The sequence below is a fragment of the Tursiops truncatus genome, chromosome 21, assembly GCF_011762595.2.
Source record: "Tursiops truncatus isolate mTurTru1 chromosome 21, mTurTru1.mat.Y, whole genome shotgun sequence".
In the NCBI taxonomy this organism is placed as follows: Eukaryota; Metazoa; Chordata; class Mammalia; order Artiodactyla; family Delphinidae; genus Tursiops; species Tursiops truncatus.
This window is the reverse complement of record NC_047054.1, coordinates 32,405,329-32,693,686: the sequence shown is the minus strand read 5'-3', so window position 1 is coordinate 32,693,686 and position 288,358 is coordinate 32,405,329. Positions and strand designations below refer to the sequence as shown.

The window sequence follows — 288,358 nt, the reverse complement described above, 5'->3', positions numbered from 1 at the left end:
AAAGTCCTGGGGATGTATGTTGGTGCTGGTTGCACAACAATGTGCACGTACTTGCTACCACTGAACTGTGCCCTTCAAAATGGTCAAGAACGTAAATTTTATATTATGTGTACTTTACTGCAATTTAAATTTAAGTTCACAATAGTTCTCCTCCGATGTAGGAGGAGAGCTACACTTTGCTGCTCAGAAGTGTGCCTCAGAGACCATCAGTTTCTTAAAAGTTCAGATTCCTGGGCTTCACGCCCAACCTATGGAACCAGACTCTAGGAAGAGAAGCCCAGGAACCTGCCTTTGGATGAGTTCAGACGGTTCCTAAGCCCACCAGTTTGAGAACCATTTCCCTACAACCAAGTGGCCAACTGAGGAAACATAGCAACTTTCCAAAACACCCCTCAGCCCAGGAAAAGCGACGGCTCGGACTTTGAAAACAGAATGACACGCAAAATCACCTTGCTTTTGCCGCAGGGCTGTGGTCTGTGAGCAGCCAGCTGCCCGCCTGCACTGGCTCCCTGGAGGCTCAGGACTCGGCCTTACAGCCGGGGCCTCGTCCACAGCTGACCTGTGTCACTCCTGGTTCTGATGTAACCGGTAAAGTGGGGGATGATCACTGCCTCACCAGGTTGGTGTGAGGGTGAAATGAGAAATGCCTACAAACTCTGCTTTGAAGTAGTATGTAAATATAAATTATTACTATCTTGCAATTCTGAGAATAAACCATCTTGGCCACAACATGCTCTCAGATCAGCATCTCGAATGCAGCAAAAGACCTTCCTCAATATGGTATAGAATAGAGCACAGGGGCAGAACTGATGCGTGGTCCAGCCTGGTACAATTTAGGAGGTAGTTCCCATCATGTTTCCTGGCTTCCAATCCCTGGACCAATTACAAGAGCAGCCTCGTGTCGCTGGATAATCCATTGATAGCTGACAACTTAACATATGAAATTAATTATGAATTACTTCTCAAATCATTGCTATACCAACACAGGAGTACGGTAAAGAAGATTAAAGGAAGCAAAAGGAAATCGGCACACTTAAATCAGGCCTGTTTGCTGCAAACATCACCTGGACCATCGCATGCATTAGAGGCACTGCCTGTCCCATCACATGTCTGGCAGCCACACACTGGGATGGCCAAGGACACAGTCCCCCTTATTTTTTGGTTATTTTTTATTTTTCCATTATGCAGGCCTCTCACTGTTGTGGCCTCTCCCGTTGCGGAGCACAGGCTCCAGACGCGCAGGCTCAGCGGCCATGGCTCACGGGCCCAGCCGCTCCACGGCATGTAGGATCCTCCCGGACCGGGGCACAAACCCGTGTCCCCTGCATCAGCAGGCGGACTCTCAACCACTGCACCACCAGGGAAGCCTCCCTTATTCTTTAAATAGGAAAGAGAATGGACTCTGTTTTACTAGCTTCTTCCTTCAGTCAGGGATCAAACTAGAAAACTGTGAAGGTTTAATTAATCCATTCACATAAAATTACCACACGGACATGACACACACATCGGCCTGGATTTCCACATTTTGGTTGGGAGACCCCAAAGCATTACAAATGCCCAAATAAAATAATTAATACATTTAAAGAAAAGTGTTCATACATCATCAGTGGAACCAAAACATGATTACTAGAAGTAGTCACCTCCCAAATAATAGGAAACCTGTTTTGGAGTTTATATAGACTAGAGGGTGTCCAGCCCTGAAGTCATATCAGTATCCCCCTCGCGGAGTCACTGCTAATAAAGCCAGAAGCCCTCAGCGACCAATGTCCTGCATCATCGGAGTTCAGCCGAGTTTCTATCCGTAGTCTAATTTTTCGAGTATAAACAAAGTTTGAGACAACATGCAGGTCAAAAAGCTCAAATATTATGTGTCCAACTACAGATACTCTTAAAATGATTAACCAAAGGACCAGGACTGTTGATCCTTATTTTAATGCTCTGAACACCAGTCCACCACCGAGCTCGCCTGCAGTTACAAACTTGGGGTTCCTGCCAGGACTGTCCGCCTCCCTGAAACTCAGTCCTGGTATCTGACTCAGCCTGGAACCCTGGGGCCTCGTGCAGGGCTCTGAGGCAGCAGTAGCAATTTCATCTGAAGTGATGCCATCAATCATGCTAATTAATAGTCGTTGTTATTATTATTAATCCTGACCACATCTCAGGGGGGTGGTGAGACAGAAAACCCCGGAGATGTGTGGGGCTTGGAGGACACAGAAGCCCCATGCGCACATCCAGAGAGACCTGCCCATGGGCAGCAAGCCTGGTGTCATAGCAGTCGCGTGGAAACGGTGACTAGGCATGTCCAGTCCCCCATGTCCCACAGCCCTCCTGGACAGCACTAGGAGTGACTGGGAGAGGGTCCAAAGGCCAGCTGGAGCCTCTTGGCAGGAATGGGGGGATGGCATTCGCAGATGTGGCACGGGCTTTCTGTGCTAGAGGCTATGGAAGGATTGTGGGCAGTGGCAAACGCTGCAGAGAGTCAGTACAGTGACCAATGACCAGGCAAAATGGGTTGACATCTGTGGAGGGTGGCAGGAAACAGCCTGGATCAGGGTGCTCCCCTACCTGCTACAGAACTCAGCCGGAGTTCACTGACCAGCCACCAGTATGGAGTTTTCCTTATACCTTTATTATTTCTCACAGGGGTCCTTTATACGTCCCCTCAACGACATCTACCCTGATCTCTCTGATTCTTCTAGTCTCTTCACTGCCCGGTGCTGCTTTAAGATGAGGCTTGCTAATAACAGCATCTAACATCTGCAATATTGATTCTACTCAAAATCTTGGCTGTTTATCAATGCTAGAACATTTTACCCCAAGCACAGGGCTGAGGCTCTAAACCATCCCTAATGTAAACGGATGCTCTTGTTTTGTCATATTAATGGGCCTGTCTACTGCGATGTAAGTACATCGGGGATCTGACCTGAGCTCAAATCCCACACTCACCCAAATGCCACCCGTGCTCTCTCTTCTCCTCCACTGTTAACAGCAGGGCTTTTACCACCATCGCTTATAAGCACGCGCGCTTAGGTTTCCATATTAACTGTCTATTTCTTTTTCATTTGTTTTGAGTGTGTTGTAATCGCTCACTGAAGCACTTTTATGACAGCACTCTCAGGTCTTAGTCAGATATTCTGACACCTCTGTCAACTCCGTCTTGGCATCTACGGATGGTCTTTTTTTACTCAATCTACTGATTGTTTGAGACCTTCCTGGTTCTTGGCGTGATGAGTGATTTTTGTTTGAAACCTGGACATTTGGGGTATTATGTTATCAGGCTCTGGATCATCTTCAAACCTTGTGTCTTAGCATGCTGCCTCTGACACGACACTGGCAGGGCAGTTGGCTGGTGATGGGGGGAGGTGCCACCTCATTACAGCCAGGAGGGGTAGGAGTCCAGGTTCCCCCACGGCCAGTGATGATCGCTGAGGGGGGCATCACTACTGCTAGAGGGGGAGTTCCTGCTCCCCACGTGCTTTCCATGACACTCAGTGTGGGGTGACCTTGTTACCACTGGGCGGTGGAGAAAGTTCTGGCTCTTTCCTCTGCTCCTCTGACAGTCCCCAGGAGGGAGACAGGGGCACGTGGTTCCAGCCAGGGGAGGGTGGAGGCCCAGGACCCACCTCGGCCTTGGCTGGTGTGGGAGGCTTGTAGGTCCAGGGCTTTCCTTCGATGTTTGGCTAGGGTAGAGGTGTTGTCTACAGGCTTCCTGTCTTGCTAGGCTGACGCTTCCCTGTTCCTTTGGTAGAGGGAGCAGCCTTTTCTCGACGGTTTTGTTTTGTTTGTTTTTTGCACCTATTGGCGTTTCCAGGGGGCTCACTTCTCCACCTCCAAGTCTGGGAAATAGACGAGGCAAAAAAGAAAACCCAGAGAACTCACCACCCTTCACCACCTGGGACTTGTGACCCGTAGCCAGTCTGCCTTCTCTCCACCTTCCAGACTCTTCTTAAGTTTGTTTTATGTGTAATGTCCAGGGTTTCCAGTGGTATTTAGCAGGAGGAATACAGAAAATCTGTTTATTCCATCATCCCAGAGCAGAAGAACCTATCCGTTAAAAATTAAAATACTGCCTTTTGGGGATACACACACACACACACACACACACACACGTGTGTGTGTATATATATTGTGTGTGTATATATATATATATATATATATATATTTTTAAATTTTTTTATTTGATTGCACCGGGTCTTAGTTGCGGCACACGGGATCTTTTGTTGTGGCGCACAGGCTCTTCATTGCGGCACTCGGGCTTCTCTCTACCTGTGGCAAGCAGGTTTTCTCTCTCTAGTTGTGGTGCGCAGGCTTAGTTGCCCCGCGGCATGTGGGATCCTAGTTCCCCGGCCAGGGATCGAACCTGCGTCCCCTGCACTAGAAGGCGGGTTCTTTACCACTGGACCAGAAGGGAAGTCCCGGGGATATATTTTTTAAAAGACTTAAAAAAATCACAAATGGCTTCTGCATCAGCAACAGTAACAGCAGCACTAATTCAAGCATATGAATGTTTATAGGGGCAAAACCTCTTATGATCGCTCATGATTTAACATCTATATTACTTAACTGGTAATTCAAATTATAAGGAAATTTATAGTAGTGCTATTTATTTGTGTGAGGATTATAAACATTATTGTCAGCTGACTTAACAAGCCTAGCTTTTCCCCGCCTATTAATCTAATTGGGACAAACTTGTAACTAATGATTCTTTCTTTTAATTGAACATTACTGTTTTACAGGTAGGTCTAAATTTAGTAATGACAGCTCGTTCTAATTATAGTCTTTATAATAGAAAGTAGCATATGTATTTATCATTTTAATTGCACTAAACCATCTTTTGTATATAGACATGCTCACATAAATTTATATGTAATCTCTCTTCTACTCCTATAACTTAATCCTAAAATTATTCATGGGTTCAGTACTGTAAATACAATTTAAATTAAACCTTGGATCGTGATTCTATGAAGAGAAGCTCATTACTTCTCATTTACTAAGAAAAATTTTAAGAATTTTGAATTCCTGTTACTTTATGTAACAGTGGATTTTTAAAGATTTTAGATAATAATTTTTAGTTTGTTCGTTTGCTCAGTAGCCAAAAACTTGGTGACGCTTCAAATTTAAAAATATTAATATACTAATACTTTAACAGTAATAAACCTGATGGTCACTTTTCCTACGTTATCCACACATTTGCACGAGTCATATCAATATTCAAATAGCTCTTCCACATGACTTTTTTTTTTTTTTGCGGTACGCAGGCCTCTCACTGTTGTGGCCTCTCCCGTTGCAGAGCACAGGCTCCGGACGCGCAGGCTCAGCGGCCATGGCTCACGGGCCCAGCCGCTCCGCGGCATGTGGGATCCTCCCAGACCGGGGCACGAACCCATGTCCCCTGCATCGGCAGGCGGACTCTCAACCACTGCGCCACCAGGGAAGCCCCCACACGACTTTTTAACCTGTCTTCTTCTTGGTCTTACATTTACTAATGCAGGTCAGATGACTACCATTTCAAACCCACATTGACCAACTATGCAAATATTTAGGCTCTTCATAAATGTTAAATTTGATTATATTTCGGTAATCTTTACTCCCCCTGCCTTTTAAGAACATGTTCAATTCTGAAATTTTTAAAAATGGGTACATATTTACTCAAATATTAATCAATTACTCAAAACCTTTACCCTGATTTATGATCACTGTAACTCTGGTGCCTAACGATATTTTCAAACTTTCTGTTGAGTAGGAAGGCACAGTAGTCATGTCATGTTATTAACTCGTTAATAATACGGTCACACAGTTGCAAACACAGCACTCCTCCAAGCAGTTCTCTGCAACTGTGTTGAATTGTCAGCTTTGAACCAGGTTTTGAAAAATTTATAGTTATCTCTACTTCATAAGCTTATAACTAATTTTTATAATCAACCCTACTTGGCTTCCCACTTTGGGCTTCCTTGAAAGACCTGAGAAGTCACCCCAATTTGGGCCTGGCCATGACTGCCTCATACAGTAGAAATCCTCCACCCTAACAGCCCTACCTCATTACAGGCCAAGAGTGGAACAGGACTTGTTTACACTAATCTGAGTCTAATATCACCTAGAGAAAACAAAACGAAACAGAACACTCTGTTTATGAGCCCAGATAGCAATATAATTTTCATGAAAACATTAGATTTTTAAATTGTTACTTTTCAACCTTTGACCTACTAAGAGCACTAATAACACCGAGACAGGCTGGGACCTGAGACCTGGGAGCCCTTGCTGCAGGGCTTGCATCTCCTCTAGCAGCAAAACACAAAGAAACCATAAGGGACTAAAACTCACTGCGTATATGGGCAGTTGGGGCAAATTATGGACAACAAGACACAAAAAGACCAAAACCCAACTGCCGCTTCTGAAGAGCCGGGAGCAAAAGCAGGGTACTGTGCACGCCCTCTGCTCTCAACCCCACCTAAGGGGTGGGCAGACCACCTAAGCCACGCCTCCAGCCCGATCCCGGGACACACCCCTACCCTCACCCCATATAAGGAACTAGCTCACACCACCCCCCTCCCTTCCCACCCTGCTCGGGGTGCGAGTAAGGGAACCTGTTACTTGTTTTTGCTCCCCACTGCTGCAGCAGGGGCCCCAGTAAAGCCTTGCCTGAATTTCTTTTTTTTTTTTTTAACATCTTTATTGGAGTATAGTTGCTTTACAATGGTGTGTTAGTTTCTGCTTTATAACAAAGTGAATCAGCTATACATATACATATATCCCCATATCTCCTCCCTCTTGCGTCCCCCTCCCACCCTTCCTATCCCACCCCTCTAGGTGGTCACAAAGCACGAGCTGATCTCCCTGTGCTATGCTGCTGCTTCCCACTAGCTATCTATTTTACATTTGGTAGTGTATATATGTCCATGCCACTCTCTCACTTTGCCCCAGCTTACCCTTCCCCCTCCCCGTGTCCTCAAGTCCATTCTCTACATCTGCGTCTTTATTCCTGTCCTGCCCCTAGGTTCTTCAGAACCATTTTTTATTTTTTTTTAAGATTCCATATATATGTGTTAACATGTGGTATTTGTTTTTCTCTTTCTGACTTACTTCACTCTGTATGACAGACTATAGGTCCATCCACCTCAGTACAAATAACTCAATTTCGTTTCTTTTTATGGCTGAGTAATATTCCATTGTATATATGTGCCACATCTTCTTTATACATTCATCTGTCGATGGACACTTAGGTTGCTTCCATGTCCTGGCTATTGTAAATAGAGCTTCAATGAACATTGTGGTACATGGCTCTATTTGAATTATGGTTTTCTCAGGGTATATGCCCAGTAGTGAGATTGCTGGGTCATATGGTAGTTCTATTTTTGTTTTTTTAAGGAACTTCCATACTGTTCTCCATAGTGGCTGTATCAATGTTGTTTACATTCCCACCAACAGTGCAAGAGGGTTCCCTTTTCTCCATACCCTCTCCAGCATTTATTGTTTGTAGATTTTTTGATGATGGCCATTCTGACTTCTCCAAAGAAGATATACAGATTGCCTGAATTTCTTGTCTGGCCTCTAATCAATTTCTACTGATTAAGGAAGCCAAGAACCTTGGTCAGTAACAATACCAATTGAAAGTAATCAAACCCACTTAAAAAGAAGACATACAGATGGCAAACACGCATATGAAAAGATGCTCCACATTACATGTCATTAAAGAATTACAATGAGATACCACTACATGCCTGTTAGAATGGCCCCAATCCAGAACACTGACAACACCAAACGCAGGTGAGGATATGGAGCAACAGGAAATCTTCCCGTCATTGCTGGAAGGAATGGAACATGGTGCAGCCCCTTGAGAAGGCAGTTTGGCAGCTTCCTACAAAACTAAACGTACTCCTTTTATATGCAGTTGTAATTTAGAAAGCTCTATTTTGTCACATCCAAAAATTATTATATATTCACAGAATGATATCTTGAAGATACTTGATAAGATTGGTAACTACTCATGATGTAGTAAGTGAAAAAAAATCTCAAAATTTACAATTCCTATACTTATGAACACAAAGATTGAAATAAATTGCATTACATTTTTAACAGTTCAAATTCTTGAGCATGGAATCGTGAATAATTTCATTGCCATCTTTTTTTCTATATCAAAATATATTATGTTCATATATATATATTAAGTGGTGTTAAAAATAGATACAGAAGTAGGGCTTCCCTGGTGGCGCAGTGGTTGAGAGTCCGCCTGCCGATGCAGGGGACACGGGTTCGTGCCCCGGTGCGGGAGGATCCCACATGCCGCGGAGCGGCTGGGCCCGTGAGCCATGGCCGCTGAGCCTGCGCGTCCGGAGCCTGTGCTCTGCAACGGGAGAGGCCACAACAGTGAGAGGCCCACGTATCGCAAAAAACCCCGACACCACCACCAACAAAAAACCTGTACATGGACGTTTATAGCAGCTTTATTCAGAATTGCCGAAATTTGGAAGCAACGAAGATGTCCTTCAGTGGGTGAATGGGTAAGTAAACAGTGGTATACCTAAACATGGAAATTTATTCAGCACTAAAAAGAAATGAGCTATGAAGTCATGAAAAGACATGGAGAAACCTAAAGTATGTATTCCTAAGTAAAAGAAGCCAATCTAAAAAGGCCACATACTATATGATTCCAACTATATGACATACTGGAAACGGCAAAACTATGGAGATGGTAAATAGATCAGTGGTTGGCAGGGCTGGAGGGAGGGAAGAGTGAATAGGTAGAGCACAGAGGTTTTTTAGGGCAGTGGCCTACTGAGTATGATATTATAATGGTGGATATATTTGTCCAAATCCATAGAATGTACACCACCAAGTGTGAACCCCAATGTAGACAACAGACTTTGGGCAATAATGATGGGTCCACGCAAGTTCATTCATTGTAACAAATGTACCATCTGGTGGGGGATGTTGATGGTAGAGGGGAGCAGGGTGTACACGGGAACTTTCCACACCTTCTGCTCAATTTTGCTGTGAACCTAAAACTGCTCTAAAAATAAAGACTTTTTAAACATTTAAAAAATTGTTGCTTTTTCAGCTTTCTGCCAATTAGGAGTCATAATATACCAACTGGAATGAAGCCAATGTACTTAAAACTCCTTTGCAATAAGCACATACTTTTTTTAAAGCAGTTTTATTCGTGGCTCTATTAATCACAGCTTTACGGATGAACAGATGTTGGTGAGACAGGAAACCTAGTCTCATCCTTCCTTTTTACTGTGTCATCTTTAGCAACTGATAGCCTCACTTAATTTTTTTCCTTTTTTTCCCATTCTTTTGTTTTTCTTTTTTTTCTTTTTTTTAAGCCTCACTTTAGTCGAATGCTTTTTCTAGTATATTTTTAAATTATAAATTGTGAAATATTTCAACTTCAGGAAAATAGAGAAATAATATAACAGACAACCACACATCCACCATTAATTTCAAAAATGGATATTAGCCCTTTGCCATACCTGCTTCATTAACATCTTTACAAGACAAGGTGCATTCCACTTTCCACATCACATACTATTTGTAACTTTATCACCATGCATGTCATCTCTACATTTTTTCCTTGATCAGCAAACTCATGAGAACCCAGCAACCCTGTTGGAGAAGATCCTTCTTGGCCTGGCCTGCTGTTCAAAGTAATTTCTAAGCTGAACTATGGCTGGTCCTTCCTTCAAGATCATGCAATCTAAAACTGACCTTAATTCCTCTTAAATGAGACATCATGACAATGAACTCATGACTAATTGGTCCATAGTCACACATAACTGTCGTTTCTTCAGTTGGGTATCTTTTGTTTTATTTTGTTTTAATGTAACCTTAACATACATACAGAAAAGTACATAAACTGTAAGGCTGCAGCTTGACATCAGTCAGATCACATGGTATCTTATTAAGTGAGGGAGATGCTATAATCCAGATATAACGTAAAAACCTAAATACAGTCTAAGAGCTTATAGTGTGTGATCTATGAATGCTATCTTCTTAATGTTTGAGCCATAAAATAAATCTTTATTTTATCAAAAGCAATGTGTAATAAAGATCTGTACATGAGCACAAATGTACATGAGGTAGTTAAGCATAAACTAGAAATAAATACAAAATTAAGTTAATTAGTTTACCTCCTGAATTACCTAGCCCTATTACCTTTAATATGTTGTTAGACCTCTAAAGTAAGATTACTATATACAACAGCAATAGCTACTATCCTGTATTAAAAGACTAATTTTTAGGTATAAATAATGTTAAAATTACTAACGTAGGGCTTCCCTGGTGGCGCAGTGGTTGAGAGTCCGCTTGCCGACGCAGGGGATGCGGGTTCGTGCCCCGGTCCGGGAAGATCCCACATGCCGCGGAGCGGCTGCGCCCGTGAGCCATGGCCGCTGAGCCTGCGTGTCCGGAGCCTGTGCTCCGCAACGGGAGAGGCCACAACAGTGAGAGGCCCGCTTACCGCAAAAAAGAAAAAAAGAAAAATTACTAATGTAGCCTACAGAATTTTTACCTTGGTTTTGCATTTATATAAATTACCTGATTTTATGCTTCAGTACGGACACAGCACACAAATGCTTCCTGAGCTGATCTTGCTTATATTAAAGCTGGGCAACGGAAACACCCAGGTGGGCTTTTACTGGCCCATAAACCTAAAGGCGGGGCCTGGCTTTATCGATGGCGGTCAGCAGAATTGCACGTGCCAGCATTGGCACACCAAAGGGAAGGGGCTCTGGTCCACGAAAACTGAAAGGCTGCAGCGCCGAGAATACCATAAGGCAGCTCATCACATCTTGTTTGACCAAGTCCCCACGGAATCAAATTGTCAATAAATAATTTTAAATTATCGAACAATAAATGGCGGTTTGACTAAGCTGTCCTGAGAACAGTAAATTTCATCCTAGCAGTTGAGTGCATATAGTTGATCCAAACCAGCATTCCCCCGTGTAAAGCATGTCTAAGAATTGAAAAGTGAAGTTCAAATTCAACTGCATTGTGGATAATTCCAGCTGAAATAAAAATGAAGGTACTTAATTTTTTCCCTTTTTTTCGGTTGGGGTGGAGTGGGTTTCAAACATACAGAAAAGTTGAAGAAATGATACAATGAAAACCCTTATAACTTCCACGCAGATTAAACGTTTTGCCATATGTGTACCCTCTCTCTCTTTCTCTCCCAAACTCTCTCTGCTTCTGTCTCTCTAGGTAGGTAGATTGATCAATAGATAGATGTACTGTTATATAATTTATGTTTATGTTTGGTCATGTCATTTGAAAGTAAAGTTGCAGACATTATGATAGGAGGACAGGTCATCCTACATATTCCGGCATGAGTCTTCTGAGAATAAGGACAATCTCCTATGTAACCACAGTCCTATTATCACACTTGAAAAAGCTAACAGTCATTCCTGAATGGCGTTTATATACACTCCATATTCAAATTTCCTAAACTGTGTCCAGAATGTTTTTATACCTTTTATTGCCATGGAATTGCTCGTTACATGTTCTTCAGTCTACCCACTCTTTTTTTTCCTCAGTGACCTTAACTTTTTAATTTTTTTTAATTAATTAATTAATTTATGGCTGTGTTGGGTCTTCGTTTCTGCGCGAGGGCTTTCTCTAGTTGCGGCGAGCGGGGGCCACTCGTCATCGTGGTGCGCGGGCCTCTCACTATCGCGGACTCTCTTCTTGCGGAGCACAGGCTCCAGACGCGCAGGCTCAGTAATGGTGGCTCACGGGCCCAGTTGCTCCGCGGCATGTGGGATCTTCCCAGACCAGGGCTCGAACCCGTGTCCCCTGCATTGGCAGGCAGATTCTCAACTACTGTGCCACCAGGGAAGCCCGACCTTGACTTTTTGATGAGTCCAGGACTGTTATCCTGTGGAATGCTCCACAGCCTGGATTTGCCTAGATTTGTCTAACCAGCCTCTGATGTCACTTAACTTTTTCTCCCTCCCCTGTACTTCCTGTGGACTGGAGGTTAGGTTTACAGCTTTGGTAGATGCAAGTGAGACATTCTGGACAGTCCTTCATGAGGGATGTTGGGTGCTTTCTGCATCCCAGTGGGAGGCACATACACTCAGGTTGTCCCACTATTTGTGAGGCTAATGTTGATCACCTGATTAAAGGGGTGGTTATCAGATGGCTCCATTATAAAGGTGTGTCTTCTCTTTGCAAATCACAATGAATCTGTGGATGGTACTTTGGTGCCATGAACATATGCTGTTCACTAACGATCTTTCACCTAATCGTTTCAGCATCTGTTGATGATCATTGGCTGGATGAATATGTGGGACTGCAAACTGGTGATTTTAAGAAAACGATTTTTGGAGACTATATAAGTCAAGACCCTGACAAGAATTAGATACTTTCCCTTGCTTCATCCTAAACTAACACAGACAAAGCATTTTTTTTTTTTTTTGCCAGAGGACTGCTGGTAATGGCTTAAAAACCAAATAATATGTGGTGGTTGTATCCCTCTGGGAGTCTGTTCTGTAACTGATACTCTCCTGTAAACCTCAGCTTCCTTACCCTTGAGGTCAGCAGAGCCTTGGCATTGTAGAAGAGAAGGCACAGGATGGTCATAAAACTGTCACAAAAGGTGCAGCGTCTGGGTTAAGAACAAAGGAGCTGCATCCTCTAGTTTATAGAGTATGTGGCTTGTGAATGTTTCCATGGTTAAATAGTCCAAAAGAGGATTTAATAATTAATAATAAAAAACCCATCTATGAAGCACTCATATCCAACTTCAATGAAAGATCTGTAATTCATAATATGATGTATTTTATTGGAACCCACAGAGCAGATGGGTCAGAACATGGTGAGCTGACTGACAGGTACACTTGGATGAATCAGCTGTGGCTCAATCCAAGCAAATTGGGGGTGGTTTGGGGGACACCTGATTACACTGAACCCACCCTAATCCTTTCCTAAGTCGAATTAAACTCTGCTCCACATTTCTTTTTTTTTTTTTTTTTTTTGCAGTACGCGGGCCTCTCACTGTTGTGGCCTCTCCCATCGCGGAGCACAGGCTCCGGACGCACAGACTCAGCGGCCATGGCTCACGGGCCCAGCCGCTCCGCAGCATGTGGGATCCTCCTGGACCGGGGCACGAGCCCGTGTCCCCCGCATTGGCGGGCGGACTCTCAACCACTGCGCCACCAGGGAAGCCCTCCACATTTCTTAAAACATTCATGTTCACTTAAAGAAGGGAAAAAACACTGGGGATTTTAAGCAAGTGCTGTAAGAAAATGATAAACAATCAAAGTTAGCCAAGATCAAAACTTACGTCTTCGGCATGAAAAATTAACCAGAACTAGATGCACAAAATCTTATGGGTTTCAAATCCTAAATGTAACTAAATGAACAATTAACAGAATGAAGTCATCTATGTTGCAATATTAGGAAAAGATTTATTAGGAAATGGGAGAGGCCAACTCCACCCAGATAGTCAGTTATGGAAAATGGAACTTAGGTTAAACTTTAAATATGCTTTTAGCGGTAATAACCTCAAGCTTATTTTAACAGAAAAAGAAGGTACAGGTCTTTTGAAATTGAAAATATTTTTTGTTGATCAATGAAAATACCAAAAATTCATTGTAGGCATGAGAAGGTATCAGTTGAAGTGGCTTAATTCCCATAATCAACCAGTAGTCCTGACAAACTATTGAACTAATCTGTATATTTTAGAAGAAATAATACTTATTATTAGAAATAATAGTAGTTAGAAATATGAAAATCAGATTTCTTGGCATACGTCCATTTAAATCTTGGCATACGTCCGCGGCATGTGGGATCCTCCTGGATCGGGGCACGAACCGGTGTCCCCTGCATCGGCAGGCGGACTCTCAACCACTGCGCCACCAGGGAAGCCCAGAGAGCGTGTATCTTGCCCAAGGCCACGCTGCTGGCAAATTGTGGAACTAAGATTCAAAACAAGTGTGTTGACTCTGAAGCTGGTTGCTTTCCTCTGCCCCAGGTGGTGACTGTGGAGAAAGCACGGGCCCGGCCAGCAATGCAGAGACCTGTCTTCTGTGCAAAGGAGAGTGCGGGCTGCGTGCGTCCAGGGCCCGGGGCCGGGGGCCGGGGGGTTTCTGCCCTATTTCCAGGGTTAGTGCTGCCACCAGGGGATTCTTCTCCACGTGCTCCATTGCAAAAGTCGCCTTGCCCTCACTCTAACCCTCTGAAGGCTGGGCAAAGGAATGAAGAAGTAGGACACAAGATAGACGTAAGATGGGAATTCAGGACTGAGGTATTTGCCTCTGACTCTCAAATGTGTCACTTTACAGTTTTTCTACTCTCACTTCCTTCTTACCTATCCAACCGCCATCGCTGTTGGAAATGTACCTAGTCGACCACCAGTGCCACTAGAAGCAGGGATGGGGCAGGCGTACACGAGGGACAGAAATGGGAAGAGGAAGAAACCTGGGCAGGGGGCAGTTGATCATGTTTTCTGGACTCAGAATACAGCTGGATTCAGAATATATAAAGAATATCTCTTTAGAGGTATTTAAGGATTGAAATGGGATTAGTGACCATTTCTGGGTACAGGTGCATAACCACATTCCTGGCGTTTCTCAAACTTAAATGTACATATGAATCACCTGGGATCTTATTAGAATCAATATTCTGATTTAGCAGGTCCAGAGAGGGGCTTGGGGCTCCAGTCCAAGTTCATACCTGGGTAAACAGGAGCCAGATTTCTGTAAAAGACAAACCTCTGTAAAGTGGCCACAGAGGTCTTGGTGTGAAGCCAATGTGAAGAACCAAATAAAAGTTATTTGGATAAATGATACACTTTGATGTTAATTATTTAATTCACCCAGTGCCCGCTGAGGTACCCACCAAACACCTGGCAGATATAGAAGACAAAATTCCTGAGAATTACTCTCAATTTCAGAGCCTGGACTCAAAAAAGAGCCCAAGTGTCCAGCAGCTAAGCAACCGCGTAAACAGGGCCCAGGAAGGAGCTGTGTGGGAATCTCTGGAATTCTTGCTCTATGGCCTCGGGCACCACAGCCTGCTGCCAGGACTGGGCTCCAGGTGGGCCCCGGCCAGGGTGATGCCACAGAGCAGGAGACCCTCAGCCACAGAGGCATGCCCTCCCCCCAGGGCACTGGATTCCCCTGGCTCCCTGCCAGCCACCTGGGATGCTCCAGCCTGACCAATGGGGTGACCGGCCAGCGCCCCTTCTTAAGATCCCCTCCCTGCACTACCCACGGTTTAAATTTCTTCCAACTCTGAGAAATCTTGGCATCCTTTCCCCGCTGGCAGGGGAGGCCACAGGGGCGGGACAAGGGAAGTGGGTCCTCAGGGCTGGGACCCACGAGGGGCAGCATGGAGAGAGCCAGGGGTCTGGCACCAAACACGTCTGCCGCTCAGGGGAGGCAGTGACTTTTGGGCAAGGGTTCCCATCACAGAACGGGCTTAATAATGCCGACCTTACTGTGTTTTGCGAGAATGAACCTGAGATTGTTTATGTAAACTCTCTGGAAGTGTGCCGAGCACAGACGCCTCGGGCCTGCTTGTCCTCTCCCCCACGGCCCTGAGGACGGAGCCCCCCTGAGCTGCCTGCGGCTTCTCCGGCCTCCTATCTGGCTCCCGTTCCCTCCAGTCTAATCACATTCCTGGGTTGTGGCGGCCTGACATCCTGTGCAGTGCTGACCGCAGGGCCTTTGCTCTGCCACATGCCTCCCTTTTCCAGCCAAGCTGCCCCCAGCCCAGCCCACATGGTAGCTTCAACTCTTCGGTCAGCTCAACCCTGCAAGATCTCCTTCACAAGGCCCGCTCGGTCCTGATGTCTCCTCAGTAAAAGTGCCGACTCCCCTCTGAGCCTCCCCACACTGGGTGGTCACGTCTAGCTGGTGCGCCACCTTCTGGGGCAGGATTGGCAAACCGCAGCCCACGGGCCAAATCCAGCTCGCCACCCGGCTTGGTCCATAAAGTTGTATCGGAACCCAGCCACACTCCTGTGTGGACCACGTGGCTGCTTTCATGCTGCCATGACAGTGTTGCATAGTCACCGTGGAGACCCTATGGCCCTGGACCATTTGGCACGTTGCAGAGAAATCTGCCAGCATCTTCTCTAGTACATCCTTGTCTCCTCTCTCTAGACTGTCAGCTACCTGAGGGCAGGGCGAGTGTCACCTGCCTTTGTATCCCCAGCACGTCGCACCCTGCCTGGCACGTAGCAAGATTCTAGCCAATGTCTGAGAGATGGAAGAGTGAGCACATAAGTACTGGAATTGAGAGTCTCTGTCTTCCTTATCCCCCCGTGGAGTGGGGACCCATCGTGTGGCTTGAAAGTAGAGGCAGAGGATTTTTTGTTATTTATTTATTTATTTATTTTGGGCTGCATTGGGTCTTCCTTGCTGCGCGCGGGCTTTCTCTAGTTGCGGCGAGTGGAGGCTACTCTTCGTTGTGGTGCGTGGGCTTCTCATTGTGGTGGCTTCTCTTGTCGTGGAGCACAGGCTCTAGGCACGCGGGCTCAGTAGTTGTGGCACACGGGCTCAGTAGCCGTGGCTCATGGGCTCTAGAGCGCAAGCTCTGTAGCTGTGTCGCACAGGCTTAGTTGTTCCGCGGCATGTGGGATCTTCCGGGACCAGGGCTCAAACCCATGTCCCCTGCATTGGCAGGCGGATTCTTAACCACTGCACCACCAGGGAAGCCCGAGGCAAAGGATTTTTGTGCTTGAGATGAAGTCTCCTGGACCCCAGCGAGCATATCCGAATGAAATGGTGACATAAAGTAGCTTATCTGGATGACAAAAACTCCATCTCTGCCTGTGCTTCTGAGGATGCTCCCAGGATGCCCTGGGACTGCAAAACAGAGTCCCTGGACAGGAGGACAGCAGGGAAGCTGGGCGGGAGTGCGTGCATCTGCAATTGTGTTTAACTTTTTGTCCAACCCCAGCCAGATAGGACCACTTCAGATGCATTTTTGTTTATTGCTTTACCTTGAGTCACTTACAGGAATTCGGCAGTTGGGCACAATTTCCTGTTTAGGACACGCAAAGTGCTTAAGGGAAATGGTGTGGATTAGCCATTCCAGCCCTCCGTCCCCTGTGCCATCTACCCCCTGCACAGCTGGATGACCCCAGGGTGGCCTGAGAAAGATCCAGGAGCTGGGTAGCCAGGTGGGGTGTGCAGAGGTAGCTGCACTGCCCTCTGCGCCTGCCCTGCCCCCACCTTCCTTTCTGACCTGTACCCTTTATGAAGGTATTTCATAGGGAGTCATAACTGAACTTATTTTTGCATAGCAAGGTCTCACCAATGATATTGGTGGGTGGATTTCATTCCCATTTTACAGATGAGGAAACTGGTCCAAGAGCTTAAGTGGCACCTGGTGAATGGCCTGGGGCCTAGTTTGATCTCTGGACCGTGTCTGCTAATAGAGGCAGTCAGAGACCCTCTGGGCAAGTGTGTCCCAGGTGTGAGCCTGTCCGTCCCACCTGCCTCCTGCTGCTTCTCTCAGGGAGAAAGTGCCAGGCGGGGCTGCCCCACCCCCCCAGGTGGAACACATCCTGGCTGGCAGAGCACGGTTGGAGGACCCATCACTACCACCGTCACCACCACCACCAAAGCGGGACTCCCAGCCCAGCGGGAGGTCAGGCTATGGGGCCAAGTTTAATGACTCTGGCAAGGGCACGTCTTTGGCATCTCTGGGGATGGAGAAAGAGTGACCCGTCCCAGGCCTGGCAGGGTGGAGGCAGGTGGGCAAGGCAAAGTCGTGTGGCAGCCTCAGCTTTTTGGCGTCCATGTCCTCTTCCTGACCGGGAGGCTGGGGCCACTTCAGACCCAGGGGATTCCTGGGAGCCAAGAGGCCCGGGAGGAGACATGGGCAGTCACAGGATGCGGGGAAGCGGTCTTCTGTTCCCATCCGTGTGGGATAGGAGGAAACACAACACACAGTCTCAGGAACGTTCCATGGCGACAAGAGCCAGCTGAGCGGCTCTGCCTTGAGGGCGTGGAAAGCGCCAGGTAGCATTGGTTCCAGGGAGCCACTTGGCGGGCACACCTACCACAAGAGCATCCCTCTAGCCAGCACGTCGGCTTCTGATGTGGTGTGGGTTCTGCTGGGGGCACGACAGACAAAAACATCAGCAACCTTAATCCTCGCTTGAGTTGCCACCTATAGGCGGCTGCTGTGGACTCTCTGCCTGCCCACTGGCAGGTGGCCGGAGCCCTCTGCTGTGTACTGTCCTGGCTGAGCCCAGATTCTATTTCGGTTGACCTCGCTGGGCTTCCTCCGGTACCAGTGAACAATTCTGTGGCCACAGGCAAGTCCTCTCTGGGCCTCTGTCTGCTGCTCTGCAAATTGGATCTAACACCATCTCTGTCTTGCTGCTAGGCGATCACATATGTTAACAGAAGTGATCACGTACCTGAAAGAGCTTTGTAAGAGACAAGGCACTGTATAAAATTAGTTATTATCACAATCCCGTGTTGTCTGCAAAGCTGGCTCACCCTGGAAGCATTTGGCATCTCCCTGTTTGAGCCTCCTTCCTCCCTCTGTCTCTTCTCCAAACACTCAGCATCCCCTGGGTACCTCAGCCAGGAGCGGTGAGGTGGGGGACCACACTGCTGACACCACCCTGCAGGAGTAGCTTCTCCTTTCCTTCAGGGCTCAGATTACCTTTCATTTGCCAGCAAGGTTAGGGTTAGGGAAGGTGTCTTCCCTCCCAGCTTCATGCTGCCCCATAGCCGTCCCCATTCCCCACCTCACAGTCCCCAAGTCTCCTCTCCTCTTCAGCTCCACCTATCCCAACCCCTGACTCCTTTGCCCTCTACCAGCCTGGACCCAACAGCCCATTAACACGGTGCCCACGAATGTGCTAGAAACTCTTACGCTCTTATTCTAACTCCAAGCTTGGACCTGACCATCTCAACACTCCCTCGGAGGGGCTCACTTACTCCCTTGGTTTCAAATATTATTTCTTCAGCTACAACCTCTCCTCTCCTGTGAACCCTTTGGCGGGGGGGTGTTTTTTTAAAGTTGGCATCAGAATGCTTGGTAACCTGATTATTTCTCTTTTTAAAAGTTTTTAATTTTTAAAAATTCTTTATTTTTTTTGTTGACGTGTAGTTGATTTACGATGCTGTGTTAATTTCTGCTGTACAGCAAAAGGATTCAGTTATACATATATATACATTCTTTTTCGTATTCTTTTCCATTACGGTTTATCACAGGATATTGAATATAGTTCCCTGTGCTATACAGTAAGACCTTGTTGTGTATCCATTCTCTATATAATAGTTTGCATCTGCTAATCCCAAACTCCCAATCCATCCTTCTGCCACACCCGCCTCCCCCTTGGCATCCACAAGTCTGTTCTCTATGTCTGTGAGTCTGTTTCTGTTTCATAGATAAGTTCATTTGTGTCATATTTTAGATTCCACATATAAGTGACATCAGTGTCTGACTTACTTCACTTATTATGAGAATCTCTAGGTCCATCCGTGTTGCTGCAAATGGCATTATTTCATTCTTTTGTTGGCTGAGTAACATTCCATCGTATATGTGTGCCACATCTTCGTTACCCATTCCTCTGTTGATGGACATTTATAACCTGATTATTTCTTCACTTTCCAAAGTAATTTCCCTATTAGCCCAAACACATCAGCTAGTACCTTGAGAATGGGTGGGTCTCTGCCCTTGACCAGTTGCAGTTGTGATGTGATGACAGGTAGGTGGATCGGTGCTCACAAAGGTCTTTCTTTCGAATTGGAGGATAGGTCAGATTATTCCAATCAACAAGTGCGTGTTCAGTGTTCGGTGTTCTGGCAGCTTCCCTCAATTTCTAATAAAAGCTGTGGACTGAGCCATGCCTGAACCACACAGTGAATAGGACAAGCGACATTTGGGATGTGATTAAAGCCATCAATCTAAAATCAAACAGGAAACCCTGTACCCCACTGATAAAGGGGAGCTGGGGAAAAAATCTGATGTCAGGTTTGTTGGGATTGGTGCAAACGCCTCACAGGGGAAAGAAATGTACAGTCAGTCAGGATGAGTTAAAAGAGCATCTCCTAGAAAACACATCACTTCCCTGGGGTGGAAGAGACGGGCACTGGAGGCCCCACCAGAGCTGAATTCACCAGGCAAAAATGCTCGACTCAGGAAGAGGCCGTGGGCAGGGAATCCTATGACGCTGCAGCGGGAGGGGTCCAGCGGAAACAGAGTGTTCCTGTCACCCTGGACACATGCAGTTCCCCCACGATGATCAGATCTGACGTGGACTGCCTCGCCCATGTAACTGTGTCGTGTGAGTGCGTGGGAGGTGAGGAGGGCATCGGCCCCCTCTGCGGGCCTGTCCCAGAATCACAAGGACCCAACACTGTGGGGTCAGCTCGTGGGCAGATCCATATCCACTTAGTTTGGTTATAGCTGCTGTAGTTATTTCCAAACAAAAAGGAAATGACCAGAAAGGCTGAAAGGAAACAAATCAAATGTAGGCTTCCAAGGAGGCCTCAGGCTTGGGTGGCGCTGGATATAGTAGGACAAGTCACCGCCGAGCATCACCTACCTACACAGCGCCTCCAACGGTCACTTCTGAGTGTCCTCAGGTTTAAAGTTAAGCTCCTTCAGGTAAACTTAATGGACCACAGACACCCTTACAATCCTAAGAGGCTGATAGAATCCTTACAGATATGGATTAGATAGAATCCTTACAGATATGGATTATAGTGCATATAAGTAGAAGGCAGTGGATGGTTTCCCAGACCAGTTAATCTCTGCCAAAAAACCATAAAAACTGGATTCTTAGTGTCATTTGAGGAAAATATTCAAATGTTAGAGATTACTACAGGTCAACTGAAATCAACTGATAAAACATAGGCTTTATATCCATCTCTTTCAGATGTAATCTTGCCGTATTTAAAATCAATTTAAAAAGTAATCTTAGAGGGCTTCCCTGGTGGCGCAGTGGTTGAGAGTCCGCCTGCCGATGCAGGGGACACGGGTTCGTGCCCCGGTCCGGGAAGATCCCACATGATGCGGAGCGGCTGGGCCCGTGAGCCATGGCCACTGAGCCTGCGCGTCTGGAGCCTGTGCTCCGCAACGGGAGAGGCCACAACAGTGAGAGGCCCGTGTACAGCAAAAAAATAAAAAAATAAAAAAATAAATAAAAAAGTAATCTTAGAGCTAAAATTTCTTGTTTACAATTTGTCAAATGTGTATACATGCATATAATATTATTATATAATTTTATATCAGAGATGGCCATCTTTTGCAGTTTCAAGTAAATATTTCTAAAATTAATAAACATTTTTAGAGAAGTTTTATTTACAGAAAAATGAAGCAGAAAATAGTTTTCCCATATACTCTTCTCTTCCTGCATTATTATCTTACATTTAGTGCGGTACTATTGTTTTTAAAAGAAAAACATCATTAGCATTGATTTTTTTCATAAGTGTGACACTCCTACTGCTTCAAAGACAGTTTGAGAAAATTTGAGGTAGAAAAAAGAGGGAGAGGTTTTCCCCTACAAAGGGTTTTCCATTTGAGGAAAGATATAAGAGGGACGAAGCTGCAAAAACAAATTTATGAAATGGCTTATGAAATCACCCATAGCATGTCATCGGCCTGAGAGCTTATTTCCCGTGCTGCCTTACTTGAGTCAAATAACAGCCCTGTGAATTTACAGCTCTCATCTGAAACAGAAAGAAGCTAAAGCTCAGGCAAACTGGCCACAGTGGTGCAACTGATTTCAGAGGAAAAAGGGTGAAATTTCTGATTTACACCCACAGGTTCTCACCACAGAGGCACAGCTCACATGCTATAGGGAGGACAGCTCACAGGGGCACAGTGGACACATGCTTATTTAAAGACTCCTGAGGGCTTCCCTGGTGGCGCAGTGGTTGAGACTCCACCTGCCGATGCAGGGGACACGGGTTCGTGCCCCGGTCCGGGAAGATCCCACATGCCGCGGAGAGGCTGGGCCCGTGAGCCATGGCCGCTGAGCCTGCGCGTCCGAAGCCTGTGCTCCGCAGCGGAAGAGGCCACAACAGTGAGAGGCCCGCGTACCGCAAAAAGGAAAAAAAAAAAAAAAAAAAGACTCCTGAAAGGCCGAAACTAGGGGTTATGTTTCAAACTCAATTTTTTAGGGGTGGAAAGGTCTTTTTTTTTTTTTCCAGTATGTGGGCCTCTCACTGTTGTGACCTCTCCCGTTGTGGAGCACAGGCTCCGGGCGCGCAGGCTCAGCGGCCATGGCTCACGGGCCCAGCCGCTCCGCGGCATGTGGGATCTTCCCAGACCAGGGCACAAACCCGTGTCCCCTGCATCGGCAGGTGGACTCTCAACCACTGCGCCACCAGGGAAACCCCCCTCTTTTTTTTAAATTAAAGTAGGGTTGATGTACAGTGGTGGGTTAGTTTCTGCTGTACATCAAAGTGACTCAATTATACATATACATACATTCTTTTGTGTATTCTTTTCCAGTATGGCTTATCACAGGATACTGAATATAGTTCCCTGTGCTCTACAGTAGGACCTTGTTGTTTAACCATTCTCTATATAATAGTTTGCATCTGCTAATCCCAAACTCCCAGTCCATCCCCCCCACCTGCCTCCCCCTTGGCAACCACAAGTCTGTCCTCTATGTCTGTGACTCTGTTTCTGTTTCATAGGTAAGTTCATTTGTGTCATATTTTAGATTCCACGTATAAGTGATATCATGGTATTTTCTTTCTCTTTCTGATGGGACAGAAAGTTCTGTTTTAGAGAATCAAGAGGCTAACCTGAGCAAGTCGATTCCCTCCAGGAAGGAACTGATTAAACAAGAGATGTATTCTAGGAGTGTTTGAACACATTCATGGGTAACTCCATAACCTTCCATAACAGATTAAGGAAAATTCCTAACCCTCCGGCACACAAGCCTGCCTCCTCTTGACCAGGCCCGCCCTTCCATTGCCTGAGTCAGAGAGAAACGGCTGGTCGCACTCAGACTAGCCTGGATCCAGTGCAAAGTCTGTAAGTCTCTTTTTATTAAAACAATTTCAAAGTATTAAAAAAAATGCATCAAAAATTACAGCACTCCAGGGACTTCCCTGGTGGCGCAGTGGTTAAGAATCCGCCTGCCAATGCAGGGGACATGGGTTCAATCCCTCGTCCGGGAAGATCCCACATGCTGCGGAGCAACTAAGCCCGTGCGCCACAACTACTGAGCCTGCGCTGTAAAGCCCGCGAGCCACAACTGCTGAGCCCATGTGCCACAACTACTGAAGACCGCGTGCCTAGAGGCCATGCTCCACAACAAGAGAAGCCACGGCAATGGGAAGCCTGCACACCACAATGAGGAGTGACCCCTACTCGCCGCAACCAGAGAAAAGCTCGTGCTCAGCAAGGCAGACCCAGCACAGCCAAAAATAAAATAAATAAAGATTAAAAAAAAAAAAAGAATCCGCCTGCCAATGCAGGGGCACAGGTTTGAGCCCTGGTCCAGAAAGATCCCACATGCTTCAGAGCAACTAAGCCCGTGTGCCACAACTACTGAGCCTGTATTCTACAGCCCACAAGCCACAACTACTGAGCCCATGTGCCACAACTACTGAAGCCCGCACTCCTAGAGCCTGTGCTCCACAACAAGAGAAGCCGCCGCAATGAGAAGCCAGTGCACCGCAACAATGAGTAGCCCCTGCTCACCGCAAGAGAAAGCCTGCACATAATGAAGACCCAACACAGCCAAAAATAAATAAATTAATAATAATAACAACAGCACTCCATAATGAGAACCTGCTGTATAGCACAGGGAACTCCACTTCGCTGTACAGCAGAAACGAACACAGCATTGTAAAACAAATATACCTCAATTAAAAAAAAATTAAAAAATTAAAAATAATAATAATGCATCAATTTTGGCTCATTCATTGTGACAAATGTACCATACTAATTTAATATGCTAATAGGAACAGTAGGTGCAGGGAATATTATACATTCTCATTTTTTCTGTAAATTTAACACTGTTCTAAAAATAAAGTTTATTTTTTAAAATGTAAAAAGAAAGAAATAACAGCACTCCACTTTTGATCTTTTCCCAATCTTTATTACACTCATATGTGGTGCTTACATAGTTTATATCATAGTTCATATACAAATTTGTTTTCTACTTTTTCGGGTAAGGTAATTTATGATTGATTTTGATATTCTATACAATTACACTATAGTCATGATAATGGCTACACAGTGTTGCATTATACTGACATATTATATAGGACTCTTCCCCTATTTTTGGACATATATCATTTTCAGTGTTTAGATAGTCAGGATAATATCTTGTACATATTGTTTTCTTGTATGGGAATTTAAATTTTTTATTTCATTGGGCTAAATATTCAGAAGTAGAATTAGTACTCCAAGAGAATAACTCAGTTTTTACCTATTTATTTTGAAGTAATTTCAAACTTACAGAAAAGTTGCAAGAGTAGGTCAAAGAACTTGCAACCTGGTGAATGATTCTTAACAAGAGCAACCATTTTTAAGGGCACTTTCCAGGCATTGGGCCTGTCCTATTCAGCAGGTCACCAGGACAGCTGACCAATGTGAGAGCCTGGTCTGGATGACGGCATAGAAAGGACACATCCAATGATACCGTGTCAAATCCATTGTGATTTTTACCCCATCCCTGAAAAACCAGATGGCTACCCAAATTAAACCTTCTTAGGGATAGCCTCATCCACCAGAGGGCAGACAGCAGAAGCAAGAAGAACTACAATCCTGCAGACTGTGAAACAAAAACCACATTCACAGAAAGATAGACAAAATGAAAAGGCAGAGGACTATGTACCAGATGAAGGAACAAGATAAACCCCAGAAAAACAACTAAATAAAGTGGAGATAGGCAAGCTTCCTGAAAAAGAATTAAAAATAATGACGGTGAAGATGATCCAGGACCTCGGAAAAAGAATGGAGGCAAAGATCGAGATGATGCAAGAAATGTTTAACAAAGACCTAGAAGAATTAAAGAACAAACAAACAGAGATGAATAATACAATAACTGAAATGAAAACTACACTAGAGGGAATCAATAGCAGAATAAGTGAGGCAGAGAATGGATAAGTGACCTGGAAGACAGAATGGTGGAATTCACTGCCGCAGAACAGGATAAAGAAAAAAGAATGAAAAGAAATGAAGACTGCCTAAGAGACCTCTGGGACAACATTAAACACACCAACATTTGCGTTATAGGGGTACCAGAAGGAGAAGAGTGAGAGAAAGGACCTGAGAAAATATTTGAAGAGATTATAGTCAAAAACTTCCCTAACATGGGAAAGGAAATAGCCACCCAAGTCCAGGAAGCACAGAGAGTCCCAGGCAGGATAAACCCAAGGAGAAACATGCCTAGACACATGGTAATCAAAATGACAAAAATTAAAGACAAATTATTAAAAGCAAAAAGGGAAAAGCGACAAATAACATACAAGGGAACTCCCATAAGGTTAACAGCTGATTTCTCAGCAGAAACTCTACAAGCCAGAAGGGAGTGGCACGGTATATTTAAAGTGGTGAAAGGGAAGAACCTACAGCCAAGATTACTCTACCCGGGAGGATCTCATTCAGATTCGATAGAGAAATCAAAAGCTTTACAGACAAGCAAAATCTAAGAGAATTCAGCACCACCAAACCAGCTCTACAACAAATGCTAAAGGAACTGCTCTAAGTGGGAAATACAAGAGAAGAAAAGGACCTACAAAAATAAACCCCAAACAATTAAGAAAATGGTAATAGGAACATACATATCGATAATTAACTTAAGTGTGAATGGATTAAATGCTCCAACCAAAAGACACAGACTTGTTGAATGGATACAAAAACAAGACCAATCTATATGCTGTCTACAAGACACCCACTTCAGACCTAAGGACACATACAGACTGAGAGAGAGGGGATGGAAAAAGATATTCCATGCAGATGGAAATCAAAAGAAAGCTGGAGAAGCAATACTCGTATCAGATAAAATAGACTTTAAAATAAAGAATGTTACAAGAGACAAGGAAGGACACTAAATAATGATCAAGGGATCAATCCAAGAAGAAGATAGAAAAATTATAAATATATATGCACCCAATATAGGAGCACCTCAATACATAAGTCAAATGCTCACAGCTATAAAAGAGGAAATCGACAGTGACACAATAATAGTGGGGGATTTTAACACCTCACTTACACCAATGGACAGATCATCCAGACAGAAAATTAATAAGGAAACACAAGCTTTAAATGACACAACAGACCAGATAGATTTAACTGATATCTATAGGATATTCCATCAAAAAACAGCAGATTACACTTTCTTCTCAAGTGCACACGGAACATTCTCCAGGATATCTTGAGTCACAAATCAAGCCTTGGTAAATTTAAGAAAATTGAAATCATATCGAGCATCTTTTCTGACCAAAACACTATGAGATTAGAAATCAATTACAGGGGAAAAAATGTAAAAAACACAAGCACGTGGAGGCTAAGCAATATGCTACTAAATAACCAAGAGAGGGCTTCCCTGGTGGCACAGTGGTTAAGAATCCGCCTGCCAAGTCAGGGGACACGGGTTTGAGCCCTGGGCCAGGAAGATCCCACATGCTGCAGAGCAATGAAGCCCGTGCGCCACAACTACTGAGCCTGCACTCAAGAGCCCGCGAGCCACAACTACTGAGCCCATGTGCCACAACTACTGAAGCCCGTGTGCCTAGAGCCCGTTCTCTGCAACAAGAAGCCACCGCATGAGTAGCCCTGGCTTGCCGTGACCAGAGGAATGCCCGCACACAGCAACAAATACCCAAAACAGCCAAAAATAAAATAAATAAAAATTTAAAAAAATAACCAAGAGACCACTGAAGAAATCAAAGAAGAAATCAAAAAATACCTAGAAACAAATGACAATGAAAACATGACAACCCAAAGCCTATGGGATGCAGCAAAAGCAGTTCTAAGAGGGAAGTTTATAGCAATACAATCCTACCTCAAGAAACAAGAAAAATCTCAAATAAACAGCCTAACTTTACACCTAAAGGAACAAGAGGAAGAAGAACAATCAAAACCCAAAGTTAGTAGAAGGAAAGAAATCATAAAGATCAGAGCAGAAATAAATGAAATAGAAACAAAAAAAAGTAGCAAAGATCAATAAAACTAAAAGTTGGTTCTTTGAGAAGATAAACAAAATTGATAAACCCTTAGCCAGACTCATCAAGAAAAAGAAGGAGAGGACTCAAATCAATAAAATTAGAAATGAAAAAGAAGTTACAACAGATACCACAGAAATACAGAGCATCATAAGAGACTACTACAAGCAACTCTATGCCCATAAAATGGACAACCTAGAAGAAATGGAAAATTCTTAGAAAGGTATAACCTTCCAAGACTGAACCAGGAAGATAGAAGATATGAACAGACCAATCACAAGTAATGAAATTGAAACTATGATTAAAAATCTGCTAAGAAACAACAGTCCAAGACCAGATGGCTTCACAGGGGAATTCTATCAAACATTTAGAGAAGAGCTAACACCCATCCTTCTCAAACTCTTCCAAAAAATTGCAGAGGAAGGAACCCCCCCAAATTCATTCTACGAGGTCACCATCACCTTGATACCAAAAGCAGACAAAGATACTACAAAAAAAGAAAATTGCACACCATGCAAAAATCCTCAACAAAATACTTGCAAACAGAATCCAACAACACATTAAAAGGATCATATGCCATGATCAAGTGGGACTTATCCCAGAGATGCAAGGATTCTTCAATATATGCAAATCAATCAATATGATACACTATATTAACAATTGAAGAATAAAAACCATATTTTTTATGCTTCTGATCATCTCAATAGATGCAGAAAAAGGTTTTGACAAAATTCAACACCGATTTATGATAAAAACTCTCCAGAAAGTAGGCATAGAGGGAACCTACCTCAACATAATAAAGGCCATATATGACAAACCCATAGCAAACACCATTCGCAATGGTGAAAAACTGAAAGCATTTCCTCTAAGATCAGGAACAAGACAAGAATGTGCACTCTCACCACTATTATTCAACATAGTTTTGGAAGTCCTAGCCACCGCAATCAGAGAAGAAAAAGAAATAAAAGGAATGCAAATTGGAAAAGAAGAAGTAAAACTGTCACTGTTTGCAGATGACATGATACTATACATAGAGAATCCTAAAGATGCTACCAGAAAACTACTGGAGCTAGTCAATGAATTTGGTAAAGTTGCAGGATACAAAATTAATGCACAGAAATCTCTTGCATTTCTATACACTAATGATGAAAAATCTGAAAGCAAAATTAAGGAAACACTCCCATTTACCATCGCAACAAAAAGAATAAAATACCTAGGAATAAACCTACTTAGGGAGACAAAAGACCTGTATGCAGAAAACTATAAGACACTGATAAAAGAAATGAAAGATGACACAAACAGATGGAGAGATATACCATGTTCTTGGACTGGATGAATCAACATTGTGAAAATGACTATACTACCCAAAGCAATCTACAGATTCACTGCAATCCCTATCAAATGACCAATGGCATTTTTTACAGAAACAGAACAAAAAATCTTCAAATTTGTATGGAGACACAAAAGACCCCGAATAGCCAAAGCAATCTTGAGGGAAAAAAATGGAGCTGGAGGAATCAGACTCCTTAACTTCAGACTATACCACAAAGCTACAGTAATCAAGACAATATGGTACTGGCACAAAGACAGAAATATAGATCAATGGAACAGGATAGAAAGCCCAGAGGTAAACCCACGCACCCATGGTCAACTAATCTATGACAAAAGAGGCAAGAATATACAGTAGACAAAAGACAGTCTCTTTAATAAGTGGTGCTGGGAAAACTGGACAGCTACGTGTAAAAGAATGAAATTAGAACACTTCCTAACACCATACACAAAAATAAACTCAAAATGGATTAAAGACCTAAATTTAATACCGGACACTATAAAAATCTTAGTGGAAAACATAGGAAGAACACTCTTTGACATAAATCACAGCAAGATCTTTTTTGACCCATCTCCTAGAGTAATGTAAATAAAAAGAAAAATAAACAAATGGAACCTAATGAAACTTAAAAGCTTTATACAGCAAAGGAAACTATAAACAAGAGGAAAGGACAACTCTCAGAATGGGAGAAAATATTTACAAGCGAATCAACGGACAAAGCCTTAATCTCCAAAATATATAAACAGCTCATGCAGCTCAATATTAAAAGAACAAACAACCCAATCAAAAAACAGGTAGAAGACCTAAATAGACATTTCTCCAAAGAAGACATACAGATGGCCAAGAGGCACATGATAAGCTGCTCAACATCACTAATTATTAGAGAAATGCAAATCAAAACTACAATGAGGTATCACCTCACACCGGTTAGAATGGCATCATCAGAAAATCTACAAACAACAAATGCTGGAGAGGGTGTGAGGAAAGGGAACCCTCTTGCACTGTTGGTGGCAATGTAAATTGTTAGTGTCACTATGGAGAACAGTATGGAGTTTCCTCAAAAAACTAAAAATAGAATTACCATATGACCCAGCAATCCCGCTACTGGGGATATACCCAGAGAAAACCATAATTCAAAAAGACACTTGCACCCCAATGTCCATTGCAGCACTATTTACAATACCCAGGTCATGGAAGCAACCTAAATGCCTATTGACAGACGAAGGGATAAAGAAGAAGTGGTACATATATATAATGGAATATTACTCAGCCATAAAAAGGAACAAAACTGGGTCATTTGTAGTGACGCGGATGGACCTAGAGACTGTCATACAGAGTGAAGTAAGTCAGAAAGAGAAAAACAAATATCATATATTAACGCATATATGTGGAATCTAGAAAAAATGGTACAGATGAACCAGTTTGCAAGGCAGAAATAGAGACACAGATGGAGAGAACAAATGTATGGACACCATGGGGGAAGTGGGGTGGTGGTGGTGGTGGTATGAATTGGGAGATTGGGACTGACATGTATACACTAATATGTATAAAATAGATTAATAAGAACCTGCTGTATTAAAAAAAAAAACTTCTTAGATTGTACACAACATCTCTGTCTTCTGGTGCCAGACCACCTTGTCATAAGCCTCTTGTCTGTCTCTCTTTTCTTTGAGTTTCCAGACATCACATCATTTCTTACTCAGCTGATTGGGGTCTCAGTGAGGTCCTTGTTTTTGTGCCCATCCCTGGATCCACTTGGGTGGTAAGGGGTTGGGGGCTGGTGTCTCATGATGCTGCAGAGGAGGGGGCCACAGCAGAAACAGCATCTGCTGGGAAAGCCCTGGAGGAATTCTGTAGGAATACTTCCTTCCAGTTTCCCTGTGCCCAGTTGGTCTCCGTGTTATCTGGGCCTGGGCTTCATCTCTCTTCCTTGAAAGCAAAGGCCTTTGATACAATTTTCTCAGGATGTGATTTCACCAAAATTTATTTTCATTTCTTCATTTTTTTTTCCACAGGAATCTTGTGACTAAAATCAATGCTCCCATTGTCATCATAGCAGCCTCCCTACTCCCACTTTCCCCAGAATCCAGGAAAGAGAAAAACACTCTCATGCTAATAGAAACACAAAGGCCCGTTCCTAGGACCAGGATATTAACTGGTCTGAGTCATTTGGTTGTGTTTCAAAAAAGCTCCGGGGGGCACCTGCTAGTGACCAGAAAACTCTCTCCTTTCAATCCACAGCTCTTGGTCCACCTCAAGACCCCATACGTACTATTCCATTGTATATATGTACTAAGGGATCATGTTACTAAAGGTGAAATTGCAGGCACCCTGGCAGGGGTGGGGGCAGAATGGGGGGGAGGACTCTCCCTACCCCCTCTTTAATCACATCCTGCCCCTCATCCCCTCCCCAGTAGGGTCTCTGCCCTGGCTTTCTGAGCCCTTACCCAGACTGCTGTCTCTATGTGATCTAAGCATTTAAATGGAATCATTCATCCTCTACAGGAGCCCAAATTAAAGTCCTATTACCACCTCCCTTCCACCCTGCTGAATAGAAATGGAAAAAAAAAAAAAAAAAAACCCTCCAGGCATCATCATGGCAAAGCATGTAACAGGAAAGTAGACCGTCTCGAGGCACAGCCCCTTCCCACCGCTGCAGCTTATCCGATGCTTGTCTGCAGATAATGCTTATGCGCAGCCAGTGTACCTGACTCGGTCCCCCATCTCCCCTTTCCTGTAACAGCCATTGGCGGACCTATTCCGTACTTTTATACGGACCTATTCCGTACTTTTATCAGCCATTGGCGGATAAAAGTACGGAAAAACAGTTCAACATTGTCCACGACTGACTTATTGTCCCACCGTTCAAGCGGCTTTCATCACTTGACGAATATGAGCATAGTTAGGACCGGAATACAGGACAGCCGGCCAGTCACCCCACGCTTTCCTCATCCAGCCTCCTGCGCCCTCTCTGGCATCCTTTCTCTTACTTCTCTCTCACCATAATGGTGCCTGGTGCTGGCTAGACATCGACATGACACATGCCACCGACTGCACCCTGGGATGTGCCAGGGATCTCGTGTGCAGTGTCTCTCTCTAATCCATATATGACCTCAGATGCGAAAGTTCAGCGTAATTGAAAAACTTGACTGAGGTCACATCTCTCATTCCTGATAGAGCTGATTCAAGCATCGCACTTTCCCCTACACGGTGCCCTCTTATTTATGAGTCCTCTGCAAGGGGTTACCGAGCCCAACGGGGGCATTTACATTTAAGAACAAACTCCAGAACACTGAAAAGCTTCCCCGCTGTCGGGGGTGGGGGGGGGAGGGGTGGAATTTCCGGCGTGCGCAGCCACGTTTAGGCAGAGCGTCGGCTCAGCGCCCCAACCTGTATCCACAGCCCAGCTGGAGAGCTCGGGAGCCGAAAAGACCTCAGCGACCACGGATTCACTTTACAGAATGATTTCCCCCAAGATGACAGACCTGGGGAGTGGCTGATTCCAGGCTGCGGCACTTTCCACTGCAGGTGAGGAGGTGTAACCCACCCACCTGTTACCTGTGTCCCCTCCTGTGTCCCCACCCGCCAGGTGCTCCAGCTCTGGCATTTCCTCTGCCCGGAGGGCGGCCGGTCCACCAGTCTAGCCGTTCCGACCTCTTGTGTCCGGAGCGGCAGAGTTACTGCTGGAGATTCCAGAAGAACCCTGTCCCCTCCGCGTGTGTTTGTTTAGAATTGTAAACGCCTGTTTTCCCAGTGGGGGTCTTAGAGCTAGCAGATCCTCAGGGTCCCTTTAGGAGTTCGAGACTCGGATTCTTCAGGTCCCGTCCAACTCCCAAATTGCTATGATTCAAAGATCAGAACCGTGAATAATCAGCCTGGCCTCAAGCCAGGATGGGCAGTGCTGCTTTCATGGAACTTCCTCCCCCTCTTTATATAAACAGGCCCGCCCCGGTTTGGCTCCTGTGGCGTTGTCCGCTAGGCATCCTCCCGCCACAGAGAAGCCCGCCCACCCGGAGCCACTGACCCCACCCCCTGCCTTGAAATTTAAAGGAGGCGGGAGCTGTGCAGGGGCAGCAGAGCCGAGGTCCTGCAGAGCCTGGGGCTGAAGAGGACGCTCTCGGAGGAGGGGAGAAGGCTCGCGGCGGTGGTAGGTTGGATTCTGTGCTTCTCTGTACCCCAACTTCTGTTCTCTCTCTTAAAAGTCTTTCTGAGCCGATGAAGGAATGTCTACACCGAAGGGCTGACTTTGTAATTCAGGCCAAAAGGGGATTAGCTAGAATCCTCGTCCAGGGGCAGATTTCTTTTTGAATGTGCATCTCGTTGGGATGGGCTGAAGTGTTTGCAGGGGCCAGGTCGTCAGGGGAAGAGAGAGGATAGAACGGTTGTGTTTCCTGGAGAGGAAATCTCTGCTTGCAAAGGGGAAAGAGAAAAGAATGATACAGAAATGCTCTGAATAGTCAATGGGCACACCTTATGACTCACGGGCAAGAAATGTGACATGGGCTGATGGGGTCAGAGCTGGGAGGGTCCCTGGGGGACGGGGTCTGAGCCCATGGGGAAACTGAGGCTGGGCTGGGCAGTGAGTGAGTTGCCCACAGAGGATTCACCGGGAGGGAAGTGCTGGGTGGGAGGGAAGTGCTGGGCGGGAGAAGTGGATGACAGTCCCAGGGAGGCCTCTGATCTCCCCCCTCGTCCCCCACCTCCAAGGCAGGTTTTTTGCCTGGAGTGCAAGGGGTGGGGCTGTTGGAGGACTTTTCGATTACAGGGGAAAATAACAGCAGTGTCTTCTATTCCCAGAGCACTCTGCAGGGACCGTAGGAGGCTCTCTAGGCTTTCAGTGCTATTATCTTTATTTTCTTAACCTCCCAAGGAGGGAGGGTAGGAGGGCAAAGGGAAAGGAAGGAACTCTCAGGTAACTGAGGACAAACTCAAGCCCAAAGCCGTGTGGTAGTGATGACTGATGTGGATAGCAATGGTGGTCTCCTGCAGCAGCTGGTGGATGACAGAAAAAAATTACGTGTGTGTGTGTGTGTGTGTGTGTATATGTGTGCAATCCCATGAAGAAATTCTGAAACACAACCGTTAAGTGGAATTCCCTCAAAAGGACTTCCTAGCAATTCTTGCCAGTGGACAGGAGACTCATCCTGGGATCTAGACACTGACTGGTCCAGAATCAATAGATGACGGTCAGACTGCGCTGCCGGGTAAGTGCTTCCTGTGAGAGCAAAGCCAGATGGGGCACACAGGAGAGACGCCGTGAATATTGAAATAGAAATAGCTCCATCCTACCCATCAACTGATTCCACCTAAAACATTCTCAGAGACACCAGCCTTGAATCGCTCTTGTCACGAGCAGGTGACAGGCTGCTCTCTGCCTGAATGGCGCAGTCTCTGTGCAGACTCTCCAGGACCGTCTCAGTTTATTTTGTGGATCCCCATATGAGAGTCTCCCAGTGATGCTGCTGCTCTCAGGTGCTTCTGCACCAGCCTGGAAAAGTTCCTGCTTCGAGGGGAAGATAAATGATCCCGTTACTAGTTTTTGCTCACGGAGGCGGAACTCTTGCACCTGGGGACCTAGCATGTTGGTGAGCAGAGCTGGTGATCAGTATATTTCAAATGATTGTAACAAGCAACCCAGCCACACCCCTGGTGGTGTGACTTGAAGCCACCATCACCATGTAAGGCTTTTGTAAATGGGTAGCCAGCACCACAGAGCATCTGGGGAAGGTACAGCCCAGGTGGGGTCTGTCACTAATCCACCCACAGGAGTTCCTCTGGTCCTGGAGTTTTACAGCAGTGTAAGGGGCCCTTTGGCTAGATGATCATTTGGGAGGAGCAGCGCTGGCTTTAGATCTTCCGAAGCTTCCAGAGCTTGGGCAGGTTATTTGGATCAGAGGTTGAGGTGGCAGCATGATTCATGGCATTAATAGTGGGCTTAGTTCTGGTCAAAATTCAAAATCCACGTGCTTCTCTGAATACCGAGTATCTGGCGGGGAGGGAACATTTGGGTTTTGAGCTAAAGTGTTCAGTTTTGATGACTCTTTGGCATCTGCAGTCTCAGAGTAAAATTCCTATTTTCTATGAGTGATTTTCCGCTCTGTTCTGATAAGATGGCCATCAATGAGTGACCAGAATATTCTGTCCATTCCTTCTCTGGGCCATTTGCTTTGCACAGAGAAAAATTCTGTCGCTAGTTTCAGGTGGTAAACCTCACCCCAGTCAACCAGCTCACAAAACCAAGTGGTGAGTCTCCAGTGAAGCCAGATAAAAAGCGAGGATGCTTTAGACTCACGGAAAGTTCCAGCTAGAAAGAATCCTCCAGACCGTCTGCCCTGGCGCAACCCCAAGTCCAGCTGCGTGGTCTCCTGCTATTGGCTTAGGTGTCTACTTACATATAAGGACAGCACATTCTCTTAGTGAGATTTTGTGCATTTTACATTCCACTTTCCTTCCTGGGAAAAAGACTTCTGTAGAAGGGTGTAGAGGGAAAGATAAGCCTTTTGATCGCCTGAAAGTTAAGACCTCTGAGGAAGGGAAAAGGAACCAGGTGCCGAGTCCATAGCAGGCATTTCATAAACAGTTTTTGAAGGCACGACTCAGGCAAGCTCTGGTTCTGATCGTGATTCCCCAGGAAGTGCTAGCGGCTGTTCTTCCTGTGGAACTGATACAGTCAAGGGTCCTTAGCAGCTGCCCACACCGTCCACACCAATGGCCATGATCTGGAAGGTGAGTCTTGGCCGTGGGCTCAGCTGAGTTGCACAGGAGGGCTACGTGACGCTCCTGATACATGCACAGTGGCTTGGAGAGGTTTGGCCTGATTCCACCTGGAGCCTCTGACAGACCACTTCAAGGTCAGGCTGAACCCAGATACTAGGAGATCTTTGTATTAAGAGCCTTTTTTGTTTCTTATAGAGTCACAAGGATTCCTTTAACTTACAATTAGACATTAGGGAATCCAAGTTGAACTCCTCCCCCAAGGCCCCTACATCCCTAGGACTCTCGGGCTTTCCAAACCACACTTCCTCCTAGGGACACCCTCCAAGGGAGAGCCTGGGGTGTGTGACTCAGACTCCTTTGCCCAAAGAAAGGTGTCCGTGCTGGAGATTAAGAGGCTCTGGCTGCCTGCTGCCACTACCCGGGGCCCCAAACATTGGGCCCGTCTTGGGCCAGCGACACCTCTCCAGTGCCTGGCTCACTCCTGCCTTTGTTCGACAAACAGCTTATGTAGTGTCCATTCCAGAAAGCCCACTTCGACCAGCGCCCACCTCAACAAGGGTGACCTGCATCCCCTCCTTCACATCCCAGCAGGACCCCTTCTTCCTCTGTGTGCCCACCTTCCACCCACCCGACCCCTGCATGTCACAGCGCCGATCTGTGGGGTGTGCCTGTCTAGTTACTCGTCTGTCCCCTTCCTAGACTATGAGGTTTTGTGGATGGAGCGCGTGTGTCTTTATACCGCAGAGCCCGTGCCTGGTGCATGGTTGGTGCTCAGGTTACACAGAGTAAATCACCTGTGAATTCAGGAAGAGAGGAAACCAGAATGAGCCAGGGCTCGGGTCAAGGTGGATGGGATGGGGGATCGGATGGCACCCAGGAGGCTCCCAGGCCCCTTGGTTAGAGGCCTCTAACGGGGGGAGGCGGGGAGGGGCTCGGCAGGACGCTAAACCCGGTATCCTACTATGAATAATGTAGAACAGAAAGCCCACCAATGACTGGTCTCTGCTGGTTATTCACATGTGGTCACAAAAGAGGAATTTGTTTTATTTTGCAGCAAGAGCCAGTGTCTGCCACCTGGGCTGCAGAGGGAAAGGGGAGATCTGGTTTTGTTTTGTTTTGTTTTCTGAGAAGCTCCAGTTTCCTTATTTTTCTTGCCTAGTGTCTCTGGTTTTCAAACATTTGCATGGTCTGCATCAGACAGCCCTTATCAGTACTGAGGGCCTGACCTTCCAGCTGCCTCACCGCGAACTCCACCTTCCTCTCAGAGGCCAGAGTGGCCCTGGCGTGTGTGGTGTAAGTAGGCCTGGGAAAGGTGAACAAAAAAACAGATTGAAAATCGGATAAAAGACATCACCCCATGATCCAGGAAATAAGGGCTCCAGTTAATACTGATCTGTGCACATAGCTGAAGGGCATGAAACTTGACTTCAGTCGTAAAGAATCCAGTTACAGGTTATCGCAAGATCTCCAGATAATGTAGGAGACAGGACTCGGTATTAACACTTGAACTTGATGATGACCCCATAGAACTTGGCTTCCCTTCTAGTCAACGTTCCAAGCAGAAGCTGTGAACTTTGGCGCTCCCCCGTCCAAAGGGCGCTCCTGGCAGTAAGTATTGTACAGTTAATTGCTGTGCGCAGGCCAGCAACTGGGGGCTTTACCTGCTTCTTCGCTAATTGTCATCACAGTGGGGCAGGGTGGAAAGGACTAGCCCATTAGAAAACCAGGAACCACATACAGCCTGTAAGCGGTGGTTAGAGTTTGAACTAAGGCCCCAGAGGCTATGCTCCCAGCATTCCAGCCAGCGGCTCCTCTCCACAGCAACTCTGAGCACATTAACAACACGACAGTCCAGCATCAGGACCCAGTAAGAGTCGTGGAAAGAGCGACTGTTGGGTTTTCGGTAGAACCAGGTGTCTTGAGACCCTACTCCTCCCTTTACAAGACGTGTCACGTCAGAGCAAGTTCCTTATACTTTTTTGAAGTTCAATTCTCTCATCCACAAACATGAGATAACAATATTGACTTAAATGATTCAATGGATGCCTGGCAGGGGGTCACAGCTCCCGTACCAGATGAGTAAGTGGCGTTCATCCACACGCATTTCTCAAAAATGTGCTATCACAGTCACTTTCATGTGAGCCTCATAAAATGTGGACGGAGTTCCGCATGTGGCAATACAAGGAAAGCCCCTGCTAATTTTCTCCTGATTTACCTGTGTTGAAATCTGGAAGGAGACTGAAGGAGTATCAAATGATTGCGTATTTCATTCCTTGTAGTGATGCTTGCTTTAGGGAGAGGAAGGAACAGGCAAAACGAGCTCATTGCTGAACAAGATTCTCCCTTAGATTATCGTTCGATTGCAGGTTTGTTGAGATTCAGACTTGGGGATGACATGTCCTTGCACTGACTCGCGAAGTTAGCTTTGCCAGCTGAACCTTCTGTTTTCTTTGCAAGGGTCTAAGTTTATAAGGAAAGGATTTCTTTTGTTTTTACTGTACAGGAGGCAAGATGGACTTCTATTTTCCTAGACCCACAGCTGCACTCCCTGAGTTCCTCCAGATAAGCAGGGTTACCCGGCAGACGGTGGAGAGGGGCGGCAGTGGCAATGCTCAGGACAGATTGTTCTGAGTATGTTGATGTCGTATAAAACTTGGACACAGGTCATGTGCCTATATTTTGAAGATGCTTTGCAGGGAATTCTGCCCTGAGTAACAGTGGAGATGGGAGTGGATGGGAGGTGCCAGGAGAGGATTTTTATCCTACTTACCTCACTGGAATCAATCCAATTAGATAAGAAACAGACTCCTCTCTTTTTCCTTAGCTATAAAGAGTTCTGTTCCGGAAGAGATTACTTTTTTTAAAAAAATTACTTTTTAAAAAAAATTTTATTGGAGTCTAGTTGATTTACGGTGTTGTGCTAGTTTCGGGTGTCCAGCACAGTGATTCAGTTTATATATATATATATATATATATATATATATACACACATTCTTTTTCAGATTCTTTTCCCATATAGGTTATTATAGAATATTGAATAGAGTTCCCTGTGCTATACAGTAGGTCCTTATTAGTTATCTATTGATATTTTATATATAGTAGTGTGTGTATGCTGATCCCAAGCTCCTAATTTTTCCCTCCCCCCTCCACGTTTCCCCTTTGGTAACCTTAAATTTGTTTTCAAAATCTGTGAGTATGTTTCTGTTTCGTAAATACGTTCATTTATCTCATTATTTAAAATTAGATTCCACATATAAGTGATACCATATGGTATCTGTCTTTCGCTGTCTGACTTACTTCACTCAGTATGATCACCTCTAGGGAAAAGCTAAGAGTTGCTTCTGTGCTGGCAGTTTTGGGAAATGGTTTTTACTCTGAGAGCATGAGCTCTATAAAAAGCAAGACCTGTATAGGTGGGACCAGAGCTACCAAGCTAACGGCTCCGGCCCCGGGCTCTGACGCTGGTCCAGACACAGGTGTGCTTTTGTGGGAGCTCAACCCCCTTTCCAAAGCCGGCTTCTTCCTCCCATCTCACTTCATCTCTTGCCCTGACGTAGCGACATGCCTTTGCTGTTCCAAGGCGTTCTGACCTACCGTTTCTTTTCTGATTTGTTGGCATCCCTCCTGGCATGCTGGTTGCCCGGGGCGGGAGGAGGGGAGGGCAGGGCGGGGAAGCTGTTGTTTGTCTTAAGGTCCTGAGTCATTTTGGAGTATTGGTGTCCTTGGAGACTGACTTTCTCTTACTCAGATTTCCAGAGAGAAGCTTTGCAAAGCAATAACATCCCAAGAATCCTCTTTACCAAAGATTAAGGTAGCAAACCTTGCACACTGGTGCAAAATTTGATAACAGTTTCAGTTTACCTTCATCTTTCCCTTGCAATTTCCACGGGCCTCCAGCTTGCTCACGTTTCTGCCTTTTTCTTGCTGCCAAAAGTAGACACTGCAAGTCCTCAAGTTCTTTAACTTCCGGGCAATTGCACTGTTCGTACCTAGAATCACAGAACTCGATTGATTGACTGCATTGGTCCAGACCTTTATTGCAGGTCACGTTATGGGACGTGGTTGAGTGTTTCCATGAAAGTACTTATCCGCACGTATAAATGTTTCACAGGTCACACGGCGTCTGTTCTCACAATAGAAACCACAGAATGTCAGCCCTGGAGGAAGCCTTGAGAGTCTAGCCCTCTTGGTTTTGCATCCCTGGGAGCAGATTTGATGTCTCAAAATATAGATGCTTTTTGGAAGGGCAGCACATTAATTTTTATGCAGTCACACCATTTGCGAATGAGCGTATCTGTTCTTTTCCTAAGAGCAGAAATTTCTAGGGGCAGGTGGACAGAACGGGTCATTGCAAAGGACAGTGAAAGACCCTGAGGACAAGCCTCCACGGCATTTCCCCAGACCCTTCCTCTGGCTGTCCTGCTGCCATTCCCATGGCCTCGCCCCACCCAGACTCTAGCCGTTACAAACTGCTGCCCATCAATCAGCATTCCCCGTGTCACCACTGCAGAAAGGAACCCTGTGCTCCTGGCTGGCGTGATTAGTTTCCCAGCCACAGTGGCACCCTCAGCTCCTGGAGACTAACCCTCCTCCCTGGTTACCACACCATTGTTCTTCCCTGGAGCAGTCATCATTCACAGTTGTTCAGAGGTCAGAGAACAGAGTCACTTTGTCTCTGCAGCCAAGCAGGATCCAGCACCGCTTCTAGGCAGGTCGGGGGTCGCCCTGGAGGCAGAGGTTGCAGGCTGGTCCCACACAAGGATGCCCGCCAGCTCAGCCCGCGAATCCAGGCCACGCTTTAGTTGCCACGTGTCCTGATGTTTCTAATTTGCACAGATTCTTTGTCAACTTGCCAAGCTCTGCATCTACTGAACTCCATCCCCTGAGAGGGTGCCTCTTGCAAATCTACAAAACTCGACTTTATGTGCCCGGGGGAGCTGCCAGGGCTGGGGCTTTGGGAGCGTGGAGACCACGGGCCTTAGAATCATTCCATACTCCCCGCCATACAGTGATGCTTCCAGTGACTCAGGGATTCTAGTCCCAAAAAAGTCTGTCATTCTCATGGTCTTCTTTTTACTTGTCTTTCCTCCATTCTTCCCTCCCTCCCTCCCTCCCTCCCTCCCTCCTTCCCTCCTTCCCTCCTTCCTTCCTTCCTTCTTTCCTTCCTTTCTCCTCTTACTTCCTTACTTTTTTAGTTCTTTGATTCTGGGAAACTATTAAATACAGCAAAAGGAAAGGAGCACAGAAAAAATTACAAGTCTTGTATTTATAAAATGAACCTCCAAAGGACTTCTTATGCTTATTCCTCAAATCCCCCACTCCTACTGGCCTCACATGGGCAACCGACGCCTCTCCCTTTGGTGGGAGCTTGCGGTCCAGGGCTGAGGTCCGCCCTGGCATGGACCCCAGGGTCCTGGGTCCGGTCTGCTTTGCTGGGGTCACTTGTTCTTTGTCCAGGCACTGCCCCCAGACCTCCACACCCCCTGCCATCTCTACAAGGCAAAACCAGGACACAGTTTTCCTCCTTCCCTCTCACTCCCTTGTCTTGGGAAGGCACTGCTTGTCTGCAGGCGGGATGACTCATTTCTTTGTCATCCTCTCACCCCACTTGGCCCGTCCAGCTGCTTCCATCCCCTTTGTGCAGTGAGGATAGAGACATCATGTGATTTGTGTGAGGCTCTTAGGCACTAGATCAGCTCCAGGCCCAGCAAGGCCAAACGAAGCAGAGGACTGATAAGGACTGATAGAAGAGAGACAGGCTCCAACTGTCCCAGAGCAGAAGAAAAAATACACTCCTTCTGCTGATTCTTTAGCTGCAAAGGGGTCTGAGGCCATGCAGCTGTTGGAGCCTTTACACTCAGCCCTCAGTGCATCCCTCCCCCCAGCTGGCTCCCCTTCCCCCATTTGTCCAGGGAATGCAAATGTCTTAATGCTCCACTTGGCACTTTGCCATTTTCCAGCATCTAGGCTTGTGCTCCACTTAGGATGACCTTGAGTTCTTGAAATTACATGGTAACTTGACGGGCATCCACCGCGTATGAGGGGAATGAACTTGCTGGAAGCCCTGGCTGGTTGGCAGGCGAGATGAAGAATCAAGTTCCCTGTTCGCGGGCTCGTTCATTGTTTGATTCAGAATTTGCTCGTCAAGTCCTGAGAGGGCAGAGCTCTCCCATCGCCAAGGCTTGGCTGAGATAATGCAGCTGGGACAACCTATAAACGTGAAAAATGATTAACGGCAGGAAGAGAGAGGGGGAATGTGTTTAAGAAGACCTATTTTAAAAGGTTGTAAGTACTGGGTTAAAATTAAGAAGGGAAATTGAAGAGGAATTTGGGGAAATTTTGACAAAGGGGAAATTCGAGGAACACTGAGCAAGAAATTCTGGAATGATCGCCTGTGATCAGAAGACTCCCCCGTGGGCTCCTGTTCGGATGCCCTTGACCCCCTAGTTCTTCCTTCTGAAACTGCCTGGAACCAGTGTGTCGCAGCAAGCTTCCTGCAATGAGGGAGAAATGGGCCCCCAAGAAGCGCACACCACCCTGCCCTGCCCGGGACGGGGCCCTGGGCAGCCGGATTGGAACAAAGACCCAGATCCTGGCTTCCTTCTGTTTCCTTCGCAGTAGGGGAGGGGTGTGCTGGCTGGCAGGACGCCCTCTGAGCCTGAGGAAACTCTCTGCCCAGACTGTCCGGCCCCCTCCCCGCCCCCCCACAGCTCCGTGCCCTCCTCTGCCTGTCGCCAGCGTCCTGGAAGGTCACTGGGGCACAGAGCATCTCCCACCATCTCCCTCTATGTTTTCATCCTCGCTCTGAAGGGAGCTTGTGGTTGAGGGAACAGCACCTCCGACAGGAAGGGAGCCCGAGCCAGCGCCAGGGTCAAAGTCCCGGACGTCTCTGAATCCGAGGGACCCTTCAGATGCTTGGGATGAGGGGGAGGGATGGGACCCAGAGTTGTTGTGACTGAGGGGAAGTGAGTCAAGGGAAGAAAAGCCCTGATTTAATTCTTGCGGACGAGGGAGTGAGTGGAGCTGCCAGACCACAAAATAACACCCCAAGCGACCAACCCACTTCGGGCTGCTGAGGGTGAGGGCCCCGGGGCAAGGCACACGGAACCAAGGATGTGGGTCCAGGAAGATCTGAGTCTGATGACCAAACCAGATGTCTCCCCTCCTTTCTGCAAATCTGCACTTCACGGGCCCCGTCTATCAAAGAGAGGCTGGTTTCCCGATGGAGCCGGGGGGCTGGGGGGCAGTTGGGGGCGGGAGACTTTCCTTTGTTGGACAAGGAGGCGTGGACGCTCTAAGTGGAAGAGCTCAGGCCGTCTGAGGCAGGCTGGCTCTGAGCTGTGCCAGCCACACAATTCCTACGGTTTCCTCTAAAAATGTCAGAGCTGAGACATCAGTCAACCCCAGGGCAGCAGCTGGGCCCATCTAGTCAACCCCAGGGCAGCAGCTCACTTCAAGGGAAACCAGACCAGCACCCCGAGGCCCCAGGCTGCCAAGAAGTGCCAGAGGTGGTCTCAGCCTTCAGCCCACAGAAATGTCTGGGCAAGATCACCTTCCAGCAAGCCATGCCCATCATCAGATGGATGGATAAACAAGATGTGGTCCATGCAGATGGTGGCATATTATCCAGCCTTAAAAAGGAAGGAAATTCTGACCCATGCTACGATACGGATGGCCCTTGAGAGCATTATGCCCAGTGAAATAAGTCAGACCCAAAAGGACAAACACTATATAAGCCCATTTATATGAGGTACCTGGAATGGTCATAGTGAGTAGGATGGTGGTTGCCAGGGGAACGGGGAATTCGGGTTTCCCCGGTACAGAGCTTCAGTTTGGGAAGATGACAGTTTGGAGGTGGACGGTGGTGACGGCTGCACAACAATGTGAAGGAACTTAATGCCGCTGAACTTACACTCAGAAACGGTTAAAATGGTAAATTTTGTTATGTGTATTTTACCACAATAAAAAAGGTATACGGTAAGAAGACACCATCCTTCAGACACTTGCCGTGGCCTCTCCTGCCGTGGGCGCCGACGCTGGGGGGGACCGGCAGACTCCTGCACTTCGCTCTCCTCTTGGTCCTGTCACATCACACGGTTAAGGTTTCTTCCCCTCTTCTTCCAGAATTTAAGGGACACTGAGGAAACGATGAACGCAGTGAAGAGAGAGATCTTGTGTGTGCTGCTGCTCTGTGGAGCTGTCTTCAGTTCACCCAGCCAGGTGGGTGTGCCCTCCTGTCTGTGCCAGCACACACCTGGACACACACCTGGACACACACCTGGACACACTCCCCTTGGTGGACGGTGCTCGGGATCCAGGCTTCCAGCGGAACCCTAGGCACTCGTTCTGACTTGAGTAAACACTGCCTCTCGATGCCTTCTTTGGGGCTGTTTTTTTGTTTGTTTTTTTGCAGTACGCGGGCCTCTCACTGTTGTGGCCTCTCCCGTGGCGGAGCACAGGCTCCGGACGCGCAGGCTCAGCGGCCATGGCTCACGGGCCCAGCCGCTCCGCGGCATGTGGGATCCTCCCGGACCGGGGCACGAACCCGTGTTCCCTGCATCGGCAGGCAGACTCTCAACCACTGCGCCACCAGGGAAGCCCTTTGGGGCTGTTTTTAAAGGATGTGTCTGAATGAATCCATAAAGTATTTATAAAAGACAGTACAGGCGCTGTGAGCCGTGGAAGCAGGCGAGCTGCCCGTGCACTGTGTACTATCTACTTGGGATGGAAACTACACAACACACGTGCTCTCTGCAGATGCCTGGCAGCTCAGGGCATCATTCAGGCCACGTGAGCGATGCCCGCACAGCAGGATTTTAGAGAAGGGAGAGTTGGGGCAGCTATTTGGAGGAGATGGGATTGCAGGGGCCGGGGTGGTGCATGCAACCCCACTAACCCACATGTGCCTATTTTAATTTAAAATTAATTAAAGTTAAATAAAATTTAAAATTCACTTCAGTCACACCACCACATTTGAAGTGCTCAGTCGTCACATGTGACCAGTGGCTACTGCATCGCACGGCCTGGATGTTAAACATTTCCATCATTCAGAAAGTCCTTTTGCACAGGACTAGTCTAGAAGGGGGGAAAGAATTAGACAGGAAGGCAGGTGATGGACATTCCACCTGGGCCCATTATCTGAGGGGGATACTCTGGGCAGGTGGCCTCTGATTGGTGGGTTGATGGTGGTCTTCTGGTTTGACCACCCTTATTCCTAAGACACCCAGCATGTGCTGACTCGTCCTCTGCCCCTGGTTTCTTTGCAGGAAATCCACAGGCGACTCAGGAGAGGAGCCAGATCGCACAGAGGTGGAGGTGAGATGTCACTGGGGTGGAGGCAAGTCAGGCTCAAGGTCAGGGTCAGGGTCAGGGTGCTTTAGGCTCCAGGGGGGATTTTTTTCCACGTGACCTGCTTACTCAAAATCCGTGAAGGTGAGACTCTGCTAAGATGCTTTTGTCCTGTCTCGCCATTCACACAGGCTCTGAGGGGACAGGAACAGGTGCTCAAGGGGTCAGGAACAGGTCCTCAAGGGGTCAGGATGCCTGGGAGTCGCTCGCTGCTGGGAGCCTGCAAGCCCAGTGGCACAAAGGAAAACGGATTAGAATATTACACAGATGAGAACAGAGCCCAGAGAGATGGAATGACTTGCCCAGGGTCACACAGCCGCCGGGCCGCACGGTCCTGGTTGTCCAGGGCCTTTCCCTGGGCTGTGATCCCCACCGCCTCCCACTCCATTCAGCATCTTTGTTAACTAGCTTCTCTGTGTCTCTGTTTCTTCGGTTGGTAACTCAGGGATGACTAACCTGGGTTGCTTCACGAAGTGTTGTGGGAAGACCATCTCTGTGAGGCCGTGTCTAGAGTTGAGACTAGAAACCCAAGGAACGTTCCCACTAGGATCCCAAGAATTAAACATGCTCACAGCCCAATTGTCTTGACGCTGATCTAAAGAGCTGCAGGCCCCGCTGCAGGTCCCAGATGGTCCCTCCTCCCTCATGACCTACCTCTCTGGGGGCTGGAAGGCTCTGCAACACCCATTTAAGGTGGAAGTTTCCCCAGAGTGAGTCACAGCTTAACTCTCACTGCTTCCGCGGTCGGATAGCACAGTGCTTCCTGCAAACGTACCCTGGCCTTAACGGCCCTCTAAAGGAACAGCAGTATTGTTGACAGTGAACGTGTGTCACCGCTTCAATTCATTAAAAGTTAAAGATGTTTTAAGTTTGCATTCTGGGTTGCAAACGGAGAGAGAGAAAAAGGGAAAGTGTATTAATGGGAGTACTTCAACTATTTTCATTATACCAAAGTACTAATGGAAGTAGCAACTTTTCTGCACAGACTAAAATGTCAATTTTCTTTGTTTGGGACCAGAAATGCATCATCTCAGTGTGGTAATGCTAATGTGGATCAAAAATTCTGGTAGGCAATTGCGTACACGTGCATATTTTTGATGAATTAAAATGAAAAATTAGAGTATTACCTAATAAATGTGTTTTGATAGACAAACTCTTTCAAAACAAGGGCCCATCAGAGGAAAAACAATAAAAGGGGTCTTTTTTATTGTTTTTCATAAGTGTATTTCATATTTCATTGAAACTAAAATAAGGAAATAGTAGAAATACACCATTATATTCTATTATATATTTCAAGAAAATAACTGATTTTCATAGGAAATTGAATGTAAAAATCACACAGTCATATGGAATGGAAAGTAATATTGGCACTGCCCCTAATAAACTGAATCTGAAATTGTTTTTGAAAACTGAAAGGGGTCTTTGGTGACCAAATATCGGGTATTTGTTGTCTTCTGGCTGAGAGCAAGGAAGGAATAAAGGGCAGATTGTCCCAAAAGTGAGCAGGATTGCCGGGGGTGGGGGTTGGGGTGGGGGTGGCGTCAGTTTGGGGTGAGTCGGGCCCTAAAGAGGCCGGCCTGTCTGTCGTTACAGTGACCTGCAGAGACGAGAAAACACAGATGACGTACCTGCAACATGAGTCCTGGCTGCGGCCCCTGCTCAGGGGCAACAGGGTGGAGCACTGCTGGTGCAACGGTGGCCGGGCCCAGTGCCACTCGGTGCCCGTCAACAGTACGTGTCCACCCAAGCCAGGCTGTGAGCCTCGAGTCCAGTCTCACGGCCCCAGCCCTGTCCGTCACGGTCCCGGGCCTGTCTACCCTTCAAATGGGGCTGCAGGCACGCTCTGCCCTAGGCCAAGGTGAAGGTGCCGAGCTGAAAGCATGAGGCCGTGAGCCTCAGTTTGCTCATCTGCAAAATGGGAGAACAGTCGTTCAGACTTCGTGGTCGGCTGTGAGGAGTCAACGAGTTCGTTTTTGTGGAGTGCTCAGAATCGTGTGTGCATGTAGACAGCACGCTTCAACTTTGACTCATATCTTCTTGGGCTGCTTGGAAAGTAATTAGGGGTTCCCTTGCTTCCACTTGACAGGTTGCAGCACACCTCGGTGCTTCAACAGGGGGACATGTTGGCAGGCCCTCTATTCCTCAGAGTTTGTCTGCCAGTGCCCTGAAGGGTTCATTGGGAAACGCTGCGAAATAGGTGAGTGATAGGTGGGTGGCTGTGAGACAGGGACCCACCAGGGTGAAATCCCACCTGCAAACCTACCCAGAAAGGAAAGCAAGTGTGCAGTGACGGGGGAAGGATCGGGGTGGGATGGGATGGGTCATCCGAGGGTGGTTAGGGCCTCGGGCACAAATCTGGAGGCTGGCGTGGTCCCCGTCAGCGGGGTGACCCAGTCACCCAAGCAGCTCAGCAGCTACTGCCTCAGTGGTTTGAGGTGAGACCCCCTTTGGAAACTAAAGGAAAGGAGGATTCACATGGGAGGTGTTGTGTGTCCTGTTTCCCCTCAGATGCCAGTGCCACATGCTACCAGGACCAGGGCATCACCTACAGGGGCACGTGGAGCACAGCGGAGAGCGGGGCCGAGTGCGTCAACTGGAACAGCAGCAGCCTGGCCATGAAGCCCTACAGTGGGCGCAGGCCTGATGCCCTCAGGCTGGGCCTCGGGAATCACAACTACTGCAGGTGAGAGGGCCGCCTTCCCCGCCCTGGAGGGTCTTCTCTGCTGAGAAGCTGCCACAGTCGGGGAAAGACCTGCGTCAACTCTGTCAGGGTTTCCAGAGAGGTTACAGGAGATGTGTATACATAAAGAGATTTATTTTAAGGAGTTGGCTCACGTGTTTGTGGGAGCTGGTAGGTCTGGAATCTGTAGGCGGGCTCCCCAAGCTGGAAGCTCAGACACGAGTCGATACTGCAGTCCTGAGACAGAACTTCTTCTCAGCTTTTGCTCTTAGTGCCTTCAACTGCTTAGATGCAGCCCACCCACACTATGGAGGAGAATCTCCTTTACTTAAAGTCTGCTGACTGCAGATGTGAACCACATTGACCCAGCCCTTCCCAGCACCACCTAGGTTGGCGTTTGATCAAACAACGGGGCGCAGTAGCCAAGTTAGCCCATAAAGCTCACCATCACGGTGCCCCCCTTGTCAGCGTGGCAGCCACGTGCACCTCTGTAAACCACGCTTAATTTCCAAATAAAGACGATTACAAGGTCATACCTCCTCCCAACACGATCTGACTCTCCTGTGTACAACAAACACGTGTAACTCTATCCCCGGAGGAGGTGCAGAGCCCTTGGCCCGAGAGGCGGGCCTCACTCTTCACCTCCCCTGGCCTTCCTGGCTGATTTTCAGAAACCCAGACCAAGACTTAAAGCCCTGGTGCTACATCTTCAAGGCAGGGAAGTACGTCTCCGAGTTCTGCAGCACGCCAGCCTGCGGCAAGGGTAAGTGCCGCTTCCCCATGGCCTCTGTAGCCTCACGGGGTGCGGGAAGGGTCTGGGGACAGCGCTGACGGTCCTTCTGCGAACGAGGAAACAAAGGACTGGGCTGGTAGCTAATCATTTCGGTGTCAGAGGGAAGGAAGTCAAGAGGCTTAGGTCCTCGCCCAAGCTTGGCATCTAACTAGCTGTTTGACCTTGAGCTGATCTCTGCACAGCTCTGACCCTCTGTTTCCTCATCAACAGAGAAGATGGGGCTGTATCGGTGATTTCCAGTCCCTTTGAGAAGGCATGGAGGTTCTCTCTTTTTTGATTAATGGACCTGTTTCTCAAGATTTCTCTCTGTCTCTGTAAAGACTTTTAATGTGAGAAAATTTCCCAGATTGAAAAAACAGTTACAAAAAGGTACTGTGAATTCAGTGGTGCTTTCACAGATGATGATGTTATTTATCACAATAGTAGAGAAAATGTGTTTTAAAGTTCTAAATATACATTTACAAAAATTGTGTACATTCAGGCTACAGGTGACGCTGATGTTCCTGCGAATTTAAGAACTCTTTAGAGTAACTCTAAAGCCTCCTCCCCACCCTCCAGCTCGGGTATGAATTGGGAGTCACTGGTCCCGATGACCTTGAAGGTCCCTTGTCACTGTGCCCTCTGTGCCTGGTAGTATACTTTGTCAGTTTCATGTGGGGAGAAAAGAGGGTAAAATGGGACAAATATGCAGCATTTGAAGGTTCATACTCTCCCTTCCTTCCCAAGTCCAACAAATCCTTCAGGTCCCTAGCGGACAATATCTGAGAAAACTGGGTCTGCCCACGTGTCCCCCCATTGAAGCACCCAGGTTCCCAGCAGCCTGTCAAGTATACACAAGGAAGCCCCTAATTGCTTTCCAAGCAGCTCCAGGAATAATCCCCGCTAGCTGAACTCAGCACCCTTTCCTGCCGAACCTGAATATCCCTCAGGGTCTCTCTTAACACAGCCATCAAGGAAGCCACAGCCCATGATGGAGGCTGGCACCGGATGGAAGCCACTTACCACCCGTGTGAAAGGGCTTGAAGGACAGAAGAAGGGTGGTGGGCTGCCGGCCGTGGGCGTCCCAGGCCGGCAGCTCTGCTTTAGGCCCTGCTGCAAACCCCACTTGCCTGCTTTAGCATTTAAGTGGCTTTGTTTCAGTTTGAGATTTCCTGTGTTCCAGAAAAAGATGGGGACTGCTACCAGGGGAAAGGGCTGGCTTACCGCGGCACCCGCAGCCTCACCACGTCTGGGGCCTCCTGCCTCCCGTGGAGTTCCATGATCCTGATGGGCAAGATTAACACCGCCTGGAAGAGCAACGCGCAGGCCCTGGGCCTGGGCAAGCACAATCACTGCCGGTGCGCAGCTCAGGGTCCGGGGCGTCTGCGCAGAGGGCGGGGTTGGACCGGGATGGGAGGGGTCTGATGCTGAAAGTTACATGAAAGACCCAGCGGGTGGGAGGGAACCATGGATGTGACCCAGCCCAACCTATTCATTTGCACGTGTCGTGAAAAGGAACGTCCTCCAGTTTCTTGACCCAAATCCCATGTTAGAGGGTCTGTCCTCATCTGTGCTGTCCTCACGTGGCCCCTTTGTTCCATCCTAAGAGTCTTCTAGCACAGCTGGGAGATGAAGACGTAATGTTAATGACAGAAGAAAAAAGTTACAGTCATTTCCCTCTGGTGGGGCCTGCGGCTGAGCCCAGCACGGGGCTCAGGGTCCTCCTTCCCAGCTGGGCAGCCTTCCCCTCTTCCCTGGCTTGTGATGTGATTGGAAACCTTCCCTCCTTATGACTAGGAACCCAGATGGGGACGCCCAGCCTTGGTGCCACGTGCTGAAGGATGGCCAGCTGACGTGGGAGTATTGCGACGTGCCCCAGTGTGGTAAGGCCAGCTGTGGCCACCTCCCCGTGCCCAGCCTCATTCCTGACCGTGTCCTCTGCCGCTTCCCGTGTCTTCCAGGCTGCTCTCCCACCTTCTCCCAGAGCCCAGTTAACAGAGGGTGGACGGGGTTACCCAGAGTGGGTGGAGACCTAGAGAAATGCAAGTTGGCACGCTTTGCTAAAAAATGAAACTTTAGAAATCATCTGAGAACCGATTGTTATTACTCGGTCCCTGTGAACACGCAGATCAGCCAGACTGTTCCTCAGGGCACATAGAGTTTAACTGGGCAGGTAAGACATAAACTACCAGCGAACTCACGACCAAGGTCACGCACGGCGCATCCTCAGCGGGCAGTACCAGTGGGCTGGCAGTATTAGGAAAACTTCGTGAGGGGGCAGGCTGTCCCGTGGGCCTGGAAGGATAGGTACGGCTGAGTCGATGGGAGAGCAATGGGGTAGACATTCCCCAGGAAGAAGCTGCAATGCCTCATTATTTCTTAAGCCAGGAAGTGGCTGCAGGAAAAAAGTAGAGGTAACAAAGCATCGCAGAAAGACCCCTGGCTACGGAGTCAGGTCGGGGTTCTAATCCAGGTGCCGTTGTGACCTCGGCGAAAAGGTCCCAGCCTCTCTGAGGCTGGGTGCTGTGAGGGTTAAGGATAGTGTCTGTACAGTGCTTAGCTCGTCCTGGATACTCAGCACACGCAGGCTGTGGATTGATTGCCGTGGAGATGGCTCCAACCCTCTGTACAGCCTGCAGAAGTGCATCGGGGGTAGAAACCCGGGTTCCCAGTCAAGACACCAGGATGGGGCTCAGGGACCTCGCCCAGGCCCACAGGTCTGACCCCGGCTCTGCCCTTCCCTCCCCAGTCACCTGTGGCCTGAGACAGTACAAGCAGCCCCAGCTCCGCATCAAAGGAGGCCTCTTCGCGGACATCACCTCCCACCCGTGGCAGGCCGCCATCTTCGTCAGGAACAGGAGGTCCCCAGGAGAGCGGTTTCTGTGTGGGGGGGTCCTGATCAGCTCCTGCTGGGTGCTGTCGGCCGCCCACTGCTTCCAGGAGAGGTAGGAATGAGAACCCGGCGCCCCCGCCTCCTCTCTAAGGCCTTAGACCAGGCCCATTAGAGAAGAGCATCCTCGAGCTGTCTCTCCATCAGGTATCCTCCCAACCATCTCAAGGTGGTCCTGGGCAGGACGTACCGGCTGGTCCCTGGAAAGGAAGAGCAGACGTTTGAAGTAGAAAAATACATCGTCCATAAGGAATTCGATGATGACACTTACAACAATGACATAGGTAAGATGTCTGGCTCTCCCTGGTGCCGCGGGAACTCCAGACCCACACGCATGCAATCCCACCTCCTCCCCCCAGACCCCCGCCCCCTCCCTCCTCTCCCCTGAAATCCTCGCTCTCTTCCTCGCCCCGCCTCCCAGCGCTGCTGCAGCTGAAATCGGACTCACTGACCTGCGCCCTGGAGAGCAACGCCGTCCGCACCGTCTGCCTCCCAGACGCCGGCCTGCAGCTGCCAGACTGGACAGAGTGCGAGCTGTCTGGCTACGGGAAGCACGAGGCCTGTGAGTGGGAGGACATCTCGGCCCCATTCTGCCCATCTGGGGGTGGACCGGAGCACATGTGCTGACCAGAGAGAGGAAAAAGTAGCCCCATGAGTTTCCACCCTCGGGACAGGCACCGCCGCCGTGACTGTGACCGTGAGGGCAAGTTCCTGCCTAGCGAGGCCCCAGCGTCTGCCCTCCCAGCCTCACAGGGTGGCCGTGCAGGTCAAGAGGGGTCTGAGCAGCACAAGGGTTTTAAGAGCCTAAGATTTCAAGGAGGTTCTGATAAGAAGTGGAGTGAGCTTAGTTAAGGGTGGGGTGCCTGGACTCTGCCGTCGGGTAGCCCTGAGTTCAAATCCTTGCCCTGCACCTTGCAAGCAGTGTGATCCAGACATGGATTTTTATTTCATGATGCTCCAAGCCTCTGTTTACTCAGTGGCAAGAAAAGGATAGATTATGGGGTTTAAATGAGATATTAGGTTAAGCCAGTGGTTCTCAACTGGGGTGATCTTGCCCCTCAGGAAACACTTGGCGATGTCAGTTATTGTGACAACTCAGGATGGAGGTTTATACCAGCCTTTAGTGAGTAGAAGCCAAGGATACTGCCGACCATCTACAATGCACGGGACAGCCCCCTGCAAAAACATTCTCTGGCCCCAATGTCCCTCGTGCCGCTGTCGAGAAACCCTGGGTGAAACTCTATGAAACTGCTGTTTCTGTAGGTCAAAAGAAGAAAATATTGGCCATTTCATAGGATTCAACTTAATACGTGTAAAAGGTTGATAAATGTTAGCTCTTATTGGAAAGTTCGGCTTTCTCTTTCCAAAAGGTTTATAAATAACTTTCCCTAAAACCACAAGACGCCTTCCTCCTCTGTTTCAGCTTCTCCATTCTATTCCGAGCGCCTGAAGGAGGCCCATGTCAGGCTGTACCCATCCAGCCGCTGCACTTCCCAGTATTTGTTTAACAGGGCTGTCACCAACAACATGCTGTGTGCCGGAGACACACGAAGCGGTGGGGACCAAGCAAACCTGCATGACGCCTGCCAGGTAAACACGAGCCTCTCTCCTCCCCTGAGCCTCCCCCTCCAAGGGCAGAAATGCTCCTTGGCCGACAGGTTCTTAACCAAGAAAAAAAGTGATAGCCAGAAAGCAGTGATTCATCTCAGTGAGGTGCTGGGGATCTAGACGAGGACCTCAGAGAATAAAGCAACTGGAGCAAGATCAAAGTCACCCAAACTCAGGGCTTCCCTGGTGGCGCAGTGGTTGAGAGTCCGCCTGCCGATGCAGGGGACACGGGTTCGTGCCCCGGTCCGGGAAGATCCCACATGCCGCGGAGCAGCTGGGCCCGTGAGCCACGGCCACTGAGCCTGCGCGTCTGGAGCCTGTGCTCCGCAACGGGAGGGGCCACAACAATGAGAGGCCCGCGTACCGCAAAAAAAAAAAAAAAAAGTCACCCAAACTCAAGAAATCTAAGCTGCAGAAAATTTCCCCAGTGTCTGCACCAGAACCACCACCTGGTACAGGATTTCCTCTAAGCCCAGGCAATTAAATACTATCAAAGTGATGGATAAAGCAACACAAATTAAGACATCTTTGTCTTCTGTGGGTGCTGGGGAACTGGAGTCCATTGTGTAGAGGGGGAAGTCGGAATGGCACCTTCCCGGGAAGTAGGACACAGATGATTTATGAGATAAGTTTTAGGAACTCAAGTTCAGCCCTCAGATGAGGGTTTTCCCCTGGGAAAGCACACTCTTTGGGGGTCTCTGTGTTAGCATCCCTATCAGAGGTAGTATGTACTTGTATTTCATGATAACTGGGTGTAAGACACAGACCAACCTGTGTACTTAGGACCTAAATAGAGCCAAGGAGCCGTCCATGCTGGGCTGTTTTCGTGCCCACAGTGTGCCGGGCTCCCCACTGAGGCTGGGGAGGAGGGGATAGAGACAGCAGGGCCGGGCTCTTGCACTGAGGACTGTAGGCTTAGTTCTCATGTGGAGACCACACCAGCATCCCCCCTGCTTGGCTCCTTGACAGCCTCTGGTCCCTCTCTGAAAGGTTTTTTCAGACACCTCCACCACCTAGCTCGACAGTCACAAAAGGTTCTCTGCAAGAGGAAACCGTGATCTATCAGCTAGTGTTACCCACAGGGTGCGTGGCCTCCTTAATCAATGGAAATTGATCAGAGGCCTGACAAGAAATTCAGGCAAGGCTTTACTGGGGACCCTGCAGCTGCAGGGGGAACCGAGAACAAACAACAGGTTCCCTTGCTTGCGTGCTCACTGAGGGGGGGAGAGCTGGTCCCTTATAGGAGGAGAGGGTAGGGTCGGGTCCAGGGGTTGGGCAGGAGGGGGTGCTTAGGTGGTCTGCCCACCCCTTAGGTGGTGTTTTGTGCAGGGGGCATGTGTAGTACCCCGCTTTTGCTCCCGGCTCTTCATAAGTGGCAACTGAGTTTTTTGGTCTTTTGTATCTTTTGTCTATAATTTGCCCCAGCTAATATGCACACAGCTATTTTTAGTCCCATACAGTTTCTTTGTATTTTGTTGCTCCAGCAGAGGTGTATCCAGCTGCAAGCATTGCAGCAAAGGGTCCCAGGTCCCAGCCTGTCTCACTAGCAGCAAGTTAAAAGCGAAACCAGAAATCATTTCGATTCAATATGACAACAGCTAACAATTACCAGGAGTTTTACTAAATGCCACACATTGTTCTCAGAGCTTTTCAAACTTTCTCTCAATTAATTCCCATAACCTTACAAGGGAGGCAGTATGATTTCTATTTTAGATTATTATTATTCAGTATCATTCAGGTAAGAATACTGAAGCCCAGTTAGACTGAGGCTGCACAGCTAGTAAGTGGTGGAGTTACAGCCTGGTGGGGACCTGAAATGTACAAGAAATGATCTCAATTCCGCTTTACCAGGTAGCTACAACCTGATTCTGTAAAGGCCCAAGGTCACGGAGATAAAATTTCCCTCCCCGAACTGAGCACTTTGAAGAATACATAGGAAGGGCTTCCCTGGTGGCGCAGTGGTTAAGAATCCGCTTGCCAATGCAGGGGACACAGGTTCAAGCCCTGGTCCGGGATGATCCCACATGCCGCAGAGCAACTAAGCCCATGCGCCACAACTACTGAACCTGTGCTCTAGAGCCCATGAGCCACATCTACTGAGCCCATGTGCCACAACTATTGAAGCCTGCATGCCTAGAGCCCATGCTCCGCAACACGAGAAGCTACTGCAGTGAGAGGCCCGCGCCCCGCAACGAAGAGTAGCCCCCGCTTGCTGCAGCTAGAGAGCCCATGCGCAGCAACAAAGACCCAACGCAGCCAAAATAAATAAAAGTAAAATAAATAAATTTATTTTAAAAAAAAAAGAGTACATAGGAACACTACAAGCATTCACCCTAACCTCCCCCCAAAGAGTCTGCATTTTTGCAAAGAGCTGACCTGTTCTCCCTTCTGCAGGGTGACTCGGGCGGCCCCCTGGTGTGTATGAAGGATGACCACATGATCCTGGTCGGCATCATCAGCTGGGGCCTCGGCTGTGGCCAGAAGGGCGTTCCGGGCGTGTACACCAAGGTTACTAATTACCTGGACTGGGTTCGGGACAACACACGACCATGACCAGGGGCACCGGTTCCCTGCATCACGGAGACCCTGTTTCTTTCACCTCCGAGGATGCACTGCAGCGGGGGCTTCTTCACGCAGCACAAGTCGGGGAGGATGGATTTCCATAGGTACTTTCCGTTTTGGAAGTTTTCGGGGCTTCAGGTCTGAAACATACTCTGTCAGATGGGAAGAGGGGTAAACGGCAGCCCCTCCTGGAATCCCAGTCCCCGAGGCAGAAGCCCACCTCCTCCGTCCACGTGAGCAGCTTTAGAAACGGGACCACAAAGGTGAAAGCGTGTCTCAGTAGGCAAAGATAACTGGATCCTTCAGGAAAGAAGGGTTAGAAATATTCTATTAGGAATAGAATGTCTATTTCTAGTCACAGGGAAGGCCAGCAGGAGCCTCCTCATAAGGGACGGGCTGGCTGGCCAGGTTACGTGCCTCAAATCCAGCCTTCAAATCAAGTGTCAGGGTTTCCCTTTCTCCGGCTATACCTCTTGGAAGGAATCCTGTTGTGTAGAGTGTACTTCTTTTTTCTTTATAAATTTCATCATAGGACAGGAGACATGTATCATTTTAATAACTAATAAACTAGGCTCTAGCATATTTATATCAGTTCATTTTTGTTTATACTGTTGGCACACCTGTATGATACTGTACTGGAATAATAAATTGATATATTTTTCACATATTTTCTACAAATCAGAGTGGAATCGTTCTGTTACATGCAGTATCCGACAGCTTTTATTCATGTTACTTGTGTCCACGTTCTTTGACTCGCTGGAAATATTTCCTTTCATTCATTCAGAATAGTTGCGGCATACAAGGCCCTGTGCCGGGTGATGTAAATGGTACAGAGGGGGAAGAAAGGAGCTCTTGGTTTGACAGGAAGATAGGGATTTAGGGAAATAAGAAGGCTGAATGGAGATGGACCACGAAATAGCAGACAGAAAGTTTTACTGAAATTCAGCTGCAGGAAAGACTCAAGAATCTTTGAATTCTTGAGACGCAAGAGGGAGGAGATTATATGTATATGTACAGCTGATTCACTTTTTGTTATAAAATAAAAAAAGAGGCTTCCTTGGTGGCGTAGTGGTTGAGAGTCCGCCTGCCGATGCAGGGGACATGGGTTCGTACCCCGGTCCGGGAGGATCCCACATGCCGCGGAGCGGCTGGGCCCGTGAGCCACGGCCGCTGAGCCTGTGCATCCGGAGCCTGTGCTCCGCAATGGGAGAGGCCACAACACTGAGAGGCCCGTGTACTGCAAAAAATAAAAATAAAAGAAAAATTGAAAAAAGGAATCTTAAGGAAAAAATAGAATTAGGTAGGCTTTTCAAAAACTGGGCAAGATTTGGGCTGGTGGAGAGGGGTGGGAAAGGCATTCATTTTAAAAATTTTTTTGAAATTCTGTTTTATTGAAGTACAGTTGATTTACAATGTTGTTAATTTCTACTGCACAGCAAAGGGATTCAGTTATACATACATACATGTTCTTTTTCATATTATTTTCCATTGTGGTTTGTCATAGGATATTGAATATAGTTCCTGAGGCAAGGAATATCACTGCATGAAAATCTAAAGATCTGGAGGGCAAAAAAGGCAGGGGGAGTCTGGGGAGGAACTGAGCTAGTTTGTCCAAAGTGAAGTTCATGAAGAAGAATGTAGGTTGGAATTTAATTACGGCGCTTTGAATGCCAAACCGAGCTTTGGACTTACTTCTGTTGGCAACAGGGAACCACAGAGGCTTGGGCTAGGGGAATGATGGACCGAGCGAGGCTTGGGGAAGTTAGCCCTGCGAGCAGACTAGGTAGGGAGACTCCCTAGGTTGGACCCAAGTATAAAGGAGGAACGAGGGATAAGAAGATGCTAAGCATGACCTTGCTGACACAGTGACATCCCAATTGTTAGTTCAGACTAGGAGCTAGTATTAGGGTCAGTCCATTTTGCTTTTCTGCTCATTAGAAAGAATTCACTCCCAGACCAGTCCACACAAGTATGTTACTTAAGTAATGCTGCTTTCTGCCTCTCTTAGACTTTCTTAACTACTCTTGAGCTGCAACCCATACTCCTGGCTGCTGCCTGACAGTGTTTGTTATCACTGACACCCCAGATACAAGCACAAATATGATGCCATTCTTGCTGTTGCGTAAGTGCCGACTGTTCCTTGGAGCAAACGAGGTCATAGTTGTCTCTCTCTCGAGGCTGTCAGAACTGCTCAGCTTAGAGGTTCTTAGAAGAAAAGTAGTTTCAACTCACAAAGGAAAGAGACTCTCTAAAGCCCAAGAGCTTGGTTCAGGGGGGAAAACACCAATTTCCCTGAAATGCTCAAGTCCCTGGACCAGTTCAATAAACGTGGGTCACAGGAATGTAAGTCACAGATTTCCTGACCTTAGCCTGCTGGCTTACAAGTTCCCCTGTGAATGTGGCAGGTTTTGTCCTACACAGATGTGCATCTTAGCCATTTCGGAAAAACACTGCTGGAGGACAGCAGTAAGGAAGACCCTGAGCATCTCTGGCCAGAGTTGAGCTGGTTTCACCCCCTCCCCCCTTGCAGGACAAGCTTTTCTTTGGGTAGTTGGGTTAATGAAATGAACTGAAGCAGTGAGGGCTCCTTTGATGAAAATGCAAAGTTAAAAGGCCCCAACATTCCTCTGAGTGAAGTCCTGGAAACCAAAGGCTGCATGAAGACAGGTGCTCAGTAGAGGCCAGTGACTGAGCTCCAGGCAGAGCCCCAGCCCTGCAGGACTGATTCATGTGGATGAGGCTAAAACACACTCAAAGAACAACACATCATTACCCGGTGTGGGTGAGAAAAGTCAGGGTAAACTGTCTGGGACTTGTCGGGGGAACGAAATGGGTATAAGGGTAAATTAAGTAGTATTTCTTTACTATCCCCTGCTGGTTAATATTGATAAAACAGATAGATGCTAATAGACCCAAAGAACAAAAATGATTCTCAGATAATTGTGCAAATTGTTTTAATGGGTAAAGGCCTAGAGGAACTCAAATGATTGAAACTCCGACCCCCCTGGAGCCCCAATCTTAAGTCAGGCTGTCAAAAGAGTGTCATAAACTTTGGTTCCACATTTAACTCTGAAAGCCAAAGACCCACAAAGTCCCCAGTACTTGGGATCTTGGGGGAAAGTTTAAGCTTTCCAAATTCAATTCCCTTTTAAAAATTCTAACAATTACAAAAATTAATGTCATTGCTGGCACTGAGTCACCACCTACTGGCCATAGAGGAAAGTACAAATGTTATAAAATGTACCCGGTCACACCACAAGGTTAGGGAAACAGCCCGACCAAAGGAAGAGACGTGAACGACTGAAACAGATAGGATGGGGTAGTAATAAACACTCAACAACACTTGTGGTTAGAAAACAGAAAGAAGTCTTAGTCTCCCCCAGGCCACGAGAGGACCTAGAGAAGGAAATCAGGACAGACGTAGGAGAAGGACCCTTGTCTACACTTCACAGGAGACTCCGGGAAATCTCCACTACAATTAGGATGCCTGGGACCTCGGAGCCCCGTTTCACGCCCTAACTAATCAACCCAGGAAGATCGAGAGGAAGAGGAAAGCACTAGAATAGACGCCAGCAGTTTGCATGGTTTTGTCTTTCACACACTAGGCGGGACATAATTCGATGGCTCTGGACCTTTGTTCTCACAACCTTCAAAATGACATATGGCTTCAGGTCTGCTGGTTGGAAAGTGCAGAAGCAGTGAGATCCCCATGAACTGGTTTCTTTCTTCCTGCTTCCACTGGGGTGTGTGTGCACGGCATCACCGCTAGTCCTAGTAACATGACCCTCAGGACATTAAGAACTGTTAACACTCAACTTTATTAACATTTAAACACAGCAGATGCTTCTGCACGTTAAACATGTATGGAACCGAGCGGTTCGGCAGAGGCGCCCGGCCCCGCTATGCTAACACACCACCGGCTGAAGGGGGTAGCCAGGGGTCTGCAGCCCAGAGGTGCCTCCCATGCAAAGGCCTGTGGGTTCCACAGCCCCGGTGCTTTATTTCTCCTTAAGTTCTTCCCTTGAAATTAGGACGAGCTGCCCTGGAGGGACAGCTGGACTTATAAACCTAAGAATATTCAGGGACCAATATTGGTTGTTTCCTATGACCGAGGAAACCCTGAAATCCTCCAGAGCCCTCGGGAGAAGCAGCTCCGGTATTCTGGAATCCACAGGCAGAGGCGTCTCCCTTCCATGGCAGGTGTGTATGGGACCTGGGAATCCAGGACAAATTCTGGAGTGATGGAGTATGAGACACATGTGCTGGCTGTCCCCAGCACAATTGACCCCAGAGGAAAACCACAAAGCAACAGTATTCTGCAGCAAAAACAAGTCCAGGAAGTAGGAAGAGAAAACTAGAACAAAAAAATCGCTGAAGTATTTGGAAACAGGGTTTTAGAGAAAAAACATAGGGTTTGGAGAGTACAAGGTCTTCATTTTTCTCCTGCACGAAGCAGGGTGCAGTATCGCTCCTAAAGGTATAATTTTAAAAACATGTCTTTTCCATAAATATTTCAGTGGGTAATGGGCGTATTAAACTAGAGTAAAAATTCCCTGCTGGGAACACCTGAGGTCTGCCTTCAGTTGCCCGTGTTTCTTAAACCAGGCTACACAGGATCAACATGGCCCATCTTCCTACAACATCAGTTTTATTCAACGATTCAGGAGATTTTTTTGTCTTAAAACAAAAACCGACTGGTCGATATACATTGTTAATGAATATATTATATAGTGGAGACTCCGAGGAAATAACTTTACTGGGCAGCTCCCAGGACTGGCCGTGCCCTCGGTGGTCAGCATCCTTCTCACTTAGGGTCACAACTGGAAAAGCTGCAGACGGGAAGGTCGGACTGCAGCACCAGGGCAGCACTGACAGACATGAACAAGGAACCAATGGGTCACAGAGGTGGCACGAGGGGGCCATCTACACTCCGATACTATGACACACAACCTGCTGCCCTAGGGGTGATGGGATTGGCTTCTCTGAAGCGCTCCTCGCGGAACAGGAATTCTGTAGAGTGAAGTGAGTGGAGCCGTTGGGGGGTTAGGGAAAGAGGCATTTCAGGCAACACCCCCTGGAAGAGGGCAGCTCATCCTCGCTGAAGATGCCAGGCCACGTGCTGGAGGCATGCAGCGGTCAGTATTGGAAAACCGGTCAGAGAGCATCGTAGTCTTTAAGGGAAAATCTGATTCTACTGGGGTTTCCATGTCAACAGTGCACTCGAATTTAAGAAGTTTCCAGTGCATTTCCAGAAGTACAAATTTTTATGTTTGTATGAAAGCGGAAGGGTCAAAAAGAAACTCACTCAACTCTGTTCCTCCCAGCCGCCCTGCAGGTGGAGCTGGACAGCTCCTCCCACCTTCCTCATTTCAGTGTGCGGTGCACACATGTGCTTCACGCTGCCCCGAGAACAGAGCCTTCTCCGGCCCCTCCTTGGCTAACGGTCCTTCTCTTCCAAGCTTGCTCTCTCTAATCTTTCTTCCCAGCTTGAAATACAAAAACAGGACTTCCCTGGTGACACGGTGGTTAAGAATCCACCTGCCAATGCAGGGGACATGGGTTCAAGTGCTGGTGCGGGAAGATCCCACATGCCGCAGAGCAACTAAGCCCGTGCGCCACAACTACTGAGCCTGCACTCTAGAGCCCGCGAGCCACAACTACAGAGCCCACGTGCCACAACTACTGAAGCCCGCGTGTGCCTAGAGCTCGTGCACCACAACAAGAGAAGCCAGTGCAGTGAGAATCCCCTGCATTGTAATGAAGAGTAGCCCCCGCTCGCCGCAACTAGAGAAAGCCCGTGCGCAGCAACAAAGACCCAACGCAGCCAAAAATAACTAAAAATAAAATAAATAAATTAAAAAAAAACCAAAAACTAAAGACGTCTTTCCTTAGCTTCAGATAATTAAAGCCAAGCGAGTAACAAACGCTGGTCTTTTCCTGTGGTAACCATGTCACAAGTAGTTACATACGGCATCAAGTACCTCCCCCTGCATCGCACGCCTCTGCTTTGAGAACTGACTTGGTGCTGCTGGTGTGTGGGTTCTGCGCAGGCCTCCCTGGCGGCCCAGCCTCCCTTCGTTAGCTCCGGGGCACTGTAGCTATGGGAAAACACTAGCAGGTGGTCCAGAGTGGGCAGTGACCTAGGAGAGGGCTGACAGTTTTTACTTTTAGACAAGTAAGCAATGAAAAAGTGTTCACGACTGTTCCCTTTGCAGAACTCTCCCTTCAGGTTCGAACTTGGAACTTGCCAGCTTTGGTCATGTATTTTATGCCCTTAAAGGGTTTGTACTTCTCTCCATACATATCCAGACGATTCACTTTGAGTCCTGGAAGGAAGGAAGAACAAGACATAAGCATTACTCAAAAGAAGCAGGTAGCAGAACTGTTTAGGTTCGTTTCAACTCAAAGAGATCCGTGGGCTAGAAAAATCTGCAACAGTGAACTGGAAAATACCTGCCCTTACTTATATCACTTAAACGCAGCCGACAGATACTTCACTCTTGGTATAACAGGCTGAAAATAAAACCCTGCCCCAATGAAAAGCTAGCCTATTCGGAGACATATTCCTGAAGTGGAAAGGGCAGAAAGTTATACGCAGGCTGAAATGAGGGTAAGAGAAAATTAAGACCGCTCCAGATTTTTCTCAAGTTATGGGGTTGAACATATGAATTAATAATAATAACAGAATTAACAAATTCATAATCAAATAAAGGTATAACTAAATGAATAAATTAACGATGAAAAGTGATGAATTAATACATGAGTGCTTCCTATTCTCACTATACTAAGAAATGAACATTTTGTACTGTGCAGAGCTTTAAAGTTTATTAAGTATTTTAAGATGAAAGAGCTTATTTAAGTGAATTCTAATCACTTAAACTAGACAAGATCCGTTGGTAAAAAGGAACAGGAACTTCATATAAAGCTGAAGTCATCTCCTATCCATCTGAAAGGGTCGTTCTAAGGACTGAATAAGAAAATAGATGAAGAGAGCTTAAACCAGTGCCTGGCGCGTAGTAAACTACCTGCGGGGCATAGACTACAGTCAATGACTCGGATTGGCCCGAGGGTTCCCAATGATAACAGCACCTGCGAAATCTTCTGAAACTGGGGGAAAGGAGGGAAGGGGAACTGTTATTTCAGTCACCAGCTGAGAATGCGGACACATCCCCCTACTGAAAACCCTGGGACCCCAATCAGCAGGCCCAGGGTGACTCAGCCTCGGCCTGGGAACACTTCTGTCTCCGATACTGTTTCCTTCTCACATGTGTCTCAGACACTTTTATTCATGTCACTTAAGCCAACTTTGAGGTGAGGATTACGGACTTTCTCCAGAAATGTGCTAGGAAAGATCTGACTGAAGATCACGTATCCGGTAACGAAACACAACTCTGCAGACAGGGAGCCGCCGGGAGGCTTTGCGATGTTGCTCACTGCCTTGGCCGCTTGCCCGCCCCACAACCTTGGGCTGGGTGTCACTCACCAGAAATGGCCAGCTGCTGGATCTTAAACTGCAGGTTAATCGTGGGGTTCTCATCGGGTTTGGAAGCTCCAGCCTGAAGACTCATGGTCCCCTTCAAACTGGGGAGCTTTTGGGGATTTATTTTTCCTACATCCCAAGACAGCATCTCCAAAGAAACAGGAAAGAAGTTACAGTGGAACCTTCATCTGAGGTGCCGGCCTCCAGGGTGTTTCCCAGCAGAGAATACTATTTGTTACCATCAATTATCTCAGTGTCCTAAACAATGTCCCTTTGCTCCATCTCCCCTTTCCACAAGATATAAGGGCTCCTGCAGAGTTCCTCTATTTATAACAACGGCAGCTCACCCTCCCGCTTATTCTCCTACCTTGGTGACCGGGTCAAACGTGTGCGTGCCCTGAGACGGCGTGAGGTTCATGCTCAGGACGCCTCTGGGCATCTGGCTGCTGACCGTCACCCCCTCGATGCTCTTCCCCATAGTCTGCTTAGGGCCCACCGTTATTTCAAAGCGGCCAAGAGAACTACTGTCCCGGAAGCTGATGTTATGTTTGACATAAACTGGAATCGCCACCAGGCTGGAAAAGAGAGAGACAAAAAGCCCATGTCATTAATGTACCGGAAAAAGGGCCACACTTCCCTTTTTTTGCCCCGCTGGCAGCCTTTCCTCCCTCACCTGCTTCCTTATCTTACAAAGTAAGCACAGAAAAACCCTCTAGACATCTTTAATTATTTTCTTTTTGTAAAGCTAAGATGCTGACTAGTAAGTAAACTAATTCTTCTAATGACTCTTTGAATGATATCAACAAAACCAAAGAGCAGACCTGGCAGACTATGAGAAAAAGGCGTGGCAAACAAAAACCACGTTTCCGTGTTTTACTTTGTGACATGTGACCAATAATTATTTGTACTTGGGAGGGTAATATTCATACGTCACGGAGCTTTTCCAATTTCTAGAGAGTGCTTTGACCTGACTTTGATCCTTAAAAAACCCTAAGGAGTAGGGTTGTCATCTGACAGAAGAGGAAACACAGAAGCTACGGGATGATACTAAAGTTGTAACTATCCTTAGCATCTGTGGAGCACTTCCTGTGGCCAGCGCCACTCTAAAGCTTTTCTCTCAATTAGCTCATTTAATCCTCCCTGTAAGTAGGAAGTAGGCACTGCCTCTGTCCTGATGTCATGAATACTGACATCCTCATACGTAACTGAGGTTAACTAACTTGCCATGGTCATATATCATAAGTACTACGGGTGGGGCTTAAGTGTGGGCAGTCTGATTCCAGAGCCTCTGCCCTCAGGCGCTCAGACATTTCCCTACATTATTTATTCCGAATCCCACAGGAAGGCTTCAGTGGCTGTGAGGTCCCACAGCTCTTTTCAGTCTGCATATCTTCTACTATACACCTTCCCCTAAAACCCTCAGACTCCATAGTAAACAGAATGTGCAAGACCAAAACAATCACTGAATTTTATGTTTTTTCATAGCACCATTCATGGCTTTTTTGAGTGGAGGGGATTGAATACAGGTGTTCTCAGATTCCAATCTGAGAAAAGAAAAAGTTCCCGTTTAGGCATATAATAACGACAATAAAACTTACAGCAGTAAACCTAACGAGCACTTACTTTGTGTGAAGCACTGTTTAGAGTCCCTTATTTAACCCACATAACAAGGTACTTTTATTATTTTCAACTTACTTATTACTTTTATTACTTCAACTTTCTCAGGTAAGAAAACAGACACGGAAAGGATAAGCAACTCACCTGAGGTTACCCAATTAGTTACCTGGAGCCCAGGTAACTCCAGAGCCTGAGTTCTTCATCACCATGGATACTGTTTCCAAACACACATACACATGCACGCACACGCACGCACACGCACACTCCACCCTTTGGTTCGATGGCTGCTTACTTCTGTGCACTGACATGGTACGAGAGCAGGCGGAAGTTGCCGTCAGGAGGGATGAAGGAGAGGATGCGCTCGGACTCCCAGCGCTTGAAGCGGACGCAGGGGTGGAAGCTGACATCATCCAGCAGCCTGGGATTCTGGGTGACAGGCAAGGGAAAGGGAAAGCAACAAGCAGGAATTAAACACTGTGCTTCTTTCAGGAAAGTAACTCAGATGCTGTTCTCACTGAAACACACACACACAGACTCTGTCGTTACTTTTAGAAAATTCAAGCCCAACATGAGCTTTGTGGTTGTCCTTGATCACTTCTTCTGGTTCCATCCCCTTCCCCCCACTCTGTCATTCCAGAAGCATCTAATTTCCCAAAAACTAAATCTCTGGCCCAGGATTTTACCATGAAGGAAAGCGTAAGGTCGGGCATTCCGGTCAGCTTGACGCAGGCATCAATAACGCCCTGGATCTCAGCAGTGACTGTGGACCCTGAGACAGAACAAGATGGAAAGAAGGTAAAACCCTCTCTGTCCCTCCCAACTAACATCCCTCCTCCCTCCCTCCTTTAACCTTCTCTTTTTTCTCCCGTCCTATTTCCTTCCTTCCTTCTTCCTCCCCTCCCCCGTTCTTTCTTCCTTCCTTCTGTCCAACCATCCATCCATCCATCCATCCATCCATCCATCCATCCATCCATCCATCCAGCTCATCTACCCAGTCCATCTGTCCTCCTTCTAAACCTTTATCGACTGCATAACAAGCGCAAGACACTAATGAAGCAGTGGGCAAAAAAGATTGGCGAGACAGTTACTAGCCTAAAGGAATTTTCAATCTAGTGGCAGAACCCAACAGAGCACCGCTATCTTAACCAATGGCTCAGAACACTGAATTCATATCAGAAACTGCTCTCCCTAAGGGCACCAAGGAGCTCTGCCACCAGATGGAATGGATACTTTTGGTCTTCACCCTGCAGGCTCTCCCTGCTGCAGGGCCCTGTGCCCACTTCCTTCTTTCAAGTGTTCCCTTCTCCTAACCGCTCCGATTTCCTGTTTTTCTAGCTCTTCTCTCTCGTGCCTTCTGCAGGTTGCTCCTTCTCTGGACATCCTTTACATGTCGACATCTTATCACAGTTCTGAACTTCTCTTTTCTTGAACCTGACACGGTCTCCTTGGGTTACTTTACCTCCTTCCTAAGGCTTCGATTTCCACTGATGGCCAATTATTTCCTAATCCTTTTTCCAGTTCAGCCTCACTCCTGCCAACGGGACTGCCCCACTTGGACGTGACTGAAGCACTTCAAACTCCACGTGTCAAAAAGTGAGTCCCTTATCTTCATTCCTGGATCTGCAATTTCTCTTTTCCTTAGCTTCATGATAAAACCATCTATCCTGTTGCCTAAGCCAGAAACACGGATGCGTCCTTGATGACTTCCGCCCCCTTGGCATCCATATCCCACCAGCGCTCCAGCCCCTCTTCCCGTGACTCCTCCGCTCCTCTCCATCCTCACTACCATCACGGAACCTGTACCTTGGCCTGGACTCCACCACAGCCTCCCGCCTCCCTGCCCCGAGACTCCCCCCAACTCCGTGCCACGCTGCACGCAGCAGCCCGTTGGACGGTTCTCAACAACAAACCTTGTCAAATTATTCCCAGCTTAAAACTCTTCAATTGCTCCAAAGGGTCCTCCTTAAAATGGCATACAAGATTCTTCACCGTCTGGCTACCTAGAGCTTTTTGGGTTTGTTTTTTTACTTTTTCATTGAGATCAAACTTGGAGTAAAACGCAAACATCTTAAATGTCCAGCCCAATGAATTTTTAAATATGTTCACACCTACGCAGATACCACCCGCGTCAAGATGCGGACCCTCACCGGCAACTCAGCACACTCCTGTTGTCCATCCCAGTTCACCTGAGTCCCTAAAATTCTGACCTTTATCACCTTAGATTAAGTTGCACATGTTTTCAAACGTCATATAAATGTATGTGATCTTAGGCATCTGACTCTGCTGCTCAATACCGTGAGGTTCATTCATGCTGTCAGGTGTACCTGCAGTTCTTTTTCTTCACTGTAGAGTATCCCATGGTGTGATCATATCGAAATGTCTTTATCCTTTGTATTACTGATGGACATTTGGGTCCTTTCCAGTTTGGGGCTAATATGAAAAGCTGCTGTGCCTACTTCGTTTTAAAGCCTCATCGCTTACTTTTCTTTTTTTTTTAACACCTCTCAATCCAATCACACTGAGCTACTTTATTTCCCAACAATATTTTACTCATCTTATAGTGTTTGCACTGCTTTGCTCCCAAATCCACGTAGGTCTTACTAACTCCTACTCATTCCCCTGACAAAGCGTTAGTTAGCTTTATAATTTGCCCTGGGTGGGAGGGGACCTCTCTTATGCTCCATCTTTTTCCCTTTCTCTCTCCCTTGCTAGACTTTCAGGAAGCTTCCTGCAGCCATAGACCCTGTCTTAGTCACCATCACATGCCCATGATCTGGCACTCAGGTACAGCACCACTGGTTCTCCGTAAACACTTTCTGGATGACTGAGTTCACTCATGTGAAGAGAACTTTCTCTAAATTTCTAAGCTCCAAGGACTTGTAGTCACATTAACCTATCCCAATGGATAGAAAAGAAGGTTCTCTGAATTTTAGTGATTACAATGTTAGTTCTGCCATGAGAACTGAGAGTCAAATACTTCCAAAAGGAAATCTGATCAGCAGGAGATCAGGTTGTTACCTTTCTTTTTCACTCGAGAGGATAAAACCAGTGAAAGTGTAAGCTCAGCACTGGTCTGCATCATGTTTTTCTTATTGCTTTTCTTTCAGCTTTGTTGAGGTATAATCAACAAATAAAAAGTGTATCTACTTAAGGTGTACGACTTGATGTTTTGATACACATATACCCTGTGAAGTGATCACCACAGTGAAGCTCATTAACATATCTATCAACTCACACAGTTGGGTTTTCTTGGTGGTGAGGGCCCTTAAGCCCTGCACTCTTAGCAAATTTCAAGTAGAGGATACACATGTGAGGTGATGAGGGAAATCCTTTCAGTGTATATGTATATCAAATCACCATAATATACATGCTAAGTATCTTACAGTTTTGTCAATTACACCTCAATAACACCGGGAAAAAAAAAAAAAGTACACAACTGTAGTCACTGTGCCATATATTAAATCCCCAGAACTTCTTCATCTTGTGTAAGTGAAGCTTTGCACCCTTTCACCCACATCTCCCCACTTCCCTCTCCCCCAGGTCCTTGGTAACCACCCTTCTACTCTCTGCTTCCATGAGGTTGACTATTGCAGATTCCACATATAAGTGAGATCACGCGATATTTGCCTTTCTGTGTCTGGCTTATTTCACTTAGCATCATGTCCTCCAGGTTCATCCATGTTGTCACAAATGGCAGGATTTCCTTCATTTTATGGCTGAATAATATTCCTGCGTGTGAGTCTATCTCACATCTTTATCCATTCATCCATCAACGGACACTTAGCTTGTTTCCATATCTTGCCTATTGTGAATAACGCTGCAATGAACAAGGGGGTGTAGATTATCTCTTTGAGACACTAATTTCACTTCCTTTGGATCTATACCCAGAAGTGGGATTGCTGGATCATAAGGGAGTTTTAATTTTTTGAGGCACCTCCATACTGTTTCCATAGTGGCTGCACCAACTTACATGCCCCCCCAGCAGTGTACAGGGTTCCCTTTTCTCCACATCATTGTCAACACGTGTCATCTTTTGTCTTTTCGATGTGAGGTGTGAGGTGGTATCTCACTGTGGTTTTGACTTGCTTTTCCCTGATGGCTGGTGACACTGAACACCTTTCCATATGCCTGTTGGTCATTTGTATGTCTTTTTTTGAAATATGTCTCTTCAGATCCTTTGCGCCCACTTTTTTGTCAGATTATCTGGGTTTTTTTGCTATGAAATTGTATGAGTTCCTCGTGTATTCTGGATATTAACCCCTTATCAGATACATGGTTTTCAGATATTTTCTCTCATTTGTAGGTTGTCTTTTCCACTCTGTTGATTGGCTCCTTTGTTGTACAGAAGCATTTTAGCTTGATGCAATCCCATCTATTTTTCCTTTTGTTGCCTTTGCTTTTAGTGTCATATCCAAAAAATCACTGCCCAGACCAGTGTGAAGAAGCTTCTTCCCTATGTTTTCTGCTAGTAGTTTTATGGTTCCAGATCTTATGTTTAGGTCTTGTATCCATTTTGTATGTGGTGTGAGATAAGGGTAATTTTATTCTTCTACATGTGAATATCCAGTTTTCCCAACACCACTTACTGCAGAGACTAGCCTTTCCCCATTGCATGTTCTTGGCACTCTTGTTGAAGTCCAGCTGGCTGTAAACACATGGATTTATTGCTGAGCTTTCTATGCTGTTTCACTGGGATACGTGTCTGTTTTTACGACACTACCATACATTTTGATTTCTGTAGTTTTGTAATATATTTTGAAATATAGAATTGTGAAGCTCCCAGCTTTGTTCTTGCTCAAGACTGCTTTGGCTATTTGAGGTCTTTCGTGGCTCCATATGAATTTTAGGATTGTTTTTTCTATTTCTATAAAGAATGCCATTGAGATATTTATGTGAATAGCATTTGGGATTTTGATGGGGATAGACTGCTTTGGGTATTACGAACATTTTAACAATATTAATTCTTCCAATCCATGAACAAAGCATGCCTTTCCATCTATCTGCTCTTCTTCAATTTCCTTGATCAGTGCTTTGTAATTTTCAGTGTATAAGTCTCTTCGGTTAAGTTTATTCCTAAGTATTTTATTCTTTTTGTTGTTATTGTAAGTGGGATTGTTTCCTTAGTTCCCTTTTTGGATAGTTCATTGTTTGTGTATAGAAACACCACTGATTTTTGCAGGTTGATATCGTATCCTGCAACTTTACTGAATTTATTAGTTCTAAAAGTGTTTGGTTGGAGTCTTTAGAAGTTTCTACATGTATGATCATGTCATCTACATCATAACACTTCAGTCCAGTCCTAATACACAATGCTTGACACAAAGTAGCCACTAAGTTAAAATGAATGACCTTGAATAGGGGGTAATTCTGGTACTAGCTAGCACTATCTAAAAGGGGCCTCTTTCTATTTTCATAGTTCTGTGAACAGGCTGAAAGCACTTACCTGATTTATCAATGATGGCATCAATCTCTTCAATCACATCAAAATAGGCCTCATTGTTGGTGTATTTCACCCCAGTCCGTCGCCAAGGCACCACGGACAGCTGCCCAGTGGGAAGCTGGTCACCCACATTGGTGCTTCCTGAGACAATGAATATTTGATAATTAGATGTAACCAATTATCCAACAACCAGAGAACACTTCCCCAAAAGTTTCTATACATCTGCTATCCATGCACTTAATTGAAGAATTTTTCCAAGAAAAAGATTATAGCTTTCCCAACTTCTATCTTGGTAACCTAATCTATTTTAAAAACTTGTCACCCGCTGATCTGCCTCCTCAAGCAGAATAAAGGTTAACAAGTTACCTGAGAAACAGATATCATATTTTGGTTTTGAAAGTAACGTGAACTTGGTCTCTCAAATTGCACAATACTTGCAGCTTAAATAATGCATTGGCTTTCGGTAGGGATGGTAATCTACATACTGATATAAAATTTTCATGGGTAAAAACAGTATTCTAGTTTGAAGCAGGTTTTTAGATACATTTATGCCAGGTATTAAAATGTATACATAAACATAATCTCTCTTATACCAATACTGGAACTCAGGAAAAGAATATAAATCAGATCGTTCCCTGTCTGTAAGAATTGTAAGTTGATTCCTTGATTTGTTTTTTTCCCCACAGGTATCAATTTTTTTTTTTAATTCAAAGGTTCTATACTGAAATTCTGAAATAGAACTAATTTAAAATCTATTTTCTTTTAATGTAACCTGGATCTTTTTTAATATAAAGAAGGAAACATTAAACACACATATAGTCAGCAGCTTTACAAAACATTTCAACTAAGATAGCTGGTTTTCAGATATCTTTTCTAGATTTAAGTGAGATTCAGGAAAATGACTTCATAGTATTTATAAGTGATTCAGTCACTAACAAAGCTTTTAAAGTTTTAAATGAGCCCAGAATATTGAAAAACCTGACAATTTGTTTTCTTAAAAAGAGGCACTATGTATTAAAACATATCAACAAGCTATAATAATTAAAGCAGTATGGTTATAAGGCAGGAAAGCCTAAAAACAGACCAAAAATCCAATAATGACTTAGTGCAAGATAAAAATATCATTTTAAAACGAGGAGGGCTTCCCTGGTGGCACACTGGTTAAGAATCCACCTGCCAATGCAGGGGACACGGGTTCCAGCCCTGGTCCAGGAATATCCCACATGCCACGGAGCAACTAAGCCTGTGAACCACAACTACTGAGTCTGCTCTCTAGAGCCCTCAAGCCACAACTACTGAGCCCACACGCCACAGCTACTGAAGCACGCACGCCTAGAGCCTGTGCTCCGGAACAAGAGAAGCCACCACAGTGAGAAGCTCATGCACCGCAACGAAGAGCAGCCCCTGCTCGCCACGGCTAGAGAAAGCCTGCGCGCAGCAACAAAGACCCAACACAGCCAGAAGTAAATAAATAAAATAAAAATAAATAAATAAAATGGATGCATGCATACTTAAAAAAAAAATGAGGAAAAGGGGTAAAGTATTCAATAAATAGTGCTAGGGAAACTGACAGTTTTGGAGAAAAAACCACAGAGCCTTACTTTACTGAGACAATTTCCAAATGGATTAAAGAATTAAATCTAAAAATAAAACCATAAAAGAACAAGAAGAAAATTGTATTTTTTTAAAAGAAAGACTTTCCCTTCTTTGAGATCAAGAAGACATTTGCCAATATTTCCTTCTAACAATTATAAAGTTTCTTTGTGTTTAACTCTTGATCCAGCTAAAATTTATTTTGTGTATACAGTGAGTAGGGGAACTTCATTTCTTTTCTGTATCAAAGCTGACTGCCCCGATACAATATATTTAACAACTGGCCCGCAGTCCATGGATTTGATATATGAGCACATTTATCTATACCAAATTCCTATAAAAGGATCTGTTTCTGGACTTTCTATTTTATCCCAATTGTCTATTTGTCTATTAATGGGCTAATACTATATTTTAAAAATTACCAAAACTTCATAATATATCTTGATTCTGATAGGACACATTTTTTCTCTTGCTCTTTTTAAAAAAATATTTTTCCCCCAAACTCTCTTGGCTCTTAAAGTATATCTATTCTATGAGCTTTGTCTAATGTACCAAGTGAACTTAAATATGTCTTGATATTTGACAGGGCAAATTCTTCCAACCCCTCTGTAATTACTTTTTTAAATGTATTTTTCATTCAGTTTGTCAAATTCCATGAAAACTCTTGTTTATATATTAAGCAAGACCCAAAATGTAAAACCTTAATGAAGCAGAATGATTATTTTGACTACATCAAAAAACTTTAAAGGTGGCTAAACAAACACCACCTTGAACAATGTTAAATGACCAGGGGCAGGATGTGAGAAAACATCTACAACAGAGCATTCAAAATACACACAGACTCCTGCAAACTAGCGTGTGTATTTAGAGTATATATGATAGTTTAATATCCTTAAATGAAAGGAATACTTTTCAATTAGTAGGAAAAAAGAAAAACATTTCAACAATAACCAAAAAAAAAACAGGCAAAGGACATAAAAAAGTAAATCACAATAGAGGAAAAACAGTCAGTGAACACTTGAACAGGTTTTAACTTCCTTAGTAATAAAAAACAAGTTTGGAAGTAACAAGATATCACTAAACTATCCAATTGCCGAAGTTGTAAAATAATTAATAACGATAATAATAGAGTTGGCCAGGTTGCATAATTGCTACTGAAAGTATAAACTGACGTAACTTCTCTGGGGGGCTATGTGGCACAATGCATTAAAGTCCTTAAGACACGCACACCTTCTTTTTTCTTTTTTCTTTTTTTTTTTTTTTTGCGGTACGCTGGCCTCTCACTGTTGTGGCATCTCCCGTTGTGGAGCACAGGCTCCGGACGCGCAGGCTCAGTGGCCATGGCTCACGGGCCCAGCCACGCCGCAGCAGGTGGGATCTTCCTGGACCGGGGCACGAACCTGTGTCCCCTGCATCGGCAGGCGGACTCTCAACCACTGCGCCACCAGGGAAGCCCTGTTGTATATTTTTAAACTTAACTTTTCGTCATTGTTTTGTGAACATGTTCCCATTATGATAAATATTAATCTACATCATTTTTGGTGACTTTACAATTTTCTATATAACAAAAATATATTTCATGTTATATTCAAAGACTATAAAGAATAAAATTAAAGCACCTGGACGTTTGCGATGCCCAAAGACAAGCACTCAAAACAATGCACAACAGCAGGCTAAGCCACACCCAGGAGGGTGGCAGCCTTCCCTGGGCCCCCCTCGTACCTGTGATGGTGTTGACAACGGTTCGAAGGATAGTGGGCGGCTTTATCAGTTCTTTGAGGATGTTCGACTCGGTAGCCAATGGAAACCCGTTGTCAAGCATCTCTTCCAATACCTCATAAACCACAACCACATTGTCTTTTATCACGGGCTCTGAACAGACTCCAAAATAATCCTGATGAAAATACAATACGTGTATACATTTGTCTCTCAGAGACTGTGATGAGTGAAGGAATGTTCCCAGAGAGCAAGGACCGAGTCCTGTCCACACGTGTTTACTCTGTGTTTCTGGGATCTTCTAAAATAAGTGAATGAAGCATAACCATGGTTCTCTTAGGCAGGCCCAGTTTGGTGGAAAGAACACCAGACTGCATTGTACTACAAGTGTCATTAATAACTTCTTTCATAAACTAGAGTAAGTCATTTAATCTCTTTGGGTTAGTTTCTTCAACTAATAAAATATGAAGAATACAAAACTGAATCTAGACTATTACATGTGTTTATGAATTTGAAAGAACTATGCAAAGTGATAATACCTAATATGACATACATTGGACCTGAAAATCTTTTTAACCCTTACTGTTGTGCTATTCCTTAACATTCATGCAGCAAATAAGAATTGGGAGAGAAACGAAATGAAATGAGGGGGTGAGCTAGCGCACCTGAAGATCTCTTTGGATCCCCTTACTCTAAGATGCTAGGATTCTAGTAACACTTTGTCCTTTTATTAACAAAGGTTAAACTTAGATACTAAATTGTCTGGGTTGTGGAAAAAGCACTGGATTCCAAATCAGAAGGCCTGGGTAATAATCTTAATTGTCACCTACTAGATTAAGTCCTGCTGACTAATTTGGGTCTTGATTTCTCTCATAGTATAGTCAGGATAATACCATGGGCTGCACAGGGTTGTAAAAACTCAGCCTGATGGATGAACTGAGAACATGTATGAACATGCTTTGTAAACTACAAAGCACCATGTAATCCGTGGTGCACGGCAATGAAATGATGCAGAGAGACATGCTGTAGCCTCTTGGCGGGCCCCTCCTGGCAACGCCAGCACATCTGCTGCTGGGCCTCTCAGACAGCCCTCTAGGGATTCATCCACTGAGGGAAATTCAGCCCTTTTGAGAAAGCCCATTTTATTCACGGGCAGCACTGACTGTTAGAAAGTTCCTTCTTTTGCTAAACTGAAATTTGCTTCCTAGGTCTGCCTTACAGAACAGCCCCACGGTGATCTAGTGATCTGAAGACCAGGACAAGCTTTGACTTGCATTTTTCTTCACAGGGCCAAACTCCCCGTTTGGTCCTCCCACTGTTCGTGCTACAGTAAGGTTTCTAGATTCTTTCACTGTCTTGCCATTTCTTTTGAATTTGCTCTAGTTTTCCAACAGTCTCCTCAAATTATGACATCCAAAACGGAACACAGACTCCAGATATGACCTAAATTACATCAGATGACATCAACTATCAGAGACATTCCAATATCCAAGACCACTTAGGAGTCAGGAATGTGTTTCTAAAACAAAAAGATTTCTTCTTTAAAAAAATGAGGATTGAAGGGGGGGAAAAGTTATACATTTCCTTCTCAAGAATGATTTTATTTTGAAAAATAAATAGAACACCTCACTCAAGAAAAGGGAACCCTCCTACATTGTCAGTAGGAATGTAAACTGCTGCAGCCACTATGGAACAGTATGGAGGGGCCTTAAAAAACTAAAAATAGAGTTACCATATGGTCCAGCAATCCCCTCCTGGGCATATGTCCAGACAAAACTATAATTCAAAAAGGTAAATGCACTCCTATGTTCATAGCAGCACTATTCACAACAGCCAAGACATGCAACAACCTAAGTGTCCATTGATGTATAAATGGATAAAGAAGATGTGGTATATATACATACAATGGAATACTACTCGGCCATAAAAAAGAATGAAATAATGCCATTTGGAGCAACACGGATGGACCTAGAGATCATTGTACTAAGTGATGTAAGTCAGACTGAGAAAGACAAATACCATATGATATCACTTACATGTGGAATCTAAAATATGACACAAAGGAACTTACCTATGAAACAGAAACAGACTCACAGACATAGAGAACGGACTTGTGCTTGACAAGGGGGAGGGAAAGTGGGGGAGGGATGGACTGGGAGTTTGGGGTTAGCAGATGCAAACTCTTATATAGAGAATAGATGGACCACAAGGTCCTACTGTATAACACAGGTAACTATATTCACTATCCTGTGATAAAACATAATGGACAAGAATAAGAAAAAATGTGTATATATATATATATGTATGACCAAATCACTTTGCAGTACAGCAGAAATTACAACATTGTAAAACAACTATACTTCAATAAAATAAACTTTAAAAAACACCTCCCTCGATTTTCTAGTCAGGCAGAATGTGATTTTCTCAATCATCAGCTGGAAGCAGACTGGTGAGCACGGCACAGCGCCACAGCAAAGTGCGTCACTTGCATAGCGGGAGCTCCTTCCGCTATGAGAGGAAGAGCGCAGCCAGAGAACACACATCAGATAAGACATTAAAATCAGGATGCAGCCATTTACTTTTAACAAATGCTTCCAAAATGGCAAGCTCTGAAGTCCCAGCCTTCCAAAGTAGCCACTTTGAGGTTTTCCCCAATTCCTCTGTGGTTTCAACTAGATTAAACAACATTTCTCACTTCCTGCCTTGTAATAAGTTACATCGTATCACTACGGAGATAGGGAGCAGACTGTTAACGGCGTAAAGCATCCCTGTGGAAATCCTAACAAGGCCCAGCTCCAGCGGCTGAAGATCAATACTGCTGGGCTATTCTAGTTCTTCCACATACTGGGGTTTATCATTCTCAGGATTTCACTGTGTGATGGAACAAGTATGCCACTGGGATCCCAGAACAGAACTACCAGAAAAGAATTTGGGGAAAAAATATAAATATACGTATATTCTTTGGGGAATGAAACTGTTCTAAACATGTGATCTATATCTGAGGGTAAATGAAAGGACTCTTTGACTTGCTTTTTAATTTTTATCGTAATGTCTGGGTCCTTGTTCTCTTCTTCTCCAATCCCACAATTTCTATATTCATATGACCAGTTCCAGGCCTCACATGACACAGAAGTTAACGCAAAGGGCCCTTGATTCTCATGGATCGTTGAGTTATGCAAACAACCACAACCGTTAGAAGTTGAGCAATCCTTTTAGGGAGAAAATGTCTGAATCCAGAGTCTGGGCAGCCTAGAATCCCGTGCCATAAAGGGTGTTGACATCCTGGTATGACATACCTTCCCACGCCCCAAGATCTCCAAATCTATTCCTGAAGGAAAAACTCGAAATGAAAACTGTCTCTTGGAAAATGTGTCACTTAAGTTTTTACAGGTACAGAAGATTTTCCAATGTTAAGTTTGCAAAAAACAGCCCGTCACTGGTACTCATATGCTGTGGACGAGCACCCCAAATTCAAGCTGAAGGATGGGTTCCCAAGTTACCCCTGCCAGGGTGAGTGAATCACTTTTTGATGCAACTCAAAGCAATGTCGTTAACGATGGTTAACATCAAGTCTACCATAAATAAAAAATCGAACCTCATCAGCTTTGTGAACAAAATGTAGGATAATTCCATTCTCTAGAAATGAAATGACTGTATACCATCATACCAAGTAGGGTGGCTTTCCCAGGCAACGGGTTCAAAAGTATACAACCTGTCATTCTAGGTGCAGCCCGTTCAATAAATAGAAAAAAGCATCTTACCAGATGGGAGAGGAAGTGAGCAAAGTCAGAGTTTTAATTTCTTTTTTAAGTTCCTTCACTGAGGCTGAAAACAATGGAAACAGAACTATAAAGACACTTTGTAAGGTACATGGATGAACTTCCTCACATTCACGCACCTGAAATGTGTCCACTACTCGGTGAAGGAACTCAATGACAAACAGAGGTGGCACCTCCGTCTGGATCACAGCCACAAAAAAGATCTTGTGACGGTAAACACTTAGGAGATAGTGGTGAGGGGTGGAGATAACTGGAGGAACATTTTCAGCCTCAGTTGCTCGCTCTTGTGCCTCGAAAAAGTAATCGCAAACAGAACGGCTGACCACACTCTTCCAGTGTTTCTCCAGGAAAATATCTCCAGAGGAGTTGATCAAGAAAAGGCTGTGAATCATGGTGGAGACTGTCAGTGAGAGAGGAAAGTCTTTTTCCGTCCGACAGCCTCTGCAAACGCTCAACTCTAAAAACAAGAGAAGCTCTGATCAGTTGCAGTCAACCAAAACCCCCTCCCCATCCGTGCAGCAGCCCAAGCCTTCTTACCCACCTTCCAAGACGAGACTCAAGTCTTCCGCTATTGCAGGAGCCCGAAGTATCACTCCCTAGAATTCCTAAGGGTAATTATCAGCCATCTCATTTGTCAGCTAATCATATACTGTCATCTTTACTACTGCCTGAATCATATTCACTTAAAATTCCACTTAATTTTTGAGTGTCTATTTTCTCAACTGGACTGGCAGCTCCTTGAGAAGAAAAGCCCCTGCCTCATGTTTTTTGTTGCCTCCTTGTAACAAGAGGGCTTCAAAGAACACTGATGAGTTTCATGTATTTGGCAACAATACACACCTATAAGAAATGGTTATGTTTGTGTAGTCTCATACAGTAGCCATCGGACAAATGGGGCCACTGAGTACTTCAGATGTGGCTGGTCCAAACTGAGATGTGCTGTGAATGTAAGACTCGCACCAGATTTTGAAGGCTTTTTATGGAAAAAAAAAAAAAGAATTTAAGATAGCTTACCAATAATTTAATATCAATTAATTAAGTCAATTAATAATATTAACTTAATACGGATTATACTTAATATTGATATTTTGGATATATTGGGTAAATAAAAGATATAAAAATTAATTCAACTGGTTTATTTTTTAAATGTGCTTACTAAAACATGTAAAATTACACAGTATGTGGATCGCTGCCTATTTCTACTGGATAGCGATGGTCCACGGAATAGAGCTGTCGTGATCTTGATTTATCCAGTCAGACCCCATTTTCTAACTACATGTTATGCCAAGGCTCTACATTGGATGCCTTTAAAAAAAAAAATCCCTCTGGGGGGATCCCCCAGGTCCCTCAGGCGGCGGCATCTCTACGGTGCCAGTCCCCAGAAACGAGGCGGCCGCGCGGGACCCCAGCTGTGGCCACTCCGCTAACTGGTCCAGGTGGCCAAATCGCGAAGGCCTGTTGTACCAAGTGCCTCAGGGTGAGCTTAATCCCTCTGCCGGCGACGAGGCTGCGGGAGGGAGAGGGGCCGGGGAGCCACGCTGTGGCGGCGCAGAGTCGGCTGCCAACGAGGGTTATTTCTGCGCTGGTCGCAGGGAGGATGGAGGCAGCTTGGGGCGAGGTAGACGCGGGCGGATTAAGGTGTGCGCACGATCCGGGGCTGAAAAGGGTCGCACGTCTGCGCACCTGCGTCGCCATGACAACAGTGTCCCCTCCTCCCCCAGTCCTCCGGCCGGAGCAGGCCACCTCCCTAGACCGGGACTCAGCCGCTCACCTCTCCCTGCTGCATCACGCAGCTCGGAGGGTCGGTCAGGCGGCACCCCGTGGCCCCGCCCCTGCCCCGCGCGCCCCCGCTCAGACCCCCGCGCGCCCCAGCCCAGACCCCCGCGCGCCCAGCCCCACCCGGGACCCGGGTCATCAGCCCTCCTTACCCCACTTGCTCTTCGCAGCGCCCACAGTTCGGCCGCACGGGCAGGCCCCGCCCCCAGGGGCCCCCCCGCGCCCGCCGGCCGCCGCTCGCCCGCTGATTGGCCGGCCAGCGGGACTCTCGCCAGCACCGCCCGCGACGGAGGTCTGAAGGCCGCTCATTGGGCATCGGCGATCCATTGCTCCCCTCTGATTGATCGCGATCCGCCTCTCACCCTGTTCTGGAGCCCCCAATTGGCCCTTGTTCAGGCTCCGGTAATCTCTGATTGGTGCAGCTCTGGGACTCTGAGCCCTGATTGGCTGTCATGAACAGTTGGCGGACCGCCCGGCCCCTAGCCACCCAGTCACAAAGGGCCCGGGTGTCTTCCCTGCCACCTGCGTAACCGCGGAGTGCGCCTCGAAAGGAATGCAAAAAGTGTGACTTACAGGGCACGATTTATCGAAGAGCATATCATGGATAATAAATCCTGAGCAGTAATAACTACTCTCCATTAAATAAGTGCATTTAAAAAGGGACGTGATGCCTTTTCATTTACGTGCATTGAGTAAAGGTGATTGGCTGTAACGGCGTCCTGTCAAGAGCTCTGAACCAGGATTCAGGCGGCCTCTTTCAGCCCCAGCTGGACCACCACCTGCTCGACCTTGGGCAAGGCACTTAACCTTTCAGAGTCTCAGTTCCCAGATCTGAAAATGAGGGGGTTGGGCAGGTCTCTCTCCAAATTGCAGTGGAGCTCTGATGACTATTTTGAGTCAAGCCACTGTGACCCAGAAAAGCATGCAGTAGAAGTCAAAAGACAAGGTTAAACCTAGTTGTTAAGTGGGATGGGGTGTGGAAGGGGTTTGCCGCGGTGCCTGGACATTGAATATGTTCAATAAAATGGTAAGCTGTGGTGATGATGGTAACAATGCCCCCGACAAGGAGCGCGTCTCCCTGCCTGTGCTGTGGTTTTCACTTGGAGCGGCAGCTCCTCCTGACACAGGACCATGATAGGCGTTTACTGAAAGTGGCATGGATTGTTCCTTGCCATACTTGCTAAGGGCAGATAGTTGGCTAATTTTGAACGAAGTCCGAGAGACAACCCCAAATCAGAATGGCTGAGTCATGAGGCATCCTCCTGTAGGGTTAGGGGCTCTGGTGCCAGACCCCCGGGTTTGAATCCTGCTCCAACACTTTACCAGCTGTGTCATTGAGAGAGTATCTTAACTTCCCTAAACGTCAAGTTCCTTACTTTCAAATAAGGACACTAATAGTACCTACTTCAGTACCTACTTCGGAAAGTTGTTGTGAGGACTGAGTTAGAAAAGTGTCAGCGATTGTTACTGCCTAAGAAACAGCACAAGATACAATTACACACGGTTACTAAGCAATGTGTGTCTAAGGTGCAGAGATGCTATCACTGCTGCGGGCATTTCTCACTCATTCACTGAATTAACCTTTGCTGAGAGCTTCCTGTGTATGAAGCCCTGTGCTGGGCATGCTGCAATGACCAACATCACAGGCCGAGTCTCTTGTCAGAGAGCCTGGCTGAGAAGACAAATGAGAAGCAATTACAAAACGGTGTGATGAGCAAGGAGCACATGGGGGGGGCGGGGCGTTGCTGGTGGAAGGGGCAGACTTAGAGTCAGGGAAGTCCATCTAAACTGAAACCTGAAAGAGGAATACAGATTCCACTGGGGGAAGGACAGAGAAGAGTACATGTGGAAAGCTCTAGAGACGAGAGAGGAAACTATAGCTGAGCTAGAACAGGAGAAAGAATGAAGACTTTCTTCTTTTTTTTTTTCCTAAAATGAGATTGGGGAGGGGGTAAGTAGGAGCCAGGTGGTCGTGAGCTTTGTAATAATTGTTGTTTTTTAAAATTTATTTTATTGAAGTATAGTTGATTTACAATGCTGTGTTAATTTCCACTGTACTGCAAAGTGATTCAGTTATACACATGTAGGCATTCTTTTTCATATTCTTTTCCATTACGGTTTATCACAGAATATTGAATATAGTTCCCTGTGCTGTACAGTAGGAACTTATTGTTTACCCATTCTGTATACAATAGTTTGCATGTAATAATTGTTAATTGTTATAAAACACTGCACCTCTAGTAGCCATCCAAGTGGAGATGTTGGGAAGGCAGCCAGATATATGAGCCTAGGGTCTGGGAGAGAGGTCCGAACTAGAGAGACATAAATTTGGAGTTATCAGTGTATATAGATATTTAGTCAGGGGACTAGTTGAGATGACTAAGAGAGTGAGCACAGAGAGGAGAGGCCCAGAGTCGGGGGACTCCAAAGTTGAGGTTCATAGAAGAGGGGAAGACCCAGGTTCATTTCATCCCCCCAACTACCCTAAAATGAATCATTGCTATGACCCCCTTTTTACAGATGAGAAAACTGCAGGGAGTGCTTAAGTAACTTACTGAAGGTCAAGCAAGCAGGTGAGTGGCAGAGATGGAATTCAAGCACACAGGGAGGTCTAAGCAGTGCTCCTCGAAATGCCACCTCCTGCCTCTCTCAGAAGCCCGAAAGCCCACTAAAAGATGTTAAGCGGGAGAGTGAAATGCCTCCAGACTGACATTTCAGAAAGACCATGTGTATGGGATGGATTAGGGAAGGCCGAGCTTGGGGGCAGGGAGAGCATTTAGACTACTGCAGTAATCCACATGAGAGATGCTTGTGACTGCAGCCAGGATGGGGGACTGGAAAGAAGTGGACACATTCCAATGATAGGTAGAAGGATAGAGATCAGGGACTAATTGAAAGTGAGTGGTGAGAGAGACTAGGAATCAAAGTTGATTCATAGGTTTCTGATTTGGGCAACCATGTGGATGGAAGTGTCATATGTTGAGAAGGGGATCCCAGGAAAAGAGGCATGTTGAGGGCAAGGAGAGGTGGCATGAATTCATCATAGCAATGCCCAGGGTCACTAACAAGTCGACACGCAAATATTTGTTGAGTTGAACCAAACAACATAGAACTTGGGAGCTCAAATAGTACATTCCCATGGTTTTAAGAGACACCACAGGAAATCATGGACAAACGGTGAGTCTATTTCAGGCATGAAAATCTCCAGGGGGAAATTCCCTGGTGGTTCAGTGGTTGGGACTCTGTGCTTTCAGTGCCGAGGGTTTCGGTTTGGTCCCTAGTCGGGGAGTTAGGATCCTGTAAGCCACCGTGTGGTATGACCAAAAAAAAAAAAGGAAGGAAGGAAAGGAGGGAGGGAGGGAGGAAGGAACGAAGGAAGGAAAGAAAAAGAAAGAAAGAAAGAAAGGAGGAAAGAAAGAAAGGAAGAAAGGCAAAGAAAGAAAGAAAATCTCCAGGAAAAGATTTTCTAAAGCTGCCACTGATAAACATCCTAATATTTAACAGCTCTCGCTGCTGCGAAGTTTTCTACCATAAAAAGCCAATCCCAACCCTCCTACACTGTTGGTGGGAATGTAATTTGTACAACCATTATGGTGAATAGTACAGAGGTTCCTTAAAAAACTAAATACAGTGCTTCCCTGGTGGCGCAGTGGTTGAGAATCTGCCTGCCAATGCGGGGGACACAGGTTCGAGCCCTGGTCCGGGAATATCCCACATGCCGTGGAGCAACTAAGCCTGTGCACCACAACTACTAAGCCTGCGCTCTACAGCCCGCGAGCCACAGCTACTGAAGCCTGCGCGCCTAGAGCCCGTGCTCCGCAGCAAGAGAAGCCACCACAATGAGAAGGCCACGCACCACAATGAAGAGTAGCCTCTGCACACGGCAACTAGAGAAAGCCCGTGCACAGCAACAAAGACCCAACACAGACAAAAATAAATAAATAAAATAAATTTAAAAAACAAAGAAACTAAATATAGAACTACCATATAATCCAGCAATTCCACTCCTGGGCATATACCCAGAGAAAACCATAATTCAAAAAGCCACGTGCACCCCAGTGTTCATTGCAGCACTATTTACAATAGCCAGGACATGGAAACAACCTAAATGTCCATCGACAGAGGAATGGATAAAGAAGATGTGCTGCATATACAATGGAATATTACTCAGCCATAAAAAAGAATGAAATAATGCCATCTGCAGCAACATGAATGGACCTGGAGATTATCATATTAAGTGAAGTCAGACAGAGAAAGACAAATACTGTATGATATCACTTATATGTGGAATCTAACAAAAAATGATACAAATGAACTTATTTACAAAACAGAAACACACTTGCAGATCTCAAAATCAAACTTATGGTTACCAAAAGGGAAATGTGAAGTGGAGTGATAAATTAGGAGATTGGGATTAACACATACACATTACTATATATAAAATAGTTAACTAACAGGGACCTATTGATTAGCACAAGGAACTCTACTCAATATTATGTAATAACCTATATGGGAAAAGAACCTGAAAAATTATATATATATATATATATATATATTCGGTTTGGTATATATGTGTATATATATATATATATATATATATATATATATAGCTGTATCACTTTTCTGTACACCTGAAACTAACACAACATTGTAAATCAGTTATACTCCAATAAAAAATTTTTTTTAACAAAGTTAAAAAAGAAGCCAGTGCCAGCTCTCAGGGGTTCCTGGTAAAGATTAATTAATTAATTTGGGGATCTGAGATGAGAGAAGCTTTGCTCACTGAGAAAGACATTTGCAAGGGCTTCTCAGTGGGACCCCAGCACTCATCCCTGGCTTGACATTTCCACCTCCTGTCCACACACGCTACCCTTGCCCTGGTCACCCCCTGAAGAAATGGGATGCCTCCCCTCCATGTCTTTCTTCCCACTGATCCTCTGCTTGGCATGTCTCTCTCATCCTTTTTGTGGAAATTCTCTCCAGCCCTCGAGCCCAGCCATATGTTCTCTCCTCCACGAAGTCTGTCCCCAGCTTGATGCCCCTACACTGGAAGTAGTTCCTCTGTGATCAAATAGCATTTCACAGCTCTGTCAGGTGACCTAGAGCGCTCTTGCCTCTCTGCCATATGTCGTGTACAAATCTGGTCCCCATCACTGAACTGTGAACTCTTTGAGGATCACAGGGTACATAGCTCAATGCTTTATATACATTCATTCACCTATGAAACTAACAGTTATGGAGGGCCTGCTACCACCTGGACACCGAGGGGGCAAAGACAATTGAAGTGTGGTTTCATGGACCTTACAATCAAATGTGGGGGAAAAAACTCTAAAGAAAAGACCAGATTCCGCTAAAAAAAAATCAAAACAGGTTTCTTTAAGCCTGGCTGTAGAATGAGCCTGTTCCTGTGGAGAGGAGAGCTTGAACTTGACACCCCTGCTCTGGAACAAGAGACCCATTTCTGTCTTAGGGACCTCCCACTGCTGGCTGCTGCTCCCGCCATGCTGAGCTTGGGAGGCTCCGTGTCCCCAACTCTTCAACACCAGGGTAGACACACTAGTTTTTGATTAATTTCCCATAGCAGAGCTGAGACTAGAGGGACACAGACAAAGCAAGTCTAAAGATTTGGGGATAATAACAGGGAATGAGCAGAAAGAGTAACATGCAACCAATAATGCAGCTCACAAGATGTGACATCATTGGGGTATCTCGGGATGCACACCTGCTTCCAGGGGGCAGAGGTTCTCTGTCACTCCTCGTACTTGGGAGCCCCAGCAAAGCCCTCCTGAGTTACTGAGACCCAAACAATGCGTGACAAGAAGACAAGCATCCCTCTCCCCGCAGCCCCAGGAGCCCACTGATTTGCATCTCCTGGGGGAAGGAATCATCGCACCAAATGGCCGCTTCCCTACATAAGTAATCCCAGGAACACCCAACTGTGACGCCCCACTCGCACCTCTGGGGTCCGGGCCTTCTTCTACGGCTTCTTACGAGACCCTCCTCCATTCTCTGCCTACCTGTCTAGATGACCTCATGAGTGTAAGTCCACTTTGAATGATGTACTCATTTTTTTTAAAAATAAATTTATTTATTTTTGGCTGTGTTGGGTCTTCATTGCTGTGCACGGGCTTTCTCTAGTTGCGGCGAGCGGGGGCTACTCTTCGTTGCAGTGTACGGGCTTCTCATTGCGGTGGCTTCTCGTTGCGGAGCACGGGCTCTAGGCGTGCGGGCTCCAATAGTTGCAGCTCACAGGCTCAGTAGTTGTGGCGCACGGGCTTATTTGCTCTGCTGCATGTGGGATCTTCCAGACCAGGGCTCGAACCCATGTCTCCTGCATTGCCAGGCAGATTCTTTTTTTTCACATCTTTATTGGAGTATAATTGTTTTACAATGGTGTGTTAGTTTCCGCTTTATAACAAAGTGAATCAGCTACACATATACATATATCCCCATATCTCCTCCTCTCTTGTGTCTCCCTCCCACCCTCCCGGCAGGCAGATTCTTAACCACTGAGCCACCAGGGAAGTTCCTGAATGATGTACTCTTGATTTTATGCATCCAATCTCAAACTTTTGACAGAGCTCCAGATGCACATATCCAATTGCCCACTTGACTTCTCCACTTAGGGGCCTGCCTTACAGACATCTTAATAGGGCAAAAAGGAACTCTCGAGTTTCCCTCCCAAATCTGTTCCTTCCTCCAGCCCTACTCCAGCTCCAATTTTCCCCATCTTAGTAAATGACAGCACTATCCATTTAACTACTCAAACCGATACACTAAGTCCCCTACATACGAATGAGTTCTGTTCCGAGAGCGTGTTTGCAAGTCCAATTTGTTCGTAAGTCCAACGAAGTTAGCTTAGGTACCCAACTAACACAATCGGCTATATAATGCTGTACTGTAATAGGTTTATAATCGTTTTTGCGCAAATAATACATAAAAAACAAATAAACACAAAAAATAAAGAAAACATTTTTAATCTTACAGTACAGTACCTTGAAAAGTACAGTAGTACCAGCTACATCACTGCTGCTTTTTTGCTTGCTTCCAGACATATTGGGCTTGAAATAAAGATACTGTACTACTGTACTCTAGACAGTGCTGTACAGTAAAGTAAGCAAAAGCACAACCACTTGTAGAGGATGCACGCATGTGACAAGGTACGCCAGACACGTGAACTAACTTAAGTGACTGGACATGCGAACACAAGTTTGCATCTTTGAAAGTTCACAACTTGAAGGTTCAGTTGAAGGGGACCTACTGTACCCTTGATCATCCTTAACTCCTCCATTACCCTCATGCCCCAACAGATCCAGAAGCAGGCCATGTGGATTCTATCTCTAAAGTATATCAGGAATCTTTCTTCTCTCAACTCCACCCTAGTCCAGGCCACCATGGCCTGAACGACTCTAAACCACCTGCAGACTGGTCTCCCAGTTCCACACTCACCCCTTGAATCCTTTTTTTTTTGTTTTACAGCAGCAAAAGTGAGCTCTTCAAGCTCTAAATAGTTACCTGCAGCTCAGATGCCTTCAATGCCTTCCCGCGGCTTTCAATCCAAATGCATTTACCACCTCGCTATAGGCTAAAGGTTTGCGTCCCCTCAAAACCTGTGTGTGAAATCCAGATGCCCAATGAGACAGTGGGAGGCAGGGCCTTTAGGAGGGGGTTAGGACGTGAGTGTGCAGCCCTCATGAGTGGATCGCTTAGAAAAGAGACCCCAGAGACCAACCTGGCCCCTTCTGCCACGTGAGGACACAGAGAAAAGACAGCCGTCTTCTGAAACAGGAAGCAGGTCCTCACTAGACACCAGATCTGCTGGCACCTTGATCTTGAACTTCCCAGGCTGCAGAGTGGTGGGAAGTAAATGTCTGTTGTTTAAGTGGCTGAGCCGGTGGTATTTTTGTTACAGCAGCAGAAATTGACTAAGGCACATCTCTGTTATCTTATCTCCTCCTGGGTCTCCAGCTGAATCTCTTGCCATTCCTCATCCCCGACACACCCTGCTTTCTAGGCCCTAGACTATGTTGTTTCCTCTGCTTGAAAAGCTCTTCCCCTGGTCTTCTGTAGCTAGCTCCTTTTCTTCCTTGAGGTCTTCCTAGATCGCCTTCTCAGAGTCTTCCATTATCGCCTTATGTAAATCCACCCCCATCTCCCTCTTCCTCTGCTACCCTAGGCTATGCTCTGTCTATTCTACATAACACCTATCGCAGCCCGTGATGACTGCATTCATTTCTCTGTTGCCTTTTTCTTTGTCAGTCTTCCTCACTAGAGTATGTGTCTTGCTGTATCCGTCTTGTTTACCCTTATAGCCCTAGTCTAGCACAGTTCCTGGCACCCAAGAAGTCTCGATAAATGTTTGTTGAAGAAATGGAGTGTTCTGAGCACCTCCTATTCACCCTGCCCTTAATAGTATGAGATGGTCAAGCACTGGGCAGATGACCCTGACAGCAGTTTATGAGCGACAAAGGCTCACAGCCTGGAGAAAGGGGACATCGCACAGCACGCGGGGCCACATGGGGGCCGCACCCTGGAAAAGAGTGAAGCGACAGGGGCAGTGGGATTGAACCTTGTAGTGACAAGAGGGTGGGATGACCCTTGGTTCCTGCAGCGCCACGTGATTGGCTTGCTTGAATAATTTTGAGAACCGACAAGGAGGCAAAATCCAATAATTTGAGGACTGCATGGAGTGCAGTTCCAGCTGTAGGGGAATTCGTCAGGCAGGGAGAATTTCCTGCTGGTGGGGACATATCTGGAGAGGACTTTGGGCCCTGTGATGCTCAAAGACGTCAAGACAGCACTTGAAATTTTAGGTCTTACAACACATGGACCTAGCTTCTGGACAAGAGACATGCACATATGTAGCCAGGGGTAGGGAATACAGGGAGGAGATTGTTTCATTATATGAGTAAGTGAATGAATTATTATTATCCTGTACGCCCTGTGATGGTGTATGTAAGTACTATATGAGCAACGACTAAATGTTCAAAAAAGGATCATTCAGTAAAACTGAATCCCTACTTTGTTTTTATCCTAAATGACAGCCAGTGGAGATTATGTTCAGCTTCATGTAAAAGAAAACCCAAATAACACTAACTTAAATAAGATAGGGATTTATTTTTCTCTCCCATTATGAGAAGTCAAGAAGTAGGAGATCCAGGGCTGGAATGGCAGCTTCACATCAGGCTTCTCTTAGCTTGCCCCATCCCACCATTTCTAGGGTGGAGCTTTCACCCTCATGCTCACAATATTGTTGCTGTTGCTCCAGTCATCAAGCTATATTCCAGGCAGAAAGAAGGAGAAAAGACAAAGAGCAAATAGGCATGAGTCACTGGAGTCACCCACCTTTAATGAGCTTTTCCTGAAGTCCCACTTGCACTCTATTGCTCAGAAGTAAGCTAAAAGAAGTCCTGGGAATGTTTTGTTTTGTTTTGTTTTGTTTGCTTTTTACTTTGTGTGTGTGTGTTATTGTTGTTGTTTTTAGGGTTTTTTTGTGGTTTTTAAAAATTGAAGTATAGCTGATTTACAATGTTTCAGGTGTAAAGTGATTCATATATATGTTCATATATATATATATATATATATATATGTTCTTTTTCAGATTCTTTTCCATTATAGGTTATTACAAGATATTGAATATAGTTCCCTATATTGCTATAGTGCTATACAGTAGGTCTCATTGTTTACTTATTTGATCTATAGTAGTGTATCTGTTAATCCTAAACTCCTAATTTATCCTTCCCGCCCCCCAACCCCAGTCCCAGGAATGTTTTTACCTGGGTACATTACTACCTCCACCCCCAAAATGGGACTCTGTTTATAAGGAAGACAGGAGAATGGATATTGGATAGACAACTCACAGCCTGTCAACAGCCAGTGGGAGTGAATAGCAGCTACAATCAATGAATAGACTGGATATTTTAAATAAAGTCTGGAATTGAAGACCTTTGGCAAGGCACACTAGAAAACAGGAAAGCTCCACAAGATAGTTTTTATTTAATCTCTGCAAGATTAAGATAAGACCAAAAAACACGTCCATAGTAACAAGAAGGTTCAGTAAGTGACAGCCAGGGAAGGGGTGATGTGGCCAGCTCTGGCCTGAAAGGGTTGTAGGAAAGGCAAATGGTCACAGGGTCATAATTAGCCACAGATGGTTGATCCTGGGCAGGCTATCTAGACGCACTCCCTGGGTCTCAATGTCCTTATCTGTAAAATGAGAGGATTGGACTAAATTATCTCCGAGATCTTTTCAACTCTAAATTTCTTTTGTAACGGTGGTCTTTTTTTCTTTCTTTTTTAGCAGTGAAATCTTTTAGACAAATGAAAGCTTATGTAGAAAACTAATAAAGCAGAGCTGCTCTGAATGACCAGGGATTGGAACCCTGGAGTTCTGTCCGCTTGGCCTCAGTTTTAATCCCCACGGTGGCCCCTGAACTCCAAAGAGCACATTTCTACATAGTTCCATGTGTAACTTTAATAAAATCAAATGATGTACTTATTGGTATAAATCAGATGACAGATATAACCATGGGAAAATTGCTTTTACTTGTTACTAACAATCTTAAAGACTTTCTAAAACCCATGAAATTAAATAACTAGAGTTTCAAATTGTGACACTTTATTATGACTCTCATTTGAAATCACTGGGGAAATATTCATAAAATCTCACAGGAAACTCGACAGAATTTCCAGCAAAATGTATTCAGCAGTGATGGGGGGAAAAGGAGCTTGGATTATGAACAAAAGTTTTCAAAGTAACATACTTATTATTTTCCAGGTAGTTATTTAGATAAAAATGATTCTCAGAGAAAACAAAACAAAACAAAACAGACCCTTGTTTTGCAAATACTTGTTTCCTGTGTGCCAGGCGCGGCTGCTTCCTGTTTACCAAAAGTAATTGTTGGTAACTGGAAGCAAAGACCAGAAAAATGCACCTCTTGTCAGTCACCTGCTGAACTTCCTTTCCCTTACACTTGTCATACTTTTAACATTCCCAAAGTTTTTCAAATGTCCTTCCAAATCTTCAATGTATTCAAAAAAAAAAAACAACAGTAGAAAGACTTAATGAGATCTGGAACCGTTATCCTCGCATTTCTCCCTCTACAGTGTCTACCCTTTGAGTATCAGATAAAATTTTATGACTACTCTGATTATTTTTTCTACCCACACAGAATCCTAAAGCGTGTTTTTATCTCCATAATAGTTCAATACACCCAGTTTTGCTCTCTCTTTCTTCCTGTCCACACTGGCAATCACCACCCAGCTTCTGCATTTTTCTCCTCACAATATCCCGCCTCCTTGATCCTGCTTTTCCTCTCATCATTGTAACCTTTTTTCTTTGCAGATAGGTCTGGAAAACACCATCTGTTCCAATTTTAAGGTCTCTGGGGCAGATTAGAGGTCCGGGAGCAATACTCTTCCAACTCGAAATCCCAGACGCACTGTCAGCCAAAGATTTTTTTTTCTCGTTTTTAAACTTAATTTTTTATAAAGTTCCTCCAGAGGCAAAATAAAGGAAATCATATTTAGGTATTCATGAAAAGTCATACAAAACTTAAAAAGATGGTTTAATAATCCATTTAAGTTAGAATTCTGATCACAATACAGGTCATATTGTTACCGCGTGGCCTCTTCTTTGGCCAGAAGGCGTCCAGCAGTTTGAGGTCCGACAGTTAACCAACTAGCCCTTAGTGCCACGAACAGACTCAACTCCCAACCTTGGCGCCGAGAGCATCCGCGCAGCCGGGCCGGATCCGGTAATGAGCTCTCGGCTACGGAAGGTGGTGCTGTTGGGTCTGAGGGGAGCCGGGCTAGCGCCGGGACCCCGGGACCAGAGTTGCAAAAAGCACCCGAGATGCCTAAAGTGAGTTGCCTCAGTTTGGACACCACTCGAGAGTGGGACTTCTGGGGACTCAGAGAGTTCGAGATAAAGGCAGGAATGCTCTGGGAAGAGCCAATCCGAGAGGAAATTTAGACCCAAGCTATGGGCGGGGACCGGGGGCACCTTCTGGGGCCGGGGCGCGGGGAGCGGGGTCGACGGAGAGAAAGGGGGGGCGATGGAAACCAAATGGCTTTCATCCCCTGGAGACAAAGAGGTGCCTTCTTTGGACAACAGCTGCCAGTGCCACACACACCATACGGCGGGGAGCGGGGGAGGGGCGCCGGGGAGCGTCGGGGGCCGGGACAGCTCCGACTTCCCACAATGGTGGTTGTCATGGTGACGGGCCATCCATCTAAGGGGAGGCTGAAAGGACCCATTGTTCCGGAGGCGGGCTGCCCGGGCTGCGCCTGTTTCTGGGAGACACCTTTAAACACCTCGGGAGGGCTGGGGACCGTTGCTGCAGCGTCCGCGGGAGTCTCAGGCCGGGACCGCAGACCGCGGGTCGCGACGCAGCCGGGACTCGGCTCGAGCCCGCACTGACCCCTCCCACGCGAGCGTGCGGAGATCAGCGGAAGACACGTGTGCGCGCGCGCGCACACACACACACACACACACACACACACACACACACACACACGGAGATGGGGTTGGTAACACAGCCGGCACGGGCGCGCACACACACACACACACACACACACACAGATAGGGTTGGTAACGCAGCTGGCACACGCGCGCACGCGCACACACACGGGGTTGTTAACACAGTCGGCGCGCGCGCGCGCACACACACACGGAGGGGTTGGTAACACAGCCGGCGTTGGCGCGCGCACACATACACACACACGTTTGGTAATACAGCTGGCACGCGCGCGCACGCGCCCACACACGTGGGGTTGCTAACACAGCCGGCGCGCGCGCTCACACACACACACACACAGAGGGGTTGGTAACACAGCCGACACACACACACACACACACACACACACACACACACACACACACACACAGATGGGGTGGGTAACACAGCCGGCGCGCCTGCGCGCACATCCCGGGGCGTGGGCCGGCAGGTGCACGGGAGGCTAGTGGAGAAGGCCTGGGAACCCCACCAGTACTAGCTGAGGTCTGGGCCCAGGGGCTTCGGGAAAGCCCCACAGAATCACTTCGCAATCATGCTGGAAGAAAAAGGAGAACAAAATCACGGTGTAAAGAAGGTTAAAAGTTCCAAGGAAGCATGGCACGTTTCCTTATTAACAGCAAACAATTGGAGACAACCTAAAAGTCCGTCCCTGGGTGCTGGTTAAATAGTGTGGGACACATCCCTCTGAGGAAATATTAAGCGGCCATTTAAAAATCAAAGGGCAGCTCCATATGCAGAGCTTATGGGAGTGTCCCGTATGTTTCAAGTAATAAAGCAAATGCAGAACAGCGTGAGTGTTACGTGTACCTGTGTGTACACATACACTCCTGTGCACCTGCACGTGTTTGCATCTCTCTCTCTTTTTTTTTTTTGGCTGAATTGGATCTTCCTTGCTGCGCGTGGGCTTTCCATAGTTGCCCCGAGCAGGAGCTACTCTTTGTTGCAGTTCTTGGGATTCTCGTTGCCGTGGCTTCTCATTGCGCAGCACGGTCTCTAGGCGCTCTGGCTTCAGTAGTTGCAGCACACGGGCTCAGTAGTTGTGGCTTGCGGGTTCTAGAATGCAGGCTCAGTAGTTGTAGCGCACACGCTCAGTTGCTCCGCGGCCTGTGGGATCTTTCCGGACCAGGGCTCGAACCCGTGTCCCCTGCATTGGCAGGCAGATTCTTAACCACTGCGCCTCCAGGGAAATCCTGCATCTTCTTAGGAGAGCACTGTGGAACCAGAGCATGTAGTGGGGAAATGAAAACTTCCTTCTCACAATACAGTCTTTGGTAACTTTTGGATTTTGTCCTATGCACCATGTATTATCCAAAAAAAGAAAAAACGTTTATAAATCACTTTAAAATTGCATTTGAACACTAATGAGATTTGGAGCTCTCCATAAGGTGCCTGAGCTCTTTTTAAAAATGTTTTAATAAATATCAATTTAAACAGTATACATGGATAACAAGTACCATTAACTCACAGATTGGGAAGGTAGTCAGAGCGCCAAAGCATCTAAGTACACACCTCGGGGCGCTCACTGTATAATTGATCTGTTACATCAAATTAATCACAGGGCTTCCCAATTAAACAAATATGACATTACATTAGGGCACTTTTCCTAATTACAAAATGGTATATAGTCACTGAAATGAACTATTGAATCCCACTGACATGGATGATTTTTCCACATGGATACAAATAAAAATTGTTACTTATTAATGACTTACCAAATAATGAGTTAACATCTATTGAGCACTTACTGAACATGGTGTTGAGGGTTTGATATGCATTATTTCTTTTAATCTTTCAAACAAACCATTTGCCTATTATACAAGTGAAGAAACATGGAGAAGTGTTCTTCCATTTACCTAATATCATACAGCTAAGAAAGCTGCAGAGGCTGGATTTGAATTCACATCTGACTGACTCTAAAATCTATGTTCTTAACCTTTACACGTCACTTTTCAAATTATGGTGAAAATATAGGCTCAGTATGAATCTCTAATCCTGAGGCTTCACAGATTTTTTAAATTGAAATATGTTGCTTCACGACGTTGTTACTTTCAGTTATACATATATATTCAATCATACATATATTTCTTTTTCAAGTTCTTTTCCCTTATAGGTTATTACACAATATTGAGTATAGTTCTCTGTGCTATACAGTAGGTACCTGTTGGATGTGGCTTCACAAATTGAATCAAAAGTTTCTAACTATTAAGAATTAGACTATATTTGAGGAAACATCCATTGTAAACAGTATAGTGGACCTATGAAATTTTAACTCGTGCTGTAGTTTGGTTGTGCAGAGTAAATATGAGGTCTGTGTTTTGTGAATAACTAATGTAGCCTTTATTTAGATGTCCATAAATCAAGGTGAATTGGAATCAAACATGCTCATTCCTCTACGTATTGTCCGGCTGCTTTTGCACTACCATGGCAGAGTTGCATACTTGTAAGATCAACTGTGTGGCCCACAAAGACTAAAATATTTGCTGTTTGAGCCAAGACTTTGGAAACAACCTAAATGTCCATCAACAGATGAATGGATAAAGAAGATGTGCTATGTATCTACAATGGAATACTACTCAGCCATAAAAAAGAATTAAATAATGCCGTTTGCAGTAACATGGATGGACCTAGAGATTATCCTACTTAAGTGAAGTAAATCAGAAAGAGAAAGACAAATACCATATGGTATCACTTATATGTGAAATCTAAAATACGGCACAAATGAACTTATCTATGAAACAGAAACAGACTCACAGACATAGAGAACAGACTTGTGGTTGCCAAGTGGGGTGTGGGGGACAGATTGATTGGGGGTTTGGGATTAGCAGATGCAAACTATTACATAGATAATGGATAAACAACAAGGTCCTACTGTATAGCACAGGGAACTATATTCAATATCCAGTGATGAACCATAATGAAAAATAATAAAAAGTATAACTGAATCACTTTGCTGAACAGCAGAAAGTAACACAACATTGTAAATCAGCTATACTTCAATATAATAAAATTTTTTTAAATATTTGCTATTTGGCTGCTACAGAAAATATTTGCTGATCCTTGATCTAGAGTTAAGGTCATGCTCTCAGAAAGGCAAAAGAGGGAGGGACTTTTTAAAAAAAATTCTAGTCCCATTCTAAAAGTATTATTTTAATATTCATCCAAGTATCCCACTCATGTTCAAAGCTGTGCATTCAGGGCTGTCCCCAGGGGCTTTAGCAATGAGAAATATACTTCAGTTCTTACAGGATAAGATCGGTAGATGTACTGACGTAGGTGTTCCTCAGCCACGATGCTATTTTTCTTCTGTGAGAAGCAGCTCACTGATAAGCGCCCATCTTTTTGCTTTGGCAGCTGTTCTTAACCGAAGAACTTCCAGAGGAAGAAAGAAGCCAAAGATACATGATGATTTGCCAAAATGCAGCAATTACCATGATTGAAATATATAGCTTGTGACATCACATACGGTAGTTGGAACCCACTGAGGGAGATGATTGGCACTGTTTTCCTTCGATTTCAAAGAATTGTGTTCCCTTTTCTCTTTAAAAGCTTTTGTGGCTCTGGAAACCCTGGAGAAGGTTGTGTGAATTTGTAAAAATTAGTACATTGGGGAGAGCAGTGTGCCATCTGCAGGGACAGTTACCACTAATCGCAGGGTAAAACTTCTAGGAAAACCAATGTTGGGGGATTTTTATCCCTGTTACCCCTCCTCTTCATTGCTATCTGTGTCACCTTCTAGCCCAGAGCAATGGCTGTTGCTCCCTTGTTGCGCAACCAGAAAGTCCTAGGTTATGCCCACGGACAACACCTCCTCGTAAGAGCCAAAATCTGTAGATGTCTTAGGCAGCGAGCCAGATGACTTTTTGAGTTTGAAGTTTTGTTTGTTTGTTTGTTTCTTTTTTTTTTTTTTGAGGTATGCGGGCCTCTCACTGCTGTGGTGTCTCCTGTTGCAGAGCACAGGCTCCGGACGCGCAGGCTCAGCGGCCATGGCTCACTGGCCCAGCCGCTCCACGGCATGTGGGATCTTCCCGGACCGGGGCACGAACCCGTGTTCCCTGCATCGGCAGGCGGACTCTCTACCACTGCGCCACCAGGGAAGCCCTGAAGTTTTGTTTCTTTAAGCTGGGGAGAACTCTCTGGAAGCTCCTCCACCCAGCTAACAGCTGACCTGTGTTGGCTTGTTTAAAGCATTCATGAAATTGGCCACAGTACAGAGCTCTTATGAAACACTGGCTTTACCAGTAGGCACAGAATACTTTCTGTGTAATTATGGTAGAGCTGTCACTCCATCCAACATCACTCAGTGGCTTAGGCAAATATGAACTCAAGCCAGTAAAAATTAAATTCTGACTGTAACCTAATTTGTGGGTATATGGGTGTTCATTGTTCAATTCTTTCCAAGATTCTGTATGTTTGAAATTTTTTCTGATCAGATGTTGGGGGAAAATTAGATTCTTATCTGAAAGCTCCATTTTCTCCAAGTTTCTGAGGAACAAAACAAGACTGATATTTGATAAAACATTAGAACTTTTCATTTAAAAACATATCCCTCCGCTGTAAGAACAAAACAAAACAAAACACCTCCATTAAGATCATAAGGATACTATGCACTATGAATAATAGAAACACAGATAGGGATCGACGAATGGATAAAGAAGATGTGATGTGAGATATATATATTTATATACATATATATATATGCACAATGGAATATTACTCAGCCATAAAAAGAATGAAATAATGCCATTTGCACCAACATGGTTGGACTCAGAGATTATCATACTAAGTGAAGTAAGTCAGAGAAAGACAAATACCATATGTATCACTTATATGTGGAATCTAAAATATGACACAAATGAACTTACCTATGAAACAGAAACAGACTTACAGATATAAAGAACAGATTTGTGGTTGCCAAGGGGGAGGGGGGTCCGGGAGGGATGGATTGGGAGGCTGGGGTTAGCAGATGCAAACTATTACATAGAGAATGCATAAACAACAAGGTCCTACTCTATAGCACAGGGAACTATATTCAATATCCTGTGATAAAGCATAATGGAAAAGAATATGAAAACCTATATATATATATGAATCATTTTGCTGTACAGCAGAAATTAACAAAACATTGTAAATCAACTATACTTCAATAAAATAAAATTTTAAAAAATCAGAGGGTAGGGTTCAGAGGCTAAAATAATTTCAGTGGTCTGTTCCCAAGCTTGAAAACACTTTCAGGAAAATATCTGGATATTTTCTAATAAAATAATTCCCAGTACTATTCTTAAATTATCAAGGAATGGTAATAACACTGACTGTGTATGTGAGTGAAATGCTCTTTTTTCCCGCCATATTCAATTTTAAGTTGTCGTTACTTGTTTCAGACTCCCAGATTGCCCTCTTAGTAGGTTTTCATCTATCAGAAGTTCTCAAAGGGCCACAACTTAATGCAGATGTCAAAGTCTTCTCTTTTCTCTTCTCTCATCTCTAGCATAAGCATCCATGGGCATTTCTTCCCACAGCTGTCAAACTACCCACTAACTTCTATTCAATCCATCTCTTAGTCCTTTCAGCACACATACAGTTAAATAGGAAAGAATATGAAGAGACTAATGAACATTTGCATTTAGTCAATTAGGCAATGAATTTTCTCAGCTTATTGTCTAATATTTTTTCATGTTACTATACTAATATAGCACCCTAATGCCAATCCCCAACTCTATAAGAAGTCTCTCGGTCTTCCCTGGTGGCGCAGTGGTTGAGAATCTGCCTGCCAATGCAGGGGACACGGGTTCGAGCCCTGGTCTGGGAAGATCCCACATGCCACGGAGCAACTAGGCCCGTGAGCCACAACTACTGAGCCTGCGTGTCTGGAGCCTGTGCTCCGCAACAAGAGAGTCCGCAATAGTGAGAGGCCCGCGCACCATGATGTAGAGTGGACCCCGCTTGCCACAACTAGAGAAAGCCCTCGCACAGAAACAAAGACCCAACACAACCAAAATTTAAATAAATAAATACAATTTAAAACAAACAAACAAAAAAACAGACAATGCTATACACTCTTAAACTTTGTTTGCCAAACTATAGCTTAAAAAAAAAAGAAGCCTCTTGATTAAGTATGTAAGGAGGTAAGTATTTATCTTACTAAATTAGAAAAAAGGGAAAAATTATGAAGAGAAAATGAATATACAGTAATAATTGAAATTAATTACATTGAAAACTGATCAAGGAAAAAAAGAAAGTAAAAATGGAAAAGAATAAGAAAGATGTAACCATGGGTATAAAAGAGAGTTTTTAAAAAGTTTTCTTCATGGAATTATGAACTATGTGGCATCAAACTGGATGATCTAGATGAAATGTATAATCTCCAGGTAGAATTTAAATGACAAAGATGACCCAAGAAAAATAGAAAATATGAATGGTCTTTTATCATAGAAGAAATTGGAAAGGTAATTAAGTATCTTCCATTAGAAGAAGAGGAAAACAAAAACTATTATTAGTAACTTCAGAGAGGTAAAAGGGATGCACAGAATGAGAACAGAACAATATGAAAAAGCATCAATAGAGAACAAAGACCAAGAAAGAACTCAGAAATTTTAAGTATGGCCACCTTAACTTAAAAAGTTCAATAAAATGTCTGGGAGAGTAAGTCTAGAAATCTCCCAGAAAGTATAGGAAAAAACTGTAGAGAAAATATTAAAATATTAGTAGACCAATGCAGGAAGTCTAATATCTTTTTTTTTTTTTTGGTTGCACTGGGTCTTAGTTGTGGCATGTGAACTCTTAGTTGCAGCATGCAGGTGGGATCTGGTTCCCTGACCAGGGATCGAACCTGGGCCCCCTGCATTGGGAGTGCGGAGTCTTAACCACTGTGCCACCAGAGAAGTCTAATATCTTACTAGCTGGAATGCTATAGAGAATGGAGAAAATGGAGAGAAGGAAAAAATTTTAATCTAGTAAATTTCCCAGTACTGAAGGGCCTGAGGATCTAAACTGAAAGGACTCACTGAGTACCCAAGTCAAAGAATGAAAACCAACTTACAGTAAGAAAAGAAAATATCTAAAACCTATATGGACTCAAAGAGAGAGAGAGAGAAGAAAGAAAGAAAGAAAGAAAGAAAGAAAGAAAGAAAGAAGGAGGGGGAAGGGAGAGGGAGGGAGGGGAGGGAGTAGGAAGGGAGGAAGGAAGGAAAGAAGGAAGAAAGTAAGAAGGAAGATGGAGGGGGAAGAAGAGGAGGATTGACAGGTTACCTGGTGCATTTGACAGGTGGGAAATAATGGAGAGGGGCTATATAGTTCTATTGGAGAGTGAAAGAAGAATGATTTGGGTACGTAGAAACCTGAGGAAGCCAACAAACAAGAAGTAAGTGTTAATTTCAGGAAAAACAAAGTTGTACAAGAAAGAAAATATCACCACAGTATATTACTTGGCTTATCAGTGATGAGTTGATATCTAGAATATATAAAGAACTTCTACAACTCAATAGCAACAAAACAACCTAAATAAAAAATGGACAAAAGACTTGAATGGACAATTTCTCCAAAGATGGAATACAAATGACCAAGAAGGAGTTTCCCTGGTGGCACAGTGGTTAAGAATCCGCCTGCCAAGGCAGGGGACACAGGTTTGAGCCCTGGTCCGGGAAGATCCCACGTGCTGCGGAGCAACTAAGCCCATGCGCCACAACTACTGAGCCTGTGCTCTACAGCCCACAAGCCACAACTACTGAGCCCACGCACCGCATCTACTGAAGCCCACATGCTCTAGAGCCCATGCTCCACAAGAGAAGCCCATGCACCGCAACGAAGACAACACAGCCAAAAAAAAAAAAAAAACCCAAATGGCCGGGAAGCATATGAAAGATGCTCAACATCACTAATCATAGGGTAAATGCAAATCAAAATCACAATGAGATATCACCTCACGCTCATTAAGACAGCTATTATAAATAACAAGTGTTGGTAAGGCTGTGGAGAAATTGGAATCCTTTTTTTGCATGACTGGTGGGAATATAAAATGATGTGGCCACTATGGAAAAGAGTATGGCGGTTCCTGAAAAAATTAAATATAGAAATACCTTATGATTCAGCAATCCCACTTCTCAGAATATATTTAAAAGAATTGAAGTCAAGGACTTGAAGAAGTATTTGCACACCCATGCTCATAGCAGCACTTTTCACACAACAGCCAAAAGGTGGAAACAACCTAAGTGTCCATCAATGGATGAATGGATGAACAAAACGTGGTCCCTATACATAATGGACAATTATTCAGCCTTAAAAAGGAAGGAAACTGACATATGCAACAATATGGATGAACCTGCAGGACATTATTCTAAGTGAAATAAGCCATTCACAAGAAGACAAACTATTATATGATTCCATTTATGCCAGGCATCTAGCGGAGTCAAATTCATAGAGGCAGAAAATAGAATGGCAGTTGCCAGAGGCTGGGGGCAGGAGGAAATGGGGAGTTGTTGTTAGTTAATGGGCATAAGGTTTCAATTTTGCAAGAGGACAAAGTTCTGGAGATTGATTGCACAGCAATGTGAATATACTTGACAGTACTGAACTGTACACTTAAAAATGGTTAAGAGGGCACATTCTATGTGTATTTTGTTACAATTAAAATTTTTTAATTACTTCAAAATAGATCAAAGATCTTAATGTAAGAGCTAAAACTGTCACTCTTAGAAGGAAACAGGTGTAAATCTGCATGACCTGGAATCAGCAATAGTTTCTTAAGTATGACACCAAAAGTACAAAGAACTGAAGCAAAAATAGATATTGGACTTCATCCAGGTTCAAAAGACACGATCAAGAAAGTTAAAAGGTAACTGAAAACATGTGAGAAAATATATGCAAATCATATATCAGATGAGGCTCTAGTATCTAGAATATAAAGAACACTTACAATTCAACAAGTAAAATACAAACACCCAACTTTAAAATGTGCAAAGGATTTGTATAGACAGTTCTCCAAAGAAAACGCACAAATGGCCAAGAAGCACATGAGAAGATGCTTAAGCTTATTAGTCAACAGGAAAACGCCAATGAAAAGCACAATGAGATATCATTTCATAGCCACTAAGAAGACTCTAATAAAAAAACAAAAAATAGCAAGTGTTGGTGAGGATGCGGAGAAATGAGACTCTGCCGCTGTTGCTGGTGGGAATGTAACATGGTACGTCTGCTTCGGAAAACGGGGTGGTGGTGCCTCACTAGGTGAAACATAGAGTTATCATGTGACGCAGCAATTCCACTCTTGGGTGTTCACCCAAGAGAACTGAAAACATATGTTCACACAAAAGCTGGTAAACGAATTTTAATAGCAGCATTATTCATAAAAACCAAAAAGTGTAGACAACCCAAATATCCACCAACTGATGAAGAGATAAATTGGTGTACCCACCCGATGGCATGAGAAGGCAAGTACTGATACACGCTACAACAGGGTGAACCTTGAAAGCACTATGCTAAGTGAGAGAAGCCAGTGACCAGAGATCACATACTATACGATTCCATTTATGTGAACTGTCCAGAAGAGGTAAATTCTAGGGACAGGGCTTCCCTGGTGGCGCAGTGGTTAAGAATCCGCCTGCCAATGCAGGGGACATGGGTTTGAGCCCTCGTCCGGGAAGATCCCACATGCCGCAGAGCAACTAAGCCCGCGTGCCACAACTACTGAGCCTATGCGCCAGAACTACTGAACCCATGTGCCACAACTACTGAGGCATGTGTCTAGAGCCTGTGCTCCGCAACAAGAGAAGCCACCGCATGAGAGGCCCGCACACCGCAACAAAGAGTAGCCCCTGCTCGCCACAACTAGAGAAAACCTGCGTGCAGCAACGAAGACTCGATGCAGCTAAAAGTAAATAAAATAAAATAAATTTATTAAAAAAAAATTCTAGGGACAGAGAGTAGATTCGCCTGGAGTAGGAGCAAGGCCGAGTGGAAATGAGAAGGGACAGCTGATACGGAGTTTCTCTGGGGGGGAGGTGAAAAAAATCTAAAATTAGATTGTGGTGATGCTCACACAACTTTGTGAATATACTGAAAACCATTGAACCACATACTTTATTTATTTTTTAAAAATATTTATTTATTTATTTGGCTGCATTAGGTCTTAGCAGCCGTGCGTGGGTTTCTCTCTAGTTGTGGTGCGCTGGCCCCAGAGCGCACGGGCTTAGCTGCCCCGAGGCATGTGAGACCTCAGTTCCCCGATCAGGGATCGAACCCGCATCCCCTGCACTGGAAGGCTGATGCTCAACCACTGGACCACCAGGGAAGCCCCAGAACCATATACTTCAAACGAGCAGGTTTAATGATACGTGAGGTCTATCTCAATAAGGCTCCAAAAAAGAATGCCAGTAAAAGGGGGGAACCATTATCTCCTCCCCATTACTGCCTCTTCTCATTGTTACTGGACCACTTGCATTCTTTTCATCTTCCAAGTTCTTGGGCTGCTTTATAAACATTCTGTTTTCTCTAATACAGAGAGAGTGTCTTTCTACTCAGTCCCTCCTTCCTCCACGTGTGAGGACTGGATGCTTGGTTTTTCGTCCTCTCTTTTATCACCTGGGAGTGGCAGGAAGTCAGGGAGCTGAAAGCAGGGATTCCAGGTAAAAACCTACTGCGATAATGAAGGTGAGAATTGACCAGGGTAGCCTCGGTAGAGAGAGTGGCAGTAGTTGGACTCTCTATATAATTGAAGGTAGGGCCAAGAAGATTTGCCAGAAGACTGGGTGTGAAGTGTGAGAGAGAAGAGTCAGGAATGACTTTAATGGATAAACAAGGTCCTACTGTAGAGCACAGAGAACTACATTCAATATGCTGGGATAAGCCATAATGGAAAATAATTTTTTGAAAAAAGACTGTAGGGGCTTCCCTGGTGGTGCAGTGGTTAAGAATCCGCCTGCCAATGCAGGGCACATGGGTTCGAGCCCTGGTCCGGGAAGATCCCACATGCTGCAGAGCGGCTGGGCCTGTGAGCCACAACTACCGAGCCTGTGCTCTAGAGCCCGCGAGCCACAGCTACTGAGCCTGCGTGCCACAACTACTGAAGCCTGTGCGCCTAGAGCCTGTGCTCCGCAACAAAAGAAGCCACCGCAATAAGAAGCCCTGGCACTGCAAGGAAGAGTAGCCCCCACTCGCCGCAACTAGAATTAGAGAAAGCCCATGCGCGGCAACGTAGACCCAATGCCACCAAAAATAAATAAATAAATAAACTAAAAAAAAGAAGAATGTATATATGTATAACTGAATCACTTTGCTGTACAGCAGAAATTAACACAACCTTGTAAAACAACTATACTTCAATTTTTAGAAAGCTTAATTTAAAAAAAGAATATATAGAAAGAAAAAAAAAAGAATGACTTTAAAGTTATTGGCCTGAGTGCCTGGGAAGAAAGAGACTGTAACTCTTTACTGAAATGAACAAGAGTACAAGGGGAGCAGGTCTGAGCTGAAACATCAGAAGGTCAGCTTGGGACAGGTTAAGTTTGAGATGTTTCCAAGTGGAGCTGTTGAGTAGTGTGGTATAATAAAGAATCTACCTCACCTTTGTCCCAGGTTTCTGGCACAGAGCTTAGAAAATGCTGAGCATTTCCTGAGTGGTAGGAGTGTCTTGCTATGCTAACGAGGTGGGGCTTCCCTGGTGGCGCAGTGGTTGACAGTCTGCCTGCCAACGCAGGGGAGGCGGGTTCGAGCCCTGGTCTGGGAGGATCCCACATGCCGCGGAGCAACTGGGCCCGTGAGCCACAACTACTGAGCCTGCGCATCTGGAGCCTGTGCTCTGCAACAAAAGAGGCTGCTATAGTGAGAGGCCCGCGCACCGCGATGAAGAGTGGCCCCACTCGTCGGAACCAGAGAAAGCCCTCACACAGAAACAAATACCCAACACAGCCAAAAATAAATAAATAAATTTATATATTAAAAAAAAAAAAGAATCCACCTGTCAATACAGGGGACATGGGTTCGAGCCCTGGTCCAGGAAGATCCCACATGCCATGGAGCAACTAAGCCCATGCGCCACAACTACTGAACCTGTGCTCTAGAGCCCATGAGCCACAACTACTGAGCCTCCATGCCACAACTACTGAAGCCTGCACGCCTAGAGCCCATGCTCCACAACAGCAGAAGCCACTGCAATGAGAAGCCTGCGCACCCCAATGAAGAGCAGCCCTCGCTTGCCGCAACTAGAGAAAGCCCACACGCAGCAACAAAGACCCAACGCAGCCAAAAATAAATAAATAAATAAAATAATGTATGCTGATGAGGTGACTCATGGTGGCCCATAGATGGCCTCAGGATGGGGGCTGGGCACCAGAAAGACTGACCACGTGATTAGAGGGTTGGAACTTTGGGCCAGCCTGACCTCAGGGGAAGGGAGGGTGGCTGGAGATTGAGTGGAGTAACTTGGGCAATGAGAGCTAATCCAGCATGCCTATGAAATGAAACCCAATGAAAACTCTGGACACGGAGGCTTGGAGGAGTCTCCTGGTTGATGGGCACATGATGTGTCAGGAGGGTTATGCACCCTGATTCCATGAGGAGAGGGTACAGAAGCTCTGCACTCCCCACAAGGTCCCAACTATGTGTACCCTTTATAATAAAACTAATTGTAAGCATAGCACTTTCAGCATGTTCTGTGAGTCCTTCTAAAGGAATTACTGGATCTGAGTGCGTCCTGGGAATCCCCGTATTTGTAGCCAGTCAGGCTGAAGTGTGGTGGCCTGGAGACAGCGGTGAGTATCCTCAGAATTGAGTCGTATTGCAGTACACCCAGTTGGTGTCAGACTAAGGGGCGTGGAAATGGAGTAAGTAGGTAGTTTGATATTCCACTTGGGAGATTCAGGGAAAAAGTCAGGGCTGGAGGGAGAACACTGTGAGCTTTGAGCATACAGATAATGTTTATAAAGGCCCAAGAGTGGATGAAGTTATCTAGGGAGTGGGTGTGAGTAGAAAAGAGAAGACATCCAAAGCCATGCCAACATTAGAAGTGAGGGAGATGGGGAGGGAACAGAAAAGGAGGCTGAGAATTGGTCAGAGAGGAAAGCCAGGTGAGGGTGGTCCCAAAGGAAAGAAAGTGTATCTAACATTGCTGTAAGATTGAGACAGAGAAATTTTCATTAGATTCAGCAATGTGGAGGCTTTGGGAGAACAAGGTCAGAGAAGTTTCAATGGAGTGATGGGGTTCGAGAAAGAATGGGAGGTGAGAAATGAGAGCAACTCGTTCAAACAATTTTGTTCTATCATTTGCAAAGCAGAAATAGAGACACAGACGTAGAGAACAAATGTTATGGATACCAAGGGGGGAAGGCGGGGCAGGATGAATTGGGAGATTGGGATTGACATATATACACTACTGTGTATAAAAGAGATAACTAGTGAGAACCTACTGTATAGCACAGGGAACTCTACTTAGTGCTCTGTGGTGACCTAAATGGGAAGGAAGTCCAAAAAAGAGGGGATATATGTATACATACAGCCGATTCACTTTGCTGTACAGTAGAAACTAACACAACATGGTAAAGCAACTATACTCCAATGAAAATTAATTAAAAACTAAATAAAAGAACAAAAGAATTTTTGTTCTAAAGAGAGGAAGAGAAATGAGGCCAAGGCTGGAAGAGGTAGGAGGGCCAAAGAGGGCATTGGTTTGCTTCTTCAGTGGGAGAAGTAGCAGTAGGTTTATATGCTAATGGAAATGATGCAGTAGAACAAGGAAAATGTACACAGAAGAAGAGCAATCGCTAGATGGGGCAAGCTGGTGGAGTGACAGGTGAGCTGGGACAGGACCTAGTACACAAATGGAGAGGATCGTCCAGTGTGCAGTTCACCCCTTGTCACAGGAGGAAAGGCACAGAGCACAGACGGAAATAAGTCTGAAGGTTTGGTGTTAGGAGCTACAGAAAGTCTTCCTTAATTGCTGCTGTCCAAGGTTGGATTCTCCAGGAGCAGACACTGAAACAAAGATGTTTATGAGGGATCACCAGCTACAACAGGAGGTGGAGGTGACAGGATTAAGCAGAGAAAGAACGTGAAGTGTGAGGTAGGCACAGCAAAACCCTGGCCAAGCCAGTGGGGAGCTATGGAGGAAGTGTGGCCCACCAGAGCTACCCTGCCCTGAGCTGTCCTCCGGACACCAACTGCCCCAGCCCACTCTACAGCCTGGGCTGTGGTAGGATTCTCCTGGTTCTCCCAGTAAAAGGCTGTTGCACAGGTGGGGTCTTGCTCAATGGGGCTGTGAGTCCCCAGGTGTGCTCTGAGACTATGCCTCCTCTAGTCCACTTGGTACTGTCATGGGCCTCCAGAAACCGAGTCCAGGACAGCTAGTCATGTGCATATTGTTCAGTATCTCTGCTCTGTGGGAGGGATGAGGGATATGTGGTGTGCAGAGTGGGGCTGCGGCAGCCTATGTGTGGGAAGAGCCAGAGGGAAATTGAGAAGATGAATGGAAGGTAGGCCAGATTGGGTTGTTGAGAACAAGCTCCAGAAGCCATGCTCAGGCCAAGACTAGACCCTACCCAGTCCTCCACTGAAACGACCTCCTCTGGTGTGAATTTGGCTAACTGTCCAGAGCCATGAACTTCTCATTTGGTCATCCTGGGGCCCTCTGATATGGGGAATAATGCCTCTGTGCTGCGTATTTTCTGTTTGCCCCAGAAACACTTTCCACTCCTCTCTGCCCTGATTCCTGCCCTGGGAGGCTGATCTGTATAATTCAGCCTCCTCCCTCCCTCTTCTGGTTGGGTTCAGTCACTAGGGAGAACCATCGGGAAACCCGAAGTAGGGGGGAGAATGAGGCCAGAGTATTTGTCCCCCTGCTTCCCCACGACGTCACCTTGGGCTGCCTGTGTCACTGGTAAGTGGTATCACAGCACCCTTTCCACACTTGATGGTCAGCCTGACAGGTGGTCAGGTTGGGGGAGGTGGGCAGTGGAGGTTGCAGGTTGCTTTGAAATGTGACCATGTCTCCTGAGATGGGGAATGACCTGGAGCCTCCACGTCTGTTTGGACAGCTCACGAGCAGTGCCATGGACAGCGGGGGTTCTGGGAACCACGCGAGAGGGGAAGCAAGCGCACCTTCAGCCCAGCAGAGCCTCAGCCCGGGAGCTGTGGGAGCTAGCAGGCAGACGGGCGTGGGTGCCCAGCCACTGCCAGCCTCCACCAGGCTCCTCTGCCCTCTTTGGGGCCTAAGCAGCTTCATCACGCAGGGCGCCATTAGGCATTTTTGGAACTCTGTGCCTTGATGTTTGGCTCTTCCTCAAGGATTTGGCTTAGACCCACCTCACTGGTTTAATTTTTGATGTACCAGTTCAAGTAAGAAACCCTGCCCAGGGGGCTTCCCTGGGGGTCCAGTGGGTAAGCCTCCGCGTTCCCAATGCAGAGGGCCCGGGTTCGATCCCCGGTCAGGGAACTAGATCCCACACGCATGCCGCAACTAAGAGTTCGCATGCCACAGCTAAGGAGCCTGCCTGCTGCAACTAAGACCCAGTGCAACTAACTAAATAAATAAATATTAAAAAAAAAAAAAAAAGAGAAAAAGAAACCCTGCCCAGTTCAGCAATCCTAAGCACAACCGTGCTAATGTCCCCCATGCTGGCTCTACTATGCAGAGTGGGCTGCTCACCTCTTGGCTGGCTGTTCTGGGACAGGTCCAGAACTTCTGGCTGTTACAGCCACCTTGCGAAGAGGAGAGGGCTCTTTATGGCTCTAAGGTAGTTCCTTCCTTCCATATGTCCTCGAACTGTCCTGCTAAACATGCATCCTTGCAGAGCTGTGAAAGGTACGGTTCTCCCTTTCTGTCTCCCACTTGCTCCCTCAAATTCTCAATTTCCCCTCCCAAGGTAGCTGTGAAGTGAAGGGTGCCAGGGTCTGTGGGCCAGGAGTTCACGGGCCATCTGACCCTCTAGGAGCCAGAGTAGCATCCGGAGGCCGAGGCTCCCTTGGCCTGTACATGGGGGCTGTCGGCAGGAAAATGGCCTGGGCCAAGCGGAAGGTCATCTCCGCTGTTGGTCAGACCGGCTGGGCCAGAAGGTGATAAGCAGTAAGGCAAAGACTAGCCGGGACACTGGAGGCTGTGGACACGAACATCCAGAAATGGGCAGGCACAGGGGCTCGGTCGCAGAGAAGGCAAAGACGTTATGAAGTGCAGACATGGACTAAAATCAGGCAATTAATACTATGGACACCAGGCTTTTGGCAAAGCAAGGTCTTTTTTATATTTAGCTGTCATGTCCCCATCAGGTAGGGAGTAGGTCTTAAAGGGGCAGGCGCCACCAGACCCAGGATTGCCTGTAGGTCCCTAAAAGTGATGATTCCACCTGACCAGCTTAGACTAGAACCAAGAGTTCTAGAACCGTGCCAGTTGCCTTTGGGGCCAAGTTGCAGAGCCCAGGGGGGTCAGATGTGTGGCGTCTGTTGGCTTCCATCAGGAGAGTGAACAAGCAGTCAGGAGGGCAACGTTTGGGAGGCGGTAGGTGGATAACAAGTAAATTGGGACACTGGAGAATCAGTTAAGGTGAGGTCCTGAAGTTAGAGGGGTCCCTGGTAGCACACAGGAAGCTAGGAGGATAGAGAGGTGGAACTGATTATCAATAGGGGGCAGAATTTGTAGTTCCTGGATAAGACACTATCCTAAGATTAGATATGACAGGGCATAGATGCCTGGTCCTAGCCTCTGCAGGTTTTCTTCCCGAGGCCTTTGGGTGGTCCCAGAGCCAAAAGCAGTGCATTAGAGCAGCAGCCTCTTTCCACATATTCAAATAATATAAAAGTATTTGGGGTAGGGATTAGGAGAATTGTTGGAGAGGGGTCTCCAGGGAGAGAACTAGCATCAAGCAGGGCTTCAGTGATTAGGAACTCTGCAAATAGATCAGTTAAATTCTGCAGGACTCACTTATACCCTTCACCCCTCCAGAAAAGGCTGAAGAAGAGAGAAAAAAAGGAAGAAAGAAAGAAAGAAAGAAAGAAAGAAAGAAAGAAAGAAAAAGAAAAAGAAAGAAAGAAAAAGAAAGAAAGAAAGAAAAAGAAAGAAAGAAAGAAAGAAAAAGAAAGAAAGAAAGAAAGGAAGGAAGGAAGCAAGGAAGGAAAGGAAGGAAGGAAGAGAGAGACATAGCAGGTAAGCAAATGGGCCTGACCAGGTCAGTTTCTGAGACCAGGCATGAGAATCCACGCTCCGGGCAGGACAGGGGTCATTCCCAGTCCTCCACTGAAATAGCCTCTGGTATGCATTTGGTGTGTTGGCCACAGCCATGAAACACTCCTGGGCCAATCATGGTCACCTGGGGGCACTCTGGAATGACTCAAAGGCCAGATTTTGGAGGGCCCAGGTGCTATAGTCTGTCAGTCCTTCCCCAAACCTTCCATGCCCTGTAGATGTGGTCACCCACCTCTCACCAGCTCAGCTTTGCTCAGGCCCTGTGTTGATTCTATTTTCTAACGATGGCTGCCGTAATGACTCTCATCCCATTTCCTTTTTTTAATAGCAGTTTTATTGAGATGTAATTCACCTGCCATATAATCTACCTCTTTAACATGTTCAATTCAATGGCTTTAATATATTCAGAGTTGTGAAACCATCGCCATAATCAATTTTAGAACATTTTATCACCCCCTCCCGAAAGCCACCACTTATCCAGGAATCATCTTTCCTCCTCCCCAGCCCTAAGCAACCAAAAAATCTAATTTCTCTCTCTATAGATTTGCCTCTTCTGGACACTTCATATAAATGGAATCACAATATATGGTTATCTATGACTGGCTTCTTTCACCTAGCATGATATTTTCTTTTTTTTTTTTTTACTTTTTATTTTATACTGGAGCATAGTTGATTAACAATGTTGTGATAGTTCCAGGTGTACAGCAAAGTGATTCAGTTATACATATACATGTATCTATTCTTTTTCAAATTCTTTTCCCATTTAGGTTGTTACATAATATTGAGTAGAGTTCCCTGTGCTACACAGTAGGTCCTTGTTGAGTATCCTTTTTTTTTTTGGCTGCATTGGGCCTTCGGTGCTGCGACTAGGCTTTCTCTAGTTATGGCGAGCGGGGGCTACTCTTCATTGCAGTGTGTGGGCTTCTCATTGCGGTGGCTTCTCTTGATGTGGAGCATGGGCTCTAGGCATGTGGGCTTCAGTAGTTGCAGCACACACCAGCCCTAGAGCAAGCGGGCTTCAGTAGTTGCGGCTCGCAGGTTCTAGAGCACAGGCTCAGTAGTTGTGGCGCAGGGCTTAGTTGCCCCGCGACATGTGGGATCTTCCCAGACCAGAGCTGGAACCCGTGTCCCCTGCATTGGCAGGTGGATTCTTAACCACTGTGCCACCAGGGAAGTTCCTCCATTTTAAATATAGCAGTGTGTACATGTCGATCCCAAACTCCCTTACTATTCCTTCCCCCCACCCTTCCACACTGGAATCCATAAGTTCCTTCTCTAACTCTGTGAGTCTGTTTCTGTTTTGTAAATAAGTTCTTTTGTATCATTTCTTTTTAGATTCCACATATAACCAATGTTATATGATATTTCTCTTTCTCTGTCTGACTTACATCACTCAGTATGACAATCTCTAGGTCCATCCATGTAGCATGATATTTTCAATTTCATCCATGTTGTAGCAAGTATCAGAAATTCATTTTTTTATGGCTGAATAACATTCCATTTTATGAAACTACATTTTATTCATCCATTCATCAGTTGGTGAATATTTGAGTTGTTTCCATATTTTGGCTATTATGGATAATGCTGCCACAAACATTTTTGTACGGGTTTTCTTGTACACATATCTTTTTATTTCTCTTGGGTATATACCTAGGAGTGGAATTGCCGGGTTATATGGTTACTCTATGTTTAACCTTTGAGGAACTACCAGACTGTTTTCTAAAGTAGATGTACTATTTGTATTCCCATCAGCAGTGTATGAGGGTTCCAATTTCTCCAATCCTCATTAACCTTGTTATTATCTGTTTTTTAAATTATAACTATCCTACTGGGTGCAAAGTGATGTCTTACTGTGGTGTTTATTTGCATTTCTCTGATGACTAACAATGTTGAACATTCATATTTGTATATCTTCTTGGGAGAAATGTCTATTCAGATCCTTGTCCCATTTTTAATTGGATTGTCTTTTTATTACTGAGGTGTAAGCATTCTTTATATATTCTAGATACAAGACCCTTATCAGATATATGTTTTGCAAATATTTTCTTCCATTAGTGGCTTGCCTTTTCACTTTCTTGATGGTGTCCTTTGCAGCACAACAGTTTGCAATTTCAATGTAGTCTAATTATTTTTTCTTTTGTTGTTTGTGTTTTTGATGTTGTATCTGAGTAACCATTGCTTAATCCAAGGTCATGAAGATTTATGCCTGTGTTTTCTTCTAAGAATTTTATAGTTTTAACTCTGATAATTAGGTTTTGATCCATTTTTAGTTAATTTTTATATATGGTGTGAGAATATTTGCATGTAGATATACAGATTTTTTAAAAAAATAAATTTATTTATTTATTTTTATTTTTGGCTGCCTTGGATCTTCATTGTTGTGCACGGGCTTTCTCTAGTTGCGGCGAGCGGGGGCTACTCTTCCATGCGGTGTGTGGGCTTCTCATTGCAGTGGTTTCTCGTTGCAGAGCACGGGCTGTAGGTGCGCAGACTTCAGTAGTTGTGGCATGCAGCCTCAGTAGTTGTGGCATGCAGGCTCAGTAGTTGTGGTTCACGGGCTCTAGAGCACAGGCTCAGTAGTTGCGGCACATGGGCTTAGTTGCTCTGCGGCATGTGGGATCTTCCTGGGCCAGGGCTTGAACCCGTGTCCCCTGAATTGGCAGGCAGATTCTTAACCACTGTGCCACCAGGGAAGCCCTAGATATACAGTTTTCATAACACCATTTGTTGAAAAGACTATTCTGGTTTTTTCCTATTGAATGTCTTGGCACCCTTGTCAAAAACCAAAATGTATTGACCATAAATGTATAGGTTTATTTCTATACTATCAATTTTATTTCAATGATCTATATGTTTAGTACTATGCCAGTATTACACTGTCTTGATTACTGTAGCTTTATAGTAAGTTTTGAAATTGGAAAACATGAGTCTTCCAACTTCGTTCTTCTTTTTCAAGATTGTTTTTGCTATTCTGGGTCCCTTGCAATTCCATATGAATTTAGGATCAGTTTGTCAATTTCTACAAAGAAGCCAGCTGAAGTTTTTGTAGGGATTGCATTGAATCTGTAGATCAGTTTGGGGAGTATTGTCATTTTAAAATATGCAGTCTTCTGTTCCATGAACATGGTATATCTTTCCATTTATTTAGGTCTTCTTTAATGTCTTTCAGCAATGCTTTGTTGTTTTCAGAGTGTAGTTTCACACTTTTGTTAAATCTGTTTCCAACTATTTTGTTTTATTTTCTCAATTTTATTTTTGGATTGTTCATTGCAAGTATACAGAAATACAACTGATTTTGTATATACTGATTTTGTATCCTACAACTTTGTTGAGCTTGTTTATTAGTTCTAATAGTTTTCTTAATGAATTCTTTGGGACTTTTTTACACACAAGATTGTGTCATCTGCAAGTAAGGATAGTTTTCCTTCTTTTTTTCTAAACTGGATGCCTTTCATTTCATTTTATTGCCTAATTGTCAACTTCTAGAAGTGGTGAGAGGGGTGCTCTCTGTCTTATCCCTGATCTCAGAGGTGAAATATTCATTCTTTCACCCTTGAGTTGTGGGTTTTTTGTAGATGTCCTTCATTAATTTGAGGACCCGTATGCTTTTCTGCAATGTGATGTGTCACTATCTCATTGGAATAAGTAGAGTCTAATTCTCCTCCCCTTGAATGTGGGCTGAGTTCCTTGACTCACTTATGGCCTGTGACAGTCTAAAAGCTAAGCCAACTTTTGAGTTTTCCCAGCTCAGGCACCAGACATGTAAGTGAATAAATGATTCCACCCCTCAACCATACGAGTTACTGTCAACTGTTTCAATCCTCCCACTGTGGTCCCAGATATGGTGGAGTACTGCATCTTGTTGGAATACCTGGTCATGTAATCTATAAGTATGATAAAATGGTTATTATTTTACACCATAAATTTGGGTGTAAATTATAAATTATACAGCAGTAGGTTTCTAGAATACGTCTCAAACTTTCAAAAGCAAGCTTATTCAGGATGCTCTTCCCATCAGTGGATGTGGGCTGGGTGTCTAAGCCTGCAATAGTAGTGGGCAGGGGTTGGGGGTAGGGGAGGACATGAGATTACAAGTTTCTCTGAACCTGTCTGTAGGCGGCCCATCTGCAGCACCAGCCTTCAGTGCAGGTGGCCTCCCGGGGGTGGAGACCAGATTTGAACCTCAGGCCAGCTGATGGCTCTTGCTAGTCCCTAGTTCCAAGAATGGACACTGTTCTCCCCCAAGTTCTACTTGATTCCTGCATCATCCTGGACTCTCCTCAATTGAGGTAATGCCCAGAGCCTTGTTGCAGCCCTGAAACATCATAACATTTAATACTAATACATGTTTTATAAATGAATGATAAATTTTATTAAAATGAATATAAAATGAACAAATTTTATAAAAACCTGTGACTCTGAGGCTGAGGATAGCTATATGCTTTCTGGCCCAGATCCCTTGGACAACAGGGCTTGAGTCTTCTGTCACCCCTTGAACTTTATGATTTGAATAGCTCTTTTTGTAGAATTTCTTCTTCTCTGGCAAACCTCAGTTTTTGCTCTTAACACTTTCAATTGATTGGATGAAGCTCCTCCACATTATTGAGGATAATCCCCTTTACTTAAAGTCAATTAATTGATTTTGGATGGCAACCACATCTATAAAATGCCCTCATAGCAGAACCTAGATTAGTGTTTGATTAAATAACTGGGTATATAGCCCAACCAAGTGGCCACATAAAACCAACCACCACAGATGTGGACATCTTTGCGGGGGGCATGACTCTGCCCCCTACAGCTGAGAATAGTGAGAATGACCACCCTCTCCTCTGAGAGTATGAGGCAGGCCCTTAGCAAGGGAGGGTATTCCACAAACGGCTAAAACACTCAGAAGAGACTATTCCAGAGACGGAAACGTCTCAGCAAGGCACTGTTCAGCTTACATTTTGGGGTTGGACAAGGGGTTTCCAAGAAGCACTCATAAGAGCTGTCAGTTGCAAGAGGGTAGTAGGGTAGCAGGAACCACCCTTGGGAACCCTCCTACACTGTTGGTGGGAATGTAAATTGGTGCAGCCACTATGGAGAACAGTAGGGAGGTTCCTCAAAAAACTAAAACTAGGGGCTTCCCTGGTGGCGCAGTGGTTGACAGTCCGCCTGCCGATGCAGGGGACACGGGTTCGTGCCCTGGCCCGGGAAGATCCCACATGCCGCAGAGTGGCTGGGCCCGTGAGCCATGGCCGCTGAGCCTGTGCCTCTGGAGCTTGTGCTCCGCAACGGGAGAGGCCACAACAGTGAAAGGCCCGCGTACCGCAAAAAAAAAAAAAAGAATGAGAGATTTCCCTGTGGCGCAGTAGCTAAGAATCCCCCTGTCAATGCAGGGGGAACAGTTTCATGCCCTGGTCTGGGAAGATCCTACGTGCTGTGGAGCAACTAAGCCCGTGTGCCACAACTACTGAGCCTGTGCTCTACAGCCTGTGAGCCACAACTACTGAGCCCACGTGCCACAACTACTGAAGCCCGTGTGCCTAGAGCCCATGCTCTGCAACGAGAAGCCACCGCAATGAAAACCCCGCCCGCCGCAACGAAGAGTAGCCCCTGCTCGCCGCAACTAGGGAAAGCCTGCGCCCAGCAAATGAAGACCCAATGCAGCCAAAAATAAATAAATAAAAATAAATTTATATTAAAAAATGTTAATTCCTTAAAATAAAAAAAAGAATGAAATAATGCCATTTGCAGCAACATGGATGGGCCTAGAGATGATCATACTAAGTTAGTCAGAAAGAGAAAGACAAATACCATATGATATCACTTATATGTGGAATCTAAAATATGACACAAATGAACTTATCTACGAAACAGAAACAGACTTACAGACATAAAGAAGACTTGTGGTTGCCAAGGGGGAGGGGGTGGGGGAGGGATGGAGTGGGAGTTTGGGATTAGCAGATGCAAACTGTTATATAGAGAATGGATGGACAAAAAGGCCCTACTGTATAGCACAGGGAACTATATTCAATATCCTATTATAAACCATAATGGGAAAGAATATGAAAAAGAATATATATATATAACTGAATCACTTTGCTGTACAGCAGAAATTAACACAACATTGTAACTCAACTATACTTCAATAAAAGAAAAGAACAGAACTACCCCTGGAATTAACATAGTGGGGTAAAGCCTTAGCCAGCTCCAAAGTTTCTCAGGTGAGTGAGATCAGGAGCCACTAATGAACAAATTTCCAACTTTCTTAACATCTCCATGTTTCCTCCACAACAAACAGAAATTAAGCTCCATAGTCCTATGTGCTCCTTTGTGGGGAAGAGCTCTGAAGTTAAGAGTGAGTAGCCTTGTGGCTCACTGGTCAGCAGGCTTAGGGAGAGGGGAGGACAGCTCTAGAGTGGAGGTGGCCGCTGCCGAGAGGGGGAAAGAAGACAGAGTTTTCAGGTCTGGCCACAAGGGAACGAACCAGTTCCTGGTTTGTGTTGAAGAAGAGGTCTTAGTGCTGAGCAGTTGACAGGCACATACATAATCCTTGAACACTTGCTGAGCTCTGGGGAGCATGGGATGTCCTTGGCTGTCACCACTAACCTTGCTTAGAAGCCTGGATCTCATGCCCAATCAGCATGTCCCCAGCATAGCCTGGGATCGTGAAACACATGAATTCCAAGCTTTGCTGGTAAGTGGGTGACGGGGGTAGGGGGGCTGGATCAGCTTCTCTGGAACCATCTGAATGGACTGATCGTAGACATGGGTTTGGATACTGTCCCCTAGAGCCGGACTGGGAGCCCATGTGCCATTCATCACTTCGTAGACCCTCACCTGATGGAAGGACGTCAGCAGCCAGCCTCTGTATGAACCCAGCCTCCCTAAAGCAGGTCTAGAAGATTGGGGAGCACCCGTAGCAAAGGGAGCAAAGTCCGACATAAACAGAGGTCCCAGGACATCTTACCCAGTAAGACGGTAGCCCTCGCAGGTGAGGTGAATAAGCAGACAAAACCATGCTGTAGACTTTTTCCTCAAGAAGCACTTATAAGATTTGTGCCCTTGGCTGATAAAGAAATTGTACCCCAGGAATTAGGGGGTGACAGAACTCAGAATGAGCAAATTAAAGTTATCATGAGATGGCTCAGGTGGGTTCCCTAAAGGTAGGAGTTGAACAGCTCACTGCCAAACCCAGCTAGAAGGAGGGCCTGTGGAAGGAGAGGGGACTTCGGGTGGAATAAAAAGAGAATTCCCAGCAGCTTCCAAGAGCAACGCATAGCGTGGATCCTACAAACGCTTGGAGGTTTGAACATAGAAGTGACAGCAACTCAAGGTTTCACATAGCGATTCAGAAAAAGAAATAGAATCAATGAATTTTTTTCACATGGAGGCTGTCTCTGTCCAAGTTTAGCCACTTAACAACAGGTGTATGTGTCGTAAAGTCTTTTGCATTAACTAAATCTATCTGTGGCCACTTGGTCCAATAATCCCACATGAGATGTTAAGACAGATTTCGTGGATTGAAGTGCCGCGTAAGTACTGAAATAAATGCACTTGGGGGAAGTTCAGGGTCTTCAAAAGGGACTCGCTGGTGGTAGCCGAACAAGGCTGAAAGGAAACCATGAAGGCGGCTATCGGTGGACTGAAAGCTATGTGGCCACGGTCACCATGCATCACACATGGGAGTTTCAAATGCGTCCGTATCTGTGAACGTCAGCTTTCTCTAGGTGAGGAGGGACCACATCTCTTGGAACCTGATTGCGCGGGTTGAGTTGCTTTCATGGAGTCCCGTGAGGTTTGCGGTGGTTCCCATCAAAACATTTACATCTAAGCCGGCCGAGGATCTGGCTTTGCGTGTACCTGCAGACTCACCCAACTTCCCGCCTTGTGCTACCATCAGCTGCTAAAGAACATGACTTGAGCCACATCTGAAGGAATTCACGCTTCATGAGGGTTATTAGCCGGATGAGAAATCCTAAATTTCATGGGATCTCCAACCATTACAATGGAAACCCAAAAAGACAGAGCGGGGACCTGATTAAGATGGGGAGATCAATTGTCAGGTTCTTACACGGCTTAGCTTTCTGTCCACACAGCGGAATTCACGGCCAGGACAGGGGAGAGGGGCGCAGCGACCTCATCTGTGACCTTGCTCACACGTGGGTGCCGTTCAGGAGGACCAAGTTGCATCTGGTGCCGAGTGATGGAATCCGGAGCCTGGTCGGGGAGGATCAAGTATGTCTGCTCCCCAGAAGGCAACACAGGGGTGGGCGTGGAGGGCTTCCAGGGTGCCAGAGAGAATATTACGCCTTTTCCCTGGTTTCCTCTCCCCCATGATGTGACCCAGGCAGACCAACTAAGTCCTAAAGGATTCTTTTTTTTGTGGTACGCGGGCCTCTCACTGTTGTGGCCTCTCCCGTTGTGGAGCACAGGCTCCGGACGCGCAGGCTCAGCGGCCATGGCTCACGGGCCCAACCGCTCCACGGCATGTGGGATCTTCCCGGACCGGGGCACGAACCCGTGTCCCCTGCATCGGCAGGCGGACTCTCAACCACTGCGCCACCAGGGAAGCCCTAAAGGATTCTTGTATCTGTCCTTTCCTCTCCATTTCCACCACCAAAGCATTAGTCATTTCTCTCCTGCTCTGTTGCGAACATCCCCTTGCCCGACTCCTCTGCCTCTTCCATGCCCCCCTCCAGTTAACGCCCCACAGTACCCTCAGCTTTGGTCAATTCACTCCACTACCTGCAGTCCTTCAACGAAACCCCATTGGATCTCCACAGTGAAATCCAAACTTTTGCTTTGGACCAAGAAAAAAAAATTTTAATCAAGAGAATGTTCCCCATTATATGCTTATTATAAAAACTGGGCAATGTAAGGAATTCCCTGGTGGCTCAGTGGTTAGGACTCGGCGCCTTCACTGCCGGGGCCCGGGTTCCATCTCTGGTCAAGGAACTAAGATCCCACAAGCTGGCCCGTGCTGCCAAAACAAACAAACCAACCAACAAAAGACCTGGGCAATACAGATAAGTACAAAGAAAAAGCTGCAATTCACCTGTAATGATACCATCCAAAGATAACAACTGCAAATATTTTGTTATGTAATAGGAATGTTCTCTGGGAACAATTGAGATCACTAAGGTGACCGCCTAAATTACAGTGGTTCTGAGATTGCATCTCACAACTGAGTGTCCTTCTGAATCCTCCCCTTCAAAGGCTCCCTCAGCTATTTCTGAGTCTGGGATGAGTCCCACGTGTGCTCAGGAACAAGTCAGCCCTTGACTGACTTGTCAAGAAACCCGTTTAGTTTCCTCGTGGAGATTCTGCTACATTCCAGCCCTTCAGGAAGGTGCATCAGCTACAGGTGTCACCATGGGAACACTGGTTTCCGGTCCTTCCACTGGACACTACCGGCCCCCGTAAGCGGACACCCTGGAAGGAATGCTCTTCCTCCATCCTCTGGGGTGACTGGGTCCCTGGGTTTCCCTCTTTCATTCTCTAAGCTCCTCCCAGGCATTCAGGCACCCAGAACACAAACAAACGGGAATGGAAACCCCAGTAACCACAACAAAACGTCTCCCTCTTTCAGGAACCAAGACCGCACAAAATCTCCCCGCTATATAATAGCAAACACTTACATGCGCTTTCTGCATGCCAGGCTCTGTTCTAAGCATTTTCCATATATTAGTTCCTTTAGTCCACAGCAATCCTATAAAACAGGTATTATTGTACCTTCATTTTACAGGTGAGAAAATTAAAGCATAGAGAGGTTAAGTGACTTTCCCAAGGGCTCACAGCTAGTAAGTCTCAGAGCTCAGACTTGAACCCACACAGACTGGCTTAAGTGTCCACAATCTTAGGGTTCATGTCCACTACTTCTGAAGACAGCAATCCAGGTTGAAGTTTATTGGGGTACCATGTTACAGGTGTGTTTCCTTCTACCTTTTTCTCAATGCTTCTGTTCACATCCACAAGCCCAAACTTCTCAGCATTGCGCCCAAGGCTGAGATGGCTCCAACTTCTACGCAGCCTCTTTTGCCCAGCTCTCCACCACCCACCCCGAGGAATAGTCGCTCTGAACCATGGGCCCTCCCCCAGCCCTCATGTTCACCCAGGCCTCTCTGCCTTTTCATGTTAACTACTCACCTTGACCTTGATGTCTGTGTTGCTGGTGAGCCAGGCTCTTCTTCCCGGTCTCAGTCCGGGGGCTCTGGGGTCTCAGGCCTTCCCTGACTTCTCCAGAAGTTGGGTGCTTCCTCCTTCCCACGCCCATGCCCTAATTCTGCTAAAGGCCCAACGCACGGTATCAGAGTTGCTGTGTATGTGTCTGATTCCCCTTGGAACCCTGAGCTCCTGGTGGGCGGGAACTCTGCTTTACTTACCATTTCCCTGGGGCCTACCATAGCGTTAATGAACTCATCTTAATAAACTCATTAACTTTACAAATGAACGTTTATTGTATTTTTCAACAGTTTCTAGGAAAGGTGATTCCATTGCTTTTCTTAGTGGTCAAGTCCAGCCTCCACACCTTCCACTTAGACCTTTTTTCCTAGTTAACCTGTACATTCTCCTTTTTCTCTCCGCAACAGTTACTGCCAACTCTGCTTCTTCTCCTGTGGAGAATTGTGCAAAATGGATTATGGAATAAACCCAAGATGACAGGAGGTCATAAACAGCCCTGGAAACACAAGTGCCAAGACACGCTGATTGAGAAGCAGCGCCCAGCTCCACCCCACCCTCTGGGAGGAGAAACGAGTTCTGTCTTTTATGGGGAGCATTAAAGCTAATTTTCAATCTTCACTGGTTCCAGGTGTGAAGCCTCTGGATCTGCAGTATCTTTTATGTCCTACCGCATAAGAGACAGCATGGAAACACTTCTGATTCGAGTCAAAGAAGAGTTATGTCAAAATCCAATCTCTGAAGTTCTCGTCACAAGAAAAAACTTGTTTTCCGTTTGTTTATGTGTCTATACGAGACGATGGATGTTCACCAAACTTGTGATAATCACTTGATGATGTATGTAAATCAAATCATGATCTGTACCCTTTTTTAATTTTGGCTGCGTTGGGTCTTCGTTGCTGCGCGCGGGCTTTCTCTAGTTGCGGCGAGCTGGGGCTACTCTTCGTTGCGGTGCGCGGGGTTCTCACTGCGGTGGCTTCCCTTGTTGCGGAGCATGGGCTCTAGGCACACGGGCTTCAGTAGTTGTGGCTCGCGGGCTTAGTTGCTCCACGGCATGTGGGATCTTCCCGGACTCGAACCCGTCTCCCCTGCATTGGCAGGTGGATTCTTAACCCCTGCACCATCAGGGAAGTCCCGATCTGTAACCTTGAAACTTATACAGTGATGTGTGTCAACGAGATCTCAAAAAAACTGGAAGAGGGGCTTCCCTGGTGGTGCAGTGGTTAAGAACCCGCCTGCCAATGCAGGCAACACGGGCTCGAGCCCTGGTCCGGGAAGATCCCACATGCCTCAGAGCAACTAAGCCCGTGTGCCACTGTTCGCCGTAACTAGAGAGAAGCCTGCGCGCAGCAACAAAGACCCAATGCAGCTAAAAATAAAATAATAAAAAAAAAAAAAACTGGAAGAAAAAACAATCCAGTCTCTGAGACTTTGGTTAAGAGATGTGCCTTTTCTTTACAATTGTCCTTTATTTGCCTAGTTGTTTGAGTGGGAGGGAGGTTATTGCCTTAAGTATTTTATGATTAAATAATTCCAGTTCCTTTAACCTTTTTGGAACCATCTATTTTTTCTGTGTTGTTTTCTGAGTCTACTTTAGGCTGTGGGTGTGTTGCATGGCCCCTGCTGTTGGATTCTGGGGAAACGCCCCAGGGAGTTTACCCGTACGGAACTTTTATTTGTGTTAGCAAGAGCTCCTCACTCTTGAATATCCCTCCTGAAGCCACAATATAAAAAGCAGTGTTCACTTGGGAAACCAAGGGCAGTGTAGGCTGGCTTGGATACAGCGCGATGTGATGAGTTAACTCCTTTAATCAGAGGTTACGCTTGATGATGGGACAGCTGCACGTGCTGTGGTCACGTGGGCTGCGAGTCACAGCTGCAATATTCTCTGCTGCAGGGTAATGACCAAAGTTCTTTGGCATAGGTCAGCTTTGTACTGAAGCTCCACGCAGTGTGGGGCAAACCATCCTAACATCCTCACTTCTCCTGTACCTCCTTCATGCACCTTTGCGTCTGCCAGACCCAGGGAGTGACATGGCCTGGCGTCTCCTGCTGTTGCCCACCTTGGAGTTTCGCTCCTACCCTCCCAGCTCTCTGGAACCTCCTTCAGGGCATACCCAGTTTCTTCTTAAAAGTCATTTGTTGTCTGAATTAATGGATACTTTCTGCTCTGATGTCTTTGCCCCTCTTTTTCTTTCCCTGTTCAACCAAAATAGTAAAAACCTGCCCAGGTTACACCCCTCACCAATGTGCTAAGAGCTATCATTTGCTGAGTGTTTATCTCATGTCAGACGCTGTGGGAATACACACAATCTACAACAAAAAGCCCTGAAAGGTTTTTAAGTAAATATGTATTTTACATTTGAGGAAACTGAGAGTCAGACCCAACGATTCCTCAGGGTCACAAAATTAGTAAATGTTAGAGCTGAAATTGGATCCCAGGACTAACCCAAGGCCCATACTTTATTTTTCTATTATTGTTATACGTGACAAGTTAATGTCTATAAAATACATTTTTCAAATGTAGAAATGTAGTGCTTGTTGACATGCTTGTTTCGTCCTTATGACTTGCAAAGATTGAAGCCATTCTTCAAAGAAAAGTTACTCAAATTACCAAGCGATAGCTGGATCTGAGGTTTCTCCTCTATGGACATGTGACTTCTCTGACCTTTAGTAGGAAGAATCGTCATGATATTGGGGTGAGGCTGCTCCCAGATCCTCTCAGTGGACATACATAGACATGTGTATGTGCATACATATATGCATACATACATATATATATACATATATTCCCTATGTCTATTCCCGTATATATGTATACACACACACACATATATATCTATATCTAAATTCATTTTATTATCCAGCTCTTTATACTGAGCCTGAATTCTCACCAATACCTCTAGTTCATCCAATTTTCTTCCTTCCCATCTTCCTTCCTTCCCATAATTCCTTTCTTCCTTCCTTCCTCCCTCCTTTCTTTTTCTTTCCCCTTCCTTCTTTCCTTCTTTCTTTCTTTCTCCCTCTCTTTCTCCCTCTCTTTCTTTCTTTCTTTCTTTCTTTCTTTCTTTCTTTCTCTTTCTTTCTCCCTTCCTATTTCATAATGCCAGAATTTATCTTCCTGATAACGGACACAACTAGAAAACACTTCACTCCAACAGACTAACATTCTCATCTCACCTGGCTCATCTGGCAAGAACAAAAATGTCTGCATGCTGTGGCGGAGACGGTGGACAGAGTTTCTCCATCCTTGTTTCAGCCTCCTTCTAGGGTGTTTCTTGTTCCTTGTACCTCAAAAACAGCAGGGCTGAGCACGGCCTTCCCCACGCTCCCTTGCAGCTTAGGGGCTGGTATGATTTGGGTTCCACCGATCAGATGCCTTCGTGCAAGAAATGAATGTGAAACTGAATAAGTGGGAAGAGGAGCCCAGGCTTTGACTGCGCTGGATCTCAGTGGGGGGCCTGACTGGTCCAGTGGTGCTGTGGACCCACAGATCACGGCCCACGCAGCTTGTACCTGGAAATAACAATGTGGCAGCAGCTTCCCGAGCCCCTGACTGAGGTTAGACTGCCGTATGCTAGAGCCATGGTTGTCGACCAGGGACCACTCTGCACCCAGGGCATTTAGCAGTCCGGAGACCTTTTTGATTGTCACGACTGAGGACGTGCTATCAGCATCCAGCAGGCAGAAGCCGGGGATGCTGTGAGACCTTGCTCAAGGCACAGGACAGCCTTGCAAGAAAGAATCGTCTTGTTCCAAATGCCAGCAGGGCCTGTCCCGAGCCTGGATTTCAGATGGTGGCATCCTGATTCCTGAAGTTGTCCATCAAGACAAAAGAGTCACTCCCTCATAGGGTCACTTTTTTTTTTTTTTTTTTTTTGCTTGTACTTTAATTTTGTTCTGGATTTATTCCTGAGTCGTTAAGTGTTCGTTTCTTCAGTTTCTCCTGGGATATCTTTTTTTTTTTTTTCTTTTTTTTGGCGATACGCCGGGCTCTCACTGTTGTGGCCTCTCCCGTCACGGAGCACAGGCTCCGGACCCGCAGGCTCAGCGGCCAGGGCTCACGGGCCCAGCCGCTCCGCGGCATGTGGGATCTTCCCAGACCGGGGCACGAACCCGTGTCCCCTGCATCGGCAGGCGGACTCTCAACCACTGTGCCACCAGGGAAGCCCTGGGATATCTTTTCTTCGGTGCAACAACCGCTTCGGGTTCAGGAACAATTTGTTCTTTCTCAGTAAGGACCACGGCAATGCGGCAGGAGGAGTTGGTGCAGGGGCTGATCCCACCCTGAGCTCTGTAAATCCAGGGGCCTCTTCAGGACTCCTTCACCGGGATGAGCTCAGTGCTCAGAGAATTGACGTCTAAATCCTCAAGCATTACTGTCTGCATTTTTAAGTACGTACAACAAAATTTCAGTGCTCTTTTTGGGCCACCAATGTTGGATCCAGGGCCAGGCACCTGCCAGCTCCACCATCATAACCGTGAATGCCGAGCGGCTCTTCAGTAAAGGGACATCTTTCTGAGATGCGGGGGCCTTTCGGATATGCACACCTTTGAAGGCCCGTGCAAGTTCACAGGTGTCCTTGAAGTGAACATGAAGATTTGAACCTCTTGAACTGCATGGTTTTGTGGGTGTTTCTGGGTTAAGTGAGCAGCAAACCACTTTCAGAGATCACCCCGGACCGCTTTGGGAAGAAGACAGGGTCACTTCTGTAGAATCATTCTGAGAATCATTCCTCAAGTTTCAACCTAAAGCCTGCTTTTCTAACCCCTCACACAATTTCGTAAGCACCTAATTCCTTGGATTAAATTCCTTTTCTGTGTAAGGTACCCACAGCAGTTTGTAATCTGCCACTGAACCCTGACACACATGGCATTGCCAGAACTGATTCCCAGATGATCCCTCCACTGAAAACCCGCATCAAAGGTAATTGTGTGCTAATAAACCATGAGGAATATTAAGCTCTTGCCTATTTGTTTGTCTCTCTCCTTTTCTTTTACCCACAGAGACGTCTGTTGATCTATGTGCAAAATCACATGTCGCATGCTTGCTCCAAGGATTTTTAAGATACAACAAAGTGAAGATGTGTAGAAGAAGAGGATGGAATGGGCCTTTCCTGATTTATCAGGATATAAAACCAGCAAGACATTTAAAAATATAACCGCCCCCCCCCCCCCGAAAAAAACAGGAATTCACTATGGGCTGGAGTGGGCATAAAAGGCTTTAATGGAGGCAGCATGGCATGGGGTTGAGAGCATGAACACTGGTCCAGAGCAGGTGTTTGGGCTCAAATCCTGATACACACTACTATATATAAAAGAGATAATCAACAAGGACCTACTGTATAGCACAGGGAACTCTACTTAATATCCTGCAATAACCCAAGTGGGAAAAGAATCTGAAAAAGAATGTATATATGTATATGTATAACTGAATCACTTAGCTGTACATCTGAAACTAACACAACATTGTAAATCAACTAGACTCCGATATAAGATAAAAATTAAATTTAAAAAAATCCTGGCCACGCACCCTCAGGAAAGTTGGTGAACTTCATCTGTAATTTGGCGATGGATAATAGCCCCTATGTCACGGGGATGCTGTGCAGACTGAGGTAATTAATATGAGGAAAGCAGTTAACAGTCCTTATGCATAATGATGCTATTAAAGTGTCTGTTAAATAAAATTTAAATGGAGGTAGAATTTCACTTGGATGGGGTGAGTATTGTTAAGGGAGTGAAGAGCTTTCTGCAGTGGGCACCAGAATAGCCATGCTAGGGAACAGGAAGGAAGTGGTGTGTCTGCTGTACGCGCTGGGCGTCGAGCAGCGGTGACAGAAAATGTTGGCCCCGTAGGGTGAGGCCATGAGTGCAGAGTCTTGATCATCTTCCTAAATCGCCTGGGCTTTCACCTGTCAAACACTAGGAAGCTCCGGAAGGGTGGTCAGCCGGCAGGTGACGTGGAGAAAAGTGACATTTTAGGAAGAGCGCTCTGAGGGTATCCTACATCTTTACACCCACCTGACACACCCAGGAGCTACTTGTCAACTGGCCCATCAAAGGACACTTTCCACACCTACAAGTATTCATGGCAACCAGCTGGCCCTTCTCAACTCTGAAATTTTTCTTGCCCTAGACAGCTTCTCTAGCCTCTGCAGTTGGGGGAGGGAAGCTTGGAAAGTCATTTACTTGAATAAACTTTAATTTTTTGGTCTTAAAAAGTAGCATAGTTATATGAAATTCTATTTCAGTTAAAAATTATTGGTGTCTCTTGGCTGATTGATTTCTTTTTCTTCCTTCCTTCCTTCCTCCCTTTCTTTTCTTTCTTTCTTTTCTTTCTTTCTTTCTTTCTTTCCTTCCTTCCTTTCTTCCTTTCTCTTTTTTTCTCTCTTTCTTTCTCTCTTTTTCTTTCTTTCTTTCTTTTTTTTCTTCCTTTCTTTCCTTCCTTCCTTCTTTCTTTTTTCTGTCTCAGCTAAATTCTTATAGGTCCTGAGTGCCCCTGGTCACTGTTGGTCTTTTAGACGTTCATAAGTGTTCTTAGACCATACCTCCAATTGTCAACCAGCTGATGTCATTCCCACAAACACAGACACTACAAAGGATGAACTAAGCATAGCTGTTGTTTTTTTCTTTCTCCGCTATCCGATGGGGGAAAAGCGTCATAGGTAGCTTAATCAAAACCAGCATCATTCCAAATTTCTTTTACTTATCTGCACTAAGTCAGTGGCATTTGGAAATGAGATGCTAGAAATATCGAGAAAATAAACTATAGAGTTATTTGTGGGGGCATAGGAGACAGGGATAATTCCCAGATTTCTGGCTTGGGAGATTGGAGTGGTTAGCATCATTGATTGACATAAGGAAAGAGGAGGTGCAGGCAGGCATGCTACATAATTTACAGCATTTACTGCGAAATGAAAATACAGGTCCCTAGTTCAAAATGCAGGGAGAACTCTTTCCTTTCTTCCATGGTGTCTCTCTCAACTTGTCACGGTGGTCTTTATTTCCTACTTAATGTCACACTCTCTTGGGTACAGGGACACATGCAGAGTGAGCGCAGACCCTATAGATGAGGAGGCACAGGGCAGCCAGGTTATGCCTCCTGCCAATCAGGGACCAGCACCCGTGGAACTCAAGCCAGGCATCTCCCCTTCCCTGACGCCGCAGTCCCAACCCAACTGTAGGCGGGTGACCCCCAAGAATATCGTTACCTCTGTGCCAGGATGCACTAGGTACCTGGATAGGGGTGGGCAAGAGGCTTACACGACTGCCAAGTTGCCCGCTGAATGGGACCGTGTGCTGCCAGCCTGACACTGGGACGGCCACTGCTTTGCCCTGTCCCGAGATACACACACTGAGCATGTCCATCCCCCACCCTCCCTGCACCCGTGCCCAGGATCCCACCACTGGGGACAGAGGTGCAGAAGCACGGGAGATGGGGAGGTGAGGCCCTCAGTGCAAGAGGCCAGGAGCAGCAGGCTGAGAACCTCTCCCAGGGGTGCAGGGTGGCTGAGGGAGGGAGGATGGCGTGTGAGCCGACACACGTGTTCCATTGTCTCGTAGGACTTCACCTACAAAACATAAATTCAAAGATAAAGTTATTAAGAATTTCAAAACAGCTAATGCAGAGCACTAAACGCCAAGTATGAGACCCTTCTGAGCTTGGGTCCCTGAGTGACTGCCTGGTTGCGGACCTGTTGTTATGAACTGAATGTCTGTGTCCCCCCAGAACTCATAGATTGAAGCGTTCTATCCTCCAATGAGGCTCTATTTGGAGACAAGGCCTTTAGGGGGTGGTTAAGGTTAAATGAGGTCCTAAGGGTGGGGTCCTATCTAAGAGGATTGGTGGCCTTATAAGAAGACGGACACTGCACACACCGAGAAAAAGCCAACCGGCAGCCAGCCAAGGAGAGGGCTCATACCAGAGCCCAACCAGGCCAGTACCCTGATCTCAGACTTCCAGCCTCCAGAACTGCAAGAAAACAAACTCCTGTTGTCTGAGCCACCCAGTCTGAGGTACTTTGTTAGGGCAGCCTGAGCTGACTAAGACATCCATGAAGCCAGACCTGGGAGCAGGTTTTTTGAGAAAGATCATGAATTCTGTTATGGATCTGTTGAGTTTTGGTTTTTTAAAAATAAATCTATTTATTTGATTTTATTTATTTTTGGCTGCGTTGGGTCTTCGTTGCTGCGTGCGGGTTTTTCTCTAGTTGCGGAGAGCAGGGGCTACTCTTCGTTGCGGTGTGTGTGGGCTTCTCATTGCGGTGGCTTCTCCTGTTGCAGAGCATGGGCTCCAGGTATGTGGGCTTCAGTAGTTGTGGCACGTGGGCTTCAGTAGTTGCAGCTCGTGGGCTCTAGAGCGCAGGCTCAGTAGTTGTGGCGCATGGGCTTAGCTGCCCCACGGCACGTGGGATCTTCTCGGTCCAGGGGTTGAACCCGTGTCCCCTGCATTGGCAGGCGGATTCTTAGCCACTGCGCCACCAGGGAAGCCCGGATCTGTTGAGTTTTAAGGTACTAAGTTATAGTCAACTGGCAATTTCTCACATACAGACTTACAGATCCATCCGCCGAGAGTGAGGCTGAGTGAGGCTGGAAATACCAGTTTGGGAGGAATTAATACATAAACAGCAATTAGATCCAGGGAAGGTGATGAGATCACTCAAGCACAATGTTTGGAGTGAGAAGAGCGTGAGGATAGAAAACAAGGTGAGGGTTGCCAGCATTTAGGATGTGTCCAGATCACAGGGAAGACAGTGACAAGGAAGGAGAGGTCAGAAAGGAAGGGAGGAAATCCAAGAGCAGAGTGGTGTTCCAGGAGCTAAAGAAAGAAGTTGGACTCCGGGGCTGTTCATCAGGAGATTGTGGCTTGGCAGATCCGGGGTGGGACCCAAGAACCTGTGTTTTTGAAAGGTCTCGGCATGATGCTGTTGCCCTGCCAAGTTTGGGAACCACTGATAGAAAGCAAATAACACGACTTGTATTCAAATTGACCTGGGCTCTAATCCTGACGCTGTCACAGTTAAGTGGTTTGAGCTGAAACAGGATACTTAAATCTTTTTGAGCCTCGGGCACCTCATACATTACAAAATGGGAGTGATGGCCCTACTTAGTGGTATTGATTTAAAGACTGGAGATAATGTATGTAAATCGTCCAGCTCACAGTAAATGTTCAGCAACTAGCAGGCAATGCAATGAATGTCATGAACGTAGACCACTCCCTTAATAAATAGCTTGACCTGGAGGGGCAGGAGAAAAGGGTCAACAGCTGCAGGTGTACAAGAGTCAAAGAGGGACAGCGTTTTGTTTTGTCTTAATTTTGTAAGATGGCTGAAATTTGCACATGTCTGTAAGCTGAGAAGCAAGAGTAGGAGATGCGGTGTGATGAGCTCAGATCCCTGAGTTGATGAGAGGAATTGTCTCCAATTGATGAGAGGAATTGTCTCCACAGGTGTAATGATTAGCTTCAAAAGGGAGGAGAAACCCCCTGGAAAGAAGTTAGTTGGTACAGGAGCAGGACATCTGGAGGTTTCACTCTGAGTAATTCCAATTTTCTCCATGAAGCAGGAGGCAATATCGTCTGCCAACAGGGGTAGGGTTCTTGAAAAGAGGCAAATTTTGGAAAGAATATGAAAGAAGTTTGAGGAATAGCAGAGCCAGATGACAAAAGATACAAAGAAGGATTAAGAGGAAGTGCCAACGTCTTAGCTTGCTTTCATGTCTCGGCTATTGTGAATAGAGCTGCTATGAACATTGGGGTGCATGTATCTTTCTGAATTAGAGTTTTCTCCAGATATATGCCCAGGAGTGGAATTGCTGGATCATATGGTAACTCTATTTTTAGTTTTTTAAGGAACCTCCATACTGTTCTCCATAGTGGCTGCACCAATTTACATTCGACCAACAGTGTAGGAGGGTTCCCTTTTCTCACACCTTCTCCAGCATTTATTATTTGTAGACTTTTTGATGATGGCCATTCTGACTGGAGTGAGGTGATACCTCTTTGTAGTCTTGATTTGCATTTCTCTAATAATTAGTGATGTTGAGCATCTTTTCATGTGCCTGTTTGCCACCTGTATGTCTTCGTCTGCCCATTTTTTGATTGGGTTGTTTGTTTTCTTGTTATTGAGTTGTATGTGCTATCTGTATATTTTGGAAATTAAGCCCTTGTCAGTCGCATCATTTGCAAATATTTTTTCCCAGTCCATAGGTTGTCTTTTCGTTTTGTTTAGGGTTTAAGATGCCCCTTCTTGAACAGAACATGGAACAGGGCGAGAACACCTTAACACTTATTGGACCACGCCCCTCTTAAGCTGAGCTCAGTTCCCCCAGCCACACTGCTGCTGGGGGGGAGGGGGGGAGTGGATATTAGAGCATCAACCATAATGCTGTCTGTACTTTTGGTTTTTTCCAGAACATATAAATCAGAAGACATTTTTGTATTCAAGTTTTTTTTTTTTAATAAATTTATTTATTTTATTTTTGGCTGCGTTTGGTCTTCGCTGCTGTGCTCAGGCTTTCTCCAGTTGCGGTGAGCAGCGGCTACGCTTCATTGCGGTGCGCGGGCTTCTCATTGCGGTGGCTTCTACTCGTTGTGGAACACGGGCTCTAGGCATGCAGGCTTCAGTAGTTGCAGCACGTGGGTTCAGTAGTTGTGGCTCGCGGGCTCTAGGCACATGGGCTTCAGTAGTTGTGGCGCACAGGCTTGGTTGCTCTGCGGCACATGGGATCTTCCCGGACCAGAGCTTGAATCCGTGTCCCCTGCATTGGCAGGCAGATTCCCAACCACTGCGCCACCAGGGAAGCCCTATATTCGTCTTATTATCACAAAATACAATGTATTACAATGCTTTTGACTAATGGTTGAAAATATTGTTGATTGCTTATGAATGGAATTATCTTGGAAATTGTAAAAATTAAGTTTGTTAAATAAGAATAAGAAAATTGAAAGAAATGGAGGGACTGGAGCTACATAAATTCATAATTGTACCGCTATTTTGGGTAAGAGTTCCATTTTTTCCTGTATAGAAATATTGATATTTTCTAAGAAAATTTTATGTGTAGTTAGCGCTTACCCTTTATAGATTTTTGAATATTTTTGAATTCACATCTTACTAAATATATATATATATATATATCATCAAAGGTGCAAGCAGTGAAAGAAAAAAATTGATAATTTGGACTACATGAGAATTATAAACCTTTGTTCTGCAAATGATACCATAAAGAAAGTGAAGACTATTTGGAAGTTGCTAAATGAGAATCTCTTAAATATTCTCAGCGTGTACACACGCACACATACACGAAAGATAACTATGTGCAGTGACGGATGTGTTGACTAACCTTATTGTGATGATCATTTCACAGTATGTACATATACCAAATCATCATGTTGTACACCTTAAAGTTAAACATTGTTATATTTCACATATCTCAATAAAGCTGGGGGCAAAATGATGGTGAGAAGACAACCCAAAAAATGAGAGAAAATATTTGCAAATCTTATGTCTGATAATGGGCTGTATCCAGAATACATAAAAATGCTTATAACTTAGTAATAACCCAAATTTTAAATGGGTAAGAGATTTGAATATACATTTCTCTCAAGAAGATATACAAGTGGCCCTTAAGCACACGAAAAGATGCTCAGCATCATTACTCATTAGGGAAACCAAAACTTACTTTAGCAGTAAGATTCTGCTAAAGCACCCAACCTATAGGGTGGCTATAATAAAAAATGTGGACAATAACAAGTTTTGGTGAGGATGTGGAGAATTGTAAGCCTCATAGGTTGCTGGTGGGAATGTAAAATGGTATAGCCACTTGCAAAAACAGTTTGGCACTTCCTCAAAAATGTAAACATAGAGTTACCATATGACTCAGTAATTTCACTCTTAGGTATACACCCAGAAGAAACGAAAGCATATGTCCACATAAAAACTTGTACACAAACAAATACTTCTAGAAGAATTATTCATAATAGCCAGAAAGTAGAAGCAATCCAAATGTCCATCAACTCATGAATGGATAAATAAAATGTGACATATTCATACAATGGCGTACTACTCAGTCATAAAAAGAAACAAAGTACTGACACATGTTATAGCACAAACCAACCTTGAAAACATTATACTGTGTGAAAGAAGCCAGTCACAAAAGACCACATAGTGTATGCTTCCATTTATATGAAATGTCAAGAACAGGCAAATCTACAAAGTCGATTAGTAGTTATTAGGGCTTTTGGTGAAGTGGATGTGGGGTGGGGGGTGGGAAGGAGATGAGAGGTCACAGCTAGTGGGTATGTTATTTTTAAGGGGGATGAAAATGTTCTAAAATTAGACTGCGGTGGAAATCACACAACCCTGTGGACATAGTAAAAGCCATTGAATTATACACTTTTTAAATTGTGATTTCTGTGGTTGTTGAATTGTATACTTTAAATGGGTGAATTTTATGGTATGTGAATTATATCTCAACAAAGTTGTTTTAAAAAATGAACTTCATCAATGAGGGGTAAGTGGAATTCACATACCTCCAGAGATGTTACCCTGAGAAGGACGCATCACTTTTGGAGTATTCTGGCTGGGGATGAGTAATTGGAATTTAATCCTGAGCAAAAGAGGCAAGATACAAAATCAAACAGAAAAAAAAAAAAAAAGCCCAAGTTAGAGAATCAGAGAGCACACAAGGAGAAAAAACGTGGGCAGGGGCTGGGGGGACTATTATTCACGTCCTCAGAGAGATAAGACAGTGTCACATTCATGACATAAGAAGAGGATCCTGTGACAAGGAACACTAGGAGAAGAAAAACACAGCCCTTAGAAATTAAATACATGTTAGCAGAAATGAGGAGCTCCTTGGAAAAACAGTTTTGGAAATTTCCACAAAAGTGGAGAAAAAAGACAAAGAGATAGAAGATTAGAGAGAATAGGTGAGAAGGTAAGAGGATCTGTCCAGTGAGTACGAAACCTAAGTAATAGGAAGTCCAGAAAGAGAGAAAACGGAGAGGCAGAAATCAGCAATTAAAGTAATTTAAGAAAAAAATCTCAGAACTGAAGAACAAGATGTTTGATCAAAAGCCCTGTTGAGTGAATTTCACAAATCTAGAAACCTGAATTTTTCTATCATCGGTAGGTGAGGAGCAATTGCCCAGTGGTGTAGAGTTGGGCAGGGGTGTAGAGTCTGGCACAATTGACTAAAAAGACTTACACTAAGGTACCTCACTGTGAAATTTCAGAACACTGGGAACAAAGAGAAGATTCTACAATCTTCTAGAGATGGTGTGTGGGGGCGGTTTTTAGAAAAGAGAGGGTAGAATTTGGAATATGAATGTTTTTGATTTTCCTGTAGAAACTCTGGAAGTAAAAAGACTACAGAGCACTGCCTTCAAGATTCTGAAAGAAAATTATTTTCTTGCATAACTTTATTTTATACCCAGCTCATTTATTATGTATGTATGAAGATAGATTTAAAATATTTTTAGACTTTCAAAATCCCTCCAAATTTGCCTCCCATGCACTCTTTCCTCAAGAAGCTCTCAAGGAGGAAAAAAAAAAAAAAGATTTAGCTGAGAACCAGATAAGATATGAGGAAAAAGAAGATTCCACATGGGAGAGGGGTAAAGGGAATCCCATGAAGTACCATGAAAGAAGTACTAGGATCACAGCTACACCCTGGATGTGAGGGCAACCTATCCAATGTACTCAAAAGACCAGTATATTGAAGATTATAATTTCCAAGATCTCTATTGCCATTGTACCATCTTTTTGAGGACAGAGTGAGCCTGGCACTGATTCTTATGTAAGCTTGACTTAGCTTAACCATATGGTTATGAACTTCCACTCTTCTCTTTATGCCCAGACAGTTAGTTCACTCCACCTAAGTGGTCGCTTTCATTTATTCATGAGCGCTAGAGGTGGGTCATAAACATAGAAGCTGAAAATACAGGGCAACCCACTCTCTCTGACAGATTTCTGCTGTGCATCCAATACCTGGTCCATACGTACTCCAACCCCACCTGCTGTCCTGGCCATGGTGCGCCCTGTGATTCTTGGCCTTACTTTACCCACTGACTCCCAGGTCACAGTGGCCCTTTCTTTATACAACTAGGTTTCTGATACTCAGTTTTTCAAAACAATGTATTGTTTGTTTAGGAATACAAACATAGGTGGAAAACTGTAAAAAAAAAAAAAGCAAGGAAATTATTAACACAGAATAGTGGTTACTTGGAAGTTGGGGAGGGCGAAATGGAGGAAAAATATTAAAGGTACCAGTAAATATTCTATTTATTACCCTGAGTATGTTTAGGTGTGTGTGTGTCTGTGAGTGAGAAAGAGAGGGAGAGATGTGTATGTAGATGTTCACCATATCATTATTCTGTAAATGGTACATGTGTTTTATATTATTTATCTGTGTATTATAGCTTCGTTTGCTATATTTCAAAACAAAAATTTCTTTCAAAAGACAGTAAGCAAAATCACTGGCATTTTGCTCAGAACTTCCTTTTCCTTAATCAAGGATTTATAGACATTGGCAGACTAATTTAAAACAGTTTTTTCCTGAAGGGATTGCAATGGTCCTTCTAAAAATCCACGTTTATTTTATTTTAAAAGAATTTTTGGCTACAACGCGCGTGGCATGCGGGATCTTTGTTCCCTGACCAAGGATCAAACCCACGCCCCACGCAGGGGAAGCGCAGAGTCTTAACCACTGGACCGCCAGGGAAGTCCCTAAGATCCATTTTTAAATGCTCAAAAGTTGGAGGAAGGATGAATGTAACAGAGTTCAGGAGATGAATTTCTAGAAACAGACAATGCCAGATCATGAAGGCCCTTGAATGCTAGAATCACCCTGGCTTGCAGGGAGGTCTCTAACTACACCTGGATGAGGACCAGATATGTGTGGCTGGTGATTTCCCCCACCCTCAGCCTTTTTTCATCAGTGTGTTTGGGGCAGATCAGGAGGTTACAGAGCCCCAGTAACAAGTGATGTGCAAGCTCACGGGAAATGTCTCAGGTTCTTAGAGGAGGCGAGGTGGTTTTTTGTTTTTGTTTTTTTTTTTAAGAAAGAGCTCTTGTATTTTTTATTTTATTATTATTATCATAAAATTTTTAAAGATTTTTTTTTTTAAAAAGAAAGAAAAAGAAACAGCTTTTGACTTGCAACTGGGCCGTTAGACACCATGTAACCTATGCTGCCTTACGTGGGCCAGGTGTTAGCTGGTCCAATTAGCTGTTATACTACTCCTGCCCAGAGGTGCTACATCAAAAAAAGGAATAAATATGTATAATAAGGACTATGCCTGAACAGGTCCTGAAAGATAACTGTTTCAAGAGCAGATGGATTGGGACTTCCCTGGTGGTCCAGTGGTTAAGACTCCACGTTCCCAATGCAGGGGCCCCGGGTTCGATTCCCTGGTCTGGGAACTAGATCCCACATGCCACAACTAAAGATCCCGCATGCCACAACTAAAGATCCTGCACGCCACAATGAAGATCCTGCATGCCGCAACTAACCTGGTGCAGGTAAACTAATTAATTATTTTTTTTTAAAAAAAGAGCAGATGGATCATATTTGCTATGTGTCTGCTCATGTTACACGCTGGCCCCTGCTTGACTGTGGACACTATTGTGTCATTGACTGAGGAGAAACTATTTTGAGCCTCATTTAGAGATGCTGCTTGTGATGTAGCCCCTCTCAGAAGTTGTCCTGAAGGACAGGGAAGCAGAAAAATCCTCCCAGTGGCATGAACATTAAGCAACACATCTCCTTGTCCTCTACATCCAGAAGAAGAGATTAACCTGAACTAAGAAACTCCATCAATTCCTGGGTAAAGGCTAGTGTCTTGACTGGATGACCAGTGACTTGGAATGACCACGATGGGGAGACTGCTAGTGAGGAGCTTTGGGCCAAGAGTGTGCAACTAATTTGTGCACAGGTAGTCCTCCAAGAGTCCTCCACTGCGGAGAAGGCTCATCATAATCAGTTTGGCAAGACAACTCACTTTGCAGATGCTGGTCAACCTCCTTGTCCGACCATTTCAGTGCTTGCTCGTAAATAAAGTGGTAATGGTGTCAAGACAGAAGCTGTGCAAAACCTCATCAATCTGGACTTGCCCTCACCAGAGCCAGCCTTGTGTATCATAGGCTAACTGCCATTGCTGAGTGCCCGACATGCCAGCAGCAGCAATCCTGTGCCCCTAATGTGGTACCACCTCCCAAGGGAAACAGATGTCACATGGTAGTAGGTCGATTACGTACCACGGGACCTCCTCAGTTACAAAGTGGGCAGGAATCCACCCTCACAAGGATGTATACTTATTCTGAATTTGGATTTGTTTTCTTTGTTGTCCGTCTAGCACCATCATCTGGGGACTTACAGAACACTATACTGTCATATACTCCCAAATAATATTACTTCTAACCTAGAAAATCAATCCACACTGAAAGAAGAAAGGTAATGGGTTTATCTTCTCAGGACTCTCTGATCTTACCATGTATTCAATCACCCAACAGCAGACAGCTAGCTGCCCACATAGAATGGTAGAATGGCCTGTTAGCAACAGGTGGGGATCAACAATGTAATTGCCTGCAGCCTCAGAGAGACAAACAAGAAAGAACTTTCCAGTCAGAATGGAACTGCATATGTGGACTCATGTAGATAGGAGAAAACACAGCATATCTGATGTGTTACAAGTAATTCAGGAAGGCAGAGGATGGGGAGGGCAAGAAAATGTGCTTGGCAGGTGAACTCTGCAGGTCTCACTGAGAAGCATGGCCTTTCTTCCATAGGTGATCGGGAGCCAAGGAAGGTTGCCGTGTGAGAGTGACAGGTACAATTTACAGCACAATTTGCAGTTTGGAGGGGTGCCCTTGCCACCACACATTCCTCCTTTGGAGGGTAAATCATTGCTTGAATGCTTGGTCGTTCTTCAATCCTTCTCCAGGAGGTGAAGCTTCCCTTCCCGCGATGCAGGCAGGATTGCGGTGACTGGCTTCTAACAACAGGGTAGATAACAGAACAATTGTAACTGTACAGACAAGAAAACCCCTAAACTAAGCCATCAAGGGTAACATCATCAGAAATGCATCACATTAATATAAGGCAGCCTCTGATGTGATGCCAGGAGAGGAACACACCATCTCTGTGATGTTCTTCCCGAAAGCTGGGTGAAGGTTATGGTGGAACTTTCTGGACTATCATTTCAACTCTTCCGTAAACGAGAATTATTTCAAAATAAAAGTATGAAAATTATTTTAAAGTAAAAAGAAAAAAGGGATAATACCTTGTCCAAAAGATCTTCACTAAAGATAATTTTAGAGAATATATTTCAAGCAGAGTGAAATGATTCTGCATGGAAGGTCTGAGATTCAGGAAGGAGTGATGAGCAGAGAAATTGTAAGTATTTGGTAATTCGAAACAAACGTCAACTATATAAACTATAGGGACTTCCCTGGAGGTCCAGTGGGTAAGCCTCCGCGCTCCCAGTGCAGGTGGCCCAGTTTCGATCCCTAGTCGGGGAACTAGATCTTGCATGCATGCTGCAGCCAGGAAGCCTGCATGCTGCAACGAAGATCCCAAGGGCCGCAACTGAGACCTGGCGCAGCCAAAAATACATAAATGAATAATAAATAAGGGCCTTCCTGCTGGTGCAGTGCTTAAGAATCCACCTGCCAATGCAGGGGACATGGGGTTCGAGCCCTGGTCCGGGAAGATCAAACATGCCGTGGAGCAGCTAAGGCCGTGAGCCACAACTACTGAGCCTGTGTTCTGGAGCCTGCGAGCCACAACTACTGAAGCCCACACGCCTAGAGCCCATGCTCTGCAACAAGAGAAGCCACCACAGTGAGAAGCCTGCGCACCACAACAAAGAGTAGACCCCACTCGCTGAAACTAGAGAAAGCCGGTGCGCAGCAACGAAGACCCAATGCAGCCAAAGATAAAATAAATGAAATAAATTTTAAAAATAAATAAATAACTAAAATAAACAAATAAATATTTTAAAAAACTATATAAACAATAATATTTTGAGGACTTAAAAAAAAGAGCCAATACACATGAAAAAAATGCCAAGTATACTAAGAACGGGGTATCACAGTTTAACTGTTCTAGGATTCGTGTGCCATTCAACAAGATGATAAAAATATTAACTTTAGACTTTGACAAGTATATGTATTAAAATGTCTGGCATTACAACTAAAAGAAGGATATTTATCATCCACTTCAGTAAATTTTTAAAAAATCTTAAAAAATTCAAAATAAGGCAAGAAAGTAACTGCAAATAAGTATAGAAAAGATAGGATAACTAAAACCCACAAAATAAAATAGTAGAAGTAAATACAAATAAAAATAGATAGACTAAGTGCTCTAGTTAAAGAAAAAATATTAAACTATGTTTTTATAAATTTATTTATTTTTTATTTTTTTTATTTTATTTTTGGCTGTGTTGGATCTTCGTTGCTGCATGCCGGCTTTCTCTAGTTGCGGCGAGCAGGGGCTACTCTTCCTTGCAGTGCATGGGCTTCTCATTGCAGTGGCTTCTCTTGTTGCAGACCACAGGCTCTAGGTGTGCGGCCTTCAGTAGTTGTGGCTTGTGGGCTTCAGTAGTTGTGGCTCGTGGGCTGTAGAGTGCAGGCTCAGTAGTTGTGGCGCACGAGCTTAGTCACTCTGCGGCATGTGGAATCTTCCCGGACCAGGCCTTGAACCCCTGTCCCCTACACTGGCAGGTGGATTCTTAACCACTGTGCCACCAGGAGAGCCCTAAACTATTTTTTTTTAAAGTCAAGATATTAGTTGGCTTACAAGAGACATTTTTAAGACATAAGTATACAGAGAGTTGAAGGAAAAGAGTAGAAAAAGATATATCAGGCAAATACCAACCAAATGTAAGCTACAATCAGACCAAATAAACTTTAAGGCAAAAAGTACTATTGCAGATTATTTACCACAGTATAATAATAAAAAAGTTCACTTCCCAAGAATGATATCACAATTATGTGTATGTGAACCTAATAACATAGCCTCAAAACACACTTGTATTTTTAAACTTGGAATTTCAAGGGAAAATAGGCGAATCCATCATCATTGTAAAGAATTTTACATTACTCTTAATAATGGATTAATCAAGCAGGAGAAAAACATCATAAGGTAACAGAAGATTTAAACAACACAGTTAAGAAGCTTGATCCAACAGCCATACATAGAGTATTGGTTTCCAATATCACTTTTTTTTTCAAGCACGGTGAAATACTTATGAAATTGATCATATGCACTAGGCCATAAAACAATTCTCAACAAATTTTCAAAGGATTAATATCATGCAAATTATGTTATTTAACCACAGCTTAATTAAGTTAGGAATGAAAAATAAAAAGATAACTGGAAAAGTTCCCTATGTTTGAAAATTAACAAATACAATATTACATAACTCAGAAAAATATTTTTATCTTGAAAATGATAAAAATACCACATACCATTGTTTAGCAGTGTTAAATTCTTATATTAGAAAAGAAGAAAAGTATCCCCTCAAGAAGTTAGATAAAAAACAAAAGAATAAATCTAAAGTAAATAGAAGAAAAGAAATATTGATAAAGATGAAAATTAAGGAAATTAAAAAATAAACAGAAATAGAGATCAACAAATCCAGAAGCTGTTTCTTTGAAAAGGTTTATAGCATTTTCTCCAATAATGTTCAAGGAAAAAAAGATGAGAAGGCAAAAATAAACAATAGTAAGAATAATAAAGAAAAAATAATTACAGATACTACAGAAATTACATGGATATTAAAGGATATTATAAACAACTTCCTGAAATGAAAATGAAATAGACAAATTCTTAGAAAAATATGTTTTCAAAACTGATTAAAGAAGATGGGAAACCATAATAATTTTACAACCATTATAAGAAATTGCATCAGTATGCAAACATTTTCCCACAGGGAAAACACTAGGTCTGGATGGTTTTACTGGTGAATTTTTCCAAATATTTAAAGAACAAATAATTTTACCTTATAAAACTATCAGGAGGGACTTCCCTGGTGGACCAGTGGGTAAGAGTCTGTGCTCCCAATGCAGGGGGCCTGTGTTCGATCCTTGGTCAGGGAACTAGAACCTGCATGCATGTGGCAACTAAGAGTCCGCATGCCACAACGAAGACCCTGCATGCCATAACTAAGACCCGGAGCAGCCAAAATAAATAAATAAATATCTTAAAAAAACTTTCTAGAGAATAGAAAAAGAAAGAACTCTCTTTTCTCATTTCATGAGGCAAGCATAACTTTGATAACAAAATAAGAAAGAATAATTCAAGACAGGAAAATTATAGACAAGATTCACTCAGGGACATAATCACACAAATCCTAAAAAATTTACCTATGCATGTAAATCCTCCATTTTTTTTTTTTTTTTTTTTTTGCGGTACGCGGGCCTCTCACTGTTGTGGCCTCTCCCACTGCGGAGCACAGGCTTCGGACGCGCAGGCTCAGCGGCCATGGCTCACGGGCCCAGCGGCTCCGTGGCATGTGGGATCTTCCCGGACCGGGGCACGAACCCGTGTCCCCTGCATCGGTAGGTGGACTCTCAACCACTGTGCCACCAGGGAAGCCCAATCCTGCTATTTTTTAAATATAATATATCATGACCAAGTTGGATTTGTCCAGGATGCAAAATGGATTTAACATTAGAAAAATAATCATTGCCCCTCACTGCCTTCAGAGGTTAAAGGAGAAAATTAACAATCATATCATTAGTTGCAGGAAAAGCATTTGACAAAATTCAGCATTTGGTAATGTTAAAAACTCTTAGCAATATGGAAATAGAAGGTAAGTTCCTCATTCTTATTAAGAGCACCCTCAAAAACTATAGCAAATATCACCCTCAATTTGAAAGCATTTCTTTTGCAAGATTAGAAGCAAGACAAGGGTTCAAACTATCACCACACAAATGATAAAAAGAGAGGATTGACATATTTATGTAAATTAATAATAGGAGCTTTTGTTCACCAAGAGACACCACTAAGAAAAGTGAAATGACAAGCTAAAAACTAGGGGAAATAATATACAACATATATAACTGACATGTATCAGGACCTGGAAAATATAAAGAATTAAGAAAGATGCAAGCAATGCAATAGAAAAATAGGCAAAAGATTAGAACAAGAACTTCACAGAAAAGAAAACTGAAATGGCCAATAAATGTATAAAAAAAGGTTGATCTCACTAGTAACCAGGGAAATGCACGTTAAGCTACCACAATAATAACAATACTAAAAATTGTGCTTATTATATAATGCAGACTATTTTAGTGCTATAACTATAGCAACTTTAAACTCCCACAACAGACCTATGTGACAGTACGGCAGCTATTACTACTGATGTGCCCTGCATGAGAAAACTTAGAAAGTCGTAAAGACAGGCAGTAAAAACTCCTTCAACTTTGTTCATTTTCAAAGTTGCATGGCACTTCTACATCTTTTGTATTTCCAAAAGAATTTTAGGATCTGCTTGTCAGTTTCTAGAAATGAATCCTGCTGGGATTATGATTGCGAGTGCAATGAATCTATAAATCAATGTGGTGATAATTGACATCTTAACAATATTGAGTTTTCCAGTCCAGAGGAAGGTATATCTTTCCATTTTCTTAGGCCTGTTTTAACATTCTCAGCAATATTTTGTACTCAATAAACATATCTTGTACATTATTTGTCAGATTAACCCCTAAATATTTCATATTTTTGATGTGATTGTAAAATATATTGTTTTTTTACATTTTCATCTCCAATTGTTTGTTGCTGGTATATAGAAATACAATTTATTTTTTAACTCTGGTAAAATACACATAACATAAAATTCACCAACTAACCTTTTTTTTTTCCTTTGGCCATGCTGCACGGCTTGTGGGATATTAGTTCCCTGACAAGGGATCGAACCCGGGCCCCCAGCAATGGAAGCATGGAGTCCTAACCACTGGACCACTAGGGAATTCCCCATCTTAACCATTTTCAAATGTACAGTTCAGTGGTGTTAAGTACATCCATCATGTTATTGTGCAACCATCATTACCATCCATCTCCAGAGCAAGACTGAAACTCTCTTTATTAAATAATAACTTCCCATTCCCCCCTCCCGCTCTCTCCTGGAAACCACCATTCTACTTTATGTCTCTATAAACTTGACTACTCTAGGACCTCATTATAAGTGGTATCATACAATTTTTGTCTTTTTGTGACTGGCTTATTTTGCTTAACATAATATTCTCAAGGTTCTTCCATGCTGTAGCAGAAGTCAGAATTTCCTTCCTTTTCAAAGGTGAATAATATTCCATTGTACATATAGACCATATTTCATTTATCCATTCATCCATCAATGGACATTTGGGTTGCTTCTACCTCTTGGCTACTGTGAATAATGCTATGAATAATAGTTCATAGCTATTCGTGCTATGAACACGAATGTGCAACTATCTCTTCAAGAACTTGCTTTGAATTCTTTTAGATATACACCCAGATGTGGAATTGCTAGATCACATGGTATTTCTATTTCTAATTTCTGGAGAAACAACCATGCTATTTTCCACAGTGGCTGCAACATTTTACATTTTGAACAACACACAAGTGTTCCAATTTCTCCACATCTTCATCAACATTGTTATTTTCTGTTGTTTGTTATTTTTTATAGTAGACACCCTAATGGGCGTGAGGTGGTATTTCATTGTGGTTTTGATCTTGCATTTCCCTAATGATTAGTGATGTTGAGCATCTTTTGATGCGCTTATTGACCATTTGTATATCCTCTTTGGAGAAAAGTCACTTCAAATCCTTTGCCCATTTTGAAATCAGATCATTAACACTTGCTTTTTGTATGTTGATCTTACGTGCTACAACCTTGAAAAACATTAATTTTAGCAGTTGTTTGTAGATTCCGTATGATTTTCTAGATAGACAATCATGTCATCTATGAATAAAAGTTTAATTTCTTTCTTTCCAATCTAAATGCCCTTTAATTTTCCTGCCTTATTGATCTGGCTAGAATCTAGAGCACAATGTTGAATAGATGTGGTGACAGCAGGCATCTTTGCCTTGATCATGTCTCCGAAGGAAAGTATTGGTCTTTTATCATTAAATATCATGCTAGTTTTACATTTTAAAAAATACTCTTCATCAGGGTGAGAAAAGATTCCCTTCTATCCTTAATTTGATGAGAGATTTTTGTGTGGAATAGATGTTGGATTTTGTCAAATGCTTTTTCTGTATCTGTTGTGATGATCATATGATTTTTTGTTTTTTAGTCTTCTAGGATGGTGAATTATTACCTCAACTGATTTTCAAATGTTAAACCAGCCTTGCAGTCCTGGATAAACCCAGTTGGCCATGATATATTATCTGTTTTATATACAGTCATATTCAATTTGCTAAAAATTTTGGAAGAATTTTGCATCTGTGCTTCCACATTCATGAAGGATACTCCTTTTCTAGTAATGCCTTTGTCTGGTGCTGCAATCAGAGTAATGTTGACCTCAGAAAATAAGTTGGGAAATATTCTCTCCCCTTCTGGAAGAATTTATGGAGAATTGGTTTTATTTATTTATTAAATGTTTGGTAGAACTTACCAGTGAGACCATATATCCCTGAAATATCTTTGTGGAAGGTTTATAAACTATAAATTCCATCCCTTTAATAGATGTAGGATTATTCAAATTATCTATTTCTTCTGGTATATCCTTTAGTAGATTGTTATTCAAGGAATGACATTAATCTAAGTTGTCAACTGTTTTGGCATAAGGTTGTTCATATTATTCCTTATTCTTTTAATGTGTGTAGTATCTAAGGTTATGTCTCTCTTTTCATTATTTATATTGTTAATTCATGTCTTCTCTTTTTGTTTTCCTGGTCAGTCTCCTTAGAATTTAATTGATTTTTTAAATCTTTTCAACAAACCATCTTTTAGTTTCATTGATTTTTCTCTTTTGCTTTCCTGCTTTTCATTGATTGCAACTCTTTATTATTTCCTCCCTCTATTTACAATGGGGTTTTTGTTTGCTTTTCTTTTTCTAATTTCTTAATGTAGATGCTTCATTAATTGATTTGTTCCCACTCTTCTAATAAAACTGTTTAGTGCTCTAAATGTCCCTCTAAGCACTGATTTAGCTAGCCTCTACATATTTTGATATGTTTCATTTTCATTCAATAAAACACTTTCTAAGTTCTCTTGTAATTTATTCTTTGACCCACGTGTTCCTTGCTTTGCAAACATTTACTGATTTTCCAGATACATTTCTGTAATTAATATCAGCTTAATTTCATTTTTGATAGAGATCACAACGTGTATAATTTCAATCTTCTTGAATATATTAAAATTTGTTTCATGATCCAGAATATAGTCTATTTTGGTGAATATTTTGTGTGCACTAGCAGAAAATGTGGATTCTTCTGTTGTTAGGTACAATGTTTTATAAATCTCTATTAGTGGACAATGTTCTTCACGTACTCTATATCATTACTCATTTTCTTTCTACTGATTTTTTAATCAATTATTGATACAGGAGTGTTGAAATTTTAACTGTAATTTGTCTATTTCTCTTCATTTCTATCAGTTTTTGCTTCAGTATTTTGAAGGTCTGTTATTAGTTCTATATACATTTATGATTGTTAAGTCCTTTTGATGAATTGACTCTTTTATCATTCTAAAATATCCACTTTTATTCCCGGTAATATTCCCTGATCTAAAATCTACCTTTTTTTTATATTAATACAGCCATTCCAGCATTCTTTTGATTAGTGTTTGCATGGTGTATCTTTTCTCATTCTTTTAATAGTAACTTATCTGTGTCTTTTTATTTAAAATGTATTCCTTATAGACACTACATATTTGGCTCATGCTTTTATTCAATCTGATAATCTGTACCTTTTATTTGTATGTTTATACCATATATATTTAATATAATTGCCAATATGGTTGAGTTTAAATCTATCATTTTGCTATAGTTTTCTATTTGTCTCATCTGTTCTTTGCTTTTTTCCTTCTTTTCCTGTCTTCTGGATTGAGTAATTTTGTGACTCCATTTTATTTCTAGTATTGGCCTATTAGCTATACCTCAGATTTATTGTTATTGTTCCTTTCAGTGGTTGCTCTAGAGTTTACAATATGCATCTTTAGCTTACCCCAGTCTACCTGCAAATATTATATCACTGTATGTGCAGTGTAAAACCTTGTGACAGCTACTCCCATTTCCTTAGACAACCCCATCATCCACTTCATTCTACATAAGTTTTTTTTTTTTTTTTTTTGGCGGTACGCGGGCCTCTCACTGTTGTGGCCTCTCCCGTTGCGGAGCACAGGCTCCGGATGCGCAGGCTCAGCGGCCATGGCTCACGGGCCTAGCCGCTCCGCGGCATGTGGGATCTTCCCGGACCAGGGCACAAACCCGTGTTGCCTGCATCAGCAGGTGGACTCTCAACCACTGCACCACCAGGGAAGCCCCAATTCTACATAAGTTTTAAACTCCATGTGCATTGTCTTTAATTTGCCTTCAAATCAATCATCTTATAAAGGAGATTAATTTAAAAACATTATACTTATCCACACATTTCTCATTTCCAGTACTCTTAATACTTTTCTACAAACACACATTTCCATCTAATAAAGGATATATACTTTCCTCTTCTTTCTGAAGAAATGTTTTTCACATTTCTGGCAGTTCAGGTCAGCTAGGGATAAACTGTCTTAGCTTTTTCTTTGAGTGTCTGAAAAACTTATTTTGCCTTCATTTCTAAAAGACATTCTTTTTTTTTTTTTTGCTGACTAAGGAATTTCAGATGGAGTTTTTAATCTTTCAATAATTTAAAGTTATTTTTTCTCATTTTCTTCTTGGTTGTATAGTTTCTAAAGATAAGTCTAATGTAATTCTTACCTTTGTTGCTTTATATGTAATGTGTTTTTTTTAATCTGGCAAATGTTAAGATTTTTCTCTTTATCATTGATTTTCAGTAACTTTACTATAATGTGCCTTGGTGAGGTTATAATTTTGTTTATTCTGCTTGGTGTTCATTAAACTCCCTTGAATTTGTGGATTTACAGTTTTTATTCAATTTGGGAATATTCCAGCCATTATTCTTCAAATCTCTCTGCTAACCCCCAATATAGGGTAAATTCATCCTCAGTACTAAGATGATACCCTCCTGAGGACTCTACCCAAGGCCAACAGTGTTGAAAGCTCTTTCCATTCTGGCTTCTGGAAACAGGCACTATTTCCACCCACATGGGAGCTCTGGGAATTGTTTTACCTGTCATTTTTTGGTGGTTCTTTCCCCAATTAGTTTGTTCTCAAACATGTGCAAATTAATACCCATCCACAGACCCTGCAGATACCTGGGATTCTCTCTCTCTCTCTCTCTCTCTCTCTATATATATATACATCCTCCCCCCTTTCTGGTTCTCTGTCCTGCAAATGTTAGCTACCTTGCTCTCCCTCAGTTGTGATCTTTGTATCCTCAACTCAGCATATTGCTGGGCTCTGGGCTGAGGCCTGGATACTGTCTCAATGCAGTAGGCTGGGGCAATTAGATGGTTCCACTTGTGTACCTCTCTTGCTTCAGTCATCACTGCCCTACACTGTCTATTGCCCAATGTCTAAAAACTGTTGTTTCATATAGCTTTTTTCAGGTTTTCTAGTCATTTAAGAGGGGAGGATAAATCCAGTCCCCAGTAATCAATCATGGACAGAGCAGAAGTTCTTACTTGGAGAGCTTTTCAAAACACAGAGTCAAATTCATCTCACTCTCAGAAACTCAGATTCAGTAGGTTTGGCCTGGAATCCTGGAATCTTTACTTATTAAAAAGTACTCAGGTGATTCTGATACAAAGGAAGCGTTGGAAACTATATCTTGATACATCAGGGAAAGCCTTGTTCAAACATTCTTCTAATCAGAAGGAGGGACAGACCTTTTCAGTTTTAAAACTTTTCCTGGTTCTGAGTATGGTGGGGGGTACTTACAGCAGACCAATGATCCAGTGAAAACAGTAAGTTAATTCAGTCTCTGATCTATTAAGGTGCTCAGTCCTCCTAAGGGCTCTGCAAAGGAGATAATATTATCTGGATAATATTATCCAGAGCCTCTATAGTTTTTTTGTTTTGTTTTGTTTTGTTTTGTTTTTGCGGTACACAGGCCTCTCACTGTTGTGGCCTCTCCTGTTGCAGAGCACAGGCTCCGGACGCGCAGGCTCAGCGGCCATGGCTCTCGGGCCCAGCCACTCCGCCACATGTGGGATCTTCCCGGACCGGGGTACGAACCTGTGTCCCCTGCATCGGCAGGCGGACTCTCAACCACTGCGCCACCAGGGAAGCCCCCTCTATAGTTTTAATGTGTGGCAGTCTATTAAAAATTACCAGGCAGGCCAAGAGCTAGTTTAAAAAACAAACAAACAAACAAACAAAAAACCCAAAAACCAATGGAAAGAAAATGTAATAGAAATAGACCCACAGAATATCTAGATATTGTAATGATAAGAAAGAGATTTAAAATAGCTGGGACTGATGTTCAAGAAAGTATTGGCAAAAGTGGAGAAAAATAAAAAGATGGAAAATTTCTCCAAATGAATTAAATTTTATTTTTTTTAAAAATCACATGAACATCCTAGAACTTGAAAATACAATGATCAATATTAAGAACTCAATACATAGATTTAAGATAAGATTTAAATTGTGCGTACAAAATGTACAGACTCACGCACAAAGAGGCAAAAAATATAATAGGAAATACAGATGGTAAACAATGAAAAATTCTGACATAGGTGTACATGAAATCCTAAAAGGAAAAGAGACGTAAGAAGAGATAGTGACCAAGATGTTTCTAAAACAGAGAAAAGATATCAAGCTACCAATTGAAGGGATTATGTAAGTGGCACTCATCCCATGACCCAAGTGGGATGAGTACAAAGAAAACCATATTTAGACACATCACAGGAAAATGGCTGAAAACTAAGCAAAAAACAAAAAAAACTAAAAGAAGCCAGAGGAAAAAATGACATTACTTTCCAAAGGAGTAACAAAGGAATGATGGAAACCGAGGAGATCTTCGAAGTGCTGAAAAAAACTTGCTAAACGAGACTGCTATACCCAGCAAAAATACGAAGGATAAAATGAAGTTTTGAGGCAAACAGAAATGGAGAGAAATTGTCTCCAGCAGACCTGCTCTGAACAGAGGAATATTCAAACAGAGGGAAAAAAATTCCAGTCATAAGCACATAAATGTATACTGGAACAAGAAGCAACATAAAGGGTAAATATGTAGGCGAATATAATGAGTATTGACTGTACGATGATTATAAAACCTTGTATGGTTTAAAATATATGCACAATTAAAATCCATGACAATAAACACAAAAGGGGAAGGGGTAAGTGGAGGCACAATATTACTCTAAGCTCTTAACAATTGGGGGAAAGTGGTAAAAGTAATCATTTATATTAGAGTGTAATAAGTCAATCAGGAATGCTGTAATCTCTAAGATTTCTTTAGAAATGTATAATTAATAAACTGATAGAGGAGGTTAATGGTATACTTAAATATTTAAATTAATTCAAAAGGCAAGAAATAAGAGAATAAGGGATATAAAGTAAATGGACAAAGGAAATGAATAATAAGATGGCAGGTATAAATCTAAATACAGCAGTAATTATATTAAATGTAAATGGACTAAAAACTCCTGTTGAAACAAGGATAGAGCAGCCTTCCAATTTTAGGCTTAGCTGGACTCTGTATAAACTGTAGTTTATAACAGATACTACTGAAAGGGCAGGGATTCCTAGAGCGAAATGTGGAAGGGGGAAGAACTTTTAGCTGCCAGCCCTGCATGGCTGAATTCTGAGGAAGCTTGAACCAAAGAGAAGCTGTCCTCCCAGTACTGTGGATTTTGTTTTTTAACATGCAAAAGATGAAGACCTTAATACGTCTTTGTTGCAAATCTTTTATTTTGAGAAGACCGCCTGAATGTGCCATTAAGTTATGCAAATGTAAAGCAAAGAGTCTCTGTAGAAGCTGTTTGAAAAGCTAAACTGTGCTTTGTTGTTGCAAATTGTTTTAAATTCTTGCTACTGTGTGCTTAAACTCCAGTTTGGTCTTTTCACAGGAATGCCTGTGGCTAGTTTCCTTCTAAATTAACCAAAAGCAAACACAACTCATCTCTGTATTATTTTTCTTCTGAAGACCACACACTAGTCTCACATGAAGAACTCATTTTCTTTCTATTAATATGACTTTACCTGTCCTCTTTGGGAAATAAAAACATTGCTTTACTCTTTGAAAAGAGAATTTCCCCCACTTCTTCCCCCCAAATGTATTTTCATTACAAATATCTCTTATTTTACCTGAGACTGCATCTATCTGATTCATCTAGGATGGAAAATATTCTAATAGATTATTTTCTATCCCCAAATTTCTCTCCTAATTTGGGGATGGGGCTTGGCAGTAGGTGATTCAGTAAATCTCACCACATCACACTGACGTTAGCAGTTGTCAGTGGTAGGATACTGAGTTGAAAATATAAGTTGTTATGTTATTATTGAATGGTCTAGACAGTCTATGGTATAGAACAATAAGGCTAAGGATTAGAGTAGAGAAAAGCTATAGAGACAGGAAAGTATAGGTTGAGGTATAAACAAGGCAGGGCTTGATTAGGGGGGTGGAAATTCAATCTCTTAGTAACTGAAATAATGTTCATTCACTAGCAACATTTTTTGGAGTCTGTACTGCTTGCACAACTCTATGCCACTAGAGATGCAAAGAGGCATCCTAGAAGAGAATATACCTGGGAATGCATTCATAAAACGTAGATGAGGCCACACAACCGGTGCCACACGAAAAACAGGGCAAGTGGTCAAACTACAAAAGTTCAGAAAAGGAAGTAGACGATAAGGTAGTAAGCGAGAAGGTGCACTTTAAAAGGTAAAGCTGAGATAAAACGAGGAGGTGTTGGGGAGAATAGTCTACCAGATAAAAAGGTCCAGTGGCAGGAAAACGCTTCCACACAAGATTATCAATTATTTAGTATGTCTTTTCATTTGTCATTTACTGCCCTTCCAGGGAATGCAGGCTAATAAAAAGTATGACTCAGTCTCTGCCTCAGGAGTTTAAACTGGAAGAGAGACCAGACAAAGAAACATCCATGCAGCCAGTAGAGGACAGGCAGGCCATGAAAAGTGCCAGTCCGCAGCTCAGCCATAAATTCGGACAAGAGCAGTGCTGCGTAGGGCACGGGTACAAGACAGGCGTCGGCATTAGACAAATGGAGGCTCCAAACTCAGAAGTGTGCCACCAGACAGCTGTGTGACCTGTGCGGATCTCACCACCGAGCCTTCGCTGGTCCCTACAAAGATGGCTCTGGTGAGGTCCAACAAGTCTCCTGGGGTAGGGAGGATGAGGTCATTGTGGTGAAAGGGCTCGACACGGCATCCAACTTTCTACCCTTCCCCTCCTCCTCGCACCTACTGATTTTCCCGCAAAGGGGTGGATGTGTGGGGAGAAGATGCGCGCAGACAGGGAATGATGAAGCGAGGCGGCCTTCTCCCCGCCCTCCGCCCCAGCTCCCGACCCGGTTCCGGGGAGTCGCCGTGGGAGCGGGGCGCGGGCACCGCGGTGCGGAGGGAGGCTCGGTGACGGTAAACACAGGCGCCATCAGAGTTCAGATCCTACCGGATTTCCGCGCCGCACCGATGCCTCCCCACCCCGGCGCGACCCTCTGCTTCCCCAGCTGTGCAATGGGGACACAGCACCTCCTGCCCCGGCCATCGGCCCGGCCCAACCGCGCTAGAGGGGCGAGCAGGCGCCCCCGACCGCCGGCCTCCTCCAGTCCTCCTCCCGCTTTGGCTTTGGCCTTTTGTACCGGCCCCACGTGATCCGCCCGGCCGGCTCTTCCCTCCTGCCCCGCCCCGCCCTCCGGCCTTTCCCGGCTCTCGGCCCAGCTCTTCCCGCTCCTCGGCCGTCCCCCTCCCGCGCTGCCCGTTCCTCCCCCTCCCGCTCGCCTAGCTCTCGGGCTGTTCCCGCGCCCTCCCCCAGGCAGCCGTTCCCTCGCGACGCTTCCCCTCCCCCCGCGGCTGTTCCACCGCCTCGCCTCCCCTCCCCCCGGCCGGAGCTCACTGTCTCCAAGATGGCGGCCGTGTCAGTTTGGGGCATCTCCGCGGTCCGGCCCGGGGCCCCGCTTACCCGGCGCTCTTCTCCCCCGGTAAGTAGTCGAGGGGCCGCCCCCGGCCGCCCCCGTCCGTCAAGCCCGAGGCTGAGCCGCTCCGGGACCCGCCTCGCCGCTTCGCGGGGCCGGTGGCCGCTGCAGGCCCCGCCGCGGCCTGCGCCGCCTCCCGCTGCTCTGCGCCAGGCCTCGGGCTGGGGCGCCGCGGCCGCCCCCTCGCGCCCGGCCGGCGCCCGGCTCCCGGCTCCCCCGCCCCGCGGCCCGCGCGCCGCCGCCGGCGGCCCGGGCCGGGCTCGGCCGGGGAGCGGGCAGCCGGGAGGGGGCGGCGGCGGTGGCCCAGGCCGCGAAGCCGCGGGCGGGCCGTGCAGGCGGCCGGCTCTCCCTCGGGGCGCGCCCACCGGCCTGGCTCCTGCGCCCGCCGCCCGGCCCGCCCGGCCCCTGCGCCCGCGCTCCCGGCGCTCGCGCTCGGCCCCTGCGGCCGCGCGGCGCGGGGTGACAGGCGGCCGTGTTGTGGTGCGGAGGGCGCACGTGCGGCGGCGTGTGCGCCGGGCTGTCAGCCCCGGCGCCGGGGGCGGCGGGCGCCTGTCAGCGCGGAGCCGCCAGGCCCGCCCGCGCCCCACCGCCCGGGACCGGCCTCCGGGCGGCCGCGGCTTCGGCGAAGCTGGGAGCGCAGATGTGCGGCTCTCAACTCTTTCACGTGATTTCATTGTTAACTTCGTCCTCGGGTTCCGTTCCCGTCCGGTGGGAGCCGCCGACTCCCCGTCGGCAAGCCGCGGGCTGGTGCCGTTACAAGTTTCTGAAGTTTCTCTCCCTTTAAAAATAGAGCGCGAAGAGGCGTTCGCGGGGAGGTGGGGGGGATGGAGGTCGGGGAAGGACTGCCGGAGGCGAGCTGCACTTTCTCTCCGGCCGCCGGGGTACTTTCCTGGCGTTAAAGCTCAGGTCTGCAGGCGCTTCGCTTACTGAAGACCTGAAGACCCGTGCGCATCCCGGCGCGAGAGACCGCGGGTGACTGTCCTTCGTTCTCTCACCTGCGAGGTTAAGCAGCCAGGACGGGCCCAGCGTCTGCAACTCGGGCTGAAGCCTCTCATTTCATTGTAGCGTTAATGCCTCCGTAATGCACCCACTCCGAGTAATACCGTGATTTCTGTCCTCTCGAGACTCTCACCACGGTGAAGCTGAGTTCTTCCCTCGGGGGACTGCTTTTCAGTCAGCTAATTTAGAAAAGAAGTCTTGGCTCAGGTTTGCGTGTTTCCTTCAGTCTTTTCTTTCTTATCAGAGTAATACTGTCAGTTTCTTCATATCTGTTAGTTTTCCTTTTGATTTTAGAGGCACTCGGAAGAACGATTACTGTGGGAGCCATTTTTCTAGGATGTTTATGTTGTAAGTGCTCCTCAGAGTACTCCTTGGAGTTCTAAAAAACATTTAGGTAAAGGTAAATGTATTTTTGGAAGCAAAGAAGTTATTAGATTCGGAATTCATTATTTTGGTGATTTTCAAAAAGATTTGTATCTGCCAGATTCTTTTGTCTGAAAGAATACTGACTTTGATCCTGGAGAGGCAACGTATGTGTGTGTGTGTGTACATACATATATGTGTGTGTGTATCAGTATACGTTGGTGTCTTATTCATTCATGTTCATTTCAGGACAGCAATCTTGAATCTTTACGAGGTCGTCTTCTCTTTAGACTACAGACAGGCAATACATTTTTCTCCTGTGCTGTACATTTGATATGTAGTGTGTACATTTGAAGCCAGTGATTCTGGGCCATTCTCATTTCTAGTTGCTATGTCTGTAGATTGGTTATGAACATTTTGACAGTTGTTGGACTCTCTCCAGTATATTGAATGTTACTAGGAGAAGCTTATCAGCATGTGATTCCTAAAATTTGAAGGAAATTGGAATTAAAAAAAATTCTTTGAACACTTTTCGCACTTGACTATTTCCAAAATGTTAATTTTGTTTCCACTTGGAATGTTGAAAGTAATATCATACTTAAAACGTGAACTTGGTTTGTGGAAATTGTATTTGTTTCTTTTACTATATGCAATAGTTAAAATTTTCTCAATGGTTTTCTGTCCATCTTATTGACTGTTTTCATCCAGTCTGAATGTCTGGAATTTTGAAAGATGAAAGTTTCACTCTTACTTTCATTGCAGGATTCTTTCTGCTAATCTAGATACTTGTTGAAGTGCTGAATAGTTTCTTGGAGAAAGATGTCAAGGAAGAGTTTCAATTCATAGACTGGTGAGCAGAGATTGTGGAGGGCAGAATAGCCAGCACCCCTCTGGTTAGTTGTAGCCTAAGGTCATTCACAGTGCATCTCGTCTTGTTTCCTCATTGTATCCTAATTTTTAATCTTTTCTTCCTTTTCTTCGTTTTTCCAGTGGTTTACATACATGATCGTTTTGGAATGTTGATGGAAACATGATCAGACTCCTACAGGTGCTCAGTGAACACTGTTTGAGTGCTTTAAAGACTAGGATGTTTCAGTTCCAGTGTATTTATAAAACGGGCCTTGATAGGAAACTGACCTTGTTTTAATTGTTTTCCAGGCATAAGATGCACATTTTTCTGCTGGGAATGAGATGTTCTTGAGTTCTTACAACTTTATGAACAGACCCATGTGTGGTGCTATTGAGAAGTTTGTTGAGAAGTTTGAAGATATTTCAGATAACAGGTTGTTTTGGTTTCTAAAGTAAAAGTGGGGAGGCACTCTGTTTTGTGAAAGGAGGAAGGACTCAGGCCAGAAAACTTGTATGCTATGGTTAACTGGTTCCCAGCCTCCGGGAATGTTGTTTTCCATGGTGTAAAACTTACTCAGCATCAGGATAAGGGATAACGACTCTATGGATATACAGAATCCTTCACCATGGTAAAACTCGCCAACCCGCTGTATACGGAGTGGATTTTGGAGGCCATCAAAAAAGTGAAGAAACAAAAACAGCGTCCTTCAGAAGAAAGGATATGCAATGCAGTGTCTTCATCCCATGGCTTGGATCGTAAAACTGTTTTAGAACAATTGGAGTTGAGTGTCAAAGATGGAACAATTTTGAAAGTCTCAAATAAAGGACTCAATTCCTATAAAGATCCTGATAATCCTGGGCGAATAGCACTTCCTAAACCTCGAAACCATGGAAAAGTGGATAATAAACAAAATGTAGACTGGAATAAACTGATCAAGCGGGCAGTCGAGGGCTTGGCAGAGTCCGGTGGCTCAACTTTGAAAAGCATTGAACGTTTTTTGAAAGGTCAGAAGGATGTGTCTGCATTGTTTGGAGGCGGTGCTGCCTCTGGCTTTCACCAGCAGTTACGATTGGCTATTAAACGCGCCGTTGGCCACGGCAGACTCCTTAAAGATGGACCTCTTTATCGGCTCAACACTAAAGCAACCAATGTGGATGGGAAAGAGAGTTGTGAGTCTCTTTCTTCTTTACCTCCAGTGTCACTCCTTCCACATGAAAAGGATAAGGTAAGAATGGCCTATGCATCAGTGTTCACAGAGCTGATGATACAGCATGCTACAAAGCCACATTTCTAGGAAGTTGAATAGAAGTTACCGTTGGTGTTTGGGGCCTTTTGTGGAATAATCACCTCCTGTTTTTTATTGGTGAATTCTAGGTGTGAGAACTCAGTAGATGCTAATTGTTCTGATACTTTGACATATTTGATGACTAAGATTCAAAGTGTAGAGTATTGCTCTGCCTAAAAGAACATACCTAGATTAGAATTAAAAAGTAGCACACAACTTTAAACCTGTTACATAAAAGTTCTTATAATACTTTATTGCTGAAGTTGATGAGCAGCCAAATGCTGGAGACTTTAAGAACCTGTCTTCTTTCTTTTTTCCGTTTTGATGCCGATTACTAGACAGGAATGAGACCGATTATCCTGACCATAGTAGTGGCTAAGCAGATTTAGCAGTTCTTATTTTTGCTCTTTGTATTCTAACTTTTGGTCATGCTTTATTTTTTGCATATGATGAAGTCCTAAACATTATTATTTACGACAGGTGTAACTGCATGCATCAGGAATACAGTAGCCTATGTTCCTAAAGTTCTGGGGAGTCCGGAGTCTTGATACTCAAATGGTATACTTTACTGTGCTGTGTGTTTTATGCCATTATTTTGTACCATTGAAAGTATGTCTTCTTAACAGTCAATCTTGGCCCTTAAATAGATATTTGAGGATGAGGAGAGTTTTGTTAGCAGCTCCTTTGTACGTTGACCTGGTGTCTTAGCTGTGAATTTATTTCAGGTGTTCTGAATTGTGGTTCTGTGGGGAGTGGCTGTACTTTAAGTTGTTGCACACCTTACTGTACACCAGTAACATCATCGTCATTGCTTAAGATCGTGGAGGCTACTTCTAGGGTGTTAAGATTCTAAAGTTAACATTGAATGTATTTTAAAATATTTGAGATTTGATCTAAATTCATTGCAGTTAGTAACCCACCAGTAGATTTTTGTTTAAATAGCAACTGAAAATGAACAGGTTTTTTTTTTGGATGCAGGTTTTAGAGATCTATTTTAAGGTTCAGTTTTCCCTGTGAACTTTGAAATAGAAGCATTATCTTACTGTTACTACCCTTAAAATGATTCTGATGGAGTCATGGATCAATAGGCAATCCCATTCATAACATGGTTCATGCTCCGCGGCATGTGGCATCTTCCCAGACCAGGGCTTGAACCCGTGTCTGGGGAGGTCCCGCTAGGATTTTACTTTTGAAAGGGACTTTTAAGAACCATCTAATCCAGCAATCCTTATTTTGCAGCTGAGCCTGAGACCTTTGCATTAAAAAAATGTTTAATCCAGTAGAGATCTGCTGGTTTGCTTTGGTTAGGAACATCTCTTTGGTTTATATAACTTTAATATACAGTATTGTTAACCAAAGTAACTAAACTTGGAAAAATTGTGTTTCGTTGAGTAGACTTTTGTATATTTGTACTGGTCTGATTGGGAAACAAACTTATGATAGTATCTACAAAATTAGAGTTGATGAGATCCATTATATATTTTTGAATGGAGTCTTATTTTCAGTGGTTAAGTTTTGTGCATGACTTTCCCCAAAGATATGAAAAGCTCACATTAAAAATAATAATACAGTAAACTCTAGGGCAAGGAATTATTCCTCCTATGAACAGATTACGTTTGTTCCTTTTGTTGTATTTAACTACTTTCCTCTTTTTTTAAAAAAAACAAAACTGTCCAATCATTCCCCATTTGGAATTGATTGATTTGCTGTTATGAAAACCTAGATATTCTTTAAAAAAATTATCCAGATTATATTTGACAGGGGTGGAGAAAGGAAAGTGTAGGCTAGAAGTAGTTTCACTTTTAGGGCATTAATTAATTCAGCAAATAGTTACTGAGCACTTACTGTGGGCCAGGCATTCTGCTTGGAGCTGTGGTGGCCTTACCTGCTCTGGAGTGCATGTGTACCTACTGGTCTGCTCAGCTGTGGGTGAGAGATGAAGTTCAGGGACTATGGAGCAGCCTGAGTACGTTCTTCTTTTTTCTATACGGTTCTAACTTTTATTGTGATTATTAACCTTTGGAAGGAACTGTACATTAACTTTTCAGCCACTGAGTGGTTTTTGTTTTGCTGTTTTTGGTGAGATAGCTGTACAGAAATATTTTTAAGAGTTTTTGTGAAGACACTTGAACTTAAGTGTGTTTTCACTTGAGGGAGAATCTGGAGATACTGTGATTTAAAAGTTTTATCCATGTTATAAGGGAGATTTGCTGTACTAACTTTAGGTTGTTGTAGTTTATGGTGAGTTTATTTAACTTAATGATGTATTTATACTATATGCCAGACGTTACTTTACAGCCAGGCATATATTAACTCGTTTAATCCTCAAATAACTCAATGAGATAGGTACTGTTGTTTTACAGATGGAGAAACTGAGGCATAAAAGAGGTTCAGTAACTTGTCCGAGTCACAAAGGTATTAGGTGACAGAGCTAGGTTTTGGACTTGGGCATTCTGGCTCCAGAGTCTTTGTGACAGCGATACCTACTGCCTCTTGGGAGTTGTTGGGTATAATGCCTGTCACCGCATTCAAGTACACAATTGTAAATATTCTTGGTGTTAACTTCAAGGCACATTCTCTGATTGTAAAAGGACATGTCCCGCCCCCCGACCGTTCCCATTTCACTGGCTGCGTCCCTTTTTTCTCTTTCTGTCATAGAATGAATTCTAAAATTTACTTTGAACCAGCACTAAGAACGTATCAGAAACCAGAGATTATGAATAATCTAGTTTTGTATACCTGAGGTCCATAAATTAAAAAAACAGTTTGGTCTGCATGACTTTTTTTTTTCTTAAAGATATTTTTTGTGTTTCATTTTCCTTTCAGATGTCACTGAAGTCTTCTGATTTGTAGTTTGGGATTGGTTGCATGGCTGTAATAGAGTGTTTTCATTTGGGACAAAATGTTGCTTTCCCTTGAATTATGGGATATGGGTGAGGGTGATAGTGTGTAACTAGCTTAAATAACAATGTCCTCCTTGCAAATTTCTCTTTTTTTTGAAATACAGATATTACTGTAAGATAATTTGTTCATTTACTTCATTTATTCATTATTTATTCAGTAAGCATTTAGGCATCTACCATGAACAGTGCATTTAGGGTTTAGGTCCTGTTGGGGATTAAGGCATAGAAATGTGAAATAACTTTTTTGCAACGTTTGTTTAGCTTATGAAATATAACTTAGTTTTTTGCATTCACTATTTTTTTTTTTTGGTAACAATTAGGTATTGTGAATCTCTGAGAAAGAATGAGATGTTTCTTGGGTGAGGCTAATTATTATTTGAGATTCTAATGGTCCATTAAAAGAATTACTTTGGACACTGAGTCTCCATTTCCCTTTCAGGAGTAATTTTCACCTTCATTTCAAATTTCTGGGTTCATTTTACACAAAGAATAATTTACTTGAATATCTAAAGCTTATGTTCCATATTACTAGTACAGAAAACTATACGCTTATGGTAATCAGCCACATCAGGAAAGTGTTGTTAGCCTGTGGAGTATTGTGGAACAGAATTATATTTTGCTGAAGCATTCCACTTGGGAAAGGAAGAGAAGATATTGTCAACTAATGTTATTGTTTAGCTTATTACCCATTAGGTTATTAATGTTATTATTTAGGTGACTTGGAGCAGAAAGATCAAATGATAAATACTAGCCTTCTAATATAAGTTATATCACAATTCAGTAAACTCTTAGTGCAGTCCAGATTATTTTGTGTTACTGGAACTTGGCATTTTAAATTCATAGAATAAAAGGGGCATTGACAGGAACTTTGGTATTTGATGTAGAGTTGCTGATTAGAATGGAAATATGTTTTCAGGTTACGAGAGTTAAGAATGATAGTTTTGATTTAGCTATTTGGAAATGGCCTTTATTGTAAAATTGTTTCACATGTTATGTGTTAGAACAGTGATATGATAAAATTGTTTATAAATGTAAGCTTGGTAATGTTGTTTTCAGATATTTTGTTGCTATCATACTTTTTAGTAATTGTCCATGCTATTAAATTCAGGGGTGTGTTGACTGCTTGGCAGAATGATTGTCTATTTAAAAAAAAAAAAAAACACAGGCACACCAAAAAACTGCAAAGTAAAGGTGCTACAGAAAAGTTGAGAAGAGATACATTAGTAGTAAAAAGTGGAAGAAGTTCTCAATTTAAAAATCCTTATGAGAGCATGCAAGGAAGTGTATTTCATAGTAAAATTATTGGGAAACTTTTTAAGTTGCAAGTTTTAATTCTTACATCATGGGGGAGGGAATGGAGGATAATGCCAACTGTATCAGTCTTTAAGTGAAGAAGGATTATTTTAGTGAAAATTGTCCTAACCTCATGTAGTTGACTTTATTTTTCAAGTAATGGCAAGGATACAGCGACATGAATATTGTAGATTTTGTAATGTCACCGAGTTTGCAACTGATTGATCTCAGTAGTTATATTTTCTTACATTATAATTAATTACATTAATTATAATTACAGTAATTGTACATTTCTTACATCATTGTTTGTACCATTTTTTGGTGACTCTTAAATATCCTGGGTCCTGAGGAGAAACTGGCTAGAAATAAAAATTTGTTACTAACAAGTCATTGAGGTGGATTAAATATAAACGTGGTTAATATAAACTGACTTCGTCTCAGCAGACTTGTTCTATTTAAAAAAAAAACAGAAATTTAAAAATAACTCAGGCAGAGATATGTTTGTAATGCAATATTTATTTAAATACAATCAATTGTACAGATATTTTTAAAAATTTTATTTTTGGCTGTGTTGGGTTTTCATTGCTGTGTGCAGGCTCTAGTTGCGGCGAGCGGGGGCTACTCTTCGTTGTGGTGTGCGGGCTTCTCATTACGGTGGCTTCTCTTGTTGCAGGGCACAGGCTCTAGGCACGCAGGCTTCAGTAGTTGTGGTGCATGGGCTTAGTTGCTCCGCGGCATGTGGGATCTTCCTGGACCAGGGCTCGAACCCATGTCCCCTGTATTGGCAGGCGGATTCTTAACCACTGCGCCACCAGCGAAGTCCCTGTACAGATACTTTTTTGGTCTTCTAGTTAGCCTTTGAGCTATGTGTGCTTTGGTAGTTTTCAGTCCATGACACACCCTGAAAGAAAACTTGAGCTACTAAAGCAACCTTTGATTTAGCCATTGCTGATCAAACTTTTGTACCCAGCCAGTGCACACAACCTAAACATTTTTCTTAGAGTTACAGTTGCTAACACTTTACTCTTTCTTGGGCTAACTTCTTGTAAATTGATGAAATAAATGGAAGAAATTAACGAAGACATCAGATAGTACTACAAATTGCTTCTAACCTCTTTCTTTATCCTGTATCAGGAGGCCAAGGGAATGTAAGCAGTTGCTTGTAGAAACCTATTAATAGCTAACATTTGTTAAGGCCTAACAGTGTGTTGGGCACTGTTCTGAGTACTTTCTTATTGAAGTCTCAAAAGAACTTTACATGGTTACGTTTTATAGGCATGATATATTTATATAATAGCTATTTAATAATACAAGTTTTTATTATGGCTTCTTATAAAATGCCAAATGGAAAATAAATATATGCAAAATACATTATTTTCTTATTCTGCTGCCTGTTTTTTATTCAGTTCATTCGGACACGTGGGCCAGCACTTTTTTACATTGTACTTAACTGTTAATACTATGAAAGCAAATAGATAACAGGAACTGTGCGATGAATCTGGGGAAAGAAATATTGTATCATTCCAGGTTTCTTGAGGTTGTAAGAATCTCCTTCACAGATATTTCTTCCCTTTCTATTTAGAATAGTGGATAAAGTATATTTACACTGACATGTTTCTTAGATATGTGAGAGGACTGAATCTGGGTGCCAAGTTTGCTGGTTAAACTAGAGTTAAAAATGTTGTTTCTAGTGAACTGGGAAATGTTTTTTAAAATTATAATACTGAATACTTTTCATGCTCTGATTTGAAATTTTTTAAAGAACCAAGTAAATGTTACATATAGGGATTAATTAAGAGCCTCAGTCTGGTAAAGTTGTTTACCAGTTGGCTACTCAGGGGTGGAGTCAGTTCATAAAGAATCTGCAGCAGATGAATTAAGCCAGTAGCCACTTCACCCTTCTGCTTTCCCCAGCTGGAGTAGGATTAGGACTCATTCAGCTGCAGCTGGTTCCCAGGAAAATCTAGGCTGTTTCTTCTGGTTTTCTCCTTTTGACAGGAAAGTCAAAGTTCCCAACAGATGGCTTTCATCAGCACTGTACATAACTCTGTAAATTCAAGTCAAAAGAATTACTTTCAACTTTATTAAGGGACAGGTGAAGAAACAGTTCGTAGTATGGCCCTATTTGGTTTAGGGTTGAAATTAAGCATAGAGATTATAGGAGTGTAGCATTTAGATTTGCAGAATGCCATTCTGGGTCAAAATAGTTTTTAACTGCTAGCAATTAAAGAAAAAGACCTGCTAAGAAAAAATAAGTCTGGCTGTAGTGTTGAGTAAGGTATATTTTTTGATTACAGTATATTTTATATATTTATTTATGTTTTATATGTTTTATGTTAATATTTTATATTAAAGTGTACATTTTTATTAAGGTATGTAATTTTTATTTTGGATTATTCTTACAAAGCATAGTTACATTCTTAGAAAAAATAAAGGGTAGAATCATCTCCATTTTGTAGAACTTGTAGCCAGTAGCAATCTTGGATAAAAATGATTCTCATCTTATTTCACAAATAGAGAAACTGAGGGTCAGAGAGATTTGAGTGTCTTGCTTAATGCCCCACAGGAAGTTAATTGCGTCTGGGAGAAGTGGTCGGGCCCTTCTTGGTTCTGTGCTTTTTTCGTTAGGCTGTAGTACTGTCTTACAGTTTTAGAGAGCAACGAGTATAAAATAACATTGTTAAAAATCTCTTCCTTAATGGAAACCATAGGATGAACCTTGGTGTAGAGAATTTTGGTGGTTTTTGTAAACCACAAATATGTAAATCTGCTTGTTTCGGTGTTTGAAGACTCCAGAAAGTCGAAACAGTTTTTTGTTTTGTTTTGTTTTTGGAAAAGACTGCTTTCTTATGACCCAAACTAGAGGAATTAGAAAGTTTTCTTCTGTTTTAGCTAAATATTAGGAGAACATGTTAAACTACCCTAATGCTGGGAGATGAAGTACTCCTTGAGTTTTGGAAAAAATGTCCACTTCCAGTTAAGTCTAATTTTCAGAACGTCTGCAACTCACGATGTCCGCATGATTTGGGTAATTGGTTTGAACTTAAAATATTTAAGACGGAGATAGAAAGGTACAAGCCTTTCTATTAATTAATGAAGTAATTCTCATTAAAGGCATTAAATATGGGTGGCCTAGAAGTGTACAGTTCATCACTCATTGTTATGTATACATAGTATCTTGGTTCTGGGTGAGTTTGTTAATACCAGTAAACAAACCTTACAGGGAAGGCAACAGGCAACAGGTCATGTTTGTCTTTTTTGGTCTTTATGACTAACCGTTCATCTCTGCATTACTTTTAACTTTTACTTTGCTGTAAAACTTAGCAAATAGACTAGGAAGTGGCAAATAAAGGTTAAGATTGGGGACAGTTATAAAATAATTGGATAGAGTAGTATGGCACTATTTGGTTTAGGGTTAAATTAAGCATAGAGATTATAGGAGTGTAGCATTTAGATTTGCAGTAGGTGGTTTTAAGATTATTGGCAAAACTTGTTAAGGAGAAAGTGACTGCTGTAGAAAGACAATCAGGCAGACTAAAAAACTTAAAACCTTTGTATATGTGAAAGAAGACAGCTGATTCCTTTACCTTTTGTGCAGAAGAGGTAGAGTCCATGTACGTGAGATTATTATCGTGCTTTCACTGTAGGCTGCCTTTTCCTCCAGGGAGTTGTGAACTGTAGTTGACCTAGAGAGCTGTTGTTCAGTGTTGGTTTTCAGTTCTTTCTGCTTAGTACAGTGCAGGTTTGTCTTTTTTCTTAGTCATTGGCTACAGCGAAGCATTTAACTCCTGAGTTTTCTAGAACCTATAACAGAACTCTTGGAAACATTACATTTTTGGGTGTGTGTTGAGTATGATGCTGTGTTTTAATAGTTTCCTAACTTTTCTATTCAGGACATCTTTAAATATCTGACGTAGGGTTTAGATCCTCTTTCACCATTTTCCTGCTTTAGTTATTTCATTTCTTCTCATGCCAGTCTGTTTTCCTTTAATTCTCTAACATAAAGCTAAAGTCCTGTTCTTTCTAAAGCAGTGGTTCTCGACGCTAAATCCACTTTAGAATTACCTGAGGAGCCTTAAAAAATAACCACCAAGCCAATTAGACTCCAACAGTGGGGCCCAGATTTCAGTTTGTTTATTTGTTTGTTTGTTGAAGTCTCCATGTGCATCTGATATGCAGCTAGGGTTGAGCACCCCTGCTCTAGCGCTTCGAACCAACATGTCCTGTGGTGGGAACTGGCTGAGGGAGTCAGGGGACAGAATTGCCTAGGGATTGAAATTCAGATACAGGAAACAGCACATTTCACACCTACTCTCATGAACGCACTTTGAACCCAGGACAGGGTACCTCTGGAAACCTGAATTTTGTTCTACTCCGTGACCATAACTGCCTTAATTTTCCACTTTTCTCTTTTCACTCTTGCTGCACCTGCTCTTTTATCTCATCAAGGTTTCCCATAGGGAATGTAGTTCAAAGAAGGTTCCCTGTGTGATTCTGATGCCCCTCCTATCCCCCCATGAATGCTTTTCTTCTAATTGTGTGGCCTTACGGTTTATCATTGCAGTTACTCACTTTACTCCTGCATCTAATTGGCAAACCCCAACCTTGAAATTAAGCCAACCATCCTCTCCCTGCTCCTCTGTGAGACTCGATCATTTTGAAGAAAATGGCACAAACCCACTGGTAGGTTGCCACTTGCAAGTTTGTGGCCTCAAATCTCAGCTCTGTCTTCTGCTTGGGGATGTACGTCTGTGTCTGTAGTCTGTTTTCTCTGCAGCAGTTCAATATTCCCTCCAACCCTTTTGCCTCTCTCATTTTCAGCAGATACTCCTGTATTCTGCTTCATAGAGAGAAGAGAATCTTTCTGACCATATGAGCTCATCCAGCTTTACCCTTCCCACGCTACCCTAAATACATTTGTACTTACTTTTACCCCCTTTACTACCCCTTCAGAGGACGTGAAAGAAGCATCTAGAGGTAATATCTCTGTTTATGTGCAGGATCCTTTTCTTTCCTGCCTTAGGAACCTTGCTCCATCAAGTGTTCCAGTCTTTTCGCTCTTTGCCCCTTAGCATAGAGAAGTCTCTCCCATCAAGTCAGAATAGAAGCAACACTGCTCCAGATTCTTCTCTCCATCTATACCCTGTCTCCTTCCCTTCGTTTTGAAACTTCTTGGAAAAAAGTCTACAGTTGTTCCAGATCTGTTGCAATCTGGCCTTTGGCCCTAACACTGTCTGAAACAGCTCTTGTGGACAGTTTTCAGTCTTTATCTTACCTGACCTCTCAGCAGCACTTAGCATTTGTTTACTCTTCTCTCTTCCCTTGACCTCTGGGATGATTCTTTCCTAGGTCTTCCCCCACTCCTCCCATCTTTCTGGTGATTCATTTTCAGTTTACTGACTTTTTATCTTTTGCCTGTAGCTTACATGTTGGATTCCCTAAGGTTCTGTTCTTTGTCTACTTATTGTGTTAACCTTCCTGAGTTATCTCCAGATGTACCTTCTCTATACTGATGACTCTAAATTCATATCTTAAACCAAATCTCTCTTTTGAGCTCTGGACTTATATATCTCACTGTGTAGTGTAGTGTCTTATCTCAGGCACTTCAAATTCATGATGACCCAGAAGGAGTTTATCACCCTCCTTCAGCTTGCTCTTTTGATTTTTTACTGTGGTGAGAGGCATTGCCATTGACTCTGATTCCTAAAACAGGAACTTCGGTGCCATCTTCTACGCCTCGCTTGCTCCTCTTTTGGATTCAGTTCTAGTCCATCCCCAGTCTTTTCTGCTGCTTTAACATCTCTATTAATGAGCCCTTTCTCCATTCTAGCTGCTACTCTCTTGGTGCAGGTCCTCATTGTTTCTCTCCTGACTTAGTGTAGTAGCTTCCTCACTGGTTTTCCTTCCTCCAGTATCATCTCCTTCTGGTTCACATTATTGCCAAGAATGATCTTATCAAGAAGCAGTTAAGAACACAGGCTCAAGAACCAGACCATCCAGGTTTGCATCCCATGTTGGTACTACTTGCCTTATGACCTTGGGTAATTTGCTTAATCTTTCTTTGCCACATTTCTTTTTATAGAATGGGGATAATACAGTACCTCTCTCATAATGAAGTAGTGAAGATTTAACGGGTTAATGTAATGTACATCAGTGTTGTCTAATAGAGCTTTGTACGATGGTGGAATGTTTTATACCTGTACTCAAAGCAGTAGCCACTAGCCATATGTGGCTCTTGAGCTCATGAAGTATGGCTGGTTGACTGTAGAACTTAAATTAAAATTTTATTTAATTGTAACTTAAGTGAAATAGCCACATATGACTAGCAGCTATTGCATTGAGCTACACATAAGTCTAGTGCTCTGTAAATGTTACGTATTACCATCTTTCTAAAATAAACTCTGCTTAAGATCCTTCAGTGCCAAATTCTGTGGCATCATATATATGATTTTTAACCCCCTACTTTACCTCCCATGTTGCTCCAAATTGTCTACTGCTACTGCTTCATGTGCCCTCTGTGTTTCACTATACGAGTGATTCTCAAAGTGTAGTCCTAGGACCAGAAGTAGCAGTAATGTCACTGGAAAACTTGTTTGAACTGCATATTTTTGGGCCATATTCCATGCCTACTGAATCACAAACTGGGGGTGGGGTCCAGCAATTTGTATGTTAATAAGCCCCCCATTGATTCTGATGCGTGCTGAGGTTTGCACATTCCAAACTACTTGGAGTTCCTCAGGTCTACCTTGTTTTCTCTTGCTCCTTTGTTTTCGTCCCATCTGGAATCCTTTCTCTCTTCTTTACCAGTTAGCTCTTATTTCACCTTGAAGACTTAGCCTAGGCATATCCTTTATTTCTTCCTTGTCACCCATCCTGCTTCCAGGCTGACTTAGAGAGCTGTCTTCAAGCCCCTGATATCCTGAACACCCCTCCTTCATAGCCCATTTTACACTGTATTGATAGTGAACTTAGGATCTGGTTTTTCATCTTTATACCCTGTCTATCTAACGCAGTGTCTGGTGCTTTGCAAGTATTTATGGAACATCTTCCAGGTGCCAGCACAGTGATTAGGTCCTGAGGGAAGAAGATACAGTCCTGTAATTAACACACACAGTGATAAGTGCTCTGATGGGCTGAAACAGAGTGCTGTGGAAACCCAGAAGAGCGGGTGGGGAAAGTTAGGGAAGCCTTCTCAGAGGAAGTCACATGTGAGAGGTTAGAAAATGGGGAAGCAGATGGGTGGGGTGGGAAAGAGAGCGGTTCCTGCAGAAGGAACAGCATGTACAAAGACCTAGAAGCAAAACATTGTGGGCCCATAATAAATGTTTAATTGAATATGAATAAAAAAGTCACATGTTTAACTTCTAGGTTTTGGTTTTGAAGTCGCTACTCTCCCTAGTAAACTTTAGTTAGCATTTTATGTTTCTGCATTTTATAAGCAGCTTTGGTATTTGATATCATGCTTTCTTTGAGCTGATGATTAAAGGTATGATAGGGTAACCTCCAAGCCAGCAGGATACATTTATCTTTTTTCTTTCTTCCTTTCTGTTTTTTTTTTTTTTTTTTTTTTTTACCTTTTTATGGTAGAAGAAAGAATTTATCTGAAGAATTATCCTTCAGGGTGAGTAACACATCGGTGGTAGCAGAGGTAAACAGCATTCCTTTCACTGCATAAGGATAGGCCAAGATTTTAAGCAGGCAACTTCAAATTTAGGGCATTGACAAAGCATATCATGAGGAGGGCTGAAAGGCAGCCAGCATGACAGTCACCACTGGTCACTTCTGTAGCCCCGCTCTGTGTTGGCCCTTTTTGCCCTTGTTGCTGCCATCCTTGGCTTCTTGTTGCTCTCATTTACCCTCCATTGTAAGCGCATCAAGGCCTTGGTTAATGTGCTATGTAAGCTCCCTTTTTCATAGCTGTTGAATACCCACTTTATCTATGTACGTTTTAGTAAAATCTCACCTTTTACTCTCTCTGAATGTTCTACAGGTGGGTTGGCTCCATCATCTACTAACTGTGAAGAAAGTTAAAAATACACCATTTTGTTTCTGATAACTTCAGCTACGCGGAGAACTCAACTTCAGCCAAGAAAGCTAGAGAAGGAGAAAGGGAAATAAATAGTCTTTTCCCCCCAAACTTTGTATGAGTGGTAATAACATACTCTGAAGTGTTGCACAGATTAAAAAGAATTTTGCTTTCATACATATTATTTTTGACATAGTACTTGTAGTAAGGTAGGCAGTCCAAGTGCTATGGTGGCCAGGTTTTGCTTACGCAGAATTGTATGGTTGGTTAAGGGAATAAATAGAACTAGAACCAGGTCCCTTTCAAGCCTAGTACTCTTTCAGCCACATTAGGCTGCCTCTTGTTCATGAAAATGACAAGCATTAAAAAAAGTGGGTACTTCTTCAGCATTTATTACATACATCTGTTAAACCACTTATCAAGTCATACATGTTATTAATCCTGTATCCAGGTCTTGACAGATTGTAATATGCTCAGAAAATGTTTGTTGAATGGAAACTGTCAGGTTTAAACTGGAAAGGGGAATGATAGAAATTAGGTTGATTTAAAAATTTTTTTTAAATATTAAGTCTCCTAGTAAACTTAGAAGCTGAACCATTTATCCTCTCAAAATAATATAGATTGAAAGGAGAGAGAGTTCAGACGTTTTCTGCAAATGCTTGACACCTCAGCTGAAAAGTACCATTTGCCACTTCCTTTGGGGTAATATTTGTTCTCTGTTACCCCTGTAGTATTTTTAAAAGTGTAAACAATGGTGTTTTCCCAATAGGTAATACATTCACGGGTACATAACATTTCAAACGTACGGAAGAGTATCCCACGAGAAGTGTTCTTCTGACTCTGGTTCCCTAGCCGACCGGTTCCCTTCCTGGGCAGCGGTCAGTGGCTTTCGTTTCTTTTTTACCTTCCAAGGAGATTCTGTGTGTATGTAAGCAGTCACTTTATATATACATTTTTTTTCTCACAGTTGGTAGCATATCTTAACATACTGTTGTGCACCCTCCTTTTTTCCATCTCTACTTAAGGACATATCTTAAGTGTGTTCCACATCAATACGTAAAGTTTGGTGGTATTCCTTTATGTGGGTGTGCCATAATTTATATAACCAGTCCCTTGCTGATGGACATTTGTTTCCAATTTTTTGTGACTACAAATAGCACTCAATAACCTCCTTTGTGCATTATTTTACTTACAAATTCCTAGAAGTGGAATAATTGGGCAAAGAGTGTGTCTTGGTAATTTTGATATTTCTAAATTTCTCTCCATAGAGATTCACCCACAGTGTATCAGAATAGTTGTTTCCCTACACCCTTGGCAACACAGTTTATCAAACCTTTTGATCTTTGGCAGTCTGATAAATGAATAATCATTATCCATTTTTGACCCTATGCTTTTGCTTTCATTGGAGTTAGCTCTTCCGACCTAGTGACCAGAGACAACCTCTGATCTGTATTTCTACTGTTAGACTGTCTTAAGCCTGATTACTTGAAAATGTACAATTTTTGGGGTCATCGTAAATTTTTTTTAACTGCTGCTTTGTTGCTTTAAGAAGTATCCAGGTCTTTTTGCTGGACCTCCCTTGTGAGCAGCAGCTTATACTGATAGGTTTCTGTCACGTAGAGTCAGCTCCCACAACACCCCCAAGTAGAAATCTTAGCCTGTCGCTTTTCTACTGATGGCAAGGAGCAGATGATTTAGTATGACCTTCTTTGTCAATCTTTTTAAGTGCTTGTATTTGAAAACTTATATAATTTTGAATAAATATTATATGCTTGATGTTACATTTAGGTCATAACAACATTTTAAGGAAGACTGTCTATTTTATAGAAGAAACAAAGGCTCATAGAGGTCTAGTGATATGCCCAAGGTTGTATAGTTATAGTATACGTGCCAGAATGTAGAGGCTAGTGGAGTGTCAAAAGAAAAAAGCACTGTGAATTCAGAGTTGAGATAAACTGAAACTCTGGTAAATTGGTGCAGTGGTTTAAAGTATTCCTGAATTATTACAACATTATTTCTGATTAGTTTAGGGCTTATATTTAAGAGTACATTATCTTGACCTCATCAATTACTTGTTGTTTGATCTTTAAATTACTTTGCCCTCCATGAGCTTCAGTTCCTTTTCTGTAGGAGAGAAGTAACCACCCAATGCATGCAGCAGCTGCCTACTAAGGATTGTTTTAAGCCTGAGCAGGTCATGGCTCCAGGGATTTTTTTTTTTTTTTTTTTTTTTTTTTTTGCCTTCACTTTCAAAAATAAACAGCAGGATATAGTGCTGATTTTCCTCTCCTTTCTCCGGTAAAACACCAAACACCAAACCAAACAAATCAATTTATTAAACCACAAAATCTTGCCATCATACTTTAAAGACTGAAGTTTTCATGAACACATGTCAATTTTAACAGGACATAGAAGCAGACATATAAATAGCTTAAAAAGCATTTTTCACATATCTGTAATCCATTTAAGTTAGGATGGATGTTCTCTGGTCATGTTCTTTTGGAATAGGCAAAATATTTGACAATCCCTCATTTGGTCCTGTTTTTTAAGTAATAGTAGCTCTCTCTTCCCCGAGTAAAAACAACAACCAAAACACCAACAACCCTCACCACCCCCCTCCCCGCAGAGTACCCCCTTTGTTAAAGTTGTTCATATAAGTCTGTATTTTGTATCTTGAATTTCAAGATTAGAGTAATGATGAAGCCTTAGAGCTGTTGTTTCTCCCCATGCAAAGCAACCTGGCCCATATCGGAAGTCAAACTAAGGACTTTAATATAATTAAGCACCATGTTTTATTTTTATAGCACTGCTTCTCAAATTTTCATCTGGGAATCTTGTTAAAATGCAGTTTTACATCTTTGCTGAAGCCTGAGATTTTGCATTTCTAACAAGCTCCCAACAGTTCCGCTGCTGCACAGAACACACTTTGAGCAGCAAGTTTCTGTAGGACTGAATCTCTCCTTTACTCTTTTTTTTAAAAAATTAATTAATTAATTTATTTTTGGCAGTGTTGGGTCTTCGTTGCTGCACGCAGGCTTTCTCTAGTTGCAGCGAGCGGGGGCTACTCTTCATTGCTGTGTGGGCTTCTCATTGCGGTGGCTTCTCTTGTTGTGGAGCACAGGCTCTAGGCGTGTGGGCTTCAGTAGCTGTGGCACGCGGGCTCAGTAGTTGTGGCTCGCGGGCTCTAGAGCACAGGCTCAATAGCGTGGCACATGGGCTTAGTTGCTCTGCAGCATGTGGGATCTTCCCGGACCAGGGCTCGAACCTGTGTCCCCTGCATTGGCAGGCGGATTCTAAACCACTGTGCCACCAGGGAAGCCCCTTTACTCTTGACTGATTGTGTCTTAAATCATACGGTTATTTTCAGGTATTCATTTAGACTTCCACTGAACATCTATGTCACAGGCACTGTGCTAGGACTGGGATTATAATGGGGATGCTGGATAGATACTCTGCTCTCAGTCAAGGGAAAGCCAAGGAAATAATAACAACCAAGTATATGAAATTGTGATAAGTCCAGGGAGCTCTGAAAATCTAAGTACAAAACTACTTTTTAAACAGGTTTAAGAAGATAGTGAAGCTAGGTTGTCTGGTACATTGACGTCTAAGTTCCCATCTAAGTTCCCAATAGGCATAAAGTGGAACTCTGATCAAAGTGTCAGTCTAAAACAGATGATGGCAAACTTTTTTTTGTAAAGGGCCAGATAGTACATATTTTAGGCTTTGTAGGCTCTATAGCCTCTGACCTAACTACTCAGCTCTTAGCAGAGTAGCCATGGGCAATACGTAAATGAACACGTGTCATTTGGTCTGAAGGCCATAGTTTGCCCACCCTGCTCTAGAACAGCAGTATATTACACTCAGTTGTAAGATGTGTTGAAAATAATTGAAAATAAAGTAATGATTTATTTAAAAAATTGAGGTGGTTACCTCTATAATAACATTACTGATTTGTTTGCATTCAAATATGCTATCTTGGAACATGAGTTGTTCATATACCTATAGATACCCCTGAGAATAGATCATGCATGTGATTGTCATTTGTCATGTGTATCATCGGGAAAGGAAGGGTAAAGAATCATAGTTAGTGTTCTTAAAGAGTAGCAGAAACACTTATTTCCTCCTTTTATATGGGGAAAGAAGCTGTGACAGGTTAGAGGGGTTAGGGAATTTCAGTACAGCTATATAATGAAACGTTTCCATAAGTTACTTTTTCTGGCCAGTATTGAAAAACATGTAATTCCTGGACCAGAAGAGGATGGCATTCATGGGCACTCAAATGAGATATCATTTAGGGTGGTGAATAGAATTTGGGCTCTGGAGTTTGCTTTCTGGTTTCACCACATAACTAGTTGTGTCATCTTGGGCAAAGAATTTAACCTCTTTGCCCCTCAATTTCTTAATGGGATCATGATACTGAATACAGTTTTTGGAGATGATAAGAAACACTATTTGATAGCACTGGTAAATAGTAGGCCCTCAGTAGATGTTGCTTCCCCTCCCTTCTGACCTGCCTGAGGAAAATTAAGAAAAAATGTTTCTGTCATATAAGAATGTTAAAATTTTCTTGGAGGTAAAAAAGTAAAAGAGGAGCATGTTCAAAATAACACGCGAACAAATGTAAGGCCTCTTAATAGAGAGGTAAGTAGGTAAGAAATTATCATTTAATTGTGGAACTAAAAGTCTTAGGAATTCTTTCAATTCAAATCCATATTTTTACAGATGAGAAGAGATTAAACGACTTCCCCTAAGCGTCTCTATGTTGTCTTTGTAAATAGGTAGAGAAGGACACTCGAACGTTGATGAATGCATGTTACTGGCTCTTGGTTAGGATTTTCTTTATCTCTAAGCTCAATTCATCTTGTTTCATTTTAAGCACCTAATAGCTTTCTTTGCTTATTTTGGAACCTTGGTAAATGTTGACTCAAATAATTTTCTGACTTCAACAGAGATGAAGAGTAACTATAGTCTTGACTATAAATTAAATAATCTTGATTTGTTTAATGTTGCCACTAGGAACAATTTTTAAATGACATTTTTGTAGCTCTTGGATTTTTTTGCAGACCTAAGAACTTATAATACTGCGAGTCTTTTTGAATTGCATTAGTAGAAGGGAAAGGAGATATTGAATACTGACAAGCCAGAAAAAATTATACATATATATAAGATAATTGCTGTTTAGTCATGCTCCTATATCTGTCTCCTGTTGCTTTAACTCAGTTCTTTTCTATCTTGGTTTATTGCAGTTGTCTTTCAGCTGGCTTTCCTTCACTCATTCAGTAAATGATACCTGACAATAAATGCTGTGGATTGAGCAGCGAACCGAATGGATAAAAATCCCTGCCCTCATGGGCTTATATTATCTAGCAGACTCCAGTCTAGACTTTTGGAGCTCATATCTATACTGTCTGATTATTCTCTCTAAAATATCTTGTCTTCCCGTTGTTTAGAATCCTCAAGCCTGTTGCATTTCTGTTAATGTCTGGATAAAATTCAGGCTACCGAGCCTTTATGCAGCTTCATCTGTTGCCACACTCTTTTAACTTACTGTCTTTCGACGTATTGCAGTTCCCTGTAGGCACCACATTCTCGAGCTAATAAGCCTCCTTGACCTACCCACTACCATTACTGATTTGGTGAGATGACTTTCTTCCTGTATGACCATAGCAGACATATTCTCATGGTACATTAGGCATGCTGATTTTTCTCCCTGTATTATGATAGTCTATTTAGCTGCCTCTGCTACTGGAATTAAAGGCAGAGTTGCTTTTTATTCTTTATTTTTCAGTGTCTGTCAAGGGGCCTGGCTCATAGTTTGAAATTTTTATTGAACAGTGAATGAAATGCCTGTGAAATGAAACTTATACTATCTCAGCGCTATCAAGATGACTAAAGAGTGTTGGGGGTTCATTCAGTAAACCTTTGAATTTGTTGAGTGCTTACTATGTGTCAGATAATAGATAAGTAGATAACCTGCTCTCAGATGAGTCAATGATAAGGCTGACAACTTCCTCTTATAACAGGCTATCTTTTTTATTATTACGCGCGCACACACACACACACACGTGCATGCACACACATGTAAATAATAGTCTCTGCTATCAAGTATCCAAACAGTGTTGATGTTATCTTTTTAGTAAAGCAGTGTTTTAAACTATTGAATAGAGACTGATGAATATTTGGGGACCCACAAACCATTTTAGGGTCATATGAAGAAGGAATATGAGTCCTGGTTTGTCAGAAAACTTCTGTGGACACCTTCTGGTAAGATTAAGAAAGTGTCAGCGTCTGAACTTGGAGAATGGGTCAGTAGCTTGGAAGAAAATTCTGGAGACCACAGTGAAATAGTCTTTAAGAATTACTGTATCACTGACACCTGCATGGTTCAAAGAGTGATACTCTAAACAAACAAAAAACCACCAACAAAAAATGAGCACTGACAACTCTGAATAGAAAAGTGTTCCAAAAGAGATGAACTCTGAATTCAGAAAAAGGTTTAAGGATACTTAATTAACTTTGCTTACAGTTTTCCTTCTTGATTGCACAAGATTAATAATGATAAAAATATGTCTAAATAAGAGCACTTTCAATAAGTTTACATTAAAAATTTAATAAGAGTTTGGGAAAAACTGGGGAAATGGAAGTATAGAAGTATATAAAATGCCAATATTTTTTGCAACCCTCAGAGATCCAAAGTCATTTGCATAGTTTAGTAGCGTACAAAATATATTTTAAACAACTGTGTTTGCTCATTAAATCATTGTATTTATTATCTTTAAAAATGTGAAGGCTTGTAAATGTTTTCTTCCGCCAAATAAGAATAAAGTTTTGACCTTAAATGACCTTTGTAGTAGAGCTGTCTACTTGTATATCTCATATTTCACCAATATCCCTCCTTTTTTAAATAGTAGATTAGTTATTTTCATATTGCAGTTCTCTCTGTGTTTTGTAACCGTTAATCTCTCAATCTGTTGTTGTATATTTTTAGAGATGTTAAAAGTGTTTGTATGCTCATGCTGGTATTTTCAATTCAGGGATATGCATATGTAAATCTGCTGTTTTGAAAAGGATTGTTAAAAAGGATTGTTAATATACACACACAGTGTGTGTATATTTCTTATAAGGAAAAGGTTTAGTTAATCTTCGACTGATGAGCCTTGATGTTAATTTTTATTGCTCACTTTTAATACTAATTTTAAAACAATAAGCAGAAGAGAGTTGTGTTTCCCAAATTGCTTCCTTGGTATACCAGTTCCTGAATTTGTGTTCGGAGAACAGAGGAATCCCGGTCAACAGTAAGTTTAGGAACAGTGCATATTCATAGTTCACATAAACATATTAAAAGCATTGTGGAATCTCCACCCCTACACCTTTTTCACTTTGCTTAACTAAACCTATTTGGATAAGGGGAGACAACTCCCCCCTTTCCCACCTCTTAACTGCCCTTGAGACCTGTTTAGGAACCACGGCTGTCATGCTTTTTCTGGGGCTCTAATATTCTTTCAGAACCTGGCCTTTTGATTGTTAATGGCAGTTGGAGTCTGTGCTCTTGCCTGCTTTTGCAGTAAAATATCTAGGGGAGTTACTTAAAGGGGGAAAAAGGAGCCAGCCTTTTTTTGGTTGGAAAAACCTGTGGCTAGAGCATCTGTGTATGTCCATGAGCAAACTTCTTTGCTGTCTTTTAGTTCTTATATGAACATCAGACTTGTTGGCTGTTTGGATTATTGGAGCAGGAGTAAACTGACGTTCAGCTCAATTTTTCATGGCATTGGAAGGGACAAAAAGATGTTTAAAACAAAATTGTGATTAAATCAATGCCTTTTTTTTCTTTTCTTAAAGAAAAACTTTCAAATGAAGAAAAATACCCTTGAACATAACTGTTTGGCTCGGGCTTTTTAATTACCTGTTTCTCTGTTGAGAAGATAGGATAATACATATTCCAGGAATTGAAATGTGTCTAGAAAACTTACAGGAAATTGTGAACTCGCATTGCAGGCTGTTTAGATTTACTAATCTGTAAGCGCCTTGAAGGTAAAGTGTTCATCTGTATGTTGCTCACGGGCAAATATTGTTTTATGCGCCACAGTAATTTGTGTCCTCATTTAAGGCAAGAAGGGCTTTGTGTTCAGTTATCAAGTGCCTCCTGTGTGTCTTGACATTGTTCATCACCTGGGATGGCCATTAAATGTGACTGTGGTATCTGGAAAGTTGTTTGTGTAGTTACGTCCTGATTCATCTGCCCTCCTTGCTTCCCAGCTCTGCTTTCCCCCAGCTCACAGGGGCTGAAGGGATCTGGCTGTAGATTGTAGTCCTGCTTACTGTAACACAGGCCTGTCAGCTTGAGCCAGGATTCTCTTCAGTACAGAAGGGACACAGGCATGGCCCTGACCTCAGTGGACAGATGATTTGTGGGTTTTGATGTCAGTGATATATCAGGAGGTTTTGGTATGTCTTTGTGGATGGCATTGGTGGAGCATCCCTAACTGTGACTTGACATTTTCTAGCTTACTCTATTCTCATTGCCTTAGTGTCTCCCCTCATGCAGTGGTTCAGCCATTTGAAAGAGTCTCTTGAGGCTTAAGGATGAGGAGTAGTTGAAGAATTATGAACAGTGGTTCCTCAGCTAATTAAAGAGACCTGAACCTATAATCTAACCTAACCTAATGTAATCCTGAACCTGTAGCTAAAATTAATCATTGCATGTACCAAAGTTTGTTATTCTGCTTCAGTTTCTGTCTCCTTTGTACGTGAAGTTGCTCATTCTAATTGAGTAACACATCTCTGAATTTCTTTGTGTGTGTAGGGTTGGCCAAAAAGTTCGTTTGGTTTTAAGTAAAAATAAGACATTTTCACCAAGAACTTTATTGAAAAACGGATTCATTAACCGAACGAACTTTTTGGCCAACCCAATATATATGCATGCTAATCTGCTGTCCTCCCTGCCTCACTTTATCCTTTTCTTTTTTCTTACTTTGCTTCTCTTTTGTCTTCCTACCTATCCTTGTCTTACTGCTGTGATTTCTGCCCCACCCCAACATAAAAACAGAAACAAAAACTGATCATGCTATGGATTGAAGGGCTATTTGTTGACTTAATTTTATATATTAAAAAAAAGCAGACCCTGGTAGCTTGAGACTTCTCTGTGTGTGTGTTTTAAGAAAGAGCATAGCCCCTAAATCTTAAGCCAAAAATGTGGCTGTTTTTGCTGGTATATTTGCCTTCAGTTGATTTTTCTATGGGATTTGGCCCTGGATAGCTATACCATGGGTACAGTGACTGTGAACGGCCTATAGTAGCTGATTACAGGAATTAAAAAGTTCTTACAGAAGTGCACTTGCTTTGTATTGTGTATGGGGCAGTGCGGTAGGAGTACTAACTTATAGCAGAGAGACTGGTAGTGTGTCTGGCAGCTTTTTCTCACATATCACCTGCAGTCCAGTAGCAAACCCTTCTGGCTCTGCCCTCAGCAGGGGTTGGTGATTTACGGCCCCAGCCAAATCTGGCCCCCACCTTTTTTTGTACAGCCTGTGAGCTAAGAATGTTTTTTTTTTAAGAATGTTTTTAAAAACATTTTTAAATGGTTGAAAAGGTCCAAGGAAGAATAGTATTTCATACATGTGTAAAGTATATGTAATTCAAATTTCACGTCTTTATAAGAGTTTTATTAGAGCACAGCTACACTTGCTCGTGGCTTCTTTCACACTTTACAGCAGAGTTGAGTAATTGCAGCTAATATGCCCTGCAGAGGCTAAAATATTTACTTCCTGGCCCTTTACAGAAAGAGTCTGCCAAGCCCTGCTCTGGAGCAGGGGTCCCCATCCTCCCCGCCCCCCCCACCCCGCGGTCCATGGAAAAATTGTCTTCCATGAAACTGGTCCCTGGTGCCAAAAGGTTGGGGACCACTGCTCTAGAGTACACAGCAGGATCCATCCACTTCCCACTTCCTCCTCTGCTACTATCTGGGTCAAACTTTTTTTTTTTAAGATTTTTTTTTTGACGTGGACCATTTTTAAAGTCTATATTGAATTTTGTTACAGTATTGCTTATGTTTTATGCTTTGGTCTTTTGGCAGTGACGCATGTGTGATCTCAGCTCCCCGACCAGGGATCAAACCTGCACACACACCCCCGCATTGGAAGGCGAAATCCTAACCACTGTACTTCCAGGGAAGTCCCTGGGTCAAACTTTTTGACTAGACCATTGCTGTTGCTTCCTAATTATCTCCTTGCTTTTGTCCTTGTTCCCCTATATCTGCATGGCCAGAGGACTTTTTTTTGAAAGTAAACCAGATTTTGTGACTGCTTTGCTTAAAACCATTTAATAGTTTGCTGTCTTGCTCAGAGTAAGTGTGAAAAGTGTGTAAAATTTCTCTGATTGTAATGGAAAAGCAAACATAGCAGTATGAAAACAGATGGACATGGCTGAGTTCCAATAAAACTTTATTTGCAGAAACAGGTGGTAAGTTAGATTTGCCCTGTGGGTTTTAAGTGTTCTGACTTCTGCTCTAGATACTATGAAATCCTCCCAAACCCTTTCCTTCCACGTAACACACACTTCCTGGTTTTACTTCCTGCTATTCTCCTCCCCTGCTGTCCACCAGCGAGATGGACTTGCTTTTTGTCCCCAGGTACATTTTGCATTTGCTGATCCCTCTACTTGGAACTCTCTCCACCCAGTCGGTATCTGTTGTGTACCTGCTATGTACCAGGTACTGCCCTCAACTCTTGGGATTTATCTGTGAGCAAAACCTGAAATCTTATCACCTTATGTAGCTCACATTGGTGTGTGTGTGTGTGTGTGTGTGTGTGTGTGTGTGTGTAGACAGTAAAAATAGTAGCAAATATAAAAAGTAAAGGATACAGTTTGTCGTAAGACACATGAAATGGGAAAAAATAGACTGTGCTAAGAGAGGCCTTGTGGATAAAGTGATGTATGCAAAGATCTCTGGGAGTGGCAGTGCGGGGAGGGGGGAGTGGTCTCCAAAATAAATATTTGAGTGGCTTGTGTACCTCACCTTCTTCCCTGACTGCCCTATAGAAAATTGCAGTCTCTCCACCACACTGGGGATTCATTAGTGCCATTTTTGCGTTGTTTTTGTATATAGTACTTACTGTCATTTGACATACTCTGTATTTTATTTTTGTTTGTCTCCTCCTACTAGAATTAGAATGTAAGCTCCAAGAGAGCTTTCTTTTTGATTCCTGCTTTTTCCTTAGTGTCTGGCACATAGTGGGTATTCAGTAAGTATTTCTGAAATGAATCAGTCTAGGTGAACTGTTAATCCCTAGACTTATTCTTTACCAGTGGTATTTATAGCATGCTTATCACTGCATGTATTTACTGCTTTTTAGTAAGAAATAGGTTATTGGGTGATAAATTTGGAAGCAAAGGAGGAAGTTCAGCACCACTAAGTACTCTTCAAGATGATTTTGTTTCTTTTCAGATCAAATAGCTACCTATGTATAGTCGAAAGATAGCCATTTAAAAAAAGTGATGTTGGATGGTGATGGAAGGGGGAAAAAAACAAGACTGTGCTTAGTGATACATCTAGATAGGCAGTGACCTGAATGTCCTACTTCTAAATAGGAATGCCCATAAGGAAGTCTACGCAAATGTTCCTCCCCTCGTCCATGATTCTTCTCTTTCCTAATTCAAAATAGCCTCAAAACAATTGATATAGAGCAGGGGTCAGCAAACTAGACCCAGCCTGTGGGCCAAATCCTGTCCAAGACCTATTTTTATATGGCCCTTCAGCCAATTTTATATTTTTAAGGGTTATTTCAAAAAGAGAGACTATAGATGACACAGACTTTGCATGGCCTGCAAAACCTAAATACACTTACTTTCTGATCTTCTACAGAAACAGTTTGCCAACCTTTGACTTACAGGTAGGCACATTCTTAGTTGCTTCCAGGGTAGAAAGGTGCTTCTCTATGGTGGTCTTCATAAATAATAGAACTTTAGAATTGGAACATGTACTCCATCTCACTTGTTTTAAATGTTGTGTCGAGACCTAGAAAGCTACGTTAACTTTTTGGGGTAACACAGCTTTCTAGGTATAGATCCTGAGTCTCTAGTCCATTATTTTTTATGTACCTTTTTTCGTATCAGTAAGGAGTGGTATTCCCACTTCTGTGATATCTTAGGCAAACTGTCTTCTTCTAAGCCTAATTTTTATCATCTGTAAAACTGAGAAATTGATACTGTAGGCGTTCTGTAATAATTAGATGAAATAATGTTATAAGATACTAGTATATAGTTAAAAGTGCTCAACAGATTATAGCTATTACATTTTGTCACGTTGTAGTTAACAGATTTCTGGTGCCTAGAAGTCACACCCTCTCCCTCCCCCCACACATTTTTTAGGGGATAGGGCCAAGGAGGGAAGGTGTTTCTGTCATCTAGAGCTTTAATTCACACCTTCTTTGTGTATTGAAAAGTAGTTAGAGATCTAACTATTTCAGTAATACTGTATTTCATGAGTTTTGCGGGGCTTAATCAACTTTTAGAACACTGTTAAAAAATGGGACATTTTGTTCCAAGTTGTAAACACTGATTTACAAACAGACTTTTTGAAGTTGAAGTGCTGATTGAAGATTACTTTTCTAAAAAGTTTAGGCAGAAGGGATTTTAGGGGGAGCTGAAGGAAAAGAATGAGGGAAGGGAGAGCGAGAAATAGAGCACCTGTGGGAATTCAGGACTGTGGTTTTACAGGCCAGGCTTATTTCTAGTGTGTGGTGATAGAAATGCTGGGAGGCTGTAAAATGCTCAGAATGTCATTTATGCACGGATTAGTTTACCTAGTCTGTGAGGGGTATATTATGAGATTAGAAGGCCATCACGTTGTTCGCCTATCTCCTCTCCTACTATACTCTCTGTCTAGATGAAATAGGGTCAGTAAATTAATATCAAGCACAGTTTTGAAAGAAAGTCATAAAAGGACAAACAACCTTGGTTAAGATAGGAGCAGGGAATCACATATTTGGTGTTTAAATGTTTATTGAATAAAAAAGTGATTTTACATGTGTGCCTGTGAACTTTCTTTTAAAGTAGTAAATGGCAGAGTTCTTGTAACTCCTTCCTTCCTTCCTCCCTCCCTCCCTTTATGTACAGTAATGTATTCTTTTTGGTGTATAGTTTTTACAAGTTTTGACAAGTGCGTAGGGTTGTCTAACCACCACCACAATTAAGATACAGAAAAATTCCATCATCTTCTCCAAAAAACTTTCTCTGTGCTACCCTTTTGCAGTCAAACCCTGCTACCCTGTGACCAGGCACGCTACTGAGCTGCTATTCTCCTTATAGTTTTGCATTTTCCAGACTATCATATAAATGAAATCATAGCCTTTTGAGTCTGGTTTCTTTCATTTAACATAATGCATTTGAGACTCATCCGTGTTGTTGTGTATGTCAGTATTTTGTTCCTTTTTATTGCTGAGTAGCATTCCATTGTATGGATGTACCATAGTTTATCTTTTCCTTTATTGAGGGTTATTTAGGTTGGTTTCAGTTTTTATCAGTTATGAATAAGGCTGCTATGAACGTTCATATTCAGGTTTTTGTGTGGACACAGATGGCTTGGTTTCCTGTGGCTGCTGTAACACATTGCCAGACTGGGTGCCTTAAAGACCATGGAAGTTTATTCCTGCACAGTCCTGGAGGCCAGAGTCTGAAATGGTATTTCAAGGCCAAAATCAAGGTGTTGGCAGGAACACACTCAGTTTACAGGCTGTTCCAGCTTCTGGTGCTCCTGACATTCCTGGGCTTGTGGCCGCATCGCTTCAGGCTCTGCCTCCATCTTGACATCAGCGTCCGCCCTCTGTGTGTCCAGTCTTCCTCTGTCCCTCTCTTATAAGGATAAATATGATGGCTCACATGGTAATCTGGGATAATTTCCAATATCAAGATCCTTAATTTAATCACATCTGCAGAGATCCTTTTCCAAATAAATGAACATTTACAGGTTCCTAGGTTTAAGACCTGATATCTTCCGGGACAGTCATTCAGCTTACTGTAGTAGGTTTTCATTTCACTTAGGTAAACACCTAGGAGGGGGACTGCGGGGTTGAATGGTAAAGGTGTGTTTAACTTTATAACACACTGCCAGGCTGTTTCCACAGTGGCTCTACTGTTTCGCAATTTTTTTTTTTTTTTGGTCTGCATTGGATCTTCGTTGCTGCGCACGGGCTTTGTCTGGTTGCTACGAGCAGGGGCTACGCTTCGTTGCGGTGTGCAGGCTTCTCACTGCGGTGGCTTCTGTTGTTGTGGAGAACGGGCTCGGCACGCGAGCTTCAGTAGTTGCAGCGCACGGGCTCAGTTGCTCTGCGGCATGTGGGATCTTCCTGGACCAGGGATCGAACCCGTGTCCCTGGCACTGGCTGGCGGATTCTTAACCACTGCGCCTCCAGGGGAGTTCCTGTTTCACATTTATACCAGCAATGTTTGAGTTTCATTTGCTCTGCATTCTCACTAGCACTTGGTATTGTCATTTAAAAACCATATTCTAATAGGTTTATCATTGTGATTTAATTTGCATTTCCATAGTGATTAGGCATGTTGAGCATCTTTTCTTGTGCTTATTTATTTATTTACATCTTCTTTGGTGAAGTGTTCGTATATTTTACCATTTGAAAAATTGGGTTATTTTCTCAGTTGAGTTTGTTCGTGGTTTTTTTTGTTTTGTTTTGTTTTGTTTTTTTTGCGGTACGCGGGCCTCTCACTGTTGTGGCCTCTCCCGTTGCAGAGCACAGGCTCCGTTGCAGAGCACAGGCTCCGGACGCGCAGGCTCAGCGGCCATGGCTCACGGGCCTAGCCCCTCCGCGGCATGTGGGATCTTCCCAGGCCGGGGCACGAACCCGTGTCCCCTGCATCGGCAGGCGGGCTGTCGACCACTGCGCCACCAGGGAAGCCCGAGTTTGTTCGTTTTTTAACAACTCTGTTCTCCCCAAGTTAGTCCTGGGTCCCAGGAAATTAGGAAGCTGTTGGTGCTTTTGTAATCCTTGATGTTTCTTACATTTCCTTGCTACAGACTTTCCTTTTTGAGTTTCTAAAGCTAAATAAATTAGACTTGAGTCCTTTTCTAGCTCCTAATAGATTTACTATGTAAAAGAAATGAAGCTAAATCAGCATGTGGTGGGTGTGTTAGTCAGGTCTGGGGTTGTAAGGAGAGTGATTTATTAGTGCATATGAACAAACTGCAAGGAAAGGTAGAGATGGAGCTGGCTTTAGGGACCGCTGGTCCAAGGACTAGATCATTGCGAATTCTCTCTTCCCTACTCTGCTTCTCTCTTTGAATTGGTTCCATTGTCCCCTGTCACAGACAGGTTTTCTCTCACTGGTCGCACTTCTCTTAGGACTCAGATCCTTCCACCTTAGTGACCCTAGAGGGAAAAAAAGATCTTCTTTGCAGACTTTGTTCAGAAAACCCCTGGGGTTTTCAGCATGAAGGCACATGCAGATCAGTAAAAAGCAGTCACTCTGACCTACTTGAACATCTTAACTCAAATTTAATGGGAATGAAATAAACTCTTGTTTTCTTCTCTCTCTTTTCCCCCCCATAGTTTTCTTTCTATTAGTAAATCCACCCCTTGTCAAAGCCAGAGAATAAGGAGTCCTACTCGATTTCCTGTAAGGAATAGCCCTCTTCTTCCATATCCAGACCATCACCCTTGCCTGCTGCTCTGTAACCACACTGCTATTTCCCCAGTTTCTCCATGTGCCAAGCTCTTTCTCTTCTTGAGACCTTTGCACATGTTGTTCGTTCCTTCTGCATGCAGTGACTTACCCCTCTAGGGGTATAGCTTCTTCTCTACCATTAGACCTCTGCTTAAGTGTCACCACCTCAGAGGTTCTCTTTCTAAGGAGTGTAGCTCCTTCTTCATTCCCATCTCTTTCCAAACTCCTTATTTATTTGCTTCATAGTACTACTTATAACAGCTGAGAGTCGTTTGATCCATCTCTTTGCTTGGATTTTGTCTTTTTACCACTAGACTCTAAATTGCTTGAATTTAGGGACTATCTTGTTTACCTTTGTATCGCCAATTCTAGTGTAGTGAGGGGCATGTGGTAGGATGTAAAGGTTTTTGAATGAATGAATCAGAATGCCTTTTTACAGTTGGCCCAACCTGGGTTTAGTGCCCATTTAGGGTGGGGGTTGGTGGATAGACAGAAACACAGTAGCCACCGCAGTAGGCTCCAAGTTAACCTATGATGAGACGCCACATTTCTTCTAGTTTTTTAAAGAAAAATAATAGTGATTAATTCTGGTATTAGTCATTGTATTTACTAGTATAATTATTTGAATAGAAATAATCTCTAAGAGTTATCTGCAGGCATTGGTCTAAACTAAGTTTAAAATCTTGATTTAAAACAATAGCCAATAGAGTCTGATTAACGCTCTTTTTCTAGTACCTAGTGTGGTGTGGCCATGTTATGGGCCAACCAGATGTTTTAAAGCATCAGTAATGACATTCACCTTCATGTTGCTCCATTGTGCTTATCCTAGGAGGCTTCTGTTCAGCTGCTTGTATTGTCCCTTCCTGTCACTTTCCTTTTGACTGTCCATTTATTTGCTGCTCTCTTAACCAGTGCTGGGAAGTTCAAGACAGAGAAGGATCTGGTCAAGAATGTTTGGCCATGCACTAGAGCACAAAGTTTATAACCTGTCTGGGAATGACTGTTGAATTAGTGAGGGTTAAGGTGATTATACAGTTTGTCATTCAAATGAGGTGGTTTCTGAGCTGAAAGGGAGTGCTGGGAAAACAGGTGTAAACCTGGACTGTCTCACAAATCCCAGTGACGGGGAGGTGATAATCAGTTGTTGCAGGATAGGGTGCTCTGAGCCTGAGAGCTTTGAATGGGAAACACCTTGCCTAAAAGTGTGTTAGAGGAACCCAGGCAGAGCTCTGGGCTTTCTTGAATCTTTTTGAGGACTGAATGTAAACAGCGAGCCAAGGGTTCTGTCCCATTTAGTAGATGTAATTGCCTTATGGATAAGGTTGAAATCCTAGAATCTGAACCAAATTCTCTTTTTGTTTCCCATAGGAAACTAGTATTGTGTTTTGCTGAAATACTCAGAGAATACATGGGTTGTCTGACTGCGTCTGGCCTACTGTCAGTAGAAGATTACTGCGTGTCTTTTGCACTAGTGTTTGAAGGATTTTCCCTTTACAGCCTCTTGCCAGTTTGTGCTATTGATAGTTGTAGTGCACATTTGAGAGTAGGTTGGAAAGATGGGCTTTAAGAGTAGTTTTTAAGTCTTATTTATATGAAGCAAACTTGAACTCTTAAATTAGAGGGAGGGCAGAATTTTATAGCCAAGTACATACCATAGAATTTTGGCTTCGCTTTTTAGATTCCAATCTGGGGATTGTTAATAGGAGCATGGTAATTGAGATTAATAGCTTTTACAGTATGTAGCATGATGGATTCTATAAAGGTAAACTTATCACTCAAGAATTGGGTTTATCTTCTTAAATTAGGTAAAGGTGTGCTTTTTCTTTAATAAGATTTTTGTGCTTTTGACAAAGGATGCTAATATCTAATGTTTTGTGGGAAAACAGAAAAAAGCATTAAAAGTTTTGTGAGGAACGTAAAATACATACACACACAGAGTTGACTTAGGACCACCTCATATGTAACTTTTTCAATGAAGACACTTTTGTTATGCCTTTTCTTATAGCTTTTTTTAAAAAAAACTCCCTTGTTAAGTTACATGTACCTAGATAGAATAAATAGTACTGTATATGGTTTTTCAGTGAGAATCAGTTACTGTGAAGTTTCTTGAGATAACAACATTAAAAATAATATTTAAAGTTTTATTCCTGTATAAAGTAGTGGCAATGCCTTTTTTTTTTTTTTGGCAATGCCTTTTTATGTTTTAATTCAGAGTACTTAATGGTTTCCATTTTATTTCATTTAATCAAGTCAGACAGAGCTAGTTACTGTTATCTCCATTTTATGGGGGATGAAAGAGAACCAGTATAGGTAGCTAGCTATATTTTCATCAGCCGACTAAACTAAACCCTCAGAGCATTATATTAAAGGTGAGGGATGACACATGATGTGAAGCACTTGGTATTAAAAAGTGGCCTTGCACAGGGTGCTGTGCATGTAGTCATACACTGGTGAGTTTGTCAAAAACTGTTTTTCAGGGTAAAATATTGCTGTGTAGACATTGCTGTATTCACTTTTTATAATTGTCTTATGCATCAACTTTAAAACTTTATCAGTTTTAAAATGTGATTTCCCTCTATATGGATTTTCTAGAATGGTACCCATACAGATGCCATTAGCCACATGTAGCTATTTTAATTTAAATTAATTAAAGTTAAGGGGCTTCCCTGGTGGCGCAGTGGTTGAGAGTCCGCCTGCCGATGCAGGGGACACGGGTTTGTGCCCCGGTCCGGGAAGATCCCACATGCTGCGGAGCGGCTGGGCCCGTGAGCCCTGGCCGCTGAGCCTGCGTGTCCGGAGCCTGTGCTCCGCAACGGGAGAGGCCACAACAGTGAGAGGCCCACGTACTGCAAAAGAAAAAAAAAAAAGTTAAAAAAATTAACGTAGCCACATTTCAGGTACCTACTAGCTCACACGTAGCTAGTGGTTACCGTATTGGACAGCAGAGATCTAGAACATTTTCATCTTCACAGAAAGTTCATTTAAGAACAGTATTAAAGAAAGTATCATGGGAGGACAGGGTTTGCTTTTGTTTATTAAGCTTTAGGGTTTTTTGGAGTTAAAAATGTGAGCTTTGAATTATTTATCCTAATGAGATGAGCTTTGTGATTTACTATCTGTGGATCAAGCTTGTCATGTTCACACTCGCCCTAATCTTTTTTTAGTCTCTCTGGCTCTGTATAAATCAGTCATACTAGGCTGAGGGTATTTTGGGCTAAGTAATACAAAATTTGCAAATGTGTTTTATGTTGTTAATGTTTAATATCTTTTAAGCCTTAACGCTTAATATCTTTTTCCTTATCGATAGAGGTAATGAGATAATGGCTACCTGGAATTTGAATTAATTGATTGGGGTTATGAAGTTAACAGTTCGAATCCCGATGAACCTCCTGGTCCCAGCAGAACTCTTTGCTCTATTTTGAAGTTATCTCAGCCTCAGCTTTCCTTCAGCCTCTAAAACCCTTACTTAACGTCAGGACTGTCAGCTCAGTGCCTTGCTGAATGGTCTCACACTTGTGTCACTCCTCTGGACCACTCACTCACTGTCTTACATTATTTGCTAATTCATTTATGATTACCCAATACGATTACCCTTAACTAGATTATGAGCTCCTTGAAAGTAGGAAACCCTGTTTTGTATTTAACCTGTAATTTTAGAAATTAAGAACTGAAAGAGGCTTTAGAGATAATCGTGTCAAATATTTTCATTTTACAAATGAAGAACATGACAGGCTAAGTTGCCCATTACTGGAGAACTAGGACTAGAGAACTTGGATAGCTTCCTGGCAAGCTGTCTCCTTAATTAGCTGATTTTAAAGTTTAAACTGAAGCAAGTCCTAAGCACAACTGTTGGTTGAATCTATTTTGTGTGTAAACTATGTCAGTGTACAACAAAGTTATTTATAACTACTGATTTCAACACACGATATTTCCTGTTTGTTTCTTATGACACATTCTTAGGGGCAGATTGTATTCTATTTTTGGAGATACAGCATTTGATCTTGAAAAGGCATTTTTGGTTTTAGACTGAAATAGATTGGTTTCTCAGGTTAAATAAATACTCAGGGTTTTTATTTTCATGTATTGCGTTTGGTAATAGTGACTCTTGCAATGTGTCATGGGGTTGCAGTATTCATTTATTGAAACTAATAGTGTTGAGTTTCTATGAGCTATGAATTCTGATCTCTACTTTCATATTCCAGTTCCAGTTTCAATATTATTATTGTGTACACACACATGCATGCCGGCACATACACACACACACACACACACACACACACACACACAGGAATACTAAGAACAGCATACTTCCCTACATATAGACAAGACTTTCTAGGGTATATGAACTGTCCCTTGAAATTCATTTTTATTCTCTGTAGTCATTGGCAAAGTGTACATTAGGTATTTATAAGGTAATTGTTATTAGGATGCTTTTGCTTCTCAGAAGTATTACTGGTTTATTTCTGTGGTAGCATATGCTTGTAGTGGGCATGGACCAGACCAGCTGAGGCTTTTTTGCGGACTGTGTTGTTTCCCCACAGGGTCAGAATACCTCCCCTCCTCCTTCCTTCTTCCAAGAACTGACATCAGTTTCAGAAGGGAGTCATTGCTTGTGAATCAAGACTTTAAGTATAGGCTTTCTTCTTTCCACGGGCAGCTCTGTCCTCTGCAGTTGCTCTTGGGTGGAGTGCGCGTGTGTGTGCATGTGCGCGTGCGTGTGCACCGTGTGTTTGCTTGCAGCGTTTGGATCTGTGCAGCGGCGGCACACTGGCTTTCTACACATCCTTTGTAGAGTGACAGCACGTGTGGAGGGGCTGGCAGCCTGTGAAACAGTTTTTTTGGTCTTCCTCCTCCTCTCAACCTCACTCCCTCCCTAGATCTGGTGACATTACAGAGATAAATGTGCTGGCTAGGAAAACAGCAGAAGGAATTGACTGTCTGCCAAAAATGTGCAGCATGAAGCCAAGCTGGCTGCTCAGGCTTGCTTCCTTGATCTCTTATTGTGTGTGCAGTCTGTGAGCCCAGGGCTTTCCTTGTGGAGCATTACGTCACTGTGTTCTCCACCCTCAGGACACTGCCTTTTCTTTTGACAAGCTACTGTCCTCAGGCTTCAAACTTGTTAAACACTTAAGGCTTTATTTATACTGTTACGGAGGTAATATTGAAGATGAAATATATTAGTGTCTGAAAGAGACATTTTATTTTATTTTTTTTAACATCTTCATTGGAGTATAATTGCTTTACAATTGTGTGTCAGTTTCTGCTTTATAACAAAGTGAATCAGCTATAACATACATATATCCCCATATCTCCTCCCTCTTGTGTCTCCCTCCCATCCGCCCTATCCCACCCCTCTAGGTGGTCACAAAGCACTGAGCTGATCTCCCTATGCAGCTGCTTCCCACTAGCTATCTGTTTTACATTTGGTAGTGTATATATGTCCATGCCACTCGCTCACTTTGTCACAGCTTACCCTTCCCTCTCCCTGTGTCCTCAAGTCCATTCTCTACATCTGCTTCTTTATTCCTGTCCTGCCCCTAGGTTCTTCAGAACCTTTTTTTTTTTTTAGATCCCATATATATGTGTTAGCATACGGTATTTGTTTTTCTCTTTCTGACTTACTTCACTCTATTTGACAGACTCTAGGTCCATCCACCTCACTACAAATGACTCAGTTTCATTTCCTTTTATGGCTGAGTAATATTCCATTGTATATATGTGCCACATCTTTATCCAGTCATCTTTCGATGGATGCTTAGGTTGCTTTCATGTCCTGGCTATTGTAAATAGAGCTGCAGTGAACATTGTGGTACATGACTCTTCTTGAATTATGGTTGAAAGAGACATTTTAATTTGATGTAATATCCACTTGGGCATGTGTGGGCATGTGCTCATGTGTTCTGGACAACCTTAGGGTGGTGTAGAGAAGTAAGGTCCTGGTAACTACCTGAAATTATTACATCACTTTAAAAAATCTGTTCTTCAGGGCTTCCCTGGTGGCGCAGTGGTTGAGAGTCTGCCTGCCGATGCAGGGGACACGGGTTCGTGCCCCGGTCTGGGAAGATCCCACATGCCACGGAGCGGCTGGGCCCGTGAGCCCTGGCCGCTGAGCCTGCGCGTCCGGAGCCTGTGCTCTGCAACAGGAGAGGCCACAACAGTGAGAGGCCTGCGTACTGCAAAAAAAAAAAAAAAAAAAATCTATTCTTCAGGAAGAGGCATATCGTCTCAAATGACTTCGAAGACAGTTCAGAGACGTACTCATTTTTAACTGTTGATCTTCATTGCAGATAGACATTTCTAGGACAAGTGATTTCATTTACTTTGTTGAATTAAAGAAGATAATATGAGATCTGGAAGTTTGGGGTTCTTATTTTCAAGACTACTAATGAAATTGAGTATCTAGATTGTGTAAAATGTGTCAGTGATTTTAGAGAAAAAAATTAGCTTTTTGTTCTTTTCCATAGTTTGGTGAGACTGTTTAAATCCATGTCTAAAGAAAATGGTTTTAGCTATTAATTAAAGATTTATATAGTCCTTTAAAAAAATAAGATGAGGTCCTACTTTTTATCATTTTAGAAAAGCATTATTTTAAATAGGTTCATTTGGGTGCCTTTAACCATAGTATTTTCATTGTATTTGTTCCTTATCATGTGTTACCCTGTATTGTAATGTATTTTTAATGTGTATGTTCTGGTTTTACAACTAGATTGTGAGACCCAGAAGCAGGGAACTAGTTTTGTTACACCTTGTTTCTCCAGCATCGAATTTGGTGTCCTTATGCATAATAGATGGTACGGACAATAGTATGTAGAGGTAACATTGAAGATGAGAATTGTGTGAGGTGATTTTACTAGCTGACTGTCTAAGTCAGCTAAGGCTTCCATTGAAGAATACCATAGACTGGGTGGCTTAAAAAATAGAAATTTCTTTTCTCACAGTTCTGGAGGCTGAAGTCTGAGATCAAGGTGCCAGCAGGGTTGGTTTCTCCTGAGGCCTCTCTCCCTGGCTTGCAGATGGCCACCTTCTTGCTGTGTCTCACATGGCCTTTCCTCTGGGCACACCGCCCTGGTGTCTCTTCCTGCTCTTACAACACACCAGACCTCTATGATTAGGGACCCACTCTTGTAACCTCACTTAACTTTACCTCCTTAAGAGTCCTATCTCCAGATACAGGTGTCCCATTGAGGGTTAGAGTTTAACATATGAATCCTGGAGGGATACAGTTCAGTCCAGAACACTGGCCTGAAGATAGATATGCCAAGTTATTAAGGTATGAGATAACACACTTTGCTGTACACCTGTAACTAACACATCATTGTTAGTCAACTATACTCCAGTATAAAATAAAAACTAAAAAAAAAAAGGTATGAGATAACATACCAAGTCAAGATATAGTCAGAAAAACAGAAACCCTGAGAGAATGCAGGATAGGGCATTGATAAAGCAGATGTTGGAGAACTGAAAAGCACAGTGGGAACACTGAAGATGATAACTTCCATAAGCAGCTACCACTCCTAAGGCTGGGATAACAAAACAAAAGGAAGAGATTTGGATTATTAGAACCTAGAAACTTGGAGGAGGGGCCCCATGGAGCTGGAGTTCAGACCTATGAGGAGGGCCCACTGCTTGGTTGCTTTTAAAAGCTTGGAGAGGGCTTCGCTGCTGGTGCAGTGGTTAAGAATCTGCCTGCCAGTGCAGGGGACACGGGTTCGAGCCCTAGTCCGGGAAGATCCCCCATGCCTCGGAGCAGCTAAGCCTGTGCGCCACAACTACTGAGCCTGTGCTCTAGACCCCGTGAGCCACAGCTCCTGAAGCTCACTTGCCTAGACCCCTGCAACAAAAGCAGCCACCACAATGAGAAGCCTGCACACCACAACAAAGAGTAGCCCCCGCTCGCCCCAACTAGAGAAAGCCTGCACAGAGCAATGAAGACCCAACACAGCCAAAAATAAATAAATAAAATAAATTTATAAAAAATAAAAGCTTGGAGAGGTGCCCGACAGAGTTGGGGTGCAGACCTCCCAAGAGGATAGACGATATACATTGTCCTGCTGCTGATGAGGCTGATCCTGAGAGAGCTGGAAGAAGCTGAAGACGGCAGATGACTGTTGCTGCTGGGAAAGGACCAATGCTAGGATGGCATTGGCAGGAACAGGAGACAGACCAGAAGGAGCAAGTCCACTCTTTTGTCTTTACCTTCTGGTCTCCCTCTAGCACCCTGACTGGTGGAGCCTAATGGGAAGGCAGCTGAGCAAGGAGAAACGAAGTGTGCATTCTGAGCGCAGCATCACAAAGCAGCCTAAGGGTGAGATTGGAATTGAGAGACAACAGCTTTCTAGCTGGCACAGGTACTACTGGTGGAGTCAGCTTCTCTCAAATTCAGTTGGCAGCATGTGTCAGAAATCTTAGAAATGTGCACCCCTTTGACCCAGCAATTCCAGTTCAAGAAATATATCCTAAAAAAAAAAATATATATATATATATATATATATATATATATATATATATCCTAAGGAAGTAATCCCAAAGGTGAGCAAAGATGTATGTACAAGGATATTTGATTACAGTATTGGATATAATAAAATATTAGAAGCATTAGATGTTCATGTATATGGGATTGGTTAGATTATCTTAAAACATGTAATGAATGTTATATAGGCATTAGAAAGATGATGTTGATTTAGATTTGTTGTGGAAATAAATTTAACAAAAAGCAGATTGTACGTCATATGTAATATGAGCCTATTTATGTCTTTTGTTTAAAAAAAACCTGTATATATAGGGAAAGCTGAGAACAATGTACATGAAAAGAGGCAGCACAGTGTCAGGTTGAAGAGTGTGGGCCCTGAAGCCAGTATGCCTGGGGTTTGTATAATATCTGGCTCTGCCCCTTTTTATGACCGAGGATACGTTAATCTTTCTAGGGATCTGTTTTCTCATCTGGAAAATGGTGATAATAGTACCTACCCCATAGGGTGGTTGTTAGGTGTAAAAGTGTTAGTACTATAAAGTATATATGACAGTGTTTTGGTTGCTCAGTAAATGGTAGGTACTGTAGGGGAGGAAGAGAAAGACTAGGGAGAATTTAACTGTCTCTTCTCTCTTTCTTAGCTAATTTTTAAAATGAGAATATAATGATTTTATTATTAGGGTAAACAATAAAGTTTTCTATTAAAACTTTATTATTTCTATTAAAAGTTTTCTAGTTTCTATTAAAACTAAAAATGAGGAAGCTGACAAATATATAATAAGTATTCTTGTTTACTTCTGGAAGTCCTAGAACCCCAGGGTGCTTTGTATGTAGGAGAGCATTTCCCACTGCAGCCTCCATGCTGAGGCTGGTCTCCTAACAGCCTCCTTCCTCCTGTGGGGCAGGTTTACTCAGATACCCAGGGACAACCTTCTGACTGGGCTCCTTGAGTGGGCTCTCTTACCTCTGCCCTGCTCTGTGAGGAAACAAACTGAAGTTCCCTCACTTTTTTTTTTTAATTACTGAAAAATCGCTCACTTCTGTTTTTCATGTGGAGTACAAGTTTCAACATCTTTATTGTAGCATGGAAACAGTCTTAGAACTGAGTGTTACACAGTTCTTCAAAGTCCTTTTACCGGCCACCTCTTTATCCACATTCCAGCCGCCTTCCACATTTCTTTTTTTTTTTTTTTTTTTTTTGCGGTACGCAGGCCTCTCACTGCTGTGGCCTCTCCCCTTGCGGAGCACAGGCTCCGGATGCGCAGGCTCAGTGGCCAGGGCTCACGGGCCCAGCCGCTCCGTGGCATGTGGGATCCTCCCGGACCGGGGCACGAACCCATGTCCCCTGCATTGGCAGGCAGACTCTCAACCACTGTGTCACCAGGGAAGCCCCCTCCACATTTCTTGACCCTCTCTCAATACCCTCTCTTGGTTTTTTAGGCAGACAGTTTGCCTTCCTCGTTTACCAAGACCCTAATGTGCTGTGCTGAAACAGAAGGGCTCTTTAGCCTTTTAGTTACAATTAGGAACCTGCTGTGGCTTCTACATTTTTGTTTTCCTTACCCGCTCCTTAATCATTCCCTCAGAGTAGGAAAAAGGGGTAAAAGATTGATTCCTTTTTTTTTTTTAACTTAGTTATTTTTGGCTGCACCAGGTGGTTTGCGGGATCTTAGTTCCCTGACCAGGGATTGAACGCAGGCCCACGTCAGTGAAAGCGCCGTGTCTTAACCACTGGACTGCCAGGGAATTCCCAAAGATTGATTTCTTACTGCTGCGAATAATGCTTCTCTTTGAAGAAGGCAGGAGAGGATGACTGGTCAGCTTTAGTTTTAAGTATGTAAGTTTAAATCCTGCCACACCATATTATTAGTGAATGGTATCACTGTTTACCAATAATGGAAACTCAACCTTTCCCATCTGTAAGGTCTTTCTTTCTTTTAAAAAATTATTTTATTTTTAGGTTGTTTACTTGAGTGACTTAGTTGAAGCTGTTGACTAGAGTTAATACTCTAATGAATAGATTCAGACTTATCTACCTGACTGAATAACTTAATTACTTTACTAGTCATGTATAGCCTTTGACAATGTTTTTTATCTTTGGTAAAATTAGTATATAATGTTTTTTTGAAGATCCCTTCCAATTCCAAACACCGTGATTCTGGTAGTAGCAGAGCACTACCTGTTCTGTCAGATATGTGTCAGTTATTATTTTTGGTAAGGACTTGAGGAAATGATGCTTTTTGCCAATTTGTTTAAGTGCTACTTGTTTTAGACCTTAGTTTGGCCAGAATAAATGCCTATAATTGCAGTCTCTTAAAAATGTAAGGGAACACAAAAGTCTTGTTGAACATCTTGTGTCGTGTAAACCATCACTTCTGTATATTTTTAGCATAGAAAATATTCTTTTGCTAATACTGTTATACTCAGGTACCACTAAAGTTTTTTTTAAGTGCTAAATGTGTGTGTGCAGAAAGACTTAAAAACTTAATGCAGTCTTGCAAATAAATAACATATATAGAAAATCTGTAAGCCCATGGAAAATTTTTATCACCATGCCTTTTTGGGGGTGTCAAAACAAAACAAACATTTGCCCTGACTTAAAAAGTGGTGGTCATTTAACAAAGGTAAACTTTGAAGGATAGATACAGTTTTGAAAAGGAATATAAGAAGTCAGAGTTTTTAGGTGCTTGTTATGTTTGAGTTACACACCCAATAACTTTATCTCATTTTATCTTCGTGATAACTTGAAAGGTAGGTATGTTGTACCGTTTTACACCAAAATGTTAAGTAACTTGGCCAAAGTGATGCCGTAGTAGGAGCCCAGTCTGTCCCTAAGCTGTACTGAGTTGATTCTTAGAGGCAGGGATACAAAGGACTTTGAGGGATGGGGTAAAATAACCTGGAGAAAGAGCATTAAGTATGATCTTTGAAGACAAGTGAGTAATTGGAAGTAGAGGAAGATAGTGTGAGGAAGGTAGTTTGGTGTATGGTGGAGGGAATGGAATACCAGCCGGCAGGAGTTGGTATGTGTTGTGTAAGTTTTGAGCCAGGCGAGTAACTGGATGAAAAAAAGTATTTTAGGGGGATTAATCTGGTAGTAGTGTGCAGAAACAAAGAGTAGAGAGAGTCAGTCCGTGTAGAAGATTGTATATGGTGATATGACTGTGAATTAGGGGAGAGCCATAGGTATAGAAAAGAAACTGAAATAGGAAGGAAAGGCCCACAAAGGAAAGGAGAGGCAGTAATAACTTGGCAGTATCATATTTGGGTGAACGAGGAAATTGATACATAGTGATATATCTGACAAACTGAAAGTGGAGCTTTCAAATAACTGATGAATATGTGAAAGAAAGACAACTCTTTACTGTTTCTTAGCATAGAATTTAAATCCAGCAAATAAGCATATTATCATTTTTGATGTCACCTCTGATTAAGAAATAGAAAATTGTTATAGTATCTTGACAGATGATTACTTTCTCATCTAAATGTACAGTAATCTGTATACATAGTAAAAGTGTAAATTGAAATTGATTGTTACTGATCTCATTATATCAGTAATGTATTTTCTTTCACCAGTGATCTTGTTATGGTATCTAAGTGTAGAAGTTATTGAATGAACTCATAATAATAAAAGAACTCAATTTAGTACCCCTATTAAAGCTTTGTAATGGCTAATGGATTATGTTGGAACTGATTAAAATTATGCAAGATTACCTTATTGTAGACTGTAAATAGTAGAAAATGGACTCTTTTCCAGGCCATTCATGTTGTTTTATTATTATATATCTTTTATGACTGTATGCTGTTGAGGAAAAGATTATCCTAAAAGAATGTTTAATAAGCAGCCACAGAGTACTTAATAGCCTATGAGGTGCTGAAGAATTTAAAGAGATTAAATCCTACCCAAGTTATGTCTCCCCTGAAGGTTATCGATTCTTGGAGGAAAGGCTTTGAGGAAGTAGCTAATAAACCTATTTGGAGCTAAGCATGATTTTGTTGTATTTTAATTTCAGCAAGTGCTTAGTACATACTGTGTACAGGCACTTAACGAGATGAATTAAGAGGTCTAGGGTGATTTCTGCTTACCTAGGGTTGTCTTTCTGGAAAAGATGAAGGCAGATTGGATTCTAAGCTGTTGGAAAGGATTTGGAAGGAGCATGAGTTCACCCAAGGCCGTTGGTAGTGAAGGAATGAAGAACTGGGTGAAACCGAGAGGAGGACTTGCCTGACTGGAAGAGGGACAGTGTATGTTAGAATGTCCAGCTTTTTCAACAGTGTATAAATGCCTTCCAACAACGCATTGATTTCCTAAAGTGAACTGTTATGGGCAGTTTGCTTCTCTTCTAATATTGGAAAAAACGAATCGTGCAAACATCCTCTCAAAAGGCTTGCTTTTGAATTTTTTTTTTTGTGTGTGTAAGTGGTTAATGTGAAAAGTGAAACCAATTTAATTGGTTTCTAATTATTTTGTGTGGATTTTTTGTATTTACTGACATTTATAAGTGCTTTAAAAATGTGAGTCCTGATTCTTTTTTTGTCTTCTCAAATTTTTATGTTACATTACAGTGCTTACCAAACAGTAGTATTTACCAGACTTCTTATGCTTTGGATAGTATTTTGAAAAGGTAGCAATATTTGCTTTCCGTGTGCTCTGTCACTGAGCAACATTTTGGTTTCCTTCACTATACCATACCTAAGAATAGTTCAGTTTTCGTCTTTTCTAAGCTAAGACTTACCTCCTCTTTATCCTTTGGGTACTTATTATATATAATAGAGCCATTTTTTTAGCTTTATTATATATAACAGTACTTCAGCAGTAGATATTATCAACTAATAAATGATATCTCTGCTGAAAGTTATTTAAATTTCAAGTTGTGTGAAATAAATATCCATTGAAGAAAGTTAATTTGCAGTTAAATTTATTTTACTTGATTATAATTGCAGTAGAAGAAACAGGATAAACAAATAGATCTGAACCACTAGAAAAATTCAAAGAGGTAGGTGAGGGCTGTGGTTTTAGGAAAAGTTAAATGTAAGGAAGAGAAATTCAGTGGGTAGATTTGAGAGGAGCTTATGATGGTTCAGAAACTGGCTGGATCACACAGTGGTCAGAAAGAGGTTTCAGCTTGAGACTGGTGCTTGATTGATAGACTTTTATTCTTAGACTTGTTTTACAAGAAAATTGTTAAGGCATAAGGGTGAGCTATTTTTATGTAATTGGATGAAAAGGTAACCAACTTTGGTGTAGGTACAGTGAGAATAAAATGCCTAATGGTTAAATTTAATAACCATAATTTGTTATTAGTAATTAAAAACGTTTTCATTTTGGGGAGAGTTAAAACTATATTTCTAAGTCTTAATTACTGCACTCAAAGTTAACATAATAAGGGGTTCCACAGGAACAGTTAAAAGATACAGGTTTTCAAGATGAGGACAAATTATAATAGTTGCTTCTCACCTTTATCAATTTTGACCTTATTACTTCAATCATCTGACTTGTGAGAATATGAAAAATCATAGCACTTAATTTTTTTATTTTTTATTGTAAAATTTACATAAAATTTATTTTAAACATTTTTTAGTGTACAATTCAGTGGCATTGAGTATATTAACAGTGTTTTATTTTAAAAAATGTTTATTTATTTATGGCTGCGTTGGGTCTTTGTTGCTGCTCATGGGCTTTCTTTAGTTGCAGCGAGCGGGGGCTGCTCTTTGTTGCGGTGCGTGGGGTTCTCATTGTGGTGGCTTCTCTTGTTGTGGAGCATGGGCTCTAGGCACGTGGGCTTCAGTAGTTGTGGCATGCGGGCTCAGTAGTTGTGGCTCGCGGGCTCTAGAGTGCAGGCTCAGTAGTTGTGGCGCACGGGCTTAGTTGCTCTACGGCATGCGGGATCTTCCCGGACCAGGGATTGAACCCGTGTCCCCTGAATTGGCAGGCGGATTCTTAACCACTGCGCCACCAGGGAATTCCCTTCACAGTGTTTTAAAGCCATCACCACTATCCATTTCCAGAACTTTTTCATCATCTTAAGTATGTACTCATTAAACAGTGACTCCCCATTCTCCCCTTCTTCCCAGCTTCTGGTAACCTCTATTCTACTTTCTGTATGAATTTAACCACTCTAGGTACCCCATATAAGTAGAATCATACAATATTTTTCCTTTTTGTGATTTGCCACTTGATTTTTTAAAAAATGAGTTGCAACAATTATAGTTGAACATTAAGTTTTTTATATAATGTTTTTATAGTGCTTTATAGATATTTCGTATTTAAGTCTAAGAACGATATGACCATTATTATTGCTTAATGCATGTTTGAGTATTATAGGGAGTCTTATATGAATTACGTACTTCTTTCATACTCTTAACATTGGCTCTGCTAACTTGTCTCAATCATTTCTAGTGGTCATAAAACGAGAATTTGTAGCTTTTAAGAAGTCACAAATCTTTATTGCCTGATAGTCTGTGACAGGATCTCTTAGAGGTTTCTGAAATCATAAGTCTAAGTGCAGGGTTTTTTTCCTTGAAAATTCGGGTGGTCACAATTCCAGAATTTATCATTCAGGTCAGTCTTGAAAGAAATAATTGCAACAAAACAGATTCTTGATTATCCTTTATGTCAGTGTTTAAGAACAGAGACAACATAAAGGTGGATTTGAGGTCCTCAGAAGATATTAGAAGATGAAGACAGTGACAGGTATATAGTGGATTAAAAAATTAACGTCAAGTCTGGGAAAAATTAAAATTGGACTTTAATAAAGATGGGAATATCTCAGATAATGTGTCTCAGCATTTAGAAAATGTCATTATATTTAAGATTGTCTAAATGATTGTGTCCAAAATTTATTTTCTTTCATGGCGTAACCTCATGTAATAGAGATCATTGGGCAAAATTTTTGCTGTTCTTTTTTTAATCAAAGTTATTTCCAAAAACTCAAGTCAGAATGCTACTCAACCATCTGTCTACTAATGGGAGCATCTACTGTGTATTTGGCTCAGTGCTGCCATCCAGTGATTATTGTGGAGATCTCAACGTGGTGCTTAAGGCAGCCTAGGGCAACCCATGACACAGGGTACAATTTAAGTGCCTCCTGCCACAAATCTCCCCCTACTTTTGAGAAATTGAATGGCAGTAGGTTGCTGTGACCGAAATCTTACTTAGTTATTGAGGTCATGAAATCACTTGGTGAGATTACTTTGAAACAGTAGAGCATTTTTATATTATTAAGATTATTATTGAGCTGTGCATAGCTTCATCAGGCTCATAACCAACTCATAGTTCTTTCTGAGATACTGTTTTTCTTATTATTACCAGTTTTTCAAGGTACTTTGATTAATGTATTGAACACTTCTCAAATGCATATTACATGCTAGGCACTGTTCTTAGTACTAGGAATACAGTCCTCAACAAACAGAAGTCAGAGTCTTCATGGAGTTTACATTTAGTGGGGGACAAATGATAAGATACACATACACACACAATATTTTAATTAGTGAAAAGAGTTAAGAAGAAAAAATAAAGGCAGGGGTTTATGAATTATTGTAGCTGGTGAGTTGCTTTGAATTGTTGGAGTGGCCACAGAAAGCCTTACTGAGAAGGTGACTTTTGCGTAGAGGAAGGATCTAGGGAAGAGCATTCCAGATAGAAGGAAAGCAAATGCAAAGGCCTGGAACAGTTGACTTGTAAAGAAAGAGCAAGCAAGGGGGCTGGAGTAGAAAGTGAGAGGGAGAGAGCAATAAGAGATTAGGTCAGAGAGGCCACTGTGGGCTTGTGTGCGGGGGTACAGATCACATGGGGCCTTTAAGCTGGAAGTGCTTGGGCTGGATGGAGAGTTTGGGGCACCAAGCGACTGTTCTGATTTACCTTCTAACAGGCTCACTCTGGCTTCTGTGTTCAATGGTGTGTAAAGTCATTTGCTACAATTTTTTTTCTTGTTTTATTAGCTGTAGGAGTAGGTTTACTTTATATAGATATGAGAATAATCAGATATAAGGACTACGTTTGGACAGTTCTGGGAACAAGTGATTATATTGCATATTGTGTATCTCTATACATATTTTAAAAGACTTTACTCATGGATTATCAATTGTTCTTATTTTATCTTTGTGATACAGGATAATTGAAATCAGCTGGTAAGAGTTTTACTTGGAAAATGTTATGAATATCACTACCCCAGTACATTTCAGGTTCAAATCTTACAGTGAGCACAATGTAGTGTTAGCTTTTCTCACTGATTTTCATGCTCAGTGATATTTTGGGAATGAGAATGATCTGGAGTTGTAAGTTTTTACGCACTTCACGATATGGTTAGGCATATGCTAAAACAAATCACACAGTTAACTGATTAGCAGTTCTATTTGATCAACACAGAAAACCTCAGGTTTATTTTGTAACCTAGATGATTTATTTAAACCACTTTTTTGCTTCTAGTTCATCAGCTAAAATGACTCATCCTCAAAGTACTGTTACTCTTTCCCAAATTGCACTTAAAAAATGCCCTGAAAATAATTTTTTTTAAAACCCTGAAATTATCAATTAGTTAAAATATCACGATCACTGTTGGTAATAGTATTTCTTTATGGATTCAGTTTTGTTTTGGTAGCTGAAATATTTATTATTTTTATGCTTGGTCCTATGATGTCAAAGAATAAACATCTTCATTGTACAGTGTTTAGTTCAAGGAAATTATGGCTGTACTGCCATGTGTTACTGAAAAGTATCTGTCTGTATAAAATTTGAGTCTGTTTGGACCAATGTCTTTAATTGACTTAACAAATTGCTTTCCAGCCTGTCGTATTTTCACACTGTAAATACCAATACTGTTTAAACTTTTTATTGCTGATAATAATCGAATTGTTTTGTGTAGGGAGTAGGCAAGGTCTAAGACTGTTGTTGTTTGATAAGTACCAGAATAACTGAGTTACACTGCCTGCACAGCTCCAAGTTAACCATGCAGCCAGTGTGTCTAAATCACTGCCCACCCCTTTCCCCCAACTTTAATGAAAGACTTGAATGAACTCAATTATTTTGTTTGAGGTAGACAAAATCTAGTAATATGGAGCAGTGATCATATATTAAAAATATTAACGGCAGAAATATTACAGGGAACATACAGGAACATATGGGGATAGTTTTGGTAAAGATTTCTTAGGTATGATTTTAAATAACATTTCTGCCATTAAGAACTTTATTGTCTGGTTCTAGATGACAAAGATATATGCTTGAAGACACAGATTACTGCATAGTTTTACTTTTTTAAGACTATATTTCCTATACTGAAGAATAGCAATTTGTTTTTCAGACTTCCTCTTTTCTTCATCCTTGCATGTTTGCTTCCTTAAGTATGATCTAATCTATCCCTCAGAAGTAGCAGCAGATTAACTTAATATCTGTTAATTATGTTAACTAAATTTGAGTTATGATACTGTTCCTGCTCTGCCCTGTAGCTTCTTATTGTAACATAGGTTTCTCCAGCTCCACGATTGCAGGTTATACAGGATTCTTTATCTGAACCCAGCTTTGTTTCTTTTTTAGCCAGACTGCTGAAGAGATACACTGCACTTTATGTGAAAGTGGAACCACTAGTCTGCCAGTAGCAGATCCTTACATTGGACTGTGTCCATATCTTCCTAGTGGAGCTACTTTTCCATACTCTTATCCCTATTTTAAAAAGAGGGTGGGTAGGGAGAGACCCAGGAAGACAAGTTGATACACAATCCTTGATCTTTACCACTTCTCAGATGATTGTTGTTCTCTTATGGAACAAGTTCTGACATGAAGTTCTTCCCACCATGAGCTCTGATTGTGTGTGTGTGCGGGCGGGTGGTGGGGAGAGCTGTCATTTACCAATATTCTTTTCTCTAAAACTTAAAGTTTTTGCAGAACTTTCCTATCTTGGGCACAGTTGTCATTTTCACTTAGTTGAACACATGTATATGATTCTTCTAAGATCATGCTTTCCCAGCTTTTTGACTTCTTTTATTGTCTTCAGTTTTACTTTCTTCTGCTTTCAACTGGAATGTAAAACTCTTTGAAAGTGGGAGCTTTGTCTTTCTCACCATTGTATCCTCAATTGTCTAGAATAGTGTTTACTAAATGTTAAAGAATTCATGCACATTTGCCATTTGGGGTTTTCTTTATTAGCAAGAACTTCATACGTAGGAAATCAGAAACTCTAACACTCCTCTGCTAACCACAATCTTTAGTTTTTCTACTTTTCTGTTTCTTTTACTTTCTACTGGACCTTTATTTCCATTTGATCAGGATTCCTATTGGTCCTTAACTCAGACTTTCAGTTTGTCAGGCCCTGTTCTGCTTATGATGTCCAGCCTTAACTTTGTGGCCCACTGTTGTAGAAATATTTGCATTTGCATTCTGGGGAATTCCCACCCTTTAGCTTATCTTGTCTATCTACAGTTCTCTGATTTTGTGAGTCCAAGGCTTCAGAGGTATTAAGGAAAGTTGTACAACCTTCTTGATTGGAAATACTACACATTGATTCTCTATCTTAGCTTTGTGGTTAGGGCTGATTGACAGTTTTATTTTCCATCACGAAGTGATTCCCTGTCACTTTCCACACAGATTTTCAGACTTTTCTGCTCTGTAAATGCCCAAACCCATACCTATCTACTTCTCTAAGCAAAAACATAGCCTTCTATTTTAGTGAAAATATAGAGGCCACTTTGTAGGGATTTCATCAGCTTTTCTCTTCTGTATTTCAAATTTATTCTATGTTAATACATACTTTGCTGATTCTGTCTTGCCTGAGGAATGTGTGTCCATTTCCATTTTGATAGGAGGTTTTTCTGTTGTTGCTGTTATCTCTGTTCTTAAACCCAGCCAGTCTCACCTCTCAGTTTTCTCTGTCAGTTATCACTTTCTCATGGTCTGTCTAGCCAATCGCTGTCCCACTTATAGCAGGTGATTTTATTTCCTATTTTCCAGAAATAATGAGGCTATTGAAAGTGAACATCCTCGACTTTTCCCTGTTCCCACCATCCCACCTGCAAGCAGTATGCATCTACACCATTCTGTCTGCGAAGGCCAGTCCCTTTACCTGTGCTTACAAATCCATCCTCTTTTCTAAGCCAGTGTTTTCCAATAGAACTTTGTGTAATGATGAAATAGTTCTGTATTTTTGCTGTCCAAAACTGTAGTCAGTAGCCACATGTGACTCTTGGGCAATTTAAATGTAGCTGGTATGACTGAGGGATTAAATTAGTTTTATTTTAAATTTAAATAGCCACATGTTGTAGTGCCTGCCATGTTGAACAGTGTAGCCTAATCCTTACTACATAATATGTTCCTGTTATTTCTTGTTTCTTGAATCTCTTGGACCATGTGTGTCTTCTCTTCCACATTTAAATAGGTTTAGTCTTTCTCATTTGAAATAACTAGAACACATCAAAACCCTTTGTCATTTCCTTTTAGCTATCTCCTGTCTACTCTCCGTCCCTGCATGGCAGCTTGTTGGTTCCTATGACTTCAGTTCTTATCCTGTCACTGAGAAGGGCTCTGTCTTAGTGAGGTCTCCAGCTATTTCTCAGTTGTAGAATCCAGTAGTTACTTTATCTTCCCAACATTGATTTTTGATTGCTCTCTGCTTCTTGAAATTCTTGTGTCATCACTTCTCTTGGTTCTGTTTTGTCTTGGTCCTTTCTGGCCTGCTTTTCCTCTGATGCTTCTAAATGTTGCTGCTCTTCTATCCCGACTTTGTCTCACTTCTCTACTCCCCTCCCTTTACTGTCTACCCCTTCCACCTACTCCACTTACCTCCACCCTCTCACTGGGCATTGTCAGTTATCACCTGCACACTCATGTCTTTTGAATCTATCTCTAGCCTCTTTTCTAAGTTCCAAACTTCACTGTCTAAATCACCATCGGTATTTCTTTCAGAATATTCCAGAGGTACCACAGTCCTCCTCAATAGATGTTCATAATTAAATTTAACTTTCTAATTAAAATATATATTCAGAAAAGTACACAGATTGTAAGTGTATGCCTTAATTCCTAATTAAGATCCATGAAACCATCATCCAGGTCAAGAAAAGTAACATTATTTATACCTCAGAAGCCCCTCTCCAATTCATTACCTCTTTCTTTCTCCCTAAAGGTATAATCACTATCCTGACTTACAATAATATAGAACTATTTTTGAACTTTATATAAATAAAATGATATATTATGTATTCTTCTGGGTCTATTCTTTCATTTGCTGTTGTTTGTGATATGTTGACTGTAATTTATTTTCATTACTGTTTAATGGTCTACTGTAGCAGGATATAACATAATTTATTTGTGTAACCATTCATTGATAGTTATTTGGGTAGTTTTTATTTGAGTAGATTTTGGTGTTATGAATAATGCTGCTCTGCTCATTTTTGTGTATGCTTTATTATATATTGTGTGTATGTACTTCGTTTGGGTATATAGCCAGGAGTGGAAGTGCAGGATCATATGGTATGCTGTGTTTATTTTTAGTAGTTTTCAGAGTGGTTTTGTCAATTTATATTCCTATCAGCAGGGTAAGAGAGTTTCTTTTGTTCCATTTTCTTACCAATACTTACTATTGCCAGTCTTCATAATTTTAGCCATCCTTGAAGATCTGCTTCCTTGATGGCTAGTGAGGTTGAGCATCTTTTCTTATGTTTATTGGCCACTTGTATATTACATATGTATTTTCTGTTGTAAAGTACCTGTTGAAGTCTTCTGTCTGTCTTTTCCTTATTGACATGTAAGAGTTCTTTGTATATACAGTACTGGATATGAACATTTGTTGGTTAAATGTGAGTTAATATCTTCCATTCTGTGGCTTTGCCTCTTCACTTCTTTAATGGTGTCTTTCTAGTCCTTTTGCGTCCTTCTTACTGTGTTTCCTAACCCAAATCAGTTAGCCAGCAGTTCCTGCCAGTTATACCTTTAAATACCTCTTTTGTCTCTTCTCCAGTCCTTTCATCAGTGCCTTAATGCAGGCCCTTGGTACTCAGGGCCTGGATCATAGATCATATCCCTTCCCATCCATTTCCAACCACGTACAGAGTGACTTTTCTAAACTTCAAATCTTACTCATACCATTCCTCTGTTAAAATCTTCTTGTGGTGCTTAGAGGCTACAGCATAAAGCTTAAGCCTCATGACCTTGCTTCTACCTTCTTTAGAGGTTACTTCAAGTTTCTACTCCTGGATGAAGTCTTTCCCGACGTTAGTCCCTGGTTCCTTTTCATATTTCTTTTTAAAGAAAGGCTGTGGTTGTCTTTACCACAGGCCCAGTTGTTACGACAGCTTCCTGCTGTTCATCTCTCATTTCACCGCTTGGCTGAGCAGTACTGTTAGTTTGCTTGTGTTGGACATTTTTACGTTGATGTACCATCCAACTCTCTGACTAGTCTACTTCCTTTTCAGGCTTTTTCCTCTGCCAGTCCCTTAAATTTTGATGTTTTGACCTTGGCTTTCTTCTTTCCACCTGTTCTCCATGGGAGAACTCATCAACTGTGATGGCCTTACTGCCATTTTGTACGTGCAGTCAGCCCTCAAGGTATCTGCAGGGTCTGGGTTCCAGATTCAACTGATTAGGATCCACGGTTGGTTGAATTCAAGGATGTGGAACCTGCGGATATGGAGGGCTGACTGTCTGTGACTTCCAGATTTTTATTTCCAGACCACCTTTTCTCTTGAACTCCAGATCCATGGGCATTGCCCCTTTGATGTTTCTTAGGCATTTTAACCTCATTAAGTCCCAAACTAAGCTCATACCTCCCATCTCCCAAATCCATTTCTGTATGATTCTATATTTTCTTTGAACATCCCCTTCAGGTATGCCTGCCTGTCAGATACCTCTGTGAAGCCCTTCCCTGATACCACTTTTCCCTACTTGGTCACTTCTTCCTTTGTTTCCCTATCATAGTACCTGCAAACATCTGTTCTCCCCTGTAGACTAAAAGCATCTTGAGGGGTTTGTATCACTGTCCTGCACAATGCTTAGCATATGTAGTTGAGAGGTGAATGAGAGTACCTCCAACTAAACACACCTGAAATCAGATTCATCATCCCTTTGCTTTCCTCCTGGTTTTCTTCTTTAAAATGACTCACCTTTCACAGTTGATGACATTCCCATCTTTTCAGTTAAGTTAGTCATGTTTAATTCCTATTCTATCACTTCCACAACTAGCTGGTTTCTGAGTCCATAGCTATGTTTTCCTATTCCTTTCCCTTAGCTTTGGTTCAACTTCTTATCTTGTCTTCACCAGACTGTTGCAATCACTGTTTAATTGTTCTACTTATCTTTAGGTTTTCCCCAGTTTGTCTTCGTTATTGCTACTGGAATTATTTTTGTCAAATACAGTTGATCATCTTTTGGTTCAGTAACCTGTTCGTCTTTTCTTCAGGATAAAGTCCAACTTCTTTATAAGACATTCAGTGGCAGTCTTAAAGAAGTGGTCTAGTCTTCCTCCCTCCACTCATCACGGAAGCCATATCCTTTAAGCACTAGCCTTGGCAGACTGCAAACCGAAGTTCACCTTGTTTACACTACCTGTATTGCCTTTCTCTCCATCCAGTGCTGTGGAGGAACCTAGAGACCTAGGTTTAAACCTGCTTTTAACAATTACTATCTGTTGTCCTTGGACAAGCTTCTTAAGATACCATAGCAACATGTATTAAGTACTGGCACTTAATGTGTGTTATCTTCCTCGTTCAACCCTTCTCCTCCAAACCACAGTCGCAATTTATCTTTCCCATTTGTACAGAGCTCTTACTGTTACCTTTCATTATGCTTATTAAACATCTTATTTTTCTCCTACATCACATGCCTTTTAAGGGCTGATACTATGATTTCTTGTGCTTAATTCAGTTGAAGTTTTCAATCTTAGGTAATGGATTTGCTTTGCCTAATCCACACTGTATCATTTAGTTTCTAAGTGACCAACATGATTGGGATATGATTTTTTGGACCAGACTTGTCACTATGGGGACTGTTTGTAAAGGCCCAGCCAAAGCAGCTTGGTAAAAACTCACCTACTTTGTTGGAAATTCAGGAGGGGGATACATTTGTCCTAAAATTATATGTAACTCTCGAAGGAATTTACAACTGTAATTGTAATGTCTTTATATTTATACTAAAAAAAAAGCCCAGTACCTGAGTGAATTGTGTTTTTCTTTACAGCCAGTTGCTGAACCAATCCCCATCTGTAGTTTCTGTCTTGGTACAAAAGACCAAAACCGAGAAAAGAAGCCAGAGGAACTAATCTCCTGTGCAGACTGCGGCAACAGTGGTATGTAGCCCTTGTGTCCTTGTGACAGGTGCCCTCAGGCGAGAGGATGATTGACTGGAGTTTGTACCCTTGGTCCTTAAGAAAGGAACATTTTAATTTGATTCTGGTTTTAGGTACCTGAGATGAGCTTCTAGATGAGGGAGGGATTTAAATGTATAGTTGAAATGTTTTATTCAGTTAAGTTAAATCAGGCCTCAGCTGTTATTGTTGTTTTTATAAAAAGCTTTCCATAGACTTATTTTTTTCTGTTGATCTTTATATTTCACTATCAAACATCTGTTCAAATCACAGCAATCAGTTAGAAGTTATTGCTGGTTTCTTTAATAATCACTACTTATCTTTCTTGATTTATGCCTCAGGCTTCATGAATAGAACCAGGATGATAACAGATTTGTTTTTCTTGATAGAAACTTACATATGTCACATTGGGAAATAGAGCGTTGACACTGCAATTTAGTGAGCTGTGCGAAACTCTGGGCTCTAAAAAAGGTTTTGCAAAGAGTCTCCTAATTTGTCAATTCCAGAGATAGTCTTGGTCTGCATTTTAAGAACTTAAGAGGCTTTGCAGTATCTTTAATCATTGGCTTAATAGTCAGTGTTTTATACCAGTAACAAATAGGATTTAGTCCAGAAAGCAGAAAACACACTACATACTTCAACGGGAGAGGAATTTAATACTAGAATCAGGTTTTTGTGAGATCGTTGGAAGGGCTGAAGAGGCAAGCTCTGGACTGGGCCTCAAGGACTGATTCCTGGGACGTTGCAGAACTGGCCCACCAGGGAGCCACTGCATCTGCCTCCATCTGGAAGAGGTGGAAGTGGGAAGTACTGCAGAACCGTTGAGTTCTGTAGCTGGTGCTGAAATACTGAATTCGGCCGTCGTCACAACTGCTTCTGGATAGCTATGAAGGTGGAGAGTAGACACTGGCGTTTTCATAACTTTTCATTAGAAAACAGTATCAGGAAGAAGATGGTCTTTGCTTCATTACTGCCTTTCAGAAATCACTCAAACACATCCCATTGGTAGAATTTAATTCGTATCTAGAGCCTAACTGCAAGAGAGTCTGGGAAGTATAGTCTTCAGCTTTTCGGTTTTTATGTATAGAAGGCATTAGAAGGAGGTGGGAAGAGATCTTGAGTAGTGGTGACCATATCCAGCATAATACCACAAACCAAAATGAATTCTGGGTGGTTTCACAGTTAATATAAACCATAAAATCATAAAAGGTTAGACAAAAATATAGTGATATGTCATACAATACAGTGATTTCCAAACTATTTTAGTAATGGAACCCTTCAGAAATCTTATGAGAACTCAAATATATAAAACAGATAAAAATGAATCTGCTTTAGGTGAGGTAGGAGTGAAATGGGAGCAGGGAGAGGGTTGTGTTGTAGCCCTGCCTTCCAAGAAGCATTATATTTGAGGTGGTCTCGGAGTTTCTGTAAGATAGGGAAGAGCGTACTTTGAAAATCTTACTATAGAGGGGACTTTTAAAGAACTAGTAAGATAACTATTAGTTACCATTGCTATAGAAATAAATTACTACAAAACTTAGCAGCTAAAAGCAACAACAAACAGTGTTTATTTCATGTTGTTTCTTTGGGTCAGGAATTAGGGAGTGGCTTATCTGGGTGGTTTTGGTTTGGGATCTTTCATGAGGTTGCAGTTAAGATTGCAGGTCCTGTGCTTGTGTCATCTGAAGGCTTTCATGGTGACTCATTTACCTGGCTGGCAAGTTAATGCTGCCTGTTGACAGGAAGCCTCAGCTCTTTGCCCTGTGGACCTTCCCATAGGGCTGCATGAGTGTCCACAGGTGGCGGCTGATTCCCCCAAGCAGGTATCTGAGAGAAAGAGCAAGGTGGAATTGGCAGCATGTCTTATACTTACCTTAGAAGTCATGCTGTCATCTCAGCAGTATCCTGTTTGCTGTGGGAGAGAACTACACAAGGGCGTGAACTGGTGGTGTTGCCAGGAGGGCTGCTTGGAGCTTGGCTATCAGAATAACCAAGGAAGAAAGTATGGACATGGTCAAGTATACGAAATTTGGTATTTTTCAAATTGAGAACTAAAATACCCCAAATTTTTAAAAGCAAGAATTGTTTGAGAAAAATAATTGCATTAAATATGGCAAGGGGCCAAAAGCTCTAAAGTATAGAGCGCGTGCTTACATTCTAAACGTGAAGTCTGGGGCAGAGCCTATGAATAGGCAGTTCACACGAGAGAAATTTAAGAGTTGAGCGTGTGAAAAACGTTCTACCCAAATAATAATAGGAGCGCACACCAAAGCAGCAGCGAAGTGTTACTTTATAGCTTTTATAGAGCTCAAAAGATAAGAGAGCCCAAACTGGAGCTGATAAAATTGTGGTGAAGTATTTGTGCTTTGCTGGTGGCACTGGGTATTATATCATAGGACTTGAAGCATGTTTTGGCAGAGCAAGTCTACCTCTCAAGCTATAGCAATGTTTATTTCATCTCACCAACTCCTCTTTCAGGAATTTATTCTCAGGAATTAACTTAAAAGAAGGAAAGAATCTATCATCATGAAATAATTCACTTTAGTGATCTAATAACTGTTACGGGTAATTGTCTAAATATTTGCAACAGGGAAATGGTCAGGTAGGTTATAGTGTGTCAAGTCAGTGGAATATAATCAGTTTAAGGAATGTAAATATAAAGTTTGCTTGAATAAAATAATGAAGAAAAGCAAATCAAAGCCGTATATATTCTATAATTAAAACCATGCAAGGGCTTTAGTTAGTTTACAAAGGAAGAGTAGGACACGAAAATGGCTATTGTAGGATGATGAGATTATGGGTGAGGTTTTTACACCTCTTCCATTTTCCTTGGATGTTAGTGATGTTTTGGTGATAAATTTCTTATCATCTCTTAAAAGAGAAAATTATTTAGGAATAGAAGAGAGAGGAGAGAAGATAATTTAACCAACACTTTCTCTCACTGAAGAAAAATAAACATAACGAATTTTTAGAGGAAAGGGATAAATCTTTTCAGAGTTAAGAGCAAATTGGCTACCCTAAGTTTTTGAGAATCAAACTGATACTAATTTTCGGGAGAGGAAACATTTTTTTTCTGTTACTATTAATTTTGATCACAATAGAAATATTGCTTAGGTTTTAATTTTAGCTTGAGTGCCTTAAATCATGAGCACATAACTCACATTTATTTATTTATTTATTTATTTTTTGTGGTACGCGGGCCTCCCACTGTTGTGGTCTCGCTCGTTGCGGAGCACAGGCTCCGGACGCGCAGACTCAGCGGCCATGGCTCACGGGCCCAGCTGCTCCACGGCATGTGGGATCTTCCCGGACCAGGGCACGAACCTGCGTCCCCTGCATCGGCAGGCTGACTCTCAACCACTGCGCCACCAGGGAAGCCCCATAACTCACTTTTAAATGATGGCATTTAAAAAATATATTTTTTAGTTGTAAAAGTAACTCATGTTATTGTTTTAAAAATGAGAGCACAGAAGGGTATAAAGTAAAATGTAAAATCCTTTTCCTGCAAAATATTCATAGCTCTATATCCTAGGATGTTACAGTTGTAAACAGTTTTTGTGTTACTCTTCCAGAAATGGCCCAGGTATGTTTTGTATTCATATGCATGGGAGCATGTGTACACACATAGTGCTTTAATTAATGCGGGCTTAATAAAAGTTTGGAGTTTGTCAAGCTTTTATTTTCAAATTGGGGAGGGTGATATATTTAGCACGCATAAAACTGAATTGAGTGCCCAGTCCTGATGAGGCGTGTGTGGCAAGCTTCCAGGGGCTTCTTGTTTTCCTTGATGTTTTGGTTTAAGAAAATTGCCTTTTTCTACCTCATTCCTTTAATACAGTTACAAAATGATTCTTCATTGTTTTGTTTGCGAACTTTCCCCTTATTAGGTCATCCATCCTGTTTAAAGTTTTCCCCTGAGCTAACGGTTAGAGTGAAGGCCTTACGGTGGCAGTGCATCGAGTGTAAAACGTGCAGCTCCTGTCGAGATCAAGGCAAAAATGCAGTGAGTATCTTCGTCTTCCAATGTGAATATTTCATTTATAAGTAGAATGTACAACTGGCATTTTCCTCTAAGTTTGGTTGGTTATTTTCAGTCACTTGGTCCAGCAGAATTTAGAACAGTAGCTCCTTCAGTAGCTCCATCATTAGTTTAGAATAGTTGCTCATTGACACTTGGATGATATCTAGGTAGTTTCTAAAGCACCTTAATTGTATGTTTGCAGAGAGACTAGCTACTTTAAAGAAATACTCGTGAAATTTGTTTGAGTGATATGGAGGTATTCATTTAGGGATGGTCAGTTATATTAATTACAGTCATCCATTTCTCTTCTTTTATTAAAACAGACCAAAGTTAGCTTGTATCTGGCTACTGGATAAACTTAAAAATAATAAAACTTTAGTTCTTTATTAAAGATGGATGAAGCAAAACTTTTTGCTAACTCAGGCTGTCCGTTTACTCAACTAATACAAATTAAGGGAACTTTCATTGTTATGGTAACTCATCTTCTTTACGGAAAGGAGCTTCCTAGGTTTCATGAAGTCATGATCCTGACATGTTTCACAAGGTTGAACCGAACTGTTCTTTCTCTCCTTTAGGATAACATGCTCTTTTGTGATTCCTGTGACCGAGGTTTTCACATGGAGTGTTGTGATCCGCCACTCACCCGGATGCCAAAAGGTAAGACATACTTTCTGAAATCAGTCTGGCAATATAAAAGGGCAGGTTAGTGAAAGCGCTTTTTAATCTGCTTTGTTAGGATGAGAGAATAGTTTGCATCTTTCTATTTGGTGTTGTATAAGTAGGAAGAGAGCGGGCAGTCACCTTAAAGGTGGGGATAGTCTTTCTGTTTAGGCATCCTAACATTCTTATGTGGTGTGGATTTATTATTAGTTTCCTCTGTTTTCATTATTTAAGTATCCATGGAGGGTGAAGGTGTTCATTTATAATTTTTTGCCAGCTCTATAGCTAGAGGGCAAAATACTTGCCTCCTTATGTAATAGTTTGAAATATCTATTTCTTGAAAGGAAGAAGTGAAATTGTATTAGGTCATGTTGATTATATCACAGCTCATCACTTTTGAGGGGCCTAAAGCTATTAGGACCTCTGATTTATCGAAAACCTTAAAAATTTTATAACATTTTGCAAACAAACAGGTGCCCAAATCAGAAGAATACAGCTTAATAATGTTATTCTATTCTTTTGACTCCTGTTCCTTGAAAGGTATGTAGTTGGGATACAGTTGCCTGTTGGTTGGATTTCCATCTTATCCTATGCTTATAGTTTCTTAAAAAAAAAAAATCATTAGTCTTCCCTGCTTTGTCTTACCATAAATTCCATTCTCAACTCGGATTTTGTGATTTATAGGTTTCTTAAGTAAAACGCTTATGGGATACTTGATGTGTCTGTTTGAAGAACTTTTTCCTGTTGATGGAAAGGGACTCAACCTTAGTTACAGCCAAGTTATTCCACTTTAGGATTTTACTTGAGTCCCTCTGTGCCACTATTGATTGTCACCTTTTGAAGAGCCTACACTTATATGTACTGGAAGAATAAGTATCCCCCATTTCCTACCTCTTCCATTTACTTGAAATGTGGACCTCTCTCTTCTATTCCTAAAAAGGCCTTCTGAGAATCCTTCAAGATAGTAAAGATTTTCTTAGGACTTCATTCCTGTGTATTTAATGCCTACAAAAGAAGTTTTATGGAAGCTTAAAGCAGGCAACATTTTATTTTGAAATAATTTCAGATTTACAGAAACGTAGTACAAATAGTATAGAGAGTTCTCATTGTACCCTTTACTCAGCTTCCCCTAATGTTAACAGCTTACAGTTATTGAAACCAGGAAACTAACATTGATCTGATGTGATTAATCTACAGACCTTATTTGAATTTCTGGTCCTGAGAATCCAATCCAGGATGTCACATTACATTTAGTTGTCATATTTCCTTACTCTCTTCCAGTCAGTTCCTCAGATTTTGTCTTTCCTGACCTTGACACTTTTGAAGAATACTGGCCAAGTATTTTGTAGAAAGTCCTTCGTTTTGGGTTTGTCTCTTGCTTTATCGTGATTAGATTGAGGCTATGCAGTTTGACAAGAATACTAGAGAAGTGATGTTGTGCCCTCTTAGTGTATCATAACAGGGGTATATTATACTGGTGTGTCTTATTACTAGTGGTGTTAACTTGAATCACATGATTATAATGGAGAAACTTGACAGACACCTTAAAGTTACTCCTTTTCTGCTTTGTATCTCCTTTAGCATCAGTCATTGATTCGTGCATGCACCACTTTTTACTGTGGTGTTTGTCTACATAGTGATGAGTTTTCTATTTCCATCATTTCTTCTACATTTACTAACTGCAATTCTGCTATAAGAAAGAGTGATCCCCAGCTGTGGGATGATCTGAGGTGATGCCTGTTTGGCAGACTTTGGTTTTTGCTGTCAGAGCTCCCATCCTGGCTTCTGAAGCCGATATGGATGCCCTGGGGTGGGCACCACCTGGCTCCCACGGGCTCCCAGGTTTGACTCTATCCATTTGGAGTGGCTTGGGGACCCCAAAGCCTTTGCTCCTGTTGGTTTGTCCCTGGCAGCAGACAAAGCCTCGTGCTACCCTCAGTTTTCCCCCTTTATTTCTTTCGAAGAACCAGTTTTTCACGGTACTTGTCCTGATTGTTTTCATAGTGTTCAAATCTGTATTTTTGTATGTAGGGGGAAATAATTTTCTCAACAGTAATTGTTAATAAATACTGTATTAAATTGTCATGAAGGAGTTCTTGTTTAATAAATGGACATGTAAAAACAACAAAACCCACCCAAAAAAAAAGAAGTAAGAGTGATCCCTTTCTCCCACTTATTTATTTATTCAGCTATTCAAATCATTATGGACTCATGGATATTTATTTTATTCTATGGCTTATAGTCCATTGCTGTGATTATTCCTTTTTTTCTGGATTGACCCAGATCTGGCTGTTGGGAGTTCCTTCACGTTGGCTTCTGGGTCCTTTTCACATGCCTTCATCATCTGTTGAGCTCTTCTTTATTTCCTGGCACCACAAGCTGTTCCAGGTTATCTTGTATTTTCCCAGCTCCAGTCCTGGACTCAGCCATTCCTCTATGGGAACCTGGCTTCTTTTCTTGCAGAACAGTAATTAGAAGCCCGTATGTGGGTTCTGGGTATAAAGTGAGGATCAGTGGACTTCAGCCATGTGTGGCCTTCAGGATATTTGTGAGTCTCTTCCAGTTGTTTGTAGAATTTTGTGTGTGTATGTTTTCATGTTTATTTTTCTGGGGGGCTTTTATCAGATTTTCAAATGAGAGTCCTTGACCTGAAAGAGGTTAAGAACTCCTGGCTTAGAGTATCTGAACTCTTTCATTGTATTTATGTTCATTATGCTTTTATGTGGAATTTTCTTTCTTTATAGGCATGTGGATATGTCAGATATGTCGACCTAGGAAAAAAGGACGAAAACTTCTACAGAAGAAGGCGGCACAGATAAAACGGCGCTATGCTAATCCAATAGGACGTCCAAAAAACAGGTTAAAGAAACAAAACACGGTGTAAGTTGTACTTGTGGCAAGGTGAGGGGAGAAGAGCGTAGGGTCTTCTCTGTAGCACAGGATTCACTTGTTTGCTCTGCGAAAAGACACGCAGTTGTCACAGCTGCCACTTTTATGTAATAATAATGGCTAACTCTTCCTGAGCCCTTAATAAAGTACCAAGGCACTCACTGTTCTAAGTGCTTGACATGTGTTAAATCATTTAATTCTCCCACCAGCCCAGTGAAGTAGGTACTGCTGATACTCTCCTTTTTCAAAGGAGGAAACTGCAGTCTAGAACGATTAACTTGCATAGTTTATAGTAAGTGTTCAACTGAGGTTAAAACCCCAGTAGGCTGGCCCCAAGGTCTGGCTCTAAACCGTTACCTTAGATTGCTTCTTTTACCTAAAAAACAAGGAAGAAAAAAATTACGTTATGGAAGCATTTCACAGATTCTTCTCTTGATGTAATCTCAGTAGTTTATTTCTGTCATATGTACAGATTGCTGGATAGCTTCTCCTATTGAGGTCATAGCTAAGTCCCATTTCTGTGTCCTGAAGTAAAATAATGTGAATTTTCATCTGTTAGCAGAAATCAGGGATATAATTATCTCTTGTGGACTAGAAAACTGGGCTAGGTTTGGAGGAGGTGGGGCAAGATTAAGTAGCTAATTTTCTCTTTTCTTTGGAGTATCTTTACAGTAATTCACCTTTGATGATATGTAAACTGTCTTTAGGCCTGTCAACCTCTCACAGAATTTACCCACCCTTTGTACACTTAAGACGAAGGTGGTATAGCTGAAATGAGTGGGCATTAGCAGCTTGAAATACATAGAACCAGTATTGTAGTTCATATTTTAAATCTTAAATCAAGCTTTAACTTTCCTGTAAAAAGATCTTTTGATTCCTGACTTGCAGAGAGTAACCCATCCTTATGTTTAGAGGTAAGAGTATAACTCTGAGTTGGTGCAGAGATCCTTGGACTTCATACCTGGAAAGGTCTTAGTTTTTCTCTGGTACAACTCTCATTGTATAGATGAAGACACTGTTGTTTAAAGAGAATGTGATTTGTCCAAGATGTGCAGCTAGTAAGTGGTAGAATTATGACTCAGATATGCCCTCTGACTCCTGACCTAGGATTCTTTTCTCTATAAAATGAAAAGGCTTCCCAGAAATAGATGTTTCTAATAACATTACTTTTTAGTCATATAATATTTACAGTTTATGGAATATTCTTAACAATATAGATTTTTAAAATATAGTTTTAGGTTATTTACTGTGTGATATATATTAAATAGAAACCATATAAAGATTTCTTTTTAATAGTTTCCCTTTTCCCTGTCTGATTCTTTAGGTCAAAAGGTCCCTTCAGCAAAGTTCGAACAGGCCCTGGAAGGGGTCGGAAACGTAAAATCACTCTCTCCAGCCAGTCAGCGTCGTCATCAGAAGACGGATATCTAGAACAAATAGATGGCTTGGACTTCTGCAGAGATGGCAGCATCCCCTTGAAGTTCAATAAGAAAACCAAAGGGCTCATCGATGGCCTTACCAAATTCTTTACCCCTTCCCCTGATGGGCGGAAACCTCGAGGGGAGGTGGTGGACTACTCTGAGCAATATAGAGTGAGGAAAAAGGGCAACAGAAAATCAAGCACTTCAGATTGGCCCACAGGTAAAAGCTGTTCACTTAGAGACAAAAAGTGTTCCGAAGTGTGTTATTTGGAATAACAATAGTTATCTGGAGTGGATTCATATTTGATTATTAAAAATTGGTCTTGGACTATAAGAATGTGCTAAAGATATGTATTGTATGTAGGTGATACTCAGGTGATAACTGTGGCAGGTACTTAGAGGCTAGAGATGAAGTTGGAGAATGGGCAAGTAGGAGTTTTAGACAAAAGAAGATGCTTTTTGGGTGGAACCACAAAGAATCTGCCTACAGAAATTTGGTGTATAACCTTGACTCAAGGATAACTTTATGTAATATTTCATAAATTACAAAATAAATGATGTGATGAACATCAAGATGCTTACTTTATTCCTGGAAGGAAATTGCAGAGTATAGGTAAATATTGGGTTGGCCCAGAAGTTCGTTTGGGTTTTTCCAAGCCTGAACGAAGTTTTGGGCCAACCCAATAAAATGCTGATGATATGAGCATAAGTGAAAGACCAAATTATATGCAAATATGATGAGGTCATTGATTTTTCTACTTCAGATCTTGGCAAATACAGTTGTAATTTTTCATGGAGTATACTTAAAAAGAGAGAAAGAGAACCACAGCTTCACACCATTTGCTTATGTGTCAGGCTCAGGTCCCTAGTTTTCAAAGTAGAAAACATCTGTGGAGAAGAGTTAAAAGTATAGCAGATAATTCAAGTCAGAGGAGAACATTCTGATGAGCTGTCCAGATAATTAGAGCTGGTCTTATTGAGTTGCGAGAGCCTAACCTGTGAAGAAAGTTAGAAAGGGCTCTTGGATCACAGGGCCGAATCTGTAGTGTCTCATGTGCTGCAAGGACTTCCTTAACTTTTATTTCCTTCCCCGCAGTGTCCCATTGGTGATTGTATTCACTTCTTCATCATTCCTGCTTATATCAATGATTGATTGGTCCACTGCAGGAGAGAAAAATCCTCATCCTTGTCAGGTCCCCCCTTTTATGCTGTATTGATTGGCTTTTCACCTGAGTGGCAATCAACTAACTACAGTTTAAGCATTTAAGTACTTTTCATGTCTTTATCAGCCATGTAGACTGTAGATAAGCGCCACGCTGAGTACATTTATCTAAGAAAATATGCAAGCCATTTAGGTTGGATTTAGGAAGGAATCTCTTAAAGCAGATCGTGATAAAAGACATTTTTGAATTAACCATTTCACTGGTGGTGGATTATTAGAAGAATCTACTGGAAAGTGTTAGAAATTATTAGAGCAAATGTATAAAGTGTATGGAGAACCAGTATTGAGCTTTAGGCATTGGTATGAGCTTTTGCTTTAATTGGCTCTGTCATTTTCTTTATGAATTGTAGAGTGTAAGAAGCAATCTGCACCATCTGACACAATGCTACGGAATACTGTGCTAGATCTGTGCCTGCATCGTCTGTGTCATGCACTAGGGGGCATTAAAGGCACAGAATATCTTCAGATTAGATATGTATTTTTCAGTTTAGGAATATTGTCAAGAGTGAGTCCTTGTCCTTCTTCTTCTTACACTAAATGAGTAACTGTATGTGCAATTGATTTTTAAAAGAGAACTGTCTGTCACTAATGGGGTTTTTTCAGCCATACTCATACAGAGAGGAAGTGAGACCACATCAGTGTCATCTTCAAATGCAAAGGATAGTGATCTACTTAATCCCTCAATGCTCCTTTCACTCATTTCTTTACCCATTTGAGGAAGGTGCATCATTTAGTGTATGCTTATTATAATTTGTCATACTTACCCAGAGGATTACCACCTGTGATACTCAGGCTTTGGAGTTTGTGCTTTAAAAGGGTACCCAGAATGTGAGGGGAGTTGGTAGTACTTGGCATCAGTTAAAGTAGCTATTTGAAATACATCTTTTTGTTGAGATAAGAATGTATTGGCCTTATGAAGATTGCGGAATCATTGAGCATTTTAAAAGGAGCAAAATTTCCTTGTTTTGCTCTGAAGTGATAAAAATTATGTCTTGCTATAACATAAACTTCATCCATACTACCAAAGAATGAAGAAGCAATATTTGCATGTTGACATGTTAAACTCATATTAAAAGTTTTATATTCATGTTATTTCAAAATAGACTTCATACTTCTTAGACCCTTTCCCTGTTCTACTTTTATATGTATGTATGTATATACTGAAATATAATCTCTTTTAATGAAGTTTAAGTTTAGTTATTTAGCTAGTATTTTTAAGCAGCTTTAAGTCAATTCAGGGTTTTCATTATAAGGCAAGATATAATATGTACATATTGTTTATTGACTAGTATCTTTCTGGGAGTCAGTTTAATGTTATCCTCTTCTCTTTTATATAAATAATATTAAGACTTTTGAAATTTGTTCTAGTTCATGTACTAAACTGAAGGTAGCATTAATAACGTGAGCCCTTTCTTAATGTGCAGACAATCAGGATGGCTGGGACGGCAAACAAGAAAGTGAGGAACGGCTTTTTGGGAGCCAGGAAATCATGACTGAGAAAGATATGGAATTATTTCGTGATATCCAAGAACAAGCACTGCAGGTAAAGTTGAATATTCAGATGGGACAAACAGTTTGTTCATGGATGAGAAACAGAAGATTAATTATATTGTGCGTAAAGCAGTAATAGCAATTTATTTATCCATCTGATCTGCAAATAGATGTGGTTTGTGCGTGTGCATAGTTTGCTGGTGTTCTTTTCAAACCCATGATAACTGCTTTGGTTTTGCAGATAAACACATTGCTTTGACTACCAGTATCAAATGAGCTTGGTTTATTTATCAATATTTTCTGTCTTATGTATGAAGAAGAGTTTAGGATTTTACCAACAAACAAAAACCAAGCCTCTCTCAAGTGATAAAACACATATTCATTAATTCAGGAAATATTTATTAAATGCTTCTGCCTTAATCCTTTGTTAACACGTAGCAAGATACAAATGTACAGACACAGAACCTACTTCTGTGCCAGATGCTAGAGATGCCAAGGTAAATGACAGGATTCCTTCTCTAGCCAGGAGAGACTTGTAAATAGATAATTTCCTTAATGTGAAAGTTTAATTATAGAATACATGGAATTTGGGGAGTATGGGAGGCAAGTATGTACTTCTTTCTTTCTGGGGAGGTCAGAGGAGGATTCATTGAGGGGAAATAATACTTGAGGTGGTCTTAAGAATGTATAGGAGTTTATCAGGATGACAAGGAATGGGGTCCCGTATAATTAGAAGGAACAGAAGTGTGAAGATTTGAAAATGGGGGGAAATGTGACGAACATAGGGTGTAGATAATGGCAGAAGAACAGATTGGAAGAGTGCAGGGGTAGATCATAAAGGCTCCTTTGGATTGTGTTTATTTATCTTTTGTCTTTTCCTCCTTTGCCACCAACTCACTGTGTAAGCCAAGTTGAGTTCTGTCTCTTTTCTTGAAATTAAGAATTTATGAGGCTGATGCTGGGGATTCCTGTTGCATAGGTGAAACTCTTTGGATTAAGAGACCCATTAGTGAATAGACTGTTTATGTAGAGTATTTTTGAAAAATAAAGACAACAGTATAAGTATTCAGCAAACATTTACTCGGCATTTCACCGTCTTATGATTTAACCAGGTATGGCTTTGAGTCAGGTAGATCTGAGGTCAAGCCTTGGTCTGTCATTTACTAACTTCTACTTCAGGCAAGTTGCTTAACCTCTGAAGGCATATTCTTTTCCGGACAATAAGTAAAAAAAAAAAAAAAAAAAAAAGTGTTATAGGTACTGTAGTAGAAAGTTACATGATGTTCAGTGGGAATTCAAAGGAGTTCTTCACTTTTTAAGAACCTTTTTTTTTCCCTGAATAAGTTGCAGACATATGCTAATGCCTTTTATTCCTGCTTATTTGTGTGTATTTCCTAAAAACAAGGACGTTCTTATACTTGACCACAGTACAGTCATCGCATCAGGAATTTAACACCAATGAAGCATGTTACCTAATCTGGAGATTTTAATCAAATTTCACCAGCTGTACCACTAATGTTCTTTATAGCAAAAGGAAAAATAAGCCATGTCCTGGTCCACTGTCCAGTCTAGGATCATGTGTTTCGTTTATTTGTTGTGTCTCCTTAGTCTCCTTTAACCTGAAACAGTTTCTCAGTCTTTATCTTTCACGCCCTCGACATTTTTGACGTGTGCAGGTCATTTATTTTGTTAAACGTCTTACAGAGGTGACGTGTCCTCGTCAGTGTGTCATACCAGGAGGCACGTAGTAGGTGTTCGTCCTGTTACAAGTGATGTTAACTTGATCACTTGGTTACAGTGGTATCGTGCCTTGTTTCTTCTCTGTGAAATCATTTGCCCTCTGTAATTATTAATATGTATCTTGTGGGAATACACTTTCTGTAAATATCCTGTTTCTTATCAAATTTTACCTGCTAGACTTTGCAGGTTGCTTTAGATGGAATTAGATGATTTTCTAATTCCATCATTTATTTTATGTTTATTAATTGGCGTACTGCTGTAAGGAAGAGCTTTTCCTTCTTCCTGTCTATCAGTCTATCTATCCCTCCATCCTTCCCTCCATCCATATGTCTATCTGTCTATCTATGACTTGTAGATTCTTATTTTATGAGTTATCTTATCATTTGTTGCTATTGATATTTATTTTGATGCTCAGATTGTTCCAGATTTGGGCAGGGGGAACCTCAAGCCAGCCCCTGTGTCATTCTGACGTGTCTCTGTCATTTTTCCCCCCACACAGATTGAGAACATTTATTGTGATTTTAATCTCTACCTCACCCTTAACTTTGGTTTTTGTGTGTGTGTTACTTTCTCCAGTTTATTCATTTGGTGATTTTTAAAATTGAGGTATAATTGACATATAACATTGTATTAGTTTCAGGTGTACAACAAAATGATTCGATATTTGTACAGTCCATATTCATATTTACTTTTGGCCACAGCAGTATATCCTAGGCTCTTGTTGTTCTAGTTGTAGATTCAGCCATTTCTCTAAGAATCCCTGGTTCCTTTTATTGGAGAACAGGAGTCAGTGGTAGTTCTGTTCTTTTACTTGCTCAGGCCCAAAGAGGTCCTTGATTTTTTTTCTGTCTCATGCTCTGTACATATTCAGTTCATCAGCAAATCCTGTTGGTTCTGCCTTCACAATATATCCAGAATATGACTCCTTCTTTTCCCTTCCACCTCTGTCTTAGCCTAAGCTGCCGGCACCTGCTTGGGCTGTTGTAACGTCTCCAGACCCAGCTACTTGCTTCCACTCCTGTTCCTCACCCCAGTCCTTAGTCTGTATTCTTTATACAGGGCCCGCAGTAAATGTTTTGAAACATACCACTCCTCTGCTCAGAAGCCCTCCAGTGTCTTTCAGTCTTGCTTAGAATGTTTAGAAAGGCCCACCATGACCTTGTGCCTGCTCTCCTCTTCCACGTTGTCCTCCCACTCTTGCCCTTGTTTGCTCTGCTCCAGCCACAGGCCTCCTCCTCTTCCTCAGACACACCAGGCACTCTTCTGCCTTGGAGCCTTTGCACTTACTGCTCCCCGTCTGGATTGCCCTTCCTCTGGCCCAGGCGTCTAGTTGGCTCACTCTGTTTAGGTCTCTGCTCCTGTCACCCATCAGAGAGGCCCTTCCTAAATCCCAAACTGAAATAGCATACATTTATCCCCACTGTATCACTCTGTGTCCCCCTACCTGCTTGCTTGTCCTATATAGTACTTATCACTTCCTGAATGGAAATATTTATTTCTAGAATGTAAGTGCCTTGAGAACAGGCACTTCCTTTTTGGTCACTGCTTTATACCAAGTACCTGGAATATAGTAAAGGCTCAGTAAATATTTGTTTAATGAATGGATGTTTAAATGAAATTTTCTGCTGGGAGAAATGGGCCAGGAGTTGGAATAATAGGAGTGTGAAGAGAAAGATGACTAGAGAGAGTTAAAAGGGGTGCTGAGCCTTGCTGAGACCCAGTGGAGACAATATAAATTTGTATTGACAATAATCTGGCTAATTGTGTGTTTCTTCCAGCATTTTATTAAACTTGTGATTGTCCATGTACGTTATCTGGCACCAAAGAAATAACTAGATATTTGAATTCTAATCTGTGCTTATTTTCATTGGCAGTGCACTGAAATTCTGACGATGGTGGTATTTCTGCATGAGGTTCATTCATTTGGAATTCATGTGCCCGGCATGGAACTAGAGCTATAGGCTGAACAAAAAGTCATAGCTTCTGCCTTCATGAAACTTTGCCTCATGAGTGAGACAGATAGTAAACAATCATACAAATAAATCTGTTATTACAAACTGATAAGTAACAGGAAGAAAATAAGAATGCAATGAGAGGTTATAGTAGACACTTCCTGGTCCAGGTGTCTGGGATTCCTCTTTTAGGGCAGTGATAATTTACACAGGGACCTAAAGGTTGAGTGGAAAAGTCAGCAAGGCACAAAACAGTTAAGAAGGATGTTCCAGACATAGGGGCTGCCTGTGTAAACGTCTTGAGGCATAAAGGATCTTGGTAAATTTGAGAAACTAAAAGAAGGCCAGTATAACTAGAGTACAGTGAATAAAATTCACAAAAGATAAAGCTGAAGAGATAAGCTGATGACATAAGTTAGGATTGGGGTTTTTATTGTAACTGTAGTGGGAAACCATTGAATGCTTTTTTTTAGAAAATTCTTTTCCATTATGGTTTATTATAAGATATTGAATATAGTTCCCTATGCTATACAGTAGGTCCTTGTTGTTTATCTCTTTTGTATATAGTAGTGTGTATCTGTTATCCCGAACTCCTAATTTATCCCTCCCTGTCCCTTTCCCCGTTGGTAACCATTAGTTTGTTTTCTATGTTTGTGAGTCTATTTCTGTTTCTTAAATAAGTTTCATTTGTATCATATTTTTTAGACTCTGCATATAAGTGATGTCATATGATATTCGTCTTTCTCTGACTTACTTCACTTAGTATGATAATCTCTGGGTCCATCCATGTTGCTACAAATGGCATTATTTCATTCTTTTTTATGGCTGAGTAGTATTCCATTGTATACATCCACCACATCTTCTTTAATCATTGAATGATTTTAGAAAGGAAATAGATCAGATTTGCATTAATTTTTTTTTTTTTTTGGCCACTCTATGAGGAATGGATTGGAATTAGGCAAGAGTCAAAGCTGGGAAACCAATTTAGAGGCTTTTTCAGTGATCCAGATGGAAGAAGATGGTGACTTAGACTAGAGAGGTGGCAGTGGAAATGGGAGAGAAGTGGATGGATTTAGAATGCATTTCAGAGACGGAGTCAGCAGAACTTGGTGGTAGGTTCAGTGTGCAGTGTAAAGGGGCAGGAGGTTGTCAAGGACAGCTCCCAGGCTCTCTGACCTAATGTAACAGAGAAAGTGGGTTGAAGCCAGTGGGGAGAGTCACTATTGATTAGATTAGATGATGTTTTTAAATAATAGAAGCATTCATAAACATAACATACAAAGTCATTTTTGAGAGCCTAGATATTCTTTAGTAGAAACTGCTTCAACCTTTGTTCCACAAATTTTGCAGGAAGATTTTATTACAGGGTCTTATGCAGTCTTCATAAGAGATAAATAAATGATAAAGGAGTTAATATAGGAATACATCCAAGCAAAAACCCATCATTTATTAAGTACCTACTTTGTTCTAGAAACTATGCTAGGTGCAGGGGCTATGAATGAGACATTGTTTTTATTTTCATAGAGCTTTTACCATTTAGTAGGAAACGAACTCACAAAAGCAAATCCAATAGTGATGATCTTGAACAATTAAATTTTGTGTGATACATTATCTAATTAAGTTGAGCATTATTGAAACGTTTAGCAAGTGCCACCCCCCCAAAAAAAGTCATCTGTTAATTGGTTTTGTTTTGTTTTGTTTTTGTTTTTGTTTTAATTTCAGGAGAAGGATATAGTTTGCCTGGTACTATGTTCCATCATTACTAGCTAGTCAGTGAACACTTCATAAAAAAGAGCCACCTCTAAAAAGAAAAACAGAAGTATAAGAAATTAGTAGTATAGGCTTTTGTTTGGAATTATATTTCAACAGTGATCTTGTGAGCTTGGAAGAAATGGTTTTTCTTAAAAGATGCATTACCAGAAAGAAGCATTTGTATTCAACTCATTACACTGAAGAGCATAACAGCCTCCTCGAAATATATAGAATGATATTTACATAAAATATCACCAAATAGCACATTATATTTCTATAGTAATTTTAGTGCTTTCTAATTTTGAAGGATTTGATTGTTTTTTTTTTGTGGTTCTAGAAAGTTAACAGCATTTTTGAAATCTGTGTGGGCCACTAAAATAATTTTCTTCTTTGCATAAAGAATTGAACAGTTAATTAGAAATGGAATAAACTAGGTTCAACAACTCTCTTCACCCTATGAGGTAAGGATTGTTATCCCTATTTAATTTAATTAAGTAATTAATTTTTTTCCTAGAAAAATGTTTATCTTAGAATTAACAAAACATGCATGTAAAAGCATTAACATTATATGCCTAATGTCGCAACTACCTAAACAGTCATTCTCAAGCCAGGATGTACTTCAAAACCACCTTAACCTGCCTAGGCTCTGTTAAAATATTCAGAAACTCCAGGGACTGAGGAGAAGGGGCCCAGGTACAGTATTTAGGAAACACTTGCCAGATGATCTTGTAGTTGGGAGCTGCTCTAAGATATATGAGCCTGTTAGCTAAAACTAGAATAGGAAAGTCAAGATGCAAAGGCGGTTCTATAGCTTTAAGCAGTTAGTTCTCATCCACATTAACTGTCTGAGATTTTTGAAAGTGGTGACAGGTACATAGGTAACCAATGTATAGAGATTGTTTGGCGAATCTTCGTCTTCGTTACGTTTTCTGGACAACTGCACACGGATACGGTATGTGACATTCCTTATTCCTTTGGCCCAGCAGCTTTGTTGAGCCTGTTGTCAACGCGCACATCTGGAGTTCCCATCTCCTTCATGGCAAATTTCCGGATTTCTTTGAGTGCCATGCTTCTTGAAACCCACTCCACTTTACACAAGGAAACCGAGACTTTTAGTTGAGTGACTTTCCTGAAGTTATGTAACTAGTAATGGTAGGGGTGGATTAGAGCTGGAGCCTGTGTGACTTCCATTTTTGTGCCCCTGATCACAGTAACATCCTGCATTACCTTGTAAAAGACGTTACAGAGGCATCAAAATCATAAAGCCTGTACTGAATGCAAGTAGGGAAAGGTAAGATAAACAGCAAACAGTGGCCCAGAGTACCAGTTGATGTAATTTGTTGCTGTATTAAATGATATGGACTGTTTCATATGTTCACAGTATATTCTAGGATTAGTAAGAGTTGGTATGATCTGAGATGGTCACAGAAGAAGCAGGATTTAGGTAAATGAAGAGGATGAGGGCTTACCAGGTAGAGTAAACCACATTAACTTCAGCTTTGAGGAATACAGTGTATATATTATATTAATACAAGAGACATTGTGATTATTGGTCCATCAGGTCAACAGATATTTGAGGGCCTACTATGTGCAGGTCATACTGTGGCGATGATGTAGAAACACAATAGCTGCCTGTGAAGGTGTTATAACACGGGCAGTCCTTGCTTTGCATGGCGCTGTGCTGATGGGGACACATGCATATCAGAATTGTGTTCGTGCTTCATGCACTCTGTAGCGACTGAGATTGGATCTCAGTTTTGATATGCATAAGTTTCAGTTAACATGGTAGCATGCAATGCAAGAACCGCCTGTAGTTTAGTCTGAGAGGTAAAACTGCATGGAACATTGTTGGGTAATGGTAAAAAATACATTGAATTACTGGTATAGGGCTGGATTTTAGAGGACTTTGAAAGCTAGTAAGAGGATGTTAGTTTTAGCATGCTAGGGTTTTAAGGTATCTCCATGACTGCTTTTTTTTTTTTTTTTTTTTTGCGGTACGCGGGCCTCTCACTGTTGTGGCCTCTCCCGTTGCGGAGCACAGGCTCCGGACGCGCAGGCTCAGCGGCCATGGCTCACGGGCCCAGCCGCTCCGCGGCATGTGGGATCTTTCTGGACCTGGGCACGAACCCGTGTCCCCTGCATCGGCAGGCGGACTCTCAACCACTGTGCCACCAGGGAAGCCCCATGACTGCTTTTTTGTTGCTGGAGTGGACTCCTTGGTACTGCTGAAATTAGGGATGGGAGCAGAGGGCTGTTTTAGTGTCTGAAGGCATTTACCCATTAATTATGAGTCACATATTAAAGGCTGTTTAGATGTATTTTGAGTTCATTCATTTGATGATTTAGCAAAATTGTATTGAGTATTTATTAAGATAGTGGTTAAGAGCCTAGGTATTAGAGATAGCCTGCACGGGTTCAAATCCTGTCTCTGCTGAGTGACCTTGGTCAACCAAGTTACTTAATAGGTTTCTTGAAAGGATTAAATGAATTGATATTTGCAAAGCGCTTAGTATGTTATTCACATCATTTGGGGCATTGACCTTAGGTAGGAGCCTAGACCATTTATCCATAGCCTTAAGGAAGGGCAGGGTGTATGGCCACAAGGGTAGACATACAGATGTGCCGTGGAAAGCTGTGGAAGCTCTCTTCTGATTGCTTCTTAGAAAGCAAAGGCATTGCTTGAATGTGAAGATGGGGTACAAGGTATTGGAGGCTTGAGAGACAGGAGAAAGTAATGAAATAATCTAGAAGAGTAGGAGAGTGAATGGAGTAGGGAAGCATCAAACGCCCATTGAGGTTAGTGGGTATGAATTGTAAATTGAGACTAGTGAGCATGGTTCTGTGTTTTTCTCTAATAGTGTTCAGATATGAGGGTAATAACTTGGATTGTGTTGGAATATTGAATTTAACCAGAGTTGGGATTTTGGTGAATCAGGAGAAAAGCAAGGAAGTTAAGGATGTATGTAAAGATGAGGTACAGTAAAAGACCTTGGAATCTAAGCTGGATAAGAAGAAAAAGAAAGTCTAAGTCCCCATTTCTCCCTCCCCCAGCCCCTAGCAACCACCATTCTACTTTCTGTCTATGAATTTAACTACTCTAGGTAGACCTCACATGAGTGCAGTTGTAAAATATTTGTCCTTTTGTGTCGGCCTTATTTTACTTAGCATAATGTCTTCAAGGTTCATCCATGTTGTAATATGTGTCAGAATTTTCTTCCTTTTTAAAGTCTAAATAGTATTCCATTGTGTGTTTGTACCACATCTTTTTTATCCCTTTATCCGTCAATGGACACTTGGGTTGCTTCTGCCTTTTCGACTTACGAATAAGGCTGCTATGAACATGGTGTACAAATAATTGTTTGAGTCCTGGCTTTCAATTCTTTTGGCTGTATTCCCAGAAGTGCAGTTGCTGGTTCATATGATAATTCTGTGTTTAATTTTTTGAGGAACTGCCATACTGTTTTTTTCCGCAGTGGCCGTACCATTTTACATTCCCACCAGCAATGCTCAAGGGTTCCAGTTTCTCCAGATGCTCGCCAACACTTGTTATTTTCTGGTGTTTTGTTTTGTTTTTTATAGTAGCAATCTTAATGGGTGTGAAGTGGTATCTCATTGTGGTTCACATTTGCATTTTCCTGATGATTAGTGATGTTGAACATCTTTTCATGTACATATTGGCCATCTGTATGTATATCTTCTTTAGAGTGAAAAAAAATTATAACTCATTTTATAGTAAGATCTTAGTTACCCTAATTCAATTGTTGGCAAAACATGATCTGAACTGAGTTTAGACTATATATATTCTTTACTTATCCCATTTAATGTGACTATTCATATGCTTTGCTAAAAAAATATTAATGTATCTGATTATGGAGCATTGTCCCAAATCCTACTGAGGCTGTTGATTTAAGATACATATAGGTACTGTAGAACTTCTCTAACAAGAGAAAAATTCAGTATTCCAAAGTACATTCTATTCCAAGGGTTTTGGATAAGAGACTCTGGACATGTAGTAGCTTCATTTCTTTGGAAAACTAAGTTCCAGTTCAAAGAAACTTACACACAAACTTTTGGAATTCAGAAATTAATTAGTTGAGGGCTACCCATATTTTCTATCTCACCTTGTACCCGGTTGGTTCTTTTCTTTCTTTGTGCTTCACTCTTGATATTCCTGTCCTGGAGTTCTTTACCTCTTAACTTTTCTGATCCTTGGCTTCTCTCCCCTCCCCCCATCTATAAAGCAGGCATGTTGTTTCCTACTTTGAGGAATGGATTGTGGGGAATAAATGAGATGACAGTGCGAGGTGCAGAGACTGCACAGTAGGTGCCCCACACATGCTGAGTCTCTTTACTCCTTAAGGTCATGCTCTCTCCACTTTGCAGCATGTGAACTCATTCTTATGCATCTCTTTCATCAGGTAACTTTTAATCCCTAAGGAACAGAATTATTTTTTATCATAGTTTTTATGGGAAAATGTTCAAATACCAGAAAGATATGTCCTCTCCCCACATTTCACATTCTCATACTGATACTAAGGGTACAGTCCTACCCTCCACTCCCACCCCAAAATGTCATTTCCCACAGGGAATGGGAAAGGAAGGTCCGGCAGAGGGAGGGAACAGGGCTGTATTTACATCAGTTGTAATTTTCGTTCTGTACCAGATCTAGACTTGGGGGTCTCTGTGTGCAAGAGTGGTCTCTGTATTGGAAAATATAAATTAGTCATTTGACAGAAGTGGAGTTTTTGCAGAAGAGTAACAGTCTTTTCTCAAATTGCTGGTAATAAAAGTTTCATTATCTAGAATAGGTATATTTAAAGTTACCTTTTGATTTAGCCCAATTACTAGTGCATTTAGTGCCCCCCCTTACTTTCTTAGATTAAAAAGTCCATTCTGGCCCAGAATATATGTTATGTTTTAAAGATTTTGGCGTATTCAAATGAGAAGGAGGGCACAGAGTGGCAGAACCTGAGTTAAAAGTTTAAAAAAATGTTGTGCCCTTGATTATATTAGATATCTGCTACTTTGAAAGCTGCATGTTTAATGAAATTTTGACTGAAATTTAAAAATAAAATGATTTAGTAAAGATAACCTTGTAATTCAGATTTGACAATTTGAATTTGGCAAGGACTAGGTTAATGAGTGGTGTAGATGCAGCTGTTACTTCCTCACTGCACAGAGCCTTTGTTAATTTCCCGACCTTGGTAAAGGGAAACACACTGGCTCAGAGGCTTCTTTCTCAAGGGAGCTGGAGGTCGTGGAGCCCTGTGGCTGTGCGCATCTCACAGTGCGGGAAGGCGAGAGCTGCGAAGGCAGAGGAGGTCTGCTCTGAGTCTGGTTTTACATAGACTCTCCTAGTGACGGCAATGTGCAGACAGTTGTACTGGGGCTGGGTATCCACGTTTGCGTTGGGCATCCACCTGGAGGAGCACCGGGCAGCGGATGGGAAAGCTCTCACACAACAGGCGGTGCCGGAGCAGGTGCATGGTCTCACCTTTCGTGCTTCCTGCTTGATCCTTGGCTCAGGAAGTTAGATTTGGTTTCTGATATTGGTTATTCTGATATTTTCTATACTACTATTCTTGTTGTTTTGAGCTGTGAAGATAGGCTAAAAGATACTACTTTATGAATTAGAATACATGATTCTGGAATGTAGTTTAAAGAACAGTGTGTTTAAAACCTTTTGCAGAGTTCTATTTTGGTTTTCAGAAATGAAAAAAATCTTATTTTAACCCTGTCTTGTGTTTTTCTTTTTGATTTTTGCCTTTGGAAGAGCCTCAGTACTCCTTGGTGTCATAACACAGTTTATCCAACTAATAGATGTTTGTCTTTTGTTTTGAGGTGTCTGAGGAAGAGGTGAGGTTTCACCTGGCTGTGTTCCAGCATGAAACCTGAGATAAGTCCCTTGGCCTTTTATAAAAGGGAATGGTTAGAAAGACCAGAGAGTTCTCAAATGAGTTGTGGTGAAAAGGCTTCTTAAATGAATTTATATGAAAAGTGAATAAAAGCCTCTGAATTTTTTTTAGTTTTGTTAGAAGGGGTGTGTGTGTGTGTGTGTATGTGTGTGTGTGTGTGTTTGTCACGAGCTCCAACAAGGGACTTTAGTAATCTCTCAGTGATTTTTAAAGCATAAAGTTGAAGGGTAATTTTGGTTGCTCGTTTGAAGAGTTATTAATACTCGTGTTTGATTAGGCTAAATTCTAGCCCCTTTTTTTAAAAAAAAGTCATTTAATAGACTATCCGTAATAAATATACATGCATATATATTACATGTTATATGCATAACACACACAGGGGCATACCTTGTTTTATTGCACTTCACTTTATTGTGCTTCATAGATAGTTAGGTTTTTACAGATTGAAGGCTGTGGCAGCTCTGAGTTGAGCAAGTGTATTAGCACCACTTTTCCAGCAGCATTTGTTGTGCCTCTGTCACATTTTGGTAATTTTTGCAATATTTCAGACTTTTTCATTATTATATTTGTTCTCATGATCTGTTATGGTGACTTGCTGAAGGCTCAGATAATGGTTAGCATTTTTTAGCAGTAAAGTATTTTTTACTTAAGGTATGTCCGTTGTTTTTTTTAGACATAATGCTATTGCAAACTTAATAGACTAGAGTATAGTGTAAATAGCTTTTATATGCACTGGGAGACCAAAAAATTCGTGTGACTTGCGATATTCACTTTGTTGCTGTGGTCTGGAGCCGAATCCACAGTATCTCCGAGGTATGCCTATATACATGTATGAATCTTGCTGTAGTGGATGCAGGGCAGATCAGATTCCCCTTGAATTTAAGGTTTTAAAACCCGATCCTTGTAGTCAATAGCAGTGGCTTATATTTGAGCTGCTGCTGTGGAAGTCCTCAACGCTTTACAAGTTATTCTTTTTTTAAGATAGTGTAGTTCAGGTTATTGCAGGGATGGGGGTATAGAAATTATTTTAATTATATACAGAAGATAGATAAAAAGGGATAAAAGTGTGTGTTTAACAGAGTATTACTTTCTTTGGTTAAACCTATGAAAAACCACTAAGAAGGGAATTTTAGGGGCAGTGTAAAATGAAGATTCTTACTTGTTTTGTCATATTCCTTAATATCTGTTTTCACAAACCGGAGGATGATTCCTTTCTGTACGTGCTCACATGTTGAGTAGGTGGTTGCTGTTGCTGTCACTTGGGACGCGGTACATGTGATCTCGGCCAGTGGGCAGCAAGCACTCCTCTCCACCCCTGACTTTATATCCCCAAGTGCTGGCAGGGTCTCTTTAACAACTAAGTGATTAAGGAGTGAGTTTAGTTGAGGATATTCACAGTATTATTAAATGTGGAAACTGCAACGTTACCAACTGCATTTGGTTCTAAGAGATTTATTAGCATTTTTATTCTTCATTTGGATGCTCTATTTAAAGGATAATACAGCTTATTTCAAAACTTACTAGCTTGTTCCTGGCTTTTTAACTTTTCCTGTGGAATCCTGAGAAGGCGACACTTAGATTCAGATGGGTTTTTTTTGTTTTATTGGTTTTGTTATCTGTCTCAGTGTATTTAATTTAACTAACTTATGTAATTGATGTATTTTCTCACTGCACAGAAAGTTGGAGTGACTGGTCCCCCTGATCCACAAGTCCGCTGTCCCTCTGTTATTGAGTTTGGGAAGTATGAAATCCACACCTGGTACTCTTCTCCATATCCTCAAGAATACTCAAGGTATGTTTTAAGAGACCATTTACTTTCTGTTCTTAGATTCATAGAACTTCAGCACTAGAAGGGATCTTGGAGACACTGTAGTGCAGTTCATGTTTTTACATTTGAAAAAACTGGTTGGTTTTAAATGTCCATAATAGCAGCATACTTTGGCAGCTGCTTAATCTCAGTTGGCTTTAGATTTTCTTTGCTGTAACCTGTCCAAAGCTGTTACTTAAGATTGGAAACCCGACACATGGTCAGAATGAAAGGGGAACATTTTTTGTTTATGAGAAATTTGCCTTCATACTTCACACTAAGAATATTTTTAAAGGGAGATTCTTATTTTTAACTATAAATAAAGTTTCACTGAGTAGCCTTTTATTTAAATTTTTATAATTTAACGAACTTAGTAAATAATTTGTTTTCCCAGGAGTAATTGGACAAATATTACATATAAATGGCTTGGGTTTCTAGATATAAAAACTGGTCAGTCACCAGCTTTTTGGGGTAAGGCAGCATGCCAGATTTGTTTCATGACTCAACTCTGACATTTATAAGCTACGTAACCTTAGGAGTTACCCAGCTACTTGTTACCTCAGTTTCCTCATCCGTAAAATAGAGCTAACAGTAGTTCTTACTTCATGAGGTTTATTGTGAACATTAAATGAGTTGAAATATGTAAATCACTTCAAAATGGTGAGTGCCCAGTAATGTCAGTTATTATTACTTTTTTCTTTTAGGGTTGAAATTGAAAGAGTTAAAGTAAGATTTGGTCAAAAAATTAAATACTGGCCTACCATTTGAAGTACAGCAGTCATATTAATTCTTTCTTTAATCCCTAAGCTACATATGCCTCAGTTTCCCATTTAGCAGAGTGTTATAAGAAATAATAAATTACGGTGCTCTGTGGGTTAAACACGTATTCAGAGTACTCATTATATAACTTCTTACCTATCTAGTAACATGGTTTGTCTAAAATGTTAGCCAAAATAATTATACTGACAGTGATTTATTTAGTGCTTTATAGTATACACAGTGCTTTATAGTATACACAGTGCTTTAATAGGGGTTATTTCTAAGAAGCTGGGAATAGGCCAGTATAATTTGTTAAAAAACTAGAACTCAGTATTTTTTTAAACTTTCCATGTAACTTAATAACTTGCTTGTGGTTTCCAAGTCTAACAGAAATAGAAAAATAAGAATGAGAATGTTCTTACAGACCTAGATCTCAGTGACCAAAAGAAAAAGAGAGAGAGAGAGAGAGAGAGAGAGAGAGAGAGAGAGAGAGAGAGAGAGAAAGCAAAACTCCAGGAAACTAACATAAAGCTTATGAAACACAGCAAACTGAGACCCATTTATTGTAGGGTCAGTTAGCCCCAAACTCTGTGGTAGATCTTTAAGGCAGCATTCTGTTTATTTCATGGAAGAACAACAATCTGAGTTTATTAAAAAGATTAAATTATATTTATATATTATTTTATGTATATATGTTAAAAGAGGGAAGGAAATTCCTCAACTACCTACAGAACACAGGTATTCAGTGCAATTTCCTCCTCAGGAGTTCTGGGTAGCCAGGATATTGTATGATCAAGAACAGCAAAGTTGAGGAATTAATTCCTTAATTAAAATAAATTATTTAAATAAATAAATTATTATTTAAAGTAATAGTTTTTGTTTTTTGGTTTTTTTTTGCGGTATGTGGGCCTCTCACTGTTGTGGCCTCTCCCGTTGCGGAGCACAGGCTCCGGACGTGCAGGCTCAACGACCATGGCTCATGGGCCCAGCTGCTCCGCGGCATGTGGGGGATCTTCCCGGACCGGGGCACGAACCCGTGTCCTCTGCTTCGGCAGGCGGACTCTCAACCACTGCGCCACCAGGAAAGCGCAGTTAATAGTAATTTAAAATAAATTATTGCCGTTTTTAAGTGAGCTGTCCAAATCACAAGAGTGCTTCACTTAGAAAAGAAAGCTTGTCCAACACATGTGTCACCTGTTCCAGGGATTGTAGTGCAGAGATTAGAACCACAGGCACCTTCTCTCTTCCTCTCAGGGGGAGGAGAGGAACTCCATTTACTAAGGAATGGAGATAGAAGATGAGAATGGACCCAACCATGAGGCTGTTGACTTTAAGATATTAAGGCTCATCAAAAATGTGCTTTTTGTTCTGATGAGGTTGTCACTAGAACGTGACTTCTTAATCAGCTTTGAGGGAATTAGTTATCAGTGAAAGAATGAACAAACATTGCCAGCAGAAAAATACATAACCAAAAAAGTATAATAGGAATTGTAATAGAAGGCAGCAATAGGGTAAGAACTGTAAAATTCATCAACTTTCTTAAGTAGAATTTTAGACATTTTCTATTCATTTTCTTATCCACCACTGTGGAGGGTTCCCTGAATTTTGCATCAGAAAATATTCTGTAATTTAATAAGCTCTTTAGTATGGATAATTGTGATCTTTTTCTATCTATTCATAATTTTAAGTACATTGTTAGAAAACCACATAATCTATTTAAAATGAGTTTAGGTTTGTTTCGCTTCTGAGTTCTTTTAAACTTGAGTTGCCTAAAATGTTTAGAGATCTTATGTTTTCCAAATAATAAACCTGTATTTTTACTTTGTTAATGACTATTATTCTCTGCTAAATTACTTCAAATTATTTTCTTGTTGTTAAAGGTTTTAAACACTTTTAAAAAAATTCCAAATCCTAAAGCATGCAAAATAGGACAATTGGAGCAAAAACAAAAACGATCACAGGAGGAAAAATCTTTTGGGAAGTGGGATTATGCATTGTCTCCCATAATATTCAGATATTTGTGTGTGTAGTGTATGTTAAGTAATCTTGCATCCATGACTTAAAAAAAAAAAAAAGCAAAATGAAACAACAGCAATGAAGCAATAATGCTGCTTCATTTGGAGCAGTATGATTAAGTCTCAGATGTTGAAAAATAGAAACCAGAGTTTTAACCCTAGGTTTCTCCAACAGGGCCATGTTATGCACACACATGGAAGACAGGTCCATAGAGGGCCCTGCTCTGCCTTTAAAAACATGACATTGATGGGCTAGAGGCAAGAGGAACTGTGATCATGGGATAGCCTCTACTCCTGAGCTGCTTAGAGCCTAGCTTCTTAATGACCTCTTTGCTGCAAGATCATATTAAGATCCTAAGAAGGCAGATTCCCACATTATTGAGTAGCTTAGGAACCTTGCTCTACCTTTTGATCCTGTTCCTGACTTGATTTGATGCGTAGTTTATGTACAGCCCCAGTTACTAAAGAACAGCATCCTTGAAGTCCTTGAATGCCCATTAAATGATGACGTAAAATGGATGAAAGGAGAATAAAAATATTCATAGTATTAATTATAAATAATAGCAGCTATAGTTACCATTCACTGAGCTTGCTACTGGACTAAACATCTCTGGAATAATTCTGTGAGGTGGATATTGCTTTCTTCGTTTTACAGCCTAGGGCCCCCAGCAAACATATTTAAGACCATACAGTTTATAAGTGGCAGAACCAGGATTTAATCCCACTTTTCTCTTACCATATAGCCATAACCTTTAACCTCTCTGCTTCACTACTCCATATAGCATTGATATCTAGATTGATCTTAGATGGCTTGTACCATAGTCTTTGACTCAAGTAGTATTTGATACAATTTTTATTGTATTAAAATTTTACTACAAGTTGACCTGTTATAAAAGTCACACAAACTGCTACTATCTTGGGCAATGTTCAAAAGCCAAGAAGGTATTGTAGGGACTTCTAGGAAGAATATATGCATCATCCTAGAAGTAAGGGAAACAATAAGCTGCAGCCCAGTCCTGACTTCATAGACTGTGGTGTCCATATAATGGGTGACTTTAAAATTGAATGTCAAGTATGGGGGCTATACCCCATGATGCAGCTAATCACAGTGACCATACACCAACTTGATGGTCAAGGCCGAGGTGCTCTCAGGAAGAAGATGACAGAAAGCAGCACCCAGCAGTATTCTTTAGGACAGGGAGTATTCATAATCTCAATAACTGCATTTCATTTCATGTGAGCTAATGTTTTTCCTATATGATAATATCTTTTCAGTGAGAGAACTGCAGCCGTTTGTACTATTACAAGAAGAAATATTTTGTTTTTTCCTGGAGTTTTATTGGATGATTCCCTTTAGACTAACAGTGTCATCCCAGTAGGCTTGGTTTTAATAAAGTAAGAGGCTTTTAAAATACAAAGGATCATAAGAGACTATGACAAACAACTGTATGCCAGTCAAATGGACAACCTAGAAAAAATGGAAAAATTCCTAGAAATTTAGAATCTCCCAAGGCTGAAGCAGGAAGAAATAGAAGATATGAACAGACCAATTCCCAGTAATGAAATTGAATCAGTAATAAAACAACTCCCAATAAACAAAACCCTAAGACCAGATGGCTTTATAGATGAATTCTACCAAACATTTAGTGAAGAGTTAACACCTGTCCTTCTCAAACTATTCCAAAAAACTGCAGAGGAAAGAATGCTTCTGAACTCATTCTATGAGGCCAGCATCACCCTGATACCAAAACCAGATAAAAATAACCACAAGAAAAGAAAATTACAGGCCAATATCACTGATGAACATAGATACAAAAATCCTCAACAAAATACTAGCAAACCAAATACAACAATACATTAAAATGATCATAAACAATTGTAAGCAGTAATCAAGTGAGATTTATCCCAGGGATTCAGAGATTTTTCAGTATCTGCAAATCAGTCGGTGTGATATATACCACATTAGCAAATTGAAGAAGAAAAACGATATAATCATCTCAGTAGATGCATTAAAAGCTTTTGACAAAATTCAACATCCATTTATGATTAAAAACTCTCCAGAAAGTGGGCATAGAAGGAACATACCTCAACATAATAAAGGCCATATATGATAAGCCCACAGCTAATGTCATACTCAGTTATGGAAAGCCAAAAGCATTTCCTCTCAGATCAGGAACAAGACAGGGGTGCTCACTCACCACTTTTATTCAACATAGTGTTGGAAGTCCAAGCTGCAGCAGTCAGACAAGCAAAAGAAATAAAAGGAATTCCGACTGGAAAGGAAGAATCAAAACTGTCACTGTTTGCAGATAACATGATACTATACATAGAAAATCCTAAAGATGCCACAAAAAACTTCTAGAGCTCATCAATGAATTTGGTAAAGTTGCAGGATACAAAATTAATATGCAGAAATTTGTTGCATTTCTGTACACTAACAGTGAACTATCAGAAAGAGAAATTAAGGAAACAATCCCATTTACAGTCGCATCAAAAAGAATAAAATACCTAGGAATAAACCTACCTAAGGAGGTAAAAGACATGTACTCAGAAAACTATTAAGACATTGATGAAAGAAATTGAAGATGACACAAACAAATGGAAAGATATATACTGTGTTCATGGATTAGAAGAATTATTATTGTTAAAAATGACCATATTACGCAAGGCAATCTACCGATTCAGTGCAGTCCCTATCAAATTACTAATGACATTTTTCATAGAACTGGAACAAAAATTTTAAACTTTGTGTAGAAACACAAAAGATCCTGAATAGCTAAAACAATCTTGAGAAAGTAAAACAGAGCTGGAGGCATCATGCTCCCTGACTTCAGACTATACTACAAAGCCACAGTAATCAAAACAGTATGGTACTGGCACAGAAACAGACACACAGATCAGTGGAACAGGATAGAAAGCCCAGAAATAAACCCACACACTTATGGTGAATTAATCTATGACAAAGAAAGCAAGAATGTACAATGGGGAAAAGACAGTCTCTTCAGTAAATGATGGTGGGATGACTGGACAGCTACATGCAACAGAATGAAATTAGACAATTTTCTTAAACCAGGTACAAAAGTAAACTCAAAATGGTTTAAAGACCTAAAGATAAGACCTGAAACCATAAAACTTCTAGAAGAAAATATAGGTGGAACAGTCTTTGACATAAATCACAGCAGTGTTTTGGGGGGATCTGTCTCCTAAAGCAAAGGAAGTAAAAGCAAAAATAAACAAATGGAACCTAATTAAACCTAAAAGCTTTTGCCCAGCAAAGGAAACCACTGACAAAATGAAAAGACAACCTACTACTGAATGGGAGAAAATACTTGCAAATGATATGACCAATAAGAGGTTAATATCCAAAATATATAAACAGCTCATACAACTCAACATCAAACAAACAAAAAAACCCCCCAAAACCAGCTGATTAAAAAATGGGTAGAAGACCTGAATAGATATTTTTCCAAAGAAGACATGCAGATGGCCAACAGGCATGTGAAAAGATGCTCAACATTGTTGATCATTAGAGAAATGCAAATTAAAACCACAATGAGATATTACCTCACGCCTGTCAGAATGGCTGTCATCAAAAAAAATCTACAAATAACATGTTGGCGAGGATGTGGAGAATAGAGAACCATTGTACACTTGGTGGGAATTTAAATTGATGCAGTTACTGTGCAGAACAGTGTGGAGGTTCCTCAAAAAACTAAAAGTAGAACTACCATATGAGCCAACAATTCCACTTCTGGGTATATATCCAAAGAAAACAAAAACATTAAATCGAAAAGATATATGCACCTCAATGTTCATAGCAGCATTGTTTACAATAACGAAGACATGGAAGCAACCTAAGTGTCCATCAACAAATGAATGGATAAAGAAGATGTTATGTATATATAACATCTTCTTTATCTATGTATGTGGTGTGTATCTGTATATATGTACATATGACAAAGGAATACCACTCAGCCATAAAAAGGAACGAAATAATGCCATTTGCAGCAACATAGATGGACTTGGAGGGTATTATGGTTACTAAATAAGTCAGACAAAGAAAAATACTATATGATATCACTTACGTGTGGAATCTAAAAAATAAACTAGTGGATGTAACAAAAAAGAAATAGACACACAGATACAGGGAACAAACTAGTGGTTACCAGTGGGGAGAGGGAAGGGGGAGGGGCAAGATAGTGGTGCAGATGAAGAGGTGCAAACTACTATGTATAAAATAAATAAGCTAAAATGACATATTTTACAGCACAGGGAACATAGCCAATATTTTAATAATAACTATAAATGGAGTATAACTCAAAAATTGTGAATCACTATGTTGTACACCTGGGACTTATTGTTCATCAGCCATACCTCAATAAAAAAAAAGAAAGAAAAATAAGTAGGAGGCTTTAAAAATGTTTTCAGCAGGAACTGATTTAGAATAAACTAGATCATATTATGCTTGCTTCTGTTTTATTAGTTTTCACATAATAAGGCCCAGTGAAGTTTTTAAAAAAATAATCAGTAAAATGCCATACATCTTGCTATTCCAAGTAAACAGCTTGAAGTTGGCATTTGTCATTATTGTAACCTGGAAAAGTCACTGGTTCTTCCTCTCTTCCCTTCTCCCTCCTCTCCCCCCTTCCCTTCCCCCTCCTCCTCTCTTCTCTTCCTTCCCTCCCTCCCTCCCTCCCTCCCTCCATCTCTCTGTCTCTTTCTTTCTTATTTCAGAAAGCTCAGAATTTTGTTTAGGTTTTTTAGATTCACATTTGTAGGAAATATTTATTTGTAATATTTAGCTGTCACACAGAACCTATACTCAAGGATTCTTCTCTGTCTTCATGTTGTAACAAGTTAAAATTGGTCGTTGAGAATTTATTTATTTATTTTATTAAAGTATAGTTGGTTTACAATATTGTGTTAGTTTCAGGTGTATAGCAAAGTGATTCTGTTATATATATTTATATATATTATAAATAATTTGATATATATTAGATTATTTTCCATTATATCAATAGGTTATTACAAGATAATGAATATAGTTCCCTGTGCTACACAGTAGATTCTTGTTGCTCATCTGTTTTATGTATAGTTTATATCTGTTAATCCCATACTCCTAATTTATCCCTTCCGCCCTCCCTTTCCCCTTCGGTAACCATAAGTTTGTTTTCTGTGTTTGTGAATCTGTTTCTGTTTTGTATGTAGATTCATTTGTATTCGTTTTTAGACTCCACATAGAAGTGATACCATAAAGTGTTTGTCTTTCCCTGTCTGACTTCACTTAGTATGATATTCTCTAGGTCCATGCATGTTGCTGCAGATGACAATAGTTCGTTCTTCTTCATGGCTGAGTAATATTCCATTGTATGTATATGGGTGTATATGTACCACATCTTCTGTTGATGTGCGCTTGGGTTGCTTGCATGTCTGGGCTATTGTAAATAGTGCTGCTATGAACATTGAGGTTCATGTATCTTTTCAAAGAGTTTTTGTCTTTTCTAGATATAGCCCATTGAGAATTTAGAACAGGTAAAGAATAGGTAAGTAGTAGAGTAGTTGCAGGGAGGAGGACGCCATTAAGTACATTTATAGGGAGAACCTCATTCTTCCACCTTCCTTTGAAGAAGAAATCGTTCAAAATCCAAGTTATTCAGGAAGACAGGCTGGCAGTTGTGGGTCATCTTTGAGACTCAGTTAATACAATTAGTGCCCACATTAGATGATGAAGTATACAACTGGGGCCATTTCATTTTGAGTTTTTTTTAGTTCTGGTGGTAAAGAAGGAAAAAGCTATTTATCCTGCTGTCGTTGCTTCTCTGAGTAGTTTGAGGCAACATACAAAGGAAATAAGCAGAGTGGCCTAGGAAGCCTTTCTTTTCTGTGCTCTTGGCGCCTGCTGCTTTTATTTGTAATGTCAGTCATTATTTGGTTCACTCAGTACTTTATTTTGGAATGGCTTATTTTTGTACTAATGATATAATTTTGGGTTGTTTGAGTTTGACTAATATTAGACATTATTTTTGTGTTACATATTGTAGACATTTAGAAATATTATATACCACAGCAGTTCCATGGAAGCTTTTAGTGTGCTGAATGGCAGTTTTAAAAATAAGATGTGGGATTGTAGAGAAGGAATTAATACACATTGTGAATCCCCAAGGGAGAAGAAAAAATTAATCACATGCCTTTTCCCACTTTACTTGAGCATGAAACACTTAAGTGTATACAGAACTAGTGTTCCATAATACACCTGGGAAAGGCTTTAGTTGAATGTTAGATGTTTTCAGGTAAATATGCTTCAAAAGCTGCTTCTAAAGTAGAACTTGAAAAACTAGTTATGGTCTTCACACGTTAACAAAGGAAACATTTTTGTACATTAATCTACTTTTTCTTTAATTCCAGATTAATCTTTTTAAAGCATAGCTATCTAAACTGATGGCAACTAAATTAATGAGGTTTTTTAAAAATTTCCTTCCGCCTCAGTACTTATTTATATGAGGGAAGATACCGTATTTTATTTGGAGTATATTTTTTGTCATATCATCCAGTATTTTCACATATGCAGTTTTCATTGTAGGATCAGATCTTAGCTTACCAAGGCATGCTTACCAGTTTTGGACACAGTTCAGGACGCAGGGAAGCCTCTGTGCTGAGGATACATGGGGTGTATATTTTATAATAGAGAGCCGTTGGGGGGTCTTCTCAATTCAGACTAAAGTACATATAAAGGCCACTGGGTTTTAGTTTAGGTTATGTTCCTTCTGTTACTTTATGAACTGATCTCATCACTTTGTTGCCTAGCTCCTCATAAAAGGGACATTATAAGGAAGAAATCCTGTTAAACTACGGCTAAAATAGCAAGACAGTTGAATAAATATAAATGATATGAGTATAACAGAGAATATGTGAATGAATAAATTGAAATTTTATTTCACCTTGAAAAATAGACTTTTGAGTTGCAGGATTTAATGTGATATTTAACTAGAGAGGAAGCCAGAATTTCAGGGGTGGAAGGAAGGAGGTAGTGTAGTATGTCCTGACTTGAAAAAAACATACTATAATTTTATACTTAAAAAGATATACAAAATCTGCTTTTATAATACCTACTATATGTCCATCCTACTCAGCACTCTGTACCTAGTGTACCTAGCACAGGGGCCTGATAGTATTCAATAAATGTTCATTTTCTGAAATTAATGACTGAATGATCAAATAAAGGAAGAAAGAATATATAGCGTAACAAAATCTTCACTTATTGGTGTGTTCTCAAGGTAGACTTTACTTTTTACTTAATGGAGATTATCAAGGAGTAGAGAAGGTGAGATTTTCATATCTGTCCCGTGGGTAACTTAAAAAGACTGCAAAATATTAGTCTAATAGGAAGAGCACTGAATTGGGTGAATTGATTCTCACCCCTGCCTTCTTGCCGTTAATTAGTTGGATCCTGTTATTCAACTTAGTTTTATCTTTAGTTTTTGTTTTTCCTTTTTTTCATTTGGTTAATGGGGATAATGATACATTCTTTACCTTTTTACCTGGGTAGTAATGAGAATCAAAAAAGAATAGTGATGAAAGTTTAAAGTCTTATAAAATATAAAGCCCTCTTATTTGTGTAATTATTTTTTACAGGCTGCCTAAGTTGTATCTCTGTGAATTCTGTCTAAAATATATGAAAAGTAGAACTATTCTACAGCAGCACATGAAGAAATGTGGTTGGTTCCATCCTCCTGCTAATGAGATTTATAGAAAGAATAACATTTCTGTCTTTGAGGTAAAGTAGAAGATGTTTAGTAGTTGTCTTCCTACCCATTTCAAATACAGTGCCACCTGTACTTTAATTGCACAACTTGATTTTTTTTTGGAAATGTTATTTTACTGTTGTTCATTCACTGTTGAGTCAGTAATTCAGCTGTATGAGGGAGAAGCAGAATTAGGCCAATCTAAGTGGTACCCAGTTCACAAGCTTGATCTCTGAATAAACTATTCTGTATTTCACTGAATCAAAGACATCAGTTGTAATATATCTTATTTTATGTACTACTGAGAAGGTAAAGGTACTGCTAATTATGATCAAACTCCATTTGATTATTAAGTGCCAACGGATTTTACTTATGTTTAGATGTGATAAGATTGTGTCTTAGAATCTATGAAATATGACACTTAATTGAAAAGATTTCTACTGCTCTATTTAAAGGAATATTGTGTAGAGGTATGTGTAATAGCTGTATATTGAATAAATCTTAATATATTTCCTGACTGCATCATGTTTGTATGACTTATGCTACATCTGTGATTCTGTGTTGTTAGTAGTGGTTTTTAATTTCTTGATCTCAGTTCTGTGGTTTAATTGCCAAGTATTAATTGAGTACCTGCCATGTGCTCAGTTCTGTTAATTACTATGATGATAGAATTTCAGATTGTCAGGAACTATTCCATCCCTCACTTTCTTCATCTTCCCAAAGCCTTTATTTTAGGTGAGGAATAGAGGAGCTCTTGACCTCGTGGGGAGGGAAAGGGTGTGGTGTACAATAAATTACTTAAATTGCTAAAGAAATTGCAGTCTTGAAATGTCAATGTCTTTGGGTCTGATGTAGGCAATTGTTGGCATTTTCATAAAAGAACTGGCTCCAGCAGTGCCAAGAATTACAGGGGTATTGGGAGCGTGTAGCCTAGTCCTCCTGATCTTGGCCAACCAGAGTCCAAGAAATAACCTCACTTGCCAGGTTGCTGCCTAGTGAACCTGCTTGGTGCTTCTGACAATAGATAATAATCCCTTGAGTAGCTTTATTGGGGGGAAATCTCATCATGGCAGTCAGATTACATTGCTTTTAGCTGCTGGCACAGATTAAACTATCGTTTTACCTTGCTTTACTTATATGTATTTTAGAAGAGAGGTTGCATTTAGATCTTTTGTTGAATTGAATACTTTAAAAAATACATCAGATCAGCTTGCCATCTGAAGGATTCCTGTAGTCAATCTTGTTATAAAAGCAAAAAGTGCTGTTTTTAAAACTGGCCATCACCTCCTTGTCTAGACTTTTCATGCTTTGTTGAAGTGCAGTGTTTTATATATTTAGTTGTTTTAAAATAGCAGGCACTGTACTCTGCCGTTTCAAGGGACCGCTTCCAGGTCCATTTTGTTCTGATAGCTGCCAGCTCATCTTAGGCTGGACTGTGGGTACTCACAGGTGCTTGTTTCTGATGTGTGTTATTCTAGAACTAAAGAGACACCCTGCTGACCATTTTGTCTATTTTTTTCCTCTAGGTTGACGGGAATGTGAGTACCATTTATTGTCAGAACCTGTGTCTTTTGGCAAAATTGTTTCTTGACCACAAAACACTCTATTATGACGTGGAGCCATTTCTTTTTTATGTACTAACCCAGAATGATGTCAAGGGCTGCCACCTTGTTGGCTATTTTTCTAAAGTAAGTATATCAGCTTAAATTTGTTTTGAATTCATATGGAAATCTGAAACAGTCTTTGCTGGTTCTCACTAGGAGACACTACAGGATGCAGCACCTCTGGGTGCCATCTAGCTTTCTGGAAAGGGAAACAGAAGGAACATTGAGAAACTTACCTGGTACCAGCAGGTGCCTAGTAATGTTCAACAGACTGTACTCTGCTGGGAACATAAACTGCTGCTTACCCAGAGGGAAAGCTTTAATATGACTTCTACTCCCATGGTGATGATAGATAGAACTCATGAAATAAACAGAGTCATTACCTCTCTGAGTTCTTTCTCATTTTAAATCTCTTCCTAATTTGCATTTTAGGCATAGAAGTAAGAATTTTTAGGAAGCCATTTTTATTAAAGGGTATTTTCTCTCCTTCAATTTTTCATTCTCTTGGGGTGAAAAAATAGTTTCTTTTGTAGTCAAACAATGTAAAAGATGTACTTTCATTTAAGCAAGCCCATGGTAAAATCTAAGTGTATAAAGATAGTTAAGTGAAAAGTCCTAGTTCTGTTATTAGGCTATTTCAGTAGTTAAATATAATTTTAAATATATTGCTTGATTTATAAAAGTGTACTTATTCCCACCCTATGTAGCACCAAAAAGGGAAATAAAGGAAACTTTGGTGATGAATCGTCCCACTTCTAGGGTGCCACACTGACACACCATTTGTAGCTTTGCAGATCCGTTGGGACTCGGATTCCTCTGCTCACCTCAGGCATTGACATACTGTTTTTGAGCTGCACATGGTGTTGGGTGGCGTCATTTCATTTTATATTTTTATTCTCCTGGTATGGTTGCTTTGTGGGTAATGGCAGTGACTTAACTGTGTCCTTTCTCCTCCCAGAGGGGTGTTTTTTTCTTGATGTGCATTGCTATTCCCAAAGGACCAGGGCTGTGGTTTTGACTATTAGTATTTGTTTCTTAAAAATTAGCATCAGTGTTTAGTCTTACCAGCCAAACACTTGGCTTTTGTTTTCTCCACCAGGAAAAGCACTGCCAACAGAAGTACAACGTTTCCTGTATAATGATTCTTCCCCAGTACCAACGCAAGGGCTATGGCAGGTTTCTCATCGATTTCAGTAAGGATTATAGTAACATAATTGCTCATTGTCTCTTCCTGTGGAGGTGTGTGTGTGTGTGTGTGTGTGTGTGTGTATTTTTAAAGATTTGCAGATGATTTATTGGTTGCTTGTATCTTTTGTCATACTGCTGAGTGGAACTTATTTTATCCTTTAAAATTAAGGGTACTTTAATTAATTTATTTATTTATTTTTGTCTGTGTTGGGTCTTCGTTTCTGTGTAAGGGCTTTCCCTAGTTGTGGCAAGTGGGGGTCACTCTTCATCGCGGTGCGCGGGCCTCTCACTGTCGTGGCCTCTCTTGTTGTGGAGCACAGGCTCCAGACGCGCAGGCTCAGTAGCTGTGGCTCACGGGCCTAGTTGCTCCGCGGCATGTGGGATCTTCCCAGACCAGGGCTCGAACCCGTGTCCCCTGCATTAGCAGGCAGATTCTCAACCACTGTGCCACCAGGGAAGCCCTGCTGAGTGGAACTTTAAAGCCTAAGGCCATGAACATTCTTTTTCTTTTGGTTGCATGTGAATATTTCCAAAATAGCTAATATTGGATATGAGCTTCTGTGTGATCTATAGCAAATAGTTTTAATTTGCAGCTATTAATTTACAACAGAACTTAGTTCTGTTTTATGCAGTTAATTCTCACAACAATATTAAAAACACTGTAGAACTACTTAAATTAGTACTAATAAAGAAGTGCAGCACCTGCCCTCTTTTGATTACCCAGTTATCTGAGAAAATGTGTGTGTGTGCATCGTTTTTTTAGTTACAGGCTCTATCTACCTCGTGGTTAAAAATATGCACCTTTAAAAATATTAGAAGTAAATGATACAGTAAAAAATTTGAGTTAAACTTGAAAGCTAACAGTTCTTAAAAAAGGTTATTGTGGAACTTGCAATTTGTTGTTGTTGTTGTTTTTATAAATTTATTTATTTATTTTTGGCTGTATTGGGTCTTCGTTGCTGCACGCAGGCTTTCTCCTAGTTGCAATGAGCGGGGGCTACTCTTTGTTGCGGTGCGCGGGCTTCTCATTGCAGTGGCTTCTCTTGTTGCGGAGCATGGGATCTAGGCGCGTGGGCTTCAGTAGTTGTGGCTCACGGACTCTAGAGCGCAGGCTCAGTAGTTGTGGCACATGGGCTTAGTTGCTCTGTGGCATGTGGGATCTTCCCGGACCAGGGCTCAAACCTGTGTCCCCTGCATTGGCAGGTGGATTCTTAACCACTGCGCCACCAGGGAAGCCCTGCATTTTGTTTTATAGATTGATAATCTTGCTTAGAAAGTACATGTATGTTTGAGGTAAATTTTATACTGATTATAAAATAGTGGTATTTGAGGGCATATTTTCCCTCAGATAATTGGGCTAAAAATAATATTTAAAGGAATAATATTTAAATAAATAATAATATTTAAATAATATTTAAAGAAGCAATTGTTAAACTTAGGATTTTGATACAGGAAATTCTTCTAAATATCAGATGATTACATCACTAGTATTAATTCTCATGCAGACCAATGAAGCTTATTCTACTTGGCCTTAGACTGTGTTCCTGACTATATTTTATTGGAAATATGTGCCATTGGTTATTTTTTACATTTTCTTGGTGTTTTTTTTTCCGACTAATAGTAGAGGGTAAAACTCAGATTATTTCCTTTAATATCAGTATACTGTTTTGAAATAGGACTCATGATTGGACATGTATGCCATTAAGTAGCAAAGTTAGGGGAAAATATTTTATGCATTTATTAGTCATTTTTTTGAGATATACAAATAATTGTATGATTACAGTATTTTTTATTATAAAACATTATTTTAATGTAATGTATTTTCCCACATTACCATTCTTAGACTGATTTCCCTTAGAATTTATGCCTTTCTTTTCCTGTTCTTGAGACTCACGCACTGGACAAGAGGACAAAGTAATACCACCACGCACAGTGACACTCGCACACTGACATTCTTGTTCACCAGAAATTAGGGTGATAGGTAATTGTGAGGAGAGCTTTGGTTGAAGTTAGAAATCGTCATCTAAATCATTCACAGAAGAACTGCAATCTTCATAGATAGGGTTATGTAAAAACTAAAGGCGTTCTTTTGTATTGTGCAGCTCGTGTGGATCTCTTGCCATCTAGTGGTCTAAATAAAACATGCAAGGGTGGTTTCCCCTCCTTGTACATTCGAATAAAAAGCATTCTTGCCTATTAATGTGAAGTCCTGATTCTAACAGTGTGATTGATATTAACTATAGACAAAGTAATACTAACTTAATGTTCGGTGTGTACAAATTATGTAATCTTCCTGCAAATTTGTTTTCAAGTGATTTTGTAATTTTGTTCTTTTTCTTGAAGGAATTTACCTTTGAAATTATAGCGTATGATACTTGGATTGATTGTGGAAGAGGGGCTTGTTATTTTTGTAAACCGCCCTCTTTTAGGCTCTCTGACATATTTGTGATTTGGGGGTTTCTTTAGGTTATTTGTTATCAAAGCGTGAAGGCCAAGCAGGGTCTCCAGAGAAACCGTTATCCGATCTAGGTCGTCTTTCCTACATGGCTTATTGGAAAAGTGTAATATTGGAGTGCCTTTATCACCAAAACGACAAGCAAATCAGCATTAAGAAGTTAAGTAAGTTGACTGGAATCTGCCCTCAAGACATTACTTCCACACTCCACCACCTGCGAATGCTGGACTTCCGGAGTGACCAGTGAGTATCACATCCCTTTGTATAACCTTTGAAAGATAATTAGGTAGAAGGTTTTGGATCGGACAGCCAAATTATCAATTAAAGGACATAAACTAATACAAATGGTGTACTTGGTGATACTGAGACATCATTTTCCCTTCTGTATTTTATACTATTGACCATATTTTTTTTTACAACTTTTTTTCTGGTCTTCCTTCTTCTAACTTTTGTACCTAAGCTACTGAATCTTTTGTTTATTGGGAGCTCCTTCACAATACAAGACGTAACAACTGTAGAAATAGTGTCAAATAAAATACACCCTTGATTAATTTCCATACAAATGGGACAAAAGAAATACAGGTCAAAGGAAAGACAGCTTATTACCCTTTTCTAGTGTGGTTGAGAAAAGGTCACAAAGAAAGGAGGCATTTGGGCTAGAAAGATGGAGAGTAAAAGAGTACAGGAGAGTAGCAGAAGTTTCAGAGGTGGGAAATGTGAGAATGGGAAGTGGCTGAAACAACCTCATCCCTCACTCTAGTTGAGTGTGAAGTGTTTGTCCAGTTCATATTCTGAGCCATCTCAGTGGTGGTGTCTTCCCAGGCAGGCTTTTTGTGAAGCGTTTTTATCTCCAGGGCTTTCTGAGGGCGTAGCTCCATATTCATTGTTTGGTGCTCCTTGTGCGTCGTTGATCGCTATAAACTTTTTTCTGGTTTCAGATTTGTGATTATCCGCCGGGAAAAACTGATCCAAGATCACATGGCAAAGCTTCAGCTGAATCTGCGGCCTGTGGATGTAGATCCAGAGTGTTTGCGCTGGACTCCTGTCATAGTCTCCAATTCCGTCGTCTCGGAGGAGGAGGAAGAGGAGGAGGAAGAGGAGGAGGAGGAGGAGGAGGAGGAGGAGGAGGAGGGAGAACAGGAAGAGCCTCAGAGCCAGGAAGGAGAATTAGAGCCGAGTGTAAGGGCACGAATGGTCCCTGTTGTTGATGATACAAGAGCATGTTTTGGTTTTCATGAGTGTTTGTGATGTACCTATAATGATATCTTAAACCAACACCATAAATTCACATTAGAATTTCTGAGTTTATTTCAATGATAGAAATTTCAGGAAGACTGGGTTTTGTTTACTTCTTTCTATATTTTTAAGCCTTCTATCATTAGGAAACCTTCAAATTTGTTATAATATGTTACTTCTGAGTAAATATTTCTTATCACAGTGCCAATAAGCAGCTAAATTTGAAGCTGTTTAGGAATTGAGGAATCTGAATTGAATCTAAATCTGACCATTGTTTAAAATAAAATGAAGATGCATTTTCCTTAAAACATTAAGGAAATAAACAGATGCATGTTTTCTAACAGAGCACCAAATAGTTCAGTGTCTCTAGCCATTAAAGGGTTAATGAGGGACTGTACTCCATTACATCATTTTCAGTATTTTTCTTCATGTGATGTGTACTTGTCTCTGTTCTTTTCTTATTTATTTATTTATTTTTAATTTAATTTTTTTTTTTTTCGCGGTACTCGGGCCTCTCACTGTTGTGGCCCCTCCCGTTGCAGAGCACAGGCTCCAGACGCGCAGGCTCAGCGGCCATGGCTCACGGGCCCAGCCGCTCCGCGGCATGTGGGATCTTCCCAGACCGGGGCACGAACCCGTGTCCCCTGCATCGGCAGGCGGACTCTCAACCACTGCGCCACCAGGGAAGCCCCTGTTCTTTTTTTTAAAGCAGTGCTTTTCATCCTTTAAAAATCTGTGTCCTCCTTTGATAAACATAAAGTTTCATACCCCTGTTTAGTGTAATTTTCAAAATAAAATAAAATATTCAGAATAGAATAAGTCAAAATAATTACAGAAATTTTCTTTCATTTTTTGAGCATCCTCTTTCTCTTGCCCATGCCCCAGAGTCCGTCTCCTCTGTTTATAAATTTGTTTCTGAGAAATTTCATAAACTATCTCTTTTAACATTTACCAGATTATAAGAATAATAATATTCACTTTGTTTATTGAATATGGTATTGTATAGCAGTTAAGAGCACTGACTCTTGGGTCAGACTGTCTGGGTTTATATCCCAGTTTCTTCATTTGCCATTGCATGACCTGGGGCAAGTTACTTACATTTCTTTGTGCCTCAGTTAACGTCATTTGTAAAATGGGGATATAATAATAATAATACTTCATGTAATTGGTGTGAATTATACCCATATAGTATTTAAAACAGTCCCTAACACATAAGAGATATTTGTTAGCCATTAAATAATAACTTTCTCTTTAAAGCTCTGTTTTCTTTTTTTATCTCAGTATTTAAAAGGTCAGAATAGGAGATATAACCAAATAAGACTGAAAATTAACCAGCATGGTTTTATTTTCTAACATCAGGTGGGGAAGTCTGCATCTCGTGAGAACAAAGAACAAGATTCTTATTCTTCAATAGAAAGTGAAAAGAAACCAGAAGTTACAGCACCAGCCAGTTCTACGCGTTTGAACAAACAGGTCCTTCCCCGTGACAGTCTTCCTGCCAATAATCAGCCATCTCGGAGAGGCCGCTGGAGGAGGAAGAACAGAAAAGCCCAGGAGCGCTTTGGTGATGAGGATTCAAAACTGCTTTTGGAGGAGACATCAGCTCCTCCGGAGCAGTATGGAGACTGTGAGGAAAAATCAGAAACCTGCCAAGAAGAGTACACGGAAGGCCAGGAGCAGTCGGCAGCCTCGCAGGAGCAGCCGAGCCAGGACACGAAGCCAGATGGTCCCAAAAGAAGACCGAGTGAGGGGCTCGAGCTCTGGCGAGGACCGCTCAAGAAAAGCCCCGAGCCTCTGAAGTGTGGGCTGCCAGAAAGCCACGACAGGCTGCCCCGTCGCTACAGTGAAGGTCGCTACAGCGATGGGGACAGGGCCCTCCTGCGGGGCTGCAGCGAGAGCAGCGAGGAGGAGGGGGAGCCCGAGAGCCCGCGGTCCAGCTCGCCCCCGGTCCTCACCAAGCCCACGCTGAAGCGGAAGGTGGGGCCCGTCTCTGTGCTGTCCTGGAGTTAACCCATAGTGTGTTAGCCTTTCAGCTTCAAGCCTCAGTATGTTGCAGCATGTGATGTTCCCAGTGAGCATTTGAAATGTGCACATGACTTCTTTGGTTCGTGGGAGTTCACTTAGAAGTCACAAACTTATTTAAGGGCTGACAGACTGTTTTCAGCTTGCTAGTTTGATTTCAAAGTATGACTTTTCAGGGATTTAAAAAAAAACATACAGGGACTTCCCTGGTGGTCCAGTGGTTAAGATGCTGCGCTTCCACTGCAGGGGGCACGGGTTTGATCCGTGGTTGGGGAACTAAGATCCCGCATGCCACGTAGTGTGGCCAAACACAAACAAACAAAACGTACAGATTAGAAATGTTTCTATTAGAAAAGGAGAGGAAACCACTACACAGTTCGATGGAAAGTGGGCGTAACGGTGCCCTGCATTGCGATGCTCGGAGTGAAGCCATTCTTCTCACCCCTGGTGGTACTGTCTCTCCTGTCCTCTGTCCTCCCTTCTCGCTCTCCTCTCCAACCCTCCAGTGGTTTGACTTAACTTTGTTTTAAAAGTATTTTCTAAACTACATTTCATCATCTTGCAAAGGTTGAATGATAGCCAGATCGTTAGTAAACGCTGTGTGATGATGACAATGAATTCTGTTAATCTGTATACCAGAAATCTCCCAGGCTATGGGGTGAACTTTAAACATTGCTGCAGACCAGCCAGACTGAAGTGTGTCAGCTCTGGATGAGCCATTCTGTGCTAGTGAGGTACAGCTTTCATCCAGAGCAATAAAATCATTCTTTTCCTTAGCAGAACCTTTAAAAAAAAAAAGAAGATAGGGCTGTTTATTAAAGAATGAGCTTTCCATTTTAGAAGAGTTTTAGATTTACAAATTTATTGCAAAGAAAGTACAAAGAGTTCCTATATTCCCCAGTTTCCCCTATTATTAACCTTTTACCTTGGTATGGTACATTTGTCCCAGTGAACCAGTACTGATGCCTTTCTAGCTAGAGTCCATACTTCATTCAGCTTTCCTCTGTTTTCCCTAATGTCCTCTCCTGCCCCAGCACACCACCTTACGTTTAGTCGTCATGTCTCTTTAGGCCCCCTTCTTGTTGTTGACAGTTTCTCAGACTACTTGTTTTTGAAGGCCTTGCCAGGTTTGAGGAGTACTGGCTAGATTCTGTAGAATGCCCCTTATGATAGTAAAATGGGGTGATGGGTTTTGGGGAAGAAGGCCCCAGAGGTAAAGTGCCATTCTCATCACATCATATAAGGGTATCTGCCATCAGTCCATACCGATTACCAAATACAAGGGTATTTGCTGTCAGTGTGACTTCTCACTGTTCACGTTCACATTAACCCCGGTCGCCTGGCTCCAGGTATCAGGTTTGTCAGGTTTCTCTACTGTAAAGTTACTCCTTTTTTCAAACTCTTTTCCATACTGTATTCTTTGGAAGGAAGTTACTGCCTACAGCCCACACTTAAGGTACAGGGAGTTATGCTCTACTCCCTAAGAGCAGAATATCGTGTTAATTATTTGGAATTCTGTTTGGGGGATTTATCCATTTTCCCCCATCTATTTCTTGATTCAGGCATTTATTTATATCAGTATGGACTCATAGATATTTACTTTATACTTCAAGTTATAATCCAGTTCTACCATCTTACTAATTTGTTGCTCAAATTGTTCCAGCCTTGGCCATGAGGAACTCTTCCAGTTTTGCTCCTGTGTCTCTTCAACATACATACCGTCAACATTGTGAAGTGTTTTTGCTTTGTTTTGTTTTGAGCACTTCGTTACATTCTGGTTCTACAAAATGTTCCAGGTTCATCTTGTGTATTTCATGCCCCAGTCCTAGGATCAGCCATTTCTCCTCAGAGCAAGTCCATGTTTAACCTAGTTTGAAAATTGTGTTCTCAACTAGAAAACTAGTAAATTTGAAGTGAAGAAAAAATGATTAACCTGCTGATCGTTACGTGACCATGAAGAATATATCTTTGCCATCCTAGGCTTGTATTGCCTTTTTATAAAATAAAATTGTGCTATTTGCCTGTGTAAAAAGAGAATATCATAACAGGCAGTGAGATCATGTACAGGATACTTTTGAAGTTTTTGAAGAGATTCACTTGACTAGGAGTCAGAAACTGTTTTACAGCCATTTCTCTACTGACTGGATATGACCTTAAAGCAAGTTCTGTAAATTCTCTGGCCTCTCTAGAATGAGGGGATTGAATTAGATCAGTTTGGGTGATACAGTATTATTTTGTGATATCTTTCATGTGATTCAAGGTGTTAGATCAACCCTAGTACAAAATTGTGCCTAATGTACCAGGTCCCAGTAACAGAGTTATTTTACTTCTGAATGCTCACGGACACCAAGGAGACCGGTACCCATTCCCAGGCTCCACTGTAACTCTTTGTGGATAGCCTATGAAAATGGTGTACAGCCTTCCTGATGGTTCTGCTGACCTGCACAGTGGAGCTGTGAGACGAAGAGTGTTTTATTTCTTTTTTTCTTTTGAGGAAAAGAGAAGTTAAGGGACTAGTCACTGTGTCATTTCTGAAATAGGCAGCTTCCCTAGGGTGCTAAATTTAACTGAACTGTTAGTAAGGGAATGTTAATATCTGCTCTGTAGGCATGCCTGTCTATTCTTTTACAAAGTTGTATTCAGTGATACTTTGTATCTGTGACACTTTATGTATGTATAGTGTCTTACTATAGTATTTTTTATCTTTTACTATAGTATTTTGAAATAATATTCAAAATGTCTTTTGGCAAACGGCCTATTCATTTTGTATGTGCTAATTCTAGCAGGTTTAAAAACTATTAATCATGTTACTAATGGAAATGATAGCATTCATTACAGTAAATAAAATGCTCCTTTCTCTTTTAAATAGAAACCAATTCTTCACCGAAGAAGGCGAGTCCGAAAGCGCAAACACCACAATAGCAGTGTGGTCACAGAAACCATTTCTGAGACCACGGAGGTCTTAGACGAGCCTTTTGAAGACTCTGACTCCGAGAGGCCGATGCCAAGATTAGAACCCACGTTTGAGATTGACCAGGAGGAAGAGGAAGAGGATGAGAACGAGCTCTTCTCTCAAGGGTACTTCCGTCACTTGTCCTCACAGGACGTTCTCAGGTGTCGACCCGCTTCTAAGAGGAAGTCTAAAGACAGAGACGAAGACGAAGATTCAGATGATGCTGACGGTATGTTTCGCAGAGCTGTTGCTTACTGTGGTTTTCTTGTTGTGAAAGATACAGCAGTGATAGTGGCAAACCTCCAATAGAGAGGGCTGAAAGGCAGACACGACCCACTGGGCAAGTGCAGAATGACTTGCAGCCTCTGAAGAGTTGTATCAAGTGTACTCATCCTCATTTTCTCACTTAGTTTTCTGTCCTTTTATAAAAGTGCTTTTTCATAGTTCCCCCTTCAACTCAAGACCTATTTTTGCCTCTGCAGAAAATATCTTGCTGTTAGGAAATTGTTCTTTTGCCTGCTCCTTTCTCGGCCATTATCTGAATCTTTAGTCAATGGGTATATTAGACTTAGCATCAGGAAGATATTTAATTAATAACCTTTTAATGGAATGTGCAGTCTATAGACCTGGCCTGTTTTGCTAATTGTGTATGCTCAGTGCTTAAAATAGGCACTCAGTAAATATTGTTAAATGACTAAGTGCTTAGAAGTGGTTCTCAAATAAGGTCAGATTCATGTAAATTGGACTTGCTTCAAATCTGTTCCTGAATCATATCTCTAATATGTCTTACTCAACAAGTAGTTAAATTTCTGATAAAAATGGTAACAGTACCTCAAAATAAGTTAAATTTTATGGCATAGCTAAAAATCCACTGATTAGACTTGTTGTCATTTCCTTTTTAGAGATGAAGAAAATGGGCTTATATATGACTTGGGTCCCAAACTAGCTGTTCACGTCTAGCCTAAAGTTTCTGCCCATGTGTCGTGCTGCTTCCGTCTGCAGGGCTTGCCTTGCTGGGGTCAGATTGAGCTGCTTTGCTTTGCTGGGTGAATTTGTAGGAATCTTGTTGTCCATGCTTGGTACATAAGCCTATAGCTTTTATGTACTAACCAGTTGGGCTTTTATTCTCCTTTTAAAAATAAATTCACTCAATTTCAAATCTAGTAGACAACTTGCATTTTCTTCAGTCTCATAGTTTTGTATAATAAATACTTTTAATATAGTAATGACTAAGTTTTTTGCTTTATCGTGCATGATTTTCCAGAATTTTATTATGTTCTATTTTGAGATGTATAACTAGGAAGCTAAAAATTTATTTTGTAAAACATGTGGCACTTTAGTAAAATTCTGTCTTGGATCATCATAGATTAAAATAGTATCCTATAAGTTCCTGTTGGGCAAATTTTTCTCTAATGTAGACATTTCCTTTGTTTATTTTCAGGTTGTTACTGCTAACTACCTTTTCAGTCCCACCAGTGCCCCTCCCCCTCAATCCTATTAAAAAATAGGATTTGCTGGTCTTCTCTTTAAAAATTAATGGGAAATGTGGATGTACTTAATACCACACCAAACTGTACACCTAAAAATGTTAAAATGGTAAATTTTATGCTGTGCATATTTATAGTTTTTAGAAATAGAAGAAATCAATGGGGAGAAAATAATGCTAATAATCAAATTTATTTCTAATAAACCATTGTCATTGGTACATTAACTTTTGCTTCAGGTCAGTATTTGTCTGGGACTACATGCCTTGCAGCTCTTCCTATACAAACACAACATTGGCTGGGAACTGTTGGTGTAGGGTTGCTCAAACATGGCCTGGAGTAATTGGCTTGATATTACCTGAAGTAGTGATTTTGTAGAAACTAAGAAAACCAGAGCAATAATATAAATTGCGAACAGGGGTGGGGGGAAAGAAGGAGAAATGAGCTGATGTGTAATTTACACAATAAAGACAGCTTGTCTAAAGTAGCTGTAGGAACTATTTAGTATTTGCATCCTTATAAAGCTTATTTCCATTTTAAAGATGGTGAAACTGAATATTAAGAGTAACTCTCCAAAGCCATGCAGTTGGTGATGATAAACTTGAACCTAGTGGGTGGGCCAGGATCCTCTCGTTGTTCTGCCGGTTCACTGTGTGACTTTAGAGGATATCATGGAATGGGTGTCTCCTTTAGATCCTTAACTTGAAAGTGAAGATAGGAGTTCAGGATGATTATTAAAATCATTTCTGTTGCACGTGTGGTCTCAGAAAGAGGCACTAAAAAATACAAGACCCTGTAATCTGTTTTTATTTTTTATCCCTCCTGTGCAGACACTCCTATCCTAAAGCCAGTATCTCTTTTGAGAAAATGTGATGTGAAGGATTCTCCACTTGAGCCAGATACGTCCACGCCCACGAAAAAGAAGAAGGGATGGCCCAAGGGCAAGAGCCGCAAACCAGTCCACTGGAAGAAAAGACCTGGTCGCAAGCCGGGACTTAAGCTGAATCGGGAGCTGGCAGCCGTTTCTACTCGAGAATGCGTTGTTGAGCCTGTTGTCCCCCTTCCTGAGCCTGGACGTGAACCCCAAGTTCAAGAGAACCAGGAAGCTGTTGGACCACGAGAAGACTTGCCTTTAAGGGAGGAAAGGAAGGAAGGGGAGGAGCTGCCCCTGGAAGCGGAGGAGGGGGAGGAAGGGGAGGAGGAGGAGGACACCACCAGCAGTGACGTCAGGGCAGCCTCTCCGGCAGACAGTTGCAGCCCCGAGACCGGAGCCAAGGGGCCTGAGGTGGGTGAGGAGGAGGAGGAGCCCCGCGCCCCTATGGGGCAGCAGCCATCGGAGGAGGGGCCGCAGGACCTGGCTCAGCGTGCACGTGAGGAGGAGGAGGAGGAGGAAGAGGAGGAGGAGGACGCCGCCGTGGAGACCCAGCAGAGCGAAGACCGCGACGCGGATGATGAGGACGACGGCCACCTGGAGTCCACAGAGAAGAAGGGGCCGGAGGAGCAGCCGGCTGGGGGCGACGTCAAGGAGGAGCACGGTGGCCAGGAGTCTTTTTTAGATCCTGATGTGCACAGCAGTCCGGAGCACGCAAAAGACAAGGAGGAGACAGAGCCGGATTCCGAAGAGGAGCAGACTTCCCACGAAGCATCCGTGGTCTCGGAGCACATGCCAGGCTCTGAGGACGACCACGAGGAGGACTCCCACTCTAAAGAAGAGCTGCTGCAGCTGAAAGAGGAGGCGGAGATCCCTCACAGTGACCTGGATCTGGAAACCGTGCAGGCCGTGCAGTCTTTGACTCAGGAGGAGAGCAGCGAGCATGAGGGCACCTACCAGGACTGCGAGGAAACCCTGGCGGCCTGTCAGACCCTGCAGAGCTACACCCAGGCCGACGAGGACCCGCAGCTGCCCCTGGTGGAGGACTGCCACGCCTCGGAGCACAACAGCCCGCTGTCTTCTGTCCAGTCCCACCCCAGCCAGTCGGTGCGCTCGGTCGGCAGTCCCAGCGTGCCTGCCCTCGAAGGGGGCTACACCCAGATCAGCCCGGAGCAAGGATCCCTGTCCGCGCCGTCTATGCAGAACATGGAGACCAGCCCCATGATGGATGTGCCTTCCGTATCGGACCACTCCCAGCAGGTGGTGGACAGCGGCTTCAGCGACCTGGGCAGCATCGAGAGCACCACGGAGAACTATGAGAACCCCAGCAGTTATGACTCCACTATGGGCGGCAGCATCTGCGGGAACAGCTCCTCCCAGAGCAGCTGCTCCTATGGCGGCCTGTCGTCCTCCAGCAGCCTCACCCAGAACAGCTGCGTGGTCACCCAGCAGATGGCCGGCGTGGGCGGCAGCTGCAGCCTGATGCCGCAGAGCAGCGTCCCGTCCGCCGCCGCCACCTGCAGCATCAAGTCCCCTCAGAGCTGCGCAGTGGAGCGGCCTCCCAGCACCCAGCAGCCACCGCCGCCCCAGCCGCCCCCGCAAGCGCCGCCCGCCCCGCCGCCGGCCCCGCCGCCCCCGCCACCGCCGCCGGCCCCGCAACCGCCGCCCCCGCCCCCGCAGCCCCAGCCCCCGGCCCCGCCGCCACAGCAGCAGCAGCCCCCGCTGTCCCAGTGCAGCATGAACAGCAGTTTCACCCCAGCGCCCATGATCATGGAGATCCCAGAATCTGGAAGCACGGGGAACATCAGCATCTACGAGAGGATCCCTGGGGACTTCGGGGCCGGCAGCTACTCCCAGCCGTCAGCCACCTTCAGTCTAGCCAAGTTGCAGCAGCTGACCAACACCATTATGGACCCTCATGCCATGCCTTATAGCCATTCTCCTGCTGTGACTTCCTATGCAACCAGTGTTTCTCTGTCCAACACGGGACTGGCTCAGCTGGCTCCGTCGCACCCCTTGGCTGGGACCCCTCAAGCACAAGCCACCATGACGCCGCCCCCGAACTTGGCCTCCACTACCATGAACCTCACGTCCCCTCTGCTGCAGTGCAACATGTCTGCCACCAACATTGGCATTCCCCACACTCAGAGGCTGCAAGGGCAGATGCCAGTCAAGGGGCACATCTCCATCCGCTCCAAGTCCGCGCCCCTGCCCTCCGCGGCAGCTCACCAGCAGCAGCTGTATGGCCGCAGCCCACCTGCGGTCGCCATGCAGGCTGGCCCTCGTGCGTTGGCTGTTCAGCGTGGCATGAACATGGGGGTTAATTTGATGCCAACCCCCGCCTATAATGTCAATTCCATGAATATGAACACCTTGAACGCCATGAACAGCTATCGGATGACGCAGCCCATGATGAACAGCAGTTACCATAGTAACCCTGCCTACATGAACCAGACAGCACAGTATCCTATGCAGATGCAGATGGGGATGATGGGGAGCCAGGCCTATACCCAGCAGCCTATGCAGCCAAACCCTCATGGAAACATGATGTACACGGGCCCCTCCCATCACAGCTACATGAACGCTGCTGGCGTGCCCAAGCAGTCACTCAACGGACCTTACATGAGAAGATGAGCAAGACGAACTTGCAGTTAAAAACTTAAATATATATAAATAAAGGAACCTTTTATACTGACAAACCAGAGAAAAATGGACCTTTTTTCCAGTTAAAATATTGCTGTAGATTTAGAGGAATTTTTCTTTGGTTTATTTTATTTTTTAGAAAACCTGGTCTTCTCTTTTTTGGGGGGTTCATTTTGTTCTGGGTTTTGGTTTTCTTCACAATCTTGAACATTTTACAATAGAACTCATCTAAAAATGGATTTGGGGATGGGGAAACATGCACAAAAATCTTTTCATAATTAAAAAGAGCCTTACTTTCTTTACACACCACATGGACAGACTTTGTGTAAGAGTGAATTATCTTTATTTTATTTTAAGATGTATGTTTCCCCTCAGTGTTTGCAGCTCCCAATGTTGTCATTTTTAAATGTTATATATACATCTCGAGGGTTAGCCAGACCCTTTCCTCCACACCCAGCCTTTCATTCCCTACTTCATTCCAGCAGGAGGCACTTATGGGAGACTCGGACGGGGACATGGAGAACAACCCAAGCTCCTTAAACTTATTATTATTGTTAATATTATTATTATTATTAATAAAGTGAGGCAGGAAAATGCTTCTTCTCTTAAAATCCCCTCCACTCCCTACACACACACAAACACACACACACACACACACACACACACACACACACCTCTTGAAACCTTTCCACAAGAATGTTTCTATAAGTGAACTTCATTGAAATGTTTGTTTTTCTTAAATCAAGTGTAATATAATTTTTTTTTTAAACTACTCCCACTCAGCACTCAGAGACACAAAAATACTGTAAGTCTCAGTTAACAGCGGAATCTCAGAGGAAAGCTGTTTGCAGTCCTAATCCAGCCTTGGAGGAATAGATGGTCAATTAACAATCAAAAAGAGGCAGCTAACCTCTTGTTTTTTACCACCTGGTGAATCAGCCATACGCACATATTCCACGCAGCCTCTTGTTTTTAGCATGTACTTTGAGATGCCAAGGGTCTTGATTCTTGAGCCTTTGACTCTGATTAAACTCAAACAGCAGTCCCCAGTGATTAGCCTCTTACATTCTCACGTAAAGCGTTGGTGGATGACTGTACATGTCAGTGATTTGAGAAATACCTGACTAACCTTTGACACTGTTTACTTTGTGTTGGAAGAGATGACGCAGAATGTGTGTCGTGAGGGAGATCGTGGTGTGAGTTTTATAGCTACTTCAGTGATACATACCTCTAGTTTTCCTTTGTCTTTTGAGATCCTGAGTTCCTCCCCTGTGAATCAGAGTGCGCCAGCCCCTCTCCTGTGAGTGGCTGAAGAGAAGAGGGATTAAACCAACCACCAGCATAGTAGGGCAAATCTGGACAGCAGGGTTTTAGCAGGCTCCTGTGTTGCTCCCAGCTTCATTCTCTTTTCTCTTGTGCAGCCAGTTCGCCCATTCTCTTCTTGTTACTTGCTCCAGGGATAGGTAAAAAAAAAAATATATATATATATATATGTATATGTATATATATATATACATATATACGTTCCATCATTAGAAGATGGAGACTATTATACCACTTGGTATGTGCAGTCAAATATCCAAAAGGGGGAAGTACTGCTTAAAGAAATATCTGTAAGCATTAAATTCTCTCCTTTATTTGTACATTTTATATAGATAAATTTTTGAAGTACAAATTAGGCATTAAATTTTTTCAAATGCACAGGTTTGTTGGGTTTTTTTATACACTTTAATTGACTTTCTCAATTAAACGTGTTAGGTAGAAAAAGGCAGAATTCCACATCTTACCGCTATCGATTCTGAGCATGTGCAAGGCTGTGTAGGACCCAGTTTCTCTGTATATACTGTTCCAGTTCCCAGTCCTCTGTGTAGAACGTGCACTGTGCTGCCCTCTGCCTACTCTTCGGCGCTGTCATTGCTTCCTGGTTGGGGTGGGGACGGGGTGGGTCGGGAGGGAGGGAGGTGTATTGGGAGGAGGGTGGGTCAAGGCAGAAGGAGAAGCTGTTGAAATGAGGGCCGTGAATTCAGTTTCTGTTGGTTTGCGGTTGTGTTTGGGTTTGTTTCTTTAAAAAAAAAAAAAATTTCAATCAGGCAGCTCCCTTTTCCACAAGCCTTTTTGTGACTTTAGAACTATTGTAGAGAAAATGTTCTTTTCTATATTATAAAAGAAATTATCCAACACAGTAATATTGGTACCTGTCATTTTTTCACTTCTGTTTAAAAAAATGTATTTTTAGCAAGATAACTTGGGTAATCTTCTAAAAAAAGAAATTTAAAAACTCACTGTTAGTGACTTTGATGCCTTTTAAAATAAGAGCTTTTTCATTTCATTCCATCTTTAAAATTTTTTATCTTTGTTGTAGAATATTAAAAACTATTTTAAGAAAGATAAAAATTCTCTTTAAAGAGATCTCTAGAGTGTGTGAATAGAGCTCCAGATGCCTCTAAAAGCCGCATGTACAAATGAAGCTAAGTCTATTCCTGTCTGTTTATATTTGCTTTTCCTGTTTTGTAACCTCTTTGTACTTTGTTCATGGTGACTCGTAAGCTAAGGGGAAGGGGTGCCTAGATGCCTTTGTACTTCTCCATGTCACGCGCTCCTGGGCCAGCTGGTCTCCTTCCTCTCCTGTATGTAATATCACTTTTTTTCCCCCTTTCTAGCAAGTACTTTCAAAAGAACTCTGTACATTTTAACATTAAAAAAAAAATAAATTATGTTGAGCCATTTTGGATGTCTGTCTTGCATGTGGAATTTTTCTCCCTTCCAAGTGTTTCAAATTCTCTGATTCTTTTTCTACACACAGAGACTTAGAAATATAAGCCTTTTCATGTTCTTCTTTATGTAGCAAGTATAAGTTTATGACCTTTGAAATTTCAGTTTTCACTCATAATGTGTTTCAGTGCCAAGAATATAGATGGTTTTCCCTTTTCCAAAGAAAATGGTATTATAACCTCACTTTGGATTTTTTAGGGAAACCCATTTGAAAACCTTCTAAAGAGATTGTAATTCCTCCAACCAAAAAAAGGAAATACAGTTGCAATAACAAGTAGCTCCCACTTGGAACAAAGTGTTTTTTCTCATTTCAGTTGACTTGATTATGTAATCTAGGAAGATTTGCCAGAAATCCGGGCCCTAAATACTGATGATCTTTTCTGATGCGTTCTGAGTTAATGTGCTCGCCTCTCATCATTAACAACTTTGCATATAAGGCAGATTCCAGAATTAGATTTAGCTTTGGGAAGCTAACAGCTTCCTGGGGTACAGGGGTGAGGCAGACACAGGTTTTCATGCCCTCCTGACTTGATCTGCTGTTCCTTGCCGCTGAGTTAGGAATTTAGGAAGTGATGTGAACACTGTCTGTAGCAGGCGTTTGTTCTAAACTTTGTGCCATTGAAGTTTTAGGCCATAGAGTCATGTCATCTCCGGAAAATAAATGGCTTGTCTCCCTTGATTTCTTGCTTCATAGTCACAGTTTGAGCCCAAGACTGCCACTGCTCTACGCAGTTACTAGTGAATTGTCCCAAGGACATACTGCCTTTGCTACTGCAAACTACCTGCTTTAAGTGAGTTCAGCATAACAACAATTACGATTTTTCTACAAGGAGGTGATGTGACCAAAGAATATACTACAGATTTCATTGAAGTGCTAACAACCCTCACTATGTATTACATGTAAACTGTAACTTGAGGAATCTCATGTGTAGCCAACGCTCTCCTTTACCGTCTACATCTGGCCTTTTCACTCTCAGAAGGTACATGTTGGGGGAATCGGCAACACATTTGACTAACGTGTGTACTGCTGAGAGCCTTGGTCTACCGGTTTTCGCATCTACTGCCATGCCTTCAGTTACTAGGGTTCCAGGAATCAGTTTCCTATACGGCCTCTCTGAGCATCTCAGGTGGTGCCAACTTCTTCTGTAGCGTGGTGAGAACCGTGTGTATTCCCTGAACACCGAGTGTCAGGTTGACAGCTCTAGCTCTTTAGGTGAGAATTACTGCGTTAGGTTCTCCCTGGGACACCCTCAGCGGTGTATGGTTTTCGCCCTTCCTCTCGTCTTTTCGTAATGTACAAGATAAAGGGTCAGTGATGATGATGGAAAAGCATAGTGAAAAGAGAAAAAATGACCTTGTTGACAGAACAAAGTAAGCAGAGTTATGACAAATGGTGGGCGGGAGGGAGCTCCATATTCTTAATGTAACTTAAATCTAAAAATTCAAGTGACATATTCTATAAATGAACTCAAAACCATGAAGAGTGACATTTATTTGTGTTGTCAAATGTCTGGAATTCTTGAGCATGGTCCATCCAATTAAAAGCTGAAAATCCCCACAACAAAACCCAACTCGTTTGTTTATATATTTCTGTTAAGGGGCAGGTTGGGTTTGTTAATCTAAGTTGGTGTGGTTGTATAATGCAGCACAGACCCATGGATTTTCTCTCCAGAATGACAGCTTTACAAATTGGGCTTAACTGCAATTCCTTGCTGTATTAATAAGGAGCCTAAATATTGGTATACAGATTACATAAACCTCAAAAAGGTGGCAGGTGTAATTTTTGCCTGAAATAAGGACAGCCATGGAGTCTGATGGACTTTGGTTTTTTGAGTACTTTTGAAACAGTAGACAGACATAGTCATAAGGAATTGTTTTCCTGTGACTATTGTGAATACTCTTTTTGAAGGTGAGAGATACATTCTTGTTAGCAAGAAAAAATATTCTAACATTTAACTCTATACTAACAGACATTTCTGAAAGCCACATTTAAGCAACATTCAAAAAAAAGTTAAGCGTTCTCTGGGGTGATGTGTTCATTTTTAACCGTTTTTAGTTTATGCACACACAAAGAGGAGAAAGCAAAGGCAAGCAGGTGAACTGAGGTAAACTAATCACCTTTGCCTGCATTCGAGAGCTACAGTGCCTGGACTCACCGGGATGTCTATGAATATGCATTGAGAAACTGACATCCGGTTAATGCTGGGAGACCAGCCATTCAGATCACCTTTCAAGTTGTTTACATTGGCCTTAAAGAGCTTTCTGAGCCTCAGAATCTTCTGTTTTTGAAAATGTCACTTAAAACCCTTCAACTCTTATCCTAAGTTCAAAGTCTCTTGTGAACAAAGTAAAGAAAAATATTCATACACAAAACCTCTTTGCTAGGACTGAGGCTCTGCCCCATGTACAAACAGCTCTAATTGTTTAATTGATGTATTACATTGAATAAAATTGGTTGGTTTCATTTTCTTTTTAAAAGAAGGTTAGAAAATCATTCAAAATGACTGAATTTGATCATAGTTTTCAAGAGAAAGTGAGGACAGTTATATGTTGACTAGGAGACAGTGGCAAAGGCTTTGCTGGAGGCAAGGACCTCTTGCAAAATGGAATAATCACACAATTTTTTAAAAGTTTGTCTAGCTCCTGTTTAAGGAAAAGAACTAGAATTGACTAGGACCCCTAACTTGACGTCCCCAAAGGGTTCTTGATGGTAAGAAAATCGTGAATCTGAAAACTGAATAATACGGAATATAGTGAGACCAACTGTAGAGGCTAAGGAAGAAATTCTATTAAAATTACAAAGGAAAACAAAACAGGTCCCAACCAGCCACTACAGCCTATCTTAATTATTTCTTTGGGGGCTCCCAGGTATTTCTTTTTTTAAAAAAAATATTTATTTATTTAATTTTTGGCTGCTTTGGGTCTTAGTTACAGCATGTGAGCTCTTTCATTGCAGTGCGCGGGCTCTCTAGTTGTGGTGCATGGGCTTATTTGCCCCGTGGCACGTGGGATCTTAGCTCCCTGACCAGGGATCGAACCCACATCCCCTGCATTGGAAGGCGGATTCTTAATCACTGGACCACCAGGGAAGTCCTGGTATTTTATTCTTTTTGATGCAATTGTAAATGGGATTTTTTCCCTTAATTTATCTTTCTGATAGTTTGTTTTTAGTATAGAAATGCAACAGATTTCTGTACATTGATTTTTTATCCTGCAACTTTACCGAATTCATTGATGAGCTCTACTAGTTGTCTGGTGGTGTCTTTAGGATTTTCTGTGTATAGTATCATGTCATCTGCAAACAGTGACAATTTTACTTCTTCTTTTCCAATTTGGATTCTTTTATTTCTCTTTCTTGTCTGACTGTTTTGGCTAGGACTTCCAACACTGTGTTGAATAAAAGAGGTGAGTGGGTACCCTTGTCTTTTTCCTGATCTTAGAGGGAATGCTTTCAGCTTTTCACTGTTGAGTATGATGTTAGCTGTGGATTTGTCATATATGGCCTTTATTATGTTGAGGTATGTTCCCTCTATGCCCACTTTCTGGAGAGTTTTTATCATGAATTTTATCAAAAACTTTTACTGCAGTTATTGAGATGATCATATATGGTTTTTATTCTTCAATTTGTTAGATGTAGTGTATCAAATTGATTGAATTGTGGATATTGAAAAATCCTTGCATCCCTGGGATAAATCTTAATCATGATGTATGATCCTTTTAATGGTATGGTTGGATTTGGTTTGCTAGTATTATGTTGAGGATTTTTGCATCTGTGTTCATCAGTGATATTGGCCTGTACTTTTCTTTTTTTTAATCATATCTTTGTCTAGTTTTGGTATCAGGGTGATGCTGGCCTCATAGAATGAGTTCTGAAGTGTTCCTTTCTCTGCAATTTTTTGGACTAGTTTCAGAAGGATAGGCTTTAACTCTTCTCCAAATGTTTGATAGAATTCACCATCTGGTCCTGGTCTTTGTTTATTGGGAATTTTAACATTCCTGATTCAATTTCGTTACTGGTAATTAGTCTTTTTGTATTTTCTTTTCCTTCCTGGTTCAGTCTTGGGATATTGTACATTTCTAAGAAGTTGTCCATTTCTCCTAGGTTGTCCATTTTATTGGCATATAATTGCTCATAGTAGTCTCCTATGATCCTTTGTATTTCTATGGTGTTGGTTGTAACTTTTTTTTCCATTTCTGATTTTATTGATTTGGATCCTCTCCCATTTTTTCTTGATGAGTCTGGCTAAATGTTTATCAATTTGCTTTATCTTTTCAAAGAATGAGCTTTTAGTTTCACTGATCTTTTCTTTCTTTCTTTCCTTTTTTTTTTTTTTTTTTTTTTTTGTCTGTTTCATTTATTTCTGCCCTTACCTTTATGATTTCTTTCCTTCTGCTAACTTTGGGTTTTGTTTGTCCTTCTTTCTCTAGTTGCTTTAGGTTTGGGTTAGGTTGGTTATTTGAGATTTTTCTTGTTTCCTGAGATAAGCTTGTATTGCTGTAAACTTCCCTCTTAAAATTGCTTTTGCTGCTTGCCATAGATTTTGGATTTTCGTGTTTCCGTTTTCATTTGTCTCCGGGTATGTTTTAAATTCCCTCTGTGATTTCTTCAGTGATCCATTTGGCTGTTTAGTAGCATTTTGTTTTGCCTCCACATGTTTGTGTTTTTTGCAGTTTTTTCTTGTAGTTGATTTCTAGTCTCATTGCCCTTTCACTTTCTTAACGGTGTCTTTTGATGAACAGAGTTCTTCCTTTACGGGTAGTGCTTTTTCTGCTTGTGTTAAGAAATCTTTTCCTACCCTGAAGTTATAATAGTATTCTCTGTAATTTCCAAAAGCTTCATTGTTTTGCTTACATAGTTAATTTTTTAATATATCTGGAATTGATTATTGTTCAAAGCATAAGGTAGGGGACCAGTTTCATTTTCTTCCCATGTGGATATACAGTTTTAACATCACTCTATCTTTCACCACTTCTCTAAATCAAGTGTCCACATATGCATAGATCTGTGTATGGACTATTTATTCTGTTCCACTGATCTGTATATCCTTCCTGGCTTAATTATTGTAGCCTTATGATAAGTCTTGATATTAAGTAAAGCAAGTCTTCCTAAGTTGTTTTTCTTCTTCAGTAATGATTGACCCATCTAGGCCTTTCGTCTGCCCCCATATATATATATATATATATATATATATATATATATATATATTTTTTTTTTTTTTTTTTTGGCTGTGCAGCGTAACTTGTAGGACTTTAGTTCCCCAGCCAGGGATCAAACCTGTGACCCATGCAGTGGAAGCATGGAGTCCTAGCCACTGGACTTCTAGGGAATTCCTGCCCATATATTTTTAGAATTAACTTATCAGATTCCTTTAATAGTCCTAATGACATTTTATTGTGATTGCATTGATCCTTAAAATCAATTTGACAAAAATTGACAACAGTATTGACTCTCCCATTCATTTAACATGATGCATTTGTTTGACTTCTTTAATTTCTACTGAAAATTTTATTGATTTTTTTGCATAGAGATTCTGTGCTTTGTTATTTTATTCTTGGATATTTAATATTTTTGAAACTATTAAAATATCTTTAAAAATTTTTATTTTCTGTTTATTTTTGGTATACAGAAATTTCAGTGATTTTTGTATTTTGCCCTTGTATCCAATAACCTTTCAAAAGTCACTTAGTAACTCTAATAATTAATCTACAGATTCTTGGACTATTTACCTATATGTCATATCATCTCTAAAAATGAGAGTTTTATTTCTTATTTACAATTTTTATACCTTTTTCCTTTTTCAGGCCTTACAGCACTGTGTTCGACCTTCAGCACAATGTTGAATAGAAGTGGTAAGATCAGGCATACCCTTAATCAGATGAAAGAAGATTCATTCAGTCCCTAGTTTTTTAAGAGTTTTTATCATAAATGTATGTTGAATATTATCAAATGCTTTTTCTGCATCTATCGAGAAATGGTTCAATTTTTTCTCCTATAATCTGTCAATTTGGCCAAAATGTTGATTGCTTTTCTAATGTTAAACCAATATTTGGGAAAATACGCGGGTAAATCTAAATGATTATACACACGTATATGTATATAATTAAAATACAAAATGACGATTTCACATGAGTTAGATGATAAATGGAGTGAAAGCGTTTTAATGTTCTTACATTGTCTTGATTAATTTTAGCTATTGATAAATTAAAAGTCCATGTTTTAATTTCCAGGGGAACCACTAAGAGAATAGAAACAGAGTGTGTAACTTCCAAAATAGTATAAGGGGAAATGGGATGATAAAATATAATAATAAATCCCATAGAAGGGAGCAAGGGAGAGAAAAAACACAGACAGGTGGTAACCTGCTTAATAGCGGAAGACCCAAAATAAAAAGACTTAAACCCCAATATGTTCATTACTTAATTATTTTCTAAATGGACTAAATATTCCATCTAAAAGACAAAGATTTTTAGGAGAAAAACCTAAAAATCCTATTATGTGCTCTTTATAAGAGAAACAGCAAAAATATAAAGATACCAAAAATTTTAAAATAAAAAAGTAGAAAAAGATATGTCAGGAAATTACTATAGTCGTAAGAAAGCTCCTAAAGCTATATTAATATGAGATAAAATAGGATTTAAAGCAAAAGGGATTACTAAAAGAGAATTAATTAATAATAGTAAAGTTTTTAAGAATTCTATATACATATACACTTATTGATATGATTCTAAAATATATAAAGCAAAAATGTCAAAACTATGAAAAGAAATTTTAAAAATCTACAGTCATAGGGATTTCTTTCTGAATTAATAAACTTTATTTATTAGAGCAGTTTTAGATTCACAGCAAATTGAGCCAAATATACAGAAGGTTCCCATATACACCCTGTGCCCATGCATGCACACCTCCCCCACTAAAGAATCCTCTACCACAGTGGTACATTTGTTACAACTGATGAACCTACATAGACACATCATAATCACTGGCAGTTCATAGTTTACATTAGGGTTCACTCCTGGCATTGTACCTTCTATGGGTTTTGACAAATTTATATCATGTATCCACCATTGTAGTATCATACAGAATAGCTTCACTGCCCTGAAAACCCTCTGTGTTCCATGTATTCACCCTTCTCTCTCCCCTAAACCCTGCCAATCACTGTTTTTTTACTGTCTCCCTAGTTTTGCCTTTTCCAGAATGTCATGTAGTTGGAATGATACCTATGGAGCCTTTTCATATGGGCTCCTTTCACCTAGTAATATGCATTCAAGTTTCTTCAATGTTTTTTCATGTCTTGAAAATTCATTTCTTTTTATCTTGAATAATATCCTATTGTCTAGACATGCCACAGTTTATCTATGTTGTTTCCAAGTTTTGGCAGTTATGAATAAGTCTGCTATAAACATCCACGTGCAGGTATTTTTGTGTGGACATAAATTTTAAACTCATTTGGGTAAATCCCAAGGAGTGTGATTGCTGCATCGTGTATTAGGAGAATGTTTAGTTTTTTAAGAAAATGCCAAACTGTCTTCCAAAGTGGGGTTGTACCATTTTGCATTCCCACCAGCAGTGAATGAGAGTTCCTGTTGCTCTACATCTGCACCAGCTTTTGGTGTTATCAGTGTCTTAGATTTTGGCCATTCTGATAGTATCTCACTGTTGTATTACTTTGCAGTTCCCTAATGCCACATTGAACATCTTTTCATATGCTTACTTGCCATCTGTATGTCTTCTTTGGTGAGGTATCTGTTCAGATCTTTTGCTCATTTTTTAATTGTGTTGTTCATTTTCTTATTGTTGAGTTTTAAGAGTTCTTTGTATATTTTGGATAACAGTCCTTTGTGAATATATCTTTTCCAACTATTTTCTTCCAGTCTGACTTGTTTTCTTTTCCTCTTGGCATTGTCTTTCACAGAGCAGAAGTTTTAAATTTTAATGAAGTCCTGTTCATTAATTATGTCTTTCAAGGATCATGCCTTTGGTGCTGTCTCTGAAAAATCATAGCTATACCCAAGATCATCTAGGTTGTCTCCTAAGTTATCTTTTGGGAGTTTTATTGTTTTGTGTCTTACATTTAGGTTTATAATCCATTTTGAGTTAACTTTTGAGTTTTGCGAAGAGTGTAAGATCTGTGTCTAGATTCTTTTTTTTTTCTTGCGTGTGGATGTCCAGTTGTTCCAGCATCGTCTGTTGAAAAGATTATCTTTTCTTCATTATATTGCTTTTGCTTCTTTGTCGAAGATCAGTTGACTATATATGTGAGACTATTTCTGGGCTCCCTATTCTGTTCCATTGATCTATTTCTCTCCCTTTCTCTGTCTTTCTTTGTGGGAGGGGGCAATGCCATGCTGTCTTGATTATTGTAGTTTTATAGTAAATCTTGAAGTCAGGGAGTGTCAGTCCCCTGACTTTGTTCATTAATATTGAGTTGGCTATTGTGGGGTTTTTTGCCTCTCCATATACACTTTAGGATCAATTTGTTGATATCCCCAAAATAGCTCGTTGAGATTTTGATATTGATTGGACTGAATCTATACATCGAGTTGGGAAGAACTGCCATGTTGACAGTGTTGAGTCCTCCTATCCATAAACTAGAATATCTCTTCATTTATTTAGTTCTTCTTTGATTTCTTTCATCAGAGTTTTGTAGTTTTCCTCATATAGATATTATACATATCTTGTTGGATTTGTATCTCAGTATTTAACTTGGAAGGATGCCAGTGTAAATGGTAATGTGTTTTTAATTTCAAATTCCACTTGTTCATTGCTGGTGTATAGGAAAGCACAGGGTGGGATATTTTAATGACTTTTCTAAGTAAAAAAAAAAAATGACTAAGCAGGCTAGTTCTATCAGTCATGATATAAGATAATTGCACAAGAGGAACAAAACTGTCCTAATGAACACATATAAAATACAGCATGCAGGGCTTCCCTGGTGGCACAGTGGTTAAGAATCCTCCTGCCAATGCAGGAGACATGGGTTCAAGCCCTGGTCCGGGAAGATCCCACATGCTGTGGAGCAACTAAGCCCATGCGCCACAACTACTGAGCCTGTGCTCTAGAGCCCGCGAGCCACAACTACTGAGCCCACGTGCCACAGCTACTGAAGCCTGTGTGCCTAGAGCCCGTGCTCCGCAACAAGAGAAGCCACCACAATGAGAAGCCCGTGCACCGCAACAAAGAGTAGCCCCTGGGCTTCCCTGGTGGCGCAGTGGTTGAGAGTCCACCTGCCGAAGCGGGGGACGCGGGTTCGTGCCCCGGTCCGGGAAGATCCCATATGCCATGGAGCAGCTGGGTCCGTGGGCCATGGCCGCTGAGCCTGTGTGTCTGGAGCCTGTGCTCCGCAACGGGAGAGGCCACAGCAGTGAGAGGCCCACGTAGCCCCCTCCCCCCCAAAAAAAGTAGCCCCTGCTTGCCACTGGAGAAAGCTTGTGCACAGCAACAAAGACACAACGCCGCCAAAAATAAATAAATAAATACTAAAATAAAATACAGCATGCAAAAATAGCAGAATATGCATTGTCTTTAAACATTGACTGTATACTAAGCAATAAAGCATGCTTCAACAAATACTAAAGGACTGAAATCACATAGAGTAAGTCTTCTGACTACTCTGTGATAATGCTAGAAATCTGTAACAAAAAGATAACTGGAAAATCTCCATATGTGTAGAAATTAAGAAATACACTTTGAGATAATTCATGGTCCAAAGAAAAATAAAAATTAGAAAATATTTTGAGCTGAAATTATTTGCAACCCATATGAAATAGTGGATCTAAATGAAGATCATCAAATGCTGCTAGCATCACAATAAGAGAGACATCCAGGACACATGTGCTTTGCACACCACCTATGAAAATATTCATGCCAGAAAATCAACCTGATTTGGAATCAGCCTCAATCTATCCGTTTACAGGAAATACAAGAGACAGTGGGACATGCTAAACACCACCACAGGGACGCAGTCAACAAAATCTAGAATATGAGAAACTTTATGGGATAAATGACTCAATTTCCTCAACAGGTAAATTGCAGAGAATAATAAAAGATAGGAAGTGGGGGAAGAGCAGCAGTGTGGTGGGAACTTACAAATTAAGGGATTTAAGAGACACGAATGAAATGCAACATGGGGACCTTGTCTGAATCCTGAGTCTAGGAAATTAACTTAGAAATGTTTATGATACAGGGAAATTTGAACACTGTATATTTGATCTTATCGGAGGTTTGTTATAAAGTGTGTTATATTACACCTTAAGTGTAATATAATGATATTGTGTTTCTTTTTTAAAAGATCACTTTCTTTTAGAGTTAAATGCTAAAATACATATATAGATGAGAGGATATGTGTGAATGGGACTTGCTTCAAAATAACCCAGCACTGGTGTAAATGACATAATATTAGCAATGAGCTGATAATTGATGAAAGTGCCTAATGAGAACAGGAGAGTTCATTATACTATTTTCTCCAATTTTGAATACATTAAAATTTTTTCCTGATAAAAATGGTTTTAAAAATCATGAGATGCAACCAAAGAAATATTTAGAGAGAAATGTATGGCTTAATTGAAATACAACTATTCAAAAAGAAATTCTGAAAAATGAACGGCCATTGTGTACCCAGCAGATTAGTAAAAGTGAAAAGGGTAAAAAATATAAACCATTCTCACGTTGGTGAGAATGTGAAGCAAATGGAACTCATAAACTGCTGGCGGAAGTGTAAATTAGTTCACCTCCTTCTGGAAACTACCTGGAATTATCTGGTACAGTTGAAGTTATACATGTCCTATCACTCACCCGGCAATTCTATTCTGTTACAAACCTAGAGAAATACATGCACATATGTCCCAGCATATGGGTACAAGTGTGTTCATAGCAGTGAAACTTATAATGGCTGAAGGAAACCCACACATCGTCACCAATAAAATGGATAAATGTGCAGTCTGTACATGCAAGGGAATCCCATACACCAGTAACAGTGAAGGAACTACAGTACACACGATGAATGAATCTAAGGAATAACAGTGAGCAAAAGAAACCAAATATAAAAGAATCCAGAGGACACCAAATACATGAACCGTACAACGAAACAATTGATAAACTGGATTTTATCAAAATAAAAATTTTCTCTTCAAAAGACACCATTAAAAGATGAAAAGTTTGGCCACAGTCTGGGAGCTATACATACTTGCAATACGTATATCTGACAAAGGACTTGCACCCAAAATATATAAAGAGTGCTTACAATTCAATGATATAAACAATCCAATTTAAAAAAACCAGGGGCTTCCCTGGTGGCACAGTGGTTGAGAGTCTGCCTGCCAATGCAGGGGGCACGGGTTCGTGCCCTGGTCCGGGAAGATCCCACATGCTGCAGAGCGGCTCGGCCCGTGAGCCACGGCCTCTGAGCCTGCGCGTCCGGAGCCTGTGCTCTGCAACGGGAGAGGCCACAACAGTGACAGGCCCGTGTACTGCAAAAACAAAACAAAAAAAAACCAGACACCTCACCCAAGATAATGTATGAATGACCAACCAATAAGTATGTGAAAAGATGTTCACACCATTAGTCATCAAGAAAATGTAAATTAAGACCACAATGAGACATCACTTCACATGGCTAGGAAGGAAGAGGCTGACCTTATGACCTGTGGATAAGGATGTGGAGCGCTCTGAACTTTCACATAGCACTGGTGGGAATGTGCATGATACCACCCCTTGGCAAAAGTTTGGCAGTTTCTTATAAAGTCAAACATAAACTGACCGCATACTTCACTGCACGTCCACTCCCTGGGTTTTACCCAAGAGCAATGGAAGCATACATCTTCCCAAAGACTGCTCTGAAAATACTCATAGGAGCTTGTTTCACAAATGCCCGACCCTGGAAAGAACCCAGTGCTGAATGGATGAACAAATGTGGTCTATCCATCCGATTGACTAACGTATTCTGCAATAAAGGAAAAACTACAGATATATAACAGCAGAGATGAATCTCAAAAGCACTATGCTGGGACTTCCCTGGTGGCACAGTGGTTAAGAATCCACCTGCCAATGCAGGGGACATGGGTTCGAGCCCTGGTCCAGGAAGATCTCACAATGTGCTGAGCAACTAAGCCCATGCACCACAACTACTGAGCCTGTGCTCTAGAGCCCGCGAGCCACAACTACTGAGCCCATGCGCCACAACTACTGAGCCTGTGCTCTAGAGCCCATGAGCCACAATTACTGAGCCCGTGTGCCACACTACTGAAGCCCTCGTGCCTAGAGCCCGTGCTCTGCAGCAAGAGAAGCCACCGCAGTGAGAAGCCCACGCACTGCAACGAAGAGTAGCCCCCGCTCACTGCAACTAGAGAGAGCCTGTGCGTAGCAATGAAGACCCAACATAGCCAAAAATAAATAAATAAATAAATAAATAAATAAATAAATAAATAAATAAAATTTATTTAAAAAAGAACCCACTATGCCGAGCACAAGAAGTCAGATTCAAAAGAGTACTTTCTCTATCTTTCCATTTATATAAAATTCTAGAAAAGGCAAAACTAATCTCTAGTGACAGAAAGCAGATCACTTGTGGCCTAGGGGTGGGGAGAGGGATTGACTGTGAAAAGGCACAAGGGACTTTTGAGGTGATGGACATGTCTTATATCTAGTCAACGCTAATCAAACTGCACACGTAAAATGGGTAAATTTTGTTGTATATAAATTATCCCTCATTACATTTGATTTCAAAACAAAACAAAACAGGAGATAGTTGTACACCCATGTTCACAGCTGCATTATGCATTATAGCCCCAAAGTGGAAGCCACCCGAGTGTCCACTGATGGATGAATGGATAAACAAAATGTGAACTATACATACAATGGAATATCATTCAGTCTTAAAAAGGAGGGAAATTCTGACACATGCTATCATACAATGTGGATGACACTTGAAGACATTATGCTAAGTGAAATAAGCCAGACACGGAAGGACAAACGCTAATGGTACTACTTAAATGAAGTATCTGGAGGAGTTAAGTTCGTAGAGAGAAGGTAGAATGTTGGTTACCAGGGGCTGGGACGGGGGAGGGATGGGGAGTGTTTGATGGGTTCAGAGTTTGGGAAGATGAAAAAGTTCTGGAGGGGAATGATGGTGATGGTTTCACAACAATGTGGATATACTTACTGCTATGGTACATTTAAAAATGCTTAAAATGCTAAAATTTATGTTATATATATGTTACAACAATTTTTAAGAGAAGAGAAGGGAAAGGCCCAACAAAGGGGAGCTAGGGACCAGTTTTTTTCTTTGTACGTCTTCTGAGAGAGCCGTGACTGCAGGTCTGGGGGGTCTCAAAGGCCCATGTGCCAGCAGGGTGGGAGTCGGGGGGGTCAACACCTGGCACAGCCAGCTCAAACCACTGATAGGAGAAGAGCTGAAAAGCTGCTGACGGTGCCCACGAGAAGGGAACACACGGGAGAGAACCAGAACCGTCTTAGCTAGGCTTATGCCAGCTCAGACGTGAGTCCTTTATCGGGGCCCTGCAAAGAGGTTACTGAGACCGTCCGGGAGAGAACAACCAAAGAGGAGCCGAAAAGTGATGCTTCTGGGAGCAATTAACTAGTAGTTAGTAGTAAGTAAAGTAAGACGTACACGCGTTAGAGAAGTAAAACCGCATAGAAGTGTATGTTTGCAATGAACAGTTAATTCCTCTCTCCTCCCATCTCCTCCATTCCCTCCCCCAGGGGCAGCCTCGTTAACGATCTCCCTGGATCTTTCCAGACACCTTCTGTTTAGAGCATGCATGTAGCTCTCCGGTTTCACTCCCCAGATGCAAGCCCACCATCAACGCTGTTCTTCCTCTTCTCTGTGTCCCTGGCTCCCTCTTGGAGGGGTTCTGTGCAGCCATCACTACACATGGAATTGCCTTGTTCTTTGTAAAGGCTGCATGGTTTTCCATCATGGGGAAATGTTTCGTTATAGGCTAATGCAAACCCCTTTCCACTTCTCCCCGGGGCCGCGCGGTCTCTCCTGGTGGCCTTGGCTGGTACTCAGGGGCCCCTGCCCCGCGGTGTCTTCTCTGCACAGGGCTGCGTGGCCCACGTGCTCGGTCAGCCCTGCAACAAATCACGTGGAACCTGGTCCATCCTCTGGCCCTAGAAACCTCTCTGCCCTGCACAGCCTTTCCCACTCCACTCTTCCTCATTTGCTTTTCCTCCTTGTTCATTTTCTTTCCTCCCTCCTACCCGGCTTCTTGCTTCCTTCCTCCTGAGCTGCCTTTGTGGGGATGGCTCTCCACACACCTCCACCTTCACAGCCTTAGCCTCTACTCTCATCCAGACGGCCTGTCCACCCAGAGGGCCTTCACCTTCTGCTCGATTAGAACAAAGCCAAACCCACAATCAAAGGTCCAACGTGCTGATATATGCATATTTCTGGACATTTAAAGTGTGTTTGGTCTTAGTAGCTGAGACTTTTAACTTGTACTTCACGGGCTGTGGGCGTATCCAGGTGGCAGGCCTTGCAGAGCAGCTCCTCACAGACATGAGGGGCCGGGCCCAGGGCGGTGAGGCTCTGGGGGCCTGCCTGCGGTCACACGACGTGATGGTCACTTTGAGGCTGTGTGCGATTGTGGATATGGAAATGGGTCTCGCTCATTCACTCAACAAGCATTCACGGCTGGAGACTGGCCGAGGCTGAAGCTGCAGCCGTGAAGGGGCAGAGAGACCAGAAGAGCCTCGCCCCTGCCTGCTGAGGCTCAGTGTCGCTTGTCCCAGCGCGGATCCTGGCGGTCACTGCTAGGAAGAGGCCACACGGCCTGTCCCACTCTGGACTCGGCTCCAGATGGCCTAGGCCCGGCCGCATCGTCTGCCCCCTCCCCGCGGCCCCTTCCCTCCCTCCTGCCCTCCCCCGCTGTACTTACCCTCGGGGACCCATGGGATGCGGGGCTCCTTTGGCCTTTCTTGCAGCCCGCGCCGCCTCTGTTTGAGGTGCGACCTCAGGCTGCAATCGCTGGGCCACGTGCACCCGGCGGGCTCACCGTGCCGCTCGCCTCAGGCCTCGCACCCCTCTGTGGGCTCCAGGGTCCCTGAACCTGGGCCCAGCACGTCTCGGGAGACCTGGCCTTCCCTCCTGACCCCTCCAAGCCACGCCCCCTCCCCACACTGCACCTCAGTTTCTCCTCTGCAGGAGGAGGGTCGGAGGATCTTGGCGAGCCTTTGGCTGCGACATCGGGGATCCCGCCGGCAGCCTGAGTCCTGGAGGCCGCCCTCCTTGGTGGCCTTGACATCCTGAGGAACGAGGGGGATGCCTGTGAAATCTTCTAAGCCCCATGCTGAGAGGTGGCTTGTCCCCGGTCACAGGTGAAATCAAAGGAAGCTGGGAGCCCCCATACCCCCGCCCCCGGGCACTGGGGAGCAGAGGACCAGCCTCCCTCCCTGACCCCTCCCTGTTACCCCAAATCACCACCCCGTGCCCTCTGCTCACTCACGCTCTTGATTCCAAAATTGGGAGCCCAGAGCAGCCATTTAGAAATTCTAGGGGGAAAAGATGAAAAGGTCAAGGAAAGACCTTTTACCAAAGAAATGCCAGGACAGCTGTACCTAACGATGCAGTACGAGTGCTCTGTGTGGTACTGTATGAATGCAAATGCATATGTCAGGCCACATTTTAAAAGCACCAGAGGAAAACCACTATTAAGGAAATGCACACCGAATGCTTAAAGAGAAACTAATAATTTTTTTAATTTATAATTTATTTTATTCACTTAGTACAGTAAGAACACCTTTCCATGCAATTAAATATATTTCTACAGAATCTTTTTTTTAACATCTTTATTGGAGTATAATTGCTTTACGATGGTGTGTTAGTTTCTGCTGTATAACAAAGTGATCAGCTGTACATATACATATATCCCCATACCTCCTCCTTCTTGCGTCTCCCTTGCACCCTCCCTATCCCACCCCTCTAGGTAGTCACAGAGCACCGAGGTGATCTCCCTGTGCTATGCGGCTGCTTCCCACTGGCTATCGGTTTTACATTTGGTAGTGTATATATGTCCATGCCACTCTCTCACTTCGTCCCAGCTTACCCTTCCCCCTCCCCGTGTCCTCAAGTCCATTCTCTACATCTGCGTCTTTATTCCAGTCCTGTCCCTAGGTTCTTCATGACCTTTTTTTTTTTTTTTTTAGATTCCATATATATGTGTTAGCATACGGTATTTGTTTTTCTCTTTCTGACTTACTTCACTCTGTATGACAGACTCTAGGTCCATCCACTTCACTACAAATAACTCAATTTCATTTCTTTTTATGGCTGAGTAATATTCCATTGTATATATGTGCCACATCTTCTTTATCCATTCATCTGTTCATGGACACTTAGGTTGCTTCCATGTCCTGGCTATTGTAAATAGAGCTGCAATGAACATTGTGGTACATGACTCTTTTTGAAATATGGTTTTCTCAGGGTATATGCCCAGTAGTGGGATTGCTGGGTCATATGGTAGTTCTATTTGTAGTTTTTTAAGGAACTTCCATACTGTTCTCCATAGTGGCTGAACCAATTCACATTCCCACTATCAGTGCAAGAGGGTTCCCTTTTCTCCACACCCTCTCCAGCATTTATTGTTTCTAGATTTTTTGATGATGGCCATTCTGACTGGTGTGAGATGATATCTCATTGTAGTTTTGATTTGCATTTCTCTAATGATTAGTGATGTTGAGCATTCTTTCATGTGTTTGTTGGCAATCTATATATCTTCTTTGGAGAAATGTCTGTTTAGGTCTTCGGCCCATTTTTGATCGGGGTGTTTGTTTTTTTGATATTGAGCTGCATGAGCTGCTTGTATATTTTGGAGATTAATCCTTTGTCAGTTGCTTCATTTGCAAATATTTTCTCCCATTCTGAGGGTTGTCTTTCATATTGTTTATGGTTTCTTTTGCTGTGCAAAAGCTTTGAAGTTTCATTAGGTCCCATTTGTTTATTTTTGTTTTTATTTCCATTTCTCTAGGAGGTGGGGCAAAAAGGATCTTGCTGTGATTTATGTCATAGAGTGTTCTGCCTATGTTTTCCTCTAAGAGTTTGATGGTGTCTGGCCTTACATTTAGGTCTCTAATCCATTTTGAGTTTATTTTTGTGTATGGTGTTAGGGAGTGTTCTAATTTCATTCTTTTACATGTAGCTGTCCAGTTTTCCCAGCACCACTTATTGAAGAGGCAGTCTTTTCTCCATTGTATACTCTTGCATCCTTTATAAAAGATAAGGTGACCATATGTACGTGGATTTATCTATCTCTGGGCTTTCTATCCCGTTCCATTGATTTATATTTCTGTTTTTGTGCCAGTACCATACTGTCTTGATTACTGTAGCTTTATAGTATAGTCTGAAATCTGGGAGCCTGATTCCTCCAGCTCCGTTTTTCTTTCTCAAGATTGCTTTGGCTATTCGGGGTCTTTTGTGTTTCCATACAAATTGTGAAATTTTTTGTTCTAGTTCTGTGAAAAATGCCAGTGGTAGTTTGATAGGGATTGCATTGAATCTGTAGATTGTTAATAATTTTTTTTAAAAGTATCTTACTGAAGAAATCACCCTTCCCTTTTGCCCCCTACCTTTAGCTGATGTTTTTGGCATTTTCAACTTTTTATGTATTTCAACCTTTTAAGTCTTCTTAAAGCAAGGCCCACAATTACAGAAAATTCACCTGGAGGGAGAAAAAGGCTGTATTTATGCCTCTCAGGGTATATTTTTAAATACCAAATAGAAGGGCAGGAGGGAAAAAAATTACACGCCTTCTTGTGCCAAAAGGAGATTAAGAAACAAAAAGGCCTTTTGTAGTTGGATTGAGGGAAAGGTACCAGGGAAAAAATAGTCTAATAGATGAGCCACGCCTGCCGCTTATGATGACAGCGAATGTTTTAGATGATGAGTCCATTTTCAAAGTTCATTAAAAAAAATCTGTAATAAAAATATCCAAAGAAAGAAATATGAGCACCAGGGTGTTCTAGAGGCCTTGTAAAAATAGTTGTGCCTTTAATTAATTAATTAAACATATATGAATTATATATGTTAATGATGTTGTGTTAGCCTAGCGTCTGCTGTGTCCCCGGCTCTGTTAGAGGCATGGGGGTAACGCAGTGAACACAAGAGACAAAACTCTGCTCTCACGGGGCTGACATTCAAGTGGGGAGACAGATGAGAAATAAAATACAGATTTAAAACACACAGTGTGACCAATAAGTGATGAGAGCTAAGGAGCAAAATATAAGCAGGAAAGGGAGATATGAAGTGTGTGGGGTGGAGGGGATGAAATTTTGGGGAAAATGGTTAAAGAAGACTGGGATGGGCTTGAATTGTGTCTCCCCAGATTCATATGCTGAAATCCTACTTGCCAGCACGTCCCAGTGTGACTGTATTTGGAGACGGAGCCTATAAAGAGCTAATTAAGTTAAAATGAGATCATTAGGGTGGGCCCTGATCCAGTGTGGCTCGTGACCTAATAAGGAGAGAAGGTTGGGACACAGACGCAACAAGGACGATTGTGTGAGGATGCGGGGAGAAGATGACCGTCTACAGACCCAGGAGGGAGGCCTCAGAGGAAACCAGCCCTGCCGACACCTTGGCCTCAGACTTCTAGCCTCCAGATCAGCGAGACATCAATTTGTGTTCCTCAAGCCACTCGGTGTGTGGTACTTTGTTACGGCAGCTTTAGCGAACTCATACAAAGACCTCACTGAGAAAGCAAGGGGACGAGCCAGCAGCGGGGAGTGGGGAGGTGGACAAGCAGGTGCAAAGGCCCTGAGGCAGGGATATGCCCCGTGTGCCGGGACAGAGCAGCGGGGGGCTGGGCAGAGAGGTAGCAGGGGGTCCGGGGAGGTGGGCGGGGTTGGGGGGAGCTCTGGCTTTTACTCCGAGATGGGAAGCTGCTGGAGGGTCTTGGACAGAGAAGTGAGACATGCTCTGACCTACATTTCAACAGAGGCGTTCCGGCTGCCGACTTGCAACTCAGACGTCAGGCCGGCGAGGGAGTTAGCAGGGGCACCACTCAGGAGGCGGGTCAGAGCTTTCGATGAGACATGACGGCAGCTTGCACGAGGGTGGGGTAGAGAGTTTGATAAAACGTGGCTGGATTCTGGCTGTATTTTGAAGGCAGAGCCATTAGGCTTGGCTGATGAATCTCATGTAAAATGTGATAGAAAGAGAAGAGTGGAGAGCTCTGCAGTGTTTTTGTTCTGAGAGACTGGAAGGATGCAGCCGCCAGCACCTGGGATGGAGCCGGGTGGGGGACAGCCCGGGGTTCGGTGTTCGGTGTGTTGAAGTCCCTCGCCTTAGAGAGGTGGTTAGAAATCCAGAGGGAGACTGGTGTCCATCCAGGGGTGAGCGCGGCCTGAGGAGCGACGCGGGCGAAGCTTCAGCAAGAGGAATATTAAAATGGTCGATAAACACACAGAGGTGTGCACAGCTTCTCTAGTCATCAGCAAATGCAAAGTAGAACCACAATAGGTGAGCACGGCTCGCTCGCTGGAAGAGCTGAACTCAGAACCAAGGGCGATACCAAGTGCTGGCAAGGATGTGGAGGCCCCGGGATGCTCTTACGTTGCCGGTGGGAACACAAGTCGGTACAACCACTTCGGAAAAGTGCTTGGCAGTACCCACCAAAGCAAAATACATGTATGCCCGACGATCCGGCCATTTCACTCCTGGGTCCACACCCAGCACAGATGCATATCTGTGCTTCTGTCCCCCAAAAGGAACATACATGAGTGCTGTGTCCATAGCAGCTTTATTTATAGTGGCCTCGAAGCAGAAACAGCCCATGTCTATCAGCATGAGAATGGGTCAACTCTTGTACACTCACACTGTGGAATATACTGCACAGTAACGGCAAAGAACCCACTCCTGATATATCCTGGAAACTTTCCTCAGGTTGATCTGAGTGGTGTTACACAGGGTCGACGGATTAAATTGTCGTGTAAGGGAGGGACAGCGAATAGGGGCCATTGTTGCAATCCATCCCTGCTTGCCAACTCCAAGCCTGCATTTTAACAGATCCCTAGGTGACTTGAATGTGCATTCAAATTTGAGAACAGATTTTGAAGAAAGACTCTGGCATCTAGTGGGCAATGGAACTGGGGGTGGAAAGGAGAGGAAGGGGGGAGCTCCGTGGGACCTCAGGTTCCCAGCTTGAATGATAGGTGGATGGTGGTGCTGTTACCTGGGAATTGAGATGCCAGGAGGTGTGATGATGGATGTGACCTCTGACGATGCTGCCTAGAAGGCTTGGGTCCACTACTTGTCTCCCAAGGAGAGAGATCAAAGCTGGAGTTAGAGACCCAGGGTTGTTGGAAAGCGGGTGCAGGTTGACACCCAGACTGGGATCATGGCGGGAGGAGCACTAGACTGAAAGGGGCCAGGCAGGAGTTCTTATTAATGAGCCCTTAAAGAGCATTCAGGAGACAGGAGGGGAACCAGGCGAGAGCAGGGTCTTGGCAACTAGGGAAGTTTGCAACCAGGCCAAATGCCAACAGGGAGTTAGTTTCAAGATAGAACTGTGGCTGTAGGTTCCACGGTGCGAGGACAGAATTCAGGGTGAGGGACAAGGGATGGGGATGGAGTGACCGTGCTTTGGGGCAGCTTGGCCATGGAGGGAAGAGATGGTGGGCATGGCTTGTGGACAGGCACGCTGTGGATGTCTGCCGAGGGAAGTGGTGATTGAAGCCGTGTTTTCTGAGGAGGTGAGAAGGGATGAGATCCAGAGGATAAACGAGAGGAAGAGCATTGACAAGGGGGTGGGTTTAGACAAGAGCAAATGCTGACGATGGGGAGGAAGCTGCGGATGGGCAACCTGGCGGTTTCTGTTTCTTCTGTGAAGTAGAAGACACTGGCATCTGTGGAGAGTGACAGGGGAGGACAGGCCTGGGGTGGAGGAGCAGACAGGAGGGTAGCAGACGGCGTCTCCGCGGGCTCTGGGGGCCCAGTGCAGGGTGAGTGGATACATGAATTTTATTCCAGCGTTTTCGGAACGCCTTGGCTTTACGCTCCTTTACCTCTTCAAATCCCACTCTGGAAAACGCAGTGATTAAAATGGTAAGTCGCCTTCCTTTGTAAACCTTGGGCAGGAAATGAGGAATTCTTGAGCTCAATATTCACCTTTGCTATGAACTTCTGACATTATTTTGAACAAGCATAGGAGAGAAGTGAAAGCTCTCCTCAAATATTTGAAGGGACATCACATGGAAGGAGGGTTTGAAGAGTCTCTGTGTCTGGCCAGAGGGCAGCGTGGGGTCTGATGTGCACACACTCGGGGAGATGGTTTGGACTCAGGTGCAGCAGAGGATCGGCCCTCGGGGGCAGGCCGTCCAGGGAGCGATTTGGCCTGGGAACATGAGAGTGAACAGAGAAATCCAGTCCTCACGTTGGTCGGGAAATGGAAAGGCAGTTCCTTCGAATTCTGAGAGTCTCTGATTTTGAGCCCTTCCTGACTCAAACCTGAATTGCACACCTGCAGGGGTGGCACTGGTCGGATGGTGGGGACAGTCTCTGTCTCCAGAGGGCTCAGGAGCTGCTAGGGGCTTGGTGGTACCTTCTTTCCTAAAAGAGATTAGGGCACAGGGACAGAATAGGAGCGACCTTCAAAACCACTCTCCACCGAGGATGTCAGCCCTAACACCGCAGTAAAAACACAGACGCTAAAGATTGACTTTTGTTTCAACCCTAGGTCCCGTGACTTACCAACCATCGATCTGGAGCAAGTTACTCATTCTCGGTGCCTCAGTTTCCTCACCTGTAAAATGGTGATGGTGAAATGGCACTGCCCCACATGGAGTTGTTCTTAGGGTCAAATGTGCTCAGAAGAGTGCCTGGTGCACTCGGTATAGTTTAGCTATTTATATTATTTAACGCAGGAGGCAGCTTTTATCTTGGGAAGCTTTATTAATTATTGACAATGTTTCTTTTAAGAACGCAAATCGGTCCAGTTGCATAAACTCATAATAACAGAATGGGGTTGGGGGAGCCAGTTGGAAATCTTAGGGAAGAAAGCAAAAATTAAAACATGGGTCCCTTTCCCTTCACTTAACAGCAAAATTCAAAGGCTCCACTGAAATATAGAATTTACTTGAGTAATAATTGTCTCTGGGGAGAAAGAAAAAGAGGGGCTTCTAGGGACTGTCTCTTATGCTGGGGTTTCAACATGCATCTCACACCGCCCTCCTGTACATCTGAGTGAACAGCCCGCGCTGACCGTGGGTGCACGCAGGACCCCGGGGAGCAAGGAGAAAAGGCAAGAAGAGCCCGAAGAGGGATCACAGCCCAGCACCGCCCGCTGGACAAGAGACGTGGGAGACGGCCCCTGGCGAGGCTGTGCTCTGTGGGTTCTGCTTCTACAGCTTCAGAGGGATAGGCTGGCCCTTTGGTTGCCTGCCTGGAGATAGCATCCCATGTGTCTAACTCAAGTAATTACTATTACTTCCGCACTGCGGGGGCCTGCTGAGTCACTGGCCAAACCAGTCTCCTGCTGGCTTCCTTCAGGTCAGCCTTGGAGTTAGGGAGCTTGCGTCTGAATTCTGACTCTGCCCATGAGGTGTATGACCTCGGGGAACTTAGGTGAACACGCTCGGCCTCAGTTTCCTCATGTGGGAAACAGGGATAACAAGGCTCTTGTTGCGAGAAGTAAATGTTACACAAATGACTATCAGTGCCTCAGGCGTAGCAAACCATTCATAAATGGGGACTCTTATCACTATCGTCTGTTGACATAGGAGTGTCTAGAAGGGTTATCTTCCGAACCCCATAGATGCCCGACACCGTCTGTCCTCTGACCAGGAGGGAGGAAGCCCTTCCAGCGGCCAAGGTGGCCGACATCACCGTTTTCTCCGGTCTCTTCATCTGCTGGTGGAACTCAACGAGAGCCCGGCGGTCTCCTCTTCACCCCGCCCGTGTCCAGATCACCCTGTTGGAACAGATGCCTTCAGACAGCACAATCCCATTTTCTCCTTCTGAGTTTGCAATCTTCTCAATACAGAAAAAGATCCAAGGGGACCACCTTACAAGTGACCCCTGGACATGGACCAGACTTTCATCTTGCCCCCCACTGAGATTTTGGAAATCCAGGGCCATCACTAGTGGTGATTTGGGGGAACCAAGGCAGCAGATCAATGACACCCACTGTTGATCAATGACAATGTTTCCCCTTTGCATCTCAGAGGGTTTTTGTTTTGCTTTTCATCTTCAAAAGGCTCCTATAAGGATATGGATATATAAGAGAAATCAGGGTTCTGGAGCTGAAAATGGCCGTGGACACCAAATTGTCCAACTCATTGCCTTAAGAAACGGAAGTTCAGTGCAGCACAGTCTGGTTCCAGAGTATGCACTCTGGAACCAGACTGCTAGCGTTCAAAATCTGCCTCCACCGTTGACTAGCTGTGTGACCTTGAGAGAGTTACTAAACCCCCGTGTGTCCAGCGTCCCCATCTGTAAAACGGTGGTAACTCCCGGTGAAGTGGAGGGGCTGAACGAAGGTCCGCTAGTTTTATTGCTGCAGGCAGACCTTGGAGATACTGTGGGTTCTGTTCCAGACCACCGCAGTAAAGCACATATGTCAATAAAGTGAGTCACCTGAATTTTTTTGGTTTCCCAGTGCAAATAAAAGTTATGTGTACACTCTACTGTGGTCTATTAAGTGTGCAAAAGCATTGCATCTTTTAAAATGTGCACACCTTAATTAAAAAACACTTTCTTGCTACAAAATGCTAACCATCACCTGACGACGCAGGGTTGCCACAAACCTTCACTTTGTAAAAAATGTATCTGGGAAGTGCAAGAAGGCGAAATGCAATAACACGAGGTAGCCTGTATTCCTTGAACCAGTACACAGTAGACTTGTTGATTTCTTCAACACATGTTTATTGAACCACTACTATGGGCCAGGCACCATGCACGGTACTGACGATACAACGGTGGGCAAAACCAGACACTGTTCCTTCCCTCATGGAACTTAACGTCTAGTGAGGAAGAAAGGCATCAGTGAAAACAGTCACACTCATACAGTTGCACCAGGGCAGGTGCTATGAAGGAGGCCCCGTGCGGGGCAAATGGGAAGGTAGAGTTGGTCAGGGGCTCCAGAAGGGCCCATCCAGAAGTGCTTCCTTGAGGAAGTGACGACCACCTTGACATCTGATGAGTGAGTTGGACTTAGCCAGCCTGGGGATGGTGTGGGGTGTGTGTGTGTGTGTGTGTGTGTGTGTGTGTGTGTGTGTGTGTGTGTATGTGTGTGTGTGTGTGTGTGTGTGTGTGGTCAGACAGAACAGTCTGAGCAGAGGGCAGCAAGGACAAAGGCCCTGTGGAGGGACAGCGCTGACCCCAAAGACTGCTGAGGCTGGAGCACTGGTACCAGGGCAGACCTGGGGTAAGACCCATAGGTGGGAGGAAGAGCCCAATCATTCAGGGCCTTGCAGGCCACACGAAAGATTTTCATCAGGACTTCCCTGGTGGCGCAGTGGTTGAGAATCTGCCTGCCAGGGCAGGGGACATGGGTTCGAGCCCTGGTCCGGGAAGATCCCACATGCCGCGGAGCAACTAAGCCCGTGCGCCACAGCTACTGAGCCTGCGCTCTAGAGCCCGCGAGCCACAACTACTGAAGCCCTCGTGCCTGGAGCCCGTGCTCCTCAACAGGAGAAGCCACCGCCATGAGAAGCCCGCACACCGCAACGAAGAATAGCCTCTGCTCGCTGCAACTAGAGAAAGCCCGCGCGCAGCAATGAAGACACACTGCAGCCAAAAAAAGAAAAGAAATTTAAAAAGATTTTCATCTTCATGCTTGGAGCAAAAGAAGGATGGTGAGCTGAGACGTGACAACCACCAGCTCTGTGTTTTGAAAAGATTAGTATACCAAAACTCCTTCACTACCCCATCCAGGTCGGGACACACAGTTTTGAGGGCATTAGCTCTCTGTGGCCCTCTTTGCCTGGCAAAGCAATAAAGCTATTCTTTTCTTTTTCACCCCCTTTCGCCCCCCCCCATCAGCAAAAGAAAAGAAAAGATTAGTGTGACTGCAGTGTGGGGCATGGATTGTGGGTGACCAGAGCAGATGCAGGCATGAAGGTAGGAGGCTGGGGGGCACAGGGGCATGGGCTCATGCCCCTGTGCCCCCCAGCGTCCTAGAGGTCTGGGCCGGAGATAAAATATGTGCTTTGTTGGCCAGGTGATTGCAGCCAGGGATACGGGTAGGCTGCCCTGGGGAGAGGGTCTAGAGCCCCCTTGTACAGTACAGTAACCACAAGTCACATGCAGCACTTAAGTGACTAACACGTGCCTCCTCTGAATTTAGATGTGCTGAGTGTAAATTACACACTGAATTTTGAAGCCTTAGTCTAAAACAAGGTGAACTATCTCACTGATACTTTTGTATTGGTTGCATGTTGAAATGATAATATTTTAGACACACTGAATTGAATAAAATATATTATTAAAATTAATTTTACCAGTTTCTTTGAACTTTAAAATACGTGGCTCCTTGAAAATTTAAATTACATACGGGATTGGCGTTTGTGGCTCCCGTTGTGTTTCAGCTGGACAACGCTGAGTTATTGTGAGACGAGGAGAGGGTCCTGGACCAGTCCTGGGGAAGGACGGTGTTCAAAGGAAGGCTTCAGCCAGTACTTTTAAACTATTGGCAAGCAGCTAGGTGGAGAGGGTTGCCCGGGATAGGGAGATGGAAGGGGAGTGGGGAGGGCTGGGGAGGGAAGGTTCCAGAAGGAACTGAAGAGGAGGTGGCCGACTCAGCCGCTCCCCAAGTTTGTGCTGTCGGGGGGCCGGTGCCCAGCGTGGAGTCCTCTGAGCATCATTCCCCGCCCACAGTGCAGCCGACGCCTCCTCCGCAGGCTCTAGTCCCGCTGGTTAGTCTGCTTCAAGCCCTCAGCTTAGGAGGGCCGAAAGAAGCAGACTGCTTCCCAGGAACTTCTCACCCACTCTTGAATATTGTCTTCCACCAGTCCCTCTCTAGCCCCCTGTGGACGAGGAGCTCCGTCCCCGCGGACGGGCCAGAAGTGGGTCGGGAGCGGCACGGGGCCGAGGGACAGGGGGTCGCGATCCAGGGCCTCGGCCACGCGAGAGGGTGGGCGGATGAGCGCGAGGCCCCTTCCCCCTCCCGCAGCCTGGCTCTGTGGCCGGTGACCCGCACGGCCACGGGTGCGGCTCTTTCCCGCTGCACACGGGTGCAGGTGCGGGAGGCCGGGAATGGGGGTTGGGCGGTGCCCGGCGCAGAGATCAGATCCACTCCCGACAAAAGACAGCCGAAGGAAAACTCTCTTCATCTCGGACGCGTTTTCTCTCTGTACCGGGAAAATATGCAAATGAAAGGCCCCCATAGTCTGACGGGGCAAATCAGCCCTAGGCGAGCGGCTGGGGGAACGGGCGCTTCCCGGGAGCCTGGCCACCGCGCCCCTCGGCGGGCGGGCGCCCGGGGCGGACGGCGGGGCGGGCTCGGGGGGCTGCGTCCCGGCCCCCGCGGCCGCCGCCCCCGCCGCGGCCTCCTCGCCCCGCGATGCGGTCGCTTCCGCCGCCGCCTCCAGGCGCGCAGGTCCGCGGGGTGGCCTCGGCGCGGGGCCCGTCGCCCGCCGCAGCGTCCCCCCGGCCCCCGGCGCGGCGCTGCCGCCCGGAGGAGGGCCCTCCGAGGCGCCCCGGCAGCTCCGGGGAGCGCGGCGGCTTTGTTGCCGCGACCCGACGGCGCGGGGGCCGGTGCGTCTGGCGGCGGCGGCGGCGGCGGCGGCCCCTGCAGTGGCGGAGCCCGGCCGGCCTGCGCGCCCGCAGCCGGGCGCTCGCAATGCGCCAGCGCGGGCGCCGAGCGCGGGCGCCGAGCCTCGTCGGGCTGGCCGGGCCCCCCGGCCGCCAGCTGCCCCCGCGCAGCCCTGCGTTAACTGCTGAAGTCCGCCTCCTCCCCGCCGTTCGCCGCTCGCCGCAGTACGAGCCGCCTCCCCGCAGCCGCCGCAGGAGAGGGAGGGGGACGGGGGGAGGGAGGGGGAGGGGGGAGGGAAGGGGAGGGGGAGGCGGCGGCGGGGCCGAGCCCAGAGCCCGTCCCGGGCGCCGGCGAGGAGCTCCGGCCACGGCGGGAGGCGCCATCCGGGGGCCGCCTCGCCCTCCGCGCTTCTCGCGGCCGCGTCCCCCGCCGACCCGGCCGCCGCCTTCCCGCGGCGGGGAACGCCGCTCTCCGCTCCGCCGGCGCGCAGACTCCTTTTTTTCCTCCCCGGGAGGGTGTCGCCACCTGGATCGCCAAGTGTGAGGGGTCCGGGAGGCGGGGACCGAGCGGGGCACCGTGGCCGGCCATGGCTCAAGCGGCCAAACAGCTGAAGAAAATCAAAGACATCGAGGCGCAGGCCCTCCAGGAGCAGAAGGAGAAGGAGGAATCCAAAAGGAAGCGGAGGAACCGCTCCCGTGAACGAAAGAAGAAGGTAAGGGGGGCGGCGGCGACAGCCCGGCGGTAGCGGCGCCCGGAGGAGGCTGCGGGGAGAAGCTGCTCGGTAGAGCCGGGAGCGGGGAGGGGTGCGGGGCCCCGGGGCCGGCCGAGTCGGAGCCGCCGGGTGGAGGGCGCGGGGCGGGAGGGGAGCGGGGAAGAGGCTTCGGTGCGGCCGGAGGAGGACAGGGCAGGAGGCTGGAAGGGCAGAGCGGGCGGCCCGGAGGCTGAGAGCGCGCGGAAGCCGGCCCGCCCGCTGCCCGCGCAGCCCCTTCAGCACCCTGGACAGACGCCGGCGAGGAACTTTTCCGGCCTCGGGCGGCGGCGGGATGCTGGGCTGCTCCGCTCCGGCGCGCCGCCTCGCCGGGCTTTGCAGGGAAGCCCGTTTGGGGAAACGCGGCTCCGGGCTCCGAGGCTGCTCTGCCCTGCGCCTCGCCCTTGGTGACCCACTCTCGGGAGCGCGGAGGGCCTCGTTCCCGGGGCTCTGAATGGGGGGGGGGGGTTCCTGCCCCTCCCCGACCCTCCTCGAGCCCAGGAAGCGCCCTTCCCAACCCTGTGTGCCCGGGGACAGAAGGGCTCGGCCCGGCGTCACTTGGCAACGTCTCCTGTTCTTGTCACTCAAGAGGAGCGGCGGATGGCCAGGAGGGGAAGTTCCCTTGGAAGTCGGGCGCGGGTGCTGTCCAGCCTGGCCCGAGGGCCTGCTCAGAGAACAGGTCTCCTCTCTGTGGAGGAGTCGGGGGACAAGACACCCCCCAGCGAAGGCCAAGACCCCTCAGGGCAACCGCTGCTGTGTTCAGCGCTTCCCTTCTGGGTCTGGGGCCTTCCTACCCCCAACTCAAAGCACCTTTAGAAACACCTTTGGTGAGAGACACCTTCCCTTGTGAAGGGAGGGGGTTAGCTGACGGGGCCGGGGCTCCAGCAGAGGTGTTTAGAGCCCCCTGTGCAGGAGGCCGGGAGTCCATGGATGCGGTTCTTTGGATTGGAGATTGGGCTGAACTAACTTCAGCTCGCAGAGCCATTTCAACCTGCGGACCTCAAGGCGGACCACGGCCTGCAAGCCCTTCACTGGGGAATGGGGCCCCCGGGGTTCCAGGGCTGAGACTCTGGTCTTCCTCGTTGAGAAGGAAACAGTTTTTCTCGAAATTGTCTCACTCTGAGAAAGAAGTTTGGAGCCTCTGCTTGACAGCCGAGGGGGGACAGGCTGCCTGTGGGTCAGGCTCCTCATACCAGGTTGGTCAGCAGCACCCACACCCAGCCTGTTCCTCGAGATGAGACCCAGGGGCAGAGATGTTCTCTGACCGTACCCAGAATAGCCGGCGTGCTAGGCTTAGCCGTACCCCTTCCAAAGGCGGCCCTCCCCCCAACTGCCCCCGCCTGGAGTGCCGTCTCGTGTGTAAATAGTAGTTTCGCAAAGGCACCACCCCTTTAGCAGGACCTAAAAAGAAGCCTTCCCCAAACCGAGGGGGAATCGGAGTCTGGGTTGGTGCCACTTAGAGAGAGAGTCCCATCAGGTCCTTCTGCTGGGTCTGAAATACCAGAGCCCATCTTGTGAGTCAGGCAGGGGGAAGTCTGGTTATATCTGACAGCGCTCACCCACTTCCTTGGCATGAATGTAAACTTCTTCTGAGGAAGGCGTGCTCTCTATTTCCATTCCTGTCTGGTGCTTTAGGAGCGAAGCCCATCCTCTCCCAAACTGCTCACTCTATGTTTTTATCCCACTTCTTGC

The 288,358-nt window shown here is 42.8% G+C and overlaps 4 protein-coding genes across 10 annotated transcripts; 2 read left to right on the top strand and 2 right to left on the bottom strand.

Annotated features, from left to right (window-relative positions):
* The first annotated feature begins 31,805 nt into the window (after window positions 1–31,805).
* Window positions 31,806–55,689, top strand: PLAT (plasminogen activator, tissue type). Of its 4 annotated transcripts, none has more exons than XM_033848795.2 (16): window positions 31,806–31,962; window positions 32,485–32,581; window positions 43,276–43,371; window positions 44,418–44,466; window positions 45,518–45,565; window positions 46,093–46,230; window positions 46,586–46,696; window positions 47,008–47,182; window positions 47,851–47,942; window positions 49,135–49,309; window positions 49,749–49,834; window positions 50,701–50,896; window positions 50,989–51,125; window positions 51,263–51,403; window positions 52,265–52,431; window positions 54,844–55,689. In XM_033848795.2, exons 3-16 carry the CDS (start codon window positions 43,300–43,302, stop codon window positions 55,000–55,002), a joined length of 1,746 nt encoding a protein of 581 aa, XP_033704686.1. In that variant the 5' UTR covers window positions 31,806–31,962; window positions 32,485–32,581; window positions 43,276–43,299; the 3' UTR covers window positions 55,003–55,689. The 4 variants fall into 4 exon arrangements, with proteins under 4 accessions (XP_033704686.1, XP_033704685.1, XP_033704687.1 ...); XM_033848794.2 differs by having other exon boundaries at window positions 32,376–32,581; XM_033848796.2 differs by lacking the exon at window positions 45,518–45,565 and having other exon boundaries at window positions 31,807–31,962; window positions 32,376–32,581.
* Window positions 55,690–56,659: 970 nt separating this feature from the next.
* AP3M2 (adaptor related protein complex 3 subunit mu 2) lies at window positions 56,660–78,660 on the bottom strand. Of its 3 annotated transcripts, XM_019921599.3 has the most exons (10): window positions 78,565–78,626; window positions 77,178–77,241; window positions 76,756–77,093; window positions 72,864–73,035; window positions 69,552–69,689; window positions 64,792–64,877; window positions 64,401–64,534; window positions 62,859–63,066; window positions 62,495–62,639; window positions 56,660–61,337 (listed from the first exon to the last, which is right to left on the bottom strand). In XM_019921599.3, exons 3-10 carry the CDS (start codon window positions 77,026–77,028, stop codon window positions 61,237–61,239), a joined length of 1,257 nt encoding a protein of 418 aa, XP_019777158.1. In that variant the 5' UTR covers window positions 77,029–77,093; window positions 77,178–77,241; window positions 78,565–78,626; the 3' UTR covers window positions 56,660–61,236. The 3 variants fall into 3 exon arrangements, with proteins under 3 accessions (XP_019777158.1, XP_019777159.1, XP_019777157.1); XM_019921600.3 differs by lacking the exon at window positions 77,178–77,241 and having other exon boundaries at window positions 78,565–78,660; XM_019921598.3 differs by lacking the exon at window positions 78,565–78,626 and having other exon boundaries at window positions 77,178–78,396.
* A 43,451-nt stretch (window positions 78,661–122,111) lies between these two features.
* LOC141277531 (uncharacterized) lies at window positions 122,112–150,405 on the bottom strand. The gene is made up of 3 exons (XM_073798747.1): window positions 150,381–150,405; window positions 149,441–150,231; window positions 122,112–125,823 (listed from the first exon to the last, which is right to left on the bottom strand). Exons 1-3 carry the CDS (start codon window positions 150,403–150,405, stop codon window positions 125,512–125,514), a joined length of 1,128 nt encoding a protein of 375 aa, XP_073654848.1. The 3' UTR covers window positions 122,112–125,511.
* Window positions 149,354–259,174, top strand: KAT6A (lysine acetyltransferase 6A). 2 transcript variants are annotated; one of them, XM_033848883.2, is made up of 17 exons: window positions 149,354–149,459; window positions 151,974–152,890; window positions 204,475–204,583; window positions 208,489–208,604; window positions 209,198–209,279; window positions 212,027–212,141; window positions 213,496–213,812; window positions 216,239–216,357; window positions 229,341–229,456; window positions 239,878–240,019; window positions 241,514–241,675; window positions 242,691–242,784; window positions 245,246–245,477; window positions 246,173–246,413; window positions 247,830–248,447; window positions 251,362–251,674; window positions 253,760–259,174. In XM_033848883.2, exons 2-17 carry the CDS (start codon window positions 152,291–152,293, stop codon window positions 256,432–256,434), a joined length of 6,051 nt encoding a protein of 2,016 aa, XP_033704774.1. In that variant the 5' UTR covers window positions 149,354–149,459; window positions 151,974–152,290; the 3' UTR covers window positions 256,435–259,174. The 2 variants fall into 2 exon arrangements, with proteins under 2 accessions (XP_033704774.1, XP_033704773.1); XM_033848882.2 differs by having other exon boundaries at window positions 212,027–212,162.
* Window positions 259,175–288,358: the final 29,184 nt, after the last annotated feature.

Bases quoted from the DNA above. Each gene is read 5' to 3' on its own strand.
- PLAT (XM_033848795.2), top strand. From the start codon at position 43,300: ATGAACGCAGTGAAGAGAGAGATCTTGTGTGTGCTGCTGCTCTGTGGA. The intron at 51,126-51,262 runs GTAAGATGTCTG...CCCGCCTCCCAG, and splicing joins CACTTACAACAATGACATAG to CGCTGCTGCAGCTGAAATCG. The intron at 52,432-54,843 runs GTAAACACGAGC...TCCCTTCTGCAG, and splicing joins ACCTGCATGACGCCTGCCAG to GGTGACTCGGGCGGCCCCCT.
- AP3M2 (XM_019921600.3), bottom strand. From the start codon at position 77,028: ATGATTCACAGCCTTTTCTTGATCAACTCCTCTGGAGATATTTTCCTG. The intron at 62,640-62,858 runs GTAGGAGAATAA...GTTTCTTTGGAG, and splicing joins CGTTTGACCCGGTCACCAAG to ATGCTGTCTTGGGATGTAGG. The intron at 61,338-62,494 runs GTGAGTGACACC...CCTTCCTTCCAG, and splicing joins CCAGCAGCTGGCCATTTCTG to GACTCAAAGTGAATCGTCTG.
- LOC141277531 (XM_073798747.1), bottom strand. From the start codon at position 150,405: ATGCGCACGGGTCTTCAGGTCTTCA. The intron at 150,232-150,380 runs GTAAGCGAAGCG...CTATTTTTAAAG, and splicing joins CACGGGTCTTCAGGTCTTCA to GGAGAGAAACTTCAGAAACT. The intron at 125,824-149,440 runs GTAAGCGGGGCC...TATGTTTTGTAG, and splicing joins CCGGGGGAGAAGAGCGCCGG to GTGAAGTCCTACGAGACAAT.
- KAT6A (XM_033848882.2), top strand. From the start codon at position 152,291: ATGGTAAAACTCGCCAACCCGCTGTATACGGAGTGGATTTTGGAGGCC. The intron at 204,584-208,488 runs GTATGTAGCCCT...TCCCCTTATTAG, and splicing joins TGCAGACTGCGGCAACAGTG to GTCATCCATCCTGTTTAAAG. The intron at 241,676-242,690 runs GTAAGTATATCA...TTTCTCCACCAG, and splicing joins TTGTTGGCTATTTTTCTAAA to GAAAAGCACTGCCAACAGAA.